The sequence below is a fragment of the Neopsephotus bourkii genome, unplaced genomic scaffold (assembly GCF_033783945.1).
Source record: "Neopsephotus bourkii isolate Nb327-2 ecotype Australia unplaced genomic scaffold, CSIRO-AGI_Nbou_v1 NB_1767, whole genome shotgun sequence".
In the NCBI taxonomy this organism is placed as follows: Eukaryota; Metazoa; Chordata; class Aves; order Psittaciformes; family Psittacidae; genus Neopsephotus; species Neopsephotus bourkii.
This window is the reverse complement of record NW_026902241.1, coordinates 10223571-10511928: the sequence shown is the minus strand read 5'-3', so window position 1 is coordinate 10511928 and position 288358 is coordinate 10223571. Positions and strand designations below refer to the sequence as shown.

Here is a 288358-nt window from a genome sequence, read left to right as displayed (position 1 = left end):
TCTACCTTGTTTAAAAGAAATTTAAAAATGATAACAACTTGTAAACTTCCAATTTAATGTGCAAAGGTCCCTAGGGAATTGAGTGTGGCTGCCAAGGGGTCAGAAAAGATTGTAATGCAGAACTGAGAAAGAACAATAAACCCAGCTTTATTACAGACCACAGGACAAAGCCTCTGTCCTCAAGGACTGTAAATAAGACAGAAGAAGCGTGGTTCTGGGAGACAGGGGAAGGGGCTTGGGCAGACACAAGGGCAAGTGGCATACGACAGGGGGCAGGCTGGTGTCCATTGTGATCTGTGGCCCAAGATGGACACTTCCATCCTGGTGCCTGGCCTGATATCTCCCTGCTTCTTCTTTCTGCTTTCAGTTCAAGAGCTAGTAGTGGCACAGAAGCAGGTGGGCAGGACTGTGCTTCACTCCTGCTCAGGAAACAGAAAGATCTTAAGCTTTTCAAAGTCACTCTGTAAACCCATGGCCAAAAGAGCAAGTCACACCAGGCAAATGTGTGCAGACAGCCTTGTCTCTTAGAAAGGAATTAATAGCAAACTCAACACATCTCAAGTTATAATGTGTATCTGCTTCCCAGCACAAAAAGACCTTCTTTGTTTGCTAGCACCTTCTCTCTCCCACAGTCACACAGAAAAGGGCACATGCCCAACAGCACCAACATGTTCAGCACACCCCACACTGTGAACATGCTAAAGGCTTTGCTCCCAAATGGGACACTGAGGGAAATCACCTCTTTTGAAAGGACATATTAGCCAAGAAAGCAGGGAGAAGGGAAGGAGTCTGTATGGCAACAAATCTCTGGCTTGGGCTGTATGCCCGCAGAGGTGGGATTTTCACTCAGCAGAGGCAGGGATTGGCATGCAACATTCTGGCCAGCTGTGGGGCACCTCTGTGCATGCATGGATACACAGCAGTGAACCCATGCAGCTGCGCAAGTGATCAGGGATACTCCAGCATCCTTTCCCTAGAAATTGCCTGCAGAGCCTGTTGACACAGAAAGACCCCATCTGTCTACATTCAAGTTTGGATTGTATCTACAGGTCTTAAGTAGAAATTTCCATACTTGATTTCATAAACATATGCATGCTCATATTCCTTTATTTTACTTGGGAGTGAAATATTTAATGCGCTTCTAGAAAATGGTCCTCTTTCTTATCTTGTTCCTCCTCACAGGCAGATAATTTTCACTGGCATTTCCCTTTGCCTGAGGAAATGAGGTTGCTTTATATTTTACCATCTGTATTGAGCTTCATACACTTCTCCGATGAATCCTGAGGCCATATGAAGTGCCTCTGCTTTCACTGGTGGCACCATGCTGATGCTACCCACTTAGTATCCAGTCCCAGAAGCCTTCTGGATCTGTTGTCACTTTAGAGGTATTCTACCATTTGTAATGGCTCAAAGTGAGTCTGCTTCTGTAAGCATTGCATAAACCAACAAGCAATATTTGGAACTACTTTTCTTCTAACATGGAACAAGGACCTTATAAAAATAGGATAATCATACAGCTTTCCCTATTTTATCTCTGAATTCTTAGGTTGAAATTTTCTGAAATGCATTTGCCTAGCTCCATGCTATAGATCTGGAAAAAAAAGGGTAAGAATTTTGGAAGGCATGGAAATAAAATAGAACAGTGGAAAGCTTAGGTACAAATCCAGAAAGAATGATCATTATATTTTTACCGTATCAGGCAGTCTTCCCAAGTGATGCTCTATTAAAATTTAGGGGGTTAAACCTAGACTGGTCATGGAAACAAAATTGCTTTTATTTTTCTAACATCCAAGATATCATGGTGGTGGCAAGAAATCTCCTAAAATCTTAACTGTTACATTAAAGCCTTTGGTTTCACATGTAACCATAAGGATCCAGGAGTATAGTTTATTACAGGTATTTATATACCCAAAACATGTGAAAATAAAAGAGATATAATAAAGAAAATGACATTTGAGCAGGACTGCTAGAGAGTCAGTTTGAATCTCAGTGAGGGCAAGTTTACTTTCACTATTTAGAAGGGCAGAAACAAACAAGAACATCCTTCTGCAGCAAACTGAATGAGGATGGGTAGAACTTTCTCTTCTTGCTGCCTTCAGGAACTAGTGAGGACACTTGCGTATGTAGAGTCAAGCGTGTGGATTTCCTCACTGATAACACGGGCATCCTGCTGCGTAAGTGCTGCTGGATCAGGGCTCTGGGCGGCTCCTCCTGTGGGCAGCTCTCATGATTAATGAGTTATTTCCAGAGAGGCATCTACTGTCAGCAGCTCATACTTACTGCAGTAACAACAACAGTCTCAGTAGTAATAATAATATAACCCTATCCCATGGCTTCTACCTGAAGTCAGTGACTACATGCTTTGTAACAGGGTTGTCGCAAGTCACTGAGCGCTGATGTCAGCTCTGTGAACTGTGGTGCAGACCATACCTTCCCTGCACCTTCAGGGTGCAGACTGTACCCTTCAAATGTGCTGACAGGCTGAGGACATTCTGCTTGCCCAGGGCTGCTGCAGAGAAGGAGGAAAAGCATTGCTGAGGCAGCTTGCAGAGCTGGAGGTGTAACCAGGTCACTTCCCTTCTGGAAGCTTATAAAAGTGCCAGAGGAAGTGTGCAGTGTACACTGATGTGAGGTAGAGAGAGGAACAGGGGTGGGAGAGGACAACTGAAATGTGCACACACACACACACAAAGGAAAAGAAGGAAGAACACTAATAATGAAATGCATAAGACCTCTTCATATTAAAGAGTGATGAAGTAATTCCAGATTTAGGTGAGAAAGCAAGCACCTGTCAGCAGTGCTGAATCGTGTACTATTTTCTGCAGCGGCTACATCCTCTTGCCTGACCTTGCATCTTGAAGTCTCTGAATACTGAAGATCACAAACCTGTGGGATATAATGGCACACTGATGACTGTAGGAAGCAGGGTAGAGCGCCCAGGTTGGGAAGAAACTGTCTAAAGATGGGACTTTTCAGGGGCTGGGAAAGGTGATGTGTGTTGGTAAGTGTGGCATGAGTGCAAGTGAAAGGGGTAAACCTGACTAGAGGTGACATCTGGCTGCATCTCCTGATTTAACTCAGAGGAGGGTGTGTAACTGCTGCCGTCCTGGAACACATCCATGTCCACTGCAGTCAGCATCCTGCCGCTGACCGGAGCTGGTGCCGGATGCTTCAGAGGAAGGTGACGCCCTCCCCTCTCACCTCAGATGATGAACACAGATGACGATTGCACAATCCTCCACAGGGCTCAGGGAGGCCAGACGGTGACTTCAGCACATGATGAGCTTCCAGCCTGGAACATGGAGATTAATGGTTATTACAGCATCTGTCCTGGTCAGCATAACTGCAAAATGCCTTCTCTCTGTATCCAACTTTTTCCTGAATCTCATTACATTTTTTTAACTCAAGAGGACAAACAGAAGCCAGGCTTCCTTTGCCCTCTGCCTCCACCAATTCAGGAACTCAGTGAGACTGTAGGATGTCAGAGTGACCACAGTGCATCATAACACAGCACATTTGATGGACCAGCGCATCAAGTCCAGACACGCACGGACTCTTCCCAGTGCAGTGTGGTGTGGGAGCCCAGTAGCACCCAGCGTGCTTAGCTGCTCTGTAGGCAGGAGAGATAGGTGGTGGGTTTGGGAGCCTGGCACTTTGGGTTGGCCAGCCCCAGCTGCAGACAGCTCTAGGCTCTGTCCTCAGATTTTTAACACTTCACACTGGGGGCTGGGGGGCAAGCAGGGAGAAGGATGAGAAGGGAAAAGACTGGTATGATTTAAGGAATGAGAGGCGGTGCCTTACAGGCTCTGTCCTACAACAGCATGTAGCTTTATCTCACCTTGTACTGTTGTCTTAAAAACATATAGAAAATCTTGAACTGGCCAATATAGCTTCCAGTGCAATGACTATCTTCTTGCCTTTTCAGGAGAGCAAGAAACCAGTATGCAGCATCTTTTCTGTTTACTTGTTTTCAAATGGCAATTATTTGCTTTTCCCCTGAACAGTAACAACATGAAATATAAGTATTTGGCAATCAGGGCTGCACCCAGAACAGATTATCATTTACTTGCAGCAGGTTACACATTATAAAATGATGGAACCAAGCCCTGGGTTAATGTTTAACTAGATATTAACTCCACCCTGGCAACCCTTGGATACCACCCCTTGAAAAGAGCTGCAGGTGCCTCGCATTTCTGAGCAGCTCTGGTACTTCCACTGTAGAGCACAGATATCCAGACGGAGAAAGAGATACATTTCCCTAAGCAATTTATGGGATTAAGTGCTTGAAAAAATATAATAATAACAACACTTCCAAAGAGAACTTTCAACTCTAAATATTAATGGTAATAATACAGTAGACAGGAAGAATCCTACTAATTCTCAAAGAAGTTTCATATTAATATATTATGAAATACAAACTTATCTTCTAGAAATCACCAACAGCACCAACCCAGCTGATCAACACAAACCAAAACTGCCAAGGACTTCTGTTTTGGTCCAGTTTACTTTTAGTTCAGGCATAAAGTGGCTGCTACCCTTTTGGGTTACAGCCAGAAGTGGAAAGCAAAAAGCCTTTGTGAGGGGCTGTTTTTCAGGTACTTTTTAAGGCCCAGCCCAAAACAGGATGTGCTGAAGATCTTGTAAAAGATCCTGGGCTCATGTGATTTCTGGTATAATATCACAGATTTAGGAGATGTTTGAATAACTCAGTGAAGTCTTCTCAGGCACATACTTAGGTGCTCATCCTCTGAGAATATGAATCTCTATTCACTCACTGCTAGCTACATGGAAATACTTTCTCTTAACGTATCAACTGCAACAAGGGCGGTATCCACTGAAGGAAATTCTGGTCTTTCATGGGGACTCTTCCAGGCTGCATCCCACCCTGATTGCATTCACTCAATGAGTAAGCATTTGCCAGGTCAGTTTCCTATTGCCTTTTACATTTTGGTATGCTGAAAATGTATTCTTTAATCTTGTTGCTTTCTTATCTCACTTTCTATTTAGATATCCATGATTCCCCTAACCCTGAATACCCCTTATTAGTAAACAAGAAAACAGACAAAAGTTATGCCTCTGTACTTTTTTTGCTAGTATCAGAGGGATACCAGATGTGAGGGTGGCTTTTGGCTAAAATTAATATGCTTTTCATTTGGGGAGAAGTAGGATTTTCTTTACGTATAACTAAGGTAAATGGGGGATGGGAAAGTTATTATGATAACTACAGTGCTGGTTCAAGGCTATAGTGGACCAGACAGCATCCATTTTTCCATCTGTGAAACGCATGTAATACACTGCTGCTGCTTCTCAGGAATTTCGTGGAGAAAAAAAATACATTAAGGATTAATGTGCATAGAGTTGAAAGAAAATACTATTTTTAGACTGCAGCAGCACAAAAAGCCACAAGATCTATATTTGATATGGAGAACAAAATCCACAAAGGTGTCATTTTGAAAGCTTTGTCTCAGTTTGAGATGAACATTTTTAGAGTGTGAAAGTCCTCAACCCTTTTCCCTCAATCTGGATTTGAAGGAAAAGCCCACAACGCTTTGTCTTGGCTAAACTGTGCACAGAAAGCTACACTTGGATCTTCTTAGGCACAGTGTAAAGATACAAGCAGAGGCAGCTTGTTTTGTGAACCATGAAGAGTGCAGAGGGAAGCCCTCTCAGGGACCAACATAGCACGGTGAACACCTTGGTTTTCCCATTCCTCAGGCTTTCCAAAGAGCAGAGACTGCTGAGCATAGGAAGCAGAAGCCATCCAACCAGGTGTCACTTGTCACAAGAGGATAGGTGAGGGGATGAGCAGCATTCCTACTTCCATGCGACTGTGAGATGTATGTATAGATAGACATTTCCTACCATCTGGACTACCTGGCTCATGCTGACTTGAATGCAGGTCCAGGGAGGGCTGGGAATGGACCTGGTAGAGGGGCAATCATGTGGGAGAGGAAGCAGCAGTGGTGCTGTAGCTTGCTGAGGGTAGATTTTAACAGGTGCTGTAGAAACCAGTTGTGCTTTTAACAGCTGCCCTGCTTGCTGTACCAAACGCAGCCCTAAAATTAGCCAAGTTTTATTGCTGAGGCATGCAAAAAACCTCTGCCGCTTCACTTCAATGGGATGCGGTGAGTGGGTTTATACTGGATACATCCAGGATGTAAATGATCCACAGAGACGCAGTTCTCCACCCTCACCCCTACACTGGGGGCTGGGGGCAGACGGGAGCCCAGCAGAGCGACAGCTCTCTCTCTCAGTGTGATACCTCTTTATTGATGCCAGCTGAGTCCTGCGATCTCTGCTTTGCAGAGATGAAACACAGACTCCTATATTGAGATGGGACAGCTCTAGGGCACAGCCACACTTGGTTCTGTTTATTTCATTATCTTTCATTTATTCTTTGGTGCTCACCCTACCAGAAATATAATAATGAGCAGACAGATAGATTAAACAAACCAGAATCTCTGCCTAAAGGTTCAATAACAATTGAGCTTAAACGTCTAGTAAGATCAAACAAACAAAACAACTCTTAATTAATTTTACTTTCCATCTTCCCTTATATTTAATTATAAATATTCTAGATGTAGAGCTATCAAAAACCTCTGGAAAAAACATCCGTTTCCAGCTCAGCTAGAAAGAATTCTGTACACTCTTGTGTGAAGACTCATGATTTTGTGGCTTGTAACCTGCTTTTCCAGTTACAAAGTGATGTCAGTACATCTGTACATCTAAGTACAATATTTGCCTATATCAGCAGATTTTCTCCCAAAGTTTGTCTATTACTGTGGGTTTGTTTTTGTTTAAAAATTATAGTAGAAACCTCCAAAACCCAACAAAATGAAACAATGAAAATGGAAGTGATCAAACAACTCCTCCAAGAGCATGCCAGCAGCATCCTGGGCCCTGGTATGTCCTGACATGCCAAGCTGCTCTTGAACTTTGCACCCATTCCTATCAAATGAGTTCATTTGATAAGTAGCCATCCCTGCAGGTGCGTATCTTAAAGCCAATTAATTTTGATCACAGTCACTGCAAAAGCAGACCAACTTGCCAACAAATAGCAGCATTGTTCAGTAAAATTCACTCACTCCTGTGGCTTCCACAACACAAAGTCTGAAATGCGTGGTCACAGGAGACCTAGAGCAATGGCATGTTTTCTCAGCATCATATACTTATGCCATCCATGTCATCTGAGCCACCTGGACATCCCAGCCTTTCCTTTCTGGCAGCAGCAAAGTCTTTCAGGAAGTTGGCAGTAGAGGGATGGTGTGACAAAACAGGATCGGGGCAATCCAAGACCTTCTTTTCCCCATCCTCCACTGCTTAAATCTTATTATAGTTGTTATAATTAATTCAAATAAAGACCTTAACTGCTCAAAGCTGTTTTCACATTTTCCATCACTGAAGCTCTACAGGCCAGTGAAAGGCATTTCTAGGAAAGTGATACCCCAGGATATCTCTAGGCAGTAAATTATCCTTTCTCCACTCACCCTCCGCAGTCATTTCATTTAAGAGTGAAGGGTGCTGAGTTTTATTAGGCCCCCTCTTGTCATCACAGCCTGTGATTTGCAGTCCCAGGGCCAGACTTCTCTTCCCTTTTTTCTCCCAAGCGCCACAAGATCGCCTTACATTAGATGTCGAGGTCTGACAGGTCACAGCCCTGGTCGCTGGCACCCACTTCCCATTTCCTGCAAAACCCATACATGGGAACATTTTCCCTTCATCTTTGTGAAAGGAAAAAGTACTTAAAAAAGAATGACCTGAGGGTTTGTCTGTGCAAAGGCTGGTGAACAAGGATACTTGCTGCATTTGTTTGTGTGTGTTGACGTATGCAGCTTACCTATGAGGAAAGAAAACCTCAAAGAGAAAGAAGGGAAAGGGGTTAAATCTAGGTATCTGGAAAACACATTTCCCACTCTTGTACCACTTGTCATCGCCTCTCAAACAAGCCATCACCCTGACAGCACTGTACTGCTGTTCAGCAGCATCCCCCTTGCTGCCTGGGTGCATGGCGAATTGGCCCAGCTGCTACTCCAGGATTTGTCAGTTATTAAGCTCAAAACAAAGTAAACCAAACACTGGCACGAGCATCAGCGGCAGCAAGGGGGCAGAATGCATGCTTTCCAAAAATAGGTATGTTGTGAGACCCTTGGGGACCCAGGAGACTGCTCAGAGTAACATTTATGCCCATGATCTTGCAGGTATAGGCATGAGTTAATATTGTAGTTCTTTATGAAACCCAGACCTTCAACCTGTACACACCAGCACAGCCAGGCAGACAAAGCATCAGGAGCCACCCTGGTCTGCATGCCCAGCCAACGGGGAGCACCATGCTGTGCCAGGAGAGAGACAAACCATGGTCTCCACCACCTTCCATGATAAAAACCTATGGCTGTGGGAACACTGGTCAGTGATAAAAGAGACCTTGGGGCTGGACACGAAAGCCTGAAATCTTTGATGCTTTTGCTCCCAAGGGGCTTACCCAGCACATTATGAAATACAGTTTCTGCAGGGGGATCATGAAGAGTATCACTGCAGTCTCAGTACTGGAAAACAAAGACAGTTCCCTTCAGGGGAGTGGGAGAACCAAATCATTTTCTTTCTTCTGTGTCTCTTGTATTAAACCCTTGCGAGCTGCCTGTCTTCTGTGCTAACATAGCCCACAGCCAGGGCTGAAATAGAGGGCTGACTTTATCAGACTCTGCAGGTTAGCTCATTCTTTTTTATGGAATCAGTAACAGGAAGGAATTTTCTTTCTTATCTAGGAAGTGAACCTAAAACTGCTTTTCCTCAGGCTTCTGGCTTAGCTGAATAGCATTTGCCATTAAGAAACTGCAACTGTTAGCTCTAACAGAGTGGGGCCCCTTTCCCTGCGAGAGCAATGGGGATGGCTATGCTAGCATGTGGAGTGAAACTATAGGAAGCACAGCACTGTTTGTCTTATGAATAATTAGCAGCACAAAGTGGGTACAAAGTGAAGGTTCAACCATGTTCTTACTCAGTGTCTGAGGCAAAACTAAAATGGTATGGACCACCGATATGGGAAAGATGTGGTTTTGAATGTGTGGCTTTTATAATGTAAGTTGCACTATATTCTATGTTTTCTTACAGGTACATGTTCCCTAAAGGTCCCTCTCCTGAAGCAATATTAAAAAATCAGGGATACCAGACTCCTCTTTGAAGGTAAGCTTCCAAGCCTTAAGACCAAAAAGAAACTTGAATACATTAATTCTGAAGGCTCTTTAAGTATATTAGGTGTTGAAGAATGTAATGCGCATCAGGACAGCCATGAGAAACCAGCCCTGAGGTATTCAAATGAGACAAGGAATGAGACAAAGCAAAAGCAAGGAAGTTGGCTGGAGGGGAGCTGTGTGGAGCTTCAAAGAGGGAGGCAAAAGAGACTTGACCTTATCCCTGGGGTGCCAGTGAGAATATGGGAGATTCACATGGGGAGTGATGTGTCTGAGAAGAAGGGAGAGATGGTGCTGTTAGAGGCAGTCTGTGTGAAGTCCTTCCAGAGCAGATAGCAGAAATCAGCAAAGAGCAAAGCAGGAGTTAATAAATGCCTGGGCAAAGGACATTGCAGGAAGCACAGGAAGAAAAACAAATGAAGTGTTGGAAAGGAAGAAAATGCTCATCAGTTTCCAGCAATAAGCAAGGGTGATGAAAAGTCAGGAGAGAGAGAAATAAAATTTGACAGTGGAGATGCAAAAGGAGGTGACAGGGAAGTTAACATCAGTTAGAGAGCCAAATGGAGTATTGTAAAGGAGAGCACTCAATGCCTGTAGTTCTGGCTCTGCATGGCCAGATGGGAGGGTGAAGGAACAGGCAGAAATGTTGAGTACAATACATATGAACAAACGAGGACAGAGAGGCAAGTTTCTCAACACAGGATTGCTTATGCAGTCCAAGGTGTAACTGAAGTCTCCTTATAGAAGGCAGAGGAATACACAGAGGATTAAAAGCCAAGTCGACAATGAACTCAAAAAGCAGAAGCAAAGATGATGTCTGCCAAAAAGCAGCAAGAGGAAGAGGAGATCCCAGATAATGTAAATGCCTCAGGAAGTGAAACTTGTGTCCTAAAATGAAATACTGAATGTCCCAAAAGGGGGTTTATCCCGGCCAAATCTGCTGCACGCACAGTAACAAAGCAATCTTCCCTCTCTACATGCACACTCCAAAATGCAAGGTATTTTTGTTTTAATAACAGAGCACTGGTATCATGCAGTTGCTTGGCAGAAGACTGTACCCTCTCTGATTAAGAGCTACCAGGTACGGCACATTCGTAATCAGGGCAGATGCAGGAGAAGGAGACAATACTGTGTTTCAACCAGCAATCCCCTTACTAGCTCTGCACTGCAAGCAAGAGGGTTTCCAACCTACTTGATCATTTGGGCTTCTTTCACTCTCCCTTCACTGATGACTCAGCTCCTTCCTCTCTTGAACCTGACCCCCATGGGATTGCTGACGAGCAGCAGCAGTGGCTGGCCAAGGGTGCAGAGAGGCTTGGTCAAGGCAAAGCAGTGGTCTCTGAGAACATATTGCAAGTGGGTTACTCTCCATCTGTGACTGCCTTCTTGTTTGTTATGGCCAAAATAGCTATTGTGGTGGGTGAGAGCAAGCGTAAATGTGCAGGGAGGTAAGTGAGCTGCCTCCTGGTGTGGCTGTGCTGCAGTTCTCGGGGGGCATAAGGTTTGCTTGGATGTGTCTCTGAGAGCTACAGCCACCAGGTAGGTGATGGGCAGACACCTCAGGGAGAAGTGGAAGCTGCTGTAGGAGGTGTTGCACCCTGGGACACCACAGCTGTGACACTGACAAAGGTGCTGGCTTTGCCTTGCTTTTTTCCATGCCACTGAGAAGCCACCTTGCAGTGAGACTTAGGGCTCTCAGTGAGTTTTACCTGGCTGAGAGGAGGATTTATTCCAGGAGTTTGTTACCTTTCCTATAGCAGTTTTTCTGCTTCAAGTGTATAAAGCATTTGAAGGGAGTCTGATTTCCCTGGCTGTCCCAAGGGGAATGAGAGGAAGCCTCAAGGAAAGGCAGAAAATTGAAGATTTAATGACTTATAGATGCTTTGCTCAGCCCTCTGCTCTCTGGCAAGATTAAAAGCTTGACCTGCTTCTTATGTATTCCGTGACTGGACTATTGTTTTATTTGAACAGAGCAACGCCAGGCCCAAAAAACCTGCTGCTCCATTTCTTCTGCTGAGAAATGCACCACAGGGAGAAAGGGTTTGTGGGTCAGACCTCTCTACGGGTCAGAGGGCAAACAAAGGGGGAAAAAACCCTTCTTTTAAAAGTAGACTTCAGAGTGGCACATGAAACATTAAAATCTGATTGAAAACTATGTACAGCTGTAAATGTGTCTTTTCCTCTGCATGTGTGAACCCTCACAAGCCTCCAAAAAGTAGGGCATGGGGAAAAAGTTCAGGCTGTTAAATTAGCAGCAGACATATTTCTAAACCAATTGTCCAAGAATCCCTGGCAGGCTGGGGTGTCACGGACACTTTAGAACTCTTATTTACTTTCTTTTAATGAATTTCTTGACTATTAACTGCCCTTTCACTCTTTCCATTGTATGAAAGAACCAAATTAAAATTTCTGGGTGAGCATTTGGTTTCTTAGTCTGGAATTTAAATAAAACAGCAGCACAACTGAGTCCAGTGAAATCTGTGGCCTGAAAACACACAACTGTCTGACAGAGGACTCCCAAACCTACTGCGTGTCCTTCAGATTGGTTGTGGACATCCTTCTGTCTTATGCCAAGGCCCTCTATTGTGGCTTTAACTTTCAAACTTGTTCTACTGCTTTCTCAAATTTCTTTCAAGGTTCTAGTTATAATTACCAGCTCTTCCAAACCTTTCTTTGACCAGCTCTCATACTGCTGTGGAAATATGCAATACTGGAAGGGTTTGCTCTAAATGAGTGGAAGAAGCTGGCAGAGTGCGTATCCTGGCTTTCTCAGATCAAGCATGTACAGATCTAGCCATCAGCATGTCAGTGGCCCCAGGGCCTGTTTGCCTACTGGTGAGGATATGGGCATAAGGAAAGCAAGATGGAAGTGTGGGTAGGTCCAGTGCAGAGCAACGCCTCCAGAAGGTAAGAAGGTACTTAGGCATCATCACTCTGCAATGCCAGGAGTGTAAAGAAGACTATGGGGAACCAAAGCACTTATCTCTATCCACTCTCTTGAATGTTCAGGATCAATTCATAGCCATCTATCTTCAAGTAGCACTTCCAGTCCCACTACATGTTGCAACATTTCTGGTGGGCGAAATATTCTTCTGTACACAAGAGTAACACAGACAAGCTCAGCATAGATTTTGGGGTCTCTTGTAAGTCAGCAGAAATGGAGCAAGTAACCACAGCTGAATATTTGGCCTTCTGTCCTTATTAAACTATAACCAATGAGTTCAACAAAAGTGCCCATATGTTATCTTTCTCTGTTATTAACTTCTGTAACAAGTCAACATTCAAGTCAAAGCAACAGAAAGCTGTATGGCCAAGTATGAAGAAGACATATTTCCTTAGAAGGCACGAAATATGCCTCCTAAGAAGGGGGATGGGGACTAACAGGGAAAGAGAATTTTTGCAGAAAAAGCTCTGGATAGATAGAAGTCTATGCCATGAATAGGTGTTTCAGATCTCAAGACATAGCAGCCAAAGCAAATAAGAAGTGAGACCTTTGCAAAATTATATAGTTACAACTAATACGGTCTGACTTATAATTCTTAATCCAGTTTTAAGGACTTGCCATCACTTGAAATCTTCTGTTTAAATGCACCTGATTTTCGTTGCATTCTCTGAAATTTGAGAAGAAGCCACTTGAAAGACAACCTAAAAACTCTGCGATAAATTAAGGATGTTTTTTTACATTTTTGCCTGTGTAACTGGAGAAGCCAGGACTGATAGACTAAGGCCAGTGCTCACAGAACGCAATGCAGGGCATTCACAGTAAATGAATATGGGTAATTCCAGGAGTTCCTGTTAACATAATAGATTAATCCAAAATATAAAAGCAGATTGAAGAAGCTGAAGCCAGAGCATTTCAGCAAACAAAGGGCAAGTGCATTCTGATCTTACTCATTAATAATTATTAAAAAGGAAGAAAGGATTAGGGAAAGACACTGACAGGAAGGAAGTTAAGAAGCCAAGAGTGAAAATGTAGGACATTGCACCCCAATATTATTTATAGAGGGGAAGACTTAAGAATCACAAAGAAGGACTGCAGTAGGCCATTTACAGACATAATTAAACAAAGGTCATTTATTTCCCAGAGAACCGCTAGTCCAATGCCCATTACTGAAAATGATGAAAACCAAGATGATTAATGAGACAAGAAAGATGGACATTTCCTTTTCCTTTCGTGTACAGCCTTACAAAAATCAAAGAAAGGCTAAGCTGTACCCTCCAAAGCATATCCAGAGTGTTCAAATGTTTTACCTGGATAAAACAGGTACAGAAACAAAAAGGGAAAAGCAATCTTAAACATAACCTCATCACCACTCCTCTTACTCAGTAACCACCTACCAAAACGTTCTGACTACTTTTCTGATCTTCCTTTTCCAATTTTACATGGGATAGAGCAAGATCACTAGAGGGGCAGGGGTCTGAACCTTTGGTTGGTCATTGCCCATGCCTTTCTCAAACTTCCTCTGACCCTGAGGAACCCTCTTTGATTTCAGTTAGTATATATGGAGAGAGAAATAACATTTATTGGCTCCAGACAGGTGCCAGGACTGTAAGAATTTTAATGACATGTGGATGCTTCTGAACAGATATTGTGGCTTTAATGAGATACTACATAAAATACCAGCAATTAGGGCAACCTTGTCCAATACAGGTGCTTATGCTTAGCATTTCAAGAGATTAGTTAAGAAATTTATTTAGACATTGAAGTCAGTCGGCAGTAGAAGTGCTCATCACGTTAGTATGAGACCATTTACTTACATGCTTTGCCAGAGATAAGAACTTAAGTCTCTGTGTTTCAGAATGCTGGCCTTGGTTATGAGCCAAAGTGTGCTCTAACTCATTTTTTAGCACAGGAAAATTCTGTGGTTAACTCTGAGTGCAAGAGCAAGCAATTATCTATGACTGTTACTCTGTAACTTGGTATTCTTACAAAAAAATTAATTTTACAAGAGAGGTGAATAAATAAGCTATTTTTGCTTGGCAAAACAATGGCTGTCAAGGGATGTGACTGCTGAGTGTGAATACATCAAGGAGGAGTAAACCTGAGGGAGGTGAAAAGAGCTATTTAAGCTGATATGTAACCTTGGCACATGAACAAACAAATGCTAACTGTCCATGAATAAAATCATGAAAAGTAGAAGCAGGTTGCCAATAATCCAAACAATGAGAGAAGGAAGAACCTTTCTAACAGAAGAAATGAAAGCACAATACCAAAGTGCTTTTAAGAAGCAGTTTAACTAGTTCCTGAAAGGGTGTAAGAGGATTCAGCCTGTTGCTGTGGCTAGACAGAGAGGCCTGAGACTACTTCCATGTCAGGTTGATATTCAGGTGAATAACCTCTTTCTCCTGCTTCCTTGTATCCTGTTTTACATCAACAAGGAGCATGAGGCCAGCAGAAGAGGGCAAAGCAAGAAGGGTGATGGCACAATGTGCCTCAGTCAGATTTCTTTCCTAGAAATTCAGGGTACTAAGAATTTAGTCAATAGTATAGAGTGAACCTACCTAGGTCCCCTCCTGTGGTACCAGAGAACCGGGGTAGCATGCTCAGAAAGTCACCCTTTATGTTTCTATCAGTTAACACCCCCCTATTTTCTATGTTTAGACAATATTTAAAGAAAAATACCCCACATTTTGCATACATTAAAAGTCAAGACTTCCCCAAGCACACCTTGTTATCACAAAGCCAGACACTGAGAGACAATCACTCCAACAGCTAAATAACTGACCTTTAGTTAATTAAAGTACTGTTGATTATTAAACTGAACACCTGACTGCAATCCTTACAAGGGTCTGCAGGACCATAGGAGAACTCTGATCCTTTGACTGGCACACTGATACAAATTCCCCTCTTTGAAGAGTACTTCATATTATAGATGCCACATCATTGCTGAAGTGCTTGTTCTATTTCCCAACTTGATTTTTAGCCTGTCATTGTAAAAGCTCCTTAATTACATACACTGGTTTGTTATACATAAAAAACACTTCAATGACTTCTACTGTGTCTATTGAAAATGCAGCAGATAAAAATGAAGGATCTTCTAAAAAGCAAAGTTTGACTACTGAATATTTAATGTGACATAACCCTTATCCAGCAATGTCACTCCATTTTTTTCCAAAATGATGGACCTGTTTGCTTGCACTGATAAAACAACTAGAGCTAAACTGTGTTAGTCAAATCGAATTCACAAAGACGTTTTCTAGCTTGTTCAAAACTGCCAGACAGGCTACTAAGCCTCAAATACCTCATACACCACCCTTTACTTTGCCATCAAACTTCTAGCTGTAAAGTTCACTCATTTTCTCACCAAGAGAAAAGGTACCGCAGACCACATTCCACACCACTTGAAGTTTCTACCATAAGAATGTCATCCACAGTTCTGATGCAATGTAGTCACTTTCTTTGCCTTGCTTCTGTCCCTTGGCTGACTGGCAAGCCAGTTTTGTATCAAACAATACAAGGCTCAAGTCCTCATTCCTTAGAGGAGTAATTCTCCCACCAGCTTCTGACAAAGTCTTGTGGAGACAGCCACTCACCATATTGCTTGGGTGTTGACGCTCAACTGCTTGCCTCAGAAGACAAACAGCAAAGAGCCCTAGTCTCATCATCAGGAGGAGGATCTTTTCACTGTCCTTATGAACAAGTGTTGATTAAGCTCATTTCCTGGGTGCAGAGTGCACAGACAGCCTTTAAGTCCTGGGAAGTGATCCATGCACAACTCCCTCACTTCTCAGGACCATTATCATCAACTCTTCCTCTTTGCTGATCCTTTGGAAGAGGGATAATTTTTTCCCAGGCTGTTCATTACTGTGAACAAGAGAAGGAGGGGCAGGAACAGCAGCCACAGTTTGACAAATGACCCTTAGTAACAGATTAAACAAATGGTAAAAATTAGCTGTGCTACAAACTCCCTTAACTCCCTCTCCCTTCACTACTGCACAAGCACCTTCCTTCCCACCTGCATCCATATAATAGACTGAAAGAGATCTTCTCAGGGTCCTTAATTAGCAGGAACACATTAATGGAGAGGAAGGATGACCAAAGCACACACAATTAGTCACTGAATATAATTGTCATTCAGGACAGATTCAGTGACTAATTGATTCTCAAGTCCAGCATTACCCAGACACCAATAAGAATGCCTGTCATGAGAGCGCTCTGCATCCAGTAATCACTTTCACACCAAAACCCCTGTCACAATGGCTTATATCAACAAAAGCAGCCAGCGTGTTTGCAGCTGAGTCAATTGTTAACTTACCCCACTCAATGGACCCTCACACTCCCTGGAAAAGGAAAGGTACAGAGTTGGTGCAGATATTCTAGCTCCCTTTTGGAGCTGAGCAGACAGCTACGGTTTCAGCATGATCAGTCAGGTGAGGAACACAGGACAGGCCAAATTCCTCCTAACTCTATCAGATATTTTTTTAAAGACCCCTCTTGTAGGAATATATTCACACCTGAGAGCTTGAACTCAAAAATAGTGGATTTGCATCTGGAAATCTTAAAGGTGTAGATTAGTAGAGGCTGAGAAAATAGACATCTGGCCTTCTCTGATAGTCATTCTTTCTGAAACTGGGGGCTGTGCAAACATCCTTGACTGCCTTCTCAGCCTGCCATATCATGTCTCCTCATACAACCAGTCAGCTGGTAGTAAAAACTAGCACTGAGACATACCTTGTATCCTTTGCATAATCATGCTTCTCATCTTTTCCTAAGCTTCATCTGAAAAACATCATTTTATCTCCTTCTGTTCCTTTATATTTATCTTCTAGTGCACGTAATGAGAGTATTTACATGGAAGTAGTCAATCAGGTCAACCTGTCTTCTATTGCCTTTTCATTTTAATTAAGGTGGCCAAGTTCTGCCTTGTTGCAGGTGTATCTTTTAACCTCACTAGGGAATAATCTGTTTCAGCAAGTACCTTGTTTGAGGGGTAATCACTTGAATGAAAACTGTCCTCCCAGTTCTGCAAGGAAGGTCTGATGTGTCATTTTTCCAGCATGCAGGCACCTTTTCTTGGGGCAATCAGGTATCATTCCATTACATGATCCAAAATGCAGCCCAGTGAGGAGTGCTTGACCTACGGGTGTCCTTAGGCTATACCCACATCTCATTTCTGAATGATCGTGACAGAGACCACCTAATCATGCTTTAACCTGCCTCCCATTAATGCTGTAAATCCCAATCACTTCTACCACATCACTAAGCATATGAAACATAGAAAAGCTAGGCTACAGAGTTGCTCTCCTTACTATATCTCTGTGCCTGTTATTTTTTGCCCACAAAAGGATTCTGCATCAGCAGATTAAAACAGCTAACTTTCTAAATTAAATAACTCTGGGTTTAGTTCCTAATTTTCCATCACAGTAAATAAAATTAGTCCAAATCACCCTCAATTCTTCACAGGAACACTTTCATTTTAAATCAGCTGCATGAAGTAGAGATTTGAAGCATAAAGGCGGAAGCATTTATCTTGCTGTCAGCCAAACACACAGAAGCGAATTCAAAGTTGAAGACAACAACAGAGACTTTCAGTAGTGTCTATTTTTTTTGTGTGTGGTATTTGCTGAACTGTTAAATTTTCTGTGAAATGTTTGGAAATCCTTTTGGACCAATGCTGTGCCACTGCATCTCAGTGTAATCTCCTTTTGCCACATCATTACTACTACCAATCTTTCAGTATGTAATAAGCACTAACACCTAGTCAGTGTGTGTGATATATCTGGAGTTTCCATTCCTAAGACTTCCATTTGCATCAGGTTACACATTTCAGTCTCCATCTATAAAAGTACATCTGAAATGCCTGGGTGCCAAACATTGAATCTTTGCCTGGAAAGTCCTTGTTTTCCAGTTTTACTTTTATCTGCAAGTAACCTATCAAAAAAATAAGCATTCTTACTTGTACTGGGGCAGGAATCTTCAGAGAGGCGTATTGCCTCGTGACCAGATGATATCAACAGTTTCAGCATGTAAATATCTTCAACCGTGGCCTATGAAGAAGCAAAACATTTGTGCAGGTGAATATACACACAAGCACGCACACGGTAAAGAACAGGGAGTACTTGTGGAATTTTAAATAAATCTTCTGCATTTTGCCTTAAAAATCTCTAAGTGTGGATATACCCAAGAGAAGTTTTATCCTGTGTACCAGTAATGGTGCTTTTCCCAGCATGGAGTCCTGGTGGTAGCCAGAGAGGTGTAAGGAGTCTGAGGTGCAAAGGAGCAGGACAATGTCTGACCTCACATCTCAGGCCTCCCCTCACACCAGCATCCTTCTAGAAATGAGACCAGCCTGAGGCACACCATCCCGGGGGCCACTGACCTTTGCTGCCAAGTCAAAGGAGCAGGAAATTCTACAGGATATCTCAGTAAGATTTCCTTTCATCTCATGGAAATAGAGCTGTAGAGAGTGCACACAAAGACCTTGTAAATAGCTTCTCTACCTACTGCAAGTAACAACTTATTGGGGAGTGTGTTGAAATGACTGTGTCTTGTAGGAGTGATGCAGGCTTGACTCCTGTGCTTGACAAAAGCACAAGGAGAACATTCTGGGGTAGAGAAAATCTACAATTCACTTCAAGCGAAACCCCTGAAAGATGGACTTGTTGGACTAAGGGTCTACGTAGCCCAGCTTACTTGTTTGTTATTTACCCAAAGACTTAAAGTAGGATTTCAATACACCACCTAGCCTCTTATACTCCTGAATAAAGGCTTGTTTTCTCAGTTCATTTCAATGAGAACCTGTTCAAGGAACACTGCTACTTACACAGGGCTCTACTTTTGTACAGACACAAAATTTTGTTTGCCATTAGCAATGCATATAACAGTGTGTGGCTGAGTCACTCGTACCCCAACACTGCTTTAGGAAAACTGTAGTCAAGCCTGTTGTGAGTGCTTAACTCCATAAGATGTTACCATATACCCCTATTGCTGCAGGACATTCATCTCTACCAGAGGCTTTGGCCTCCTCACAGCGACTGTGGTCAGAGCATCTCATTCTTCACAGCCTGCAGCAGTCCAGAGGAGACTCAGGTATGGCATTTAGCCCACTTACGTGAAGACTATAACATTAATTTGGCACAATGTGCCAAATGTTCAGCTGTGAAAATCACATTAGCTCCCTTTGAGTCATTGGCTGTACCAATTAACTCCAGGGATGAGACATCTACCACCTCACTATGCAACCTGTTCACTACCTTCATTATAAAAAATTCTTGCTTACATCTCCCTTTTTTAGTTTAAACCCATTACCCCTTGCCCTGTTGGAACAGGCCCTGCTAAATGTTTGTGCCCATCTTCTGTATAGGGATATTCAACAGAAGTGGCTGAAGTCTCTCATTGAGAGGGTCCTGTGATACCCTAGGCTGGAGAGAAATCATATCCACACTTGTTGAATGAAATGGTGTGCAAGGCAAGTACTTTTAGTGAGAAGCCTGGGGCTGTCCAGATAGCAGAGTAAGTTTTCTATAGTTGTGGTCTGAGATTTCTGCTGTTCTGAGGTCAGGTCCACCCTTAGTAAAGGGCTCCAGAGAAATGAATTGCCTTGAAAAGGGCCAAGTTTATAAAGAAGAAAGAAGCCCAGAACTGAGTCATTGCCCGTTGGAAAGCCAAGTAACATCACTCCAAAGTTTTATCAGGGGAAACACATAGAATTGTTTAGTTTGGAAAAGACACTTAAGATCATTAAGTCCAACACATGCTACCTTCTTCTTTTTATCTTGCAAACATTAAGCTGACATAAACACATTTACTTCACTGAATTAACATAAATTACAATCTGCTTGAATTGTGCAAGCCAAGACTCTCACAAGAATGTTTTGTAAGATTTCCAAAACGTTGCTCTGAGGTTTGAAATTCTATGAGAATAACCCTGATGCTCTGTCATCAAGTCAAAAGCAGAAACGTAGAGGGCTCAAAATGAGAGAGTAGTCCAGTAAAATAGTGTCAAATGGGAACTTTCTAAAAGGCTCAGTTTTGTATGAGTTTGGTGATGAAATGGGCAGAACTAGCTTGTTCTTCACAGAACCCTGTCCTAACTGGGTCTGTGTTCATGCTGGTCCATATCCCATTAGTGAGGAAAGTGTACAGGGTTCAGTACTGCCTGTTTGCAGAGCTCCTTCTGCACAGTGAGAGCAGCTATTAACAGCTCTGTTGAGATATGAGCTTCACAGAGTTAACACAGCTCACCTCTGAATTCGACCCTGTGAACTAACAGCTTCCTTCAAGCCCTTCTAGTATCTCTGATGAAAATGTTTTCAAACAAGTTACCAGAACAAACGTATGGTAAAAATTAAGAGCGGTTTACAGAGAGTTTTGTCTACCCCTGCAAAGCAAGAAACTCTAAGCAAATATTTATAGTCTGCTCATTAGGAGTTTAGATACAAACTTACTAGACCTATTTACAGTCTGCTTGTTAGGAGTTTAGATACACGCTAATATCAGCACTCAAAAATTAGTCACTCTTCCCATTATGCAATGGATTCAAGAGTATAGTTTTCTTCTCTGATATTTGTTGTGGGGAAGGTATATTTAACCATAGGGGGTACCTTGGTCAGAGATGCAGAGATCCCACCTCACTAGCACCCCAGGCAGTGTTACGTGAACGGTCTGAATCCTTCCAAGCAGGTGTCTGCTGTGGCAGGACATCCGCAGACTCCAGCAAGATGCCTTGGTTCCCTTTTTATGGAGTTACTTCTTGAAGGTGGTTGAATTGGGAGTGTTTTAACAGCAGAAGTAACCAGTCAGAGGCCTTCCACATGGACACCATATCTGTCCAAAGCTCTGCTTTCCATATCACTTGCACGTGCACCAAATGCACTCAGTGGCCCACTCTCCAGGCTGCTCAATGTCTGCAGAGAAACTGAGCAAACAAACCAGAAGCCACAGGAAGTCTCTGTCTGCCTTTGCCCCAGGAATCAGTACAAGTGAAGCTTGTACTTTGCTCCTGCATATGTGTTCATCACTTCACATTAACCACTGCAGATTTTGCATGTGTTTGCCACACACACATTGGGAAAAAGCCTTTGGGAAACACAGCTCTATAATAGAAAAGGTTCTGAAATACAGCTAAGAAAAGACTTTCCTTTTTTTTGTTTTCCTTGCAGCATTATTTATATTCATCTTTAGCAAGGCAAAAAGCTTCTACAGGAATCACTCCATTACAGGAAAAAGACTAAGATGCGTGAGCTTGAAATGCAGCCCAGGCAGGTGCATGTTGCCCTCTCAAATGCTGTTTCCTTCTACCCCAGCTCACTTTCCCTTCAACACAGCTGGCAGGCCGTTTTCCTAGCATAGCCGGAAAGTGGGGACATTGTGGTCTGAAGCAGGATAATTTTGGGCAGCCATGAGTTAAGGATTACTTACTATTAGTTAAAGTAAACAACGTTATTAGTTCTACCTTTCCAAAATGTGATAATAAAACAATAATGTAAGTCACCAATTCCTGGCCTTTCTCCAGTATTCTGAAGTTTTGTTATGATTTACCGGACACAACAATGTCAGGCAAATCTATTATTTTTCAGATGGCTGTTTATCTCAAGCTTGCTCTCCAGAACTGGCTCTTTTTTCAAGGCACGCAGCTTTATCTTGAATTCACAGAGATTGACCTGTCTGACTTCTGCTAGAATATGCTATGGTTACTTTCCAAACTATACACAAATATATACATAAAAAGCAAAAAAGAAGCATATAGTGATGCCAGAATTTTAGGTACTTTCTGTGTTGGGGCAAGTTTTGATTTTGTTCTATTTTCAATGTCTCTTGTGGAATGAAACTAGTGGTATACAATAGCATGCCTACATCAAAACATTGGCAGATATATTGAGTGATAACATTTTAATCTCTGATTCTGCTGACATAAACTTCTTCGCCTCTTGTTATTCATTATAAGTTCCACTTTTGCTTTTTGTTTTGTTGTTTGGGTTTGTTTTGTTTACTTTTTTTTTTAATCTGGGATTTAAACTTATTGCATTCACTGAAATGAGACATCAGTAAGATTAGCTTCAGGCCCCAGTGTATTAAAGGTGGAGTAATTGCAGTGTGTAATTACTTTACACAAGGTGGGTTATTATGCTGTGTGAATCCAGGCCTGGTTTAGAACTGTGTTCAGATGTCTAACTGAAGAGGACTCATAGCTAGGTCTGAAAGTGTTTATTGGAGGCTATCAGGCTCTCAGTCTTTCTATCAGATCTGACTATTCAGCTATCAGACTTTTTCCTTCTTGCTGCAGTGGCCCAAAAAACCTTTTCTGTGCATCACATATTGTTATCACATCAGTTTATCACAGGGTTGGCTGTTCAGTAAAGAAAACATCACCCCACAAGCTATTGCATGGGAGCACACCATTTCGGAACTGTTGTGTGTAGAGAAAGCGTGTTTTGCATTCTGTGCTTATATCTAAGCAAATATATTTCTAAGCATTTACATAGTTAAACAGAAATATGATATTAAATAAGACAGTGCTTAAAATACTGGATTCATGTTATTCTTGATCGCACAGCATATGGAGAGGATTTTTCATTACTTGTTAAATACTGATTTGCTCTACCAAGGGGCTGCCACTGCTTCCTGGAGCTCAGAGAAACCTTTTCTGCTTTCAGAACCAGAACCACAACATCAAATGGGCAACAGAGGGTAATAACCCATCTGATTTCTTCCTACTTCTTTGGAGCACCTCAGGAAACTTCTCACCTCAATCTAAAGCAGTGACCCTACCTTTCCCTTTCCTTTAATGAAGGATGTAGCACACATGTAAAAAAATGTGCTATTGCAAAATTGCAATTATATTTTTATTTCATGACAACACACTGGGAACTGAGGACACATCAACTAATTGTCTCATTCTTGACAGTGTAAATGGAAAGCAATATGCTGAAAGAACACCTACTTGGTTTATATTTGCAACACTACATCTGAGAGAAGAATTGTGCTGGGGAAGGCCTTCACTGCACTGAAGTGCAGAAGAACTGTGCTGAGTATGAACCTTGAATGTGTATGATGATTTTTTTTTCATTAGACTCAAAGCTGACTTCTCAGAGAGCTAAGTAAACACAATGTTGATGAGTTTTTAACATGCTCCTCTGAAAGTGATGTCAAAAAATGTCCCGCAGTTTGGAGGGAGCAGAGGGTTCCCACAGCAGTGGGAGGCACAGCCCAGGAGCTGACTGTAGGTATATTTGCTGCTGGTGTTGCTCTTCTCAAGCACTTTGCCCATCCCCACCTCCTTCAGAGGTGTCTCCCCCAAATTCTGACCAGTGACTGAGGAAATAGTCAGCCTGCATCCACATTACACTGTCATTTGTCCCACCTTCTGTATTAAGCAGGAAATGTGATGGAAAATGGCAATGCCACTGCCTATGCTGCTCACCAGGCTCCTTTGGCTTGAAAAGTACAAGTCATAAGATGTACTAGATTGAGGCTGAAGGCAGGATGTGAAACTGCTACGTATCCTTAACTACTTTGTCTGAGAGTTAAAATCATTGTTTCTTTGATAGAGTGAGCAAGCCATGTCTCAGCTATATGTACTCATGTATGTATTTATTCCCGATCAGTGAAGAGTTTAACCACAGAGCTTGTGGATAGTGTCCTGGGTACTGTGAGAGATCAGGCACTTGATCTAGAATCTCCTGGGGTTTTTATGTAACACCTATGTTTTATATCGGAAAAAGTGTATGTACCACATAAACTATTCTATTTCTTCTTTTAACCCATGATCCTTGTAATAGTAGCAGCTGCAGAGGTTTTATTTATGATCTGAGTGAAATCCCAAGAGCCCCACCCTTTCAGTCTGTTTCTAAAACTCAGGGAACAGGATCTTTACAGAGGGCAATTGTATTTTCATAATCAGTATTTTATTCTTGGTGAAAACTAGCAATTATTCTTGGTGAAAACCACCCTTCCTGTGTGTATAAACTGCTGTAATGAACTGTGGCTGCTCATCTCCAGCAGCAGACACCATAGGAAAGGCTGGTGACCAAGCCTGTCTCAGAGGACCATCTTTGCCAAGTGTAGGCATTTTCCAACTGTATGTATCAAAGCATGTAAAGGTAAAAGGTTTGGGATGCTCAGGAAGCAGCTTATACCAAAGCTGCCAAGGGAAAAGAGCCCTGCTTTATGGCTCTTATACAGGGTTAGTGGTTTGATCCTCGTTCTGGAGCTACTGAAAGACCTGAACAGGGCTTTGGCAGGGAACCTGTTCCTTTAAGGTGTTGGAGGAAGCTTGAATATATTCCACTAACACCAGCAGTAGATTCAGAGCTAAGCATTATAGTCATGGTGAGAAGAAATCATAAAGAGGCTGTGTTAACATTTCCATTGAAGTGGTCATCCTTCAGCTCCTGAGCCCTGTTGCTAAGGCTAATGGTCAGCGTTGGGTGGTTTCTGGAGAACAACACCAAGTATTGCCTCTAGAAATGGAAAGGAGCCAGAAATGGTGCTTTTACACAGCTTCCTCTGAAATACTACTAGTGGATTCTAAATGTAAAGCAGGAATATGCAAATGCTTGCCAGGCAATTAGGCTGGAGTTAAAAGTTCCCCTCTGTTGTCATTATAAAGATAATTTTCCTTAGTTTTCGATGCAATCTCTGCTACCAATGTAGCACTTTCCTGGCTTGCCTGTTAGATGCAAATGGCTGCCATTAAACTCCTGTCTGACTACCCAGGGTTTGATATCATGCTGCCATGTGCCTTTGCGAGACATTTGCCCCAGATTTGTAATCATGTCTAGCTTTGAATGGTGTGCTCCTGATCACAAGGTTCAAGGGGCATTCGTATTCCTGCTCCTTGAAGGACATTAAAATCTGACCAGTTTACCCACAAAAAAATACCTCTGTCTGATCTGCATTTGTTGTTTCTTATCCTATCTTTTTTTTTTAAACTATGATTCTCTAAACCAGTCAACATCATCTGGGAATGGCTGCAAACACCAACATTTTTTAATTATATGCACACATAATAGTGAACAAAGATTTGTCAGTGATCCTCCCGTTGGCACATCTCTGCTCAAAAGAAACGTCTGTCTTTTAACCATACCCCTCTAAGCCTTTCTTTTATGAGGCATCCTGTTATGCAAGACCTTGGCTGCAGTCCAAACCATATTGGGCCCCTTTTAAGCACCCCTTTTACAACCTATCCTTTACAGTAACACACCAGCCCCTTGTTTCCCAACAACAACTTTCTGTACAGAAAGCTTTCAGTCCCAAAGAAGCCTTTAGACCCAGCAGTTGTGTGATTTTCACCATAAATAACAGCTCTTATTAACCAGCAGCATTAATCTATAAAGGCATTATTCCAAAAACTAGCAGCTTTTCAGAATTTGCTGAGAATGTTACAAGAACAGTAGCACCTAGAAAATCCCTTGGATTTAATTAATGTTGCATTTCTTTTGGGTTGTGATGTTCAGTGCTGTTAATATAACTCTTCCTCAGTCATCACTTTGGTTGACTTAGAGGACACAGAGTATATATTAGCCGTATACTGATCTCCAGAGAAATATTCCTGAACTAATCGCTGAGCCCGTTATGGGCTTATTTCTCAAAGACTTAAGAAATGAGAACGTGGAGATCTGGATATCCTGTTACACAGCCTCCTTGCACTGCAATCTGGTTAACAAGCCACTACCCAAGAAAGTAGTTCGTTTACCTGTAAATCTCCATGAAGAAGGCAAAGAGAAGGAATTTCTGAATGAAATTCAAAATCAGATCATTACATAGGATATAGAAGAAATCAGAAAGAACACACCATTCAAGACTCAAATCTTTTGCTGCAAATGGAAATGCAGAATTTTGCAACTGAGTTAAGAATCATTTCTGTCTTGTAGACAGAATACTACCTGTTCATTACAAAGTGTGCCACCTCTAAAGAGTGTAAATGAGGTTCAAGCTGTTAATATTTTGATTTTTCACGTCTTTAATTTAATTTTGCAAGCATAATGCAGTAACAGGTACATATGGATACTTTCTTACGGAAATTACAGTTGTCTTGCAAATTATGACTCAAACTGAGGCCTGGAGGAGAGCGTATTTTGGAAGGAGAGTAAAATATCACTGGTTATTTTCACTATCGTTAAGTATAAAGGTCAAATGAGCAGATTTTATGCCTGGGCTGGTAAATTTTCAGGCCAATTTGAAAACTGTATTACAGTACCTAGTACAGGAATTGCTTATTAAACTGTTCAAGCCACAGTCCCTAGTGGGAATTCAGATGAGTCTGTGTTTGAAAGACTGAGAAATAAACCATAAGGGGTTATTAGCAGCAAATGTGCTACCATGACAAGTAGAATGACAATCTTCTACTGTGTTCTTGATCTTAAGACACAAAAATAAACCCTTTGGTCCAACTTTCATTGGTTATGATAATGTAGTACAGAGATGATGGGTTGGATGAGAAAGGAGAATCAGAATCCAAACCTGACATTCTTGCCACAAATATGGACACCTACAGAGGTAAGTTATGAACCACATTCATGCACGTACACCTTTGTTGTATCTTCAGATTTGTCCAGGGTAGAATGTCTAAGGTTTGCTTTTCCTCACTGACCTTAGATCCTGTCTCTCCACACCATGGGACAAGGGCAGCTTGTAAAGAGGAACCTCTGCTATCTTCAAAACACACATATCACTGCTAAGTACAGTTGGGATCATTGACTTTGTTTTTGATATAGCCTCAGGAGAGTGAGACCCACAGCAAGAAAAATTAGGCACTGCTTGTATGTGAATTGAGCAACTTCTGGATCTCTTGTGGTCCTTCCCAGACTCTTTCCAGCCTCGTCAACAATGTGAAGTTTCATTAATTTGTGAGGCTAGCCTGGTCTGGCTAATATATTTGGGAACACTTTTTAAGTTAGATTATTACATATATTTTTGGAAGGGAGTGGGAATAGAAACAGGAGAAGGGCATTTTTCCTATTAGTTCTTCACCTAAAGCTATCACTGTACAAACAGGATTGGAAAAAAACCCATAAGAATAAATGAATACATGACTTCAGCAGGGCTTTAATTCCTTTGCTGTCAGGTATTAATTTAAGCCGCAACTAAAACAATGGGCTGTTGGGCGCCATTGGTGCAGCCGAAAGCCTGGTGCACATGACTTTTCCACTGGAATGCTTTCAAGGTCTTTTTCCTCTTCCTATCCTAACTGTGAAACCTTTATGCAAACGGTCTTAGTCACAATTAGATTACATCAAAGAATGTTTGTCTTGGTTTCAAGCCTGCTTGGGCTAAAACCAAGATAAATTGCAAATTGGCTAAAACCACCAACAAACACCCACTTTTTCTGGTCATTACAGATGAGGAATGTACAGTGCCTTTAGGTCTTATATTTCCACCGCCCTATCCTGTCCTTAGTCAGCAATTTGTTAGGTAATTGGAAAACAAAGTTCAATAGACTGTCTCAGAGTGGGTGGGGATTTTTTCTTTCCCCTTTAGGCTTTTGTGCGTCACACGGCACTTACAAAGAAATCAGCTCACAACGGAACCTGGGTAAAAGCAGCCACATGTGAAGCACAAAGAGAGAAGGCATCCCTCAGTTCGTAATCCTCAAAGACAAGTAAAACTTATCATGACAAATGGCAAGGGAAGGCAAAACTTTTCTGCTTCCTTCTCATCCTCCACAGTCACAACTGAGGAAACTAGATAGGTACCAAGTGAGCTCTGTACTCCTCCCTTGCCAGTGTAAAGCTGCCACCCTCAAAATTGTCTATAGGGTAGAAAATGTAGAGAGGGATCATTTCAGAAACCACTAAAACAGAGATTCCTCTGGAGGGCCACACCACAACACGGCACAGCAAATCTCCAGGGGGAACCCCTGAAGGCTGGGGAGAGTGGAGTTAAACACCCTGCAACCCATCAGAAGAATAGCTTTATGTTAATGCAACAGTTTTTCACAGGCCTTGCCATGAGATAGGTAGTGAAGTCAGGAGCCAGGACTAACTTTGCACCTTATGTGCTGGAAATGAAAAGTAAATGAAGTTTTTGTTTCTGGAGGCTACAGGGGGGCATACAATTTCAACATCTTAGGGCTGCGCTGTCTGTCTCCCTCAGCACTATGGAAATTTTGCTACTTTTGTTCTAAGTCTGTGTATATCTCAATAGGCACTTACGGAGTTATTCTGGACTTACACCACTACTTTTTATTAGAGCTAGCCAGAAAAAAATTAATACTATTCACACACACAAAAAAAGTTGAAAGTACAAAAATGCTCTTGGCTAGGTATTCACCATGAGAAATATTTATTTCCTGATGTTTGCATTGGCCAGTCAGCCCAAAATAGACAGTTTTCCCATAAAACAATTCTGTGAAAATACATATTTGGAGACTTTTTTTCCAGACTCTTTCCCTCAAGCATTCCTGCCAGGGCTCAAGGTAGATGCCATGGCTGATAAGGCCTTGCTGAAATCTGTTATTTAATCACAGGATAGCATAAAGGCTGCACAGAAAATTCTAACAGCTGGAAATTTGGAATGTCAGACAGTAGTTTTGGCTGTGCGCTGCCTCATGCAGGTCATTGATACCCTCCTCTGGAATGCAGAACAACTATAATCATCCCTTAGTCCAAACTGAATGATAAAAGTGTGGTTCATGGTCAGTGTCCCAGGTCTGCATCCTTACCTTCTCTTTCCAAGTATTCTTCATCTCAGTTCCACATTCATCATGTCAGAAGTTTCCCTGGGATTTGATTTTTCACCCACCACCATTTTTTTAATAGCAGCTAGATTATGCTAAAGAATAATGCATTTCACTGAAAACTGGTCCCTCACCTAGGATGGGAATTACAGTTTTAAATGTGAAATAAAGAGATTTGTCCTTTAGCAAACAAATAAATATGTTATTACATTTTCATCTTGCATGAATGGTAACTAGAAGGCACTTTGGACACTACATGGTGTTTTTTTCAAAGAAGTTCTAGTTTACACGATGAAGTGAAGCTGAGTTCAGCATCATAGAAAATAACTCACACTGCTCCCAGGAGTAACTCTTCCAATAACTATTGGTATACAGCATGGCCTGCTCCAGAACAATAACAAGAACTGCAGACTGAGGTTTTCATCTTCATAGTCACTGAAGCTGTCACCAGAGACCAGCCAAGAACTGCAAACTGAGGTTTTCATCTTTACAGTCAATGAAGCTGTCACCAGAGACCAACCAAAAATGCAATATTTAAAAAAAATCCCCCAAAACACTTTCTGAACAAATCCATGCAATAGTGGTCCATTAGATTGACTAGACATATGAGTAGTTTACAGTAAGTGTTGAATTAATCTGTATTTTCCCATCAGACCCACTGTTCAACACGCAGCAAACACAATGTGCCCTGGAGTCTTGCCCACCTCCAGCTCTGCAGAGGGCATGATGGCAAAAGTAACCTGACAGAGGAGGATAGCTAGTCCCCAAATCTCAATCACAAAAGAGTCATTAGGTAAGTTAGGTGCTACATAAGGTGGTTTTGGTGCACCTGGATTGAGGGACTGTCTCCAAGGTGTGAAAACACAGATGTAGTCTAAGGCATACTGGATACCTCTACTTGATGTGATATAAAAGTTAGGTACAAGCTGATAAGTAACCAATCCTTCTGTATTATTTGATGATGGAAGAAAAGTTTTTCAATTTAATTCAGTGCCTTCTATATACTTTGAAGTCTCTTGTGGTTTACTAACCACACAGACATTTTCTCCAAAAGCTTGTAGTACTAGAAAAAAACAAAACACCACTCTGAAAAGTACAGCTGACAGCAAAGAAAACAATTGTTTCTATTATGAAGTGTTCTGTTCATAAGGGAGCTGGCAAATGCTTCTTCCTTGATGTTCTGATAATGAAGCAGAAATTAAGATTTTCAGAAAACATGGGTGGTGGGGGGTGAGTGGTGTCTGTTTATCAAATTGGTGTTTGATTTCAGGCCTGATTTTCGGAACTGCCTCTCTGAAAAACAAGCCATCTAATGCTGTTGAAAAACTCAGTCAGAGTTCAGATCCAGATAGTTGCAAATTTCAGGAGTTATTATGTCAGTAGTTTGTTTTTTATCCTTTACAGTTATCATGATGACTTATGAGACTGGGACCTGGTTCCAGATTTCCCGAAAGCGTGTGACTGGCATGCCCTAAGGCCACGTGCCCATTTAAATTACTTACTTGACTGAAAAGCATGGATTAAAATAATATACTGGTCTTAAAAGAAACAGGCATCGACAAGCTACTGTAGCCTATGTACATATACAATTGCCACCAACAAAATGTTTTCAGATTCACAGACAAGGAAAACTGAAGGGTTCACTGCAATTATTTAACAAGAAATTCGACAGAGCTCTCCAGAGCTAAAAGTTTTCATACTAATTTCTGCCTCAGACCCACAGCTTCTTTTGCACGAATGTTTTGCGATGGCAACATGGACAAGAGTTTCATGGCTCTCCGTTTTGCTCTGCCTATACTTACCTTCTACACATCATATAAGACAGATCATATCAGAGACAAAAGCATAACCCAGAAAATAGTTCTGTTCAAAAAGCTGAACCAAAAGATTTCCAAAATACCATACTTCCAGCGCACCTGATTTCTCCCTCCCAGTGACCCAACCAAACCTTCAAAGGAAGAAACGTGTCGTGGATCAAGTGTTCAGGAACATTTCTTTGCTAGAGTGAAAAGTTAAGTTTGAATATGTTCAAATTTAAACATGGAGCAGTGAGTGAGCTGCCAGCATGGTCCAAAACAAGGAGCAGTGATTCAGCGCTGTGTTTGAGGACCTTGTGGAAGAACTGCCACATTTGTTTTCATACAGAAACGTGAGTGTTTCTTACATACAGACACTAGCATTCCTTGTTGGAAGTGAACTGTACGTGGGGGTGTCTGCAGCACTCCCAGCACCTTTATATCCTGCAAGTGTGATCTGCATGTTTTTAAGCCCAAGTGCAACCCAGGAAGGGGAAAAACATGACCCAAGCACTTTCTCTCCTCCCACCTCTGCATTACATCCAGTAGGGCTGTAGCAGCAGCAAAAAAGACAACTACTGTTAATACTACACTGAACAGTCCGATCATAAAGGGAGAGGTGATGGGAAAATGCCATTCAGTGATGGCTGTAGGAAGGCATCCAAGGTTGAATTCCTGGCAGACTGGCGGTGTTTTTATAATTTTCTTTCAAGTTGCCAGGGGTTTTGTTTTTTTCTTCTTTTTTTTCTTCCTTCAGGCAGCACACACATTCCTCAGAGTGATTTCTTGTTCCTGTGCCTCACCTCCCTGCACACTCATGCACTGCTGCACAGTTTTTCTGCCTTGCCTGGTGGTGTGATGGTGAGGGAATGTGCCATGCTGCTTGTGACCCAACAGAGTGGCAGCTGTTGAGGCTGGTGGGGAGCAGAGGGAAGGTTCTCAACGGAGCCATTGCTGAAGTTGGTTTTAATCAATTTAATTGTTAACGTTCGGGGGAGAGAAGGAGGAAGCAGACCACAGACTAACACGGTGGGGTTAATGGAAAGAGAAGTGATAAAATATAACCTTACAGCCTGCTGTGAAGCAAGTCTCTGAGAGATTAGAAAGTTATCAAGCGAGAGAACAATTAAACTGATTAGTAATTAACTCTGCAGAGAGTAAAACCAGCAAGAGCTAATGGAAGGCAAAATACTGCTTGTCAGGTTTGTCCCTAAAAACTCTTTCAGTCCTTAACTCTTTTCCTCTGTGCCCCTTAGCAATCTCAAAGAGCTGGCAAGGGGGTCTGGTGCAAGCTTGCCCTGGGTGGGTGCACTGGTGCTGCTGGGCTTGCTGCCAGCCCGTGGCCATGCTAGCCTCATCCAGCACTGAACAGGAACAGTGGGGAGAGGGAGGCAATTTTCCCTGATGCTTTAGGCAGCTGCACAAATACTCGTCATAGGCCATGGCTGCAGCCTGTGGGCAAGGTCAGGGAGGAGGCTGTGGGCAGAGCCGGCAGGGTATCCTTGCTCTGAGCAGCTGCCGTGCAGAGCAGAGGTGGGCTGACAAACAGCAGAGCATGGTTAATGACCAGGCAGGGGCTGCATGAACAGGGATGGTGCAACGCGGATGGATGGCCAGCAGCTGCCGAGGATGGCTGTCCTTGCTCCAGCCCCAGAAAGGCTCCATGCTGCTCCTATGTCTTCATGGTCACATTCCCCAGGCCTCACAATCGTGGATGAGTTTGTCGGAGCAGCAATGTCCAACAAACAAAAGTGCAAACATTAGTTTCTCTGGCTTAATGTGGATTTGAGAATAACCCATGCATTCTCTTGGAGGAGAAATGTGTTTCAGGACGAACCCTGGCTTACTTTAACCTAGCTTCCACCTGCATCAAAAATTCCCTAACTCAAGGCTACCAGTGCGTTTAACCAAGCCAGTCATCCTGTCTTTGGTTTTAAACTAAAACATCACTTGCAGCCTGTTTACTTTGTAGTGTGGATATAACCTAAACCCCCTAAATGCTACCAGTGTGTTCCTGCCTTGCCATAATTAGCAGGGTGAAGTCACTGCAACCACACGGCAGCTCTGCGGCGTGACTGCTCCCCAGGGCATGCACCATGTGTGTGGTGCTAACCACCACGACCGTCTGTGGGGAAGATGTGCCGTTAATTTCAAACTTCCCACTTCTCCCTGTGCTTATGGCTCACACAGCTATTTGTGCCACACCGCTGGAGGAAAGTCCCCAGGAGAGGGGACAGGCAGGAGAGATGGGCTTACCTCCAACGATTCAGATGGATGAGAGAGAAACCCACCTAACTGAGAGTTTTGATTAGCAGCCCTCTATGTCTGTAGGGTGTATGCCTATGCTTTGTTGCCTTTTGGGTCACGGTGTATTGTTTAGTTGCAGTTTGTTACTCTAAAGCTGAGACTAGCCTAAGAAAATACAGGGTGAAGATTTTTTTCCTTTTGAAATAATAGTGTAACATGGAACAAAACAAGGGAAGAAACAAAGGAGAAGAGAGGGAAGTAAGGATACAGTGAAAATAAATACAGGGAGGAAGGAGAAAGTTAATGAACTCTCTCCATTCAATAAACAGTTTCCTTCTCTCGCCCCTGTGAACACTGCTGTTTCAACAGTCCATGCCAGCGACCTTTTCCTGGTGCTTCCTGCCCAGGCTGCTTGGAAGCAAGGTCCGTCCACCATGTACCATTTGAGCGATGGGGTCAGGGCTTTCTCCCTGCCTTGGCAAAGCCGGAGGCAGAGGGGCTACCTTGAGGAGGGAGCAGAGAAGCTAGTCTCTGTGGCCCAGACAAACCACAGTCTCTTTCCTCAGTGTGCCAACAGGGACAGCAATTAATGCCAAGGGGGGTGTTGGCTTTAATGATGTGGACACCTGTTCCCCAAGAAATGGCCTCAGCTCTATTTGGCACGAGTCACTGCCGAGGCTCCTCAGCCACAAATTGCTTTTCCATAAAGGCAAAGCAGCTTTGTTTATAAACTGCTGTAGATAGGCTGGAGTTTTCATGATGAGAGCACAGAAGCAACAGTCATTACAGCCATATAAATGAGTTTATTTATTCAGGGAGAGCACATCTGCCAGGCTGTCGTGAGGTAATCTGCTGCCGCTACAGCCCACAATTAATGGCTGCTAGGGGACAAACGAGATGAGAGCAGCTCGCCTGCAGGGAAGGGAGATCCCCACTGGTTCACAGGGGACCCCATGCTGCCTGCTCCAGCAATGGTCCCCTCGAGGTGGTGAAGGTCTCCCCAAAGATTGCCCAAAGAGCCAGGGTGGCAGACCTGACCTCAGCCTTAATTCGGGTGTGTAGGGCAGGAGCTTCCTTGAAAGAGGAAGGGGCTGGGAATGCAGGCATAGTAACTCCACCCCAAAATGAGCAGCCTGGAGTGTAGGGCTGCCCCCGCTTATTTTCTGGATGCTAAAGCAAGAAGTAGGAATAAATCTGGTCTGGAAACAGAGGGTGGATTCAAGACTCAGATTTCAGATCCAGGCTATAGGAATGGTAAGCTTTAGAGAACTGTTTGGATCCAGAGTATTTACTTGATTCACCAAAAACACTGGAACCATTTCTTGACTCTGTATCAGTCTCTTGGCTCTGATTTTGAGTTGGGGGTGAGTGCAAAAGAGGTGTTAATCCAAGGGTTAGGTTTGGACTCTTGCTTAGCTGGAAATTAATACCCTGCCTGCGGCACAGCTCCTGCGGGCACGTTGCAGGAGATTAGACGGCTGTCATAGATTTGACCCAATGAGGCCTGAAGAATTTGCTTGCAATGCCACTAAACTGATCTAATGCTGAAACATGAAGGACAGATGAAAATAACTGTAAAATGCTGTAACCTGGCATGTCATCAACACTTCACAGCTCTCATACCAACTGCCAGCACTAGTAGAAAATGGCATTAACAGGAAAAGTGAAAACCTAGAAGACCTCAGTTACAGGAGGCAAAGCTGAGAGAAGCTGTGATTGTTCCACAAAGACAGGTCTGTAACCTTTTGAATGGCTGGAGAAGCACTGCAAAATAAGGCAGAGAACAGACTAAATGCCCCCATCCTCTCCCTTCCACCTCCAGGGTGAGGTAGATGTGACTGGCAGGCCCAGCTGATAGTGCTGCTGCTTGTCTGGTCCCATCCAATGGTCCTGACAGATGTTTTAATCTACTGTTTGAAGAATGACTTCTGCACAGCTCTGCTGTTCAAACATCTGTTTCTGTTTAGATAGACAGAGGCATTTCAAACTGCACTGGCCATGCCACACACTGGGAATTGTTTAAACGGCAACCCAAGTTGCTTACATTACTCAGTTACAGCATGAGGAGGATTTACTGCAGCAAACCTTGACATATTTTTAAGCCCTGTAAAATAGATCATTCACAAAAAGGGAACAGTTTTGCTTTCTAAATACATCTTAAAAAAGGGGGGATTTTTGTAGTTATAAACCCGTAGAGGCATCTCTGAAAAGTCATAGCTTTTCTACTTGCACCCCTGTTCCCCAGTCAAGGGAAGAAATGCTCATTTAATCATGATTTGATCGTCTTTTGCTTTCTTAGTTTTTGTAGTCAAGTGTGTGTGTGTTTTTGTTGTACCATTTCTTGCCCTGCTGTTGTCAACACCCTCTGATTACTCCTACTCCAAACAGACATGACACATTGAATGTCAGAAGATTTCTATGCTGAGCTTCCCAATTTCTCAGTGGAGAGGAACAAGAAGCAGCTACATTTCAGAAGATGATGAGAGCTCAGTATCACTAAGCCAGTAAAATTTAAAGGACTTTCTGCATTCTCAAGTTTTGTGTACTTACTGTCCTGCCCTTGAAATTAAGAACATGCTATAACCTCCCTTCTACTCCTCTGACTTGCCTAGTTGTTCAAGCCTTGAACTACAAAGCACATGGGAAGATCAGATTTTCAGCTGGTCAGTAATCTCTGTATATCACATGTAAGGAATACCCTGATTGCTGGCCATCAAGTGGGAGCTGCCATCATCCAGCCCTTTGCTTGCATTCTTGTAACAGGTGGAGCACTTTGTTAATGCATTTGGCTGATTTTCAACAGGGAAATATTCCCCTGGGGTTCTGGTTTTAAAAATAGAAGAAATTGGAGCTTTGTCTACGAAGTGATAGAAGGAGCACGCTGTGAGCTTTTGCCACTTTTGTCCTACTGGGAATTACTGGGATAACCACATGCTACAGGATCATGCTGCTTGTTTTCTTTAGCATCCTTCCCCCTTCTCTGTGACTTTTTAGCTTTGTGAGCTGAGGAACTGAGGTAGAAGTCTCTCTGGTTAGATTTTCTTTACTAGTTGCAGGCTCCATTAACAAGCACCTCTCAAAATCAAACATACAATACTTCTGTCCTTGTACACTGTTTCTATTCTTTATGAGCAAAAGAATAGGTTAAAAGGAAGTCCTTATATAAACATGAACACGCTGGTTCGTGGTTGGCTGTGTTATGTGTACGAACAGTATTTCTGTGCTATGTAATACTCAAGGGATTAATTTTCCTTTATGAGTTTGGATATACGGCTCAGCTTCATCGAAGTCCTTAACTACTTGTGCAACTGTAAGCCTGTAAATAATACCAAGTTGGATGAACAGCTCGTCTTCTTTAAATTAGATGTGATCTAGTATGCTCCTCACTGGGTCCTGCAGTAATTAGCCTGGAAACAGCGAATAGCCAGTTGCATTGAGCTGAAATTTTCTTTCAAAGAAGTGCCAAAAACAATTGAAAGAGACTAATGATATTTCCTGAGATCCACCTGTTGCTCAGTTTCCCTTCAATTAAGCAACAAAGGGGAGGTGCGGGAACTGCTTCTTGTTATAAACACAAATTAGTATTTGGCCAAATGAAGCTGGGAAGAGAAAGGTGAAGGCAAGATGAAATGATGAGAGAAAAGACACCTCTGCTTTATCACAGGCTGGCCATGCACAGGGGTGCACAGGAAGAGGCACATTCCATTGCGGCACGAACACTGGAAGAACAATGCAGTCCTTCCTCAATAAGGCATTTGAACAGGCTAAATGATCCCTCTGGAGATTATATGGAAGTGAAATACATCAAAATAAGAAAGGAGGAAGAAACACATTTCTGCCTTGATGAGGCACAGCCCACATTTTGCTGGGACATGACAGTAAAGCAGCAAATGAAGGCTTTTGGGGGGGTAATTTCCAGCCTGTGTTCTGCTGCTGTGTGAATATGCCTTGGGGGTACCAAACTTTTGAGCAGCTGTCTCTGCTAGTGCTGCACCCTCAGATGCCTTCACATCCTTTTCCTCCATCCTGCAGCTCCTTGACAGCGCTTTCTCCTTATTTTATTCTAGATTCTAGGTGTCTTTGACTTCTATGATCAAAGCACAGATTTAAGGAGCTACAGCTCCACTGCAGCACTATCACTTTAATGCCTGTAGGCACAAAGCAGAGAGGAGATGGCTTATTCGTTTGTCTTCAAGACTTACCCAGCACCTGGGAGCACCTGCACAGTTTCCTGGCTTTAAAGTCGCCCCTTCTGTGGAAACACTGCTCCGTGAAGCAGTGGCCATGCCTCTTCTCAGCACACATTCATTCCCATGGCAGGAGTGCCTATCAGGCAATTGTGCCCACCTTCTAGGGCAGCTGAGGAATTGTGTATTTATTTATGGCTGCCACTGGGGGTTAAAGCCTGTATCAGCAAAGACATGTCCCAGGACTGCCCTATCAACTCCAACTGTCCTGCCTGCGACCAAGGATGATGGTTATGGAGGTGCTTCTCAGCTGTTCCCTTTGGTGAGCTAGAGGATGAGTCTCCTCTGGTTCAGTGGCCCTTGATTTGCCTTGGTTAAGGTGTCCAGCTTTGGTCTTAAGCCCTGCAGAGAAAGGGACCTCTTGTTGTCCTCCCTGTTGTTCCACGGGATGTCCCAAAGCCCACCTGAGCATGTGCTGGGAGTCATGTGGGATTTTGCAGGTATCCAGGATGTTGGTGGTGAAGAAGAAATCCTTAAACAGGGAATCCTGTACCTCCTTCACTGCTGAACAGCACCCGGGCTTTACAGAAGGTTTGGTGCTGTAGTATTGATGCTTCCACATTGCTGCCAGCAGCCTTTTTGAGGAGCATCATGAACCTCAGGAGCCCCATATCTGCAGAGTGGTGCAGGTTCCTCTGCAGTCCCCCACACCATACCACATGCCCCATTCTCTCATCCCTTCCCCTGTTGAATCTATTCTGGAAGAAAACCCAGGTGTATGCTCCCTCCTGCCTAATGATGAAGGGACCACTCCAGTGCTGTGCTCCATAAAGTACAATTAGCCCCATGTTGTCAGCACGCCTGCATAAGCCATCCTGACACTTGTCTAAAGGTGTTACTTAGGGCATATTTCATAGTCCATAGTCATAAAACTTCCAGATCCAGGTGACATACAGGTGCTGTTACAGAATAATCAGGGAAGCCTGATAGAAAGACCTTTGTCTGGGAACCTAAGTCAGTACTTGTTAGAGGTCTCCTTGAGAAGCTCACCTATTCCTGAGGGTTTTGTAACTTCACATAATCCATGCACTGTTCAAACTATCTCTTCCTTTAGAGATCTCATTGTCCCACCACTGGAAGACACCACAGCCAGGTACTTTCCCAACTGAGCATGTAAGAGCAAGTAAACAACTCTTCAGGAGGAGGCTATTCTGCTTTCAATTAAGTTAATTTGTGATGAGATTACTCTGGCGCCTATACCTGTGGAACATTCAGCATTATTTAGCCTTTCCTGGTGATGTCCATTTAGGCAACTTTATCCACGCTTTGACATGAAACAGGTTGCTGCTGTCTAGGTTAACATTCAGTCAGAAGGACAAGAAACAAACCGACTCTGACTTAAAAGCACTGAAGAGTGTGCAGGCCAGTGTAACTTCGGTATATCAATATGGGGCTTAGCTGGGGTGAGTATGGAGGTGTCAGGGACCTGGTGGAGAGGGGCCACTGCATTTACTGTGAGCTGGGCTAAAGTCATGTGGGACAAAACCTGCTAACGTCCACAGCTCTGTCTTCACACTGCCCAGGGAGTAAGTTTTCCTTATGTGTAATGTTTGTGTATTTACATCCATTTGCATCTTCTGTTTGTACCGCTCTCAGAGCCTGCTGGCATCATGTTTTCACAAGTCTGCACAGAATGGGCCAATTCTACTCTGACCTTGAGCAATTTGTGAAGCTCTTTCTTCAGAAGCAAAGCTTCATTTAAAAACCGTGGTTTCTTGACAAAATGCTCTTCAGGGCAATTCCCTATTTTACATGAATGTGGAAGACCACAGAACTGTTGCTACAGAAAACAAAACAGAAGCTTCATACTGGATCATATTCTCCATCGTATGAAAAAAATGCCTACTTCATTATAGAGAATACAAATACCTTTGACAAATGTTATCATTTCAACTCTCCTATTTGGGGGGAGGTTGTGTAGACATCATAGAATCATAGAACAGTTAGGGTTGGAAAGGACCTTAAGATCACCAAGTTCCAACCCCCCTGCGATGGGCAGGGACACCTCACACTAAACCATGTCACCCAAGGCTCTGTCCAACCTGGCCTTGAACACTGCCAGGGATGAGCTTTCACAACTTCCCTGGGCAACCCATTCCAGTGTCTCACCACCCTAACAGTAAAGAACTTCCTCCTTATATCCAATCTAAACTTCCCCTGTTTAAGTTTTAACCCATTACCTCTTGTTCAATCACTACAGTCCCTAATGAAGAGTCCCTCCCCAGCATCCTTATAAGACCCCCTTCAGATACTGGAAGGCTGCTATGAGGTCTCCACGCAGCCTTCTCTTCTCCAGGCTGAACAGCCCCAACTTTCTCAGCCTATCTTCATACAGGAGGTGCTCCAGTCCGCTGATCATCCTCGTGGCCCTCCTCTGGACTTGTTCCAACAGATCCATGTCCTTTTTATGTTGAGGACACCAGAACTGCACACAATACTCCAGGTGAGGTCTCACGAGAGCAGAGTAGAGGGGCAGGATCACCTCCTTCGACCTGCTGGTCATGTTCCTTTTGATGCAGCCCAGGATACGGTTGGCTTTCTGGGCTGCAAGCACACACTGAAGCCAGCTCATGTTCATTTTCTCATCGACCAGCACCACCAAGTCCTTCTCCGCAGGGCTGCTCTGAATCTTTTCTCTGCCCAACCTGTAGCTGTGCCTGGGATTGCTCCGACCCAGGTGTAGGACCTTGCACTTGGCATGGTTAAACTTCATGAGGTTGGCATCAGCCCACCTCACAAGCATGTCAAGGTCCCTCTGGATGGCATTCCTTCCCTCCAGCATGTCAACCGAACCACACAGCTTGGTGTCATCGGTAAACTTGCTGAGGGTGCTCTCAATCCCACTGTCCATGTCAGCGCCAAAGATTTTGAACAAGACCGGTCCCAACACCAATCCCTGAGGGACACCACTTGTTACTGGTCTCCAGCTGGACATTGAGCCGCTGACCACAACTATTTGCATTTGACCATCCAACCAGTTCTTTATCCACCGAGTGGTCCACCTATCAAATTGATGTCTCTCCAATCTAGGGACAAGGATGTCATGCAGGATAGTGTTGAGTGCAAACATACTAATAGTATTTTGTTCAGGGAGAAAAATAAGCCAAAATAGATAGCTCATTCTGCTAGTCATACCTTAAATTATATATATATATATATATATATATTTAGCATGTGATTAGGAACTAACTGTCCTTAAAGTCATAAAAGTCACAGTGTAACACCTTCACTTTTTGTTTTACTGTTGTACAGTATGTGGTAGTGAATTGTGAACCCTGGGTTGGGTTTCCCTGAGGCCTGGTACCTGTTGTCTAGAAGAAAGATCTTAATGTAGAGGTAACCTGTGTTTTCAGCAAGATACCTTGCTGACCTTTGCTTGGGAAGCAATGTGCATCGTTTGCCTAGATACGTACATACTTGTTTATTCAGTGGTGTTATGGAAGATGTTTATTCCAGCAACTGATTGATGGAGGCAGAGGAGAGAAGCTACCTGCTAGGGAAGACCACACTAGGTCTGTGAGATGCACAGTCCTTTGTGGGGCTGGAGCAGGAATTGCTTAGCTGTGCCTCACACAGTCTTAAACTCCACATGTACTTGCAAAAGCCAAAAAGGTGTGTATGTCTGGGACTGGGGAAATGGGAACCTTCCAACCTTCCTGTCTTACCTTGGCTCAGTTTGACATTATTTCTACCCAAGTAAAAGCAACAGCTGAATATATATAATAAAGATAAATGCTACATTGCAGTACTGTGTTTATTAAATCACTGCATTTGTAGGGGAGTTCCTTGGCATTGTTTGTCCATGACATAAATATTTTAAGTCTGTCGGTAAGTGAGGCTGGTGTGTGTATATTACATAGTGTACTCTCTTATCCGGTTAAGAAAAGCAACAGATGCAAATTGTCCAAACAAACATTTTGTTTCTCCCTACAGCTGGTCTGATTGTCATCATTCCTTCCAGCCTCAGGCTCCTTCTCTGCTCCGGGTCGAACATGTTACTTTTACAGGTGTGGACTGCCCTAGCTAGGAGCAATCCAAGCCGTGCATATTCCCCTTTCCCCACTGCTCAGACTGTCTCCTGCAAATTCAGCCCAACACTCCATCAGAAAGCCAAGGCTGAATACGTCTGCAGTCCTACACTACATCCCTTTTTTTTTCCTGACCACAGTCAATATAGAGAAGAATTTAATTCCTTCCTCTTTGCAGCAGCCACTTACATAACTGCATTCATGTTATTGCATTTCCTCTTAATCCTCTTTACTCTAAACAACCCCAGTGTTTTCAGCCTTCTCTCATAGGTTACGTTTTTGAGCTCTCTCATCATTATTCCCTGGACTGTTTCAATTTGGTCCACTTCAGTCTTGAAGCGTGGTGCCCCAGCCTGGACACAGCACACCAGCTGAGACCCTCAAGCACACAGGAGGTACTTTGCTTGCTCTATTATGTTCAACGCTACCATGGTACTTCTTATTTCACATTGCAAGAACAGCAAATTTATCCACTACCAAAGGGAAAGCAGGCTTTCTCTGTGTCGGAAATAACTGTTTCCTTAGAGAAAGCCAAAAGAAGATCATATAAGTTGCATCTGAAATAAATTGTAGTGCTCTACTGTAGCTTCAGGGTCCTGAGCAATTCACAACTCTTAACAAACCATTTTCTGATGAAACCAGGATGTGATATTGGCAGTTGGGTCTTATTCTGCCCTACAGCAGTGTTTCTGAGTCCCTCCTCAGTTTAGACAGGAGCAGCAGTGGTAAATCTAAGAAAAATCAAGGCTGCCAAAATGACTGGAAAACCCATCAGGAAATGGGGACATGGCTGTGGGCAGGGAATGATGGGGTTATAGCAGGTACCAACAAAGGACGTCAATTCCTGAAATAGACCAGAAAGAAATGGACTTGAGGAAACGTGAATTTCACTCAGCATCAAAGCAATTGCCTAAAAAAGGGTTATTTCTGGCCAGGGCCACTATTGCACAGAAATGAGTGCAGGAAATAAACATGGTAGAGTTAGAGACCCCCCCAACCAGAGACTGATGTAGAGTCCAGGAACACTGACAGATCCCTGTGCTTCCACATCCTAGTTGTGTCCAGTTCTATAGAACAGATTTCACAATATCAACAGATGAAAAAATTACTGGGTCTGGGTGAATTTAAGAATCTGAAAGGAATGCATCCAGGAACAACCAAAAAAAAAAATGTAACGGAATCACATTTTTAATGGATTAGTAAAGATGAGCCTATCATCTAAATTTAGCCCATCATCTAATGGTAGATGATTGACATGATACTGAAAAAAGCATTAGAGTGAGCACACTCTGTGTGAAAGACAAGGCTGACACAGGGGCTGTAAGACCAGGAGTGTTCCCGGTAGATTGCAGCTGGGTGCTCAGGGTCTGGGGTGCAGGTGACCACAGTCAGGTCAGTTCTTCATTTCAGAATCACCTCCTGCAGCACCCGCAGCGCTGCTGCATCCCCAGTGCATATGGTGTTGATTCATTTAGTTTGTTTAACAAACTAAAAGGCTCACAAAGAACTTTGGTGCAAAGATGAGAAAGTGAGCATCATTTAAACTGCAAAAGGTAGCTGCTTCTCTAGTTGCTGAAAACGTATTTTCTCCTTCCTGATCCTAGCAATTAAGAATGCCCCTTATCAAAATTCAGAACTTTAATTGCATCATTTTCATTAACTTATGTTATTAGAAAACAAATTATTTTGGTAAAAAGCCAGATGTCTTTCTTATGTGAAATTATAAACCAGAAATATTTTCTGTTGCAAGAATTATTAAGAAAGATATTCAGTAGCAGATACTACTTAGAAGCCCAGACAGATTCAAGAATTGTCAAAGGAGTGGCCCAGGATCACTTCACTTCATTTATTCTGATTTTTGTAAATAAATCTTGATGCACAGGATTAAGACACAATCTGATGCATTGGGAAAGATTTTCATGCAACTTTCATATTAAAAATCTAAATTGAATAACCCAGTGTAAGATAGTGGAACGGGTTATCTAAAACAGATAGAAGCAAGAGCTAAAACTTTATTACTGTCATTAACACAACCAACATGGGCTGGTAGGAGACAGGTTTTACCTAACTAGTCAACTTTTAGACAATGAAATTTAGGTAGCCAACTAGGTATCTTTAAAGCAAACATTCAGATTTAACCAACAAGGATAAAAGTGCTGATGAAATCAGTAATTAATTTCCCTCATTTTATGATGTCATTTTGACTGAAGAAATCACTACGGCACATGCTGAGGGGTTTAAGTCTGTTTCCTTTTTCATGTTACGAACTCATCACATTCTTAGGGGAAGGTTTACATCCAGCAGGAGACCCTGCTTTGTTTCTTTGGCCAGTTATAGTCTGCAGAACTTTTCTTCCTACCTCATGAGAACATTATAGCTGTATTTGGAATGTCCCTCTAAAGCTTTCTATTAGTTTCCAAAGCGCACGTACTAACTGGCATCTCCAGCCAGTCTCAAAGCCTTGAAGGCAGCAGTGTGGTGGTGAGTACCCTGTGTGTACAACAGTGCCTGCTGAACTCCTGGGGCCAGTATCCTAGAAACAAGGAATTAAATAAAACCCAACAAACCAAACCATTAAAGTCTAGCAAAATCAGAATGCTGCCCTGGTCACCCGCTCCCAGAGTGTTTTCCAGCAGGTGCACTGTTCAGTAGATTAAAGAAAGTAAGACTAAAAATCAACTTGAAAAGAAAGATTTCCTTGGGAGGCATAAATAAGCTAATCCATCACTTTATGCTTCCTTTTCAGAGTGACAAAGCCACCAGTGATTAATATCCCAGCACAAGATCACATGACAGCATCTCTACAGTGGGACTTACCATATGTATAATAACATGTTGTCATTTGTCAGCCCCTGAGGTAACCTGATGGCTTTTGTTACTCAGGCTTTTGGCAGTGACTGTGCTTCCTCTGAATTTTTGCCATTATAAAAGAGATACAAAAGTCAGACCATGACATTATAAATACAGAGTGTGCTAGAAATTGATATTATGATGTTTTAATCATGCTCATCATCTCAACTATTAAAGGCACTTTGGATACAGCAGCTGCATTCAGCATTTGCTCAACGGTGTCTTGCTGTGCAAAGCTTTTTAAAACCTTCCTGCAGGAGGCAACGTGACTTTATTGGTGAGAACTGGGTGACTGCATTGGTGAGAAACGAATGACTGCTTTGGGGAAAACCTCTATGAAAAGTGTACCTGCATGCTGTCCTTTCTCTTTTTGCAGATTTTGCTGGACCTGAACAATGCACATTGCTAATGCACAAGACTGATATACCATGAGCTACAAACTGCTGCACTATATTAGCCATCAACAGTGGTAGAGCCCATTCCTTGATCCTGAGGCTAGCTAATGCAGTGTAGTTAAGTCCATGCAGCTAAACTCTCTAACTGCCAAATGTGCTTGTTGCATATGAACTGCCTGTTAGGAATGGTCTGTATCCCCCAACCAAGACCCGGCCAGTGCCTGGGATTTGTCTGTCGCCCCTGGCTGGACACTGGCAAGGTGCTGGCCATGAGACACACTAAATATTTATCAGTGTATGTGGTTGTGTTCCATTGGACCTGCACCCTGAGTTATTTAATTTAGTGCTGTAGAGGCAACCAAGAATCCCAAACTCTAATTTCATAACTGTTGTGACTCAGCAGCATTGCGCATACATGGGGATGCACAGCCTGAGCGAGAACAGAGAACTGGTCCTCAGAAATGGGCTGGCACAAGGCATTGTCCAGTCAGCCCTTCCCTGTGGGAACAGCGGTGGGAGCAGATGCTGTTAGATGGAATGTTAGTAAGGAAGGAATTAAAACAGAGGAGACTAGAAAGAATGCAGGGAAGGGGTGAGCAGTGTGGGCAGCTTGGGGGAATGAGGCTGAAAGGGGAGAGCAGAGAGGGTATACAATCATCATGTAATTCTGAAGAGTGGTAGGAAAGTGGAACAGCAAAACTGAAGAGGGCAAGTAACACATACACAGCAAAAGGCCAGGAGACTTCAGGCTGTTAGTACCTGCTCCATTATTTTCAATGGCCTGCAAAGGTTCTACTAACTTTGAGGTTTAGTGTGATCCATTCAGAAGTGTGTTACTAGAACCATTTTTAACAGGGTGCAGTTACTTTTTCATACCGTTTTCTGGTAAGGCTGCCATTGTATCAAGTCCCATGGAGAGATACGAGCCGAGGCTGAAGGAGGGCAGGGTTGTAAGGCTGTGCCGGGAAGTCAGCCCCGTGTGTGGGAATATATCTGCAGTCCTCTTGTTTAGTAAATAATTCTCCTACAAAAAAGTCAGTTTAGTCTTAGGATGTTTGAGTTGTCTTGTCTTGTTTCTCAGTCCCTGACACATTTCCTACTGATATTGCTGGTAAAACTGTTCTTTACTTGGTAGAAAATACAACATTTAACAAACACTCTGCATTTTGTATATTCATTCCTGTTCTTCAGCTGATTGTATCCCCAATCTATGTCAAGTTAAAAGACATAGCTGAGTCTAGGTCCACAGTTCACATTAGCACATCCAGAGTGAATTCCCATACGCAGAGAGTGGTGGAAGAGGGATCCCAGCCCATGCCCATGGCACAGAGGTAGAAGGTTTGCTCTTAGCCTCACCTCAAGCAGGATTTGGCATGGTGCAATGCTGTGGGCACCCGACATGCAGCTTGGCAGGGGTGTGAGAGCAGTTCGTCTCAGCTCTCAGCCCTCTGATGTTTGGCTTCAGCTAAAAAGATGAAGGGCAGAACGATGTTGGACAGGAAAGCTCCACTTCTGAACAGGAACTCTTGCAGACAATATAATTCATCTCTTCTTTCTTTGATTTACACTGTATATATTTTTTGTATACTATACAGTATTTCCTGGCACAGCCTTAAACGTGTTCAAGTGTGGAAGATGGATAGTTTTGCACTTTGTCAGCTCTGTAGAGCCAGATACGGTTTCTGCATCCATTTGAACACCTCATTTACCTGTGTCACATGGAATTCTTCAAGCTCTTAGCTGAAGAAGAAATAGCAAAGGTATGATATGAAATTGGAAATGTAAATAATCTGCTTCTAGTCTCCTCTGAGCAGTACTGGTATTCTCAATCAGGTTGTGTATGATGGAAATGTCTTAAAGATAGTTTTATTCTGATTCGGGTCGCACTGAGCTGCCTTCCTCAGGGAAATTAAATACCATGCAGAACTGAAAGGTGACTGCTCTAACTGCAGTGTGTGCTATGAACAACTACTGCTTTCCTTGTTCTCAGGAAAGTTTAGCATTACAGGTATCCACTGCAGCAAGTAATACTGGGCATTTTCCAGGGATGAATGTTGTTCTCAGAGGTTGGCTTATTAACAAGCAGAAAGTAGCCTGACAAATTTGCGTTCACATAGACATAGGATTGTAACAGATGGTGTCTGTTTAGGTTTGGCCTTTTTTAACAGCATGAGGAAGGGTTCTCAACTAAACTGCATTAGATGATCCATCAGCAAGAGGTTTCAGTCGAAAGGACTAAAAGGGGGGGAAAGAAATCCCATTCATTTACAGCTACAGCCATCCAAGCTAAAGCCTCTCTCGCCTGACAGCAGCAAGTGGCAAACTTAGGGAAGCAATGGGTCATGGGAAAGGTCCCATTAGATCAGTGGGAGCACACACTAAACAAATACAGCCACATGGATGCACACATTTAAATACTGCCCAAGGGAATATGTGGACATATGTTCAGTGTGGCTGAGAGAGGCAGGCTCTAGGCCTCAAGAAAGCTATGTTAAAAGAAAAGGATTCCATCAATCAGTTCCTGGGCCCTGTGAAGTATGAAGATGAAAACTGCAAAGGAAACATGTGCTCAGCTCTCTCCACCAGCTGCCCCGTTAAGCAGCACTGCTCCGCAATACTGCCCTGGAGACCCTGCAACTTCAATTCCAGCCTCCCTTTAAGCCCAGATGAGAGAGGGAGAGGGAGGGAGGGAGGGAGGGAAAAAAAGAAAGAATTAAGAAGATAGACTGGCATCATTCAGCTTTTTGTGTGACCCAGGGTTTTTTGCCAGTGATAATGACATTTTCTTTCTATGTTGGTCTCTGTCCTTTTGGCGATGCTGACTGAGGCTTACATGGTAATAGAAATGCTGTTAGCACAGCAAAGCAGGGGAAAAAAAGATAGATGCAAACTCAAACATGATAATCTGACTGTGCCAACTCTGCTGGTGCCAGCCGGGGCTTTGTGATGCCATCTGCAGTGATGCTGTCACTGGGGCATTTCCCTGCTTAGGAAAAGAAGACCAAATGAAAGTAAAAGAAACAGGTCTCCATCCCACAGCACTATGCCACTTGCAGATATTAATTCAACAGTCGAGGGTGCTTCCTTGCTTCACATTGCCCCAGTGTGTGCATAAAGCCTCCTCCAGGGTCTGCCCATGGGGCTGGCAGGGTGGGGTGGCCAAACCCAGGAGGAGGATGAGGCATGGGGTGGCTGTGCTCAGGTCAGAAGGATAGGGTGGCAATGTCCATAGGTAAGTGCTGGCCTCGTCTGTGAGGTGCAGGCCTTGCTCATTCCTATGGCGAGGTGTCAGGGTGTCTGTTGGGAATAACCCTAAATGACTAGACCATCCAGTTCTTTATCCTCCTGGTGCCTTTAGAAAAGCCATAGAAAGAACCAGGAACATATCAGCATCAGCTTTCAGCAGTAGTTTCAAGGAAGCTGCCTTATAGTCAGAAGACCTTGTTCTTACCTAGCTTTGGTACCCAAACAGCCCCCGCCACTGCTACATCTCCAGGTACCCATCTGCTCACTTCAGGAGGATCTAAACCCCCAGACTAAGATTTTCCACTCCTTGACAGCTTCCCTCTGAAAGACAAGACCTTATATATAGAGAAGAAATACTCAAGCATCCACTAGACTGTAAGCTGCAGTCGGCAGCTCAACTCCACCACGGCCTTCACCAACATTTTAAAAGAAAGAAAGAAAGAAATTAAACTATATCTGTCTGTCTCAATAAACGCTTAGAAAACTGCTCACAGGTAATTATCACTCGCATTACACACACAAGAGCACTCCTCCCCTCCCTCTCTCCCCATGCCACAGAGCCCTTCACACACAACAGAGGGAGGCAGAAGCCTGTATTTTATGTCCCTTTTGACCTACAACATGGATCTGTTCCAATCTAGCAGGTAATTAAGTGATGAGGCATCTTTTTAATCCACATTTTATGTTCACAATCAGGTCTTTGGGGTATTGATATAATTAAATCATGTGATCCCCTATAATGAAATCCTTAATTAGGGAAAATATAATTAAACTGGGTTTCTTAAAAACTGAATGTCAGGATGCCTAAGTGTGTTTTTTCTTTTAAACATGCACAGCATTTTCTTTTAAACATGCACAGCAATCAGACCAAGTCTCCTGCTGCTGCTTTGCCCAATTTTCTGTTTAAAATGGCACTATCTGTAAGTTTAAATAGAACAGAAGGATTCTAAACTAACATGTAAGTATAGCTTTTAAAATTAGTTCTCAGTGCAAGATTACCAGATTCCAGATATTTTACTTTGCAGAACACGAAAAAACCTACCCAAACTGAGACCTGTGTTTGGCAAATATCACAGTCATAATGTTTAAGCTTTCAATCATGAAATACAGAAAATGAGACATAGTTCCAGCTTCTTTGTTTGCCGTTTAGTATTAAACCTTATCTTTATGAAAGTTGCCATGCAGAGAGCTGCTGGAGACCCCGAGGAGCTGTTCCTTTCCCAGTCCCTGACCTCATACTGTAACATTATTCAGCAAGCCTTTTAGGTAGAGGCAGAGAGGGCACTCAGCTCACCTTTGGCTCTTGACTCTCTGCCCTTGTAAGCTGCTACTTGTTAAGAGTTTCAGTTTTTTTCTGGGAGAGGGATGGTCTTTTTGTTCACTGTTGGTACAGCCTACAGCACAACACGGACCCACTTTCTACTTAGGCTTTGTGGGACTTACGTTCAGGCTGTAGGACCAGTGACAATACTGAGGGGCATCAGTCCCTGCTTCAGGCCAGGTATTTTGGTGGGTGCATCCCTCATGCACACTAGGTGTGTATTAGCAGGTGGGCACTGAGGGTGAGGGAAAGCTTGTGAGTACCCCAACACAAGAGTACAGGGATATCCCTTCATGCTACCTGGCACATTCATCTACAATGATTTCCTGAGGAGACAGTGGGAAGAGATCCTGTTTATCCATTTACGCTAATGCATGACAAACTGGTGACAAAAAGCTTTGCATGTTCAAGATTCACTAAAAGAATGAAGACCCTCAGCTGACAAGTGTCAGCATCTCCTAGCTGCCCAGGGCTGCAGGATCTACTCAGGCTACTGATGCCCAGGAGGGGTTTGATGCCACCTAAGTAATAGGCAAACAAAAAGCCTGGTTGTACATTTTGCATCTTACCCTGGAGAACATCAGGCCTTTGCTGCCAGTTCCTCATATGGGGGCTTGGGCTGGTGGTGACACTGTGGCTTCTGCTGAGTCAACAAACGCTATGTGTTATGTTGGTTTAGGCAGGAAGTAAGAATGAATGGGGAAGGCAGCGTGTCTGAACCTGGCGGAAAACAGTGTCTGAAATGAGAAATATAATTTTATGTATGGTTGAGCAGAAAGCAAAGTTTTCTCTGTTTCTATGGCAGCACAATCAGCAGTATCACCTTTGATAGTGAACGATATAAAAAAGTCTGCTCTGTTCTAGCTCGATAGTCAGTGAAATGCACTTTCTTTTAAAATGGCTTGTTCATAACTGCAAATGCTCTGCCACTTTAAGGCAGCATTTACATGGTTGTTTGAGTGCAAGTCAGTCTGTTGAGAGGATAAACACCGCACCTTAGGCTTGCCACTGACATTTCCCAGGAACTGAGTTTGTTAGAAGCTTCTTGCACCCAAACAGGCAAACACATTAATCCTGAAGACAAGCATATAAAATGTTTGCATTATTTTTGGAAGTAACTCCTTAAGGGAGCACAAGCTTCTGATCTGAAGGAAGCAGATGAATCCCAAACTGACAGTTGATGTTGACACTCCAAGCAACAATTGCATTTTAGGATTCATTTTGCAGGAAAACATTAATAGTTCTGGTAAATAAAAGTATTCACAAGACACATGATTTAACCTGTAATCACTTTCTGACTGAAACTGACAGTGAGGTTGGCATTTCATTTATGGTTCATCCATGTCATGTTTTTCCCACAGATGGGATACTTGTTTTTCCACTGGCCTTGTCCAAAACTCCAGTACTCCCCATTACCTGCTGTGTGGCTGGCCACTGTCAGTGTTTCTTAAAGTGCATTTACTATTGGGTGGTGTTGGAGCACATTCCTAATAACGGCTGCAAGGTAGCTGTAATGGGTCAGATTTCCCAGCTGTCTCTCTGAGCTTCAGCTTCTCCTTGACAAGGCAAATGTGTAACAGTACCAATCTAAGATGCTTTCATATTTGTGTTTCAGTTCAGATCTGGAGTGCAATTCTGAAGTGAATTTTGTGGTAGTCCCTGCTTACCACACTTCAGTTTGCACCGGAGAGCAGTCCCAGAGGTGCCAAACATGCATGGCAGAGGTTGGGTCCTCAGCACTAGCTCACCTCGTCTGTTGGTGCACTTGAGGGGGTGCCTCCGGGATACCTGAGCAGGCTGAAACCACAGCCAGTGCTCCTTCCCAGCCTTGAAACACCATGCTATTGCTCCAACAGAACTGCCTGGGTGGGACAGAGCTGCCACTGAAATCACTGCAGAAATCACAGGTGTGGCACAATGATGCCCAGGAATTTGTAGCAAGACACACTCATGTAAGTGTGGCAATATGTACCTAAAAGGCTTGAGTGAGGTGGCAGAAGCGCAAGCGCAGCATCGCAACATCATCTCCTGTCTGGCAACTGCAGTACTTGCAGCAAAAGCACTTGTAGCTGTGGTTTAGTCTATGGACCACAAGAAAAAAGTCTGTTGTGGTTATATCTGCTTTTTACCACAGTGCATCATGTCTATGGTGCAGTATGAGAGAAAAAAGTGGCTTCTCTGCACTTGGAGATGCAGCTACCATTGTGGGAACAGGCTGGCCATGCCTTAGCACTGGCTTTGAACAGAGGCAAACAGCACACAGCAACACAATGAGGAGAAAGCCAGGTATTACAGGAACAGCCCAGCTGAACACCTGCTGTGCACAGAGTCTTCAGGCTACAGGACATGGGCTCAAGTCAGGGAGGAGCAGGGGTCATCCCTGGCATCCCTCTTCAGTGCTGTGGGGCAGCTGAGGCTTTCCACATCGTACAGCTTCTGCAGCACTGAGCATCAGCAAGAGCTAGAAACCATGGCCACAGGCCAGGCACACAGCCTGTCCTGTGTGGCAGCCCTGACTTCCCAGTAACACCAGAGCCCTGGTAAGCTATTGCTACTGGTGTCATTGTAAATCAGGGCACAAAACATGGAGAGTAAGAGGGGGTGAGAGTCAGCCAGCTTCAGTTCATATGATAAAAAAGTAGGTCTTTCCCATAATGGTCTTGTCATATTGTCTGTTGGAAATAGAAAAGAAAAAACTTAAAGTGCACAGACTAGGTGAACAGTAGCATCGCTGAAAACACATTGTAGTTACAGTGCACCTCGAACTGAGGTCACTTTTCAGGGTTTTTTCTCAGAAAGTGAACAAAACACATCTTCAACTGGTCAACACACTTGCCCTATGATAGCCATTGAAAATACGTATTTCAGATGCTTCTGAAGTCTCAGCTAGCATATTGAGCCTAGCTTTGGGCTCTGAAGGCAGATAATGGAAGACAGACCAACAAACTGAGGCTGAAAAAGAATGAAAGGCCGCAAGAAGAGGCTGCTTTTCATGGCAGAAAACAGGTCTGCCTTGGCAGGGAGGAAGGAGAGTGAAACAGGCTATAAGGAGAACATATCCCACTATATAAAAGGATGTTGTTTTAATTAGTACGATCACCTATTCCTCATCTCCTCTGGCAGCGTGACAAGATTAACTGCAGTATGAAGTAACAAAGGAGATATAAGTAATGCAAAGGGAAAAGGACAAGAGGTAACAGCCTCAAGCTGTGCCAGGGGAGGTTTAGGCTGGTTATTAGGAAATGTTTCTTCACCTAAAGGGTGATAAGGCATTGGAACAGGCTGCCCAGGGAAGCGGTGGAATCACCGTCTCTGGAAGTCTTCTAAAAAACGTGCAGATGAGGCCCTTAGTGTTGGGCTTGGCAGTCCTGGGTAAAGGCTGGACTTGATCTGAAAGGTCTTTTCCAACCTTGCTAATTCTGATTCTGTGGAACCATAATAATTAAAAAGGTGTAATAGGTACTTTGGTTTGGTAACATCATTGGTTATACCATTGGAGCAGGGTAGCTTGAGAGACAAAATCCTCCTTAATAGTATTTAAGCACAGGGTCAGGCAAGCCCATGGTCTCAATGGAGTAGAAGCCAACCCCTGCCAGGAGCCAGGGGTCCCAGAGGTTCTTACCAGCCACCCATTCCTGTGGGTGTCTCTGAAAGAGACCTGCAAAGAAATAGGAAATCTGTTTGGGTTTTCAACATAAGATTCTTATTTCCCTGCCGATTAAGAAAGCAGCAGTCAGGAATAGTGGCAGTTACTAACAATTGATGAAAACAACAGCCAGAGTTCACATATTTGGCTTATTGTTGTTTTTCATCAGTACTGCATTTTAGTAAACAACAAAATCTACAATTTTTTGTTGTAATGGAAAATGGTGTTGAGACAGCCATCTTTGATAGATAGTCAGCATTGTCTGTCTCTAGCATCATGAGATGAAAAGTGTGTGAAAAGACAACAAGCTCAAATGAACATGACTCCTCACATTAGCTTTTATGACATGATGCACACAGTTTTCGCAGAGCACAGATTGCTCTTTAGCAGCTTCCACTGAATCAACACTTCCGATGGTTTGAGCACGGATTCTATGCTTCCCGTTGCACCCTTGAGCTTCTTTAGCAACTAGAGAATAATGGAAACTTCACAAACTGTCAGCTGTTTGTCTGATAGCTGTCATATGCTTCAGGAAGATGTACTGTCAATAGCTGTCACCTCGGGAGAAACACTTAACAAGGACATGTGTTTGTTTAGTAAAACTAACGAAGGTTTGAAAACTGAGCCCTCTCGTAATACACAGCACGCACAGAGTCCCCCAGGACCTCATCCACCAAATTTTCTCCTCCATACGTATGTCCCAAGCACGATGCTCTCAAGTTTTATGAAGTTTTTTCTCAGGCCTTAATTTACAGCTAGCAGATATTTTTTTAACTATCCAGAAATTGCTTACTTCACCATTTTCTTCACTCTTACAATGTTTGTGGCTTGAAATCACAACATCCACACTGTTCCTTTTCTTCAAACATTTGCTTTTTGCTCTTTACACTCTGTGTGATGCTCTTTAGTGGCTTTTCCACACGTTCTATTCTCACAAATCAGCTTCACATTTAATTAAATGTGCATCTTTTTTCATCTAAACATCAGACTTTTATTGACAAGTTTGCTTTGGCAGGGAGGGAGCATGGTGGAGGAAAACTAATTACACATTGCTTCTATAGCCAAAAAAAAAAAACCAACCAAAAAAGCCATCACAGCCCACCAGTGATCCTTCTAGCAAGGAAGTATGGATGTGAATGGGATTGCTCCAATATAAAGCACAGAAAAGCTTTGTACTTGACAGTGATTGCACTCATCTCTCTCTCTCCTGGAGCACCCACTGTAACAGACAGTGTCACAGTCCACTCACTCATCTTTTCTTGCCAATAGCCTTCACCTCTACGAAGTAAGGAACTTCAAGAGGTACACAGTTAAGGAGAGAATATTATAGGGGTTCTTCTTCTCTAGCTGTGAAAGAGCACATTATTTGAAAGCTTCGGGGAGTATGTCCCTTTCTTCTCCCATTTTCTAAGCACACCCTCTTTTCTACCATGTTTCTCTTATCTTAAGCACTTTTCCATTACAGGAAAGAAACACCAGTTAATTTGGCATTACAGATATCTCTGTCTAGAATGTTCTCATTACAGATATCTCTGTGTAGAATGTTGTCACTGCACATCCCCAGAACATCTTCCAACAGCCAAACAGCTCTACCTTTAAGCCTTACACTATTTTCAAGCTCCCTACAAATAACTCACTTCTGTTCCTTGGCAAGCCTGGAACTCTCTGGCACCCCTATTCTCTGCCTTGCCACCTTACCACCCCAGACCTTCACTACCCAGTACACTCCTCCGGCATCCAGGCCTCTTTCCTTATTACTACCACCAACAACCTTGTGTTCTGCTGGCTATGTGAGGATAATGCCACAAACAAAAACAAATAAAACTTCTTCAGCTGAAGCACCACCCTCCCCAAGACTGGGACCCCACCTGTCCCCTATTTATCTGCACCTGCCCAATTAGCACCTCATTAAGCAACACACCTGCAGTGGCTTTGCTGCACTGTAAACATTAACTCTCTATGGTACATTACATGAATAACATCCTCTGCTTCTAAGCCACTGGGACTTTTTCTTGCGTTTTTTCTTTATTTGTAGCAGTTGAGAATCAACATGGTCTGAGGCTCCCACTGTAATTAATAAATTGCAACTCGAATTCACACCTGAGTAACACTGGAAATTCGTGCTGGTGTTGGTGAGGTGCCAGTCTGCTGCTATGGGCTGGTCTGTGAGTTGTATGTAAGCAGAACACAACCTAGTACCATGTTGCTGGAAAGGGGAGAGTTACACCATGTGGAGGACAAAGGCACAGGCACTTCTAGGTAGAACAACACGAAAATTCTTTTCCTTTGAATAATTTTCTATGAGACAGTACTATTTTTAATTCACAGGCAATTGGAAAGGACAACAGTCCTGTATGATTACTCTCAGAGGCAAAAATAATGAAGATATTCCCTCTGTACCATTAAGGACATGTAAGTAGAGTTGTCTCTGATCTGTATTTTGTTTTATGTTTTTGCTGGTATAGCCTCTGAGAGGCAACAGCCAAGGGAATTCGTAACAGTGAAGTCTGTGCCAGAGCACATCAGAGCTGACATCGTACCTCTGACAGCGGCCTCCTGCTAGATGCTCCAGGCAAAGACAACAACAGAAAGCTCCAACCCAAACCTTGCTCCCAGTGGGCAGTCCCTCATCCTTTGGTCACAAAAAATACCAGGATGACAAAGGAATCAAGGGCACCACTACATAAAACTGTATGAGGACTCAGCTGATTGAAATTCTTAATAAAACTACTGGTGTCTTTCATGAAGCACGCTTAGGTTAAGCTCCCAGCACACCAAAGTAGGCTTCTCCTGCCTCTCAAGGCATTAATGGAACACATATCACGCTTTCTAAGCTACCTGCAGAAGAAATTTGTTCTTAAACCTTCTAGCAGTCAAACTGTGCCCTAAAGCAAGTTTGGCTTATTGTGCAGATGAACACAGTATCTCCTGGTCTTCTTTTATTAGGAACTGTTCTCAAAAAATAACTATTAGATTATTTTGCCCCCAGTGTATAGAGATTTTTAGGTTGATTATCACTGAACAAACAAGCCTCTTCTTATTCTGGACATAAATTCTCTCCATAATCATTTAACATGATGCTACAATTGCCCCAGAAATACCTTTGAACTAGCCCTCCCTCCATATTCTTTAACAATCCCACAAATATTTTTTTGATAAATGAGACTGAAATAAGTGAGAGATATTCATGGCTTTGGCTTCTGTTTAAACTGTAATCAAACGTATTCATAAATTATAAAGCGAGCACCACTGGGGTCATCCTGCCTGATTTTCCATGTAATACAGCATGTAAAAGTCTTCTGATTCAAGTAAAGCATCTCTTTTTTGGGGGAGTGGGTGATCATATGGGGAAATTCAGATGTGATTTAAAAGTGTCCAGTAATAGGGAATCCGTCATTCAGTAAGTAATTCCAGCGGTTCATTATCCTCTGTTACAAACCTACCCTGTAGCTTGCATCTGCCTAATTTCAGCTTCTTGCTCTAGATTTTGTTAGACTCTGGCAGACTGAGGGCTGATGCATTGCCAGGTTTCCTTTCCCCAGGGAGGCTTTTGGGCAGGGTGGGAAACCCTTTCTGCTACATAGACACGTTTCCCCATTTTGTACTCAGGCTTGTAGCTCTGCCCAGTTCCCTTCCCTGAAGCCTGCTGCTCCTTACTTTCCTCCCTTACCAGCTTTGCTCTCTGCCAATCTTTGTAGACAACATGGCTTTTACTTTTCTTCCAGATCACTGATAAAAGCGTTAAAGAACTTGGTTCAAGAGCACATCCTTTGAGAGCCAATACAAACGTGGTTTTTGCTTTCTATTAACTTTGGAGATGCATTATCTGGTTCCTGTCCAAAACTTTTAGTGCATTTTATATCCTTCTAGCCTCTCCATTAAAAAACCTTAAAAAAAACAAGGCTTTCTTACACGGCCCAAGTGCCTTAAGTCATCCAAATACACAAATTCCCTAAAAAAAGAAAAGTAAAGAAATCACATTGCTTGTACAAAATCTGTTTTACTTCCTAATTTACTGGCACAAATGATACAACTTCCTTCTAATTCCCCATTAAGTAAATATCACATTAGCTATTGACTCAATAATATTTGTTTGTTGTCACAAGAAAAACAATCTGAAAACATTTAAAGGTCAAATGTAGGTAGCAGGCTGTGTAGAAGCAGAACATCTGTTCTAATTAAGAGCATCAGTATATTGCACGCACAGCATTTATTGCCTGTACCAGGACAATACAGCAGCGCTTCAGAGTGTAACCACCCAACAGTCACAGGTTTTAACAGCAGCACAGACCTTTTAAGCAGCTGTGAGCAAAATGAAAGTGCTCATGCTTCTCTTTTGCTGTGTAACATTTCCCAGCGATGCACCTAACATGGAAAGCAAGGGTTGCTTCTGTGGGAAATGAGAGGGAAAACGAGCCCTAACCAAGAAAAACCACTCAGAACAGCGTTTTTCTCTTTTCTTTTCTGTGCATGTGTTTTCTTTTAAGGGGAGGAGGAGCTGGGAGGAAGCTCAGGCAGAAACAAAAGACAAGATTTGTCTTCAAATAGCAGCACTTAAATGCTAAGCCCCGACCACGGCAGGTGTTTCAATCCCTGATGAGCAGGTGCAGCAAACTGGCTATTGGGCCTTGCAATGCCCTCCAGCCAGATTAGACCATTCATTCAGGGAAAGAAAAGGAATGTGCAAAGCCATCGGGGATCTGGCCAAACGCTGGGTGACTCTCACAGCGGCCACCGCTCCTAAAGTGCCCAAGGCCAAAATAATGGGAGCCTCCACTCTTGGTGCCTGCCTTGCATCTGTCGCCTGGTCTTCCCAAAAGAGGGACAAGAGAGAGGGACGTGATGAGCCCACCTGCCCTGTGCCTGCACCAAGCATGGTCTCATCCTGCACCCTATCCCTTGCCAGCACCCTGGGGAGGCAAGAAAGGACAGGAAGGCAGTGAAGGGAACGCATCAGTAAGATGCCCCTTTTCCCCACTTTGGGGATGAGGGGTGGGAGCTGCGTGGCCCAGGGCCCCTGCATCCCCTGCCTGTGTGAATGGGGCACGTGGGCAGGGGAAGCAGCTGCACTGCTGGTACAGGAGAATGGGTGAGCGCAGTACTGCACCCACAGCACAGGCTCAGCCACCACAACTGCTCATCTGGATTCACCCAAAATTTTGCCAAGAGTTTCTGTCGGCTTGCTTAAAGCCTCCAGTTTGCATTGGAAAGCATCCTCCCAACAAGAGGGGCCCTGAGAGCATCCCTCTGATGCAGCCTGGATGAGCATGGGAAACTGGCTTCCCAGCATCACCTCCTCATCATGTAGCTAGGACCAATGCCTCACGTGGCTGTGTCTGTGTGGGACACTGGTGGTAGAGGAGATATGTGTTTCTCCAAAACAATCTGCAGATTGCAAGCCCCAGTGAGTGCTGCCTGTGTGGGGTCTGTGTAGGGTCTGTGTGGGGCAGCCATGCTGCCAACAGCCAGTGGTACCCCCCACAACCCCATGGCTCAGTGATGGGCAGCGTGACACACGGATTCCCCCCACACAGGCTGGGGGGCTGCTGGGTAAGCATCACTCTATGAGGGGCAGGTCATTCTTTGACATGTCCATGGGTGGCACCTTATGCCCCTTCACCTCCTCCTTGGACACTGGCCCCTACACAGCCTCCCATTTCCTTCTACCCTGCTAAAATGAGGTGCCAGCAGACGTGCTTGAAGCAGACCCCATGATCCTGCTGCTTGTCATTTGTGGACAGGATATGCAGTTCCCAAAAACCAGCGAAGAAATCAAAGCCGTTGGCAAAAGGCAGTATCCTTTTTATTAGCTGCATGGCTGCCATTAAAACAGGGACTTCATTAACAGCTTGTAATGAACATCAATAAGGTATGTGCTTGTAAGTAATAAATACATGTGGTTATTTGATATGGCAGTTACAAGCATAGTTGATGTCGTGGGATGACTCAGTTCTGGAATATTATTGTTGAGCAGGACTGTACTAGGTACTCACAGCTTGGTAACAATGAGCCAGCAGTTTCACCAGGGCTTCCTTGCCCATGGAGGGTGCTGCATGCTTTCCTTCTGTCCTCACAGGCAACACGAGCTGGGCTCAGTGGGTGTGATTAAGCAGCACATTCATTGCTGCATATTTGCATAGAAAGTTTCTCACTCCTTGTAGTCCCAACCATGCCAATGTACCTATAAGTCATTTCTGCAAAGAGTCAAGCTCTTTGGAGTCAAGAGTCAAGGCCAGGATCTGGGAAAGCTCTTAGCAGAATGCTGAACTTTAGGCATTGGTTGCCTCATTGGAACAGGTATAGAAGTAGGTATAGTGTGTTTGAAGGAGGAAGCGTGAGTCTAAAAACGCTTTGCAAAGTGTTGCTTGAGGTCCTGAGCCCGTAAGTATGTAAGAACAGTGCTACTCATTCAGAAAAACAAACCTAGCCTGACTAGGAAGTCAGAAACCAAAAGGCATCATTGCAGAGTATCTCAGCAGGGTTGAGTGTGGCAATGGGTGATGGGCAGGGCGTGGGCAGCTACATAGGCAGGTAAAGCTGTCTATTCCCTGCTCATCATTTGTCCTGTTGGTGTAAACATGCTCCTGGAGGATTTTCATATTCACCCCGAACTCCTAAGTGGAAGGTGCAAAGGGGTGTTTAGGGTTGTTCTGACTCTGAGTACACAGGGAACTGAAACCCAAGAGCCAGCTCTGTTATTCTGGTAGAGACACTTCATGAGCCATTCATAAAGCAGTCACCAGCCAAGTGACTGGCTGCCCTCATGTCACACGTTTCAGGTCTGTTAGCTTTACTGGGGACCAGAGCATCCTGCCAGGCCTGTGCAACTGTAGAGGTGCTGCACACTCCAGGCAGGGCATGCTTACAGGCAGCTCTGAACAGGTGCTTTTCCACAGGTTTTGGGTAATGCCAGAGAAAGCCTGGGAAGATTATTACAAACCCACATCTGGCCCTACCAGGCCTTCCTATGGGCACCTCCATGAAGGAGCCTCTTGCTCAAACCCCACTGCCTCTGAGCATTCAGCACCAAAGGCTGCCCATGGATGAGGTTTTGCTTGGCATGAAAGAGACACCCCACACTCAGCCTTCAATTTGTGGAGCTTTTGCCACCACTTATTAAATTACACCCGTTCTGTCACACATGAGATTACTGGCCTAGAAAAGAGAGCTGAATTTGTCCCATCTGGCCAAAATACTATGAAACAGGCTATTTCTATAATCTGCCCAATATGTCAGTGCTAGAAAGTCCTTAAAGGAGTCTGAATGACTGCACTTTTGTGAAGCTGGCTCATCAAACAGCAAGACTTAAAAAACGAATCGTAGGCAAAGTAACCTACCTTATTTCCTCCCATGCAGGGGCAGGAGGAAAAGAAAACTGGTTATTCTTGCAGCTGCCCTACCAAACTGACCCCTGAGGCTGGATGGACACCCCTGGGAGGGCACTGGACAGGGACAGCAGTGATTTTGTTTCGCAGTCATAATAAGCATTTGGGGAAGAGGGAAAAAGGGAAGATCAACAAGCTTTCATAGGGCAAACATACATCCCACTTTGACAGCAATGCATCACAGCTATCCTCTCAAGCTCTTTGGGTGGGCATGTTTACAGCACAGAGCACAGAGCGCTAACAGGGGCATGAGGAAAACATCACAGCTGCAGCAAAGTTTGGTTAGACCTCCTGAGTTCATCAGAGCATTCCTGATTTTGGAAGTCAGTTGACACCTCCTATCTACAGCAGGCAACCCCTCAGACACACAGGGTTTGGCAGAGTGTGGTCCTCTTCGAGTCCTGCACACACCAACATCACCAAGCATGCAGCCCCAATCTGCTGGCTCTTTACCTTGCTGTATGTTCTAACACACATCCAAAAATACTTTTCAAATGAACAGCCTTGGGTACCCTGAAATTCTGATGCAGTAATGAACGAAAGGTGTGAAGTGGCAAAGTTTCCCTCTGATTTCTCATGTTCTGTAGTTATCTCATATTTACATTTTGGATGCATCTTTTATATGTTTCTCACCCCTTTCATCCACACAGCCTTTCATCTCTGAAAAATCATTGCTCAAAACTTTAAGAGTTTAGGTATTTCTCCTAACGCAGCCAAGCTGTGCTGGGAGCAGAATGGGGCTGGGGAGGGAAGGGAAGAGGGCAAACTCCGGTTGCATCAAAACCCAGTCAGGACAGTGGGGTGGATGTGCAGCAACTTAAGTGTCTACAGCATGCTGACAGGCTGCAGGTCCAAGCACACAATGCTACAGGTTGTTTTGCACAATCAGAAGGTGACTGCTGAGAGTGAGCTCAGATTCCTGCTGCTTGCACACTTCCAGGCTACTTCCTTGTAAGTGTTTTTTTTTACTTCCAAAACAGTGTCTAGAAAGTGGTACCAAAGAAACCCAGGGCTTGAAAAATCCTGACACACAAGCATTTTCACTGCCAGTGCTGCAAACGCCTCCTTTGATTCATACCAGGCGGATGCATTATTCGTGCTGTAATTTGGCATGGATTTTCCTCCCCTATTTGTGTAGTGTGCCAGGTGCCTTGCTGTTCATGAACCCAACCCCACTGCTACTAAGGAGCCAGGAAAGCAAACAAGCAGTGGTGACATGCCAGTGGTACAAAACACTCTCATCTCCGAGGGCCAGCAGTGAGGGCAGGGGCGTACGGCATGAGCTAATACCCGAACGGCAGCCAAGAGGTTGAATGTGCCTTTCTCATTTCCTCTGCTTCTGGAGGTTAAAGGTGGGCCTTTCATGTTCCTTAAGTGTAGCTTTGGTTTTGATGACTCAAACTAATCATACATGGTTGGACACCTATATTTATAGCGGACTATGCCTCCTGGTAGCTCTCTCACCACCGCGGAGCAGTTTATCCTTTTTAAGGAGGAGCCGGGAGTTATCAGCTAGTTGATACTCATTTTGAACTGTGTACTTGTTTCAAAAGCTTTATCCTATTTTTTCCTTCTATGGCTGCTTGCTGCCCAGAGCCTGTGACCGCTTGTTCCCTTATCTTGCATGCCCCCTTCACTTTGTCCACAGCATTTTTTGGCAGCGAGCTCTGCAGACGCAGGGCTTGTCCAAGTCCTCCTCCCAGCTCTCCCAGTAACCTTTGCAGGAAGAAGTGTCCCATTAAATGTGAGGTGTTAACTGTTCTCCTGCCTACATATTCCAAGATGTTTCCTGCTCATATTTCAGGAGCGGTCTGCAGTGTTGCAACCCCCACTGGGGCCGTTCTGTCAGTCCAAGCATTTAATTAGCTAATTACAACCTGCTGACATGAATACACAGAATATGGTGTTCGAAGAGCAATTTTTTTTTTCAATTCATTTATTATTAACCCCCAGTAAACATCTGATATGCTCTTCCCCGAGGGGACAGAGTGGTAATTGGTCCCTTGAACACTGAGTTCCCTTTCTAATCTGCCTGAGCTGGAGCCGAGTGTCACCATCTGTCAGTGTTTGCATATACAGCCCACCGTGCGTTTCACGTGGTGAAAGGGGAGAAAGAGAAAAAGGAAGCAGGGAAATCTCAGGGAAGGGGTTTGAATGCAGTCAGGTCCCAGCTCCTCTGCCTGTCACTCACCGCTCGCACATCTGCACGGTCCCAGTGGGCGGTACGCAGGACCCATCTCAAACACCCTGCCCAGGGTGCTGCTCTAATTGGGCTGGCTCCTCTTCACCTCACTTTCTTCCCTGCTTCAGCAGGCATCTGTATAATGTCTGAGGTAGTGGTGGAAATGACTCTCCCCTCCAGTGCTCTGACCAAAGCGCTACAAAGCTGCAGTTGCTGGGTTATGCTTCTGGAAGGATGCCTTACAAGTATAAGATGTTATGAGCATGGTGAAGCATCCTATCTGGAGACTCTGGTAAGGACAAGATCTACCAGATAAAGCTAGGCTGGTTCAGTTGGTGCTCCTGGAAGGAAAGAAACTGATGTTTACCTTTAAACAGCTCCTGCAGGCCCTTCAGTGCTGTTATGTATGGAGCCATGGTGGTGCATCTCACTGCCCCAAAGAGCTGGGAAGGGCTCCTTCAGCAGGCAGGCAGGCAGGGGGAATAGGGAGCAGTGGGGGGAGGGTCCTGGCACAGCAGGGTGCCTGCTGCAGTGCACCCAGCATGCACAGCCCAGCTTTCCCCTCTGGCTCAGCTGTCTTGCTCCCATCACACAAAGCTGCCTCCACAGCAGTGGTAGAAAGGCTTGAACCAATCTCCTAAGTATTGACTCAAAGAACCTCAGAAAAACTGCCAAAACACTTGTTCATGGTATTTTAAAGCATCTGGACTTCAACTGTACCCACATTGCTCCAGTACCTGCTTTCTACAGATGCATCACTGATTGCCAAAACACAGTAAAACGCTGGGAAATATCTAGAAAATGCAACATTTTAAACTTTGATTGTGCCAGTAGAGACATTTCTGCTTAATGTGATGGGTACTTGCCTGCAGCATTTCCACACTTGTACATGTTACAGTCCCACAGACAGACAGCAAAGGCAAGGTGGAGGCTTGGAAAGAGCCAGGTGAATCTGGAAACCATGGGAGTAAGGGATCTTGAGTTATAATTAATAAAATCTAATTTATAGTCTCTTCAAATGTTCTCAAGATTTCAACAAAACAAAACACATCTGTTTTGGGCTTATAAAAATGTGATTTGTCCATGAAGAAAAAACAGCAAACCCAGAGGAAACAGGAAAATGAATACGAAATTAATACATGAGAAAAATAAAGATTTGTGTCAAAGGGAATACAGGAAGACCAAGTACCTTGAGCTAACTGGTCAAAAGGCAGATGTCTGACTGCAGACAGCTTGTCTCGGTGCCATCCTGCACAGATGGGGGAAGCTGGTGGTTACCCAGAACTTGTTCTCTCCACAGTGAATCAAGCATGGGCAGGTGCAGGTATCATCACCGAGACTGACTAGAACGTGTGTTCAGTGTGGGAGCATAAAAAGAATCACAGTGCAGTGGCGGAGTGCTTTAAACAGACACTAACTTGTGGCTAGACTTAATTGTCTCCCAATGTCAATTATATCAGTGCCCTGACTGACTCCAGCATGGCTCTTTTTGTGGAGCAAGTAGCACAGAACATACCACAAAGCCAATTAGCAGCACTTTCTGCTGCAATGTAGTTAAGTTCTAGTTATTTCTAGTGTAAAGCATATGATAAAGTTTCTGCTTTAGGAGACCTTGCTTTTTAGAAAGCTTAGTTCAGGTGCTAACTAGTGACATTTTGGCATCCTGAAAGATCATTCAAAGCTGCTGAGAGCAAAACCTGTGTTACACACAGTGTTCATGAGGAAAATCTAAGACCTAAATCAGAAGGCCAGAAATGTTGCTTTCACGCTGTTTAAAGTGCAGAGTCCACTTCAGCCTTTATATCTAGGAACCAACTTCAGAGCCATTTGGGGGTTGGATCTGGTACATCTCCTCCTGCAAAAGGGTCCATTCTGATATGATTTTTTTTGCCTGTGGTCTAGCACAGCACAGTGCATGCACGTCAACCTTTGGGAAATGCTTTTTCTCCAGGACCCTGTGGAAGCATGGCATGAGCCTCAGCAAGCAGCCTGGCAGCAGGACCTGCTGAATGGATCCGTGTAAAACATCTCCACCGCAAGTGCCCTGTTTTGTCCTCCAGTGGAGCTGGAGGGACAACATCCATTGGGAAAGGGACAAGCCTCGTGTTTCTGCCCTGGGGGAGGTGGCACAGCCGCAGCAGTAGGCAGGGACAGAGGGCTGCCATTGATGGTGATGGCACGTGGGAAAGCAGCTGCTCCTGGCAATTCAATAACGCCGCCCTGGGTGTTGAGGCATCCTTGACACAGCCCCGCAGCCCCACTGCTGCTCTTTTCTATGCACAGCTACCCTGGGGCTAAAGCAAAGGGATCTCAGCTGCCCCTTGAAGCAACGCTCAGGCAGGCACCAAGGCACTCCCAGACCACATTTTTAAGCCTTCCTTCCATGCATGACCCTGGTCTTTCTGGGTGAGCAGAGGACAGGGTCCTTGTCGTGGGCAATGGCGCATTTGTGTTAAGCAGGTTTTGGGCAACTGCCATGCACAGATGGATACAAAGCATTTCAGCTGTTCCTGTGTTGTTTGCTGCAACAAAGGGATGTAATAATTTCACTGAATCCTGCCGATAGTGTAGAAAATGTTCCTCTTTTTTAGCTGCTCTGGCCTTTTGTTTGCTTGTTTGTTTATATATATTTTAATGCAGCATTATTCAAACAGGCTGGCCACTGACAACTGAGATCATGATGGCAAAGGTAGTTTAAAAAATATCATGAATTAATTATTTTCTCCCATGCTGGCTGTATCACTTATCAGCCTTCAATGGGAGCACTGGCCCAGCTCTCTTACCATGTGCACGTTAATGGCTTGCTCCTCTATTATCCCTTTTGATCAGACACAGGTGGACAACAAGGCCTCCTCCTTCTCTGTTGAAAAAGGTGCACACTGTTGTCAGGGTGATTATATCTAATTACATCCTGGTTAATTATCAGACATGAATAATTATAGCAGGGCTACTCTCCTCCAGAGATAGGTGCATCTTCCAGATGTCACACCGCGGTCTCCACAGGGCAATTTCCCAAGACCTTTTGTCGGGGTGCACCGGATGCAGGAAGGGGCTGCGGGGGAACCGCTGACACCCATTGGGGAGCAAACAGTCCAGTAGTCTTCATTTGCCCTCCCTGACCTTACAGCTAACAGGGCTGGTTCAGTTTCTGCTACTTACACTGGTAGTAAAGTCACACACCCCTACAGCCAAGCTCAGTGCCTGTTCATGCACTGGGACGTGCATAAGGGGAAATGCCCCCCTCGCTGCCACACAAACACTGGCTCACTGTTGGGCTCACTACCACCTGGAAGCTTGGGCACAGCCATGTCCCATTTCTGTCTCTTGTCGCCACAACACTGCCCGGTGCAGGAGGTCCCAGGCCCTCTTCAGAAAGTGGAAACCTTTCATTTCCTGGTGGAGTCCTTTAACAGGTCTAAAACCTCTGAAACTGAAGTATTGTGCTGGCTTGGCTGTTATTGCTGAGACACTTCTTGTCTTTCCTTGGTCTCATTTACTGGTTGATAGCTGATAGTTGTTAGATAGTTCAGAGTATTATTTAGGCAAAACCTAAATAGGGAATGAAAAGATACCATTAACAATAGCAATGCCTGCCTCCAGTTAAGTAAGTCTAAGGCTGGAAGAGTTGTCACTGCACATACTTTTGAGGTTAAGTGAAATGCAACCATAAACCTATCTTCAAATGTGTTAGAGACACCTACCATGCATACACCCGTTGTGCTGTGGGTATTCGATACATGGCATTGCTCCCAATAGGATGCTTTTTAAAACAGTTAATCTATTGGATTTGGTGTAACATATGACTGCTCCGATTTCAAAGGCTACCCCAGAGTCTGCACTCTGGACGAGAAGAGTAAAGAAATAGCAGCACCAGAAACACCCTAGAAAGTTAGATAAATAAATGCATGTTAAGCATGCACAAGCTTATCAAATCGTTTATATTAACCCCTCCTGAATATTTCATTTCATGTCATAATTGAGTGGCTATGAAGAGACATCAAGGCCTCTGTCTTCGTTGGTCCTTACCCCAAAATGTTACAACTTCACTTACTGGAAAAAAACCTCAAAACCTAAAGATGAAGTAAAACAAAGTAAAAAGAAACAGGTATCAGCTTCCAAGTTTCTTTAATATAATTCTAGCATTCTTTTCTCAGTATAATTGTCAAGCCTCACATTGTGTCTCAGTATGTTCTTGGGCTCTAAAGATACATCTACATCTCTTCTGAATTATTTCTCCTATGGTATCTATGTGCCAGACCTTGGTTCACAGTGTGGAGTGTTCACTTCTATCAGCGAATGCATTTACTGGATGAAAATAACCCACAGTACGCACCTAAGGAGTGCCACTGACAAGTTGCTGCTGACGGGCTATGGCATCAGTGCAGTGCAAAGCCCTGAGGGCACAATAGCATGGGTGGCAGGTCCCCAACACTAGCCGTTCACTCCACAAGCCCAATCCTACCATGACAAACCACTTGCTGCTACAGGCTTAGCAACTGACGTCCAATAGCATCAAAGCCAATGATATGTGTGCACAACTTTTTCTGTTCTTAACCAGCTCTGAAATTGCTACTTTTTCAATTCACTCACTCTACTCTTGCTCCTGAATTGGAACACAGGCCAAATAGGCTTTCTATCTGCAATCTGCATATGACAACCTACCTTTACAATATTTATACCATATCCCCTCTTTTTCACCTTTTTTTTCAAAGGCAACATGCAATCTTTTCAGTCTCTTCTCATGTGGGAAATTTTACATGTCTTTTTCCATTCCTGTCACCTTTCTCTGAACTCTTTGAACTTGTTTTGGTGAAGACTGGTTGTGGAACTTGGGAGTACTGGGTGACCAGTCCTGCATATGTTATTCCAAATGTGAACACATCGTTGACTTACATTATTAATTGCTTGCATTTTGCACATTATTACCCATCCTATTCCTTTCGCAGTCTAATATCTTGCCTGACCAATAAATTAGAGCTGTGCTTTGCATCCAAATGATCACTGAGCCATCCACAGTGACACTCAGCTGCCTTTCCCAAGCCACTGCAGGTAATTGAGAGCCCTGTAAGGCATATGTGCACATCCATTTTTTTTGTCCCCTTCAGTGTGTAACACTTTGTCTGAACAGAGCTGAACCTTGCCTGACACTGTGTTATTCATTCATTTCGTTGGATTAGGCCTCTCTGATGTTTCTCACAGACTGTTCAGAATTTGACTAATTCTGTATTCTTTATAGATTTGGTGGATTCACTGCCACCTTTTTCCAGATCTTTCCTGAATATCCTCAGCAACCCAGAAGGAAGCATGGAACCTCAAATAACCTGAAACACAAATTTTTGCATTTTGAAACATAGATATTTAACCCCACTTCTTGTTTTCTACCTCAGAGTTAATTAAAACTCTTCTATGAGCAAATGTTAAAAGGGACTTTTGTTTTCCTTTCTGTTTTTCCCCCACCCATATAGGTGCAAGCAGAGGAAACAAGGTCCATTAAGGTTAGCAAGAGGAGGAACTTTGCCCCAAGACCATTCCAAAACACTAAGGATGGCTGTGGTTCCCAGTGGTATCCACTAAAAACTCTATGCCTCCTAGGGGCAATTTCCCTTTATTCTGTTGTAATTAAAACACCATCATTTTCCTTTATTCCTCTGTCAGCCCACATTTGCCTGAGGATTCAGGAGCACTGTCTGTCTGTCCCTATTTTTACTTCTGTTTTATTCTGAGGGAAGAACAGTGCATGGTATGGTGTTGCCCAAGAGCGGCAGACTCAAGCATGGCAAAGAAGAGAAGGACAGGAAAGGTGCCAAGCCTGAATTAAGCCTGCACGCTGCCAGCACAATGCCACATCGTACAGATGTGTCCTGGAACACGCACACCCCAGTGATAATTTCACAGAATTAATTTTTCCAAAATGAAAAAAAAAAAAAGAAATAAAAAGGCAGCAGCACAGAAAGGACAAGGCAAATTACCAGCACTAATCAGGCTCCCTCTCTCTCTTCCCTTTCCCCTTGTATGATAATTATGATAATTAACAAGCTAACAAGCTTCTAGTAAAAACAGTTCCAGAATTTCAATGTATAATTAATATTTACATCCATAACAAGATGTCATTTATTTTCCCTTTTTTTTTTTCAAGAGAAAATGTGCTTTGGACTCAGAAAACAAAAACCCTTCAAGAACATGCACTAAAAAGGCATCCCAAATTCAGAAACCTTGCTCTTATTTGCTATTCATTTATGCAGGGATATGCAAGTGGATTAACATCTGGGTTTCTTACAAATTCTGAGTACACACATGTAAACAGATGCAATTTTCTTCTTTTTATTCACATATAGAAGGCAACAAATGCACCACCATGCCCAAAATGAGAAAACAGATGCATCTACAATGCACTTGTGTTTCAGGTGGGTCCTCACACATTATCTTGTATCTTTATTTAGTGACCTGTAAAGCCAAGTTCAGGCGACCAGTCATTTGAAAAAATTATGGCCCCTTAGTATGCAAAACTGCTGCTTGGTGTTGCATGTCTTCTCCAAGAGAGCTGGATCTGTAGTTTTCCACCTACTGGGGAATACAGAGCAGGAAGCAAATGCTTCACTAAAATAGGCTCAAGTTTCTCAGTGTTCATGCTCAGATATCAGTGATGATGGACAAGAGCTACACAGAGAAATAACAGCCCACAGCCACTTCTCTTTGAGTATAAAAGCATCACCTGTGGGCAGCAGAATAAACTGGCTGAACAAACATCTTAAAATTGCTACTTCTGCTTTACAGCTGAAAGAGTTTATAACCTCAGAAACAAGGATGATACTATCCAAATGGCAGGTACCAACTGAGTTCCTCTTAACCCATTCGTATGTGATGACTGTCATCTCACTCTGTGGCAAATGGTTGTCCTCAGGCCCTCACAGCTTGATGGCATTTCAGAGGAATAACTGAAGGAGACAGGACAATGATTTAAATTGCTTAAAAAAATAGGTTAAATGATGAAGCAAAGCTCTATGAAGATACAAAGAGAAGCAATGGGAGATACAGCCAAGAAAAATTCTGGAGGACTTACTGTCCTTATTTGTTAACAATTGATCCAACAGTGTATATTCTTGGGCCAGCTGGTCTTTGTCTTCAGGCTTTGTCTTCCCCACAAGTGTAATGACCAGGTTCTCAAAGGAAGCATGGGCAGTTGGATGAAGGGCTTGTTGCAGCAGCCCTGTCCCACGGGAGGGCTGCTGTTGGGTGGGAGCCAGCTTATCCCTGGCTCCCTCTGGTGGAAACCAGAGCCCATGCTTTTGGGATATCTGCTTGGCAGAAGGGTTGGGAATGGGGAACAGGGGGAAGGAAAAGGGAGGGAATACACACCTGGAAAAATGAGGGTAATATGGGGTCTCTCTAAGACACAGGTATCATAAAAAAGGAAAGGCACTCTAGATATCCACAGCCTACAGAGAAACTCTCAGAAGGGAGTCAACAACTTGGTGTTTAATTTGGAACTGAAGGTAGATTGCTATGAAAATGAAGTTGGACCTGAACTCTGGCATCACTTCTTTGCTAGATGACATGAAACATGGTCTAGATATACAGTCATGTCCACAGAACCTGAACTAATTAAAACAATTCATTGAATCAGCTGCTCATACCCCAGCTGTGGAGGTGTGCATAAGCATCCATCTATACTAAGTCAGCATGCTGTACAATATTTCATGGGGGAAAAAAGGAGTCATGAACTAGTGCTTCTTCCAAGCTACAGATCCCTGCCAAATGTTGCTAGTGGAGTCATCTTGAGGCTGTTTCCCAAGTGAGAGGCAGATTTGAATGAATTCCCTACAGATGGATTACACCCACCTTGGCTGGACACTTGCGCAAGATTGATTAAACATGCACAAAAAGTCAGAACAGAAATAGGCATTGTGTACAAACCCAGAAGATTCAGTCTAAGCTCTGACTCCTGTAGTTATTTCAAGCCTGAAGGAGAGTATTTTGCCATGATGAAATATAGAAGTATTGTACAGAGGATGCTTAACAACAGGTCCAACAGAGGATGTTGGACCACACATTTGATTAATAAGGGCAAAATAGCAACACAGGAGATTTAGATTTCTTCCACGAAACACTTCACCTGGTACCATATGACATTTTAATTAAGAAACTAGGACACTACAAGGTAAAAGGTCTTAGATCAAATTTGTTAAAAATTAACTGATAGTTCTCAAAGTGCAGTTTGAAATGGGAAGTCTTTATCATGGTCATCAATCTCCAGTAAGTGGGTGTGATTCTTATACATATAACATACATTTATATCTATTTTTATCGGGGGAAAATGAGTTTTAACATTGCAGGTGGCATAAGATAACACTTCTCTATCTATGTGCAATTTAAGAATTATGGTAGGAATTAGGCAGTTCAGATGGCATTGTCAGGCTGTAAAATACTGTGATGTACTGGAATCCCTCTTTTACTGTGGAAACCGAACCATTTCTCCACTGGAGAGTCAGCTACTTACTGATTCTCTTACTTGCTCTGACCATACACTAAGTATGCACTGATCCAACAGTGTGAATACTTAGAGATTGCTTAGGCAAGGAAATAGTTCAACAGGGTACAGCTATACAGGGATAAATTAATAGCAGTAAAGGAAAGAAACCTGCTGTCAGTATGGAGAAGGATGCAAAACTGCTTTAACTAAATAATAAGATTCATATGAAAAAGAGGAAATATAAGCACACTTTCTTGCAGGAATTTAATTTGAATCATGTAACTCTCTAAGTACAGAGAGAACAAGTCGACATTGGCATGATACAGAAGAAAAACTACCAACTCAAAAAAGAAGTTGAATGATTTAGACAGCTTCAGCCTCTTATCAAGCCTCAGAAGGATGAGAAATAAAAATAGGATGAAGATATACAGATTTCCTTATTATTTCTTCTGACATTCATCTCTTGTGTTCTGCTAAGCAGTTCGTAACACTATATTAGAACTTGGTGCAAAGCTGCTCTGTGCCTCTATAGGGTTGTACTGGGTCTGCCTGCAGCCCCAGAGTACCCCTAAGGATGCAGCTCTGGAAGGGGCTGGGTGGGCAGTCTGTAGCTTGCAGTGGAAACACAAGACCCCTTCCTGAGATCCTGAAGCCACTGGGCTGTAAAATCCCGTTATGAGAAAATTCTGGTTAGAGGCTGTTTTGGCTCACTTTGGACTGGCATTAAATCTCAAACACACAAAAAAAATCTCACAGGTGGGAAACTGTGCTTCTTACTCAGTGGTGAAGTATAAATTTGGTATGGTCTCCATCATATCCTTGGAAGATGCCCAAAAAAGCTTCACTTACTGCAGATATAAGCTTTATTCTTACAACAGGCAACTTAATTTTACCAGGAGAAAGAAGGCCACTGGCTGCTTTCTTCATCCTGTAGAGTTAAGGTCTTTTTGACAGCCTGAGCTCAGGATATAGGGACTTGGGAAAGAATGATTTGGATCCTGAAATTAAAAGCCATCACTGAGCTGCATACCCAGATTTTCAAAGGGCCCCTGTTTGACTGAATGTGTTTTAAATTAGACTAGAGAAGGAAACAAATCTGTTCACACAATACATAAATCCTCCACTTTGTGTGCACAATGCAAGACTCGCAGAATCAGTATGTTCTCATGTAAGGACATGGTTGTAATAGGGAAATAGCTCAGAGTCATAGGGAAATAACGCACCTTGAACATGTTCATTTTCTACTGAGTGGTGCCTACATTCAGGCAGTTCTGGAGATGTGTTAAGTGGAGTGACCCAAAGGCATTCTTTGTCTGTGTAAAGGTATCCATTTAAGGAGCTGATTCAGAGCATTGTTTTAAATTCATCCTCTCACGTGCACTCACTTATTTTGCAATAGCCTCCCCATGAGGACAGGTGCTGGGCCTACAGAAATGAAGAAGAGAGAATGGGTTTTATCTGCAGTTAATCTTAGGTGCTTCCGGATCAATTGGACACACTCTTGTGCTCATTCAGGGATGGCAAGACCTCTGATGGGCATGGGACAGGAATGCATCATGACACAACTCCCTCCAGACATGACAGTACAGTCTCCTCTTGGACAATTCCCAGTACAATTCCCAGCACCTATACAGAACCAGGAAGAGGCAGTAGCTCTTGATGATCTTGCTCTAGGTGGAATTTCTATGACAGTGGCCCCCTGGAACCTCCCTTTTGTTCCCAGGAGAAGATGCCATCTTCCCTGCCCTTGACTCAGCCCAAGACTAAAAGCCATCCTTTATTCTCTGCCGGTGGTACCACAAACAGAGCTTTTAAGTTAGGAGCCCCTCATTGCTAACACATGTAAATCTGAACATACTCCTTAAGAATCACCATAAGTTTGTCATGTAAATATGGAGTTTGTATGCACTAAAAGTGGGAGAGAGGAGAAGAGAAGAAAGGAAGGAAATCAAGAAAGTCCATATCCAGAATGAGGGACCTTGACTGCACCCTTTGCGAAACATAAGGACAGGTATAATTCTCCTTACTTTACTCATGAGAAAATGCAGCTCTCTCTCACACACATGCTCTTTCTTTCTGTTTGCTCCTCTCTCAGAGACTCCTTTCTCCAGTTGGTCATTCTTGCTGTAAGTTTCTTTAAATCGTACTTGAATAATATTACAGATTCTGGGGTGCCCTTTGTCAGGGGCATTCCTGAGCATCCAGCCCCTGTTTGGTGGTGCTGAGAGTTGCCAAATTAACAAAGGATCATCTAAAGATAGATTCTTTGTTTGTAGTAGAAATCCTGTTTTAGCATCAACTACTTTTAAGGATCCCTACAAAAAGCCCATGTATGTTTATACATTCATGTTACTGTTTTTTTAGTTTATGTCATATAAGATTCTGAATTTATGAATGCCATGACCTGTGCATGTGCCTCAGTGAGAATTTGGACTGCAAGCAGCAAAATTGCTACCCTCAACCTTAGTGATCCCAAATGTGTAGGCACCATTTGAACTAATTTCTCCAAATCCATTCAATTTTTGCACTCTCAGTGTACAAGCAGCTCTTAGTCACATGCAGAAAGCTGCACACATAACAAGCGAGCTTCCACTAGAATGGGAGCACAGGAAGGTGACACAGACACAGATGCAGCTCCTAGCCCTTTGGCCACATTTCCTGAGTGTGGGCATGGGCCCATTGCCCACCTTTCCATCTGCAGCAGGTTGTGCCTTCTGGCCTTTTCTCTGTACTTGTGTGGCAGGAAAAAGCCCATTGCCTTGCCTTCCTACAGGCCATTCACATAAGGGAAATTCAGGAGCTTTGCATTAGTAGGGACTTGCCAGCATTTGAGTCAATGGCAAACCTGATTTATTTTTAATCCCAGTAGGTAAGAATTGCTTCTGTGCAGAGCAACATAATATATCCTCCACCACCCCCTCCTCACTGCCTATTTGTTTTCTCCCAGTTAAGTCTGTGAGGAAATCCTCTTGGTAAAGCCAGTTAATAAGATTAGATAAATGTCTTTGAAACCAAAATGCTGATATAAAAATCCCAACAACAGAGCACCAGCTGGCTTTTCTTTTGCTCATTCAAATGCAGCTGGAATGTCACAGCCAGTAACATGCAAACTGGGAGTGATAATCAATAAGCAGTGAAACAAGAGCAAGATGCCTCTGGAGGAATTTTCTCTTGGTGAGAAAGATGGATTAACTCTAATTCTCAAGGCAACAGAACAAAAAACATTTGCCTAAATTCGGACATAATTTAAATACTGCTCCAGAGAAATGCGACAGCCTGAAATAGCAGCAAAACAAGATCCTCCAGTCACAGCCAATGATGTTATTTAATGTTGGTACTAGCCTTTTATTTTTAATGTTGTTACTAGCCTTTTTTTAAGGGTAGTACCTACAAGCTACAAGGTAGCTGCTGGGTACAATAAGGAACACATATTAATGATGTATAATGATTAAAGGCTGTTTAGTTAAGGACACCAGGTGAGAGAATGATGTTGCTGACTATTATAGCTCTGTGCATACAGAGGCACACAGTTCTGGGCAGCTTATCCAGCAGGGTGTTGTGTACACAGCAAGCTGAAGACAGAAACATTAACTAAATCACAAGATTTCGGACCATTTATCTTATCATCACACAGGGGAAGAGTTTAACTTTCAAGCCGGCACACCTGCTCTCCCTGTAAAACTTCAGTCACACCATTACAGAGCATGTTCTTGTTTCTTGTTCAAACATGCCGCTGCAGGAGCAGCACGGAGCCAAAGGCGGGCGTCCACCCCTCTTTGAGCTATCACCCAGCCTTGCATCTGCAAATCCTCACTCACATGGGAACACCTGCCTTGGCTTGGGGCACCAGCTCATGGCAGCAGAACCTCCATTACCTATTCACATTGAGAAGGGTGCTGGGCTAAAATTGAAGATTCTTTAGAGCTTTTAAAGAAGCAACACAAAGTTGTTTGTACTTCTGTCCAATGGGATAAAGTGATACGAATTAGATTTGGGAATTTAATCAAATTTGAGAATGTAGTGGGATGTGTTTGTGTAGTAAACTGAGCTTAAAATCTCATTGACCTGAATTTCCAAAGAAACCTGAACTATTTTCAAGACAAAACTTATACAAAATGTCAAACCTCCGACCAAAGGGGTAACTCTTTATGTACAGCATCAAAGCCATGTGGATGAATGATCACCTTGAGAAGAGTACCAAATTGAGCAAAAAACACATAAATGCTGGAAATCTGGATTAGGCTCTGAAGAAGTCACACGAGAGATGAAAGTGTGCCATCAAAGTTGAAATTATTCCAGTTTATCTCACGTCAACCTTACCCAACAAAGCAAAGGAAAAAAAATGATAAATCAGGCAATAAATATAATGAAAACCACAGAAAATGAGGCTCTTCAGAAGTTAGAGACATCACAGATATTCTAGCATGACCTGAAATCTGCATTAAGGCTTCACCATCAGGCATTGTGGGGAAGGGCAATGTAAAAAGTGGAAGCAAAGGTAGGATGGATAATGGGAAGGAAGCCACTTCATCCTGAAAACCTGTAAACTAAGAAAGGGACTGAGTAGGAACCTAAAAAAAAAAAAGCATCATGGGAAGCTGTAAGGTCAATGGAAACTTTTTTAACAAGCATTTCAAATGAGGAAGGAGCAAGGAAGATCTAAATAAGTGCATGGCATTTTTCCAGAACAAAAAACCAAGCCCTGCATGCTTACTTAAGGAAAACAAAGAGGAAAAAGACCTTTATTTGTTAGATTATCATAGAACAACCAGAACACATCAACAGGAGATGCTGCAAAGGCAGATACGGTCCTAGTGACCTAGGACCATGTCCTAGGACCAGATATGGTCCTAGCACATGAAGTAAAGCCATTGCAGGCAGGCAGGTGGGTATTTCTGCTGTTATGTTAGATGGCAGTGCAACCACCTCTGCAAGACTGGTCCCATGGATGAGGAACTGAAACCAGAACAGGTGCAGGGAAAGGCTACTGGGTATATCCAGGAAATAACAAATCTATTTTATCAGTGGACACTAAAAAATCTGGACTTGTTTAGCCTAAAAGTAACTGAGAAATTGAGAAACTATATGGTTCCTTATTGCAAATACATCAAAGTGATGTGTAAACAACAGATAGAAAGAAGAGCTACCCAAATAGGGGACAATGCTGACACAAGAACAAATGAATATAAATAGGCCGTGAAAAAACCTGGATACTAGAAGAGGGTTTCTAAGCAACCTGAACAAGGTTCTGATGTAGCACTACAGTAAACAGGAGAGTAGGAGACAAATTATTTCTGTTATTTGATATAGCTCAAAAGATAGTGTGCAATCTGGTTGGCTGTAACAAGAGCATAAAGCACCTAGGAGGCCCCTTCTAGTCCCATCCTTGACATTTCTAAATGCTTTTCACTAATTGGAGGGGAAACTACATATACAAAGGTCAAATTCAGGATCTTTGGAAAATTTGTATAAAAACACCTGAATAAATAGAACTTCTATTAGGCCAGTTTGTAAAAGTCAAAAGGAAATGATAGCTTCCTTTTGATTGCTAACAGCTGCAATCCCTGCCATCCAGCAAGGGTGTTGGCAAGTGAATCCCCATCATCACAGACCCACCAACCTACATGGCCAATGCACTCATGCTCACACCCTGTCTGCTATGAGTCTGCAGAAACCACAGCTATAGATCATCGTGCTGCAGATGCAGGGCTGCAGGGCTCCCTCCATCCTGTCTTTCCCACAGACAGGACTGCACCTTGCTTGAATGTTAAAAAATATGTTAATCAAAATATCCATGGCACAGATTTGACACAGTCCATGATAAATTAATCTCCATGAATCAAGTAGATGCATTTGCAGAGATGGTTGTTCACTCCTGATCTGTACACAGCATCACACACTGATGAAATCACACATCACACAAACTGACAGATCTAGTTCAGGTGATTTATAATCTCACTTAGGACATCTAATCACAGCCACAGTGCAAATAATAAACAAAATGCCGTTGTAATGCGCAGGAAAGGTCCCTTTCCTGAGAACAGTAATGTCTCTCTTCCTCCAGTACATTATCCTGGTTTAAAGTGAGGGATGCTAAAAATTTCTATTGGGCGTTATCTCATATTACCTAGTACAAATACATCAACCAAAAAAAACCCAACCCGGCAATAAGTCCCCCTGGATTTATACATATGCAAATCACATGGGAGACTTCATCCAAAAAAAAAAAAAAAAAGGGCAAAAAAGGGTAAAAAAAAAAATAAAATAAGAAGGCCTATTACAGATCAGGTTAAATTGTCCAGTATTTCTAGCATGAATAATAGGCTGAAAATAAATAACCAACAATGGTGCATGGTAAAGCTTTAAAGCTCACAATGTGATTCCTCATGTCAAGCAACTGCTGATTAATATGAATAGAAATTAACAGCAAACTGGAAGATAATTGTGGAGCAGCTCTGTCTATCCTGGATCCAGAGCGCAGGTGCTGGGCCACATCTGCCCCTGAGGGTAGCACAGAGACCATTATTCTTACCCAGAAAACACCCTGTCCCACTTTTACAGCAGAAGACCCAGGAGGACATAGAAACACTATCAATTTGATGGCCATCAGTTCAGTAATCATGCCATAGCCATCTCCCCAGAGATGCATTTAGAATCAGATGCATTTTTCAACCAAATAAATATTCCAGACTTCAGTGTTAATACACCATTAAAATGACACCGTTGTGCTACATGGAATACGATAAATTAGACCTCGAATATAACAGGCAAGACAGAAATAGCTATTATCTTCTCCACTGCCCTACTTTCTCCATCCCCACCTACCCTCCCAAAGAAAAATATTTGTAAATGAATCACAAAAAAAAAAAATGCCTCCTTGTAATAAATCCTGTGTTTTCGAGGTAGACACTCTTTCTCTGCTGATGCAGGTCATTAAATATCAAGAAATGAGTGCTGAGAGGATATTTTCAGTTCAGAGTGTGGTGTTGAAGAGGTGAGTTGGGTTTGCTTTAACTTCCTCCTGCCTCTTTTTCCCCTCCGTCTGCCCACCTCATTTTTCCCTACCCCTTCCCTTTGGTGCTATATAAACCAGAGGGCAGGGCATCCAGCTGCTTCCACAGCAGAACAATGTTTGGGCAGAGTCCATGTTGACACAAGTGCATTATATCCTGAAGGGTCAACTGCAGCTTTCTACTTATTTATTTATTTGTTGGGTTACTTTTTCTTGACCAGTTGTGTAGAATTAACATTCCACTCTTACAGTGGTGCCATTGGTCCAAACTTCATGAGCTCATTATTGTCACAATGATTGCTCCTATCATTGTACTGTCCTGCTGGTTAAAGGGTGTTTTTATTTTTTCCCATTAAAAGAATTAAAAAAATTCCCCTTTCCTAACAGTTAATAGAAGTTATACCTAGAAGGTGCACGTCAGACTCATTAGACAGCCAAGACCCCCCTTCTCCCATCTTGGGCTTTTCTGAGCAAGGATTATCTAAGCTAAAGGCCAAACACAAAACCACAGTATACCAGCCTGTGGTGCAAATGCTGGTTAGCTCAATACCACAGTACCTACACCCTTCTGAGGTGAGAGCTGTCCAAGGGCTTGGTATGCCTTTCATGACCCCTCTCCACAGCACATCATGCTGCTCAGTCCTGTGGTCCTTAGGAATGGTAAACTTCACATGGGAAAGCCTATAGAGTACAGCCTGTTTGAGAAGTACCTTGGTAAACGCACCTAAGAGCTGTGAAAGTGTTTCAGTCACCTAGAGTTAACAGCCCATCCAAGCCATTTTGCTTGAGTGCCATTTCTGGGAAGCCAGTCCTTTATTATATCCTAATTTGCCTTTATCAGAAAACGTCCCACGCCAGAAAAGGCACTTAAGGTGGAGTTTAGCTAGTGGAATTGCTTGCAGAGAGATGTATCAGACACAATTCTACCTATTAGACAAGGAAGCAACATTACTGGTAAAGCTCTTCCCAAATTAGAGACTGATGTTCTCAGGGTAAGAGGCCCATGATTCTTCTAGTTATTCTAGGCACATTTTCCCCACACCTTACATTTTTCTACTCATGACAATACACTCCACAGTCTATTAAAAAATGGACTATGTGATGGTGTTTGAATTTTCCTGCTCTAATGAGTTCTCTACTAAAATCAGCAAAAGGAACTTCAGAAACACACCCCCAACCACCCCACTTTTAAATATTGACTGTATGTCAACAGTTCAGTGTGCAGACATTTCAGAGACAAAAAAAAAATAAATAAAAATCAAACCAACTAAAGGAAAGATTTTCAACTTTAAAAGAAACTTCCAGCATTCAGTTTTCCAGGCAGTGTCTTTGTGTGTTCACTCTTCCAAAACACAATGCTGCGGTATCTCAGAGTTTCTGAAGTGGCAGTGTAGGCACTGTACTCTTATGTCTCATTGAGTGCTCGTTCAAAACAGCTGTATGTTCTATATAAAACATGTTTACATAGTAAATGTACTTCCTGTAGACACAAAGAAATGTTAATGAATAACCGTTCCTGCATTTCAAATTTTGCAGGGCTGTGGGAAGGATCAGTGCATGACAAAATAGTTAATGTTCACCCACTTTCTGGCACATGAAATCTGTTACTACAACTAATCCCTTACACAGAAAGGAAAACATGGAAAACAAACTGGCACTGGCTGGTTCTACTATGCTTTTCTTTTTTCTTTTTTTTTTAGGGAAACTGTGAGATGCATATACATGGGAGAGGAACAGAGGAGGTATTCAGTGGAGAATGCCAGAAGGCATGGACTCCTTTTGGTAGGCTTTAATTGTATATATTGTCTTGGATTCTCACCTTCAGAAAATAATGCCAGTTTGATCTCACACAGTATTCACTACCCATATTTACATCCTATTGCCTGGGGCCCAGGGAAGGCAAAGAACAGGCATTTTCATTTCAGTCAATTTCTATCTGAAAACCTATATGACTTAAAAGGCTTCTTAAAAACCAGATCTTTATTTATCCTTGAAGATTTTTAAAAAGCAAAAATCAGGTGACTTAACCTACACTATTGCCCCTGAAAAAGCCTCAGAAAGCAAGCTGATTTCTACTCTAGGTGAAGTTCTTTCTGAAACACAGAAATATTTAAGCATCAAGTATTTGGTATAGAGCTGTTAAGTGCCACACATGATCCTCAGTTCCCTGGGAAGTAAGCCACTAAATTAATTAGGCTTTGCTATACAGAAATTTTATCTGAAATACATAGCTCTTCCTTCCAATTCCCTGAAAATAGGCAAGCCTGAAAAAGCAGCAGAGATAGGAACCAACAGACTTCAAGGGAAACCCAAACAGCATGGGGCAGATCCTCAGTGGAGTAAAGGATCTGCACTGATGAGGATGGGAAAGGAATAGTTTATGCCAGCCAGCAATCTGCTCTGCATCTGCAGACCAATTTATGAAAAAAAGGTGAGATACCATACATGGACCAGATGCATTATTGCAGTATGAGGCAAAAACAAGCTCTGCTGGGGATGTTCCAACATTCCTACACAAGATTTCACAGTGTACAAAATTTACTTAATGTGAAAGAAAATCCTTTTTAACTGCAACCCCTCTGCATGGTTTGAAAGTGCTACTGTGGACAAGGTTTTCAAAGGCCACCCAACAAGCAATGCTCAACTAATATCTTCTTCATAGGGTGGCATATGAGTAGCACATTTCAGTTTTAACAGACTGAAAAATCATTAACACAGCAATAAGGCTGAGACCTCAGAGCAATTTTCTCAATAAACACATTCCTTGACAATTATTATTTTTATTCAAAGATGTATTTTGCTTTTGAGATATTTCATAACACAGCAATTAGCAAAGGACAATCTCGAGTTATCAATACCTTCATATGTTTTGTAATAAACAGTAACATGTAAAAATAAGCTTATTTATGAAATCCACTCTCTTCTCTATGAGGGACAGTTGATGAATTTCTGGAAAAGATGAAAACTCTTCAGCAAATAATGCAGTGAATGTGATGAACCTCTATCTAATTATAAAAATGCTGTTTGCAACATTTTTTCAGAGGTGTTCGATTTCAAGGGATCTGAAACAAATGAGGAGAGAAAGCACCAGAAGCAGTGGCCACAATTAAAGACACATATAACAAAGATGATGAAATCAGATGAAAACTGGATTTCTTAATACACATTCTAATAGGCAAGAAAGATGTCAGGATGCAATACTACTTTTGAATTACCAAACACTGCCACCATGTGTTCATTTCAAAGACTATCAGGCTGCTTGAAAAGAGCTAGATTATAGAGTTATTAGAAGATATTAAACGATATAGCAGGTCAAATTTGTTGCTCTACTACATGTTTCTGTATAATGCAATAGTGATGACAACCTGAAAACAAGGTTGCAAGTACTTCTAGCTACTTGTGTTACAGCTGTATAAGAACACATGCTTCTGTTTGTACACCCCTCCTATCATCATCATGGAGAGCATCAAGTAGAGAATGACAGTGAGAGAATCATGGACAAGCCAGATGCCTACCATAGTTGATGTTTCATCGTATTTGTGCAATGCCCATCTCAGTAAACTTCTAGTTCACCTTTATGATTCGTAGAAGGTACCAAAACTCACAAATGTTCCCACAACTGCAACATAATTATTTCAGAGATTGGCTTTTATTCAAATGCTTATGCATATAAACAAACCCATTCATATAATGATGGAGACAAAGGACTCAGCGGACTTCTTATAACATTAATTTTCACTCATTCTTATGCAGAGCAGCAAAGGATCTCTACTCTTACTAGAAAACTATATCAATTCCAACCTGAATCAAGAGCATTCTGTTTATTATTATTTCATACAATCTCTCACCTGAAAACTCCCCTTGAGGTGTAAGGCAGGCAGGGGAACTGCACCTCCCTATTGAAAAGCTAGCATGATTACAGGTGCTCCTCTTCTCATCTAACCGGGATGTTCAAGAAGACACAAAGAAATTCCAATGATTTAGTAAAAAAAGATGGATACCTGATTTTTCTTTACCACGTTTTCAAAACTTTTGTCACAAATTCTTTGACTTAGGATGTCTAACATTAGCTCATAAGATCATGAAGTATGAGGAACAAATATCAGCTATTTTTTATTAATGCATATGCACACACATATAAATTAATTGAATTCAGAAGAAACAACTGAAGAATCTTTACTCCTTCATCAGCATTATCCAGGTAAACAAAATATTTCAACAACCTTCCTTGGAGGATGCTGCAGATTCCACATCTATGTGGAAGGCGAATGACTAAAACAACTGCAAGTAACACTTAGATGAAAGAAAACATTCTTTGGTACAATTCTAGGTATTTGAAATTAGAATCACAGAATCACAGAACCATAAAATGATTTGGGTTGGAAAGGACCTTAAGATTATCACTCTGCCACCGGCAGTGAAAACTGCAGGAAAGACTGAATTTTGAAAAAAGGCTGAACAGCTACTTGACTAGCTAATGGATGACTACACAGTTTTGAACAGCTCAGCTCCAGAATTTATTCTGATTAGGACAAAAAGAAGTCAGAATACTTGCATTTAAACATGATGTGTTTTGCCAGCATTACTCATGCGTGTACCCACTGGATGCCCTTGCTTATTCCAAGCTTCTTTTGCTCTTAGGAATACGGAGTGTTCACAGTCAAGATTCTTTCTAGTATCTTAAAACTCAAATTGACTCCAAACAGATGGCAAAGATTACCTGTGTCATGGTTTAAACTGAAGAAGTCAGTTTAAGTAACTGATAAAGGACAAACCCTATGACCTTTACCATGTCTTGCAATTTGTTCTTTAATGTGCTTTGTAGAATATACGCTTATCCTGCAGCTCTATTCTGCAAGTCTTTTAACACCAGGGAGAAACTACAAGCCCTGCATGTAGCTCTACTGGTAAACAACAGCATTAAGTCAGGATAAATTGGATTGCCCCAGCCTGCTCCAGATTTGTTCAATAGATGGTAGAAGCATTCCCATCAGAGAGCTTCAGAGGTAGGAAAACAAACTGGAAAAGCATCATTGACAAAATTGCCAGAAGTCCATCATGTTTCTTACTGCAGATTTAAAGCAGCAAATCCCATCCATGGCACTAATTAATAAAAGAGAAACTATCAATGTGCTCCATCTTAAGTAAAAGCATATGAAAAGAACAACATGCAAGATCATGTTAGCAAAGCTTACATATAGGACAACTTATATTGCTGAAAATATACATCTATGGTCTATAAGGTACTTTTCAGTACATGAACATACTTCCAAAAGGAGAGAGCAGGTCAGCTGTTAATGTACTTTTAAACCATGACTCTGTGTTTGGATTTCTTGATCTCTTCCCCACAATAAATATGTAAAACTTAAACAAATTTTTGCCTTACAACATTTACCACCATCAAAGCAAGTGTAATCATAAATGTCCCTACCAACCTACACTTAGCAGATGTTAATATGTCTGAGCAGTCAATGGGTACAAAATAAGCTTTCAAAAATATAATTAGGATTTGCCAACTCAGACTTTAAAAAGAGCCGAAATTTCAGACTGTGGCTCATACGCTGCATTTAATTCATTATTCTCTATTCCTAGTTTTTATCTTTCTTAGCTAGTTCACACTTCTTCACATCATATATTTCCACAGTAACAAGAAAAACCCATGGAAAGTGACATAGCTGTATTTCAAACACACACAATATGCTGCAAAAGTAACATAAAGGAAGCAATATGATATTCTCCATACCCCACACCAAATAAACCAAACTAGTAATTCTCTCACTGTAATTTCCAGTCAAGAAACACTGCAAAGAATCTTATTAAAAAGTAACTTGGATCTGTGATCCTTTGTATAGCCAAACACCCTCCAGACATTACCCTCTGGTTTTACTCTCCTCAGGAGAAAGCAAATGGATAGAGATTGGTGGTCTTCTGTGAATCTGTTCAACTGCTGCATTCCTTTGAAATTCTACTCTTTGGAGATGAGAAAGGGGAAGAATTTGTTTGAAAAAACAAGTTATTCAAATTGATGTTATGTGCAACAAGACGGTAACTTTTTGAACCATAATACATTTGTGACTGTGATTACATGCAAGTGCTTGTTTATTCTGAAGGAGATTATTTACTAACTAACTAGATATTTATTGGGAATGAGCAGATGAAATTAAAGAAGCACATATTGTGCAAAAGTTATTCCACCCTGTCTCCTTTAAATCCTAGTACATCAACAGCTGGTACTACATTATCAGCAATATCCCAGTGCAAGATCTGATTCTGTTTTGAACTAACAACAAGCACAGCTGCCAATGAGCACTACTTTCTGCTAAACATTCATCATTTCTTAACCCGTTGATCAGTGTCTTAACATAATTTCCAGTATATTTTAAAGCAAAAAATTACTTTTTGCATTTAAAATTTTCCAGAGCTTTTATTCACACCCTCTTCTTCAATATTTTCAGTAGAAAAATACAATAATAACAATAGAAAATTACAAAAAACCAACCAAACAACAAAAAATCCAAGCTACAAAACACATAAAGTAGAACTTGCATCATCCTGATTTAGCTCAGTAAATCTTTTTCACTGGATTTAGCAGTCTGCTCTTCAGAAGCTTGATCATAACAAGTCCAGTCTCAACAGTCACTTTGAATAAAAAGAGTAAATTTTGCATCCAAACTTTGACAGTGACTCATGATGTCTGACTTTGAATTAAGACTCATCAAACTTGAGGACTCCATAATTTTTAAGATATAACAACGTCCAAATAACCCTAAAGTCATTATGTAGTTAGCTGCATTAACATTAGCTTTCTGTCACTGATTCTTTTGATTTTTATCAAAGTCTTGTTTGTAAGCTCCAGGGTTTCATCCCACTTGTTTTTGTCGGGGCTGGTGTACGTCACCAAGTTCTCAGTATACTGCAAGACTGACTTCAAAAACCTACAAGAAATAAAACAAAAGAATAAAAACCTCAAGAAAGGATTTAAAAGGAAAAATAAAATAAAGACAAATATCTCAATGCCTAATGGAAAGTGGCTAATGTCTCCAAATTTCCAAATCTCCCTCAGGATGGTCACTACGTTAAATACTTCTTCTACTTCTAGAAGAGAACCACTCCCTCATTCCCACAGTACCAAGTCATAATTTTCAGAACTGCAATTAAACACTGCCATAGAAAGAATGCAGTGATAAAATATGTAATAGAATTTTCCCCAAATGGCTTCCTTTCCTTTCTCGGCAAATGTTTCACAACGCCTACGGTATCCAACCAGCTGTGAATTGACACACAAGGACTAAACAATTTTAAATATGGCTTTTATATATTAAATTTTTTTTGAGTGATTGTTCTCTATCTATACTAAAGAAGAGTTTAGTAAAAATTAAAAATGTGAATAACTGGACCATATATTTTCAGTTAAGTAATTTTAGTTCTTGAGTGAACGCTGTCTGAGATATGATGATGACTATAATGATAAGAAGGATGACAATGTACTATAAAAGTCATGCTGTTCCTTTTATTTTCTTTCTCTACATAATTTGTATTACAGACCAAAAAAGAATGTGTAAAATTTCCTGTTTTCATAAAGTAAACTTATATACTCACTTTAGATACTGCTGATAATCTGAAGGATTCTTCTTACAAACCAAATGAATGTTGACTAGTTCCACAGTCATCAACACCAAGATGAGCCGCAACACTGGAGACAAAAATTTAATGCTAGAAATAAGAAAAAATATTTTAAAATAAACAAAGTAACCCCAAACTAAATACAAATCATTACTATAATAAATTCTTCTGCTTCCATCCTAAATAGCTGGATAATGTGGGAGACAAGGGGGGAGACGATTATGAAAAGTCCTTCAGTAAGGAGCAGAGCAAATATCAATACTATAATTAAAGACTATAAATAATGAAGCCTCAAAAAGACGAAAAAAAAAGAGTAACACATATAGTTAAGATTCCAAAGGAAACCTCACCAGCACCTATTAATCCATAGATAACACAGTGGAATTCAACTGATGTGCAAATATGCACCACGAGTTGCCAGTTTAAGCTATGCTTCTTAAATAAGATGGTTAACATTTTTAGGAATATAACCTGACCAAGAACACAGTATTAACGATTTTCCCAGTTTTTAAAGTAGATTCATAAATCCCTGAAAAATTCTTCTGAATAGGAACAATATTAATGGAATACTAAAAAATCTCTCTTGTATCTATAAAAATGCTGACCCAGGTATAATGATAAAAAAACAGAAATAAAGTAGGCATGGTCTTAACAGCAGTTTAATCTATTACATTCAGATAAAATTTGAATGGCATTTATATGCTTAAATAGGAAAAACTAGCAACTGAAGAATTACACTGTAGCATTTATACTTTCATTTGAAAACTTATAATTTACAGTAAAATAATCCAGCAGTGCTAAAAATACCCACGAATTATTCTCCAATTTGAGATTTTGTTGTCATCTCAGTACTAATACAAAGCAGACATCTGGGTTGACACTTTACTGTGAAATGGTTAACGAGCACATAAGCACTGTTGACATTAAACTTCTAAGCCAAAGCACTGAAAGCTAGCAACAGCAGCACGCAGCCACTTTCTCATAAACCTAACCACGAAGTAAAGAAAAACCATCAGCCAACCTGCTCAACATTCGTAGATAGTTATGCCTCTGACGAGAACGTAGAGTCTTGCTCATCCACTGTTTGTATCTCAACTCTGTGCTGGCAATAACTTGTTCAGACACTTGATGGCACTGTGTGCTTATTTTACGGAGTACCACCAGTATTTCCAGAACAGGTCTCGGAGAATAAAGCGTGCAAATACGTGTATCACAGAGTTCAGTCAACAGCCTCCAAAACAGGAAAGAATTGTTAATTTCAATCTTTTGTTAGCTGGATTTAACATGAGATACATTTCAGATTCAGAGTGGTTTGATTAATCATGTTTTAACTCTGAAAACCTGGAATCAGGTTACTGCTACCTCACGACTGAAAAAACGAAAAAAACTGTATCTATTTAGTAGGGGTAGTGATTGTGCTCTCTACCGCTTTACTTAATATAAATACACAACTGCTGGTGATAAATATGTTTCCCATTTGAGATCAAAGAAATACGACCACAGTAAACAAAACTGCCTGGCTGAAATGATATACTGAACACATCAAATCACAGCAGGGTTGTGGTTGAAGCCTCCCACCATAGTTCAATTCACAATGAATTAACATCCACCATAATAAAACTCATTCAAACAAATGGCATTAATTAGTCCTCCCATTAGTGTGTGGTCTTTCTTCTGTGAAGACCAAGAAGCAGATTTCACATTTTGCAAAATGCAGGTGGTGGAGCTATTGTTTTAATCGACACCACACCAGAATATGCTTTGTTGAAGCACTCAATTATCTTTCTGCTGTCATATTCTGATTTGCTAACCTAATGTGTCACACATCACTTTAAATACTCTGTTCTTGAAGAAATGTCTCTTAATCTCCCTCACAATCAAATTGTCTCTGAGACAGCAAAACGTTAATGACTAAAAGTGATAAAGGCAGAAAACTCTACAAATGGTTTAATACTTTAATAATCGGGCTTCTTTTTCGTAAATAAGTGCAGAATGGTAAATAGAAAACAGAAGGCACACTTGCTATGTTAAGTAAAGCAACAGATAAAGTCTCCCTTGCACTATCCTATCCAGGCCTAACAGGTTTGATTAGGAGGAGTTTTGTTCCAATCTATTTATTCAGTCACAGAACTCTTAAGACTTCTGTAAGAGTGATAACTAAAAGTGTTTTGATCATTATTCCAAATCAGATATAATTGGAAGTAACAAACCCCCAAGTCTGAGAAGAGTGTAACAAGATATCTTCTATTTCAGAATCTTGATACTAAAGCATGTAAGAATTATGTAGCTACATATTATTTTAAATGCCACACACAGCTGTGACACCAAGCACATTAAAATCAATTTCAGATTCAGTTTTAGCACACAAAAAAAGAGTAAAGCCAACTAAATATAGTCAGTATATAAATATTTAAGGCATATTGCTTCCCCACTCTGCAAGAACAACAGTCATTTTTCTCATGCAGATTTCCAAGTAAAATCTCTACGGCAATGATGCCCCAGATCTACAATTTTCATTTTGAAGATGATGCTCAGCTGCATTCTTAAAACGTTTAGATTAAATCAACAGCAACATCAGAAAAGTGCAAGCAGTATTTCAAGCATTGTTCTAAATGAAGGTCAATGAGTAACTCAGGATTGAGAGTACTTGCGTTGGGATGTGTGGAGAAACTGACAGTGGGAATCAGTAGGATGTGAAACTCACCTCTCTGTTAGGACATAATTGATTGGATCATCTGAACTACAGCAATTCTGGGGCATGTATTGTTGCAACTGAGATAGAATTTCAGATATCATAAAAATTAAACTACTAGCTTCTGTATTTCCTTCCAATCTTAAAAACAAAAGAAAAAAATAATTTGAGATTATAAAACTGTGTAGTACTCATTATTTCTCAGAAGACATAGATCAAAATATAGATTCTGGGGAAAGAGTTATATTCAGTGTCCACTCTCTGGTATTATGATTCTTTTCCCTCTACTTTATGAGCATGATTTTGTTTCTCCAAATACATCCAACTTTTTTTCAGTCTCAGCATTCTTTTGAAGCCCTCGGCCCTCTTAACACTCCATCAAAATCCTGCAGCATATTACATGGTAGATACGCTGAATTTTCTTCTCTCAGCTATAAACAAGTATAATTTCCTCCAGTGATATTACTCGACTTCCTCCTTTAAAATAACAAGAGAATATTACATTCTTTTTATGAGTAATACCTCATGCAAAGTCTTCCATTGATTAGGTTACCAAGCCCTTTTCAGAATCAGCAATTGTCTTCTGTTTTACATCTGGCACAACATCTCTTTTAAATTGTGAAACTCCTAAGCTTTAGTTTAACTTTTTAAGAGACTCTTCAGCATCTTTTCAGAAACAGAATATGGAGCCACTAACGCCTTTGTATGTTTCAGATGTCTTCTCATTCCCTTCAAGTTAGCATACTGTTGATTGTATAGTATCTGTACTGATGCGTATAGCATGGCTTAAGCTAAAAAGAGCAAAGGGGTTTTCTCAGAACCCCTGTGGTATCTATTACCTTCCTAGTAAGTATTTGAAGAGATATTTCACCATCTCAAATCTCATTCTTCATCACTACCTTGAGAATTTTTTTTTTTTAATATATTTTTTTTTGCATATACATACCTTTCAATTGTTTGAACACACTCCTCAGACACTATTGGCAATTCAGGCCATAAGTGAATACTCTTCATACATCCCAGTACCTTAAAAATGTATCACGAAAAATGTTATGTAAAGTATAGCCTTTGACAGCCAGGACAATATATTTTATTTTCTTTAGTGGCATTTTTAGAAAAAACCACAACAGGCAGTGAGATATTTGCTCAGTAGTCGTAACTATGTAAGCTGACATCACTCACTAAAGATCATGTTAGGTCAAAATGTTTTGATGTACACTTTTATGCTAAAACATCATCTGAATAAACTGATTTACTACTGCTTCTTCCCTTTTTTTAATATAAAACCATGGATTTTGTAATGTTCAGTTTGAATGCTGTCAAAAATTAAAAGCACAAAGTATGCTTACTGCAATCTCAATGTACTAGAGGAATATATTCAAGCAGTTCAATAATTCATAGAGTGATCGGCAGAGAACTGTCACAGCACTTGAAAGCAGATTTTGCTCCAGTGACAGAATCTTAATCAGCTGGCTTTCATACACTAAAAACATTAGTCATAGCATAATCCAAGATGACCAGCAACATTACCAGAGTGCTCTTGACGTAAGAAAGGACAAGGAGATTAAGAAAACTACAGAATAGCAAATATTTAGGCAACAATAAAACTGTTCAGTGATCTATACACAAACACAGCATCAACTGCATCAACAGTAGTCTGCTTAATTACGTTTCATTTTAGCAACTGTAAATTCTGAAAGATAAAAATAAAAAGATGACAAAAATATGTAAGATTTTAACTTTTTGATAGAATCAAACCATGAAGACAACAACTGGACCATTCTTAAGGATTATTAATTTTAAGGACTGAAATGCTTTCACAGTTGGAAGTACATACCTGTTTCTTGAGTCGGGAAATAGGATGAAATCGAGAACAGTAGCAACTTGCACAGCTCATCAGTGGTTTTATGACCACGTGTTCCTGATTTACAAAATCACACACAATACACAACGGTTTCTTTAAATTGCCCTAATCATACACAGAGCTAGGTCTATACTTAATTTTATGCAAACCACCTATAGTACTGAAGTCAATAAAGACTTCCAAATGTCTGAGGGCTGAAAGCAGTAATCAGCACAGTGAGTGTTTAAAGCTTCATTTCTTTGACACGTTTTAACTATGAAACCTGACAGCAGCTGACAAAAAAGCAACAAAGTACTCCTCTAATGCAGCAGCATGCAATATATCTTGTTACACTAACAAGAGCTGCAACTAATAAATGGAAGATTTATCTCAGAGGTTGGTATGTGATATTGAAAGAAGTAATCCCCAATATTAAGAGGAAACTGGGGTGAACATATATAATAATTGCTAATGTTCAGAAACATGCACTATTAGACAAAAGGTGTTCACAAATTCAGAGCATGTAGATAAGATACAAATCCCACCTCCATTAGTGAGCTGCCATTATATAGAGTCTCTGAGACAAAAAAATCTCAAATATTACATACATCCATGGCTGAGCTACAGCTGTTCTACAAAACTTTCAGATAATTCAGCATATGAACAGTCTAGGTATTGATACAATTTGACAAATAAAATTAAGTGGAATCACTAAAACTTTTGATCAACCATATGAATCAGGAGTGTCTATGTAAACAAATTAGGGTACAGTGAGAAAAGGTAACCTTTAGGAAAACTGCCTGTACTTATTTCACTATAAAACTAGGAGAAAAACATACTTTCATAATCCTTATGCAGAGGAATACCTCATTTCCATGAAAAACTGCTGTCAGGAAAGATTCAGTCATAAGATATTCTGAAAGCAACTTGGCATCCAAAGCAAATGAAAAAAAAAAATCTTCTGAGAACATATTGATCCTACCTTAAAAGAAAACATATTCTCATCTGAGAATCTGCAGAGAAGAGTAATTGCAAATGCAACTATCTGGTTAGCTACTTCTCTGGGAAATGCTTCTAGATTGATCTCTCCATGGCTTAAACGATCTCGTACACGTGGACCCTCCTGGTGGTTTAAGAAATCCCAAAGAAATTCCTGTAGAAACACCAAGTGTATAGAACTCTATTCCATGTATATTCACACTGAATAGAATACATTCAGTATATAAAATACCTCTGAAAGGTAAGTATTCAATCATGTCTATAGGAAAGGAGCATTTAGATAGTCAGAAAAAATGCAGACTATACTTGTATTTAAAAAAAAGGGGGGGGGGGGCACAAAAGAAAAAACCCAACAAAACCAAACAAAAAACCTCCAAACAAAACAAAAAACAAACAAACAAAACGAAACCCAACCAAACAACAAAAAAGCAAAGCATAAACTTTTAAAACACTTGCCATGGCCGGCTCCTCAAGAACTGCTGGGAGCTGGTTGACTTCTTCATTATCCAAATGCTTTGCTAGCATCTAGAAAAAGAATAATTTGAATAGAAGCCTATTACTGAAAGCCAAACACTCAAAGAGAAAACACCAAGTTAACTGGTTTACCTAATTTTAAGGAATTGTTTCCACCACACAAGAACCAAGTTACCTAATTATTAGTGATAGATTATTTGAGATAAATCAAGATAATTGTAAAATTGAAGATTTCTGCTTGCAGTGCTTATTTACATTTATTTTGAGTAACTGAATTTAGGAAAAATGACAGAATGTTTCTGCGAGATGAAGAAATTAAAGATAAAAATATTTAGAAGAAATTAAACTCTGTTCATTAAAATTTCTATTATTTTTGACATGAGCTGGAAATTTCAGATTTTACATGTTTTCTGTCCATCATCTTCTGTTTGGAAACAAAATTAGAAATAATGTCTTATGCAACACAATAAAGTGCTTTCTGCTCTCCAGTGATGGGAAACATGCATGTGCTTAAATTCTGACACTGATCTATATTAAGAAAAAAAATTAAAAAAACCCCATACATACCTCATCGAAAGTGGTGTAGAGAGCAGAAGACTAGAATAAAAGACAGTATTATTTGATTTTCAAATGAAAACAATTAACTAGACATGTATACCAAGCTTATATTTATTCATTTGCATGAGATACCAGAAGTGCATGAATTGCAAATAAATTAAAGTACAGAAGGGACTTCCGGATTTTGTGCCAAGTTTCTTAAAATATAATGATCTTAAAATATATATAATATAATATAATAAATATAATTTCTTAAAATAACACGATCTACTTTCCATCCTAAATTACTGTTTCTGAACACTAGCTTTCAAGTGCTTTTTCAGACCTCTTTTACTGGCAGATATTTTTACAAAAACCATAAGAGGCGTTCATGAACTCCACTGGAAATTTGTAAATAATGTTCCACAATTGACTGAAAAAATTTGGGGGAGAATCTGTAAATGTTTAGACATTATACTTCTAGAATAACTATTTTGCAAATATTTTTAAGCACTAAACCAAAATTGATTTTAGACAGAAATTTTACCTCAGCTGTTAGCAATCGATTTGGACATTTATTGGTTGTAGTGAAAAGCAATCTAAGTCCAACTTCCAGCTGAGGAAGTAAGAGAATCACACAGTCGGCATACCTGTAAAAATAACAGAGATAGCCAAAGAAGTTTTCCTCCCTTATAAATATAATCCAAATGGAAATTAAAGCCATCTCAGGCTTATACTCTCAGGCCAAACAACCCAGACCAGTACTTTATAAACAAACAATAAGTGACAAGCTGTGCCTAAGAGAATCTGACCACCAAATTCAAGCCAGCTCAGAGATGAGAATAACTTACAAAAAAGTGGAGCGTGAGTGAGGAAAACAAAATGTTAACAATTGAAGATTTGTTTCCACTTGTTTTGGAAAACTCCAGGTTTTTGCTACATCTGCTGTAGTTCTTTTTAGGTTTCAAATATAGTTGATAATCCTAATTGGCATAAAATAAAGTCTACAAACTTTCTGAGACCACCACAACAATGCATAATTAGATATTGTTAAGCAACAGATTTAGCAAAAAGCTTTGCTATCTAAAAATGTTGCTATTATTCTTTAAATATAGAATATATTAATTTTACATTCTATTTAAAAAAAACCCAAACAACCAAACCTGTTACCTGCTTTGCTTGAAAGCTGTTAGAGCAGCCATCCAAAAAGGTATCATCGTTTTTAATACAAAACTGGACAGGTTTACTAGCTCTTCAGCTATGGAAACTGCTTCATGATTAAGATCTGCAAGTTAGCAAACCAACATTGAAAAATTACATACAATCTATGGTTTACTAATTAATTCTTAGTATTTCACTGAAAATGATAAAAGATAATTTCAGCATTTGTAAAGGGAGACTTGAAAGCTATCCCGTTTAACTATGCAAGTCCAATGGTAGTTACATTTCAGATGAGGAACTGAGTTTATAAGATTGTATTTTTAGCGATAATGTAAAATTACAGAGTAAAACCAGTTAAAAAGTCATGGCTGCTTTTTACTGAGATTAAAAGACTACACAGCAACTGGACACAGCTTGTGTTAAAATACTTGCTCTCTACCTGCTTCAAATACTTTTAAAAAGTGCAATATGTATTAATCATTTTAAATCAGTAAGAATCAGTACAGTAGTAGGAACATTTGAACGAGAACATTGTTCCTACTTTATCAGTTTTCTGTGCTGGCATAACAAATTCACACTTCACACTTCAATATAATGTAATATAATGAAACTCACACTTATGAATGCAGATTTTAAATATCCACAAGAAAGCTTAAAATGGCAATTGCAACTTTATTATAGTAGGTGCTGTTTCAAAGCATATCAACAGCTATAGGACTTACACTACATGATGACTGGAATGTTATCAGATAGATTTGGTTCCCCAAAGCCCTATCTCAGTTGCATGAGCAGAGAGGCCACTGGTAAATCAGTGACATAGCACAAACTACATCATGACAATCACTGACACCAAGATTCCTTATATGCTGTTACTGGTTTAAAAATAGTAGGAATAAACCAAAAAAGGTTTGTAGTCAGAGAGATGACAAGACCTTAATCTGACACTTCAATTCCTTCCCTGAAAAAAACATCAGTATACGGAAGATGTGTCACCATTCTTTACTCTGTTTCACCACTACCTTCCCAGTAAGATGCAGGGCACTCCTGCTGGGACCCTTGCAGCTAGAACCCACTGATTTTGGAAAGAATTACATTTTCTAAATCTAGATGACTGTTACATGAAAAAGACTCTAATCATCAAAAACCTGGAATATACAGTTGAAGTCTTTTAAAAGCAGTAACGCTACACATTTCAAATTGTTACAATTATTTTAGAATGTAGTATTTTTTGATTCAATAGTCAGTGGAACTGCCTACGTATTAAAAAAGTTTCACAGAATCATAGAATAGTTGGGGCTGGAAAGGACCTTAAGATCATCTAGTTTCAACCACTGCCATGGGCAAGGACACCTCACACTAAACCAAGTCACTCAAGGCTCCGTTCAACCTGGCCTTGGAACACCGCCAGGGATGGAGTATCCACAACTTCTTGGACAACCTGTTCCAGTGCCTCACCACCCTAACAGGAAAGAATTTCCTCCTTACATCCAATCTAAACTTACCCTGTTTAAGTTTTAACCCATTACCCCTTGTCCTATCACTACAGTCCCTAATGAAGAGTCCCTCCCCAGCATCCTTGTATGCCCCTTCAGATACTGGAAGGCTGCTATGAGGTCTCCACTCAGCCTGCTCTTCTCCAGGCTGAACAGCCCCAACTTTCTCAGCCTATCTCAGCCTATCTTCATGCTCCAGTCCCCTGATCATCCTCGTGGCCCTCCTCTGGACTTGCTCCGACAGCTCCGTGTCCTTTTTATGCTGAGGACGCCAGAACTGTGCACAATACTATAAGTGAGGTCTCAAGAGAGCAGAGTGCTACTTGTATGACTACTCATCTTATGCCAGTGTATATAGGTACAGGTATCTTTAAGATTCAATCTTAGAACTGTGAAAAAAGCATTATTTTCAACTGTACTTCTGGACAATGAAAGAATAGCAAATATAGTATGACAAAAACTTGCTAATGGTTCAATACTTGCCTGGAAATATATCAAGCTCCTCTAAGCTAACGAAGATCATGTAAGGTCGATGTACTAATATGCATTTATTTTGTAGAAGATACGTCTGTAACAACTGACCCAATCCTGCAGTTAAAAAAAGCAGCATAGCACAATATCTAGAGAGAATACCATAATATATTAGAAAAGCCTATAAAACTGAATCTTTTATAAAGAATCAACATTTCTGGGTTGAAGACAAAGTTTGGGGATTTCTTTTATCTTTCAAAGTCCATCCAAAACCTGGGTTCCCCATCTCTTTTGAGTAGGGGCCGTTAATACAACTGCATTCACAAGCATGAAAAAACTATGCAGAATTAGGAATAAAGCATCACTGTATTCTATACTGGCTAACTGTTGCTCCTCCTCTCCCATTCCTCTGCCTTTCATTCTGAGTTATGCCTGACTGCTCTGACAGACAATGAACTAGGTTTCAAAAAAAAAGACTTTCAGCTTTCTTGTTTTTCCTGTTAATAAAAAATACACTGGACCTAAAACTGACCAACTTTATAACAGCTGAAGTATTCTATGGAAATCTCTCCCCAAATGAAGCAGCAGCAGCAAGGGAAAAGTGTCAGGATACTGCCAGAGGCCTTAGGACTTTTTTTCAGTACAAGCAGTATGCTTTACTAATAGCTTTTTAAGCACTCTCAAGTCTGACTGGTAAGAAAATAAGGCTCTTTTTGGTGACTTACTTTGCAGGAATTTCTTCTGGGGATGCAAACCCATGCCACAAAACATTACGAAGATTCAGACCATATGGAGATCCAATGAATACCCTCAGTACGTTCATCTGATTAAAAAAGCAAAGTGGTTACTGCATGAAGAAATCTATTATTTATCACCTGTCTCTTTCCCTGACAGAAAATTTCAGAAGTTACTGAGAAACTACAATGTCTACTGTCAAGATAACTGGCCACAGCTTGGCATAGTAACAGCAACTCTTTGCAATTCCCAGTGATCTCTGAAAGATAATCTTTCAGCTTAATTGTACATGCTATGGAATATAACACAGGAAGAACAAAACTAATTATTAGACATTCCAAACAGTTACTGCACAAAAACAAATAAGATCAAGGCTAGGTCTTACTTCTTGTAGTGTAAATCCACTACAATTTAACACAAATTAACAAAAATGCAGAATTTGTATTCAAAGCTGCATCCTCAGATCACTATCAATCAAAAAGGGAAATTTTATTTTATTTTCTAACTGTAAGAATTGAGCTATTCCACATTCTATCAAAATTTAATAAATAATCCTTATAACAGAGTGGCTAACAATACAAGCTTCTACAGTTCATATTCAACATTTTGTCCTAACAAAGAATTTACGTTTGCAAAACGGTATGTGAAAGACCACCTACTCTGCTTACACAGATTGTAAATTTAATATTTTATTCTTATTCTTATGCTTTTGCACATGAGGATGAACAAACTAATTTCCTCTATTTCAAAAAATTTGTGTCATAAACCTTACAAAGCATCTTACTACAGTGATGGTGAAGGGGAACACAGCTTGTCAGAAACAGCACAAGGTGTGTATTTTCAAGCTATGCAGCTCAGAAAGAGACAGACAACTCTGCAGCCTGCTCACCTCCTTGACAGATACGTGACATTTTACACACAGGGTTTTTTCATGTAGAAGAGCAAGAAAGAACTTATAATCTTGCCTTTAATGTATTTCAAATTACAATAGTCACTAATTTTCCATATATCCCCAGACTGTAACATGTATAAAATGAAAGTTTTTCCAATATATTACAGAATTTGTAAACTCATCTTCAGTGAAAGCAAAGGCTGTGCTTGAAAATCTGCCATTTGACAAGAAGAAAACCAGTTCAACACTTATTACTCATTTCAAAACTATGCACTTACTACAGCTTGTCCAAAGACAACTGCAAGCTGCTCAGAAGCAAGCAAGTCTCTTAGAAGGAAAGGGCAATCTTTACCAATCAGTAAATACACCTATTAAAAAAACAAAAGCAAACCAGATAACACATAAGTAATTCAGCATACTTCTCTGTATTTCAAACATACAACTTGACTATTTCACCCATGCTGCATGCTGCTGCCTTGCCTCACAGAAGTTACTACACTATCAGATCTTCTGTGAAAGGTATGCTGCTCCCTGTTTCACTTAAGTAAGTCGGAGCATTAACGACCTACCATACGTACACTGACTGAGCAAACTTTGCTCTTTTTAAATCAAACTCACACAAGCAACTCTAACAGCACAGGTGAAGGAGTCCCAGATGTTTCCATAAGCAAAACTGGATCCAGAAAATAATGTGTCCAACTTAAAATGCAGCTGGGTTACTAGTGTACTACCATAGTACAGTGTCACCTCACTTTCTCAACATGCAATTAAATGTAAGAGCTTATTCTCTTCTCGTAAACCCAAACCTGCGACAGACTTCTTGTGCTGGCACTTACATCACCCAAGGCTCGCTCCAGGCATGATGTCAGCTTCATTAATCCAAGAGCAACTTCTGTAGCTCGTGTATATTGTAGAACATCAAATATTTCAAGAAATAACTGTATGATGGGGGAGAGCAAGAATGCTGTGTTAAACAGTCACAAGGAACAATCAAATAGTCAAAAGCATAGAGAAAATTAAATATTCATCTGTTATAGTTGCTATATAAATGTAGAAAGAAAACCATGCCAAGAACATGAAAATGTAAATGCCTGGAAAGAAACTGCCCCAGAGAACCTCTTGTATTTTTGGTCACAACGTACCTAGTGCCTTACATCTATGAAAATTATCAATGATAACTTTAGATGCTAAAACTTGGTACTAAGCACAGATTATTAGAAAAACAAAATCCTACCATCTTAGGTTAGAATAGGCCGAGCACCTCACGTTCTCAGATTTAAAACCTAATTAGAAAGTCAGGAAAATTAGCAGCAACTATGTGTGAAGAATGACAATCAGTTACAAATTCTAAGTATTTTCGTACATTGATTATCTCTTCCATGTTCTGAAATTAAACTTCCATAAAGGGATCATATACCAAAATACAAATTGTAAACAGAAATATCCATACCTCTGTGCAGTTTGTCCAGTGGAACCACAAAGCATACTGAATTACAAACTGCTCCTTGGTCAGAGATTTGAAGTGCAAATAAACAGATTCACATACAGGTCCTAATGATCGTATACTTTTGATATAATCCACGCTTTGATCTTAAATTGAAAAACAGAAGGTGATTAGAGTACCAAACCTGCCAAAGATCCAATATTTTAAAGCTCACAGGGAGTAAAACCTTGTGTGCGCATTTCTGACAAAGAATTTTACCCGAACTGTTTTAGCACAATTAATACAGTACAATTTACTACCCAAAAGAGATAAGATACAGAAAAGTAAAAGTGCAGTGTGCAACCAGGTAACATCAAGTACCTTCACCAAAAAAAAAAACCACCACCACCAAACCAAAACCAAACCAACCAAAACCCAAAACACCACCAAAACCAACAACCAAAAACCAAACAAAAACACCCCACCACAGCAAAACAAAAAAACCCAAAACTTAATGGAAGAGGGTTATTATGTTCTGATTTTGTTGAAATGGGAAGAACCTACTAGTGCACACAAATTCCACATCAAGACGGAACCTAGTGCAGGCTCAGAGGGATCAGTCAACTTGCACCACCTATACCCTTTAAAGAATGCAGATGGATATGATACCTTACAGAGTGGTATCAACTGCTCCTCTTTGGTGGGACATTTTCATAGGAAAAGAAATTCTGATTTACTGAAAGATACTGCTTGAGGCAGAAGCATGTATCATTTCCAGAAATTAGTAACAGAGGTTGTATGATGCAATTTGGCAAATTAATTTGGCAAATTCAGTTAGCTCATCAGGGCATAAATACTTTGTTTTGATTAAAACAATTAACAAAATAATTATAAACTGTTCTACAAACAGGAGAACCAAACAGTAGTTCTGTACAAACTAAAGCTGGGGAAACAAAAAAGAGCCTAAGCAATAGCAGGAATACTGAGATTTACTGAAAAAAAAAAAAAGGAAAAAAGATATAAAGAACACAGAAGAAAGCAATGATGAGGTAGGAGAGAAGCAGAACTGAACCCTTCATGAACTGAACCCTTTATGTACAGGCACAAGAAGTTGAGAACCAAGATGAATGAGAAAGCAAAGGAGCAGCTACTTATGTAGCACAGATTACATGAATCTTCGAAGCCAGCAATAACCAAATACCAAATGTGGATGAAAAATTTAAAGCTGCTTGTAGATATGAACTGTATGTATTCTAATCTGCAGCAAATCTAATGCTGTACTGTGATAAAATGTTATAACCAAGCTAGGATTGCTATGAACTGTACTGAGATTCTGCATTCATGTATCACCAACCTGATTCAAGGTAACACACATGCTCTGTAACAGCTTGCCAACATACTTCGCCGTTTTCAGATAAAATATTATTAATATCATAGGTGTCTTTCTTCTCAAATCCAACTTTGCAAATCAGATAATGCACAGGCTGAGAAAGACATGTAGTGACTGAGTCTGACAACGCCATCTACAACACACACACACACAGAGAAAAATAAAGTCTTTGCATTAAGAAAGTATATGAAACAAAATTATCATTAAAGCATACCCATAAGCACAGACATACATATAGCAATACAGCATCTGTATGCAAGTTGTTAAGGTTAACAATGCAACTTCCAACTATGCATATAATGAAAGGAACTCTGAGCAGAACCACCTTGTGGAAAATTGAGGGGAAGAACTGCTCTACTTGCATAACGCCAGGATGGTACGCTTCTGAATGTCTGATCTACTGAACTGATACCAAGATAGACTGAAGCAAAAGCTTCTAGTTTATATATACCTGTTCTGTATAGTTTCTGAGTTTGCAGAGAAAATTATGCTACTTCAAATAAAACCAAGACCTTCAGTCCTTATGAACAGCAAAATCAGTGGGGGGAAAAGAGGGAGGGGGGAGAGGAAAATTACATGTGAATTCTGGTAGAACTGGTTGAACAATCTAAACATAAATATTATTTGCACATTAGTCTAAACAGAAAGATGGACGGATACAAAAGCACACATTTAAATTAATGAATTTGCAAAGATAGAAATACTTATGCTAAAAAGGAAGAAAACCCTTCTGATTTGGTAAAAAAAAACCCAAAACAACAAAAACTAATTAAACTCATTAATTAAACAGAAAAAATAGAAACGGTTTTAAAATGAAGTATCACAACGAATATAAAAAGACTCCCTTAAACTTTTTTTTTTCCTCTCTAATTAGGTGGTGGAATTGACCCTCACAGTACACGATTTCTGACTTCACGGCGTTAAGGAGACACTATATATACATATACGTGGGTAACAGCACACAGTAGGTATGACAGTCCGTACCAGGAACTGAAATTGGCTGCCATCAGGAGTATCCTATCTACTACTAAAAAAAATATACCTGTAATGTTCACAGAACATATAATTCAGCTCTCCGCCTTACTTTGCGCCCCGCTCCCCATTTCACTGTCAAAGACAGGAGGCAAAACATGATCACCGCCGCCCCTTACTGCCTAGAACAGACCCGATACGGAGCAGGCAGCTGCCGTTTGCAGGGAGCGTGACCAAGCCCCGGGTTCCACCTGTGGCTGACACCCCCCTCCCGCAGCACCAGCACGTTCCCCAGGCCGGCAGCAATCCCGGGCCCAAAGCCCCCGATCCGCCCTCTCTCTCCCACAGACCCCACGCCGCCATAGCGCTGTACTGCTATTACCTCCGCTACTGCTTGACGCAGCCGCTATACGTCACGACGCAGGGCTAGCGCGCGGCGTCACGCCTGGCTCGCGCGGGAAGAGCGCCGCCTTGGCAGAGGGCTGGCGCACGCCGCGGCGAGCGGAGGTGGATTTGCTTCGCGGCCCGTGGGCTGGAGCAGGAGGAGAGAAGAGAAGAAAGGCGAGGCGGCTTAGGTCTTCACTTCGCCTCCCCTCGGGGGAAGCGACGCTGTTTGCCGCAAGCCCCAGAGATGGGCTCCAAGGCTCAGAAGCTCGACGTTCTGGTGCGGCAGGGCTTGGTGGATAAAGGCAGCATGAGCGGCCGCCTGGCTGCCCCGGCGGGTTAAGCCGCGGGCGGCTGTGGTATACCAGCTGTGTGGGAAGGGAACGGGTGTGAGGCTGTGGTATACCAGCTGTGTGGGAAGGGAACGGGTGTGAGGCTGCGGTATACCAGCTGTGTGGGAAGGGAACGGGTGTGAGGCTGCGGTATACCAGCTGTGTGGGAAGGCAACGGCTGTGAGGCTGCGGTATACCAGCTGTGTGGGAAGGGAACGGGTGTGACGGCAGCGGTAACGGCCGCACTGCGTGCCCGTCGCATGGCCAGAGTGCGGGCTGGGTGAGCTGCGGTAGCCCATGGCCTCCCGCTCCGTTGTGGTTGCCTGAGGCAGGGGCGCTGGCTCGGCCTGTAGCGCTTCAGCTGCCGGTTGAAGGAGGGAGTGATGGGGCTTGGGCCCTTAGGAGGGACGATGCAATGGAAGAAGGCCCTGAAGCTTTGTTATCTCGGTATGTTTATTTCTGTGTGTCCAAGGTTAAGTCTGTATAGTAGCGTACAGTTATATAAGAACAGGATTTTGTACAGTCATAGAATCATAGAATAGTTAGGATTGGAAAGGACCTTAAGATCATCTAGTTTCAACCCCCCTGCCATGGGCAGGGACACCCCACACTAAAGGTGTCACCCAAGGCTCTGTCCAACCTGGCCTTGAACACCGCCAGGGATGGAGCATTCACAACTTCCTTTGGCAGCCCATTCCAGTGCCTCACCACCCTTACAGTAAAGAACTTCTTCCTTACATCCAATCTAAACTTACCCTGTTTAATTTTTAACCTGTTACCCCCTGTTCTAACACTACAATCCCTAATGAAGAGTCTCTCTCCAGCATCCTTGTAGGCCCCCTTCAGATACTGGAAGGCTGCTATGAGGCCTCCACACAGCCTTCTCTTCTCCACACTGAACAGCCCCAGCTTTCTCAGCCCGTCTTCATGTGGGAAGTGTTCCAGTCCCTTGATCATCCTCGTGGCCCTCCTCTGGACTTGTTCCAACAGCTCCATGTCCTTTCTATGCTGAGGACACCAGAACTGTGCACAATACTATAAGTGAGGTCTCAAGAGAGCAGAGTGCTACTTGTATGACTATTCATTTTATGCCAGTGTATATAGGTACTGTTGTTCCAACAGTTCCATGTCCTTTTTATGTTGAGGACACCAGAACTGCACACAATACTCCAAGTGAGGTCTCACGAGAGCAGAGTAGAGGGGCAGGATCACCTCCTTCAACCTGCTGGTCACGCTCCTTTTGGTGCAGCCCAGGATACGGTTGGCTTTCTGGGCTGCGAGTGCACACTGAAGCCAGCTCATGTTCATTTTCTCATCAACCAACGCCCCCCTAGTCTTTCTCCAGAGAAATCTGAATCTCTTCTCTGCCCAGCCTGTAGCTGTGCCTGGGATTGCTTCGACCCAGGTGTAGGACCTTGCACTTCGCATGGTTAAACTTCATGAGGCTGGCATCAGCCCACCTCACAAGCGTGTCAAGGTCCCTCTGGATGGCATTCCTTCCCTCCAGCGTATCAACCGAACCACACAGCTTGATGTCATCGGCAAACTTGCTGAGGGCGCACTCAATCCCACTGTCCATGTCAGCGACAAAGATGTTGAACAAGACCGGTCCCAACACGGATCCCTGAGGATCCCCCCCCTGAGGGACACCACTCGTTACTGGTCTCCAGCTGGACATTGAGCCATTGACCACAACTCTTTGCATGTGGCCATCCAACCAGTTCTTTATCCACTGAGTGGTCCACCTATCAAATTGATGTCTCTGCAATTTAGAGACGGATGTTGTGCAGGAAAGTGTCGAATGCTTTGCACAAGTCCAGGTAGATGACATCAACTGCTCTAGCCCTGTCCATTGGTTCCGTAGCCTCAGCATAGAAGGCCACCAAATTGGTCAGGCAGGATTTCCCCTTAGTGAAGCCATGCTGGCTGTCACCAAGCACCTTGTTGTTTTTCATGTGCCTTAGCATGCCTTCCAGGAGAATCTGCTCCAAGATTTTGCCTGGCACAGAGGTGAGATTGTCTGGTCTGTAGTTCACTGGGTCATCCATTTTCCCCTTCTTGAAAATAGGGGTTTTATTTCCCTTTCTCGAGTCATCAGGAACTTCACCTGACTGCCATGGTTTTTCAAATATGATGGGCAGTGTCAAATGTAAATCCTTTCACAAGGGATGCAAATATATAGAAAGGTAATTGTTGCGTTGTGCTGAAACTTAGAATCACCATATTTATATTGTGAAATAAAGAGGTAGGTTTATTTACAAGCCATTTGTGTAGAGGTATCAGTAATGTTTTTGGTTGTCTCTAATAAATTGCTTCTTGAACATGAGCAAATGATTATGAAGACTCCTGTCACTAAGCAGTTAAACTTGTAAGTAACAGCATTGTTAGAAGTAGTGCACTATAAGCATGAATTTCCTGCTGTCTGTACTGGTACAGCCTGAAGGTGCTGTGACTTATGCTGAACCATGTTAGCAAAGAATTGCCGTTTGCACTGAGACCTTTTTCACAGGTTCATTTCCACTGACATGGATTGGGATGCTCATTTGAGCAGCTAAGCTGGCAAACTTGAAGTGTTTTTTATTCTGTTAGGAGACCTGTGATGAGCAAGTAGGGGTTGTAGTCTTTGTAGATCTGAGTTTCAGTTAGAGGATAACAAGTATGCACAACCTAAGTGCAAATGTGTTTGCTCCTTGCATTTTTAGTGTAGTGTAAGTACTATTGGGAGTTTGAATTGTTGGCATGATATCAACACACACCTGCAGCCAGTTTGGCAGCCCCAGTGCAACTTCACTAGTTTTCAACAGCTATCTAATGGTAAGGAACTAAAGGAAAGATGTAGGTAATGTCCACAGTGTTGACAGGGTACATGACAGAATGTGTGTGATCTCATAGAGAAGAAAATGCATTGCTTCCCTTATTCTCAGACTCCTCTGACTGAAGGGCTTGTGAGCCCCTAAGCAATGCATCTTTTCACCAGACTCTTATATTATCCATAAGTGTATGATTGTTTTATTACACGTCTTAGTGTAAGCATTACACTGTGATGTTTTATCACCTTTGTGCTCTTTTCTGCTCTTCTGAAAAGGAACTGATGATTTTCTCTCACCTAAGTTCCAGCTGTAGTCAGGTAATGGAGCAAGAGACGAGTTAGCAGAACTTGAAAGCAGTTAGTTAGGAGGCAGATGGTATGGAAGACCACAGTCTGTAGCATTCGTTGTGATCTCATAGGTTGCATGTACTTTCCTCTCTTGTTTTGTTATCCTTTTACAGTTCTGTTTTAAGCCAGCCATGGAGGACAGCAGGTGACACCTTCTATGTGCATCATCAGACTTGCAGCTTGCATTCACAGAGGGCCAAATTTTATTATGTTTGTTGAAGAGAATGATCCAAGCTGGATGGGAAGAAAACGTGGATCTTCAGAGTTCTGATGACAAATAAAAAGAACTGCTCTGTTTTTAAGTTCCAAGCAAATTACAAAACTCACAAATTGGAGCGTAATTCCCTCCCCCTTTATTTTTATTAATGAGAAATTGAATCATTAGTACAGGATGCATTTGTTTGGTAGCTTCATAAGGAATGAGGACAAGAATGAAATTACATAGTAAATTAATTGAGCATATATTTTGTGTAGGCTGTTTGAATGAAAATGTAGAAGTTGTGGTTTACAGTTTTGGACACATGTTAATGTCTATGTGGTTTTACTTGGGAAGTGGAGTGTATTCAGAGTGCTAGTATGATGTGTCTGATTGAGTTTACATGCAAACTTCATTTGGGTTTTGGTTAAAACGAAGTCAAATTTAGGCAGAAATTAACTACTGTTCTCTTTTTTTCAGTCAATACAGTAGTGTCAAAACAGCCAGAAGATGATACACCCATTTTCTAGCTTTTCTGCTTTTTTTGTCACATGTTCCTAGACAAATTGTGGTGCTTTTTTGCTCTTAACTGTAAATCATAAAGTATTATTTAAACTGTTAAATGCTAAAATATTGACATGTGAAGTAGAGTTTTTTTATTATTTTTCACAGGTGAAAAGAAAAAAGACACAGTCTTATTATGAAGTTTCAGGTCTGGCTCCAGTGGAAGAAGAGCAAGCTAGTGATCCAGCAAAATCTAATCTAGCATCCAAAGATAATAAGGCAAAGATTAGATATGCTAATACTCACAGGCTGGAGCCGTACAGTAGAGTTCAGGACTACTTAATAAGAAACAAAGCTCAAGCAGTACTAACGGTATAGTATTTATTTTAATTGTCTGATTTTATTGCAAAAGTAGTGTGTTTTGCAAATATTAATGGAACAGTGTAAGTTGCATAAACTTAGAGGTATGATAAATCTGCAGACTTTGGGTTTTTGCACACAAATGTAGAATGAATGCACTCTGTTTTGCTAAGTGCAGGTGGCCCTCTGCAAGGTCACCATGGTGTGATCACATGCTATTAAGATGGAGCTGAAGCTTCTTAAACTCTTAGCCATTTCTAAATCAAATTGAGCTATAGCAAACTTAAGAGTACACTAATCTGCATCCAGTCATTAAAAGATCCTCACCTTGAATTTGTGGGATTGCACTCCTTCAATTAGTTATACTACTATCACATGACCACAAAATATACTTGGTGTCCTTGACAGTCTGACTGGCATGTACAAAAATTAAGCAACAATAAGGGAGAACAATCTGTTATAGCATCATAGAATGGTTTGGGTTGGAAGGGACCTTAAAGATCATCCAGTCCCAACTCCCCTGCTATGGGCAGGGACACTTTCCACTAGACCAGGCTGCCACATCCAGCCTGCCCTTGAACACTTCTAGTGATGGGGCATACACATCTTCTCCAGAAAACCTCTTTCCATGTCTCGCCACCCTCATTGTAAAAAATTTCTTCCTTATATCCAATCTCAATCTACCCTCTTTCAGGTTAAAACCATCTTTCCTTATCCAGTCACTGCAGGTGCAGGTGCAAAAAGTCTACTTTATCCTCCTTATAAGGCCCATTTATATATTGAAAGGATACATTAAGAGCGGCCTGAGCGAGGACTGTGAACAATTTTGTTTTGAGCAGGAGGCTGGCCTAGGTACCTCCAGGAAACCCTTCCACCCTAAGTCCTTCTAGAAGTCTACAAAAATTGCTGTGAAATTCTGTTTAGCTTCAGCCTTCTGCCTTCTCATGAGTAAAAGAGAAAAACAGAAATGTGGCCAACACAAGGATGTTCCTCCCTGCTGAAGCTCCAGGTTGTCCTTAGTTGTTCACCACACTGGTGGCAGAGGACAGCATAATATCTTGAGATATGTAGCTGTTAGTGATAACTTGAATAGATAAACCTAACTCTTGTAATTCTGCTGTCTGGACGCCTTGGTTATTTGGAATAGGTATTTGTAGTGCTGTTTTCCAGTGAACCAAGTTCAGATGATGGAGAATACACTCCAGTTTGATAAATAGAAATAGGCCGGCTGTGTTTGTCACTTTCAAAAAACAGATAAAACATTTAAGAGCAAAAACAGTGCAGCCTTTGCTGTTTGAGAGCACTGTGTATATTGATGGTTGTACTCATTAGTTCTTCTAATGCTCTTGTAACAGAAATGACTCCAAACGTTCTTCAGCAAAAGACTACCAGGATGAAAAACTTAAGATTTTTCCAAATTGTTTTTGATAGAGTAAACTTCAACAAGACGAATATGATGGAGCTTCTAGTCTCTCCTTGTGTGCTTTGATCTCAGAAGAAATATTAAAGGCTGTGAAGGAATTGAACTTTGATCGCTATAAATATGTGGTATCAGTACTAATTGTGGAAAAGGCAAATCAGGCAATGGAAGTGAGCAAACATATTACTCATAATATCTCTTGCAAACTGAAAATAATTTTTAGAATTGTTGTTAACTCCTAGGCATTCATGCACATTCAGCAGCTCTATTAGTTCGAGGTGGTCTTGGAGCCTTTGTGTTCTTTATGTGGAACAGTAGGCCAAGGGACAGTTGAAAGTGCTGCTGCAATTCTGCCTAACCCTTGTGGAAGTTGTAGTCTGAGACTGGCAATAGTGGTAAGCAGCCTATGCTGCTCTTCCCCATCAGGCAGTTATTTCCACTGTGTGCTGTGCCAGCGCAATTGCACAACTGCAGTGATACTCTTTTTCCAATGTGTTTTGATCTCCACTTGGGTTGTTACATTCAGCATAAAATGCTGTGTGGCTGCAGCTTGGGGAAGGGGTAACAAAGAAAGGGATGGGAACTGTTTTAACTGTAGCTGCCACCAGCCATGCTTCTGGAACTACAAATTAACATTAGTAATCTGAATTTGGCACACCCAAAAGAAAAGTATACTAGATATTCCTATGTTTGTATATAAATGTACATGTATTGCAAGCTCCTGCTGACATTCGGAACACCTTTAGCTATCTTGCCAGTTTCAGAGCACTTCTGTTTAGGAGTGTTTTGACATCAGCTCTTGAACCTGATGAAACCTGATGAGACTATACATGGTTTTAGTGGGTTACATGAAACAGTTTCCGAAGGGTTGTCATCTTGAGTACCAAAGCCGGGGGGGGGGCTGCTTTTTCAACAAGCCAACAGCATTAGGACAAGAGGACGTACCCGCTTTTCTGGTACTGTCTCAAGGCATGCTGCCCTGAAGTTGTCTTTTGACTGAGGAGCTGTAGGATAGAGCAGGTAACTGAAACGGTCCAAGTTGTTTTGTTTGTTTTTTCTCCTGACGAATGTGTTTATTCCATAAGCCAACTCACATCTTTTAGCTTTGAAAACAGTTTTGTCAAAAAAGCTGAGAACCCAGTGAATGGTCTGAGATGGACTGGAGTAAGCTGCAGGTGGAGGAGTGGGAGAAGTGACTTCTTTGTTACATGTTCCGCAAACTGATGTCTACCTGGCTTTTGAAGGGGTGCTGTTATGGTACGCTGAAGTGCCAACAAGAGAACATGAGAGAATTGAAGTTTTGATGTAGAGATTTTTGGATCTTTTGGGGTGTGAGCGAGAATGTGTATTTTAACATTGAATAGGCCCTGTTTATTCTCACTGTGATTTTGCAGATGTTACTATTTGTAAGTCTTGTAATGCAGTTGTATCAGCATTTATATAATGCTGTGTGTTCTACAGAGACATACAAAATCTGTGCTGTATAGAGATTCACAAATAACTTTTTCTTTTCTTTCCTTTAGGTTGCCAGCAGATGGGTCTGGGATGTTCAGAGAGACACTTGGGTTTCAGCTGAATATGAAACTAACACATTTTTTGCACTGGCTTTGGTAGTGGCTTGTTATTACGAGTAATACTCTAAAAGCCACACCTGGTTTTGGTATATTAAAAATTTCCAGAATGTCATTATTTTAGCACTAATTTTTGCCCTAATGCTCTTAGTTTGTTGAAATTGACATACAGTTGAGATAATTTTGCTCATTTTTCTGTGTTAAAAAAACCCACAACCCAACAAATGAAAGAAAAAGTTTTGAAATGCATATGATTCCGTACATATGAGCTTCAGCTGCTGGAATGCTCTGCTATGGAAGTTGAAGCAGCTTGATAGGAGACCAAACTTTGCCAGATTTTTAATGTTGCTTGTCTGTTGCATGCCTAGGGTTGATAATGAAAGTTTACAATAAATGGCAGGTATCACTATTCTTAAAAAACATTCTCTTTGTAAAAAAAAAATGCCAGTGTTCAGTCTTTTCCTAGTTGTACCTATGGTAAAATGCCAGTCTGTGTAGAAACCTGGCTGGGAGGGCATCTATGCTTCACACACCTAAAGATTTGTGGACATTTCCAGTCGTTTGCCTTGCATGAAGTGCGAGTTCAGCCATCAGCTTCCCTGATGTTTGAACTTCCCTGATGTTCCCTTCATGTCGAGTGTCAGCTTCGCTGGGGCTGATGGCTGAATGCTTAGTCAGGTGGGTTTGATCGTTTTGGTCTAGTGGCTTCTGATGGCGATGGCAGAATGGTGGTGTCAGTGTCAAGGATATTGATAAAAGGGCCTTAATGGGCAACAATAGCGGTGACCATGTTTTGAAAAATAAGTCTTTGGTAGATACGTTCGGTGTGCAGACATCTGCTTTGGAACAGCCGTGCGTGGAAGCAGAGCGCCAATGCCTTTTCCACATCCCTTGTATTGTGGAGAGCTGCAAGTGAGCGTGTGCAAGCACCAGTGGGCTGTGGTGCTTCTGAGTGCCCCTTGGCCTGCTCGGGTTTGGCCGCATATGGGTAGAAAGCGATGGGAGGGGGACCGGCCCGAGGTGCGGGCGGCGTTTCGCTGGGGGGGCGAAGTGAGCCCGTGGGGGCTGCGGCTGGGGAGCGGCTTCGCGCTTTGTTCGCCGGAGCGGGGACCCGTGCGCGGCCACGGGGCCCGGCGCGTGCGCGCGCTATAGGCGGCGGCGACAGGACGGGGGTCTTTGCTGTCGGAGGGGGTGGTGGGGGGTGGTGGTGTCCGTGCTCCGCCTTCGCCCCGCCACTGCGGCGGGAGCGGGACGAGGCACCGCCCGGCGCGCAGCTGGTTCGGCGCTTCCGCGCAGCGGCGGGGCCGGCTGCGAGAGCCCTCCTCGCAGGGGCGAGCGCGCCCCCCGCCCCCCGTGCCCCCCTCCTGCGGGGGCTGATGGTTCACAAACGTAGCTCGTCCCCGGCTGACGCTCCCGGAGACGGGAGCCTGGCGGCGGAGCAGCCCAGCTCTGCCGCGTGCCAGCTCCCGTGCCGGTCAACGGCGGCGCCTGGCGCTCACCACCGCGGGGGGATGCTGCCCCTCCGCCCCGCGCTGCTGCCCAAGCGATACCGGGGCGGCTCGGCTCCGCGCTCGCGGCCGGGCCGCGCGGCCGCCCGAGCGGCGGCGGCGGCGGCAGGAGGAGGAGGGCGCGGCGGCGGCGGCAGCAGCAGCACCACCATCACCATCACAGGCGGCGGCGCCCCGGCGCTGGGCCCACGCGGCGGCATTGGCCCGGGCCGGCTGCCGGTCCGGCGGCGCGGGCCGGGGTCGCCGCGGGCTGCCCGGAGGGGGGCGGAGCAGGAGCTGCGCGAGCCGCCGCGCTCGTGCGCGAGCTGGCCGGTAGGGGCCGTTGCCACCCCCCGCAGGGGAAGGGGGGGCGGAGCCGGGCGCGGCGCGAGGCCGGGTCGCGGGGCGGCGGTGCCGCTTGTCCTCGCTCAGCCGCCGGCGGGCCCCGCGGCGGTCATGGCGGCCGTCCTGTCACCGCGGCTTTGCGACAGCGACCCGGCTACGCCAGGCGCACAGTCCCTCAAGGTGAGAGCATGTGGCGGCCGCGGGTCTGCGGGCTCGGCGCGGAGGCCTGGGGCTGCGGTGCAACAGCCGCTTCGGCGGGAGGCCTGGGCTGCTCCTCATTACCCTCGCGCGAACTCCGTGACCCCCTCTTTGGGTTCACCTCACGCCTTCCAGGGGATCTAGGAGGCGGGTTGGCGGCTCCCCTCCGAACTCGCGCTGTGGGTCCAGGCTGGTGGGGGAAAGGCCCCACTCGGTGCCCGGAGCCGCGCTGAAAGTCCGGAGGCGCCTTCCCAGGTGCGGCGCCCAGCAAAGTTTGTGTCTAGTGGCTGGCTCCCGTGTGCAGGCCCGTGGAATCGCACCCGCGCTTCCCAGGCAGAGCTAGGGCTTGCGGCGCCGAGCACTTGCTGCTCGGGTGCGGGTGGGCAGTTACTTTTTGAAAGACATCTTGGTCATTCAGGCTCTCTCATTGCATAATAAGGCATCGTTACGTAGATCTTGTAGTTGATAGGCGTACCAGGAATGCGTAATGTAACCTTGTTTTGTAAGGACTAACAGAAACATGCGCTTTCAGGGGAAGAAGGGGCCTTTTTTAGCAATGTTTGACTTTCGATGTGGAGAAAGTCATAGACGGTCCCTAATTACTAATCTTGTTTACAGTAGCAGTGGTTGAAGTACAGTGTATCTTTCTTAGACCACAGTGCAGATGTTTTCACTTCTTTCTGAAAAGTCCTCTGCAAGAAGCTGCCTCATTTCCCGGGGCGTTTTGTGAGCCTGTGTGATAGAGTTTGCTGACGTTTTCAGCAAATGAGAAACCGAAAGTGGAAATGGAGGACATTGCTCTTCCGTGTGGTGTGGATGTGCACATTTTAACAGTACTGGATTTAATAAAATCACAAAACAAAAGCAGAAACTGATGTGAGGCACGTCCTCTTAATTGTCAAATTGAGATCTATCTTTTAAAGATGTTTTGAAGTTTCTTGGTAGCTTTGGTGTAGCAAAGCTTGGCTTTGGCCCTGCTCAAGTTTTTCTCTATTAAGCTGAAAACGTTAGGCATACATTCATGTTCTGGGGGGGAAGTAGGGGTGAACTACTGACGAGGCATAGCTGTGTCACAGGTTACCCTGGCGCTATACTGTTTTGATTGGAGATGGCTGCTTAGTTTGTCTAGTTGGATTTATACAAAGTATTCTCAACAATAGTAGGAAATAGTACTAGTAGTCATACTGGTGGAGATGCCGCTTACCTGATTATTTAAGTATAGCTTAATTAAGTTCTGTTTCAGTTTTTGCTGTTGTGTGAAAGATACTTATGAAATGTATTATTGCTAGTCCACAAGAAAGAAAGAAAAAAAATGTGAAAAACATTAAATAAACTAAAAATAGGGGAAACAAAAGCCTGGGGTCTGTCTTGGCTATAGTACTTTGAAATGTTCTTTATCAAAAGTAATCTCATGTGCTGTAGTCTTTTAAAATTATATTTTAAGTAGTATATAAAACATACTAGAATGAAGACATTAAGGTAAGGTAGACCTAATAATTGTTATATAAGTGTGTATAGTTTGGCTTCGTCCATTTATTTTTGGTATGTTAATTCTTTCTTAAACTTTTCTCAGAAGGTACAAAATGTGACTCTTCTGTAGTGCTCCACTTCAGAGTTTCGATTACCTAGAGAGCTATCTTGTTCTTGGCTCTACTACTGGTTACAACCGGTGAATCACTTGAACACTTCTGCCTTCCTTTTCTCAGTTATAGTCACTAAATGCTTTGAGAGTTGATGATGTAGGTAGGAGTTGTATAGCGTTACTGGATAACAAAGCAGTAAAAAACACAGAAGCATCAACTGAATCCTGGTCAGCTTGATTTTACAGAACTCCTTGTTTTGTTTTGTTGTCATTTTATTCTCTTTCTTTATATAGATCTCACGAAATCTGAATAGTGACATCTGTAAGTTAAATTCTAAATGTTTGCCTGTAATAGCTTTGTTCTCTTCTATATCTGTTGCAATACAATTTTTTTCTTTTTTGTTATTTATAGTTTTCCCACAAAAGACAAGTCTTTGCTGCTTACTGTAATCATATATTTTTGTGAACTGTGTACTAGTCCTTTAATTTTAACTGTGTGTCCATAATATTTTCCTTGATTTTGTGAGTATCAGCTCTCAGCAAAGCCTTGGTGGTTTTGCTGTGCCCTTGCTTTTGCGAGCTAGTCTGATAGGTGACTTAGTCTTGTCTCTAACAATAATCAGTGAGGGAAGTATGCTGTGTCTACAGCTGTCTGGCAGTGCTAATGCCAAGGTAGTTTACATCAAGAACAGTGAACTGAACTTGGTGGTCAGAGCTATAGCTGTCTATTCGGTGCTCCACCTACATCACAGGTGAGAAACTACCTAATCCTTCTGTGCCACTGCGTGTCATACAGCTAGTTCATAGCTAAGAATAATTTGCTACATAAACTGTCCTATGAGTTGTTAGTGAAGAGCGTTATTCAGTAGCTTGGTAGTTCAGGTATATTTAAAATCTAGATTACCTCGCAATTTTTTCTGATGTTTTACATTATCTGCTAATTACTCTGAATTCCTTTAATATTCATCTTTATTTTCATTTTAGGATGACACAGAAGAAAATTCCAATGATGGCAGCCAGCCATCCAAAAGACGACGCATGGGCTCAGGGGACAGTTCTCGGAGCTGTGAAACTTCTAGCCAAGACCTTGGGTAATATTTTTTTTTTATTTTTTTAAGAGTTCCTACTTTTTTATTGCTGGTCTTACTGTATTGTTTGATATGTGTAAGAATTAGTTCTTCCTCCTTTGCTTGTCCTTGTTCTTCATACATCTTTCTGAATTGAGGCAGTGTCCTGTGAGTAGCCAGCTGTATTTTTCTCCCAGCATATTTTAAGAAATTTTATTGTAAAACAGCACAGAATGTGATGCATCTAATTTACAATCAGAAGCACAGCTGACATGTTTTAAAATGTTACATAATTTTTAAACTTAACTTTGACACTTGAGTAGCTGCTTTTCCTGGTGTTCTGTCTGCTGTCAGGGGTATCCCTTTGCATTCTGTCTCTCAGCATATTGATGAATGAGGGTTTGGAGAAATATATGCAAAGTGGGGTGTAACAAAGTGACTTTGAAGTGGATGAACAGGATGCAGTGTCCTAAAGTGCTTGTCCAACTTCATATAAATAGAAATTACTGAATTTCTAGAAATATAAGTGGCCCTCTTAAGGATTCTTTGATTTGTTCTTACATTGTTCTTAGATACAGCTATTTTCCTGCTGAAAACTTGATAGAGTACAAGTGGCCACCAGATGAAACAGGAGAATACTATATGCTTCAGGAGCAAGTCAGTGAATATTTGGGTGTGACTTCCTTTAAAAGAAAATACCCAGGTATTTATTTTTGAAGCTTTTCTTCTAAAAAATCTTTGTGTATTTTGGATGTAATCTGTGTCTCTTTGACTATATAGCATGAGCCAACTGATTAAAAAGAGCCTGAATTATTTATATTTGTATTTTTATTTTATAATTTGTTACTGGCATATTAAAAACGTATCCCATGGTTTTCCAAATAATTTAAGACTTCTTGGTATTGCAATTGAAAATCTGTAAACAAGTCTGTTTTGGGGGTTAAATCAGCAAGAGTCTTTTGAAAACTGACCTCAGTTTCATTTTTGAGTATTCTGTTGGTGATTTCTTACTGTATAGCTATATCTCTATATTCTGTTTTCTGGTTTGTGCAACAATTAGATGGGGATATTCTAGGATTTGAGCCTTTATTATTCAGAATTGTCAAATCTGGTTCTTCTGTCATGGAGCTTATTTCTAAGAGGCATATTAAAAGAAAAAAATATATCGTCAGTACTTGATAATGTTTTTTGTGTCTGAGCTCATGTGTGAGGTTTCTTTGGTATTTCTTGAAATCATAACAGGCAGGGTACTCAGAAAAATTGACCATGTCCCTACAGTACCTGCTTAATTTAAGATTAATTTACAAGATTAACATGTTTGTAGAAATAGTAGTATAATACAGACTTTCATGGCCTGGAAATAAAATTGTCAAAATACTTTGACCCTGCTTATGGGTGAGTTTGAGTAACTGCATACATTTTTACTGTTCTCTTTTGTTTGGAGATTTAGAAAGACGAGATCTATCTCACAAGGAGAAACTCTACCTCAGAGAACTAAATGTTATCACAGAGACTCAGTGCACACTAGGTAAGAAAACAAATTGTTAGATTCCTTCTTAGCGTATTAAAAATATGACACACTGAAAACGTGATTCAGTTTGGTAAAGAATTGCATCACTCTTAACTGAAAACAAATTTTGAAATGAAAAGTGAATTATTATTAGTTTGCATGAATTGGCCACAAAGTATCAGGGTTCCAAATTTATTATAAGAAATAAGTTTTGGATCTATTTTAATTACTAAGAAAAATCCCTTCTGTGTTGGAAATTAACTTTTAGAACCTTTTTCTAGAAAAGAGAACACAATTTTTCAAATTCGAAAGTGCATCAGTCTTGTTTTCTTGAGTTAGTTGGAACCCAGCAAATATTAGTGTATCTTACATGGTTCAGTTTACATGTTTGAAGTTAGAAGGGTGTGTATTAAAGCACTTTAATGTACTTGAAATTGAATGATCCCATTGATATGGCTTATATTGAAAGAGCTTGAAGTATTTTTTTTCTTCCTCTGCTAGTACACATGCCTTGGAGCATGTTAGAGATTGAATGATGCCTGTCGCATCTTTTTCTGTAATTCATGGGTCTGTGTAAATGCACTGTCATTTTATATACTGACAGTCTTTGGAATACCACCTTTATGTCTCCTCTGCCAGCCCTCTGGATTAATTTTTTTTCTTTAACTTAAACATGTGGGAAAGAATAGTGCCTGATCTTTATCAATAGAAGTAAAATGCTATATCCTGCCTCATATATTCAGCAGAGATATGTGCTGAGTTAACTATCCCTATTTTTTAAGGTTATATTTATAATTGGTGGTAGTAACATAAGTCGTCCTCTAGTCCGTAGTTAATGATTAGAGAATAGTTGTATTTGAACCTTTAAAGGAGTTCTGCACTGTGGATGCAAACTGAGGCATTTTGCCTTCTGAAATTTAGATGATTTACTTTGGAGTCAGAAGTCTGTGTGTGGTTTGCTGCTCTGAATTGCCCTCATACTTATTCTTCCTTGATTTGTATGTAGAGATTATCTAAACCTCCTAATTTCAGTTAAGGTTCTGCAAGTTAGTGAAACTTAACACTTCACCAGTGTTGGAAATGAAAGCTATGTACCATTTTACCAGGTCCCGCTTAGAACTAAGGTTCTGCTCACACTGGAATTCAGTAGCTGGCTGAGTCAGTGTTCAGGGGTCTGTAGCTGTAAGGAAGAAATGAGTCTTGACTCATTGGGTAGAAGCAAACCCCTAATCAGCCTTGAGAGCTAAATGGCACAAGTTCAGTCCTACTTTAGAGAGAGAGCAGCACTGTGCACAGCAGGTTGTTGCTTCTAGCTGCTCAAAAAGTTAAGCTGATCATTGTGAGATATAAATAACCTACAGATAGTTTTGCCAGATAGCATCATTATTGCTTTTATCTATTTTAGGTCTGACAGCTTTGCGTAGTGATGAAGTAATTGATCTTATGATTAAAGAATATCCTGCCAAACATGCTGAGTATTCTGTTATACTGCAAGAGAAAGAGCGTCAGCGAATAACAGATCATTATAAAGAGTACTCTGTAAGTAGCTAGCATATAAGTGAACTAGATCTGTAACATGTGCAGTATAAGAAAAGGCTGTTCTCAGGCTGATAGTGAAATATATGTGAATTGATAAAATTGTTTTTATTCCAGCAAATGCAGCAGCAGAACACACAGAAAGTAGAAGCCAGCAAAGTTCCAGAATACATTAAAAAAGCTGCCAAGAAAGCTGCGGAATTCAACAGCAATTTAAACCGGGAGCGGATGGAAGAACGTAGAGCCTATTTTGATTTACAGACACATGTAGGCAGATTTAAATTTCTTATCAATCTTAATAGGTATTTAAGGTTAAGTTGGTTTTCGTACCATTTTTAACTATTATTGTCAAGGGTTTTGCTTAGTCTTATTTCAGTCATGTAGGGACTTAAACAGCTTTGCTGTTAAACGGGTAATACTGCTAAAAAACATGTGAAGTTTTTATCTTTTTCTTTTAACCTGAAAACATTTGTCTTGGGAAGCTGTAAAAGTTTCAGTGTAACTTTGTTGTCATCTGGTGGTAGTACAAAACTGAAGAGGGAGGCTTAGGTAACTAAGAAACTTCTGTTACTATTTTACCTATTCGTATGAATGGCTAATTCTGTTTTGGAATATCTTCAAAGTTATGTCTAAACAATACCTAGGAAAAAAAGTAAACTGTTTATGCCCTAAGAGTCTGCAATGTTATGCCTTTGTTTTTGTTAGGTGCTATGTAATTTTTGTATTAGATAGACTTAATGTTTCAATGCCTGATTAAAAAAAAAAAAATAAGCTGCCATTTCGAAGCAGGACTGTCCTGCTCATGTGAAGACAGTAAAAATCTTCTCAGTGCAAATTATTAGATGGCAGTCTATTATGTTTTTTTTTGGTACTGACCCATGTTAGAGACAAGATAGTGGATAATTTTATTTCTTTCTAAGGGAAAGAAGACGTCTGTGTAGGCTTCTCCTTTCCATATATTTTTATTATTAATGGTATTTTTTTAATGCTGCGATCTGATTTCAGAATTAGATGGATGTGTTCTTGCTGCCTGCTGCCAGTATGGACCAGCAATGTTAATTCATGCTAAAGATGCCAGTCACAAAAGTAATGTTTACAGTTTCAATTGTATTAAAATTCAATTGTATTGTTTCCATTTCAATTCAAATTTTAATTTTCAAATTATTTTACGTAGTATATTATTAGAAGTAGTCTTAACTAATAATTGTTCAGTTCACTAAATACTCAGTGATTGTATTTAATCTGTAATACTATTTTGTGAGTGGGATCTCTTACCATATTAATGAATTAATTTCCCATGGGAGAGCTCGGGTAGCTGTTGCAATTCAATAAAACTGACTAGTTAAAAAATATTTGTTAGGAAGGTGGTGAAGAAGGCTTAAAAGTTTGTGTGTGAAACAAAAATGTCTTTGTTTTGTCTTAAACAATACAGATTATCCAGGTGCCTCAAGGAAAATATAAAATCTTACCTACAGAGAGAACAAAGGTTAGTCCTTACCCAGTGGCTCTCATACCCGGCCAGTTCCAGGAGTACTACAAAAGGTATTTTAAAAGCATCCTAACTGCTGATTCTGTTGCACTGATCTGTTTTCTCTGCATCTAGCAAATAGAAAACATTTGAATGTATTTCCTGTAAGGTTTTAAATTTTTATGTTTAAGACACTTGCTAGTCTAAGAGATGCATAGTGTGACAAGAACTGTCAACAAAACAGTGCTAGTTGCAAGGGGGATGTCCCTGCTGATGTGTTGCAGTGCCTGAGATGTGGCCTACTCAGATTTTACTGTGGTAAAAGGAGGCACTGATTTCATTCTTGCCATTCTCATGTGTTTACTGATCATCTGCATGAGTGCTAAGGTTAATGTTGCTATATCAGAATTTTGTGATGCTGGCTTGTGATCGTCTTTTCTGTGTGACAGTCTCACTGTCCTTCTTTAGAAAGTCGTTAATTGAAAAAAAAACAACCCTGATTGTTCTTGTGGGCCAAGTTTAATGCTGGATTTGTAAGTGAGTGAGAAAGGTATCCCTAGTTGGATCTTTGTATTTTGTGAAAAATGTGGACCTGTCTACACAAATTTAAGACTTTTCCAGTGGTATGATCCCATTTGAGAAATACACACTGATTTGAAAATTGTTGCCTAAGTCTTACCGTCCATACAACAGAGACAGTACTCATCCTGTACCTGCACGGTTTTCTTGAGAGAAACTGTTTATACAGACCACCCCAAATTTGCATATTACAGGACATTCTAAAGGATTACATTTTATTAAATTAATTGAATTAAAGAGTTTGAATTTAATTTTGAATTAAAGATTAAATATCTTATTTCACACTTACAAGCTGCAGGTGGAACTGCTTATCCTTGTTAATGAAGGACACAACTTTTCAAAATATGCATTAAAATAAATAATATCCTATTCGTTACAATGTCTATCCTTAATAGTAAGAGGACTTTCAATATTTTCTTAGTATCTCAGGTTAAAAAAAGAAGTATGTTATACGTGTTAAGCTGTATCTGGTTGTAAGCAATGTGATTAGGTCTTCAGTCTTATGAAATTGTATTTTTATATGCACTTTTTATTCTCTTTCAGTGATCAAGGAACTTGGACATATAGCTGTATTCTTTACGTACTTTGCTTTGGACCCAAGCTGTTCATGTGCCCTGTGCTAGAACTGTTGTGCATATGCTATATGGACACTGTACATTTATAAATAAAGTGTATTGTTGGGCATAGAAATATGGATTGGTTAAAAATATTTAGGTCTTCTGTGGTCTTTTATGATTATGGAGGTTTGGAATATTGCAGAGATACTCTTCCTACATTCCAAAAATATCTGCTATACAAAGAAGACAAGTACTATATGGTACCACATTTGGAAGGAGAAATTAACGTTTCCTTTGTTTTCAGAATTGCATGTTTTTACGTGCTTCCCTGCAAAAAAGGGAGCTTTTCATGCTCTTTTTCATTGAAGTCCTTGTACACTGTGTGATATAACATTGATGTGTAAAGTACATGAATTAAATTTATCTATTAACTTTAGATATTCTCCAGATGAACTTCGTTACTTGCCATTAAACACAGCTCTTTACGAACCTCCTTTGGATCCAGAGCTGCCTGCGTTAGACAGTGATGGAGATTCAGATGATGCAGAAGAAGGACGAGGGGATGAGAAACGGAAAACCAAAGGCAATTCGGTGAGACAAATTGAAAGTATTCCTCAACAGAAAAATCCTTTCCCTTCACTTTTGTCAGGTTCAGTAGAATCTTTAACATTTGCAAAATGAAGGAGAATCATAAACTAAAAGTGTACTCCCCGTTTTTAGTGCTTCTTTTTATTTTCATAACGTTGCTCTCCAGCTTTCTCTTTTGATCCATTTTAAAGTAAATTGAACAGATACTTGAAATTTCAGGCCCTTTCTCCTTTTTTAAAAAATCTTGAAAAGCCTTCTGAACTCCAGCTCTGCTGTGCCTTTTTCCTCAATGGGAAGTTGCTGGCGTTTCTGAGGGGAATGAGCCTTGTAGTTCAGGCCACAGTATATTTTGCTATTCAAGTCCCATAGAATCTGTCACTAAAGCCTGATAAATTTTTATTCTTGTGAAGTAGAAGCAGGAAGTATTCAATACAGAAACAGATACTTTATTCCATTTCAAAAACAAGGTGAAAAGCACTAGTTTTTTTTTTGCTTTACAACACATCTTTAAAAAGATGCTTTTATTCTCTCTGTATGCAAGTGCTGAATTAACTGTTGCTGGAAGTTAATGGAAACTTTCACTTGCATACCTTGGCAGTGTTTTAAATGCTTGAGAGCCCCTGAGCTTCAGATGAGCTGTCTTGAGTACAACTGAGCCATTGGTCTGTCGGTAGTTAGTATGTTGGTGAAAACCATTTTCCAGAAAGTTAACCCTAGTTTTAAGAGAAATAGAACATAAAGTCATGGGTGCATTGAACAGTTTCTGGTTCAGTTCACAAACATTTTAGATGGTGGGTGTATTTAGTGCTAAATTTTGCCATATAAGCATTTATTTTGTTTGAATATTCATAAGATTCTCGTAACTGAAAAAGGAAAGAAACAGTCAGCTTGTAGGCTAACAAAGGAGAGATCAGTGTTAATACGCCCTTTCTGCTTGCATTTTGTGGAGAAAGGATCATATAAACTTAGCAAGCTAAATGTCAATTCAAAATTTTTATTTCATTACATTCCAGCTTTTTTACAGTTGGTCTTTAACCATTTCTTCCTAGTTCCCTTTAACTTCCATTCCCCTTAGTGGTAAAGAAAAGTAACTGGACCACACAGGCTATGTTTTCATTTTTCAAAGAAGCTCACGGTTTTTGGTGACAATGCAGAAGGGAAAATGTGCTTGTGTTGGAAAAGCATAGGGAAAATTTGAAATGAGATTCCTGTGGAGCGTGGTTTGACTATGGGAGCAGGGGTTCTTTGCTAGTCATTGAGGCATACTGTTTGGGAAAAATATTTGTTGAACACAGAAGTGGGCAGCTAGCAGGCCTCAATTTTGGGCTACCTACCATTCGTCAGATCTCTCTGGTGAGTCCTACAATATGCTTTATGCTTTTTCCTCTTTTACCTCCCCATTGTTGGAGTCAGGTGTCAGTTTGCCTGTTCTATAGTGTTTTAACGGGCCTGTCATAAATAACCCCCTAAAATAATGATGAAACATACCATTTCTTCCTGCCACAGAGTTTGCTTGCTTTTGTATTATACTCCTCCCTTTGCCCTGTGTCTTTTTTGTCTGATTTTAAGGTCTGGGACATAGGCTGACTACTGTTACGTTTGTACAGAGTGCCTTTTAATGTAGGGCACCATCGTTATTTGGCCTCTTGGTTTTTATTGTAATCAATGTTATTAATTATATTGCTTTCTTCTGGAGCTTCTTGGAGGCCTTTGTTAACACTTTTCTGAGAAAAATCTTGTGCTGCTGCTATTAATTATGCTTACATTGATCTTTTACCTTCTTTGAACCTCTTTCAAGCCCCTCTTTCTTGCCTCCTCATTCCTCAAAACAACAACAGCAAAAAAGCTTTAACTGCAGCATATATTCATAAATTCTACTGTTTGGTTCTGAGTTAAGTATTGAATTGTATTTTGCTTTGATGGCACTCTTCTGCTGCAATCCAAATTAAATATTTAGATTGATTGCTCCTGGTGAAAATAGTAGATGAGGGTGGCAGAAAAAACCTTCACATGTTTAATTCAAAGCAGTGCTATTTTGTAGTCCACTTAAATGCATGGCAAGGGCACTTTTAACTTTTTTGCTGGCCCTTTACATTGAAAACAGTATCTCACATATAGTTGTTTTCTTGCTGACTTTTAAAGGAAAACGGTTCAAAGAACTATACTAATGTGCTCCCACTCTGGTTTCAAGACCAACTGGAAAACATGACTGGTACTGCTGATGCCAGTCTCTCAGCATAAGAAAAAATAGATAATGAAGGTTATAAGCAAAGGTGTTCTAGATTGTAATGTACCCTGTGCTTTTGCAGAAGGAAAGATGTATCCTTCTCTTACCTTAGCTGGGGGCATAGGAAAGACTTGTCTGTCTATCCAAAAAATAAAAAAAATAGCTATGGTATTTTTATTATAGGACAATTCGTCTGGCAATGTATCTGAAGGTGATTGCGCCACAGAGAACCAGGAGGATTCTTTTCAGGGAAGACAAAAAACAAGAGACAAAAGTGCTACTCCAAGAAAAGATGGTTCCAAACGTTCTGTATTATCCAAATCAGTTCCTGGGTACAAGGTAGAAGAAAAAAGCCCTTGATGGAACTTCTTTACTGACCAGCTTCTCCCTGAAATACACGTTTTTAAAATAATATGGAACTTCTGCTTGCTGTACTTCATTAGCTGCTCTCTTGTGTGCTCCACCTGTTTGCTTCCTTACTTCCTTCTTGCTTTTATTTCATGTGGGCCTTTCCTTTACCCTGGCTATACAGTGACTTCTGTTTCTGTGTACTTCTTGGATTCCCAGGCAGTAACATCAGAAAAGTCCATTGCGGTTTTATCACTGGAACTCTGCATCTTTCTGTCTGCCTTAACATAACAGTCAAAATTACTTGCCAGTTCGAAACTAGCATTCAGTATCCGTTATATTTTTTTCTGCTATTTAATATGGCAGCATACCAAGAGATCAGTGCTGTAAAGTGCAGCTATGTGGCTGAACATATTGTTACGATGTTCCTTTTAAATACAGCCTTTCATCCAGAGATGTTGCTATGTATAGCATGGAAGGCAAGAAGCTTACTACAGTTGTATAGGCAACACTACATAACCACTTTAACAGTATATGGAAAATAGCTTTTTATGTAGTTCACACTATGTAGAAACATTTGTAGGCAATATGCTTATATCCAAGCTAAAGACTTGGTGAGGATGTTAAGACATTTCAGCTGTCAAGAGGTGGTTGCCAAACCTAGGGCCCAAATCTTCAGTATTACTGTATAATAATTTCAAAAATTAAGGTAAAATAATGATTTTCAGAGGAAATAGGAATTGACATGCATTATTTATGTGTTGTTTTTCTGCATATTAAGGGAGGACCTGAATATATGTAATGTATGAATATAATGTAACACTTTCAAAGTACATTAGTGCCTAGTTTGGTTCCACTGAAAGGAATGAGAATTTTCTGTTGATTTACATGGGAGCAGGAATAAACTCACAAAGAGGTAAAACACTACATGAAGATAGGGTTTAGTAATTAGCAATCAGGAGTGCTTGTTAAGAGAGGTTATGGGACAACAAACACCTTTGTCAGGGACAGGATCATGCACTGTCTTAGCAAAAGCAAGCTGTTGATGGCTTGCATTTGATGTTCATAAATATTTACTATCTGTATTTACCAAGTCGATGGTAAGTAAACTATCATGTTAAGAAGCTGATTTCCAGCAAGAATTGGACAGCTCTGATAAATTTTCTCCACACAGGATATCTGTACAAGAGAAAGCACCAGCTGTGTTTTCTCTTTCCCGGAAATTACTCAGAAATTTGCGAAAATGGAGATTTAGACTGTGGTACCATATGTATATTTTTTATGTGTGACTTTCCAAATTGTTGTAGACACAGTACATGCCAATATTCCCATGAACATGAAATCCAAAGATGGAGCTTGAAATTATTTTTTAGCTTTGTTTAACTTAACATTAGAGACTGTGTGCCACTGGTTTATTACAGAAGTTTCACTTAGCCATGAGATGTCAGAGTGCTTGATTAGTCCAGTGTGTTTGACATTAGGAAAGCATAGAGAGAGGACTGGTGGAGCAGAACTTCCTGTAAGCTTCTGAACTTCTAATTGTAGAAGAGCAATGGTAGCATACAGCATTGCATTTTGAAAATGGGATCTGGTAGCAGTTGCTTATTGGTTTAAAATCAGTGGCTGTGTTAGCGTTACAGTAACAAGGTGTTACTATAAATGTACAGTGCCACATCTTACACTGTGGCATGCCCAGCCTGCAGCAGCCATCAGGCTGTTGGTAAGTCAGAGGTGGTGATGTTGTGTTGGGAGGGTGAGAGGATTGGCTTTCTTGTTTGTGGGAGCATTTGAATGCTTTCAGTAGTCCCAATCACATGAGCTGTTTTAACTGGTAAAACAGAAAGATTCTTGTTTGTTAGTCATAAAAGCACCAGATACTGATACACCAAACGTGCCGAAATGTTAAGGCACTTTGAGCTGAAGGCTTAACTCATTTAAAGTGGCGTCCCTATGAACTCTAAATCTTTGTAATACTTCCATATTGTTCTCTAATATTTTACTATTTTTGTAGGACAGTAATTTTTCATTACATGTAGTTAAAATTGAAGGATAATTGCTATGGCATCAACATGCAAATGTATAGTTATAGCCACATTAGAAGTATTATAGAATTCACACATTTCCACTGAGTTATTTTTTAGTAAAAGAATAATGTATTTTATACGGAGGCATTTTTATTGTCAGTTCTTTAAGAAAGAACGGCTAGCATGTTTTACATTTTATCATGTTACAGGTAGCGAGTCTTTGTTGCTGCAGTACTCGCTACTACAATTGCACACACAGGGTACTGTTGAAAGTACAGGAGACTTTTTGCACATAAAACTGAAATGTATTTAGAAACTATATTTTACAACAATTCTGTTTCAGGTCACTGTATATGAAAATGGAACGCTTTGCATTCTGAATAGGACCTTCTAAAAGTGGTGTAGTTGGAATGCTTACTTTGAGAGCTGCAGCACAGCATCATGGAAGCAAGAACTTATAGAGCAGGCAGTGGTCACTTTGACTCTGCATTCATTCCCTCTCCATTCCTCATCCCAATGAGATGAGGATGTCGAAAGCAAAGTTTAATCAGATGGGATATTGTAACTTCCCATCTGGATTTTATAGACTTTGTTCATAGTGTTTCTAAAAGCCATTTATGGTGGTAGAACTTGAACTGATTTGAAATGTGAATGAATAGTCTAGCAGTCTTTTAAATTTTTTCATTTTTGTAAAAATACTTCCATTCTGTTGGAACTTTATTATCAATAGGCTGTGATTCTCACCCCCCCGAAAATGCACAATTTCTAATAAACACAGTTTAGTCAAGTAAGACTAGATGGAAGCACTGTTGGTAAATGCATCTATATTAGTGTCTAACTTGGGAGTTCTGTGTATCAGTGTTAACTCCACATATGCTAACGCAGGTTAACAGTGACCAGAAAGCAACTCACTTTAGCTTTCCTGGATTACCAGGGAGTACGCTGCTGTGTATTAAAGGCAGTCAGATATAAATCCATAACGAACTAGAAGTTTGATTAGAAAAGTGCACTTGATATTCTAGAAAGGCTTGGTTTACTTAGAAATAGATAAAAACACAATAAAATTAGAATTTAGCCTAATCAATGGAAGGGTAAATGCTGCAACACTGACAAGGTTTAAGCATGTGCCACTTCTGTTGGGAGGAGCAGGGTATAAAGGTATACATGTAGGACACAGTAAACCGTAAAGGAGTTTGTGTGGTATTGCTTCCATTATATTTATTATTTTGTAGAGACGTTTGTGAATGTTAGACTTTTCTTATTGTTTTATTATGATTATATTTATGTATAAAACAGGTTGACTCTGCTTTTTTAAAATAAATAAGCAAAAAAAGTCTGCATGAATGCCTCTGTCATCTTTTGAGGGAAGTCACCTATAAACATCTGTTGTGGTGTGCTGGTTTTGTAAATAAACTGCTTCAGACAATTCGAAGCAGACTGTAGCCATGTTTTAACTTCAAAAGCAGAATGAAAACTTCAGAGAACTCAAAAGCAATGTATCCTGACTGCTCTAAACATGAGTCAAGATGCTAACTATCTTGCTAGGTGCTAGAAAAACTGCCTGGGGATATAGGCACACTCAGATAGGTTGTAGTGCAGAAGATCTCACTGATTTTATATATGTATCTAGATATATGAATATATATATGCACATATATATTTGGTTTTGCTCCAAAAATGTATTTTAAAATTAAACCTCATTCATCTCCCCACACATGGTTAGTAGTTGACCAGAACTCTTCTTGGTTACTGACAAGCCCTTTAGCTCCTTTGAGACCAGGTTGTGCCTTGAACTCCTCTGTTGGCTATATCTTTGCAGCAACATTGGGTTTTAGAACTCTGGCACCTACTTTGTTTAACAACAGGGAGTACAGTTTTAATTTTAAACAACATTTCTCACTGATTTCATTATGCAGTGGGCAGAGCTGAACAACAGAACTACTGAAACGTTTCAGAAACGTGCAATGCCTTATTCCTCCCTTGTCCTTATTGGGGTTTTAAACTCCCATTGGTGTATCTCTTGGGTTGGCACACAGAGTATGTACACAGCTGTTAACTCACTGTAGCAGCCTGCTATTTCTCTCTTACCTTCTAAATGGATCTCAGGAATCCAAATACACTGCAGGTGATAATTCAGGTGATGAATGTAAAACTGTAGTTAAATACAAGGCTGTGTTTCTTACCAGTGATGGCTGGATACAAGATAGAATGGTAAAACAGGCAGCTGTGTGCAGCAGAGCTAACCAGATATTTTGAAATTAAAGACAGAAAAATAAAGTTTACTGATTTTGTAATTATTTTTGTATATTCACGGACAGATGTATTGCAAATGGAAAGTTTTATTTCCTCCATAAATGGGAAATCTGCAGGAGTATCCTATATTGGAAAAAAATGACTGACAATTTCATCCTCTGTCACAGTTAATTTACACTGAGGAGAATGTTAACTGGTGAATTCATAGGAAGAAGCAGGTACATGCTTTTGCTCCAATCTGACCTACATATAACTTGCCACATGTGCCAAATGCAAAGTCTTACGTAGTTAACCTAGTTTTTTTCAGTGCCACTGCTTGTGACTGATTGTCCCATTTTAAGGTTCATATATCCTAACAATTAATTTTAAGAGTTAAGGAGTTCTGTGACATTTCCTGTTAAATCTGTCAATTCTTGTGGAACGAATTTATAGCCCTCTTCTACCCTTCCAGCCGAAGGTCATTCCAAATGCTATATGTGGAATTTGTCTGAAGGGTAAGGAGTCCAACAAGAAAGGAAAAGCTGAAGCTCTTATACATTGCTCCCAGTGTGACAACAGTGGTAAGTATCTGCATACACTAAGCGGATTCCTAAGGGAGTCTGTTTGTCAGATCTGTTTGTGGAAATACTTAGTGTACCAGGCTTGTGTGCCAACGGTTCAGCTGCCTTTTCTGTCCTTCGTTAAGACTCCATCTCTAGTTAACATTATGTGCACCAGCACACTGGGTGTGCTATGGGATCTCATCAGGAGATGAGCCAAGATTCAGCTTCTGTAAAAGCAAACATTCTAACTAATTTTAAATTTCATTTCAGACATAGAAGTAATAATACTGGTTTTAATCTAGGCCACCCTTCTTGCCTTGATATGACCCCGGAGCTTGTTGCTATGATTAAGACTTACCCTTGGCAATGTATGGAGTGTAAAACATGCATTATATGCGGGCAGCCTCACCATGAAGAAGAAATGATGTTCTGTGATGTATGTGACCGTGGTTACCACACTTTCTGTGTGGGACTTCATGCCATCCCTTCAGGTAATAAGAGTTAATTGTTCCCACCTTCTTGGAGTTCTGGGCTTTCTCTGTCAGAGTTAATTTACACTTTGCTTTTGAAAGAATAGTTTAAAACAAGCGTGAAGGGTAGGAGTGAGAAGTGCTGTAGGAAAGCACACCATAGGACACATTTTTTTTAATCTTTATTTTGGTACATTTGGTTGTGCACAGTTTAACCTGGCCATTCCTGTATAGGAAATAGAATTGGTTTTTACAACAGAATCCTATCAGACTCACTCAGAACTAGTATTTTTTTTCCCCCAAATCCACAGAATACTGAGAATAATTACCTCTCTTCATAAATGAAACCTGTAAAAAGGCTGTATTGCTGCATATTGCTGGAGTATAGCTTTCACATTAACAAAGTGTTTGTGCTATCACATCAGTTTCTAAATTAAAAAGTACACTCAATTTAGTATTTGTAAACACTTTTTTAAACCCATTCCTTCCTTTTTTTTCTTAAACATCGAAGCTGGAATGCAGTACCTAGATGTCAGGCAGTCTGTACCTTAAAATTACTTGGTCATTTGTTATCAGCTGGCCAGCTCAAGGCAGTGTAAAGAAATAACTGGTGGTACTGTTGCTTGTTGTGTAATACTAAATCCATAGTAAGTAAATTCATGAATAAGTGCACAGTGGCTGCGAGTTGTGCTGCAACAGAATCCCCTGGAAGTACAGTGCTCCAAATATGTGGTACATTCCCATTCTGGGAAGCACTGGCACTAGCTGTCACCTTAGTACAGGTTCTGTGGCCCGTTTCAGGCTGACCTAAGGACAGAATCTAAACAAAACAGATTATATGCCTGCTAGACAATGAAATTACCAAAGCAGCCCTTATGATTCCAGCTGCTGTAATACAGTTAAATGCTTCTGTCTTTGCTCAACCCTTTTTTGAGGGTCAGTAATTTTCAGTACAAGGTCTAGTGATGAAGCCCTGCCAGCAGTTGTCTGTGCTGCCTGACTGCACTCAAATAACAGGCACTGGTTTGTGGAACAGGACTCCATACCTGCAGCAGAGCAATGTTCCCCAGCTACTGTTGCTTCACCTTGGGCCATGGTCATTCACATCAAAACAGAATCTGCAAACTCAAGCATCGTTCCTCAGGTTCTTTCCTAATGATACACCTCCTTAGCAGTGCTGGAGCCTCCTGAGGTCCACAGATCGGTGCAGCCAGTTGTTACACATCAGGAATCCACAAGGGAGGGCACACTGCACACACTGCTTTGGGCACCTTCTCCAAAGGTGTTTGCATTTCAAAGCAAAGCACTGGCTGTTTACATTGAAGGAAGTACTGCAAACAGATGAGCACTTATAGAGTGGTGAAAGGTTCATAACTAGGCAGGTGAGTAACAAAGTTTCCAGTAATTGATAACTTTCTTTTCTTAGGTCGCTGGATTTGTGACTGTTGTCAGAAAGACTCTCCCGTACCAAGAAGAGGAGGAAGAAGGGGGAAAACCAGCAAGGAGGGCTAAACCCCTCAAAAACCTGCTGCCCAAAACTGCACAAACTGAAGTGATACTTTGGTGCTATTTAACCAACCACTCTAAGAGGAACAATACCACTTTGTTTTGGTGTGGTGTTTTTTTCCTTTTTACCAAATAAACTCTTAATTTTGTCTATATAATGACTTTTTTTGTGATACAAGTCAATAATCCTATCCTGTCGAATGTCTGGATAGAGACAGACAAACCAAATTCCCACTCAAAAAGAGAAGGCTTTTGGTAATGAAATTCAAATTGTACATGCACCGTTTGCATATAGTAATGTACTTGTTTATCTCAGTGCACTCATCAGTAAGCTCTGTGAAAAGGAAATTGCAGAGCAACTGCAGTACCCACTATTTGCATAGCAACTGGTTATTCTGAAAGACTCAACCAAGGCAAAAACTATTCCTGGCAAAACCGATTTTCGACAAAGAGTAGGCACAGCCTGACCTTCTTACACCCGACTGCATACTCAGCAGAAGTTTTCTTTGCAAGCTCATGACTTATTCATAAAGAACAAAAAAAAGAAAACCAAACAATCACAACAAGCTATCAGGGGAGGTGTAAGAAAACAGCTCCCAAGTTCAAGATACCTTATAGTGCATTTCTTTTAACAAGGAACAAAACCACCCTACTGACAACAACAGCTGACAGTTCACAGTGACAGCAGAGAAGTGACACGCACTCAGTTTGGGTGGTGGCTTTGCTGAGGTGATGAGTGACTGCACAGATCTCTGCTTGGCATGATGTAGAGCACAAGCAGGCAAAATATAGATCATCTATCCCCCCTAGACAACTGAGAGGTTTTTCCTTCCTTTGCCCTCAGCTTCAATGCGCTCAAGCTTCACTGCTAATTATACTGGAGATCCTTGCTCAGGAAAGAAGTAGATTTTATTTTTAACCATGCACTAGATTGAGAGTGGCCCTGAAGTGCAGCACTTAATTTTACTTTTCTTTATAAAAAAAAATAGAAAATACTGAATCAGAGTTTATTTTCCTAAGCACCTGTTTAAAGTTAATTTAACAAGACCCCAACTGTACATTCATTTTTAAGCCCTGATCTCTGAAGAACACTGCAAATACTGTGCTCACTGCTCATTTTATGTATGGGGAGGGAGGATTTACAATATAAAATTAAATATGGCTTTTTCCCCCACTTCCTTTATGGTTTAGGAAAAGTAACCTGAATACCTCTTCAGGAACTATAACAAAGTGTATTAAATATCACAGCAAGTAATTCGTGTTCAATTTCACAGGCTGAAATGTGACTTAGCCCAGTGTGCGTCAATTTAAAAAAGAATTTCAAGTATTAATTTCAGGATTCCAATCAGTATAGTCCAGAAAACAGACTCCTCGTCCTGAGACTCATCTTCTGTAGACTGTGAGTATTTCTGGTTCATCTCCATCTCCTCAGGGTTGTAAGAAGCCTCACCAAATGGGTACTGTACAACTGTCCGATCATAGTACACTTTCATTTCAAACTCGCTCTCCAAGTGAGAGGGGTGGCCATAAATCCCTATTCCCACTGGGCGGCGGAAGTGCGCCGGTACGTGGACAACATCCTGGCCACAGGTTACAGACTGTAACTCGTACTCGTCAAAGCTGGGGTGAAGTGTCATGTCAGATACGTACAAGTCTGCATCACCTTTTAAACTCCGCATCTGAAGTACGATCTTCCCCTCGTGATTTAGTCTCAAATAGCTGTAGTTGCCTGCTCCAATCTGACCTTGAACAACATGGAGAAGGACCCATTCTTCAGGTACATCCTCTTCCTCCAAGGCATTTACCACAACGAGTACTTGAGCTGCTACAAAAATGATCAGGATTCTTTTCCAGCATGCTGCCATGGTCTGGGGCTATATTCAGACTCTTCCTTTCTCCTGATCTTGTCTCCTCCTTCTGAATACAAAACATAATTCAGATTTCAGTATATACCCTTCTTGGAAGGAATCAAATTTAACTTGGTAATTTTCCTAAGTTCTCTCTAGTCCACACACAGTTAAGCAACTTTAATTAAGTATATTCATTAACTTTTCTGGTTTGAATAGTAATAAAACCTCATTGCTAATATTCAGAGCTCTGTCAAATTAAAATGGCCTGAATTTCTTAAGTTAAGCAGGAATTAATCAAGCAGGTAGGTGTTTTATCATCCAGGACTGACACAGGGCCATTAGTTTTATTCTACCTGCACAGATGCTAAATTTGACTGAGATGAAACCCAATAATGATTTTAGACTGTTTTAAAGAAACCCAAGCAGTTAAAAAGAATGCTGTTGTATGCTTGAAGAAGTTCAGCCTTGCATCAGCTGTTTAGAGGATCCTATTTGTTCCCCCATCCACTCAACTTCCAAAGGCAGTAAAGGTGTAAACTTGGGCACACACAAGAAGCAGTACGCACTCTTGACTTGCACTGGGAATAGAATTAGAAATAAAATCGAGTTATCTAGTGAATTAACACATTCGGATATGATTCTACTGTGATTGTTTCTAGGACTAAACTTGGCATATTACCCGTGAAAAGAGGAGTTTCCTAGAGATCCTGTTGCTATAAAAGCACTCAGCTCTTTGCAGCACAAACTTAATGCAACTGTTCAGACGCAACTTGTGAACACTTCTGACAGCTTCCAAAGTACACAGCTGCGTACTTGACTGTGATACTCGGTCACACTCAAGTACAACAGCCACACGTAGACATGCACAGTTCCAGGTTTAAGAGGAAGCTTCTCATCTTTTCATTCTTTCCATTAGGACACTACAGTCACCTCAAACATGAAAGCTACTAGCTGTTTTGTACCCTGCTGGCATCGAAACAAACTGCACTGCTTCCACTGCGATGTCAGTTAAACCTTAAGAGGTTTTACAGCTAAACACAACACGGGAAAAACCGTAAGGGTATTTCTCCAGCTCCACATTTGCTGCCCCGGAGGCCTCTATACAAGGCCACAATTGAGCACTGGCAGCATAAAAGAAGCAATTCTCACAGCATTCGCAGAACGTGGCCGGCCGACACAACACCCTCAACAGCGACATTAAAAACCACTCTTCTGCCTCCCTATATCGGGGGACCGACCCTCGGCCACTTTTAAACCGAAGCGACGGTGACATACCCAAGCGGGTAGCCGCACGGCTCCGCTCCTGAGCAGCGAACGATGAAGTTACCGAGGGACACCCGACGCCGTTCCGGAGTGCAACAGCACCTGCGAGGGGCCGCGGTTTGGAGAACTGCCGGCCCCGCTGACCCCCGCCACCCTCCGCCGACGGACAGCTGGGGCACGGCTCACCTCTGACCGGCCGAGGGGCTCCGGCACGGCGAGGCCGCGGCGAAGCACAGCAGCGGGCTCCGCGGACGTGCGGCAGCGCAGCGCGCTCGTAGCGCCGCGGAAGAGCCCCTCCCCGGGGCGGGCTGGCACGGAGGCGGCCCCTGCACACCCCGGAGCCGAGCCCGGCCCAACACGGGCGGCTACCAGCGGAGGAGGCTGGCTGCAGACGGATGGGGGGGGCCTCCGCACCGCCCCCCCTCACAGGCCAGCGCGGCGCCACTCACAGCCGATAACGCTGAGCACTCCAGCCGCAGCCCGCCCTCCTCCCCGACGGGGGGGAGGAGCGTCCCCACCTCTCCCAGATATCGCGAGAGCGGATGGCGGCGGGAGGGGGGCGGGGGAGACGGGGCGTCGCCACGGCAACGCGGAGTACCAGGCACAGGCACAGGCACAGGCACAGGCACAGGCACAGGCACAGGCACAGGCACAGGCACAGGCACAGAGCCCGCGGGGTCGCGGGCCGTAGGGCAATGGGTTGTGCGGCCCCTCGGCGCGGAGCTGTGGCGGAGTGCGGCGGTAGGAAGGCTCTGCAGAGGGGTCTGGGCAGCTGAGTCGGTGGGCTGTGGCAGGGCTAGGGTAATGACCACCCCCCTGTACTTGACACTTGTGAGGCTGCACCTCAGGTACTGTGCTCACCCTCACCACAAGACAGACATTGAGTTGATGGAGCATCGAAGCTGGTGAAGGGCCTGGTGCACAAGTCTTATGAGGAACGGCTGAGGCTCCTGGGGAGAGCTTAAGAAGAAAAAGCTCAGAGGGGACCTTATTGTTCTCTAGAACTACCTGAAAGGAGGGCAGAGTGAGGAGATGGCTGGTCTCTTTACCTAAGTAACCAGTGATAGAACAACTTTAAATAATGAGATTTATCAGGTTTAATATTTCAGTGTGTACTAAGCAGCTGATAAGCCTGTTTGAAAGATTTAAATTGATTTAATAAAACTCACGTTTAACAGAATCCACATTTGGCAGGTTTATGCAGCCTGTTAGTTTGAGGTATGATTTGACAGAATGCATTACCTGGTGTTTATGAAGTTAGAGAGCTTTGAAGAATACTGAGACCAATAGAAATATACTGTTTGACACAAAAGCATGCTATGATAATGAACTGCTGTTTGGCTAAAATGACCCTTTTTTTCACATGTCTGTCAGTTCAATCTGAAGTGGATGGATAGCTGAGCTGAGGGAACATGCTGGAGCCATGATCTCTGAGCATCATGTTGCACAGAAAAGGGATGTGTCAGGAAGTGAGCTTTATGGGCGTGTGACATAAATTGTTCACTGCACGCTCACACTGTCACTAGTATTTGCATGCAGCTGTCACCTTGTGCCAACGGGGCAGAAATCTGCTTCTTGTCACTCTTGGATGAGTGGTGTCTTAGCCACTGAGAAGCAACAGCATCTGTTGGAAAGGCAAAAATCAGTGATGGGTCGCGCCTGTCTGAACCAACCCCTGGCTGAGGGTCCAGCTGCAGGAAAGTAGCTGGTGTTCTAACTCCCGTTTGATCAGTCAAGAAATCATACCAAGGTCACAAATACTTTTTTGGATCTTACTAGTTCCCTAGTTGTTATGGACAGGGGGTTGTTGAAAGTATTGTAACTACAATACTTTTAACATGAAAGTAAACTATAGTGAAAAGAACTGGGGAGAAACATGCTAAACTGCCTAGAAACAGTTATGGACAAAGACACACCATGTTTCAGAACAAGTTCTTTACACCTAGGGGTCGTTTGCCTGTCTGAACAACACCTTTTTTTTTCCTCTACTAGCATTTATCATTCTATACTGATGCCTAAACTGTCATGATGCATTCATGACTGTATCAGTCATGGAAACTGTCATCAGCAAATTACAGTAATTTTTTTCAGTAGTATTCTTATCCATGAGTCACAGTTCAGAAAAGAAATACTGTCCTATGCAGTGCACTGAGTTACTGCTGTGTGGCTGGTGCTCAGTACAGTGGTTTTATCCAAATTCACAAGTCAGCTGACTGGAGCTAGCCCAGCTAGAGCCGCAGCCGGCACGCTACAGCGATATCGAGGTTCTACCGAGATTAGGAAAATCAGAGGGGATAGCGGGGAGGCATCGCGATTCCCGACATTTCCCGACACTTCCTGATTCCTGAAGTCCCAGCAGCCCTTGCGAGAGAGCGGCTGACGTGGCGGGGGGGGGCGTTCCCACGGTGACGGCGACCACCCTCCTGCCCCTTGACTTGAAAAAGCCTTTGAAAGGGCAGCGACACATCCAGGGAAGAACAGGTAGGTCGTTTTGCTGACCAATATGGTCGTCTCCAGAAAGAGAGCTAACAGTAAGAGGACTGTAGCAACTCAGACAGAGACCCCGACCCTAACCGTAGCTGTTCAGGTCTCTGGATGCAGGGAGTGCCAGAGCCTGCTACTGCCGGGGGAGGGAGGACAGCATTCCACCTGTGTGAGGTGTGAGCAGGTAGAAGATCCGCTTAGCTTGGTGGCTAAACTTAAGGAGGAGGTTGAGACGCTGAGGAGCATCAGGGAGTGTGAAAGGGAGATCGACTGGTGGAGTAACTCCCTGGCGGGCCAGATGGAACGGCTCCAGGGAGATACCCCCCAAAAGGGGATGGACCCCTGCCCTCTCAGACAGAGGGGGATGGCCTGAGACAGCCCCTGTCCTGTAGCTGTCGCCCAGAGGTAGGGAACCAAAAAGATGATGAGGGTTGGAAGCGAGTTCCAGTTCGGCGTCGTGGGCAACCCTCCTCCCTTCCTGCCCCGCTTCCCCAGGTGTCCCTCCATAATAGGTTTGAGGCCCTGGATCTTCAAGGAGAGGTAGGTGAGGATGTGGTGCAAGGCCCGCCTACAAGGCCACATAGGAAAAAGCGGTCGACTTCATACCTCAAGACTGCGTCTGATAAGAAAGAAAGAAGGGTCATTGTAGTAGGTGATTCCATTCTGAAAGGAACAGAGGGCCCGATATGCAGAGTTGACCCTCATCATAGGGAAGTGTGTAGTCTGCCTGGAGCCTGGATCAGGGATATCACCAGGGCGCTCCCCAACCTGGTGCACCCGACAGACTACTACCCGCTGCTGGTCTTCCAGACAGGTGAGGGGGAAGCTGCTTCCCGCAGTCTGAGGGGGATGAAGAAAGACTACAGGGCCTTGGGGCGGATGGTGAAAGACTCTGGGGCTCAAGTGATCTTCTCTTCACTCCTTCCATCTTCTATTGATGATGTGGGACTGAATGGGAAAATTCAGTCCATAAACGATTGGCTTCGAGGCTGGTGCTGCAGGCAGGGCTTTGGATTCTTTGATAACGGCTGGTTTTATAGGGCACCAGTCTGGACAATGGCATGTGGGAAAGGTTTATCACACAGAGGCAAAAGGATGCTGGGGCAAGAATTAGCAGGGCTCATTTGGAGAGCTTTAAACTAGATTCGAAGGGGGATGGGGTTGTAGCTGGGCTTGCCTCAGTGGGACAGCGCTCCGGAATTGATGAAGACTGGGAGGCCTCCTGTAATCCTAGGGTGAAATCGGTGTGCTCGGCTCGCTCCCTGAAATGTCTGTACGCCAATGCGCGCAGCATGGGAAATAAGCAGGAGGAGCTAGAAACCTGTGTTAAGTCAGGAGATTATGACCTGGTGGCAATTACAGAGACGTGGTGGGACAGCTCACATGACTGGAATATAGTCATGGAGGGCTATGTCCTTTTCAGGAAAGACAGGCCAGCCAGGCGGGGTGGTGGGGTTGCTCTTTATGTGCGAGAGCAGCTACAATGCGTTCAGTTCTGTCCAGGAACAGATGATGAGCGAGTTGAGAGTCTGTGGGTAAGAATTAAGGGGCAGGCTGGCAGAGGCGATACTGTTGTGGGGGTCTGTTACAGGCCACCGGATCAGGGTGAGGAAGTTGACGAGGCCTTCTACAGGCAGCTGAGAACGGCCTCACAGCCACAGGCCGTGGTCGTCGTGGGGGATTTTAACTTCCCTGATGTTTGCTGGAAGGACTACTCGGCAACCCAGCCGCAGTCCAGGAGGTTCCTCCAGTGTATGGATGATAACTTCCTCATGCAAATGCTGGACAAGCCAACCAGGAGAGGTGCGCTGCTGGATCTCATCCTCACTAACAAGGAGGGTCTGGTTGAAGGAGTGAAGGTTGAGGGCTGCCTTGGTTGCAGCGACCACGAGATGGTAGAATTCAGGATTTTGTGTGGTAGGGCCAGTAGAATAGCAAGTAGAATCGCAACCCTGGACTTTAGCAGGGCAAACTTTGGCCTCTTCAAGCAATTGCTAGGGAAAATCCCATGGGCTAGGCTGCTTGAAGGTAAAGGGGCCCAAGATAGTTAGTTGACGTTCAAGGACTGCTTTTTCCGAGCTCAAGATCAGAGCATCCCGACACGTAGGAAGTCAAGGAAGAGGGTCAGGAGACCTGCGTGGCTAAATAGGGAATTGCTGGGTATGCTGAAGTGGAAGAGAAGAGTTTACAGGTCATGGAAGGAAGGGCTGGCCACTTGGGAAGAATATAAGGCTGCTGCTAGAGGATGTAGGAAAGCTGCTAGGATGACTAAGGCCTCCTTGGAATTAAAGCTGGTGAGAGGGGTCAAGGACAGCAGAAAGAGCTTTTTCAAATACATGGCAGATAAAACTAACACCAGAGGCAATGTAGGCCCGCTGATGAACGGGATGGGTGCCCTGGTGACAGAAGATACAGAGATGGCAGAGTTACTGAATGCCTTCTTTGTCTCTGTCTACTCTGCCGGAGGCAGTCCTGAAGAGCCCTGTACCGCTGAGACCTCAGATGAAGACAGGTCAACGGAGCGGTCTGCCTTAGTCGATGAGGAATGGGTTAGAGACCAGTTGAGCAATCTGGATATCCATAAATCCATGGGTCCAGATGGGATGCACCCGCGGGTGCTGAGGGAACTGGCGGAGGTCATTGCTAGACCGCTCTCCATCATCTTTACCAAGTCTTGGGAAATGGGAGAGGTGCCTGAGGACTGGAGGAAAGCAAATGTCACTCCTGTCTTCAAAAAGGGCAAGAAGGAGGACCCGGGTAACTATAGACCGGTCAGCCTCACCTCCATTCCTGGGAAAGTGATGGAACACCTTGTCCTTGGTGCCATCTTAAGGCATATCAAGGATAAGAGGGTTATGAGGAGCAGTCAACATGGCTTCACCAAGGGGAAGTCATGCTTGACCAATCTCGTAGCCGTTTATGAGGAAATAACACGGTGGATGGATGATGGCAGAGCGGTGGATGTGGTCTACCTTGACTTCAGCAAAGCGTTTGACACAGTCTCCCACAGCATCCTGCAGCTAAATTGAGGAAGTGTGGTCTGGATGATCGGGTAGTGAGGTGGACTGTGAACTGGCTGAAGGAGAGAAGCCAGAGAGTTGTAGTCTATGGGGCGGAGTCTAGTTGGAGGCCTGTATCTAGTGGAGTGCCTCAAGGGTCGGTATTGGGACCAGTATTATTTAATATATTCATCAATGATTTAGATGAGGGAACTGAGTGTACTATCAGCAAGTTTGCTGATGACACTAAGCTGGGAGGAGTGGCCGACACGCCAGAAGGCTGTGCTGCCATCCAGAGAGACCTGGACAGGCTGGAGAGTTGGGCGGGGAATAACTTGATGAAATATAACAAGGGAAAGTGTAGAGTCCTGCATCTGGGCAGGAACAACCCCAGGTTCCAGTATAGATTGGGGAACGACCTGTTAGAGAGCAGTGTAGGGGAGAGGGACCTGGGGGTCCTGGTGGACGACAGGGTGACCATGAGCCGACACTGTGCCCTTGTGGCCAAGAAGGCCAATGGCATCCTGGGGTGTATTAGAAGGGGGGTGGTTAGTAGGTCGAGAGAGGTCCTCCTTCCCCTCTACTCTGCCCTGGTGAGACCTCATCTGGAATATTGTGTCCAGTTCTGGGCCCCTCAGTTTAAGAAGGACAGGGACCTGCTGGAGAGAGTCCAGCGCAGGGCAACTAAGATGATTAAGGGAGTGGAGCATCTCCCTTATGAGGAAAGACTGAGGGAGCTGGGTCTCTATAGTTTGGAGAAGAGGAGATTGAGGGGTGACCTTATTAGTGTATATAAATATATAAAGGGGGAGTGTCACGAGGATGGAGCCAGGCTCTTCTCAGTGGCAAACAATGATAGGACAAGGGGTAATGGGTACAAACTGGAACACAAGAGGTTCCACTTAAACTTGAGAAGAAACTTCTTCTCAGTGAGGGTGACGGAACACTGGAACAGGCTGCCCAGGGAGGTTGTGGAGTCTCCTTCTCTGGAGACATTCAAAACCCGCCTGGACACGTTCCTGTGTAACCTTATCTAGGTGTTCCTGCTCCGGCAGGGGGATTGGACTAGATGATCTTTTGAGGTCCCTTCCAATCTCTAACATACTGTGATACTGTGATACTTGAAAGAGAATTTGGACAGGTACTTTCTCCAGGCAAAACTAATAAAAGGAGATTGTGTTGTCAATGATAATATATATTAGGTGGTCATACAGTACAAAAATGCTTGTACTGTTAATGACAGACAGTTACAAGAAAGACATTCCTATAGAAAGTATCTGTTTGAAATGCAGTTGATGTGGATGCTGAGTCTGCAGATTGACCTACACCAAAATGGTTCAAGTTGGTGGATCAAAATCTTGATCATAGAATCATAACTTGGGCTGAAAGGGACCTTCAGACTTCTCCAACTTCCTATTCAGAACAGGTTTAATTAAATCAGGTTGCTCAAGGCCGTCCATGTGACTCTTGAACAACTCCAGGGATAGAGATCCACAACCTCTCTTTAGAAATTTGTTTGAATATTCAACCACCCTCACGGTATTTAAAATAAGTAAATAAAAATTCTGACATCTAATTGTATTTTCCCAGGTTCCAGCTTGTCTTACCACTGAGTGCCTCTGAAAAGAGTCTAGCTCCAAATTCCCTGCATCCTCCCATTAGGTAGGGATCAGTAAGGTCTCTTCTCCAGGCTGAAGGATGCAGCTGGCTGCCTCTGCTGCAAGGGTGCAGAGGTGGCTCATATTCAGCTTGTCCATCAGGATCTTTGGATCTGCAGAGCTGCTTCCCAGACAGACATCCTCCAGCCTGCCCTCTTGCATGGTCTACCCCGTGCCAGCTGCAGGACTCTGCACTTACTCTTGTTGGACTCCATGAGATTCTTGTTAGCAATTTCTCCTGCTGGATGAATCCCTCTGACTGGCATCCCTGCCCACCACCTTGGTGACTGCTTCCCATCACTCACAAACTTGGTGAGAGCAAGAGGTTTGTTTTTCTTCTCAGTGATGCTGCTCCGCACACTGTCATGAGCTGGTCCATGCTGTGCCCACTGTATCAACCACAGAATGGTTTGGGTTGGAAGGGACTTTAAAGCTAATCCAGTTCCAACTCCCCTGCTGCGGGCAGGGACACCTTCCACTAGACCAGGTTGCTCAAAGCCCCATCCAACCTGGCCTTGAACACTGCCAGGGATAGGGCAGCCACAGGTTCTCTGGGCAACCTGTGCCAATGCCTCATCACCCTCACAATGAAGATTTTTTTCCTAATATCTAATATAAATCTACCTTCTGTAATTTTAAAGCCATTCCCCCTTGTCCTATCCCTACATGTCCTTGCAAAAAGGACAGTTGGCCCAGGCAAGGGGACTTTGCCCGGTGCCGCGGATGGGCTAGAGGTCCCCGAGGGAGGCGGCCGCCTGGGCCCATCGCGGTCTGCGGGCGAGGGAGGTTTTGTCCTGCTCGGCGACCCGTCGGCGGCGCCGCTGCCTTGGTTACGGGCCGGGTGTTGAGCGGCGGGGCCGGTGAGGCGGAGCCTCCCCGTGTAAGGGTGCCGCTACCAGGGGATCAGGACGCAGCCTGTGAGGCGAATCCGGCCCCGTGTGGTGCCCCGCCGTAGGATGGAAAGCGGCTGTGACGGATGTGCTTCTGGAGGAACCTGCGAACCTGACGTTGTCTGCGAAAAACAGTTGTTTAGGTCCGAGCTGTCAGAGTCCCTCGTTCAGCTGGCGTGTAGTCACCATCACTGTGCTTTCCCTTTGAATCAAAATGAGTTATGCGTCTGGAATACAGCGACTGCTCAGGTAAACCCAGAGCACATCCCTCCACAGGATGCTATTTCAGAAGGCGGCTGTTTATACCTCTTAAAGAAGGTATAAAAATATCTGAGGGCAGTGTAGGAGTAAGGGTTTGACTCTAGTGCTGTAAAGAGACCAGCTTTTGTTATAAAGGTTTGTTCCTGTGATGAGAATAATGTAAACTGTGGTGGCTGGCAGCTAAACCACCAGCCAGTCTCAGGCTCACTCCTTCCCAGCAGGCTTGGAGGGAGAATCAGATAGACAAAAGTGAGAATTCATGGGCCCCCATAATAAACTAAAGGAGATAGTTTAAGGAGTGAAGGAAAGAGGAAAACAGTGATACAAAGGCAGTCACTCAGCAATTCCTACAAGCAGACCAATCCCCATAGAAGTTTCAAGCAATGGCTACATTAGAAGACACCCCCCCCTTTTATCCCCAACACCTTCTTTGTCCAATACCCCAGTTTTATTGCTGAGCACAACACCATATCATAGGGATTGTCCCTTTGCCAGTTTGGGTCAGCTGTTAAAGCTGTGTTCCCTCCCTCGTGTTTTCTGGGGCAGTTTGGTGCTGGGACAGAGTGGGAAAAGAGAAAGCCTTCATAAAATCTTCACGCTGTGCAACAGCCAAAACACTATTTCAGGTTGTCACTAGGTTTCATCACAAAATCCAAAGCACTGCACCATGCAAGCTGCTATGAAGAAAGTGAACCCCATCACATCCAAACCCTGTACGCTGCAGCTGATTAAGTAGTTTTGAAACAATAAAGAAAAATAGTTGTTGTCTTGTTAACTGCATGTACATGATCCATTTGTAATTTTGTGTTGGTCGTAACCTTACTTTAAGGTGACTCATTTAGCTCTTCTTTATCTACATTTGTCAGCCATTACTTTTGTCAGGACATCATTACTCAATTTCTGCATTGTCATTTGGAAGTAAGAGCAACCCCCTTCTTGTCTGCTCTGCATCTCATGAACGTGTGATAGTGTGGAATCTTGATGAATGCACACAGAAGGTGCAAGAAGGTAGAGTACTGTTTATATAATTTATACATGTTGTATATATAAAAAAGAAGTGCAATACATGTTGTATACATAAAGAAGAAGTGCAAAAGCAATAACTCACCACCTCCTACAAACAGACCAAGGCTCAGCCAGTCTCTGAGCAATGGCCACGTTAAGATGGCCCCCCAATACCACCCTTTCTTCCAGTACTACTTGTATAAAGAGGTGATTATTTCTGAGGAGCGCATGTTAGCCACTCAGATTCAGCAGCCCCAGCACCAATAAAGAGTGCTTACTTCTCTGTTGCTCCTCTCCGGCAGTGCCAAGCGCCATCAGGGCAGCGGCCCAGCTAGCCTGCTCACCGTACCTGGGCGGTGCAGCCCTGCGGTGGACGCCGTGCATGGCCGGAGGGGCCCCGGGAGCTGGCCGAGGTGCTGGGCAGGAGTAGACGGTCTCTGGAGACAGGCGGGGAAACGGGAGGGGGAGTTCTGCCACTGTGGAAAAACACGGACGGGAAAAAAATTAATCACAGTAGCACTGCGTAACTGAACATAAAATGCCAGAATAACCGAATGCTGCCTTTTCTGGAATATCTGTAGAACTAGTGTTTTACATCCTGCTTTGCCTCTCCTTCTGCCTCTGTCTGGAGCACTGGTGTGTGTGTGTGAGCAATGCAAGGATCTGGGAGCCGAATGCATGTGTGAAAGAGTTGTGATGGCATTAAACAAAGAAAGCAGAAGTTCTAGTTTCCTGACTACTGTCTTGGTTTGGAGCCTCAGTTCTAACCCCTCTTCAGGCTTAAATTGTTTGAAAAGTAGGGGAATGCTGAAAAACAAAGAAAAGGAGTCATGTAGTTTTAGCACAAAGACTTTTGAAAGCCAGATTCTCTGCTTCTGGCTTGCTTCTTTTTCTTTTTTTCTGTCTACAGGCTTTTCAGCAAAAGCTGTACAACCTTTCTTTCCCAGACTGTGTTCTACGCAATCTTGGCATGTTTTCTCTGACCATTTTCTTAACAACTGTATCGAGGTGTTTGATCCATCTTTCCATCCTGCTAGATCTTGACTTATTAATCAGCTGTAGAAGCACTCCATAGGATCTAGAATGAAACCTATAAAAGCACACTTATAGTTGTTGTGCCTGTATCCTAGTTAATTTGTTGCCTGTGAAATCCTGAAATTTAATGAGATGTCCAAAACTTTCTCACATTCTTAAAGGTAGCATCGTAAAACTGGGAACTGCAGAAACCAGGCTGCTTGAAGCAGTGAGATGATCAGAATGAAACTGTGAAGAGAGGGATGAAACATGAGCCTATTCTAAAAGCTAGTCTTACCATCTGAGTCTGTAATGATATTTAGTGGTGTACTTCCTCTTTCAGTGCACAGAAGAATTAAAACCAGGAAAAGGAAAGTCCCCCTTGCTTGATGGCTGAATGTCTGGGATATTGTACTGGAAGAAGTATTTTTCAAACACCTCTTTTCCTGGGCTTCAGTCATTTTATATGACAGTCAGGATTTCTTGCCTTTAAAATGAACATGGTACTATCAGGTTCCTTGGGCATATAACCCTACTCCAAAAGTCCTGTCCCTGGCAGTCTTCCATGGAAATATGATTTATTAGTGTTTCAAAGAGTACCACATTGTGTCCAGGCAACAAGGCAAATGGAGGAATCTTACTGGTACATAGTACTGTGCTTTGCTTTCCAATAGACTGATACAATAAAACTGTGGTTTGTTCGGTACAGCTTCCTGACAGACACCGGGATAGCACTGTGGTTAGGCAAAAGTTTCTAAGAATCTCACTGCACCAGAGTTTTATATTTCAGTGAGTCTCCCTAACAATGAAATTGCTGCAGGGTTAACACCTCGAGGACTTGTTATTGGAACTCTCCTGGGAGCGGTACTTCATGTAAGATTTAGTCTGGATGATCAACAAGTGGCAGTATGTGCTGGAAATCAGATCTACATGTTAAGTGCAAAGGTGAGACTCCATTCTTTGTAGATATGGTGCTAGTATTTTTTTAACTTGCTTTCAAATAAAATAATGATACAGAAATGTTAGCATAATTAAGGAAAAGCATTCATTTTTCTCATATAGATGACAATAAGTATGAACTAATGCTTCATAACGCATCATACACCAGGTAGAAAACTAGATTAAAAAATTGAATTGGTGTTACAGTAACTTACAAGAAGAAAACGTCCTGAGGAGATCTGAAAAGTTACTCCTATATCATTCATTCTGAAGACAGAAATGTAAATGTGTGGTTTTCCCAGCAGGATAATATACAGGGCTACAGTGTCAATAAGAAAAATCTTATTGATATATTTTGTATCAAATCTCACATTTTTTAGCAACTGTTATCCAGTATCTGAAGGGGGCCTGTAGGGATGGTGGGGATGGACTCTTCATTAGGGACTGTAGTGGTAGGACAAGGGGTAATGGGTTAAAACTTAAACAGGGGAAGTTTAGATTGGATATAAGGAGGAAATTCTTTCCTGTTAGGGTGGTGAGGCACTGGAATAGGTTGTCCAGGGAGGTTGTGAATGCTTCATCCCTGGCTGTGTTCAAGGCCAGGTTGGATGAGGCCTTGGGTAATATGGTTTGGAGCGAGGTGTCCCTGCCCATGGCAGGGGGGTTGGAACTTGGTGATCTTAAGGTCCTTTCCAACCCTAACTATTCTATGTTTCTATGATTCTATGATTATTAAAACATTTAACTAATTCTATTTTTTAGTTTGAAATATAATCTGTTTTTATTTTGACTTATCACAGAAGGAAGCTATACTAGCTGCACTGGATGGCCACCTGGCTCCAGTGACTGCTGCTGAGTTTTGTACATGGGAGAAAAATACGCTTATATCAGTGTCAGAAGACAGAACCTTTAAGGTGAGGAAATTGTATAGCTGCACTTTGAAAGAGCAGGGACAGTCTGGCTGTGACTTTTTCAATCCCAGCTGTGATAACTATAATAATGTAGTGAAAATATTTGTGGAGGAAGGCTCATAGAAGTAACAATACAAGAGGAAAAATTTGGTTTTATTTAGCTTTCTTAATTTACTTTTAAGCACAGAATTCATCACTTTGTCTTGTTAATAATGAAAGCTGACTTATATGTGTGTCTATAGATCATAATAACTACTGTTATTATGGTCTCTTATTCCTGAGCTCAGTATGAAAACTATGAAATTACACAAGGGCCCTGTGTGAAATTTAGAACCAGTTCAAGTATGTATTTTCATTAATTTAGCTTAAGTCACTAAGAGCAACCTAAGCAAAGATGATAAGTATTCTAAGTACTTTGTGTATCCATACCGGGGGAGTTTCACCTTTTTCACTATAGATACTTATCAATTAAGCAAATCTCTTTGTAGTTATTAAAAAATGCTGAAAGAAGCCCTTACCATGTTGCATCACTTTTAGTGGCTGCATTTTTCTGTTTTCACCATGTGATGGCCTTTGAATTTTGTTTTCCTTAGGGATCTAAGTAGTTGACTATATATTTTTTTTTTTTCCTAAAGGTGTGGGACTATGCTACTGGTCAGTTAATACATCAGTCAGGAGTATTAACAGGTAAGTTTTACTTTTATATATGCTTTTTCATAGCAAAATATTGTTTTCCCTAAACAATAACACAATTATTCTAGAAGTATTTAGCTGATTTAGTGAAAATAATTCTAGTAGACTAGGTAGTAGTAAACATATCCTTTAAAGCCAGTAGTAAATACATTTTCCTTTAATGTGTACTGGGTAGATCTAGTATACTTTTATAAACAGCTCTTTTTGTACAGAGTGTGCATGTAGCTGTTGCCATTTTACTGAGATAAGCAAATAAAGCTGTCTATTTGTAGGTACAGTTCCACTCTCTGAGTACTATGTGCTTGTTTTCTTTCAGCTTTATATATGACACAAAAAGAAATACTATGCCATACGTAGATCTATTAGCAGTGTCTGCAGCTGAAGGCATATGTTGACTTTAAAGGTGAAAGCTACTTTTATGGCAAGATAAGAGGAGGAGGAGGACAAGCATTGTTTCCAGTGCAGCAGGGCTTCTTCCTCCAATAGTACTTTCCACATAAAAAACATGTAGTTTTCAGTGGGACTTGCTCCAACTTGCCTTTGTGCCTGATTGTGATGCTGCTAGTGGTTATTGGAGCACACTCCGGGGCATGCGCTGTGAGGAGACTGGTTGTTAAGCTTTGTGCATGTGTATTATTGAATTGTCTCGTGTAAATTAAAAGCTAACACCACATGGTAAGAAAGGAGAGGAAGAAGGGGTGATTCTACCCTGGTTGGCTGTGGCAGTTGCTTCCCTTGAAAACCTGCCCCAGCTACAATCAGGGTTTGCAGACGGAGGCCATGAGAGGAGCAGCAGGGGAATGAAAACTGCCACATGGGGCTCTGAAAACCATACCACAGCAGCGTGGGTGAAAGGCTCCAGAAAATCACTACCATGGCAGCGTGGGTGGAAAGCAGACTGTAGACTTGTGAATGGAAAGCCCTTAGCCAGACAAAGTACTGTGCAACCATAGGAATTGCAGTAAGAGTTTTTTTTCCACTCATTTTTATAAACAGGAGGATTCAATTTGAGTTGCATATCTGATTTGTGTCTACTCTGGAAATAATTCTATCTTTTTTTGAACCAGCATTTCCTTTGCTAAGTCTGCTGGTTGATGAAGAAAATAAACAGATTATTACTGGATGTTCTGAGGGACAGGTGAGAATTACCCAGAAAAGTCTGTGTCAAAACAGTCATCTAGTGTTAATGTATCTGTCTATTAAAAAGCTTTATAATCTGCATATTTGTTTTGAATTGTTGCAATAGTTACTTTTATAGGTATAATTCAATGCTTTGAGCACACACCATATATGGTATATATGACCTCTATTACAAAATGGAAACTTTCTTCTGAAAACCAGGGAAATGTTTAAGAGCACAATCAATGTTTATATAAGAAGAGTACACTGACAGGCTATAAATATATTTCAAAATCAAAAAGGTGAAAAATAGGATTCTATTCTAGCTAAGGAGTGAAACACATGACAGTAAATGAAAGAGACTATGATTTCAGCATGTTGAAGTTCTAATAAAAATATGATAAATATGAATATGCATTTTACCTGCTCTTTAATTTAATGTCAAGAATATATTTACATAAGATTTTCCAGTTGCTTTCCTTCAGTGTTCAGTGAATTGTGAAGAAAGTTAAAGATTTAACTATAGTGCTGCCTAAAATCAGAGAGGTATAAATGAAGTAATATGTACATTATTCAGGGAGCAATTGTATGCAGGTTACTTGTTATTTTTAATATGGAAAATAGCCTATGAGGCTTTTTTTCCCCAAAGACATAAATATGGGAATTAGATGTGTAGCTCAATTTTATAATGACTGCTTCTGCTAATATTGAATATATTCTTTAATAACCTTAAAAATGCATATAATTGAATTTTTGGTCCAAGGTGAGATTACAGATACAAAAATTCAACAGTTACATGAATAGTTTTATATAAGACCTTTAGTTTGTATTCATGTAAGCTTTATGTTTACTGTCAAAAGGTTATTGCAATTGCTTTTTCTTTTTCTTGCAGCTTTGGATCTTCAGTTTAATCAGTGATCATAATTACCGTTGTGTAACACGTATCAACTTAAAGAAAAAGCAAGAGAAACTCTATACTGAAGTGTTGAAATCTGGAAAAGAAATAGGTAGCACTCTGCTTTTAGAATGCTGTTTATGGCATAGTCTAGTTGTTATTGGCTACTGGCTGTATGCTTTTTATACAACGAGGATTTTTTATAAGTGATAGTTATGAGTCTCAGACTGTGGCATGGAATTCTTACTGAAGCTGATGTGAAGTGGGGTATTGACATATCTGGAAAGAATTATGTGACATATCTGGAAAGAATTAAGCTTGTATGTGTGTAATAAAATCTTGGGTAATGCATCTGCTTATGAAACATTGTAGGATGTGAACTATTAAGTATTTGGTTTTTACTGAATTCATTGCCCAAGACTTTAGTGAGATCAGAATGGGTGCCTAAAAATTAATCTGTTGTCTAAGTGGGATACCATTTCTCAGCTACATTTGATACTTCTAGGAATCTTTCTTTTTTTCTTTCTTCTTTTTTTTGTTTAAATCCATACTTATGCCTCCATGATATGATATTTCTCTGGCTGTGGTATTTCCAGTGGTATAATGCAGAGTACTTATAAAAGACTGCACTTGGTCACCTCAGCAAGGTGATTTCATGTTCCCAAATGAGGCATTTAGACTACCTGCACCCCACATGGAGTGAGATCAGGTCCTCCCAAAGGCAAGCAAGAGGAAGCTTTCTTTAGGGAAAGGGAGATCTGGTTTCCCTTGCTTGCTCTTTTTCTGGCTTCAATGACTGTTGTGTTCTTAGATGCCTACTGGTCCAGCTTCAACAATTCTAAGGTCCTAATCTAATGAGAAAGACTGCTATATTTCTTGTAATTATTTAAAATATATGGATGGATATAATTGGATGTTTGAAAGAGAGTGATATAGTGACTGTGTCTAATGATGAATTCAGTGCTAGTCATTCCTAGGTTTTAACTGCGTATGCATAATGGGTGGAGACTTCTTGGGAGGATGAAACTAGCGGTGACTTTCTATCTTGGTTTTGGATTGTTATAACTTTAGGGTCAAGGGAATTTTCAGACTAAGTGGAAGGTTGCGCAGCATATTTAAGGGTTGTTAGAATATGGCTTTCAGAGTCACTTTTTGAGATGGACACATCTGAATTCTGCCAACTGCTTTTTAGTACATAAGTAGGCTCTTTAGATTTTTATCTCTAGGTATTTGAAAGAAGACTGTACTAAAAAAAGCATAATAATGAGGAAATATATTTCAAGAGGGCTGCCTTAGGCTATATCAATCTGTTGAAACAGAAACTTCTGGAGTGTGGAGTTAGTTCATGCTACCTTATTACTTCACAACTTTATAGTAATTCATTTTTCTATTTATAGTGCTATATTTATTTATAGTACTTTATTCCTTCAAATTCTCTATTAAATTCTAACTCTTTCCCTTAGTCCATTGTTCTTTGATAGCTAGTGTTGATTGTATTTCTTAGGTGAAAGGCAAAATACTTCCAAGCTTTGCAGAACAAAACCCATGAGACCAGAAGGATCAGTGGAAACATTGTTACCTATCCTCTTAATTGAACACTGTGACTTTTTAGTGTGTTTCCATGAAGAAGAAAACATGTAAGTCCCTTAAAATGCCACCAAATACTTGGATGGAATCTATTTCTAAGAGTTCCCATTCATTTTTGGATTATTTTCATTGCAGCTTACTCTTTTAAACATGCAATAGGAAGAATAAAAGAATATTTTTAGTGATCTGCAAGTTTTGGTGGTCTACTTTGGGCAGATAATATACACAAAGTGATACACAGTTAAAACTGGTTTCTTGTTTGCAAAGTAATTTTATAAAAATGGCATTGGGAATATCTGTTTTAGCATCTAGTGATGCTAGTTGATCAGGGAAATATTAATTAAAAAAAATGAAGAAGCCCATTAGAATTAAAAAAAATTATTTTAGTTTGCATTCCTATGGCAATATGTCTGATGCAGTCACTGTGTGCCTGTGTCTACTTTCTAAATTTAAGTAACTTCTTAATTACATAACCTGTTCTTGGCAAACTTTTGGCAGACTCAGGCTCATTTCTTTTTCAATGCTTTTTCTGAACATGGTTGCTTGAAATTGACCCCTGGTAATAGCTTAATTGAAATAATTTTCTGAGTTCAATAACATCAATTTTCAATACCTACCTGATGCTGCCTGGCATTGTACATCTAAGGACTATTTACCCTTTCAGTTATTGCATCACAGTTGGAGCTTTTGTTCTGCTTATAAACAACCATGACCATAAAATTCTTATTGTTAATCAAGTTCCATTGTCTTCTGGTTTTATGGGATTTTTTAAATAATATTTTTCTGTTCACTTTTAAAATTACCACGTATTGATTTTAGAAGGTGGCTCAAATTCTTCTGAACAACTGAACAATCCCTGATTTACCACTTTTCCTGCCTGAAATGAAATGCAACCATGAAATATTTTTGCAACACTGATGTCCAAAAAATTCTGTGTCTTCTATAAACTTTTTGACATTGAGTAATTTCATTGCAGCCTTTCATTATTGTAAAGTGGGTGTGAGATCAACTTTCTGTATCTATCACTTGATATTGTTGTTTATAATAACTTTATAGTGCCACTTTGAAATAATTCAAAGGATTCACAAATTAAATCAGTCTGTTACTACTGTGCATGAAAGTAGCACAAACCACAAATAAAACTATACAAAGCACATAAAAGTATCACAGACCAGAACTGAAACTCTTTCCCAGTCTGCTTCATAAAGTATCCAACTGTTTCTCTTCCCTTTTTTTATATAAGGGAAAAAAAAAAAAAAAAAGAAAAAGAAAAAAGAAAAAAGCCACTGTGGTGAGTCTTTTCATGCCAAGTTTCAGCTTTATATTTTTCCATACCCTTGCTTCTGCTCTTGTGGTCTGACTTTAGAAATCAAACCAATAAGTTTACTCACTCTTATTTGGAAAATCTATTAAAACATTGATGTCAATTTTTATTTACTGTGGTATCAAAACATTTTTGAGTTTTGAGAAGGACAACTGTTATTTTGTAATAATCATCTTCTGCTTGATAACATTTTTTTTTTCTGTGAGGGTATTGACTGAATTTGTAACCAGTTGGTCTACTCTGGTGTTTGTGAAGGCTGGGTTTCATTACTTAACAGCAGTACTACTGCCACTAAGCACAGACTGAGACAGATGTTCCAGGCTTGCCTGGTTTATGTTTTTCCATCTTAGTCTGTGCTGTTTTTTCTCTAGTACTTTAACTATGTACAAAGACACTTTAAATTTCACCATTTTTTACGTGTTCATATTACAAGTGGTGAAAGTAAGAATATATATGGGCTTGCCTCTTTGTTTGAATTTACTCTCTGTATATAGAGTGCTTTTACAGCACCTCCCAGCTGTTACAAACCACAGTAGTTTTTGAAATTATTTCCTATGCTGGTTTAGACTTGCCACGAGCACTTTCATAAAATGAACGATTGTGTCCTGTTTTTAGTTTTCAAAGCCTCATCAGTTTTGATTGAAAGATTTTACTTTGAGCTACAGATTTCATAAAAATACTGTAAATTTAAAATCCTTTTTTGGTGTTTATTGTTGTTTTATTGGGACTAGGTAGCAAGTATTAAAAAAGAAATTGCTGTGTCTTATACGGTAATAAGTAAAGCTTCATCATCATACTTAGATTTATTTTTTTTTCCTCCTTTCTTAATAGGTGTTCAGCCCTGAATACTAGGTACTTGTGGATAGGAAGCTCCACTGGCTTGTTAATACTTAATTTGGCAAACTTTGAATTAGAAGCTTTTTTATCTTACAAAGGTACAGTTATAAGGTATCTGACCATACCATAATGTGACCGCTTTGCTTTGTTACCTGATAAAAATAGTATAACAATTTGGCTTGCAAAATAGCAAATACAGTAGAAACTGTGTGGGTTTTTTGTGTTTGGTTTGTTTTTGTTTTTGGTTTTTTTTTTCCCTTAAATGTTCATTCTAATTAATTTCTGTGTTTTTCTGGCACTGCTGACTTGTCTCAGAAGGTGTGTTGGCACTAGATTTTGGTACTGGCTAGCAATGAATTTTTATTTCGATTTTGCAGTTCATGAGTGTTAAACACAAGGAATGTTATTCTACTACTTTATGATGTATAAGCAAGCTAGCAGGATGTACACTGAAGATAGTGGATTATAATGGTGTAAAATTAGTATAAGTAATTTTTTTTTCCACTCTTAGAGATGATAGCTTTTTCTTTTGAAATGCAAATACAGTGTTATAACATGTTCTTTTTGGTAAAGATTTCAGTGACCTCAGCATTCGGTTTGTCAGATCATGTGCATTAACAAGGAAGTCAGTTAATGGAAAGGTGAGTATACAATAAACATCTATTTAACAAATGTTTACATTTCCATTTATTTTCAATAATTACCAGTTATGCATTTTGTTTGCAGACTGATGTACACATTTCTTTTTCTTGATGTGAATTACACAGTAGCTTCTCTGGAGAGGGTTGATTCTTCTTTATGGGATCTGCTATTTTCAAGAGCTGCGTAGATTTAAAGCTGTCCTAATTTGTGTGCTGTCCAAAGTGATTAATAAGCAAAAGGTGTATTGTTTTTTGTAGTGTTTGGTGTGTACCTTGAATTTCAAGAATGCCTCTGCTTCCCCAGTGGTCAGTCTTTTAGGGGGAGAAAAAAGATATAAACAATGTTGCACCTTGTTCAAACAAATATTAGGATGAACTGCTTCTGAATCCTTCCAAAAAAATCTGTGAAAACTATTTGAGTTGTGAAAAATGTTTGTGAAAAGTCACTAAAAGTGCTTTTAAGGAATTGAAAGGCATTCTTGTCCAATTAGTCCATTTTTGATGTTACAGTTTTCCTATAGAACTGAGCTCAATGTAGGCCTTTCTATATATTTAGCATACCAGTGTTTTGTTTCAAAGAAGGATTTTGTTTGAAATTCGGCTCTTACCATGTTCTCGGCATGTCTCTGAATGCAATCTTTCTTCCACATTTGCTGCTTTTCTCACAACTCTTACTGCAGAAATATCTCTATTGTGGAACATTTTGGAATTTCTGTGACTTCCAGATATAAGGAACATAGTTAAGCAACATAAGCATATTTTGGAGGACTTCCCACTCTTTAATGCTCTGCAAGATTAAACTCATGGGTTTTTTTTCTAATTTTCATAAGTGACAGTGATTTAATTTTTCATTATAAATACTCTATATAATTCATACACATCCATACAGTGTTGAAGCTTCAATTATGAATTAAATAGATTTGATGGTATAATTGGTGCAGGTTTTATGCTTGGTCACATCGATGTTTGAAGATATGATTGCTGTGTTGGAAGTTAACCTTACTGCATTGGTGAGAACTCAGCAGAGGGATTTTCTCCCATGTGGAAATGAGAAGAGTCTATCAGTTATTGCCAGGTACAGGATTCTAAATGCTTTTTCCTTTTTTTTTTACTTTTTTTTTTTTTAATGCTTTTTTAGTGTCAGGGTGATTGAGCACTTGCACAGACAAGATGACCTCCAGATATGCCTTGCAATTTCAACCATTCTGTGACTTCTCCCACTCAATACAACTAAGGCATGACAGAAAAAGAAGTAAAATAAAACCTTGCCAACACATAGCACTGTACAAAACCATCTGATGCACTTCATTGTCAGGAAAACAAATGCTGGGGAGGGACTCTTCGTGAGGTACTGTAGTGTTAGGACAAGGAGTAACGGGTTAAAACTTAAACAGGGGAAGTTTAGATTGGATATAAGGAAGAAATTCTTTACTGTTAGGGTGGTGATGCACTGGAATGGACTGCCCAAGGAATTTGGGAATGCTCCATCCCTGGCGGTATTCAAGGCCAGGTTGGACAGAGACTTGGGTGACATGGCCTAGTGTGAGTTGTGCCTGCCCATGGTAGGGGGGTTGGAGCTAGCTGATCTTAAGGTCCTTTCCAACCCTAGCTATTCTAAGATTGAAGTGTGGATTTCGGTGCTTATAGTAAAATCATCAGGTAATAGTCACAGAAATGGCATTTAACATGTAAATGCAATGGTCTATGAATCTACTCGGGGCCAAGGCTTGCCTGTGTTGCTGGGTATCTGAGCTGATAACTAATACACTGTCTAGGATATCTCACTGGTATCACACGTATACATACACACAAGCACACAAATAACTAAAAATAATTTTTGACACCTTTTCCTAATATGATACTTTTGTCCATTACATTGATTGATTTTTGTGCTTGGTTTTATAACTTAGGTGTTCTTTACTGAAAAGTTCTCCATTGTGTAAAGGTTTAAAGAAAAACATGAAAGAACCTTCTAGTAAAAAGATTGGTAAGTATAAACGAATCTTAAAATTAATTAATACAGTTATATTTTTTTATTAAAAGTAACTGAGTCACAGCTGGCTGGTGCCTAATACAACTAGTATATTAATTTCTGTTTTAAATGTATCTTGTGTTATATTTTTATTTTAGTTGGAATAATTGTATACTTCTAGCAGTGTTTCATAGCATACATATATAATTGTAGTGAAAATGATGGTAGTAAGGTATTTTTCTTATTTAAAAAACAATACTTTAAGAACTTTATGTGGATTTTAAATGAGTTAGGGTGTAGAATGTTTAGGTTTTTCATAAGTCATTCTTTTTCCATGGCATGCACTATATTCCATATAATTTATTGTTTCTTTCCCGACTTTGACTACCTGTTATGGTTAATTTTATTGTCTTGAATAGTCTTTTGTCAGTACCTGCAAGTTTAGGAAGTTAATTTTGGCCTCATTGTCCTCCTGTTTAAAAAAAATAAAAATCTGACTTGCAGTTGCTGTTGAAACACCTGTAGCTTTTTTGCTTAGCAATAGTTAAGCAAAGTCCAAAAAGTACTTACAAAATAACTGTCTTCATCACTGTTTCTTTAGGATAGGTGTAAAAATACTGGGAGCTGTAGACATGTAGAAATAATTGATTTTTACTACACTGATCGTACTTGTTGGACCTATTAAAATGTCAAAGGTTTTATCTTTAATGTTGTATGATATTCCAAGAATGCATCTACAGAGTTTGTATGCTTTGGACACCCAGCACTGATGCCTGTACTATCCATGTTGAGACCTCATGCTCAGATACATTAGGTGTTCTAAGGAAGTCCTATGGTCTCTTATGACAAATGGTACTGTGAGCTTCCCAGGAATGGCACTTCTCTGTCTCATTGATACTCAAAGAGAAAAGATAGCTTGTGGGAGTTGAAGGAGCTTCTATCCTCAGCATACGGAACCGTGTCCATGAGATCACTCCCAATGCACCTGAAATTTTTCCCCAGGAATATGAGCAAGATTTCCCCTTTTGCAACATTTATTTTATTAGTTACCTTCTGCTGGTATGAAATACTCATAATTAGTTTTGGGCTAGAGGCTGCCCTTCAGGCTTCTTGTACAGTAGCGTGAATGCAGACATTATTAATGACTTAAGTCATGTAAAATCCCAGGCATCTATGTGTACCCACTGACAGTATTTTAATGATCTTTAGATGCATCCCATATTCCAAGTATAAGGTGTGAATACAGTATGGGTAGCGTGTATAGAGTCAAAGCATAAAGTAGGCCTTGAGAAAACACATTTGTGAAGGAACAATGAAAAAAGTTCCACAGAATTATATTCTTGTTAATTCAAAGTTTAAAGAAGCTCTTTCTCATTGATACTATTGGAGGAGAGCTATTATGCAGTGTAACAGTTCATATTTCTTTCCTCAGTAATCTTTATTTTAGACTGATAATAAATATGTTTTGTAATGTAAGGAGACATCAGATATTTCTAATGTACTAACCTGTCTACATAACTGTAAAAATATGATGTTAAACACCCCTCATTTTAATGTAAATTAAATTATTTTACTGTAGGAGCAAAAAGCACAGTGAAAGATCAGCCATTAGTTTTCCATGATAAAATTAAGTCATCAGGTTATACAGCAGCACCACGGTGAGTAGATGCATTACTATGTTTTATTGGTGTGTGATGTTTTGTCACGTTAAAGACACATAGTCTAGTGACTGTAAAATTAATCACTCATGAAAAGCAGATATGTTATCAAACAATTTAAAAAGTATGTTGTAAAAAAAAAAATCACAGCTTCTGGCCAGTGTTCAACCTCCTTTCAATAGCTGTATTAGGCGTTCTGTCTCTTTCATATAATTAAACTCTTGTTCCTTCAGTTTGCAGAAAGAAGTATCTGAGAACTTTATGTCAATGGATTTTGACCTTCAGAATGAATTATTCAACAAATAACATGCAGAAAACAAAACTTAGGTGCAAGTGTGAGCGTTAGATCATTAGAAAGTTATGTTGTCATCAATGAGTACATTATCTTAATTACTGACATTACATGTAGACATGAATAGTAAGAAGGAAGCAGGATTGGCTTTTGTTTGAAATAAACTGTTTCTCTCATGCAGTGTTTCATATTTCATGTAGGAAAATCTCTGTTCATTTTTTTCTAGAATGACCATGTTTTCTCCAGTTAATAATCTGAAGAAAAATAGTCTATCAAAGTGGAAGACCAGTTGTAAGCGGTAGGTTATTTAACAATTCCATTAGAGGAAAAAATTAAAATGAGAATAAATACAGGTCTGTTGGAAGGTCTCATTGAAACTTTTTATTTCTCTTTAGCATTGTATAAAGACTTTGATCTATGTACTACAAATACACATGTAAAGAATAATTAGTGCCATCATTATGCTCTTAAAAAAAGAAACAGTAACCTGTTAGTGTGTTAAAAACCGCTCAATATCTTAAAACTAAGTTTTTGTAATCCTTGCACATATTAGATGAGCACTTCAGATAATTTCAAGGTTGGTTTGTGCTATTTTATGATAGGTTATGCTACGTAGTATTTTTTGTGTGGTGTTCTTTCAGTATCTTAATTAAATGATCAATGTAATTCTTATTTTTACATATGAAGATATTTTCATATTGCTTTTTGTCACAACAACGTAGAGTTTGCATTCTTTAAATACTTTTATTAGGTATGAAAATTAAGAAGTTTTATTTTTATGTACCAATCTATGTTAATTCTTATTCTCATGAATTCATAACAGGAGTAATTTAAATATGATGATTTAAAATTAATCCTGCCTCTTACGTTGGACTTAACATATTTTTCCCTGGAAATATTTGTATAAAGATGCTTAGAATAACACCCAAAGCACATTTATTTCTTAAGTGAAATGAAAATGTACTGGGTTTGGATATCTTAATATTTTTATCCTCTTTCTCTTTTTTCCTTCTTTGAAGTAAAAATAAAGAATATCCGTTGGAAAGTTGTCCTCCAGTAAAATATGAGAAAGAGATCTCTGTAACCTGTAAACCAACCCCAGTTTGTTGCATTCAGTATTCTGGTATGTACAGGCTTTATAAAATGTACAATTCTGTCAGTGTGCAGAAAGAAAAAAAGTAATTGTTTGACATGGTTCATTAGGACCATGGCACTTAAATTTTTTAGCCTTTTTTTGGTGAAAAGTGAAATTTTCCTGTGTGGTGAATAACTATTTTCAGGATATGCCAGGACAATAAACTGTGTACAAATTCCTACCAAATTCTATAACATGAGTTTGTGATGTCCATACAAAATAAGTGTTAAATGTATGAAATAAGTATCTGTTCTGTGTTTTGTTGAAGTGATGTGTGATTTTTATTAGGTCTTCTGCTTTCAAATATAAATCATCACTCTTCTTTATAGGGGATGGAGAGATGCTGGCTTGTGGCCTGGCTGACAAAAGTGTGCTGATCTTCAGTTCCAATCTCACTGATACATATAATGTTTTTTCAGGTAGAGTTATGAGCTATATTATTTAATAAATTATTTAATATGATTAAGCTTAACCTAAAATAGCATAGTAACCAAAAGTTTTCATTTATATCACCCTGAGAAGAACAAGGGAGAGAGGATACTACTGATTCAAGATGTAGAATTAATTTCTGTGATTGGTTAATTTTGTTCTAGAATTAAACTGCCTACTAGGTTTTCCCATTTCTTATTTTTTGGGAGGTAAATAATAATCTATCACAATGTACATTGCAATCTGCTTTGCATATGTATACGACTATAATTAAATAGAAATAATAAAGGCAGTTGTAATGGTAATGCTTGTGTATATTGCATTAGTTAGCATTGCAAATGAGCCTTAAAAATTAATTCTAAATTTCTGCAAGAACTGTTAAATTTTTAAGAATAGTAAATCTTACAGTTTTATCTCAGTCCAATTAAATGAAATTCCTGTTTAACGTCATAATGGAAGATGCCTATAATTTACTAGCAGACCTTAACAAGTATAGAATTAGACTATTTGAAGTTATTTTTTCTTATGTATCACAGACTAATTTGAGCAAATTCATGGTGCAATTTTATATAAACAACACACAGGAATAGTGTTGTGAGGTTTTATTGGAACAAAAGCAGTAATTATAATCCGAAGGGACCCCATATATCTTGAATATATTTAACATTATTTTAGAAGATCAGGATTTAAAAAAAAATGCAATAAACCAAAAGGGATCAAAAATTCTGTACTTCCTTTCCTTACTTGTTACAAGCATCTGTAAAAATAATAATACAGCAGCGGCACACAACAGATTAACAGTCGTGCTCAAAGAATATTTTTGTTTCTTCAGATTATTAATACATCTTTTTAAGTAACTGAAGAAACTAATATGTAAATGATTTTCAAGAACGTTGTCCTTTTGTTTGTAGCAGTGCTACTCTGAACATGAAGTAGAACATAAATTTGGTGTAAACCAAATTCTACTTTGTGATCTTTAGGTAGCATAAGAGTGCAACCTGTGCATATAGTTTTTTCAAAAGCCACATAAATGTGACACTGTTAGGTAGTGTTCTGTAGGGCAGTAGGAACTGCAAACCATCAGTTACATGCATATGACATTCATGTCGTTCTTCTGTATAGTTCAAATTATCATGAAGTCACCTATTTTCTACTTTAGATGCTTTTGGTTTTGAAGTATCAAATGTATTTTCTGTTCATTAAAAATGAGAATTCATTACTCTTATTCAGAGCTGCAATCACTGGTAATGTAAAACTTTCCTTTTTCAATAAATGGCTAATATGTATTCTGTAAAAAAAAGAAATCTGTTTCGAGGCAGCATTGACATCTGAATATAGCTGCTTATTGAAAATGATTTCTATAGTGCACCTTAGAGCAGTGGTATAACAACAGCAGTTTTGCTATAAGCCTAATCTATCCAGTTTTGTTCTGTGAAGTGCTAAGTTAAAGTAGTCTTGCATTCCTGTTCATTGTTGGCTCTTCAAGTGTCTGTGCCTTATAGGGAAGTGCAGGTAATGTTGACCAGCTTTAAAAGAGTTGCAGCCAGCACGGCCTTTTTGAAGAAGTCTTTCTACAAAGGCAGCCGCTGTCCTTCTCAGTGTGCTTCAGGACCGGGGGACCCTGAGTAATGCCTGTCTGGAAGCTTACAGGCCTCTTTTTTTTGTTGTTTTTTTGTTTTTTTGTTTGGTTTGGTTTGGTTTGGTTTGGTTTGGTTTGGTTTGGTTTTTTTTGCATGGCTCTTCCATTTTCCAAATCTCAGATTTTCCTGAAGTTTCTCATGTTCCTTAGCCCTTTTTGTATATTGTTTTGTGTATTTTAGTAAGGGGTTTTTGTTGATGTTCCCGGTTGTTTTCTTTTTTTTTTTAAAGCAGATAATTCAAGGCTTCCAAATGGTTTTACAAAACCAAAGCTTCCAAATAAATGTTTGTGTTGAGAATAAAAGAAGTATAGTACTTACATATGTACTTACCAAGCACCTGTGTAGTTTCCTGGTGAAAATTCTACAGCACTTCGGTAACTGGGAATTAAAAAAAACTTGTTTATAAGCCTTTTTATAGATATATGTTACCATAGAAGATCTTAATTGCTGAGATAAATTGATTAGCCTTCCTGCAATTTAAAGCAATATAAAACTTAAGTTGACTAAAGAGAAAATGGGCACAAGAGGGCAGCATAAGAACTCTGAATGTTTTAAGGCTAGGTGAAATCCGTCAGACTTCATCTGGACAAATTTGAATAACATGGGCCAAAGTTTGTTAAACTTGTTTAACGTATGTTGTTCTTCTTTACCTTTTTTATCAGCATCAATATAATTTTATATCACATTAATAATTTTAGCTTCTCGATGATGTTTCTGGCTTTTGAAATTCTTTTGAAAGTTTCTAATCTTGTTTTTAACTGTGTGATACCGAAGGGGAAAAGTCTGTTGCAGAAGCTTTTTGCTATAAAGTGGAGATTATAATATTTTAAAATACAATTTTAAAAAGGCAGTTATATTTCTGTTTTTTTTTAATCTAATGCAGCAGTCCTGCAGAAGTTGTTGTGGCACGTTCATTTTGTGCTTTTTTTTTTAAAACAGATAACTCAGTAATAAAAGCCTGATGAATAAAATAAAGTATTGCAAGTATTTGCAAGGTCTTGTTTCCAGATCATGTTTAATATAAAATTTCATCATAATATAATACCCAGTTTCTCTTTTCAAGTAATATTGTATCTTTGCTTAAATCATACATCACGCGTGTTTCTTGGAAATGCTCTTCAAATAACTTTGGAAAATGTCAGAATTAGCATTGTCTGATTATTCATGAGAGAGATTTTTCCATGATTTTTGGTGGAAGAAAAAAAAAATCAATACCTGGTTTACTGTTACCAGTTTTAATCCAACCATTTGAAGACTATTTATTTAAAGACCATTTGAAGACTATTATTTAAAATGTGTTTTAATATTGTGTATAATAATATTAAAACAATGTAATTAAATCTGGAGAAACATATAAACAGAAGAAACAACCTCTATGACATTTCCATTATTATTTTTATTAGGTCATGATGGTGCCGTATACTCTGTTGGCTGGAGTCATGACAAGAAGTGGTTAGTTTCTGCATCAGAAGACAGAACTTTAAGAGTCTGGTCAGTCTGCAGTAATGAACCTGCCTTAATTCTGGTAATGAGAAACTTTGTATGGTTTGGTTCATAGGGTACTTTTTTAAAAGGGCACTGTTTTGCACTTTCATCTACTTCCATTTAACAGCTCTGTAGAAGAAACACGCAGCCTCATTTTCAGAGCTACTGGATGGTGGTGATTCCAACTGATACCACAATCCAGGTGGTCTTTATGGCTTCAAATTAAACTTTTATCATGCTAATTTATGAAAACGAGAAGCCACCCTTGGTGGACAAAACTAGGGGACATGTCTGGAAGTTCTGGATTTATTTTCTGCTCTGTTTATTCTACATTCATTGGCTCATCTCTACTTGACTGTGTAGTCTACTCCCCAGTTCAAATGGAAGTTGAGTGTGAAGCTAGATTGTGTTAGATTCAATAAACTACAGGTACTATTGACTTTACTGCCAACTAATTTAAGTAGAATGAAAACTTTGAGATTAACATCTCAGAAATAGGAAGTGCCACTACACAGTAGGTTAACCTCCTGGCATATGATCAGGATAAACAGGGAAACTATGCCTTAACAGTAGGAATCTCAGGAAAAATATTATCTTAAAATCCATTCTTAATAATTGTCTTCACATTTCAGGGTAAAGAAAAGTTCCATAAGACTGTACGCTTTGCACAGTTTTATTTTATAGATGCGTTTATATTGCTGTGTTGTGGAGCTGAATTTCATGTATTAAGTTTCCATCCAGATACAACCAAGGATGACCTCAAAAGGCGAGTACAATTTTTCATCAACAAACTAGTGAAAGTACTTGTACTGTTTGATCTGGGATTTTGTGCGTGGTGAGATTGGCTAGGGGGCAAGAATATTAAAGAAGGAAAAAAACCTCAACCAAATAGTAAAAGCTAATTGTAAAAATATATTTGTTCTGGCATAATAGAAAAAAACATAAAGTTGTGGTTTTTTTTTTTTTTTATAGTGCATAACTTAACTGCTGCAAATACTGTTTTACCATTAGTCTTACCATTTGGGAACTTCTGAGCTTTACCTTCTGCCTGTTTACATCCCAGTGTGAATTAATGTCTGAAGTTATGTTTGAGTAGCTGTTGCAAAACTTCCTCTTGTGGGAATATTGTATATACTTTTTCCTTCAGAGACACCAACAATCTCTGACACTTTTCTTCCTCCTCTGTAAAATGGAAGTAATCACTTTTTTATAATTTTCACTGACTTTCCAACTGTTACATCAAATTACTTGTTATCCTATTTTGTCCCTGTATTTCTTGTGAGTCGCCATTCATACACTTTTTCCTATTATTGTCATGTTCCTTCTTTCCCACTTGAAATCAGTTCTTTTATTGAATGTCTGATATATCTTCTATGATCTTTCAGTTTATAACTGGAGCTAAAGTTCTCCTTGTATCCTTTTACTAAGTTTCTCTTCATTTGCTCTTGCTGATTTTCAGCAGTATTTGTGTATATGAGACTTTATTACGTTCAAATATATATACACATGTGTACGTTTAAATACAGTAACACTTAAAAACACCTCAAAGAGATATTTGATATTTCAGATCAGAATACTTTTCAGGTTTAAGATTTAGTTAATTTATTTTTTCCTTGTATTTGTGTTGGCTTAGGATGCAGTAAGTAGCTGATATTGAAGTATATAATGTGCAGGCTCTAGGTATCTTATTTATTTATTTATTAACAAATACCTATGCCTCCCAGGAGAAAGTATCCAGCAACCTGAGGAAAATCCATGCTGCAATTACTGTTGTGGGAGACTTGTCTAAACCACCTTTAAGCTAGTTAGCTGAGAAACTTGATGTAATTGTAGAATCCACCCAAGCAGTTTTCCAAGGACTTGGGCAGTGAACTTGGACTGCATTCTGTGTTGCTCCAGTTTCTTTGTTAGGACTGTATAGAATCTTGGTCTAAAGCTGTCAAAGTATGTATGGAGGGTTGTGCTTATGGCAGAATTTTGTTGTCATACTGTCAGTATTTCTTGATGTTATTAAGACTACCTCAAAAAAGTGCATTTATACTCTGAGATGTTAGTGTAGTGCCAAAACACCAAACACACACTTGTAGGCATTACAGCAAATCCACAAAATAGTTTGAGGCCTTATGTATATCTATCTATAAAAAAGGTATTAAAGATTAATTTGCTTTGACATTTTCTTGTGAATTCAGTTAATTTCCCAGCATTTGTTTTATGGAACACTGCAGCATTCCTTCTTTTTTCCCTCACAACTCTTTCATTTTTCCTTCTGAGTCAAGTTTGGAAGAATGCTTGAATGGAACTGATTCAAGAAGATGCTACTTCTAACCCCAAAGCATGCTTTATACCCTTAATTAGAAGGGCATGGCAGTGTAGTCTGGCTAACCAATAGATTGCTACTGTATTTCGGAGGTGAAGATAGTACAATGATAAATCACTGTTTCTCTGTGCAGAGTTTTCAAAGAACTCATAAGCTGTAATTAACTAAAACATCACAACGACTTAATAAAATGGTTAAATATTGGTTCAGTTTTAAAGGTAAACTGAGAAGTGGAAAAAAGAAAAAAATAATGTTATATTCCTTATTGCCTTATTTAAATATACCCTTATTTACAAGTGCCATAGAGGAGATTTATTGCAGTCCTGTGAATAGGATACAGATACCCTGATTTCTGTTTCTACGATTAATCTGAAAACTATCCACAACCAAATTATTTTCTTTACATTATCCAAAATTACTATTGAATTTCCATACTCATCAGCAGTTGTGCATACTGTTATGAAGTATAATGCGCTGTTTATCTTTTTTTTGTTTCTTATTTATTTTTAATTCATGTATGAATATGTGCAGAACAAAGCGTATTTGGGTTGTTATCTCATTTTTAGTTTTATATGTTCTTTTAAAGATCAGCATGAGCAAATTGAAAGGAGTTTTAAAAGGGGAAAATGTGTTCCATTCACAGAAATAATGCCTTTAAAAGTCATTTATATTTAGCAGCTGGTTGTAGTGATTATACATACAGCAAGGGAAGTAATGAGAAAATGCCTACACTGATTAAATGGGAAGCTATAATAGAACATATTATAGATGGATAGAGCAAAGGCCATGCTAAGTGGCCTTAAAATGTAGCATAGTAATCATACATAGGGGAGTGATTATTTCAGGTACTTCTGGAAAGTTAATGTTTAAGAAAATAATTATTTTCATGCAAACCACTTTAGGCCAGTTTAAACTTTTTACATAATTGGGCTATACAAACCCGATTTGGCAGTATAATAACAAAAATATTCTGAGCTTGGTTCCTTTGAGCTTTAGCATTTAGATCAAAGAACTTAAACGCTCTTTGCTTTTTATCAGAAACTAGATAAGAAGTACCTAAGTCAGAAGACAAATTCTAACAAGATTCTAACAGCAACCATCTTTAACTGCTTTAGATATTCTGGCGCTTATCTTTTACTATATATAAGATTCATTTTATAGGGTCATTGAATGACATCCACTCTTCTCCTTGGTATAAGAGAGAGAATAGTTTTTCAGTTATGATAAATTCTAAACATTCCAGAAGATGAAGTGATTCTTTTCCTTTTTATGTAACTGAAACTGGCGGATTTCAGATTCAATATACATACATGATTATTTCCGTGTTTCATGTTGATGGAAGATCTATCTAATTTATATGAATATCGTGTTTCTTTTCATCCAAATGAGTTTTGTTCCCAAGTTTTTAATAGAATTCAGCAACAAGTCAAAAGGTTTGTGGCTTTTATTTTTAATAATGAAAGAGAGCATCTTGATTTGCTTTGTGATTCCAATAGGAGTTTACTGATGGCCACAAATCATGACTTATTTCATTAACACTAGCAGTCACTGGATATTTTTTGCAGATATAAACAGAGAAGCATTTGCAAATTGGTACAGACATTTCCCATGGCTTCAACAATGGAGATTACCAGCCTTTCAGCAGTAAATGAATTCTACTCTTGTATCCTTTATATTTCTTATTTTCTTTATAGTTCTTTGGACTTAATTACATGGAAATAACTTCAGTTAAAGTAATTGACATTTGATTCTTTACTGCTGTTTTTCTATCAGAGTAAAAATGCTGTATTTTTTGGTTTTGTGGCATTGAAATTCAGACCTGGACATATTTTCGGACTGCAAAATTTTTGATGCTGTTCATAAAGCAGTAAATACAATGGAGTCTTGATACCTATGTATCTATCTTGTTGTCTATCTGTGCTTTTGTACCTTTAGATCAGATTAACTTTAACACAGAGAACTGTACAGATATTGTACTTACAGCTGGTAGCAACCGAGCACTGGAAGTTTTTGACCTCAATGCAGGCTGCAGTGCAGCAGTGATACCAGAAGTTCATAACAGATCAGTTCATCAGATCTGCCAAAATAAGGTATATACTTTATTGAATTTTATTTGTAGTACCACTACAACTCCATCAATGAAGAAATTGGGGGTTACAAATATTGTTGATAGTAAGAGTATTTGTATGTTCAAAGTATGGGCAAGGTCGTAAGTCTGTGTGATGAAGGCACCCAGATCTCATTTGATATATAACGGAAAGCAGGGAGCAGTGAAAATAAATGAACAAGCTTGCTATCAGGGGATTGTATATTGCCCTTGGCTTTACTTGACTGTAATACTGTAGTTCAGTGGGAACTTTTCCTAATGTAATTGTTCTCTGAATTTGAATCTGAAGTCATCTGGTTTACTCTGAAACCTCAGAAACAGCAACAAAAAAAAAAATATTGCTTAGTACTGCACCAAAACAGATGACTTAAAATCCCTCATCCTTGCTCTTTTTTTTTTTTTTTTCTCTTGCTTGAAGATTTATTTGAATGTTTGGGGGTCTCATGGTACCATACATGCTGGAATGCCTACTGTGTTAGGTTTGGTTGAATATGGCTCCTCATCCCCATTTAGAAAGTCCTTGCTTCTGTGGGTTTAAAACAATTCCTTATTACTACTTTTGTAGAACTTTTGTGGGTTTTCCTGAGAATTGTGATCTGGTAAAACACTTAAAATTGTGCTAACTATTTCAGTACTGTTTGTAACACATAGGCTTCAGGTTCTGGCTTTTCTTTTTGCTTGGTCAGCTTAGTGGCTTCAGGTTATTTAATCAAGAAAAACTTTAAAGCTGTGGGTAAGTATTCACTTGGGAAAAAGCCTAGAGGTATGTAGTATAGCAAATAAAACTGTCAATTTTTGTGAATATTATAGATCAAGGTTCTCTATGTTTTTCAGTTGTATGAAATTAATACTTTAGATAAGTCAATAGGAAAATTACACACCAACTGTTTTCTTACACCTCTATAGTTTATATCTGTTAGCATAAATATAAGCGAATGCATTAAGAAAATAACCTAAAAATTGTATAGACTTTGAAAAATATGCAGAATGGTGTGTGTAAATTACTTTCTGTTTGAAGTGTGGAACATATTGGAGTCTAAGGTTAGGTAGTGATGAGGGGCAGTGAAATAGAAGCAAATCTGTGGAGTGAAACAGTTGATGCTGAAGATCCAGTGCCTACACAACAAAATTTATGAAGGCTTTCCTTTCTAATATCCCTGGTTTTGTCTTGTGTACTGAATGCTCATTGATTATTGCAGTATATATATATTCTTGAAGTGCATTTTCTGGTTTAGATTCATTAACATTAGTTCCCATGTTACAAGACTGCTTTTTGATGCTACCTGGGCAGTAGTAAGTGGGGATGATCAGATATATTCTTTAAATAAATCATCATGGCTTGACTTTACGAACAAAGATTTAGGAAGGGCTTTACCCACACTTACTACAAGCGCGCTGATGACTAAGAAGGCCAATGTGGGATAGGCAAATCCGGCTACAAAAAGCACAGCAGAAGGTCTCCTTGGGTGGTATAGGTGCGGCGCGATTCTTCCTGCGTTGTCTTTTCTTCTCGAGACTAGTTCTTCGTGAACTCTCAAAGGAGTCAACAGCATTATGTATGGTGTGCCTCCAAGTCTCCCGATTGGAGGCCAAGGTGGACCACTGATGGTAGTCAGTTTGGCCAAGGCTAAGATTGTTTCAGGGAGTCCTTATATCTCTTCTTTGGGGCACCTCTCTTGCAGCTACCGGTGGCAAGTTCACTGTAAAACACGATCTTGGGGAGGCGGTGAAGGAAAACCTATTTAAAAGGTCTTGTAAAACACTAAGGAAGATATGTTCTGATTAAGTGTGGGAAAAACTTGTTAGCAAATTATTAAATACATAGAGTATTCTGGAAAAAGGTGAAGAGCAGGACATTCTTGTTAATTCCGGTTTTGGACAGCAGCAGCTGTAAGCAAATCTATGCAACTTGCAGTGTGATGACTTCAATTTTAAATTGTCTTTTTGGTCTATTTTAGGGATTGTTTGCAAGAACTGTCAATATATACTTGATAAGATTATTATATAATTTTGAATGAGCTCTCTTCACAGCATTGTCTGATATATAATAGAGCAGTATTCTGAATCTTCTTCCAGAATAGTTTAGCAGGAATATTGCAAATACATATATATATATGCATATGTATACATATATATACACATATTAAAGATTTGGCTGAACTATTAAAGTATATCTCTTAGAAGATGATGGGGTGGGACACCTGTTTTAATGGCTGTGTGTAATTCCTGTTTTGCTTTGTCAAAATCTGCAGTATAGTTGCCCTTCTTTAAATCTGTGCAAATTATACTGCCTAAAATAATCGAGTTCACCCACACTGTGCCATGACCATAGGTCGTCCAAAGCATCACTTTACATTTAGTAGCACATCCCTTGTTGCAGTGGCAGTTATAAGTGTGATGAAGCCTTTATCCTGTAATGGTATGCTGAAGACGAGAAACCACCCTGCTGAATCACTTACCACGGCTTAGTTTATCGCAACAGGAATGGTTTAAATCTTCCTGACTGTAAAAAGGTTGTAAAATCAGACTGAATCCTTGCCTGAGATATTAAATCTGCAGCCTATGTACAGATATGAGTAGAGTTGATGAATACTTGTCCCTTACTTGAAGCTTGAATTATGCAAGGTAATCTTCTCTTCTTGTTAACACTTTGTGATATATTGCCGATGAACATAGAGTATGTAGCTATACAGTGTACATTTGTAAGATAGGTACATTGAGTGTTTGCTGTTGTAGGCTAGCAAATTGCTGCAATGGTTCTTCTTTTCAGCTGTGTCAGTCTAGTACTGGTTCTGCCCATACTTACTGACTCTTCTCCACTGGAGACAAGAATGGTGGCAGCAACCAGATGGGGCTTCTAGCTTGTCTTCTATCTTGTCACTCTTCTCCCTTTCTCACTGGCAACTTCTGGGATGACTGTACTACCTCAAGCTTCTTTACAATTTGCTGGAGCTTCAGAACAACCAACATATAGCTGAAGCCTCCACCTCTGATCCTGTGTCGCTTGGCTGGTTTGCATCTCCAAACCTGTTTCACCAGTTGAAGCTAGGCTGTATATCTCTATATCATTACAGGTGCTTCGCTTCTGCAACCTCTTAAAATCTCTTTCCTTTCTCCTACTTCTCATACTTAATTCCCTCACTCTAGTAAAATCTTTTCCCCACTACCCTTGCCCCATACTGTTCCAGTCACAACCACACATTACTTACTGTTGTTCCAGAGCTCCTGATTACATCTTCCCTTCTCACCTCCTTGAACCTCAGTGTCTTGGAAAGGTCCAAAGGACACATATGCAGGGACTGGAAGAAACTAGGTTTAAAGAGGTAACGGCCATAAGGAGAAGGATGCAGGGAGGACAAGAGAGCAGCATCAGTAAAGCTCCCTCCCAGAAGGTTGAGATTTGTGCTTTAGTATAAAGAATAATTCTAAGCATCTTTAAATTAAAGGCAGTAGCACAGTTAGAAAGTCTCATTTTACACCCAGCTTTGAATGCAAAGGCTTACTTCAGAAACAAAAAATTCAACAGTATAATGCTGAAAACAAATTATAAAAATTGCTTGGAAGCTGGGGGAAAATAGTTGTTACTGTGACTCAGAGCAGACAGAAATGTAAGAAAAAAATCTTGGCTGGTAAATCTGAAAAATCAGTAGTTTCCGTATTTGCACAAGAAGCTGTGCTGTGTTGTTACGTGTTTATAGTGAGATGAAGAATAATGAATACAATGAAAACATATCTGCACACTAACATCACATCATGATGGAAAGTATACATTGCTGTACTTTATCTTTCCTTCTTTATCTCTGTTAACTGTAGGAATAGCCAAATGTCTTAATACTAGCCTGTTTAGTTTGAAGACCTTAAATTATAGCAGTGGTTGAAATGTACGTCTCTATATATACACTGTATATATATATGTCTGCCAAAGATATATAAACATTTTTGCACTATACCTTTCCATCAATAGTTTTCAGTGACTTGATTATGTTTTCTTCAGGTCTTTGCTTATATTCTACAGAACAGTATTTTGCATTGTGAATTTTTGTTATTTTGTCAACATGAGGGAAGGGAAATCAGAGCAAGAATGCAGCAAGCATCTCTCTGATGAGAAATAGATATTCTGAAACTTATAAAAAGGCCATTTTAGATCTACATTTATGGTGCTGTGACAAATCTAAAGTACTGTACAAAATAAATCAGTAAAAGGAAAAGAGAAAGCTAGGCAAAATTGTAACAACAAAACCTCATCTAGGGAAGAAGTTGTTCTGGGTAGTGTGCTTACCACCAGATTTTTGTCTATATATTTGTATTACATGTGGCACATTACTTTCTATTTGACATCTACTTTAGATTAGTACAGTTATTTAGGATTTGATATATAAAGAACCCTTAATCCTGGAATTACACTAATGCAATTTAGTTTATCAAAGTCCATCAGAGAAAACCACAAAAAACATGCCTAGCTCTTGAACCTCCATGTATGATTAGAGTTTACTCAGTTGCAGAACTTCAGGCTTTATACTGCTTGCTTAAAACATCTATAATCTTAATCTAATTATGCCTATTAATGTTCATTATTCTAAACCTCAGTGTATTTATTTTCCTTAAAAAGCTTTTTGGCACCAATTTCCCCTGAAATATAGGGCATACCATATGATGATGATACAAAGCTTGTCTGTCTTTATATGCAGGTTCTTGCAACAGTAACAAAACTGAGAATTCTTTCTAAAGCCTGTGTTCTCAAATATCGCCTTCCAAATCCACCACAGAAACTTGACTGTTGTGTTCATTATAACCTTCAGCTCCCACCACATGCACTTTCAGTTTTGTTCCCTGTGTTCCCTAAAGACTCCTCCCCTACCACAGCCTTATCTTCTTGTGCTATCCTTATTACTAGCTGACTGAGAGGCATGCCATACTCCATGCCTGTTCTAAATTATTCTTATGTTGGATGGTTAATGACTTGTCAAAGAAAATCACTTTTCTTATTGGCTGTGCTGGTTTTAACTTGTCTGCTAATTATATGTGTATTGTGCAAACATCATAAGACCATTATCCCTCTGTCAGATTGTTTTTAGATAGCGAAGCAGGTTAAAAAAAATCTGGATGGGAATCAGCAGACAGTGCACTTGCATAAGCATAATTTCATTGGGGAAGTGGGCTAAATACATGGTCCTGTGGAGATGCAGTGGTGATACTGCTGCAGGTTCATGTAATAGCTTACTTCTCAGGGTGCTTAGCAGCTGGGGGAAAGAGGTTTGTTTTTCCTCTCTAGCCTGAGGCCACTGGTGGAAATCTCCCACTTTTCAGTGATAGGCTGGTGTTGACACTGCTTTAAGCTGTTTTATTGATAGAATCATGGAATCAAATTCAACCAGTGATTTCCAACTAGCTCATGCAGTGAATGTGTGTGTAGAACTTTTTGTATTGGACTCTGAGGTCATTGCTGACTGAAGAAAGGGATGGTGAGTAAAAGTTACAAAAGCAAAAAAGGATGCTCTGTAGCTTTTAATGGATACTATCCTTTGGACAACTGCTGTCTCTCTTTTACAATTACTCTTTTTCCCTTTTTTTTTTTTTTTTTTTTTTGTTTTGTTTTGTTTCGGTTTTTTTTGGTTTTTCTTTTCCACAGATACACACACCTAATGTGAAATTATGTAGACTTTGTTGGGAAATATGTTGCACGGTACATTTTAGTTCATCTGTTAGAGCAGGCTGTGGTAATCCCCACTTTAGAAAGGAAACCCACTTAAAGCAAAATAAATGAAAACTCCTATAGTCTTTTTAATGCTGAGTATGCCGCTTTGTTTTGCCATTTGGGGAATTCTATTGACTAAATACTAACGCATTTTCCAGTTATATGCCAGTTTTCATAACAAGTAGAAGATTCCTGGCAATGAAGGACTGATTGCGGGAAATGGCCTTGAGGTTTCTGTGATGTATTCAGCCAGAACAAGAATGTGAACAGTGGGGAAAGGAAAGAAGGAGTTTTAACTGTTTATATTTAGTTCCCTTCAGAAACAAGGTTTTAACCAGTGAAAAGGCCAGGATTTGCCGATGTGGATGTTAAAAGATCAGAGTTTTAAAGAGAGTCTGAATTATTTAAAGGTACTAAACCAAAATCAGTCATGTTATGAATGAATGCAATTGCTACTGAAGTCAATGAAAATACGCCCACTTATGCCAAGGTTAAACATGGCTTATAATTAACTATTAGACTACTGTTTGATCCCTCCTTCTTTTCCTGCCCTTATTTCCTGCCTTAAATAAATATTGTCTTGTGCAATCACAAAATTATCTTCCCCTGCATCCTATAAAGGATCCCGTATCCCAGTAGGTAGTAATCCCCATCAGTTTTTGAGATGAGCCTCTGCTGTGAACTCATCATGGTGGGTGTCACTCCTGGACCAAAGGGTTCACATGGCTGTCCTGGGACAACACTGCAAAGACTTGAGGCAGTGTTCCATTTCTCTGACTGCATTATGGAGGTTTCTCCACATGATAGCTTGCCTCTGCACTCCTTTATGTGTGGGCAGACAAGCTTTATAACACATGATCTAACAAAAGCTTTTTGTTTATTTTTGAAATTGACTAAATTCTTCACTGAGACAGTGCTTGGTTACTGGAACAAACTCTCCAGGGAAGTGGTCACAGCACTGAGCCTGTCAGAGTTCAAGGGGTGTCTGGATGATGCTTGTAGTCAAATGGTTTAGGTTTAGGTAGTCTTGTGAGGAGCATGGAGTTGGACTCGATCCCTGTGGATCCCTTCCAACTTGAGGTATTCTACAATTCTTGAATTCTATAAATATTTAGTGCCACAAGAATAGTTATCTGAAGCTGATTTCATATTTTGCAGGGGTCATCCTTCAGTACTCAACAACCTGAAGCTTATAATCTTTTCATGACCACAGCTGCAGGTGATGGCATCAAACTATGGGATTTAAGAACTTTGAGGTAAGGCTGAATTAGATACCTTGGAATAAAACTCCATGCTTTATTCAGAATTGTCATACTTGCTGTGATATACCAGTAGGAATTCGGATGTGGAATAAAATCTACAGTCAGGTCTTTATAAAAGAAAATTAAAGGCTAATTGGAATTTACTAATTTTAACAGATCAGATAAAATGCTGCTTCCTCAGGAGTAGTACCACTAAATGTTCAAGATTTATCACCCATGTTTACCTATCTTTGTACATCTAGCTGTATATATAAAATACTGTCTTGAACTGAATGCTGATGGCATGTCATTACTGCTAAAGGTGGTAAAATTTATGATCCAGCTTTTAAAATACAAAAGTAGTTGTATGAAATGACAAATTATGCATGTAGTGCTATGAATTTGCATAATACATTATCATAAACTCAGAATAAAATGCTACACTTGCCAAAAACCTTTCAGTGTTGTACTTGGGAAAGTTGTGAGACAAAGAGAGATAGTGGTGGGAAGGGAGACATTGGTCAGGAAAGGAAATACTTGGGGCAATCCTTGATGAAGAGGCTGAAAGAATAATGTTTAAAAGCAAAGGGGTTTGGATAGGAGAATGTTTATATTTTAAAGATTAATTTTATATTTGATTCGTGTATATGTAAGCATAAGTTTATTGAAAGATGTAATTTTTTAAATTATTTTTTCTTTTAGTACTGAATTTTCTATTTAGGAAATGCTTAATGAGTATTTAATTTATTTCCATCTTTCTGTGGAAAGAATACATTAAATCTATAGGGGGCATATATGTTCTTGCCAAAAACATTGCTGTATTACCTGCACTGAATGTCAAAAAGTATTGAAACTAGAGACTGCTGGGGTTGGAATCTGTTACCATTTTATGTTTTTCTAATAAGCCACTCAAACTGTGTTGCTGAAGAGTAATGAAAAAGTAGAAAGCCTTTCACAGATCACTTATCTGTCTAAATGCTAATATAAGTAGAGCAGGTGAATGGTAAAATAGTTAAAGTGTAAAATCTGGGCAATCAATTATATGAATATGTCCTGGGAAGAGAGGAATAATTTATGTATGTTATTGCTCTATATTTAATTTGGCAAAGTTGGTGTATTCCAATGTCCACTGAGTTCTATTAGCCAAACTTCAAAAAAGTAATTCAAGTCCTTAACGACATATATTTCAAGGGTGTTAGGTATTATGTATATGTGTGTGTTTGTTACACATTACACAGTGGTAGTAACTGTTGCGGAGAAGAAATGATGAAAACAAACAATTACTTTTTGCTTTCACTTCACCTTTCAGGAAAAAAAAAAATTAAAACCAAATTTTTCTCTCATTGTTCAGAACAGAGATCGAGTCTTCTGCCTTTTAAAATCTATTCTTGAGTTCTCAGAAGGAAGAAAACTGTTCACTTTTTCCTAATGTGTTCACCAGGTGTTTTGCACAGAAATAAAATTGAAATGGCTGAGTTTGGAAAGACCTATCTGAACTTGGAATGAGTCTCCACTGAAGTGTTAGATCTACTGTACAGTTACACAGACTGCTGAAAACTTTTCCTTTTTTCTTTTTTTTTTTTCTTTTCTTTCTTTGTTCATAGTCTTGTCCAATCAAATCCAGTCCATCCCTTGCACTGCTGGGTGCTTAAAGGGGAGATTAGTTCCTATACAATCTTATGGTGGGCCAGTACCTTTAATCTCTTAAAGCTGTTGATTTATAAAGTTGGTGCATCAGCCATTGCTGTGTTTTGAATGGTCCCTCTGGAATGACCTCTTTTTGTTTCTGCTTTGGGTTTGCCAGAATAGGGTTTCTTTAGTGAAATGTTTGTCCAGTGTTCTTGAAATATAGCAAAGGTAAGTCCACCTTCTCATTTATACTGTTTGCAGTGCTGTGGCTAATAACACTAACTGCAAGATCTCAACTTTATTGTTTGTTGATTTTTGTTCTAAATATTTGCCCCAAACATCCATAGTGAAAATTGCTTTGCTTTTTGTTTAATTTGCTTGTTACCCTTCATGATTTCAATTCATTGTTACTGTGTTTAATAATACTGTAAAGTACAAAATTCTGATTAAGTAGGGGAAAAACATCTCCAGCATGGTGCGCTTGAAAGCTGCAGTTGAAAGCATGGGAAATAATTTTCAGAGTAATACTGCTTAGTTTTCTGGGACTCTTTAGTTGTTTCTTTATTTAATTTCATTGATGTTGGTTGCTTTTTTTTATTCTTCTGACATGTGTTCCTGTTCTCTTAATTGTCTCAGGAATCACAGCAGGACTCTCAGGTTCTTTTTTGATCTTTGCTTAGGGTAAACCTTCAGACTTGTTATCCTGGCCTGTGTCTTTACAGGTTTTTAATATATTGATTGTTTTTATTTTTTTTTCTCTGAGTTCTGCAAGATTTTTTCCGCTCAGTCTGTGCTATCAAACTACTTTTTTTTTTTCCAGTGGAAATAATTTAACTTTTTTTTTTTTCTTTATGTATATATATAAGTTGGTGAGAGTATTTTGCAACTTCCATTTTCATCATCCTTACAGGATAAAGCTGTGGATCTGTCTCTCTCTTTCACTATTCATGATCTGGAGGCATTCCAAGATTTCTTCAGAGAATGCCAGAAAATCTTATGGGCTCCTCTGGAGGTGGTACAAGAAAAGGCATTTTAGCTTTCTGATCTTGTCAGCCAATCTTGTGCAGCCAGGTCATCTTGCCAATAAATGAGGGACTCTTGGACACTGCTAGTGGCTTTCGGATTTACTCAGACTCCTGCTTCATTTGCTTTGAAATGCATGAATTTGTAAAAGTTCATCTCAATATTTCAAATATTTCTATACTTCTCTTGCAGTCTCCTCATTTTTAACTGTAGCTAAGAAAAGATCCAGACAATCTACAACGCACACTTATGAATAAAGAACCAAGGAGAATAGATCTTTTTGGAAGAAGAACTATGACTACTTTTCTTCCAGGTTAGGATAATAAACTGTGAGGCTTTATGAATAAATACATTGGGGTAAGATAATGACCTTTGATCAGATTCCAAGAAATTGTGAAGAAGAATTTAAGTAGATTGTCTTAAAGAATAGCTACTTGGAGAACAAAGGAAAATACTTTCTCTTGGGTCCAAGGTGGAAGCAGAACACAGGAGTTAGACTGAGGTGCGATGGGAAACTGAATGAGAAGATCATTACAGTTACCATCTTCAGGATTGCCAAGAAAGAGCCAGACAAACATTTAGTTACCTGGAGGTACAAAAGCTTGATGCATGCTTACATGTTTTGAAGGAGTTTGTGTTCTGTTTGATTAATCATACAGAAGATGTAGTAGACTTTTAATTGTCAATAATGTTCAAGAAACTTTACCGTTCTACCTCTGTCTGCTGTCTGTCTATTGAATGTCTTTTAGAAACATCACAACTTCTGAAGTCAGGAATCTAACAATGATCCCTAGGGATCTGTACTGGTTGTCTCCACCAATAAACTTTAATCTTTTGGGAAAGTCTGGATTGGAATGGCACAAGTTGGTGAGTCCTACAGATCACCCAGACTAGACATATCAGTACACTAAGCCTCCTCATCTGCCAGTACTACCTGTTTATATTGACCATGTTCATGAACATGTAGGACAATGAGAGACAGATATTTCAGCATCCTACTGATATAAAACCAAGGCATAGAAAGAGTGTAGAAATTTGGGAATTAGGAAAAGTCCATTCCCTTACACAGTAAACCCATAAGAACATAAAATGGCAGACTAGACTAAATACCAGCTGATGTAATACGTTCATATGTCAATCAAATTTCACATGACAGGTTTTAATTCTGTCTGGATCCTTCTAATTTCTCATTTCCTCCCACTTGTTGATATGGTAATTCAGAGTGTTAAAACATCTAGAAGAAAGGAAGTTTCCTTCATTAATTATGTTAAAAGGAAACTATAAATTCAATGTGTTGTCCTCTTCACATTGATAAAGGCATTTAGAATACTGACTAAACACCTACTTATAGCACCAGCTCACCTTTGCTGGCAAAGTTGCATAAATAGCCTCCTCTTCATGACTGACGGATATTGAGAAAAATCAGCTGCCCAGATTTCTGCAGTAGCTTGCTGTTTCCCTTGCATGATTCATTCCAAAGAGCCACTTTCCTAAGAGATGTTCTTGTGTGTGAAGTAATGGAAGTTTTTCTTCCCCAAGGCAAATTTCAGATTTTCTGTAAAACTTTTAAGCATTGATGTGGACCTTCCTTGCTCATCAGTAAAATACAGCTAAAATCATGGTGCAGTCAAGCTTCATCCTTAATTTGACACTAATTGTATGGCCTCATGATGGGACAGAGAGTAATAAGTTTTATGGTGACACAAAACTGGGAGGAGTGTCTGATATGCTGGAGGATTGTGCTGTGATCTAGGACCTCAACACTCTGGAGAAATGGGCTGAGAGGTGTCTTGTGTGTTCAGCAAGGGGAAGTGCAAAGTCCCCTTGGCAAAAAGTGAAATCCCCCGGCACCAGTACATGGGGGGGGGGGGGAGTGAATAGCTGGAAAGCAGCTTTGCAGAAAAAGACACCAAGATGAACATGGGTCAGAAATGTGCCTTTGAGGCAAAGAAGGCTAAGGATGCCCTGGGCTGCATCGAATGAATGGTGACAGCAGACTGAAGGTGATGGTCCCCTTCTCCTTAGCATTGGTGAAGCAACACTGGCTCGATGTGAGCAGGGAAATTAGATCAGGATGACCTCCAGAGCTGCCTAGCAACCTCAACCTTAACATCACATTGTGAGTCTATGCAATTGGCATTTGGTCTTCTCTACTTGCCACAGAAATACAAAAATAGGAAACTTACTGGGAGAAGAGGTATAATCTGAAGTAAGAAAGCAGTGTTCTCAGGGGAGACCTTAGACCAGCCTTCCAGTACCTAAAGGAGGTGTATAAGAAAGCTGGAGAGTGACTTTTTACAAGGACACATAGTGTTAGGGCAGGGGCAATGGTTTTAAACTGAAAGAGGGAAGATTTAGAATAGATACTAACAAGAAATCATTTTCTGTGAGAGCTGTGAGGCACTGGAACTGGTTGCCCAGAGAAGCTATGGCTGCCCCATGCCTGGAAGTGTTCAAGGCCAGGTTGAATGGAACTTTGAGCATCTCTAGTGGAGGTTGGTCTAGTGGAGTGGTCTAGTGTTAGGTGTCTTTGTCCATGGCAGGGGGGTTGGAACTGGGTGCTGTTTCAGGTCCCTTCCATCCCAAACCATTCTATGATTCTATGAAATTTGGAGTAAATTTAGGAAGAAGATATGAGACATGCTGTCAGATGTGTTTGTCATCTACTGAGAGGTGGGGAGAGCAGAGCAAAGTTCTTACTGCCCAATTTAGAGGTCTGAGCTGCTACTACAGTAGGTGTGGGAAGGTAGATGTGAAAATTGCTAGACTGCTGGTATAAGTAATGGGATTGGCATGGGCATAGTGTTGGGAGGAGCTCCCAACCACCACCATACTATTACCTTTGGTGGCAGAAGCAGCCTTCCTCTGATGCATGCTCTGAACAGTTGAGGAATAGAAGTTCAGCTGCTCTAATGCTGATTACTACTGAAATAATCATTCCTCATCTCTTTCTGCAGAAAAGACAGTGGATGCTTACTGGGCCACAGGAAAGGTACCTAAACAATAGTGGGCTACTTGGGCATAGTGAATTTCTTCTGCAGAAACTCAGATGCATGATAGTGCTTTGATGCATGATCCCAGGGAAAATCAATTTCACCCTCTGTCAGACTCTGAGAAGATTTGCCAATCATATATAGATAGTTTCAGACATTAAGGTAAAATCTCCAACTAGCATTATCATAAGCTTCCCTGGCAACATATTTTAGTAGAATTCCTGCATCCACATGGAGCTTATCTCATATATTTTCTAAGAATTACCTTTTGAGAGCCATAGGGTCAGACATGCAGTTTGAGTGAACAGTCCTTAAATTTTCAGATACTTTTCAGTTTGTATCTCCACTGTGAACTAACTGCTTGACATCATCCTTAGATATGCATACATACATACTCAGAATTTGATCACTTCTTGGTCTCTTCTGAACATGAGGATCCCATGATTTGTTATCTCTTTTTTTCCCTGGAACTTCCAATCTTGTTAGCTGGATTCTGAGGGGAAAAAGGGATAAAGCAGTGGATGGAGTTCCTCCAATTTTGGGACTGGGGATACATGAAACTATATAGGATGGGGAACATGCAGTACCTGATGCGTGCCATTGGCAAAAACATGCTGAGCTCCTACGTGAAAGGTTGCTGTGTGTTTAAAATTAAACATGTATGTTTCACAAAGCTTCTACAGCTGTAAAGTTATACTTGGATTTCATAGAGCCTCAGTGGATCTTTTAGTACTGAAAGGTCAATGAAGAATTACCAGAACACTAAGACAAAGCAGTAGAATACAAGGAAAACTGGTTGAAAAAAAAGAGAGAACTTTGGTTTGCTGTCAAGTTATGTATTTTAATGCAGCAAGTAGAATGAAATAGACTTATTTGTGAGATATTTTATTAAGTCTACACCATTCCAGTATCCTTGTCTTAAAAAGACAGAAAACATTTTTTTTTTCTAATATTCTACAACTTGTTTGCAACTTAAAAAGATATATATTTTGAAATGTGGAATAGAGCTGTACAATGGAGAACACAGGGAAAACTTGGCTGTTTGCTGTCCCATGCAATTACCAGATGTTTGTCATGGTAACCCCTGAAAAGCTTTGACCAGAGAAGCATTCTTAGGAGGCTGGACATCATGCCAGTTGGCTATGTAAAGCTTGCAAAATCCAAAATAAGTTCAATCACCACCTGTTGCTACTTATAACAGGAAAAAAAAAGAAGCTTGAAATAAGAGAACCCCTAGAATAAGCTAAAATTATATGCAGAATATCTATCTATTTATTCTGAGATATTTTATCCACTTTTTTCCATTGTCTGGAGATATCTGGAGTTAATTGCATAATAAAGTTTCTGCTTGATTCTGTGGAAAATTTAATTGGAATCAATTTTTTAAATGTCTTTTTAAAGCAGGGTTTTGAGGAGGTGGGGCTGTAGTTATACTTGTAATACATACATCCTGGTTGTAATGGAAAAGTTGAACAGGAAAACAATTAAGAAAATAGAATCCAGGATGTTAGTTATTACTATGACCATACTAGCACAAGGAAAAGTGACACTGTCCTGTTACCCAGACATTGTTTGTTATTGCTGTAGTATAGCAGAGAAATGATCAGTGAAAGCACTGGAATCCTATTAGTTCTTATGCGTCTATTTCTAGGTGGAGTAATTGAGTTATTGGTCAGAAATGCGGAGGAGTCAGATTCCTGTGAGAGGAAGTTGTTTGCAGTGATTTATTAGGCGACTATTCTGTGAAGAAGAAACACCTCATTGAGGAAGTTAGCTTTTACAGGCCTTGAGAACAAGGTCTTAAACACTGAGAATTAGTCCTGTTTCGCCAGAGCTCTACTTAATGGTCATCCTGAAGGCATATTCAGGAAAGACAGAGGATATATGAATTTTATTTATTTTTCTTATGAGGAAATTTCTTTCATGGGATGCCATTGAATGGCACAAGTATGAGATTAAAAGAAACTTTTCCTTCAAACATTTCTATGAAAGTTTTCCACATGTGACAGTGAGCAACAGCACTGACAAGAACTTTATCTTGGGGAGGTACTCTGGTTCACAGACAGTGCAACTGAGACTTTGGCAGAGACAATAAAAAACCATGATTGAGGCTAAGTTGTGGGAGAGATCTACTGTATGCAATGAATATTTGGTGGAAGCCTGAGGGCAAAATCTTGCAATGTCAAATCAGACCACAAAGGGGAACAGCTGACAGGTGCAACACGTCATGCTTTGTTTGTATTTCTGCCTAAATTATTTGAAAGGATTGCCCAAAGTTACAATAATACCTTTGCTTCTTCGTCACAGACTTATCTAATTATGATAGTTGAAAGGTACCTTTGGAGGTATTGTCTAACTTTCCTGCTCAAGCAAGGCTCCCTATAGGTGGTTGTCTGCCGCTGTATCCAGATGGCTCTTGTGATATGGAGAAAACTCCAGGAACAAACTTGCCAACAAAGTTTTCAAGCTGACAAGCAGGTATTCTTTATTGCGGCACTGGGATACACGGGGGATAGCTCCTCCTAATGTGTGTCCCCCAGTTCCCACACAAGCAGTCCTTTTATAGGCCCTGGGCATACATACATATTCATGAGGTTACATATGGATTACATCATTTTCCAGAAAGTTTCCTGCATGCGTACAGAATTGTGGTGGTGGTCTCTGAGGGTTGTTTACGTCTTCCAACAAACTTCATCACTTCTGGCAGCCTTTCAAGCACGTGCAGTAGATGCTCATACCAGTTTAGTCATTAGCACCAGAGACATAATAATCCTCCTATCCTCCTACTTATCAGTTAGTTTAACTGTAGCCCATCCTGGACACCTGCGGTTCCCAGATACTCCTTATCCCTGTGTCTTGTTCTTCTAGACTGTTTTTCTTAAAACTATGTCAACTATAATGATTTATCTTGTGAGAATTCTCAGTATGTTCTCTAGCTGTACTTTATTTTTTTTCTCTATGTATCATGCACTTCAGTAATTTTCCATTGCTACTGTTACAAAGCCATCAAACTTAACATTACTTAAAACTAATTCTAAAGGTTTCTATATTCCATTTTGTGATTTTGTGCCCCTTGGTCTCACTTGAATATCTCTAAGGATAGAGATTCTACAATCTCTCTTGGGTAACCTGTGCCAGTGCTCATTCACCCTCACAGTAAGTTTCCTGATAAAGTTAAGACTGGATCTCCTATATTTCAATTTTTTTCCATTGTCTCTTGTCCTGTCACTGGGTATTGCTGAAAAGAGCTGTCTGTTTTCTTTAAAGCCTACCTTCAGCTCATTGATGGCTGCTGTCATTGTGAGGCCACTCTCAATTGTCTTTGAAAGGTCACAGTAGTCAGGAGAGGTATCTGAAGACTGAAAGAAAGTAGATGTTAATCCTATCTCCAGAAGGGCCAAGAGGAAGATCCTGTGGAACTACGGACTGGTCAGTTTCGTCTTGATCCCTGGGAAGGTGGTGGAACAACTGATTCTGAAAGCCATTTCCAGTGCCTGAGCACTGGCACAGGCTGCCCAGGGAGGTGGTTGAGTTTTGTGCCTTGGCAATATTAAAACTCATACAGACATGGTCCTCAGTAACAGTCTAGGTGGGGAGGGAGGCTGGATAAGGTGACATCCAGAGGTGCCTTCCAACCTCAATCATTATATGATTCTGTGAAATCTGTGGTGCAAGAAGCATGTGTTACCCTTTATGTTTTCTTTTAAATTACCTTAAAAAAAAAAAAAAAGTTTTGAAAGTATAAATCAAATACGTGGCTTGTCATACACTGCCTAAAATTTTGGGTTGTATATGTTAGAAGGCTGCATTTGAGAAGAGACTGAGGTAGCTAATATCCTCATTTAGTGTCAACAGGAATCTTGAATCAAAGTAGGTTATTCAATGACCCAAATGTGGGCATCAATTATTCAAAGTCCCTGAATATTCTTGCAGAGCTATGTGCAAACTGAAGTTAAAGAATATTTTTACATCTTAGTCACAGTAATTGACAGTCTTTAGAAGTTACTTAATCATAGAATTATAGAATAGTTAGGGTTGGAAAGGACCTTAAGATCATCAAGTTCCAACCCCCCTGCCATGGGCAGGGACACCTTACTCTAAACCGTATCATCCAAGGCCTCGTCCAACCTGGCCTTGAACACTGCCAGGGATGGAGCATTCACAACCTCCCTGGGCAACCCATTCCAGTGCCTCAGTACCCTAACAGGAAAGAATTTCTTTTTATATCCAACCTAAACTTCCCCTGTTTAAGTTTTAACCCATTACCCCTTGTCCTATCACTATAGTCTCTTATGAGGAGTCCCTCCCCAGCATCCGTATAGCCCGCCTTCAGATACTGGAAGGCTGCTGTGAGGTCTCCACGCAGCCTTCTCTTCTCCAGGCTGAACAGCCCCAACTTTCTCAGCCGATCTTCATACGGGAGGTGCTCCAGTCTGCTGACCATTCTCATGGCCCTCCTCTGGACTTGTTCCAACAGTTCCACGTCCTTTTTATGTTGAGGATGCCACAACTGCACACAATACTCCAAGTGAGGTCTCACGACAGCAGAATAAAGGGGCAGGATCACCTCCTTCGACCTGCTGGTCATGCTCCTTTTGATGCAGCCCAAGATACGGTTGGTTTTCTGGGCTACGAGCTCGCACTGAAGCCGTCTCATGTTCATTTTCTCATCGACCAACACCTCCAAGTCCTTCTCCGTAGCGCTGCTCTGAATCTCTTCTCTGCCCAGCCTGTAGCTGTGCCTGGGATTGCTCTGACCCGAGTGTAGGACCTTGCACTTGGCATGGTTAAACTTCATGAGGTTGGCATCAGCCCACCTCACAAGTGTGTCAAGGTCCCTATGGATGGCATTCCTTCCCTCCAGCGTATCAACCGAATCACACAGCTTGGTGTCATCGGCAAACTTGCTGAGGGTGCACTCAATCCCACTGTCCATATCAGGGACGAAGATGTTAAACAAGACCAGTCCCAACTCGAATCCCTGAGGGACACCACTCATTACTGGTCTTCAGCTGGACATTGAGCCATTGACCACAACTCTTTGTGTGTGGCCATCCAGCCAGTTCTTTATCCTCCGAGTGGTCCATCCATCAAATTGATGTCTTTGCAATTGAGAGATAAGAATATTGTGTGGGACAGTGTCGAACACTTTACACAACTCCAGGTAGATGACATCAACTGCTCTACCCCTGTCCATTGGTTCCTTACTCCCATCATAGAAGGCCACCAAATTGGTCAGGCAGGATTTCCCCTTAGTGAAGCCATGCTGGCTGTCACCAAGCACCTTGTTGATTTTCATGTGCCTTAGCATGCCTTCCAGGAGAATCTGCTCCAAGATTTTGCCAGGCACAGAGGTGAGACTGACTGCTCTGTAATTCCCTGGGTCATCCATTTTCCTCTTCTTGAAAATGGGGTTATATTTCCCTTTTTCCAGTTGTCCACTTCTTTGAACTGTAGTGTTTTCTTCAACAGTTTTAGTGTAGAACTAGTCTGAGATGAAAGGTCCAGTTGCTGTATACTGAAATTGTCCATTAGTATCAGCAGTTTTGTTATACAGAAATGAATGTGTACTATCTGTGAAGATTCAGAGTTAGGCTCTGTAAAATGATGTGTCGTTTTTTATGTTTTACTGCATGATAGCCACTGGATCAGTCATTAAGTAATGTTTTTGTTGAAGTATGCCTGCTTCACCTGGGTGGACAAAATCAACTCGGTATTCAGTGCATTCTTACATATACATGCGTGTCTAAAAGAGAATGATGTAGTATAAAGATTTAGAGATTCCTGCATATGGATTCAGTCAGCCACATTAACACAGAGTCTGTGATTTCACGGGCCAGGAAAAATTGTGTATCACAGGTGCTGGCAGGAGATGTTACTCTTCCAGATTTGTTCCTGGACCTAGCATGCATAAAAAAAAAAAAAAAAAAAGAATGTGGGACATCTGCATTATGGTGAAGTTGATAACTCATAATAAAGGCAAAAGAAGAAAACAGATTAGTATGCCTGTTTTGAAATAATACCTCATGGCTACAGAAATAAAGGTCTAAAAGGAGTTATTCACATGTAAATAATAGTTCTGAATGGGGTTGAAACTTGTATTAGAATGTCTTTTAACACAGAAGTAACTCTTAAACACTACTTTTTTCTTTAGTTTTGCAGTGGCTACCAAGCTATCTTTACAACTGTGGATTTTTTTTTAGATATTAATCTTCATTTCGTTAAAAACTTTTTTTTTTTTAAATGTTCCAAGTGTTCCAATTCACTCCACAATACTGCCTTGCAATGTTAACATGAAAAGCAGGAAATTAATTCCTTGTATTAAATTTAAATGCATTCCTTCCTTTAGACTATATTAACGCAGATAGATAAGAAGTTATCTACAGCTGTAGGGTAAATAGCTAGACTTATCAGTTTGATTGTTATTTGGATATTGTCTTTCTTGAATTTACAAGATAAATTAGTACATGGAGTAGGAATGTAAATAGAGTAGCACAGATTAAATATACAGATTTGGGTATAAGAAAAGCAAACAGTAATTATTTATGTTATGATTCCACATACTGGATTTTCATTTGATATTATAAATTACTAAAGGGAGATTTCTGAAGTGTCACAGAGCAGACTGGCTTTCACAGCACCCTACCCTTAATGCAGGGGAGTTTGGCTTTCCCTGCTGTGATGGCCAACTAACAGTAGCTTAATGGTAGACATCGCAGCTTCTCATTTCTAAATAGGAATGATTTTTCGATCTTTGTCAACTAAACAATGCCCAAGTATGTTTTTGGGCATTTTCCTGTGGCAGTTTTGTGTGTTATTTTCTTTTTAGTTGTTAATATCCTTTAATGACTTTCAGTTTTGACAAAATCCTACTGCAGAGATATTTAAAACTTAAGTGGTGGATTTGGCCCAGTAATTTTGTAGACTAAGAGAAATGGATGACACTTCAGCAGCTTTTCATGAAAATGGCAGTAAAGGAGCTAGTTTTCCACTGGTGTTAATGAGACTGAAATTTCTCTGAAGGTGTGAACGTCGTTTTGAAGGGCACAGTAGCCTCTGCTATCCATGTGGAATTGCAGTGTCTCCTTGTGGGCGGTTTATAGCCAGTGGATCAGATGACAAATATGTAAGTAATGTTTTTCCTTATTTTCCTCCTAAATCATAGGAGCTACTCCAACTGTATGCAAAGTAGTCTTTTTATGATGTTTCTGGGATTCAGCTTGATGCAAAACAGCTCTATTATACTTTCATATCTTTCATTTTTATGTAGCAGTTATGTATGGTTCTTGATCTGTATGTTCGTTATTTTGCCTGAAAAAATCCCTGAACAACCAAATCTTACTGCTCAAAGTAATTGTTAAAAGTTTGCTTCTGAATGTTTTCATAATTTTTGACTCTAAATTGTCACGTGCCATCAAAGATGGGAACGATACCCCTGTAGCACAGCTTTATGTAGTGTGTACATATCTGACCACTAGGAACTATGTATCAACTGCACATTATTTTACTTAAGCTCCCAAATACAGCACGATGAATTTTTCATTACTTGTTACAGTATTCATCAGCTGAATACAAAATAAAAAGTCATTCAACTGTAATTAGAACTTTTGATAATTCATGGTGTAATTTTGTGTGTGTGTTTCCTCTTCAGACGGGCTCTCTTCTCATTCAGTGTCAACTGTATTTAAATTATTACACTTAGTGAAGAGTCCAGAGTAAAAGTGTATTACTACCTTTTTGACTATGCACTTATTTTTAATTCAGTAAGTCCTGCATTGTTGCCTCAATTTCTTGGTGTTTTCTAAGAGGTAGATGACTGCTAGCTTGTAATATATGCCTTTGAAACTAGGTTAGGGTTGGGTTCACTGTAAACACATCCTTCCAAAACAGCTAGGTAGTAAAGCTGTTTAACTTCTAGGTATTTCTAGGTGACTCACCAGGACCATGACACAGTGCTTTTTCATCAACTTCAAATTCAGAACAAGAGGAATTTATTGTTGTGGCTAGTTTTGAAATACTGACTCAAATCATGTGAAGATTAGAGATTTTATTGGCGTATTGCTAGAGGTTTGGCAATACCTAGTGTGTTCTTGACATTTCCATGATAAAATATTTTTTCAGTTTTTGGTAACTTTCATTTCAAAATGTAGCTTGCAATACAAAAGAAAGGCTTTTTGCTTTGTGAAACAAAATGCATCTAATATTGATCTCACCTAATGAAGTATGATATAAATATATTTATTTGAGATTGCTAATTAAAGTTGATTTTGATTAGTATAAGAAGGTGCAGTCAGAGGACCTTCTGTCTCTTCTTTTGCATTAAGATTATTTGGAATTACTGCTGATACAAGAAAAGAAAGGCATAAAATTCGATTTTGCCATTACTCCAAAATACTTGGCACTTGGTTGCTTGTCATAGGAAGCTGAATAGCTGGACTGCATCCTGCTCCAGTTGGCATGTGGTCCCTGGTGGGCACTGTGCCAGTCAATACTTTTTAGTATGGCTCTTTGGTTGGAATTTTGCATAATTTTCATCGTATGTCTGTACAGACCTTTCATTGTTCTTGTTGTTGTCCCCTCAGGAAAATGGAGTCAATTTTCAGACTCTTGCTACAACTGTACTGTTAGGACAAAATACAGTTTGAGGGCATTTTTCAGAGGCTTCTCTTTGAAATGTTGAGACTGGATGTACTTTTGTGTTTCCTATTGAAAAAGAAAATTGAACATGGCACTGAATAGTTCATTCACATTGCTAAACTAATAATATCCTTACAGATGGACTGATGTGCAACTGGAACTGTTTTAAGAGCATCAAGAAGCCACGTATTTTTTCAGATTGTATTTTATGAGTGAATGTCCATTGAAATTCAAAAAGCTGCACAAAACTTCAATAGTGCAGATACAAAGTGTTGCCTCGAAATATTGCATTCTGGAAATACATTATATAGCTTTCCACTGACCAGCAACTGCATCTTAAATCATCTCGGAGATTAATTTATCAAGTGCAAAGCTTGCACCCTGTGGTTAACAAGTGTGATTGAATTTACAGCCAAGGAGGCAGAATTGGAATATAATTGAGAGACATTAATTTTAAACTGCCTTTTTTATTTCAAAATATTTAAAGTGTTTGACGGAGAGGAATATGTTTGGCTGCACTGATTAATATAAAAGTCAAAACCGTATTTCCACAGGGCATAGAATTAGAAAACTCAAATATGCTATTGTAAACAAAGAGATGCAAATTCTGTCTGCCTTTTTCTCTACTTACAAAGTAGATGACCTATTTTAGATGAGAACAGCTTGGTACAGCTTCTCTGTGGCTGAAGCAGCCGCTTGTTTTTATTTGAACTGCTTTTGTGTGTGTTAATATGAGATTTGTACATATTGTAATTCACATGTTGAAAGTGTTCCCCTAACTGATTACTGCAACTTCTCTGAGATAACCTTTGTCATGATACATGTAGGTCCTGACAGTGTGATCAAAGCAGGTACCTGCAGTGTCCTGGCTTTGAACTGTGATTATTCTTTCCATAATTCGTTGTGATTAGAAAACACAGAAAGTCAACACTTCTAATATCTTCTCTTCATCTTAAGTAGCCTAAGGTTGCAAGTGATGTGGGTGACATTTTCTTAAATGAATACACATAATATTTTAATTTCTAACCATTGTGCAAAAAAGCAGTGTGAGGTTTCTGTTTATCAGACAATAGTATTAAGGATGCTGGACAAATACTCTGATTTGATTTAGATCTCTATTTTCCTGGGCTCTGTACAATTATATTTACCTAAACATTTGTTGACCAAAGCAATCTTAGTCTAAAAGGGCAAAAATATCTAGAGGATGTTAAAAGCTACTTTTAAAAATAGAAATTGCTAAACTTCTCCTGTGCTCCATGTAGTACTAGTTAGCTGGTTTGCTTCACATCTAATTAGGTTCTTCATTTCTGTCTCTGAAGACCTTAGGGTTCTCTGAATAAATTCCAAGTTTCCAGAAAATAAAGCAGGGAATTCAGAAATCAAGATTTGGCTCTTTAGTTGTTTACAGATTCATTCTTGCTAGCTCTCTTTGAACTGTAGTCTTTAAGGGGCATGTTTGATCCTAGTGGTGAAATGGTATTTGCTAACATAAAAAAATGTCCATGTCAAATCTCAAACCTGGTCTTACAGTTCACACTGCCTGACCCATATTTCAAACCCAGAAGTTTTTCACCATAACAGGTAATGTATGCAATTGTCTTCCATTTTATTTATGCCTTACATCAAAGTAAAGGATTTTGCCTAAAACAGTGTCTTTGAAACACATTCTAAATGCAGGATTAAATTTATGCTTTCTAACTGTGAAGGCAACAAATCTAGAGAGAGTAAGATGACTGTTTCATCTTCTCCAGAGGGCATCAGCAATGAAAAAAGTAACAGGAGACAGGATAAGGCAATTTGATGCTTATACATAAAACTACAGTTAACCACATGTTAATCCCATAATGTTAACATCTGGACAAAATTGGTTTTAGAGTAAATTTCTATTATACAAGTGATGCTGAAAACATACTGATCAGAGGACAGATCCAAAGAATTCTGCAAACCTGCAAGTTCTGACTAGATGCAAACCTGGGCCTGATAGTGCTTGCAGACACAGTTGTTTTCAGATATAAGATTATGCATCTTCGATAATACAAACTGTTAGAACTGTTAGTTACAGAGGCTGATATTCCAAATAGAATATCAGTCCTACTGAGCAATATATTTTAATATTTTGCTATGATGTATTTTAGTTGTCTCATTATTCACTGTCTCAAATAGCATAATAACTTTATTATTTTCCCTCTTGGATTAGAAAAATAACTTATAAGGACAAGAAAAATATGTATAATAGAACTCTTAGTTTTATTTTTATTTATTCTTACCTATTCAGGATAGGTATCTTTAAATATATTATTTCTTATTTTGTCAATCACAAATGCATTCAAAATGCAGCTCTGCTATCTGTCAAACTCTTCATCTGCTTTACTGAGCCACATATATTTTGGCTTTGAGAAGCCATAATGAAAGGAGCTCTATAACTTGAAGTAGTTTAATAGTAGTTCGTTATTCTTGAGAGTATTTTGAGATATTTAAATTAGGTATCTTTGATACAGTAGAGTATGCTGTTGTGTTGTCTTTAATACAGGGTTTGAAAACTATGAGGATAGTTTCTTTACTGGGAAATGTCTGGTAGTGGTGCTGTGTAGTATATATTGTCTGGTCTATCCTTCATACCAGAGGGCTTGCAGAACAGAATGTATTGTATGAAGCAGTGTCAGGGACTATTTGAGGTCTTTTGGTTTCCAGTGTCATTGGTATCCCAATCAAGTTTTATTTCATATGTCCATATTGTTTAACTAGGATACTCTTTAAGGGAAAACATCTGGAGAAAATAACACTAGTAATGTTTACTGTGGAAAGACCAGGACTGACATTGCTTGGCAAAAGGAAAACCATGGCAGAGAATGAATGACAGATACTGCAACTACCTCTCTGCCAGCTGGAGAAAATCTATCCCTTTCCAAACAAGAACACAAATTTGTGTTACTCTTGAACCCCACTTTGTTGGATTCTTTGGTAGTGTGATTGTCTGTTAGACCTATTATCCTAAGAGGAAAGAGATAGACATTGATTTCTTATTACTACAGTCATGACTTTACAGAGTGTTGTTACTTGGTTGTCTCTTGGATATATCTTTAAAGGTGATTGCAGATCTTAGCGTTGGTAGGTTATTTTATGAACCATGATATTATGTAAGCCTGAGCACATCAGTTGTTCTTGTTTGCTTCTTGATTGGTTCAGACTATTGCATTATCTAAGCCTCTACACCTCTGAAGTGACCACCAAGAAAACATACTGGCAGTTGAGATTATGGGAGGATTTTCTGCTGGCTATAGATGTGTGTGTATTTAACCACTACAGAACACTTTTTTTTCTAGTGGCCTGTTAAACTGAATTTTACGAGGCTGCAGTGTGTTACTGTGTTAACCTTTAATTTTGGTAATTAGAGAGCTGAGTGAAAGTATGAGAAATTAGCCTTTTTGCTAAAGAAACATAATTTTATTGAAAAATACCCCATATTCAAATGGAAGCATAACAGGAACCCAAAGTAGATATGAATACCCAAATTTCATTTGGAATGTATGTAGCAGTGAAGTGCCAAAAGTGGATATGTATAGAGTTATACCCAGAGGGCTTGTGTTTTATATATATATACCTCCTGTTCCACAACTTTGACAGCAGCTGAATTTTGTGTCATTTGTACATATGCCTATAAGCCTACAAGTTGATTGCATTGTGCTTGCAAATTTATTAAGATGGGGTAATCCTTTGTAAAGCTAGTGAGATTTCCTATTGTACCTGAAGTTCTGAATGAAGATCCTTTGCATCATGTGAATCTTGCAGTGTTTCTGCCAGTCAACACCGGAATGCGAGCAGGGAATGTAATTATCGGTTCAGTTAATAGAGAAAAGTCTCAGCAGCAGTCAGAAAGAAGCATGGCCAGAGCGGGTGTGTTCCAACCATGCTGCTTCGTAATGAGAAGTGAAAATTTCTATATTCTTAGAACAAAATATTCAGGTAATCTGCACTCTGCCAAGCCTAAGTATGTTGTAAAAGCAAAAGAAACCTAAATACAACAGTGTTTGGTGCTACACAAATTCCACAGGCAGATAAGTAGAATTGGTCATATACATGAGGCTTTGAAATTGACTAATTAAATAGAAAGTAAAATCAGGAAAAATATAAATTGGAAGCTTCTAAAAAGAATGGCTTACAGAGATATGGTTTAGATTGGTTTATGTAATCTTTTTTTTAGTGAGAATAATTCAAACTCCTTTAATTATAACTGCCAGCACACTGATACTATTGAAAAGTAACCCCTGCAAATTGAAAGATGACCAATCTTGAGAATATTAACTTTTTCAATAATAAAGAGCATTATTAATTTTCACTTACTCCTTTTATAGGTATGTCAAAAGAACTCAGATGGAAACTTGGATCTTAGTATAGTGGGCAGCTTCCTGTGACTACCAGAAAGACAGCCTCAACAAGAGGCATTTAGAAGGGGAAGGGCCTTTCAGAGGGCATACTGTACTGGTGACAGGGTTGAATATTCTTTCCATGCTACCATGTGGCAAGTGTATACGATATCTTGGGACTAAAGAACGTTAATCAGCGCTTAGGATACTTGTGAAATCTGTTTTATTATGTGTGGGTTTGGCACTGATGCCTATAGTTACTGTAGTCTAACACTTTCCACTATAATTCTGTTTTCAGTTGCTTATAATTGAGAACATTTTGGGCTGAAACTTTCCATGCTAGGTGTCTCCTTCAGGCTGATTGTTATTTTTTTGTTTTAGTGTAGTAGTTCAGGTGCTTTTTCAGCATGAGATTTGAGGAAAAATACATGGTTCAATGGGAGATGTGCCCCAGCGTAAACAGGGGGTGGTGGTGGAGTGCAAGCCAAACAATTATATCATGCAGTGTGGGAGTGTGCATCAGGTTTGCTGGCATTAATGGAGGTAATGGAGACTAATACCGGGTTAGTGAATCCAGATATCTTTCATAAAAGTGTAAGTAAGATTATTTGTTTATTTTTCTATCAAGAGGTTTTAAAGCTTCCATCTTCTGTAGCTCATTTGAAATATTGGTAAAAATAATCATAGGAAAGTGATGGCTGGCCAATCCATGCAAAACTACTGAACTAAAAAAAAGTTTTATTTTTGTAAAGTCAAATTAAGTATCCTGGATACCAGTGTCTCTTTTTTTCTTTTTATTTCCCCCCCCCCCCTTTTTTTCCTGTGATTTGTTTGTAAAATATGTGCTCCAGTTTAAAGCCACAGCAATTACAAATGTCTTTTCTTGAAACTGCTGTTGCTTTTCTGGTCCCTGTGCAAGAGCTGATAAAAAGGAGAATTTTTCTGTTATGCTTTCAGTATTTCTCTTTAATTGATTTAAGACAAGGGAGTAATGGGTTTAAACTTAAACAGGGGAAGTTCAGGTTAGATATAAGGAAGAAGTTCTTTACTTTCAGTGTAGTGAGGCACTGGAACAGGTTGCCCAAAGAAGTGATAAATGCTCCGTCCCTGGCAGTGTTGATTGCTGGGCTGGACAGAGCCTTTGGCAAGATGGTCTAGGGTGAGGTGTCCCTGCCCTTGGCAAGGGAGTTGGAAATAGATGATCTTATCCTTTTCAACCCAAACCATACTATGATTCTATGATTTTATGATTTCCTTCCCTTTCCCTTCCCAGGAGGATGTAGGAGTACAAGTAGTTTGACTCAAATGCATATGGCAATGGATTGGACTAGGGGGCTGTGGGAAGAGATAGGGACAAGTTTTGTTTGAAGACAGAGTATAAGAAACAGTGGAAAAAATTTCTAGCGAAACTCTGCAGATAGAGTCAATTTATATAGCACAGTCTCTCTACCAATGCAGTAGAATTAAGTAGTTTTCCATGTTGATATAAATCCTTCCTCTTAAGGAGGGATCTTCACCCTTCTTCCTTGTCTCTTGCTACAAACTTAAAGAAGAAAGTACAAGTTTGTATGTATAAGGTGGTAAATATGCTCTTACACTGTGGGTTAATGAAAACTGTTATTCAAACTTCAAGTGAAAAGAAACACAAATATGTATGTGGTTATAGGTGCAGGAAACTTGTTTGGAAGCTATTGGTACAGGTAAACGATTTTTACTTTTGGCTGACCCTTGGACAGAAATGGAAAGGAAATGCCAATATCTACTGAAGCAGTATTTTTATTATAAGAAATTGGTCTTAATATAAAAAAAAAGGGATTGACTTTGGCAAAAGTCTATAACAGATTATGTGCACATGTGTTTTGGGTATTGCTGAGTACTTCCTAGACTGTTTTGCTTTCTTTTTTATTACATTTGGTTTGCTGAAAATCTGTTCTTCCTCTGTCATTGAATTTATACTTTCAACTTTAATTTTTTTTTCTTCTGTGGCTAGTGTTATGGTATCATTTATAATCCACTTACTGTTCTTTATGTTTTTATTCTGTGGAGAAGAATATGCTAAAAAGAAAAAAATCTCGTAAGTATAGAATAGAAAACCAATTTGAATTACTTCAAAACGTAGTAAAACTAGAATGATGGCAGGCTACAGTAGGAGAATATTTATACTGGAGTTATTCCACCTTTTATGAATACCTGAGTGTAATTTCTGTTAAAATACAATTTCCTTTTTTTTTTATTGAAGTTAAAAATAAATTTACTGAAAAGTTTATTTTCAATCTTGCACCAAGTTGACTTTTATTCTCAGAATTTAAGACTATCATTGGATAGCTTAAATATCTGTGACCAGAGTTACTTAAATAGAAACTGTTTTTATATACTTTTTAATGGTGATATTTTTCTTTTAATCACATTTTATTGTGTTACATGTCAAGATTTCTCCGATTTCAAATACTTGCTATACTTTCCTTAAAGCTACCGTAAGTGGAAGAGAACATGATAGCTGCCACTACATAATAAATTATTCTGGGATTTAGTTAGGGAATCTGCCACTTTTTTTATTTTTTTTGTTAAGCTGAACTGCCCACCCTAAATATTTCATGTTTATAGGGCTAGAAATTCAGTATCAGAAAGAAGCTTAACACTTGTTCTGTTACGACAGAATTGTATGAATAAAGTACAACGGGAAGGTTGTGTTCGCAGCCATGTTCTGTTTTGTCCAGCTGATGAATGCTTCAGTGGTTAACTACAGGTGGACATCTCTCAGTACTTGCTTGTCATTATTTTTTTCTGAGTGAATCTTGTTACACAGTGTGATGACTCACAGGAGTGCTGCATCCCAGCCTAACCTCTAGCTCAGGGCTTAAAATAACTTCTGTAAGGCTTTCAATGCTTTTTAGGTTAAGAGGTGTGATTAGATGTCATCTCTTTTTAGACAACTGAATACACGCTTGCTAGATTCTACTGAAGCTGCACAACTGCTGCATAGCAATTTTTGAAAGAAAGGTGTGAGCCAAATGGTTGATTTAGAAACTGTGTGGAAGAGCATAAATTACTAGAATACCTGGGTCTCACAAGCATTGGATTTGTCTTGAAACCCCCCCCCCCCAACGCTGAAATATTATCACATCTACTTTACAGAGAGGAATGGGGACATAGAGATTAAGCCAAAAGTGAATGTACTTCTCCCAAAATTAAACTGAGAACCTGGAATGGAAAATTAATTTTTATTGGATAAGTTTGGCAAAGGTCTATAAGCCACTACATTAGGATGGAAAAATTTCAGCTTCACTAACGATGTCTCTCTGTGGTATGTTCCCTGGGTTAAAACATGAAGCTCAGAAATTGTTGGAAGGCATTGTAGAGCTGTAATTCCGAGCATTTGGTGCTTTGCCTCTTGCTGTCCTTGACTTTCCCTCTTCTTTGTGCCTAATTTCATAAAAGGGAGGGAGGAAAGTGGGCTTGAAAAATAAACGTAGGGCAATTTGGGGCCAGAAAGGGAAAAGATGGTGTGCGATAGACAGCATAGTGCTGTCTGGTGCCTATACCTCTTTGCCAAAGACTGGTCTTAGTATATGCAGAAGAACCAATTCAGGCATTCAGACAACTTGCAATTGCGGAGTAATTAGCTTGTGAACGGAAATAATTGTTTGCAATGGGAGTTTCATAAATCTGTAAATTCTAGAGTTGGTTCAGTTATCTCCAGTGTTTTCCTCATTCAGTTCTGTTCTTTTTAATTCTGTACTTTCCATCAGAAAAAATAATTTCATGTCATAGAGACACAGCAGAATGGTTTTCTTTGTGGCATCATATCTATCACTTTTATCTTTTTGGGGTTCCCCTTTCCTTTCTGTTCCCTTGTGAACTGATCATGTCCCAGATGGTATAAGTCATGGCACTGTGGTGTGGCCATATACTTTAAAACAAACATAAAAAACCCCCTGCTTTTATATTGCTAGCAATTAAATACTCATTATTATGACCAGTTTCCTGAAATGTCTGAAAAGTAGGGAGGAGGGTCTTACTTTTTAAGGGAGAATTTCCAATTACCAAGCATTTGCTGTATCCTTTTAGGAAGGACGCAATGATTTTAAGACATTACTGGGAATTGTGCTACTTTCCCGGCTGGTATGGCAATATCTTTGTGGAATGCTACATAAGATCCAGAGGTTAAAAATGGATACCTATGTTTCACTGTTTTTAAGTACTTCATTTATGCCAGTAGGTGGCTTTAATTCTATACTCTGGACTGAATCCAGCATATGTGAGGTATATAAACTGAATGCAATTTAGATTTACAGTTGACCTGTTGGTTTACCTCTCAGTGAATATGGTCACGAATGGAATATTTGACACTGAGGACTATCTGGTGCTTTTTCAGTGATGGCTTGGACTAAATAGTCTTTGGAGTTGACTGATAAGATTTGTTTTCTGAGTGAGGCATTAAGTGTTTTTCAGGACCTACGCTGGTCCATGAATCTTTTAATAAATTGGGAAGACTGTCTATTGAGTCCACCAGTTTTTGGGAGATGCATCTTGTAGCAGTTTGCCATCTGCTACGGGAAGCTCAGCTGCCTTGGCTCTGAATGATAACTAATTTTATGGTGGTATCAATGAAAACAGTGTCACAGAGTAATATATTGTTGTAATAGCGTCTATGCAGTTTGGGTTAATTTATGTTAGGCTGTGCTCTGAATTCCATTTCATAGTCTTAACTGCAGAGATTTAGTAAAGACAATGGAACATTTTATATATTTTTTTTTATTGCGACTGAAAAGTTTGGATTGTTGTATTTGACTATTTTTTGCATGCTTTACAATATATTATTTTGAGAGGCACATTTTGTTTAGAATGTGCAAAGTAAGTCTGCGTCTACATTTGTGTCTTTTTTGATATCCTTGTGTACACATACTGTCTGACTGTATCCTGCAAATAATTGTTATTTTTATTAGATAAGGCATAGTCTAAAACAATCCTATGTGTCTGTATGTGACCCTCTCAAGTGTTTCTTATGTGGAGGACTTATACTACAGGATTTATTTTGAATAGTTTTCTGTTTTATTTATGTATGATAATGCTAATTTAATACCACAATCCAACCATTTTCATAGTATCAGTATGTCTATGACTTCCACTGAATTCTGGATTCGTTTCTTAATGCAGTTTTGCATTAGTCCTTTTTCGTTAAAGAATATAATTATTTTGCTATTGAAATTAATTTACTCCTTGGAAAGTACTTTTCCCTATCCTTTTGAGGAGAAAAGCAGGGAGTATGCTTGTTCTCATTTTTGATACCCACATCACTTGTAATATTGACTTGTTATTAAATTCAATACTGGTTAATTAAAGACTGCAAAGACCTGTGTAGAGACTGAAAAAAATTTTTTAATGTAGCAAGAAATTTAAGAGTTTTTTAATTTAGAAATTGAGGTTTCTAAACCTTGTGTTTAGATTCTACATATTTCTACTTAAAATAAATGGTTTAAATTCTGAAGTATTTAAAGTACATTTTTAAAGGGTCATTTTATCTGCCTACGTGAAATGTAACTAGTTTTGTTATTTAAGGGGAAAAGATTGTGTTACTCTCTCTAAATATTTTTTTTTAATTAACTTAAGCATTTGCTAAATTATCCTGGATTATAAAAATCAATTTTAAGATGTTGGTGCCTTTTCTATCTGTTTAGCTATTACAGCTATTTAGCTATAACTTCTCTGTGGGCTGAATCTTTAGTCTTCATATACTATAACTTCTTTCTTCCAAAATGTTTTGGGTTTTTTTTTTAAATGAGAATACAATTTTACTGTTTTTTAGGCTTACATATATGAAATGCATTCAAGCACTTTTTCACATAAACTGGGCGGACACACAGAATCTGTTACCAATGTGACTTTTAGTCCCTCGTCTCCACAGGTAAGTCATTGTTTTTTTCTCCCTATTTGTAATTAACATATGTAAAATCTTCACTATAAGCTTGCTTTTTACTACTCTTTTATTTACCTGCCAAAGTGCTGTGCAGCTGTAAGGGCTGTTCATCTACTTCCACTGTGGTTATTGTGTCAATTATAAATTCATACAAAATGCTGCATGCTACAGAGACAAATGCTTTGACCAAATGCCTACAAAGAAGGATTCTGGCATGGGAACTATTGCAAAACTGTACTTGTTGAATTTTGGGAAAATGTACATCTGCCTCAAATTACCTGACTGGACTATTAATTCAGAAAATGTAAGAGGGAAGTAAGTAGGGGCGGGGAAACGGCAAAGGGCTTAGGAGTGCTGTAGTTACTCAAAGGCCTGAAAGATTTAAAAAGCAATGTTATTTTAAATGATGCCATGTCAGAATAAATAGTGTAATAACTTTATCACAATGTTTTGAACAACTATCACTGTTGTGTTTTGAGCCTTTCAGATATCTATAAGTAAAAAGTACTCCAAAGAAGTTAGGTATTAGGCAATGACAGTTCCTATTTTTTACTGATCATTAATACGAAACTGTGCTAACAGCATTGTATTTCAGTGTAATGGTTTAATTATAGTGCAGCAGTAGAAAACAGACTTCTGTGTATATATGTTTTTTCTTGGAACAATAGCTTCCCTACAGCTTATCAGTCACATGAATTTTTTGTATATTGTTTTGAATCCTATAGACTTACCTTCTTTGTTTTCATTCGTTGAAACATTGAAGGATTGACGCTTTCTATACTTATGTTAAAAAGACAACAGTGGTCATTACATACAAAAGAGTGGATAGTAGCTCTTTACATCCTCAGCACTGGCTGTCATCCTCAACACTGGCTGCACTGGGTACTATCAAAAAATGTTTATGGAGTAAGCATAATTTCTTTACATGTGGGAATATTGTCACATTTACATATCTCCTTTCATTTGTAAATAAAGATGCTAGTATTCCTGTGATTTTAGAATTTCTGGAAGCTTTATTCCTTGTGCATGATGTGTTGTTTGAACTGAGAAACTTGTTAATTGCTATCTTGTGGTGAGCATTATGAATTTCTATTCTTTGGATTCAGCAATGCTATGTTCAAACAAATGGTATAGTTTATTAAATTTTGCACCCAGATAAAAACTAGTTTGAGGTTTAACACTGGACAGAGTTCTGCAAAAAATATGTTATATTACATACCAAGTAGTAGAGCTGTCTGTAGTCTTGCAGCATCCTGATCTGTGGTCCAGCTGTTGGAATGTGTTTTAGTGGAAAATATCTTATTAAAGTTTAACTGTTACAAGCCTAGAGGCTCAATTGCAGTAATACTGTGAATCAAGACTTTGAAATAACTATGTTCAGGCAAATAAGTTGTTGATCAGGTGGGTAGAATCCATAAATGGTATAAAATAAACAGTGGGTATGGTTACAAGCCAGACTGGTCTAAATGGAAAGTGTTCCTTGGGGCTCAAAGCCCATAATACTGAACTGTATGAAGCAGAGTCAGTTTGGTTTAAGAGCCAAATCTGAAGTCCAAGGACCAGAAAACCTTTTCTTGAAGAGCTTTCCTGGGAAGCAAGAGCTGTGGATTTGAACCAGCTGACAAATTTCCCTATAGATATTATCTGGGGATGATTTTGAAGCTGATGCTAGTAGGAAGACTTTACAAAAAAGCAAGGAATGTGCAGAAACTGCTCCTTTGAAGGATTACAGTTGCATTGTAAATTTCATTAATCAAGTCAATCTGTATAATAAGTACTCCAAAATGTTTTCTAAATAAGTATTTTTTGGGGAGTTGCAGAACCACCAAAAAAAAAAAAAAAAAAAAAAAGAAGAAAAATCACCTGGGCTTTGCAACATACGATGTAGCATGAAGTTAGGAATAGAAGCTAAGAAATGGTAAGCTTGTGGAGTGGAAAGGAAGAAAACTTCTATTAAATCAGTAAAGAATTATGCCATTCCTTGAAAGAAAGACTTCATTAGGCAGCCAGAGTTTCCAACACTTGAAGAATTTTATACCTACCACTAGTGAGTGGTTTAAAGTTGACACTGTTCCTGTTTCATCCAAAGTTTGAATGAATACGACCCAGAATTATATTGGATTCTGAATAACCTCTGCACAAAGACCCATTGCATTCAATGGGAAACACTGGCAGGGAAGAAGTAAGGGGTGAAAAAAGGGAAGTGGCTGATGAGTGAAATTCAAACATTACGGCTAAGCTTTCTGCTGTGGAAAGATCCAGCCAAGAGTGAGGTGTACTGGCAGAACTCCAGTTCAGTGGTTGCTTGCCCAGCACCTGTCCATGAGGTAGTTTGTTCCAGCCATTATTATAACTCTCACTTGCATAAGTGCTCTTCCAGAAAAGGGAAAAAACCTAGATGGGTATAACAGTGATTTTTAACTGATGGGGGGCATTGTTGCTTTCATCATATAATACTCTGGAATGATTTATCAAATGGTTGCTATGAAAGCTGGACAATAGAAATAAGATAGAAGCCTTGGAATTATCTTAGATTTATTTTCAAGGTGATTAATCAGTTTTATTATTCTCATTGTCACTTCCTCATTTTCACTCATTGTTCAAAACTTGCATAGCACAAAGCGTTTATCTTATAAAAAATATTAGTTGAATTTCAATCTATTTTAGGGAAAATACATTAAGGGATATTATAGAGTTTAATTGTGATAACTATAACACATTTGAGTAAGACTAAGTTAAAATAGGGTGGGAGTCTTATCTTCCAAATATGGGAAAAATAAATCATCTTTCTTTGAAAAGTTTTTGAAGCAAGATAAAAACAAATGGGGACACTACTGTCACCATCTGGGTTTTGGTGGCTTGTAGTTGAGTATTGGTTTCATCTTTGTACAAGCTGAGTGAACACTGTGTGGCAAAACCATCCAAGTACACTCTTGCATATTATTATCCTTATCAGTAGCTGCTTAAGAAAAATAATTAAAAAAAATGCAGAGAAGAGAAAAAAAGTTCCAATCTCTGAGCCAGTATAATGTGCTGGAATGTAATGTTTCATGACAGAATCATGACTTTGGATTCAGTATGCAATTGCTACCACTGTATTGATACACCCAGACGAAGCTTTGAGAGAGGGAAAGAAAACCCACCAGAAGCTACACTTAAATAGAACAAGCCCTGAGCAACCTGATCTGAGTTCAAGCATTGACCTTATTTTGAGTGGAAGGTTGGATGAGACCATTTCCTCAAGTCCTCAGAAGGTTTCCTGTTTGAAGTATGCTTGATAAATTGGTGTAGGGCATTTGATGAAAAATAATTAAAAATATAATTTGCATTATATGAAATATGGAGAATCAGTTCTATTCTCTTTGTCTATAGATTTAAAGGAAGTAAATATATGACAATATGTTGTAACCACCCAACTTATATCCAGAGAGATAACTTCAAGATTAAAAACCCCCACAGATCAAAACTAGACTAAAATGTACAAAGTCCGCAGCAACCTGGTCTGAGTTCAGTGTTCACCTTACTTTGAGCAGACTGGATGATATGATTTCATGTTACTCCTGCAAATTGACTTATTCTCTGTGCTATATATACAAGCTCCATAACTCTCTTGTTACTGGAGACATGACAATTTAAAATTGCCATGTAGTAAACATCAACATCTTGCGATTACCATGTAAGCTCAGCTAGTGGCTTGTTTATCAGTAAAATATCTAATTTACATGTGTGGGAAATGTTAATGAAAATTTTCACTCAATAGAATATACATATATTTTGTATTAATTTATGAGTCTGATTTTATGTTTAGAAGTACAGCTATTTCAAATAACAGTAGTTTTAGGTGTTATTATATTGTGGCACATTTAGATTAGATACTGATTCACCACATGTGCATTACTTGGCAGCTGGAGAAAGTTAAATGAATAGTAGAGATCTGGAGAACTCACACTAACTAGATTTGCATGGGAGCCACTGAAAATTTCGTACTGATTTTCTGCTGACCTGCTTGAAGAGGGACATATTTCATGTTCCCAGTCAGGATGTTTGCTTGTGGGTCTCAGGTAGATAGTAATACGATTTCACACTAAAACCACAGCTTAGTCAGAGTTGGCTACAGGTGGTTTTGGATGTGTCTGGAAATATGAGTTATCATCTTTTACTAGCTCCTAACAAAATATATTTTTCCTGGGGGTCACATCTGGAGATTTCACTTTAAATCAACTTGTATGAAAACTCAATTCTGTTGCAATTTTGGTTCACCATTGATGGTTCACTTAATCATAAAATTTTCCAGAATGGAGGTAGCATTTGTGCTGATGTGGAAAACTTTTTTTCAGACTTTAATTTGCTAAGTTTTGGCTTTAGTATTATATTAGTCTTACCTGATTCCTGTGTCGAGCACACTTTTTCCATCATGATATTCTCCCTTAGGTTTCAGGGCTATCTTGTCACAGACTAGATCATGTGGATTTAAAACTTGTGACTGGTTTGACCTATGATATGATATCACAGAAGTTAGGAAAGCTCTTTCACATGGTTCTTTTGACCCTACTGTTTGTCCCAGTTGATCCCAATTACTCCGTCTCATAATCCATAAGTACATCAAAGCTAGTTGTAAATGTAATTTCATAATTTTTGGTTTTATCCCTCCTGTAATTTTATCTCTGAGAGGAATAAGCAGCCAGCTATCAGCTTTTCTGATCTTCTATTACAGAAGATCAAATTCAAAGGCTAGAAAATGCTATCAGATTCTAAAAATTAAATTTTTTTCTTTTGCTTTTCTGAAATGTATTTTTTTTAAAATGAATTCTGCTTGAAGATGAGAATAACTTTCAAGAATCTGGTTTTAAAAAGTTTTTTATAGACATTTGTTGAAAACTTACTTGGTAAAATACCTTTGTCTTATTTACTGCCCTTGGATTGAGCAACCTAGATATTCATGAAACGAGTAGAAGCAGAAGATGGAAAGTAAAGCTAGCTTGGACATCTGAGGGGAAGCTGTTGTCATGTCAGAAAAACTTCAGAGTGTGTGAGAGCTCTCATAAGGAACAAGAAAGCAGCAATGAAAAGGCTTGAGATGAAGTCTGAGAAAAGCAATCAGGATCAGAGTGGATGGCTCACTTAAAAATCTGGCAACCCTGTAGCAGCCAATGGGCAGAGATCCTCTTGTACTGTCTGAGAAAATAAAAACATCCACATATGTAAAGGCTAGAATGGGTTTTCTGAAGACTCAGAAAGTTAGGAACTGAGGCTAGGGATGTAAGCGTATCTGTGGAAAAGGACAGCTGGTAAAACCGTGAAGGCAAATTACTTTCTTTAGGATTTTAATTAGCTTCAGAAGTAATAGGCTTTTGCAAATAGGTTACTATTCATCTCAGAAAGCATACTTTCCTGGAATTTGAGGAAATTCACAGATTTCCTGAACTGGAACTCAATATACCTCTACTATGCATGTTAAACAGCTATAGTTAATTTACATAATACATAATATACAGTTAATAAAACATAATTCTGTAAATGCAGTTATATCCTGCTCAGGAATTATTGATAAAGAAGAAGAAAAGATGTGGGGTTTTTTCATCAGAAATGGACTGCTGAATTGTTAATTATTCTTCAATACAAGAATTCCCAAACCTACTCGTACCATACAGGTCTTTTTTTTTTTACTGTAGGACTTTCTACTGTAGAGATCTTCAAGTATCTGCTGTGCTGCTATCTTAGGAGTTTATACTCCTATGACAATGTAGGTTACATGTTAAATAAAGCATGCTTGCAACTATAGCAGTTTAAGCTAGCATGTTTTACTTAATCCTTTTGATTGCTTGGTGCTGTATATGCAGTCACTCAGCTGGCTTGGCTGAGAATCTTCAAATGCAGAGTGTGATTAAAATTAAATGACAAAACAGAGGAGACTGTGAAAGAGAGACTAGTGTTTTTCTAGCACATCCTTATGCTTCTTAACATCGAGTTTTCAACTCTTCACTTATTTCACAAACCTGTTCTCTTTCTACGTACTACTTTTAGGTGCTGAGGAAGAAATTTCATCAGTTGTCTTTATGAGCAGTAGTGTGCAGTAATGCAGGCTTTGTATGCAGACTGTCTTTGCCAAAGGCTGTGCTGCAGCTTGTGTCTACTGAGAAATTATTTCCTTTACCTATGTCCAGCCAAAGAAGACAGCTGCATGAAAAAGAAAAAAAGCCTACTGCTGACCTCATATGCATGCTTTCTGAGATTTCTGAATGTATTTTATATCCTTGTCTTTTAGCCAGGTTTGTGTACTCTCATTTGTGTAACCTCAGGGAATTAAACAAGGATTTGGAGTACACATATCTTAAATTTAATGAACATATAAGTTTAATTTTTCTATCCAGTTTACTGAAATTGCAGACCGCCTAAATTTTATTAACATTGTTTTCATTCACCATCATGTTCAATATACTTCTTCATTTATCCTCAAATGTACAGATTTATTATCTTAGTATTAATTGTAAAACAAAAAAACCCACCTCAGATGGCACTTAATACAATTTATCTTAATTTTCATAGGCTAAAGGCTGTTCCAGTTTGAGCAACTTGTAAATGGTACTAAGATACTAACATAAATGCAGTCTAAGGCAGATTCACATGCCCTTTCTTATTCTTATAATTCTCATAAATAAGACTTATCAGAGGGAGAAGTTGGATTCCCTGGACCAAACACTGCAGTAAAAAGATCTCTGCAAAAGGTAACAGCACCCTGAGTGCTGCTGAGCAAATAAATCATTATGACAGTGAGCGAGACCTTTGGGTTTTTTTACGTAAGACAGTGCTTTTAGAAAAATCATTAGCAGTCACTGACTGATGCAGCTGTGTAGTTTACAAGGCTGTAACTTGTTAATAGCCTGTGAGATAGTCTTCCAATTCAGAGAATTGCATAACCATTCAACTTTCAACAGTTAAATGAACTTAGAAATTCAGGCAAAGCACAGAGGTATAGCTTGTCTTTGATCCTAAATTTAGTCCTACTCTATGTGGCTTCCGGGAACAGAGGGGCTTCAGCTTTACCCACCTTTGGGAGATTCTCAAAGTGGACTTGGTTTCTCACAGTGCCTCATTTGGCTGCTGTGTTTGAGTCACTGGTTACATTTGGGAATCTTGGCCCTTGCCAAGCTTTCTTAAAAGCTGCTTTGATGGAAAACAATGTAGGGCTTTGGGTTGTACCATACTCTTCCTATGAGGGTGGTCAAGCCTGTGGAGAACCTTTTGGTGTGACACAACAGATAGTCCTACTGACTTTATTCCAGTCCCTGAGAATTCAGAATTAGAGTTCCTCACTGCACATGCATGTCTCTACTTATAGCAGGAAGATCATTTCTTCTGGAGTTTCTAAGAAAACCCTGTGGTGCTGTGTGCCAATTAATATGGGAATCGATGTTGTTTAGCGGAAAAAATTGTGCCAAAGAAATTCTTATAAATATGTATGACGACTCTGAAGAAGGATGGCAGATTTTTAAAAAAGAAAGAAAAAAACTCCTGTAAAGTAAAAGGGATGTTATAATTCAGCTTGATCATGGGATACTCCGGCCATTCTAAGTCTGTTGCCAGCAAATAACAGCTGTACACCACATGATTTTAGATGAATGTGGCACGTTTCTCAATTCATAGCAGGTTTGTTATAAAATCTTTACTGCATTTCTTACAAGGGTATATTTTATTGAATGGCACTACTAGGTTGAAAGGGGTGGTACTAAACAGTTGATTACTCAGCTGTTTAATGTAAATTCTGTTTACCAAGTATCTAGACATGAAGGGCGGGGGTTCCCTGTGGATTCAAAAGAGAGTATTGGCTGGGAGTAGGAAGGAAAGGCACTAACTGTAGTCATAGGGATAATTTGGAGAACAGACAGCTTCTTGGAAATCATCAGATAGAAAATGAGAGTGAAGAGGGAATGGTGGAGACTAACTTTGTAAGAACTGGACGGAAAGAGCATATGTGTGGAGAGAAGTGATGATAATGGAGAGATTAAGAGAGTGACTAGAGGGAGGGATTGAAAGCTCTGCAGAGAGAAGATAGCTGCAAGGTTAAGAACTGTATTTTCTGCACTTTTAGTTAAGCCTTTTTTTCTGAAAAAGATTGCAAAAGTGAGATGCCCATGGCCTGGTTTTCAGACTTACTGAGAACTAGAAGAGGTTGCTCTTGACTTAACAGTTCTGCAAATCAGTGTATTCAGTGCCTCAGATAAAAAAAATGCTTTTTCAAAGGACATGAAGAGAGCTGCTAGACAAAATAAACCTCTCTTACTCCCTTCACACACTACACAACTGTCTTCCCGGAGCCAATAATACACTATTGAAAGGGATAAGTGAGCATGCTCCATGAAGGGGCATGTAGAAATATATTTTGTGAAGTGTACTTTGAGTTTTGAATACAGTCTTCTCTTCTGTCCTGAGAAGCTAAAGTGAGGAAGGTCTGTCAAATGGGAAGAGCTAAAGGACTAATCATTAGGAGATTGTTCAGTTATGCCTTTTATGTAGAAGTATAAATTAGAATTAAATTATCTCACATAGCCCTCTAAGAAGCTGTCCTTACAGTATCTCATTTCTTTTTCTTACCATCCTGAAAAGTGTCTATCATGCATTTCTCTTGCTCAACATTCATAGAATGCACTTGGACATTTGCTGATACTAAAAGCCATTCTGGAGTAAGTTTCACTTTCCCACTTAGATAAAATTCAAGCACTCGCATTCCAAGAAGATTCTCTCTTCTTATGTGGTCTTTAAGAAACTTAGGGCCAAAATGCTTGGCAATTATGATGTAAATGTATAGAGGATGTATAAAAAAAAGAATTTAGCCATTAAATATACAATTAGTTAAAATGTAAGGAAAAGGAAATATGGGATAAACGGCATTCTGAATGAGCTTTTGGAAAGGGAAAAGCCTTAGCTAACAGATTAAATATGAAAAGAAAAACAGACACAACTTCTTCTGTCTCAAATTAAAATAGCAACATAGAATGATTCCAGCTGTCAGAAGGAGTATGATAGCCACACCAAGCATTTTGGCCCAGCTCCTAGCTGTATGTGAACTGTGTACAGCATAGTGCGGGGAAGGCGGGAAGAAAAAATTCTTTAAAGCTACCTTTTGTGCCTCTTTTTTCCAGTTCACTGCATGAAGTACAGCAGGTTCATAAGTGCTTGGCTCTGCACTCCCTACCAAGTTTACCCTGTGAGCTGATCTGGCAGCTGTGGGGACTTCTCCTTTGCCTTCTTCCTTTCAGGCTTGCAGTGTGAACTGCAGAAGGCTGGGAAGGGGATCCTGTGACCCTTTTTCTTACCCCATAGAAAAATTCAGCAGCTGGAATCACCATTGTTCATAGCCACTGTGTTTCTGAAGAGTGGTATTTGAGATGCTTAATGATTACAGTAATTCATGCATTAAAATACTGGCATTATAATCTGAGGGGATTGGTTCATCTATGCTTTTTCATAATTCAGACGCAATATATCTACTTCATCTAGAATATCATAGTAGATGAGACACCCTGTGACAAGTTTTTTTACAGAACTGTAGCTGTATTCAATCCAGCTAATTGCTTAGTCATTCAAGAGCTTTACCTGAAAGAAATAGATCATTTTCCAACTGACATAGTGTACTGTACCTTACCATGCGGTACATCCACATATGGGACTTCAACATTCATGACTTTCATTTCAGCTCCTCTCGTATGAGGAGTGGCTGATGCCTTTAGGTTTGTCTAGTGTAAAGAGGCTGAGGGATGACCTCATTGCTCTCTACAACATCCTGAGATGGGGACGTGGACATAGTTCTGACCTATTCTCCCTTGTATCCAGTGACAGGACACGTGTGAATGGCTCAAAACTTCATCCGTCAGGGGAGGTTTGGACTTGACATGAGGGGACATTTCATTAAAGAGACAGTAGTCAAACATTGGAACAGGCTTCCTGGAGAACTGATCAATGTCCCAACCTGTCAGTGTTTAAGAGGCATTTGGACAATGCCATCAATAACATGCTTTAACTTTGGGAAAACTAGATCTTTCATCATGTAGTTGTGGTTTTGTCAGCTTTGAGTTTTCTGTTGGTTTGTGTTTTGGCTTTTGTGTCCTTTTAAGCATTTGAGAAAAATTAAAAGGGACTTTCAGAACACTGGAATTTTCTGGATTTATTTTAACATTTGTAATCCTCACAGGTAAGGTAAAAATTAATACTTCTACTATTGATATGAAAACAGTCTTTGCTAGTAAAAACGTTAAAAGTAAAATGATTCATATGCTGACAGCATATTATCCAGGACAAGTGGTGGACCTCACAGAGAGAATTGCTACCATGCATCTACTGCAGTTCAAAAGTTTTGAAAGGCAGCGATTCCACACCAGTTTCTTCTTTTAGTTCTGTAAGGTCTGGCATACTGCAGGCAATGAAAAATTTTATGTAGTATGGACACTTTTATTATAGGCCAGGGATTCTGGTACAGATACTGATCATATGGAGGCAGCTTGAGTCCATTAGACTTTACTAGCTCTGTCTCAGCAGTAGCCCTGCAAAGTCACCAGTTGTTCTTCACTCGTTTAGTTTACACTGAAATGTAGTATGTGCTAGTGCAGAATGAGATTACTGTGAGGGTGGTGAAGCACTGGAATGGGTTGCCCAGGGCGGTTGTGAATGTTTCATCCCTGGCAGTGCTCAAGACCAGGTTGGACGAAGCCTTGGGTGATATGATTTAGTGTGAGGTGTCCCTGCCCATGGCAGGGGGGTTGGAACTTGATGATCTTAAGGTCCTTTCCAACCCTAACTATTCTATGATTCTATGAAAAGCCTGCAGTTGTGAAAAGCAACAACTGATTCCAGTTATCAGATTTTAGCTAGCTTTGCTATAGTAGAGATTAAAAAAAAAAAAAAAAAAATAGATCCAAATATAATTAATAATACAATAAGGAAAAGGAAACTAATCTTAGAGATGTCATTCTAAGAAAAGGCATGAACTAAGATTACAGTTCCTACAAATTTATGAAGAATATGACATAAAGGTTACTTTTTCAAGTGTTAATATTTGTTTCAGAGTTTCTTAAAAGTAGTAGATATAGAGCCAGCAGATGAATCTTGAGAACTTCCAAGCAATTGTACTGTAAACCAAATAGCACACTACATCTGGCAGCATTCTGTTGCATCTGGAGCACGTAACATTTTCTCCTGTGATTCTAACTAAAAATTGCATTCCTTCAATTTTATTTTCAGGACCCTTTTGCTATGAAGTCTGATACAAAATTAAGAAAAATCTTTTTGGTTTCTCTTACAAAGCAGTCTGAAAATCTAGAAGAACACATTAATAATAACAATAGATGCCTATAAACGCCTATCATATGTAATTTACCTACTGACAAGTAATAATAATTGCCAAAAAAGGTGCTATTTGGGAAAAATAACCTTTCCATTTGGCTATTTTAGTTAAATATCTATTAGAACTCATCCTAAGGTTAAAAAAATACCTAATAAAGGACACCCCAACTGTGATTACTTTGAAAATTCATAAGGATTTCCAAAATTCCTTCTCTGTGTGGCAGAATACTGTATTTTTAGTGTGGAGTATGAACACACACTACCACTTTGTTTTCCTTGTAATCTATATTTGATCTGAAAGTTTTGAACAAATTCCAGCTAGCTAGCTGGCACCTGCTCAGAAATTCAAATTTTGAGGTTCTTCCATCAATAATGTGTGTAAGCAGTTATGATACTTATGAAGTGTTTTTCACTTCTCAGTGCGTTCTCTTTCCAAATGTCAGATTTACTCTATATTTGAAAGTTGGAACAAATTCTGTCTATGAATGACTCAACTTCAAAATGTTTTGTTTGCACTGCAGAATATGATATACTCTCCATTGGGAAGCTGCTAATCTGGCAGGTTTAGCTGGTTTTCCCACTGTTTTACCAAGTGTTATGCAAGCATTGCTATCTCATGACTTGAACAGCTCCTGTTACTTTTACTTTAGATACAGAAACAGAGGTTTTAGAACATCTTGTAAATAATAAGGTCCATCTTGAAAATTAAGTGCATTATTTCAAGATTTCTGTAAGTGATAAAAAGGTCTATATGGAATAAATATGACTCCACTTTCTGTAAGTGTGAGTTACATGCCTTTATTATTTTACAACAGAATATCCCTTTTTCTTGAAAATGTTTAAATATGCAGTATGTCAGTTAAGACCATGGTTTGGCTTTTGAATTTGCTATGGTCTGCAAATATTTTCCTGAGGAAAAGGTGGATTACCCAACAATTAAATTAACTTTCTGTCAGTAGATAGATATGGGGAGGAATAATTCAGAAATAAAATATATTTTGGGTCCCAGGCTATATCATCCAGGCACATAGATACATTATAAAACTGTCAGCCACAGAGAATGAGTGAGTACCACCCAGAGTAAACCAAAACCTCTAAAAAAAAAGAAACAGTACTTTTTTAATAAAACCAGTTGTTATCTAAGTCATTCAGATGGAATGATGAGGTTGCGTATTAAGAACTTCAGGGTGTGTTAGAATGGCAGGAATACTTATTTCAGATAGGTTATTTTAAAAGGCAAATCACTATTAATATTCCATGAAAATATGATTATTATATAACCTATACAAACTGATCCGTGTGAGGGAATTTTATACAGTGAAATGAGCCGTATGATCTCCTGTGTGCATGCAGAGGAGCCCTGGACTAGAGCTAGCATTTCTGGCCTTTTAAAAAAAGAGATGCAAAGAAAACAGACCATGATGGAGTCTGGAGGAAGAGACTTTTTTTTTTTTATTCTCCAGGACCAAGATAAGGAAAACAAATGTTAATATATTTGTTTAATTGCCTAATTCAGGCTTGTATTGGAATCATAGAATCTTAGAATAGCTAGGGTTGGAAAGGACCTTAAGATCATCAAGTTCCAACCCCCCTGCCATGGGCAGGAAGACCTTGCTCTAAAGCATATCACTCAAGGCCTCGTCCAACCTGGCCTTGAACACTGCCAGGGATGGGGCATTCGCAACCTCCCTGGGCAACCCATTCCAGTGCTTCACCACCCTAAAAGGAAAGAATTTCTTCCTTATATCCAGTCTAAACTTCCCCTCTTTAAGTTTTAACCCATTACCCCTTGTCCTATCACTACAGTCTCTTATGAAGAGTCCCTCCCCAGCATCCGTATAGCCCCCCTTCAGATACTGGAAGGCTGCTATGAGGTCTCCACGCAGCCTTCTCTTCTCCAGGCTGAACAGCCCCAACTTTCTCAGCCGATCTTCATATGGGAGGTGCTCCAGTCCCCTGATCATTCTCGTGGCCCTCTGGACTTGTTCCAACAGTTCCATGTCCTTTTTATGCTGAGGACACCCGAACTGCACACAATACTCCAAGTGAGGTCTCACGAGAGCAGAGTAAAGGGGCAGGATCACCTCCTTCGACCTGCTGGTCACGCTCCTTTTGATGCAGCCCAGGATACGGTTGGCTTTCGGGGCTGCAAGCGCACACTGCTGGCTCATGTTTATTTTCTCATCGACCAACACCCCCAAGTCCTTCTCCGCAGGGCTGCTCTGAATCTCTTCTCTGCCCAGCCTAATATTAATAAAGACTAATATTAGTAAAGACTAATTCAGACTTGTATTAGAAAAGAGAGATGGTTTTCTTTAATCTATTGCACTATATGGGAAATTGTAAAGAAACAAGAGATTTTCATTTATTTCATTAAATAGGTTTGTAACTATCTATATGTTATCAGGTCTGGAATCCATTTGACTGACATCACTACAGCTGGCCCACCTGTTACAGTGCTTACAGCAGAAGTTAAAAACAGTCATAGTTTTTAAGCTCCCACTTCTGTAAACGCTTCGTGTTTCATTCTTTTAGGAGTTTTGATGGGCAGTGATTTCAAAGAAGTGATGACAGTGAGCAGAGTATAAAAAGCATATATGAAATGCACTTACTTTAATTTAGTAGAATAGTGTACACTAGATGGCAAAGTGCCTTTCAACTTAGACATGTATACCATTTATCTGACATTATTTGATTTATTGTTTGCTTTTTTGTGCCTGATGGGTACACAGTATGGCCTCACAGTTCAAGAGAAGAACAAATGAGAGGGTCTATCAGAATTATATTCAAGACCTAGAATGAAGGGCTACCTAAGAGCTAAACTTAAGTTATAGGTCATTAATGGTCAATATTCAAACCATATCCACTGTGCATTCTCTTGTTCTATTTACATTTCCACTATGCTTCTAACTTACAAATTCCTAGACTAAAAATTGGAATGATTTAAAAGTAAAAATAAATACTGCTACAGTTAAAACTAACAGAACACCAAAAGTGACTGTGATTTATTCAGTGCATGGTAGGGACAGTATTCTGTAGGGAGTGGAATTTTGGTTTATAGCTAGAATAGGTCATATGCCAATATTCATGACATTCTCATGAGACAACTATTCATATTGATAGAGACACCTTATCAGTAATAATATTGCAGTCTGGAAATATAAGTAGGTAGCAAGAACATACAACCCATATCAATGTATCAGAGGCTTTTGTACTGTTCCAGGATTTCATACGTAAGAGTGCAAGACATCTACTACACATGCTGGCTGATACACTAAATAGCATGACATAAAGACGCTCAAGTGATTCAGGCTTCTGAGAGCTTTTTGAAGATACTTTTTGAAGATGGGATTGTCATATTTTAGCTATCATGTATTAATTTGTTAGATCTTTTATTCGGGGTTTGAGCTTTTAGTCCTTTAGCTTAACTCATGGAGGCTCTTCCTGGTTTTGTTGAACGGCCTGAATTGCATTCCTCAAGCAAACCCACAATGGGTGGTCATAATACATTGGCAGTCTGGGAGAGTCCGTCAATAACAAATAGCTCTCAAATAGCATGTATCATGGGTGGTCCAATGGTTTCCTGGGAGGGCCAGTTTCAGGAAGATGCTGTGGCTTAGAATGGGAGTAACACTCTCTGTTCATAGATGTGTTCTCCATTTATTATGCTAAGCGTGGCTGACCTTGTGACAGCCACTCCACTAGGAAGGAGAGAAACGTTATGGAAAAAGTAGAAAAGGAGATTTTGCATACATAATAACTCCATATGAAATGGTCTCATAGGTCACAGTCTCATTTTAAGGCATTCTGTGTTTAACTGTATTTTTATTTTTCAGTGAAGAAAATCAGAGTTTGCAATCTAAATTTATAACTAGAGAGGCAGGCGTAATTACTGGATTGTGGTAAGATAGTGAAAGATCAGAACATCTGATTACACACTTTGTAATATCTGTAAAATAGATAAGCTCTTTGCATTAATTATCATAGTGACACTCTTCTGAAAGAATACAGTTTTGCTTCTTAATACTGTATACAGTTGCACCCTTGTGCTTCTTTCTTGTCAAGCTACAGAACTTTTCCAGACCTTGAAGCTGAAGGGAATTTGTGTGCCAGACTTCTGTAGGGAAATGTTGATTTGAATTCTGTTTGCTTAGCATGGGAGTGAATCACTTTGATTACCTTGTTGTTAGAGCGGAGTTTCTTTTTGCTGTTTCTTAAGAATGATACTACCTCCAGTAGTACAGTTCCTTTTGTTTAAAATATCAGTGGTGCTATTGCTAATGGTTTCAATTCTTCTATCTATTGCTCATATATCAGTGCATTTATCCATTCTCAGTGGTTTATATCAACATATTTATGTCAGATATAGTAAACTGTAAAATCCAGCAATTAGAAATCAGCAAAGTAGCTTTTTTCTTTTTTTTTTTTTTTTTATTCCAGTAGTCTGGGTAATGCATGTTTATTCCGCATTAACTGTAGTAGTCTCATGTCTTTTTGTAAAATGTCAATCCTCCAATAATAAAAAACAAGTATGCTAAGTGAAACGAAATAAAAACAGAAAAAGCATGTTGCTATAAACAGCTATTAAGGTTGAATCATACTAGAGTTTTGTGAATGTTTTCATTTTAGCACATCAGTTGTTTATTAATTTCTGACATTTTTTTTGCTTTTTGGGCAAATTAATAACACATGTTTTTCTTCCCAGCTCTCAAGAAAGAAGTTTCAGTATTTTTAAAGTGAGCAAAAAGACTTCTTATTTGCACGTTTTCTGTGCTTGTTCTTGTCTGTCTTGAAAACTATGAATACTTCAGCAGCATGAAATAGACACTAAAATCATAACAAGGATCTAGTATTTTCATGAAGTGTCTTTCATTGGCTTAGGAGAAGAGACAGTTGCACTTGTCTGATGCATCATGTTTCACATGTACAACAAACCTGATATGAGCCTTTAAGCTGCTTTGTTTTGTGGAGAGAAAAAAGGATCACAAAGAAAGAAACAATAAACTACACTGCATTAGTATTAGTTAATTCTGTCACAGAAAGCGGTATAAAGGACAGCTCAGAATGAGCTGTTGGTAATTTTAAGGTTAGTTATGCAAGCATATGAATCAGACTAGTTATTGAAATCTGCACTATGTCTCTGTTCTTATCCCTCTACTTCTCCAACAATACGAAAATAGAAACAGACTACTGAAGTCTTGCTTTTAGCTGTAATTAGGGTTCTTTTCTTTGTCATCTGCTGTTTAGAAATCCATACTTAATTGGGCTAGAAACATGAAGGTTATTCCAAGATAAACACTGATAATTGATTTTGCAAGTGCAACTCTGACAACATTTTGAATTCACTTCAAGTTTGTCTGGTGATTTCAGAAAAATTGGCTCTTGGTGTCTTTTGTTTTCAAAATTCTTCATGTGAATCTGAAACCAACTGAATTAACAACAGGTTAATTTCGTAGCTAATTTCTTGAATGGTATGGTCACTTCTCTGCATATGAGTGTTTATGAAAGAATAAAGTATCCCTTTTTGAGTTTTGAATTCACACTGCTGTTGTTTGGAACATGAGTAAATAAGACTGAAATGTTTGAATGGAAGGTTATAGGCTCTTTAGGAAGGACAGGCCAGGCAGATGGGGAGGGGGAGTAGCTATTTATGTCAGTGATTGGCTGGAGAGTATGGAACTCTGTCTGGGCACAGGTGATAAGTCACTGATCAGTCACTGAGCTTCTGGGTCAGGGTCAAAGGGGGAAATACGACAGGGGACATTACTGTGGGGATCTGTTACAGACCACCCAATCAGGAGGACTCTGTGGATAACGCACTCTATAGACAGGAGCAGCCTCAGGCTCACAGTCCCTTGTCCTCATGGGGGACTTCAACCACCCTGATATCTGTTGGAGGGATGTTATGGCCTGGCACAAGCAATCCAGGAGGTTCCTCGATTGTGTAGAAGCCAACTGTATCCTGGCGTGACCAGCAGGTGAAGAAAGTGATTGTGCCCCTCTGCTCTGCTCTCATGAGACCCCACTTGGAGCACTGTGTACAGTTCTGGTGTCCTCAACATAAGAAGGACATGGAGCTGTTGGAACAAGTCCAGAGGAGGGCGACGAGGATGATCAGGGGACTGGAGTACCTCCTGTATGAAGATAGGCTGAGAAAGTTGGGGCTGTTCAGCATGGAGAAGAGAAGGCTGCGTGGAGACCTCATAGCAGCCTTCCAGTACCTGAAGGGGGCCTGTAAGGATAACAGAGAAGGACTCTTCATTAGGGACTGTAGTGTTAGGACAAGGGGTTATGGGTTAAAACTTAAACAGAGGAAGTTTAGATTAGATATAAGGAAGAACTTCTTTATTGTGAGGGTGGTGAAGCACTGGAACAGGTTGCCCAAAGATGTGGTAAATGCTTCATCCCTGGCGGTGGTCAAGGCCAGGTTGGACAAGGCCTTGGGTGACATGGTTTAGTGTGAGGTGTCCCTGCCCATGGCAGGGGGGTTGGAACTTGATGATCTTAAGGTCTTTTCCAACCCTAACTGTTCTATGATTCTATTTGTGGTTGCCATTACAGCCTGCTTATAACTATGGTGTTATAAATATTGTCAGTTGTCACGGAAGACATTTATTCCTTCACGCTATTTAAGAAATGCAGGTATTTTTAAAAAGTAAATTAATTATTTGGGCAAAATGAAAAGCTTTTTTTTTTCCTGATCCATAATGACAGAGAAATCTTTCTGGATTGCAGAAAATGAAAGCAAATTAATGACCTGTTTGTGCTTTTACATGTTCTTGAACGTTTCTAAATGGAAAGTTAATTTAGGCAGCAATCTTTTCCTGTCATTACAGCTGAAAAAATATTTTTACACAGCTAGATCCCATATAAGATCTGATACCACGCTGAGGTGGACAGGCCTGGGATAATTAAATCTTGCAGAACTGTTGGCAGCTCTTTTTGATTTCTCTGTGTCCTTAACTGAGCTGCTCTATCACCATTTCAAATAGTGATTATCTGGTGGCTCTGCTGGACAGCCCTGCACACTACTCTGCTTTGATTCAATTCACTAGTGGATTTTTAAAGGATATCATACTAACAAATTTTTCGGAAAGTGAAGCACCTGCAGAATGGCTCATATATCTCTCTCATTTTAATGGACTGTGGATGCTTAGAACGAGTAATGGATGATAGTTTTTATCAACAGTCTACTTTTGTTCTTTGTCCTATATCAAGTGACAGAATAAGATCAATCATTAAAGTATTTGCAACAAAACCAACCTGTTACCTCCATCGCTACTGGTTTCTATTTAATAACTTTCTTTGTAAAAATTGTAATAATGGAAAACTGTTAAGTTGTCCATGTCTCATGTCAAGAGTTGCATGCATGAAAAGCTTTGACAGGGCAAAAGCCTGGCAGAGATTGCCAGAAATAAAGTACCCATCTAGGCTTCTGCACAGCATTTGATCTGCAAGGAAATTGCCCTTTGGAAACTGCATGGATGCTGAGTCAGGAGTGGAGCTGGAGAGAAGAGAGAAGGAAATAGGCTGATGAGAGTGAATTGCATGTAGGTAAAGAGGGAGTTACAGGGGAGAGAAAACAAAGGGAGCCACAAGGAATAAAAATAAAAAACGGCAAAATTACCTATTTTGAGTGAATTCTAGACATTTATTAAGGATGTATTTCTTTGGGATCAGCCCACTAGGGAATCTTTTAAACTTCCAACAAATGAGACAGAGAGTTTGCAACAAGGTAAGAATGTATTTTTAAAGAAATGACTTCATGAGCATCCATTGTGTGTCTGCTTGAGTAAGAAAGTTTCCCATCACAGCATATAGTTAAAGAAAATCCAGAGATTGCTTACCCTAAAAATCCATAGATTGCTTACCCTGCCTTGTTATAGTTTGTCCTTGTGCTATAAAGGGATTCTATGGTCAATGTGTGGGCAACTGTAAGTATTGGAATTTCACATTAGACACACATTCAGCATTCCCGAAGCTCAATATTCCAAGTTCCAAAGAAACTTAATCTCTGTTTGACATTAGCAATTTGTGTTGAATGCTCATTTTAGGCTATTTTTTTGAGACATGAAACGCATATTATTATAGCTGATGTAATACTGTCTTTTTAAATCAAAAGGCTATATAAAGAATAATAATATAGTTATAGATGACATGTTATGAAACTAGTAAATATTTTCAATTTAAATTTGTTATTGTGTTATTAAAGAATGATAGTGGTATGTTTCTTTGTGGTTTTACATCACAGTCATTTTTTATCTCTTCTGTGTGAGTCCTCATTATGCTGCTCAGAGTAAATATAAAATAATTTCTTCAGACCTGTCTGTCTGTAAGTCCTTGGTCATTCTGTGAAAGAACTTTATTCAACATTCACATTTTCTATTAATAACCTAAAAGAATTAATACTCTGATAGAATAGTAGTATACCTTACTTGCATGCTTTCTCTTACTTTATACCACCATAACAGTAAACTTCAAAGATAATTATGTTTATATTAATAATCTTTTCAGGAGTAATTTTCTTTGGTATACAAATGTCATCTTTTTTATTTTCTCATTTTGGCTATTAACTTAGTTTTGAACCAATGAGATTAATTTCTACCTTTGGATGTCAAAATAGATCAGTGTATCACTAATAAACACTTTGGAGTGTTTCACAATAACTGTTTTGGTTTCTCTAAATAGAAGGGCAGGCTAATGAATCATTCATTGCAAAATTGCCCAATACGGATGAGTTGTGCCCCTGTGCAAGCAAGATGCTCAAAGCTTGATGCAGGAACAAACTTTGCAAATTTGGTAGTGAAAATGACTAGCTTAGGTCTGATGCAGTGAAAAAAAGAAGGGAAGGTGGTGGCATGGTCAAAGTAATGGACTTGTGATTTTTGCTTTGAATCAAGGGGTGCCAATAGTGAAGGAAAGGAAGGACAAAAGCAACTAGCAAGGCAAGGAAAAAGGACATTGTTACAATGAGACCTAGACTTAGAGAAATGTTTTAGCTGTTTAAATGAATGTGGTAGACTGTGTCCTTGATGTCATAAGCAGAAAGAATATGTAGGACTAACACATAACCTAGAAGTGATGATGTAGAAGTTGAAGTTGTAGATAATCTCAAACTTACCTGTACCAATGACAAGTTGCTGTCTGAAGTGATGGAGAAGTTCTGAGCAAAAATTTCAGTAGAATTAAAATGAAGATCTTTGTTCTAATCCTGTTGGATTTGAAATAATGATGAATAATTAGATGTGGAGATAGGTCAGGAACAGAGGATTAACTGTGAGCCACGCTTAGAGAACTAGTGGTTTGATATCTGAAGTTAAGATGTAAAGAGGGAGGCAGAAAAAGAAAAGAGTTCTGTGAGAGGTTGTAGGGAATTGACTGGAAAATGAGAATACTCTTCTGAAGGACTGATATATGGAGCAGAAAGATGATCAGGACAGAGAAGAACTAAAGAAGCCAAGAAAGATGTAGATTCCAAGAAAACCATTTTCAGCTATACTGAAGACAGCTTGATAGGTGGAAGCAAATAAGGATGACATTTATTTTCAGTTATGGCTAGGAACAGAGGGATTGTGAGGAGTCATTTCAGTGCAGTTCAGTGCACAACCTATGTTAGAGAAAAGGACTGGAAAAAACCCCACCAAACCTGACTGCAAACAGCACTTTCTTTGTTAAGTAAATGAGAGACGGTCTGTAACTGGAGAAAGAAGTGTGGACAACAGCAGGCCTTTTAAGGACACAGAAACTAAGGAATGTTTATATTGGAAGGAGGAAGAGCCAGATGACATTGATAGGTTAATAAGTAAGGGAGAGCATAAAGGAAATAAGTTAATGTGTGAGCCCGCGGCTTTGAGGCAGGGAAAGGAGAACAGAAGAGAAAGTTCTCAAATGACAAGGAAGCAGGCATTGCAGTAGGGAAAAAGGAAGCTGAAAGCTGGAAAATACTGTGGAGAAATAAAGACTGTTAGAAAAGAAGCAATAGGGGTTACAGACATGAAATTTCATGCTAGAAAAGTAGTATTATTTAGCCAAGGTTATAACCACACCAGAAGCAGAGAAAAATAGTTCTTAGAATCTTAATTGAAACACTTCTTGACAGTTCCTACAGTTAAATCTGTTCTTCTGCTTGACTGATGCAGCAGAGTTTGCCAGGCCAGGTTTAAATTGTTGCTCCTGGACCCATATACATACAAAGCAGATTTTATCTGTCATTAGGGAAGGGATTTGTTGTTTTTTTTTTCTATTGCATTTCCTGGTATTTCATATTTTATCTTCAGTGGAATTTATGTTTGAGATCTGTACTTTGAGCACACAGATAGAAGAGACAGCCCTTCATGGAGTATGCAGAGATTTTTACAATTGTTCTTTGTTTAATTTGTTCTTTTTGATATTATGTATCATTATAAGTGCTGTGAAACTTATGCTTTTGGGGAGGAGGATGGAGTAATCTTCTTTAAAAGTGTTTAGAATTTTTTCTTCTCAATTTTGACATCGATCTATTTGAGCCTCTTAAAATCTTTCTTTATTAGCTATATAGGCCAGTATAATATTCCTTATGGATTACGCTTTATAGGAATGATGGCAACTCTTGAACATGCTGTTCCAAAGTGATCCATCAGTCTTACAACTTCTTTAAAGTTCTGACTTTTTCAAATGAAATAAGAACCAAGGGAAAAGATTTGCTTTATGAGTAGTTTTTACTAGTGTTAGCTTATGCCATTAATAAATGTTTGGATAATTACATGACAAAATAGTTATACTTTATATTCTCCGTGTGAAATTCTAGATTGCCAAAAGACTAATTGCACCATCCCACTCTACATTTATACAAGGAACATATTATTAATCTGGTTGCTTGTGTTTATTCTAAAGGTACCTTTAAAAAAGGAGGTCTTAGCACTGTGTACACCATTCAGACCTTGACAGTTTAACATTCTTGACTTTATACTGTCACCTAAGAAAAAATAAATAAAAAAAAAAAAAAGGAAGAAAGGATTATTTGTTTCCATTTGCAAAGCCTTTTGTTCTGGAAAGAAACACACCTCCTAAGTAAGTATGTAATAAGATTTCTCCCTGTTTCTGCTCTTTCTGTGACCAAAAGGAAAATTCCTAGGAAAAAATAACAGAAAAAAATCCATTGAATCATAGAATCATAGAACAGTTAGGGTTGGAAAGGACCTCAAGATCATCAAGATACTTACCTGGCAGGGGAGACACCATGATCAAGCAGGTGGTTTTCCCAGGGCGAGGCTCATCCCTTGCTCTCCGGGTGTGCTGACCCCTGCGATTTCCCCAGATGCGGGAAACTCAACTGCATAATTTGTGGCAGTGGGGGACTGCGTTTTTTTTTAATTTTTTTTTTCCCGGAGGCAGTCCTGAAGAGCCCTGTACCGCTGAGACCTCAGATGGAGACAGGTCAACGGAGTGGTTTGCCTTAGTCGATGAGGAATGGGTGAAAGACCAGTTGAGCAATCTGGACATCCATAAATCCATGGGTCCAGATGGGATGCACCCGTGGGTGCTGAGGGAACTGGCGGAGGTCATTGCTAGACCGCTCTCCATCATCTTTACCAAGTCTTGGGAAACGGGAGAGGTGCCTGAGGACTGGAGGAAAGCAAATGTCACTCCTGTCTTCAAAAAGGGCAAGAAGGAGGACCCGGGTAACTATAGACTGGTTAGCCTCACCTCCATTCCTGGGAAAGTGATGGAACACCTTATCCTTGGTGCCATCTTAAGGCATATCAAGGATAAGAGGGTTATGAGGGGCAGTCAACATGGCTTCACCAAGGGGAAGTCATGCTTGACCAATCTCGTAGCCTTTTATGAGGAAATAACACGGTGGATGGATGATGGCAGAGCGGTGGATGTGGTCTACCTTGACTTCAGCAAAGCGTTTGACACAGTCTCCCACAGCATCCTTGCGGCTAAATTGAGGAAGTGTGGTCTGGATGATCGGGTAGTGAGGTGGACTGTGAACTGGCTGAAGGAGAGAAGCCAGAGAGTTGTAGTCTATGGGGCGGAGGCTAGTTGGAGGCCTGTATCTAGTGGAGTGCCTCAAGGGTCGGTACTGGGACCAGTATTATTTAATATATTCATCAATGATTTAGATGAGGGAATTGAGTGTACTATCAGCAAGTTTGTTGATGACACTAAGCTGGGAGGGGTGGCCGACACACCAGAAGGCTGTGCTGCCATCCAGTGAGACCTGGACAGGCTGGAGAGCTGGGCGGGGAATAACTTGATGAAATATAACAAGGGAAAGTGTAGAGTCCTGCATCTGGGCAGGAACAACCCCAGGTTCCAGTATAGGCTGGGGAACGACCTGTTAGAGAGCAGTGTAGGGGAGAGGGACCTGGGGGTCCTGGTGGACGACAGGGTGACCATGAGCCGACACTGTGCCCTTGTGGCCAAGAAGGCCAATGGCATCCTGGGGTGTATTAGAAGGGCGGTGGTTAGTAGGTCGAGAGAGGTTCTCCTTCCCCTCTACTCAGCCCTGGTGAGACCTCATCTGGAATATTGTGTCCAGTTCTGGGCCCCTCAGTTTAAGAAGGACAGGGACCTGCTGGAGAGAGTCCAGCGCAGGGCAACTAAGATGATTAAGGGAGTGGAGCATCTCCCTTATGAGGAACGACTGAGGGAGCTGGGTCTCTATAGTTTGGAGAAGAGGAGATTGAGGGGTGACCTTATTAGTGTATATAAATAGATAAAGGGGGAGTGTCACGAGGATGGAGCCAGGCTCTTCTCAGTGGCAAACAATGAAAGGACAAGGGGAAATGGGTACAAATTGGAACACAAGAGGTTCCACTTAAACATGAGAAGAAACTTCTTCTCAGTGAGGGTGACGGAACACTGGAACAGGCAGCCCAGGGAGGTTGTGGAGTCTCCTTCTCTGGAGACATTCAAAACCTGCCTGGACACGTTCCTGTGTAACCTTATCTAGGTGTTCCTGCTCCGGCAGGGGGATTGGACTAGATGATCTTTTGAGGTCCCTTCCAATCTCTAACATACTGTGATACTGTGATACTGTGAGATCCAACCCCCCTGCCATCGGCAGGGACACCTCACACTAAACCATTTCACCCAAGGCCTTGTCGAACCTGGCCTTGAACACTGCCAGGGATGGAGCGTTCACAACCTCCCTGGGCAACCCATTCCAGTGTCTCACCACCCTAACAGGAAAGAATTTCCTCCTTATATCCAATCTAATTGAGATCACAGGTTTGTTCTTTTGAATGTACTGGAATATATTTGACAGTGATTTGACTTAAAATTATTATTCAGAAGAAGTATTAGCAATTTAGCACATCACAGTATTAAAACATTATGTATGATAGTTGCGTACAATTACATTCATGGAATGTAACAACAAAAAAAGAAGAAGCCAAAGTAAACAACCTGAAAGAAAAGAAAGAAAGAAACAAAGGAAAGTTGTGTATTCGGACACAATTTTAGTGTAAAGCTTTAAAGTGCAGGAAAGGGTAGAACATTTATTTTTAGAAACTGAAAAGTTCTTCAAACAAAGAGTAACGGAAAATATATACTAAAAAACCCAGTAAGTGTGAGGTGAATAAAAAAAGAGATGTGATTTGTATTTGCAAGACAATGACATTAGAAATTACATTTCACCAAAAATAGTAATAATTCAATAGAAATTGAATTTTGCTCTGATAGCCATATGGGAGAAAGTTTGTATTATGGAACAGTGGATTCTAATGTTATCGTGAAACACAAAGGATTATCTGGACCACTGTGCATAAGGACGTACTAATAGTAGTAGTAGTGTCAAACATACTTTTGCAAGTAGGTCCAATTTTCCAGACTTATAAATTAAAAAAATATATAGTTTCAAATTCCAGAGTTCTGGGAAGGAAATTGTTTTAGTAAGTATTCTAATTTAAAAAGAAACAGTATATTACTAATTTACACCAGTGACATCTTTTTATATGTGTTAAAATTTAGAGAAAAACTGGAAAAAAGCTTAATTAACTTCAGAAGGAATTTCGGTTCTTTAGAATACAGAATATACTCACAGGATTGAAAACTCTAGGTTTGACAAATTTTCATCAAATGTTTATAACAGATCCACACTGCTATTTTATTTGGCTGTGGATTCTGCATTTCAGGCCAAGAGCTTGGGGTTTGATTGGCCTGAATAGGACATTATACAATATGTATGGTGAAAAATCCTGATATTTGGAGACAGGATCTTTTTCTAAATACAGATCTTTTTTTAAAGGTTAATCACTGTAATTAGACTTAATTTTACAGTGATTTCAAAATATAAGCAAGGGTGCTTTCATGGTTTGCATGCTGAAAGTACAGGATCAAAACTGTAGACCTTGCTCTGATTGACATTAGTGGAAACAGCTGTCTGTTTCATTTGGAGCAATATTGTGTCCAGAGGCTGTCATGAAATTATAATAAACAGTAGCAAAGCCTACCAGAGTGGTACCTAGAGCCACAGTTATATAACATAATAAATAGGGAACCTAAATACACAAAATAACCCAGTTCTTTGTGAAAGGTGTGTAAACAATCAGATTTTTTTTCAGAACTTATCCAAGAAAATGTTAAAAGCTTGAAAGTACAAAGAAAGATTCTTGATATTATTTCCTGTGTAAGTATTCCACACAGGTGCAATGGGACTGATTTCCATAAGTTTTCAAGCACATCTAGGTATCTGCTAATTAATTTGACAGGATAAGATGTGAAAGGATAAAATTAAAACCTGACCTGCAAACTTTGGCAGTAAATAAGACCTCAGACATTTATATACTCTGCAGTAGGCATGTTCCTAATCTTCCATTGTTTACTATGTGAAACTCTTAGAAAATATACCACCTCTCTTTTTAACCGTCCAGGGGAGGAAAAGCTCTTCTGCTGTAGTGTTTCAGTTGTATTCAGTTGCTAATCTTCTGCTTTACTTACTGGTTTTTGGTTTATGTTTCTCATGATGACATTTCCGTGTTTGTTTCATAATTTTCTGTCATTGTTGGTCTCTCTATTGTCTCCTAGATGAACTGATTGAGATTCAGCTGTGCCACTGTTTTGGGGTCCGTTTCCACTCTTTATAAGAACAACACATACATCTAAGTGTTTGGATATCCAAACCCTGAATTAGGCAGAATTATCAGGAAAAACTCTGACATTCTCACTACTGTTTGTTTCATCAGGAACTCATGGATGTTCAGGTTTTGGACTCTGATTTAGTTGCAGAGAAAATTTTGGTGTTTTCAGGAGATAATTTGGTGCTAGATTTCAAGGATTTTTGTTGGTCCAGGATTTGTAAAGAAAGTCATGCTCACCTTCTGTGTGACTGGTGCAGTACGTGAGGAAGCCTATAGCAACTGGTGCTTCTGTATGTTACATGAGAATAATTCAGGGGCATATAAAAGAAAGGAAAAGTACAGTGCCCTGCTTCCCCTGAAACAGCCACTGTCTGTAGTGCCCTCAGGCTGTGCACTGGCTTGAACCCAGGAGCTTCTGCTGCCAGCCAGGAACTTGCCCCGTAATGGACCTTTTCCCAGTTTTCCTCTACTGCTAGCTCTTCCACCAATAGGAAGATGCCAGTTTTTCTGCTGCAGAACTAGCCTATGGATCCCTGTTGGATCTATCTGTTGTCTTTACCTGAGGCTCTGATATGTGCCTTTTTGTTTCTGTTTTATCAAGCTGTTTTCCTCTAGTACTATAAATACAGAAGAAAGCAAGGCAGCATGTTTCCAAGAAAATTACTTCACATCCATGGTAGTGACAAGTCTTGATTTTGGGATGTACTGTACTTACTAGTGCAGTCTTTAACTTTGGTGGCAGACTTGTCTAATGGCTTGGAATGAAGCATCCACAGACTTTATAAATCTGGTCCAGACTACTGGAATGTTTCATGACTCTGAGGACTAAAGCAAATTTACTTGGCACTTTAATAACAGGAAGGAACCTGAAGACAGGCAGTGGACTGGCATTCTAATGTAGAAATAATCAGATTTCTTTCAATCCCCGCAGAACATTAAGGCTCCCTTTAACATGAGGAATTGTGTGAACTGTGTGAAGATGCGCATAGCATCACTCTGCTCAGTACTTTTGTGGAAGTGTTTAATTTTTTTCACATGCTGACACCCTTAAGCTCTTCAAACAAATGAAATTTTCTCCTTCTAGAGACCATATTCCAGAAAGGGATGTCAGATTGCTGTGAACCTTTATGTCTGTACCTAGCATCTTTATCTTTCAATGCAAATGACCTTTTGGTAACCACAGAATCATAGAATCTTAGAATAGCTAGGGTTGGAAAGGACCTTAAGGTCATCAAGTTCCAACCCCGCTGCCAGGGGCAGGGACACCTCACACTAAACCATGTCACCCAAGGCCTTGTCCAACCTGGCCTTGAACACTGCCAGGGATGGAGCATTCACAACCTCCCTGGGCAACCCATTCCAGTGCTTCACCACCCTTCCATTAAAGATCCTCTTCCTTATATCCAATCTAAACTTCCCCTGTTTAAGTTTTAACCCATTACCCCTTCTCCTATCACTACAGTCCCTAATGAAGAGTCCCTCCCAAGCATCCCTATACGCCCCCTTCAGATACTGGAAGGCTGCTATGAGGCCTCCATGCAGCCTTCTCTCCTCCAGGCTGAACAGCCCCAACTTTCTCAGCTGATCTTCATATGGGAGGTGCTCCAATGCATCCACGAGGATGATCTCCATGAGATCATCCTCGAGGCCCTCCTATGGACTTGTTCCAACAGTTCCATGTCCTTTTTATGTTGAGGACACCGGAACTGCACACAATACTCCAAGTGAGGTCTCACGAGAACAGAGTAGAGGGGCAGGATCACCTCCTTTGACCTGCTGGTCATGCTCCTTTTGATGCAGCCCAAGATACAGTTGGCTTTCTGGACTGCACGTGCACACTGAAGCCGGCTCATGTTCATTTTCTCATCGACCAGCACCCCCAAGTCCTTCTCCCATGGGCTTGTCTTCCCTGGAAAAAAATAGATAGATCCAAGCGTTTTAAAAAGAACTGCTGCATATTATTTCTTTTTCCTGATGTGATTATTTAAGGCTTTCACTAAGTTCTCCTCCACAATAGTGTGAGCTTTGTGCTTACCTGCTGTGAAGGTCCTGGAGAGAGCTATCATCAGCAAACTGTCAGCTTAAGCCAAAGGGACTCCCAAGAAAATTCTAGAAATGTTTCTAAGGTAGTGGTGTGTAACTTGCTGCCTGAAGATTAACCGATGCTTTTGTTACAAATTGTGCTACTGCTAAAGTGAACATGTCCTAGTATCTCTGAGTTTGTCTAATCAGTTAGGCTAGGCATGATACTGCTTGGAGTCACCCGGGGCATGAGTGTGCAGGGATAATCACCTGAAGGAAAAAAATGTTTCCTAAAAAATTTTGGGTGGCGGGATTCTTAGAAAAGTGTTGTCCATATTCACAGTTGCATTCCTTCCGCTTGATCTGAAGTGCTTTTGAAAGGGAAAGGTGAGGTTTGTAACCAAAGATGGGTCACTCTATGTGGCTTTTATCTCATGTTCGGACAGCAGGACAGCAAACAGTGGAGTGCAAACCTTATGGCTATCCCTCGTCTAAGATATTTGACTGTACACATGCAGACTGTGAGTGTCTGTGTAGACCACTCCACTTTAGAGTTACTAATAAATGGCTTCCCTTTATCAGTGAAGGCTGAAGTCCCTATAGCAGTAAGAACACGTTTATTTAGGTGTGCTTGAAGAATCTGCCCTTGCTTTGTTTAGACTTAAACTCACCACTGCAGTACTGGCAACCAGTCTGTGGCCTAGGATAACAGTTTTATTCCAGCACTGTAGATGAGCTAATAACTCTTGTCACATAAGAGATGCTCATGCAACTAAGACTGCATAGTACTGTACTTAACCATATGGACATATCGTCTTGGTCCTCTGGTGACTCAAGGATAACAGCACCATGGTCCATTTCACAGTATAGACATGCCCTAATTTTCATACCTTGAAATTCTTTGTTTTTGTTTCTATTACAATATAAATAGCAGACTTTTCCTTACAAGACTAACAGTTGTTTTAAAACTTGGGTTTAAATTTAATGTGTACATTCTAGCCACCCCCCTAAGTTACTTAATGCAAATGTTTTTATATGTATATTTGAAGTACAGCACACTGAATGAGCTTGTTACTTGACATGCTACATTTAAACTTCTCATTTGGCTGTACAAATCGTGCACTTAGGAAAAACACGTTTTAAGAAAGCTATTAATCTAATTTCTCTTCTGTTTTTCTTTTGTGAACTAAGAAATTCCAGGAGAAACTGACTCTGGTTAGTCTTCTGTTGGTATTCTGAGTATTTTGTGAGTGCATATTATTTTAGCAATTTTTTTGTTCAAAATTGCAATGTGCCATTCCATTTTTTCCTGTGGAATATTTCTCCCTATTTACAATTTCAGAAAGTTAGCAGAAATTAACAAATATTCAGTGCTCTGAAAATAAAAATATTCCTAGTATTATGCATTCGCCATGTCACTAGCTATAGAGAATGTTTACCCTGGTGTATATTCAGGGGATTTCATATTTTATAGGATTGATGTCAAAAGCATATGTAGAAATCTGCATGAAATGATAGGTAAAATAAATTGAAATATGATGTAAAAAAATTTATTTTGCATTTTGCATGAAGATATTTTACATGATGTTCACATAAATAATATTGTATTTCCTTCAATATTATAAACAATTAATTGCTACTAGAAATTACATTAAAGTAGAAAAGAAAAATATAATTCAAGGAGTCTGAAACATTTTAGTTTGAAAGGAACAGAAAACTGTACAAAATCACAAAGAATTAGTAATGCATATTGAGAACCAAACTGATCGTTTATACAGCTTTTTACTTCAGAGGGATTATGTATGGTATTAAATAATGGATTTTCCCAACTATGGTATACCAGCAAAATTTTCTTTTAGAAATGAAATATGCCTTACAAAACATTATTTTATTTTCTCTTGTAAAGTAACAAATCTGGTATATGAGTCCTTGTCTTAGTAAGACTTCTGTAAATGCTTGTATTTGAAGTCCCTGGGCTTTGGCCATGGAAATCAGTTCACATAATTCTTTATGACTGTTGATCTAGTATCTGTCTAGTGAAAGCTATTTGTTACTAATAGTCTGGCAAGTCACTCAGTTCTTCATGTGCTGAGTACTGGTATCTCCAGAAGTGAGCGCACTGAAGTCACATCTGAGGAATGTGCCAATTTAGTAGCAGTCTTCTTTTCTGAGAACTTTATTTCTGTGCAGTTTATAAACTTTGGTATGTTTTATGCCTTCTCATCAAGACCCTTTTACCTCTTCCCCATACGTATAATCCCTTTTCAAAGTGCAGTTTTTCAGTGTGATGTATTTATGTTGTATAAGCTGTCCAAAATATATCAGGTTAATGAGGAAATTACAAGGAGTAAAGCATGTAATTTGTGGGAACTTAAAATATAGCCCTTATTTCCCAAATGGCAGCAAACAATATTAAATGAATTGTTTATAAATAATCTTCATATGATGAAAGAAGTAATTCTACATGTAGAGCGTACTGTTTCATAGTCAAATTACGATGATGATGAATCTGGAAATTACATACTTGATGGGTTTATTTCAGCTACCAGAAACATTAAAGTTCCTAATTTTGCTAAGTTAAAATGTAAAGTGAAAAGGAAAATCAGTTCATGCTCTCCTACTCCTGCTTGCTTTTGTGGGAGAAATGAAGAGTATTCCAGATGTGATGACCTACTCTTAGTAACAGTGCAAGGTAACAAAGAAAAAATATGTACACACTAATCTCATATTTTGCACAGGAATGGGAGCCTACTGAAAAGACATTTATATTTAAATATCACTAGGGCTTACAGTATGGATTTAAAGACTTAAAGGTGAATCTGCAGAAGATCACAATAATCTTAAAAACTAAATTTCATCAAAATATAGGACTAAAGATTTTTTTTTCCTATTCTATTATGTAACTAGGATATAGATTTAGGGCTCATCTGTGCTTTTTAGCGTGTTAGACTCCAAATAACAATAGCCCATGACTCTGAGAATATAGTCTGTGGAGACTATAAATGCACATTCACACTGCTATTAATGAGTTACCTGGACTCTTTCATGTACAAGATGTTGCGGTGTGTCACTAAGTAGTGGGAAGATAATATTTTCATGTGGTGAAGCCTTATTATGTTTTATGTTTTTTGGCTGCCAACAACTGTACTTCATTATACATGGAAAACACATTTTGCGCCTCCTTTTTCTCCAAGGTTCGTCTTAAGAATTACATTCAGTAGTTGCTTCCAGAAGTATTTTTGACATAGTAAAGTCTCCCTGGGCCGTCTGCTTCTTTCTTTGGCAAAATGATATTATAATACTTCTGCAATTTTTATTATTTTTTTTTTTTAGTGAAATTGCATTTCCATTACTTCTATTAGCAAGGTAAAATTCTGCAATTCATGGAGAATTGCATGAAGTTACATTTTAATCTCAGGTTAAGCTTTGCTGAGTACATACATTCGTAGAAAATGCAAATATACATTTCCTTCTTTTCTACTGTTTTAAGCCAAAGGAATAGATATCTGGATTTTTTTTATTTATTTAAAGACTGTACTTTAATAAATTTTGCAATACATATCTGTTACTTAGTCTGTCTAAAACTCATGACTAAATGCTAAGACTTTTGTCAGTTTAACTTATGTAAAAGTATCATTTTCTATTTTGTAGGTGCAGGGCAGAATTGAGGCTGTTTAGCATTTCAATTGATTTAGCCTTATTAAAAAGTTACGTTGGTATTGTTTTTAGTATAAATTATGTATTTAAATAAATTTACTATATGTCAGCAAATTTTTTGGTATGAACATGTAAGAAGATTGCTACTAATCACTGTTTACTTTCTTTATTTAAATTGCTGACCCAGAAGTAAATTTACATACTGCAAATTTAAGATGCCTCCTGTCAAGGTAGTAACTGCTAAATGTTTTAGTGCTGTGTCTGCTTTTCTACCCCTTCCTTTTAGACAACTAATCTGAGGCAGTGTTGATTTTCTATGAATAAGAGGTCCTTGTATTTTTGAAAGTCTTTTAACCTATGGTGACAATTTGAACTACATACGTAGATGTCCTGCAGAAATGCATCCACTTGCAGTTACTTTCAACTGGGTCTAGATCTGCCAAGCATAGATGAATTCATGATGCTGCTCAGTAGTTAACACCTACTTTTTAAAATAATTTTGCTCTTTCTCTCAGCTTCTGTAACACAGGAACATTATAACAGTTGGAGAAATTTTGTAAATAACATATGGGGATAGAAACAGCACTATCAAAGATGAATCATACTGAAAATTTCCATTTACTCTTGTATATCATTTTGAAAATGTTGACTGCAAGAAATCATAGACATTTCTTCATACAGAAGGCTATTTTTCGATAGCTGTCATTATCTTACGAAGCATCATTCACGATGAAGTGACTGCTTTAAATGTGCAAGCTGTATGAGCATGTCAAGGGTTTGAGCAAAAAAAGTCCAACAATATACTCTAAGTAAAAATGTTCAGTCAATTGAATGTGGAATAACCAAAGAAGAAATGTGAGCTTTTCAAGTTCTGATACATGCTTTGGTTTTAGGAATAAAAATTCATTCCTCTGGTGTATCAAGGATAATTAGGGGTATAAAACAACTAATTTGAAGGGGACTGCTTGACTACGCTTGTGTGGCTCGGTTTGCATGAAAGGATTTTGGGTTTTCAGTGTATTTTTTCTGTGAGTTAATGTCCAGATTTTGAAGTGGAATTTGAAATTATACACCTGAGTAGGATGCTAGTAAAAACTTTTCATGTTTCCCTCAGCTTTTTTAGTTACTGAGTGAAGAGACAGGATTGTAATGACAATGATGTCATGCAAACATTAGCAGCCTCAGAGATTAAGGCAGGCTTTTGAAGAATGTCTGAGATTACATTTAAGTTGTTTCAAACCCATCATTAAACAAAATGATCTGGAAACCACTCCTGATTATTTGTCCAGCCATGTGAGTTCTAAGTGTATTTTGCAGACTTTAAAAATCACTCTTGTAAGAATATAGTAAAAGTGTTTTCTACATTAAAAATGGTTTAATAGTCATTTTCATACTGCTTATTATGTATTTTCGTTCTTCTGAATTTAGTTAAGTTTGCTTTTATGTACTCAAGAATTTAGCTAACCTTGGCATCCTTCTTTCTCATATGTTAATGACTGAGTACAATAATGTCCTCCATTACACTCTTTGCTGTTGTACATTATGCAGTATCTTCATATATCTCTTGCCTCTAAATATCTCCAAGAACAGCTGAACAATCTCTGTGAGCAGCCTGACAGCAATCTGACTGCTTTAGGATTGCTTTCAGTATACTGTAATTATGACAAATTCTTTATTACTGTGCTTCACATTTGAAATAGAAGAAGTAAGAGATATGTGTGGATATGTGGCTGAAAAAGTAGACAGCTGGATTAGCAGCTGTCCTCTGATTTGTGAAAATTTATGTCTGCTTCACAGAACTTGTGTTTGGGAACTTCAAGGAAAGAATTGTATGGAATTCTGACATATAGTGAAGCGTGAGTATGTGACATTCTTAGTAGAAGTCTTGGTCCTGCCATGAAACTTTCAAAAAGGATTCCTTAGAAACAACAATCTTGGAAAAAGTTAAAAACTCCTTCCTAGCTTCCGGCCCAGTAATCAAATAAGTGGGAACCTGGAACAGACTTCTAATTGGAGGTGTAGGGACAGAAAACCTTTCAGTAACAAATAGATCTTGACAATATATGAAACATATCAACATTCTTTGATCTAGAATATTCCTTTTATTTCATGTCCTATATTTCCCTTGTGGGGAAGTGTCTATGAAGATTATTATTTGGTTCATCTGTAAATGACTGACACTGAAACAACTCTGAGCACAGAATTGCAGCCACATGCCTAACATACACTGGTGGTTGTTTTCCTAGCATCAGTTTCTTTTATGCAGTATCAGTTGTTTGATAGTACCCCAAAACATGGTAGTCCTTATCTAGAGAGCTTGCTGTTTGAATTATATGTACAATATATATATATAAAGTTAATATATATATTATATATTTATATGAGGTTAAGTATGACGTTATTACTAAATAAAACATTCAGAAAATTAAAAAGAAAAAAAACTAAATCCCTAGCGGATCACAGGTGTCATCCGACAGTTACAGCAATGCAGCCCATAAATATTTTCAGGGAAATGTTCTAGACCACGAATCCAGAGTGAAGTGAGCTTTTGACTACCTAGTCCACAGTAAGGCACTGAACCCTGGGAAAGGACAGAATTTAAGGCATATCCCTGATTTCATCATTGCTCCTATGGTCTGTTGGCAAACAATTTCCTACTCGGCATGTTGTTCTTAAAGATTCTGTTCTGAGGTTCATACTTTTCCTTAAACCATTTTATGGAGATCTGAGGTGACCATCTTGAGAATTAACTGCATGGTCAAATTTTGTGATAGAATCATAATTTGCAACTTAAATATTGACTATAATATCATCAAAACAATGAAAATTTGGAATTATAATATGGAAACCAGTAGAATTATCCAGTTTAAATCTGGCCAGAAATGAGAATCTGTTCCAAAGACTCTCATTGTTCTTAGAACTGAAAATATTTTCATGGCATTCCTATTCCACATTTCAATCTTGTCAAGATCTTTAAGCAAAGGTAATGATCATTGAGTCTATTTTTGTGTCCACAGAACAGATGTAGCAGTCAGTATGAATACCTGAAACAGAAGTAGTAATCTTTGTTGGTGGTATAAACCACAAATGCCTACAGATTAATTCCAGCTTTTTCCAGTTGCTGGTGACTTTCCTCTCAATTCCAGTGGGAGCAGGGCTTTGTCCAGGAGCATAGTCATTCTTCAGTTTTTTCATCAGAAAGAAACAAAGCACTGACTCTGAGTATGAACTCTCAAAGGACATAACAGATACGAATGCTCACAGGATGTTTAGATACTGCAAATTCTGAACAAACAGTATAGGTTTAAGTTGTGTTATTCTAACAATGGAAAGATGTTTTTATGTACAGGAACCAGTGAAGTAAGACATTTTTAATGCCTGCAATATAGTATCCTGAGGCAAAGCAGCTGTATTTTACATTGTGTTGTGGTTTTTTATACGTTAATTGATGTGTATTTATAAAGACATGGTAATGGAAACATAGCACTCCTGTTTAAATGCATCTTTCTGAACCTTTGTGTGTTCAGTAATAAAGGGTCTGGGGTGTTCTTTATCTGAAATACAACCAGCACATAACCAATTTCTAAAGTTTGAAGTAAGTAAAAATAAACTTTGTATATGTGCATGGATATGAACTCATGCATCTATGCCCATATAAACATGCATTGTTTGTGTATGGCATAATATTACCAGTGGGGTGGTAATACAGCGTTATGGTTAGAAGAGGAAACGTTCACAGTATGTTGCCTTTTTTTTTTCCTGCTGAAGCACATACATACATTCAGAGCACAGGTGGGTGTTCATTAGCACTTGAAGGCAGATGCTTTGTAACTTAGGTTATTTCAAGAAGGGTACGTATATTCCGTTCCTTCTTGGGACAGGGCATGATTTATATGTCTGCTGTACAGTGTTTTTTCCACTTGGAGCTTTTGTCAGCTCATGTGTGCCTTCAGAGAAACAAATGTTTTCTTAGTTTACTCCATTTTGGTTTTCTTTTCTTCCTGTGCATTTTGACTACTAATTTTTCCCTTGTTTCCTAGTGTACAATGGCTATGAACTATAGCTTCTAGTACCATTCTTTCCTGCACTTCTTGCTTTTCTCTTTTTTCTCTTAGCATTTTTGTTCATAAACTGTGTGCACAGTGGTTACTCTGTTGAGAGATTGTTTTCCCCTTTTTTTTTCTTCTTGAAGTCAGTTCTCTTGGGAGCATAATAGCATACCAGCTTACACAGGGAAAATAAATTCCACCCCAGCCAAAACCAGCACGTCCATCAATCCCTATTCACTCTAGATAGCCTTCTTATTACTTTCTTCTGGATCTAAATAACTTGAAGATTTAGCACAAAATTATCTTTTTCTTTCTTGTAGATAAACTGAGTGATACACCAACGTATGATTTCAGTTAAAAGTGAAAAATCCAAGAAGTGCATTTGAAAGGACTGGAAAATTCTGATGGAAAGCTACTATAAGATTTTATGTATAGTGTACCTACCTACTTCCGCTGCTGTTACCTTGTAATTACACTTATGAAAAATAACGTTTACTGTAACTGAAAATTGATACCTCTGATAGTCCTGCAAGGGACTAAGCTACATGTCTAAAACACTTAAATGTAGAACTCTGTTATGGGAGGTGTGGCGTGGTGATTTCTTGTTACAAGAGATGTGGCCTGTAGAGAACTTTCCCCTTTAATCACGAAACATACAGAGTAATGAATTGCACTTTATTGTTGTGCTTCAATACCTTGACCTTGTCCTGGGTGTATAATATCTTGAAAAGTATAGTTCATTCTCTAATTTCACACCTATTTCTTCAGTATTGCCATTTGTGATTTTTCATGACATAGCACAAATGCATTCCCATTAGCAGAGTGAGCCTCCCCCCTCACCCATTTACAAGTGAGTGGTATGCTGCATTTGATAAACACTAACCTGAAATGGAATTAGCTGATTCGAAGCGCCAGGCTCTATGTAATCTTGGAGCAGTCCCCCAGGGTGTCAGAGCACCAGGATGGAACATCTGCTGAGACAGAGCTTTATGCTGGAACCAAATTTAATAAATAAAATATTGTGTGAAAAAAACAATTGTACTTAATGAGACCTTTCCTAAGTTCACTTCTTATTATTAGAATGGTTTTGGGTTTTAAATTAACCATTCTTTTAAATTTCAGCTTTCTGCTTGCTGTGAAATCAATAACAAAAACAATTATTTTTTTTTGATAGAAAAAGAGGTCTGATGTCATAAAGCTCAAACCAATATAATTATTTCAGTAAAAATAATAAGTTTGTAGAAAGAGGGCATCTGTAGTGAGCAAAGGTTACATTAAAGAAAGGAAAAAATAATTTCTTTAGGTTCATGATACAAATTTTGTATGAGACACTCTCCCAGTAGTTCTCCAACAGCTTCAGGGGCAAAGTTCAAGCAACGCTTCATATATGAGAGTACTTAAATCATGACTGTTATGTTTATGGAACCATTTTCCAGTGTTGCCACTGCTCACCACAACCTTTTGTTCAGTCTGACATATTTTTATTTTCAGTTATTTTTTTAAGTTGTCTGCTTTCGCTTGTATTCTAGCTGCTGGGATTTGTTGTACTGATATGTATTTAGTTATGTAAGGAACATTTACCACTACTTTGTCCTAGTGCTCTGCACACATGAGGTCTACTGCCAAAATGGCATGCTTTTGGGAATGGAAATATTTAATATGGCCTATTAAAATCAAAACAGCATTTGGGGGCCTATCTAAGTTATAATTAATAGCCTAGTAGTAAGCAGTGAAACTAGATTTTTTTGATCACTGTGAGTTGTAAAGAGTAAATCTAGTGTGTTGTTCCAGTAATTGGCTTTTTTACATTAAGAACTGATTCAGTGCCCCTTGAAGTTAGAGGAAACTCACTTGCTGGGATTAACAAGCATTGGCTTATATCCTAAAGCTGGAAAATGTGCAGAGTTTTCCATAAGATCCTATTCTGCATCACATCTATAGACCGTTTGCAGTGATGTTGTGTTGACCTATCTTCCAGTAGTGTTGTAAGCATTATAACTATCTTCTGTCAGGTATTTGTTTCTTCACTAGCTCTAGAGGCAGGAAATTATGAAGTGGGTTACATTCTTTTAGATGAGGATATTTAATATGTTTTTAATTATCTTGCTTACACAGATTCTTATCGTTGTTTGAAAAGGCAAAGACAAACAAATTATATCCTTTTCAGGAGTTTGTAGTTATTTCAGATATCTTATTCAGGTTCCTTTCAATTATTAGATTTAAATGAAAAAGATTTCTGAATGTTAGTTTAGAAACAATAAGATAGGTTTAAGATTGCTTCACATATTATATTTTGGTCGAGTAAATTTCACACATCCAAAGATTTGTTTTGATGTGTGGAAATTACTGTTTTTACTTGCCTATTAAAATGTCATTTTAATATAGGTGAGACTTCTGTTTGGTTTTTTTTTGAGCACATGAGTAATACTAAAAGCTGACAGCAAAGAGATGCAGGTGCTGAAACAGGTAATACATTTAGAAATATGATACCTGGAGGAAACTGCCCAGGAGGTTCCAGGAACATCTGTCCAGACGAGATGAGCTTAATCTGAATCATAAGGGAACCAAGGTTTTAAAACTCAAGGTTGGGTTTGGGATGACGTTTCTGTGAAAAATCAAAGTGCAGGAATTCTGTATTGTCACAGATATGTAAAACCAGGTAGAAAATAGAAGTTAGGCTGCCAGGCACAGAGCTTTTGATACATTTGCACAAATACTAAGAAATAAAGTGGGAAAATGGAATAGTCAGGGCTGGGTGAAGGCAGCCTTGGGTGATCTGTTAGGCTTATCACAAATTTGGTGGAAGAAGGGTAACCAGTGAAACACGTCATGGTTATATAGTTAAAAGCTGCTAACCTGTTTTCTGTATTTTCTCAGTTCTCATTTCTGCAGTAGGACATCTATCTTAACAATAAGAACTTGTATTCTGTCTTTGGTCTGTAAAAAAAAAGCCAACATGTGGCTTTGATATAACTGATTGAATGCTTGGTGTGTAGCTGTCAAATTAAGTAATCATCTTTCAACAAAACAAATCTTTCAAAGTGCTACTTACATGTCTTCTGTTGTTGAGTTACACCACAAAAGCAGAGCTGGTAAACCCTTCATGTACTATAGATCTTCAGGAGTAAAGGTGGATAATTCTACATTGCTTTAGACACCACTTTCTGAACAGGAAAAATACAATAAAAGTTAGCTTCATAATGGCTCCTTCTCTTATTGCTCTTGATTGTTGCTGGCTGTCAAACCAATGCAAGATTCAAGAGCAACAGTAAGAACTACACTATGGATGGTTTTGATTTGATTGATAAACTCTAGTGTTTGGTGATATCCTATCAATTTAATTTCAGCCACATAATTTGCTTTCTGAGAGTTTTATATTTCAGCTGTAACTGTGACAGTAATAAATTCAGAGTTTACATCTATTCTATTCTATGATTCTATGATTCAAAGGTGGTAAAATCAAAAATCTGTTCTAATATACATTGACTATATCCATTGAAGAGAGACCTGTCTCTGCTGCTTTGATTAATAATATTTGTCCATCCTAAGTTCCTACATGAGGAAGCCTCTGCCACTTCCTCCTGCAGGGGCTGCTGCCAGGGCCAGCAGTACCACTTGCCAATGCACCTTTGGTGCCCAGGATTGCCACCACAGTATAGCAGGACCAGCTGTGCCAGTCTGTGGGGTGAGTGGGACACTGTGCTCCAGAATGGGATCCCACTGTCCAGCCCCTGTTTCTGTGAGGGTCAACTGAAAAGTTACAATTAGTTAATTTAGTTAGTGGGTTTTTTTTACTTTTTCTTTTAGAAGGACAGAAATGCTAAGTTTGTAATCAGAGCAATTCAGTAGGTGACAGGCCCTGGCATAGCATTTCTTGGTTCTATGAAAAATCAGTGATTCTGGTTTTGAATATCTTCAATTTGTGATTTTGGTATGCAAGTTATTTATACAAAATCACTTAAGGTACACAAATAAAAATTATTTTTATTTTTTAATTTGACCATTATTTGCTGTTTATTACTGCATAGTTCTCTATATAATAACTGTGGTAGTTGGGAAGCAGCTCCATATGACCAGTTTCGAAACATGCTAATTTAATAGACCTATTAATAGGCTATGGGACATTCCTTTAAACCTCAGACTTTCTGTTTATGCTGTTTGATGGCTGCGTAACAAATTAGTATTTCCTTTGAAAAGCATTTATTTCTTTTCAAGTTATGTTTTGGTGCATTGAAGCACAGGCAATGACAAGCCTCTGCAACAAGTGGAAGAGGAGCTCAGACAATGTTAAACAGATGCCCTTGAGGTAAAGTCTATAATGTGAAAATGCTACTAGGGCACTCAAAAGCAGATGTAAAAAAGCGTAAGTTGAATTAGAAAATGTGTGTATTTGTCTGACTTGGTATATTTATTTTACCTGTCAAGTACATGGTGGAATGCAGAAAGGCTCTAAACTTTCATAATGAACAGTCAGCAGTAGCAGGCTCTTGTGCAGAAGTTGGAGTTACAGTTGGTACTTAACAGCATTTAGGTTATTTATATATAAATATTTCTCCAGTCTCTTATTGGGGTATTAACTAAGTAATAACTCATTATGTTAACTTTCATTTCTGTTTTGATTGCTTTTCTTCTATCACATGCATATAAGCCATATAAGAAAATGAGGGGAACAATAAGATTAACTAACTAGCCAAACCATAAATAAATGCTTCCCTAAATTTGATTTCTACTTTGAAAATAGAATTTGTGGCAGTTACTCCTATTAATTGTATGTAACAGCTTGACCTGAAAAAGTCTTTGTTTTTTGAAGCTTGAGGGATGGCTTTGCAGAGACATAGTGATCCACATTGTCTGCTTCTGGTAGTTTTGGTTCTATGTATGCCCTCCCTCCCATTTTCAAATAACAGTTTGAATAATGAAAGCTAACCCCCTAAAAACTATATTCCCATCTGGTCTTCTGAGATACTGGATTTTTGACAAGATTATAATTTTTGCTGTGCAGTTGTGGATCTTTTTAAGATTTTTTCTCTGCATATTATACATATTTATGTATTTACACTAACTAAAATGAAGCAAAAAAAATCATATTATGTGCCTGTAATGTGAAACTAGCTGGAATTGTGTTGATTCTTATTATTTCCTAAAGTACGGTATGTCCTAAAACTTACATTGTGTACACATAAGCATGTCATATGAAAAACTGAAACAAAATATTTTTTATATGTATTGCTATGCCTAACCAACTGTTTGTGGCTTAAAAAACTCTGGTTCTGTAATTTAAATCACATTTTTTAGGTGGTATCACTACAGGAGCATATCTTCTGCCCTCCAAAGATAATTCCAAACCAAAATATATACTGTGTTATTATAAAAAGAAATTTATTACACTTTCTGCAGCCCATCACATAAAGGAGGACTGTGGTCAAGAAGTTGCTCTCCCCTCATTCTGGCACCAGGTGTTGCAGGTGCTTTGTAAACCTTGAAGTTCCTCTAAAAAGCTCTAAAATGTACAAACCCTAAACCTTCTCTGCCCTGCTTTATGGCCTTCACTACTCATAAATTCATTGACATGAAAAATAGTCCATGCTCTCATACGCCTTCTAATATTCCATAATACTGTAGTGTTTGTCCCATAGGAAAACTTAGCATAGGTTTCAAATTATTCACAGAACTGATGCCAAATTTTGAATACATAATAGTGAGGTGTTTTTTTTTTAATTTTAATTAGTATATTGACTTTACGATAGATGTTTCAAATATAATTTAGAACACAGTTTTAGAGTAGTGTTCTTGAATAAAAGGTTTGTAGATCATCACTTTCTGAGCTACAGCAGGTTTTCAACTCCTTGTTCGTAGAAGTAATTGCAAAAAATAGTATTTGCTCTTTTTTATAATTAAGATTTTTTGAGACTGCTAAAAGAAAGCTAATGCAGTTGAAGGCTCTTTATGCGTGTCTTTGAGACTTCCCACTTCATAAAGGATTGTGGCCTTTTTCAAAGTACTCTTTTACAAAGGAAATTCTTACACTGCATTCAACACCAACACAAATCAGAAAACTGCATTTGTTGGTATGCCTGATTGAATTCATAGTATTTTCCATCTTCATTTATTCCAGCTCTTTCTTATTTCTTCCAAGCTCCCTTCTTGAGTCATACAGAGTGACTGCTGTTTGACTTTATGTGGTTTAAACATATGCTTTGGTTTTACAGACTGTTGATGTGTTAACGGATGTTGACACAAATTTGAAAATAGTTGGAAAATAAAAATCTAAGTGAAATGGAATTTTCAGATTAACTTGGTTGAGAAGAGTCTATAGATTAACTTGTTTCTGGTTTTGAAGTGAATCCTGGACCTTTTAACATAGAAGTAATTTAAATGTCCTCTCAATGTTCTTCATTCATTTCATTGCTCTAAAGCAAACTTCACTCACTTGAAAGATCTTTATTAAAGCCATATGTTCTTTTCTTTTGAACTGCAGCTCACCACAGCCACCTTGAATGGCAAACTCCGATTGTTTCTACCCTGATATTTGCCAGCTTGTGGATCTTTATTCCTGGTGGTCTGAGAATAACGACTTGCCGAGAGGAAGGAGACTGGTAACTGGCCATAGGCAACAGTATAATATTTCCCTTTAAACTACAGTTTTCTTCTTACTTTGTTTTCTTCAGGTTCCTCAGGCTGTTTTCAAAGTTTTTCTGTTGTACAGTCTGTTACCTTTATTGCAAAAATAAGAGGAAAAGATCAAGAAAAGAAAGACACTACTAATTCTGACTTCATTCTAGCACATCATCACAGAAATGGCTTTCAGAGGACAGCTTGGGTGCTTAGGTGTATTCTGTATTGCTTTGCTAGACTGGAACCCCTTCAGTCTAGATTGAAAATGCAGTTAAAATAACAACTGTTCCACTTTTAAACTTAGATCTGCCTGTGACCAAATATTTAAAAGAGGGAAGAATTGTATGTCTTTCTGAAATACCTTATGAGTCTTTCTGTTACATTTCTTTGGGGTTACTGGAATCAGCATGAATTTTGTTTGAAGGCAGAATTGTACTGGTTTACCCTTTATATTACATTCTATAGATTCCTTAGGGAATATGTGAGAAAGATCTTATTTTAAAAATATTACGTTGTTGCTGCAGTCTGATATTATTAAAACAGCTTTAGTTGTAAAGAAACTATTTCTGTCTTTTCATTACTGTTTAAATATTAAAAAATAAAATATTTAAATAAAATGAAAATAAAGTTATGGAAAAAAAAATCTTGTATTCTTCCTAGCTTACTTGACTTGATCTTAGAAGATAATTTCTTAAACAACTCTGGTTTTTGTTTCTTTTTTAATAGGCATTCAAAGTGGTCATCGGCTCTAGGTAAGAGTAGAGAGAGTGTATATGACTTGTGGAAGGAGACAGATTACTTCTTTTCCTTGCAAAATTGTGCTGCAATTTCCATTAAATTTGCTAGAACAGAATCATTAAACTTCATTAATCAGATTACTAAATTGTTTAATTTCCATAACAAATGTTCTTTTGAAAAGGCTTTAGCTGGTTTATGCTAAGGAAAATAATTTACTGTCACTATGTATCATATTCAGACTTTTTCTAAAACACAACAGTCTCTTCAATAACTATTGGAGTGTAGTTCACCTAGATCATACTCAGCAGGAGTCTGAACATTAGAATCAGACCTGGTGTGATTGAAAGAAATCTGATATAAGTCACCTAAATGCTTTTTCAGTTCAAAATCAGATTAACCAAGAGAACACCTTCTATGCTGTGGCTGCACACTTTTACACAGATTATCAGCAAGGCTGGAATTTTTAGCTCCCCCAAAGAGATCCTCATGATGGTCTTCAACGAGCATTTAGCTAAATTTGTCATCTGTGTGCTCTGGACAGCACACCTGAAATACAGAAAACCAGCATGGTTCATAGCTGTAATTGCAAGGAAAGCATTCCTGAACCCCGCGTTGCAACTTGCTTAGTAATGACCAGCTCCTTGGAGAGTTTGAAACATTTGCTGAGGAGATGCAAACTGTAATTATTACTATTATTTTTCCTCTAAAAGTGCCAAATTTTTAAACAGGATAGCGTTCTCAAGGCTCAAGGCAGAGGACACACAGAAAAACTGAATCCGTGCTGCAAGCATGGACATGGTCGTAATCCTCATGGAAATGAAGTAAAGGGAAAGGCTTCCATTTTCTACATCTCCTATCTTCTAGGACTAATTATTGTCAGTCCTCAGTCAGCCAGTGTGAATCACAAAACTCCCTCTTAAACCTGGGCTAGTTTATCTCTGCATCTCCTTAAAGTAAGACTCAGCTGTCTGATGCTTTCTGGTTACTTTCATTAAGGACTTTTGCTATACAGAAAAGCTTTTTGGGGCATTTTGGCCATAACCACAGCATCATCAATCCATGATGAATAGAGGCTTTCATCTGTTCAGGACTTGCAGATGTGCAGCTCTTTAGTAGACCAAGAATTTGTTAACCCCTTTTTCCCTCAGGGGTTGAGAGAGAATCTGATTTACCACACAGGCACAAGAACTTTTCAAATGGAAATTCACAACAAATTTTTCATATGTTTAAAGAAAAAAAGAAAAAAAAAGAAAACAAAAAGTTCCCCCCCCCCCCCCGCGTTTCCTCAGAAATGCCTGAATGCTTGTGGTTTTGAGAATGGAAAACTTTAGCTGACATGCTTCAAGTGCTTTAAAGCAGGTTTTCTAATGGCACACAGGAGGAAAAAAGAATTGTGGATGATGTTACTATCTTATAGTATTTAAAACTTTCATGATTACTAGCTTTTCCTTCTGAGATCTGATTGATAGAAGGACACAGGACACTACTTAATTACTAAAGAGTCATAAAAGATTACTCTTCAACATAATGCTGTATCCACAGAAGCACTATACCTTTGGTTTTAAACAGTTTGTATTTTCAGTTTCTGACAAAGAGACAGGATTATTTGAAATGAGACAGTCCTGAAGGCAGGCAGAAAAAGTTCTTGGTTAGCTAAGGTGGATAGCATATCTCAGCTATAAAAACTTGACACAGACAGCTGGAAGTGTACGTATTTAATAGGTCATTGTGAGGAATTTTGGAATAAAGTGACTATAGGATACCTTCCAAATATATTAACGAAAGTTAGAATTGTGGCTTTGAAGGAATATGTGGCAATGTGTGAGGAAAACAGTTGGCAGAATAGTCTAGTTTCATTAAATATTTGCCATGTCATGCCGCATCTGACCTTGATTATCCTATATGTTGAGGAGTGGTGTTTTTCTGACTCTGTGTGTGCTGTTACGTGGGGGACTTTCCCAGCTGAACATCTTCTACCAAATGTTGTGGAATTCTTAAAATGGATTTACACAGCACTTTGGTCTGGTTTTCTAAAGGTCAGACGGCACAGAGGAGCAGCCAGCACTGCTCTGAAGTGGATCCTGTTGGAAACTGTTTGGGATTGAGTGGTTTGCAAAATATCAGGTATTACTCATTTTTATGTGTAGAATGAAAGAAAAGATGGACAAGTTTGGGTTGCACTGTCAGGAAGAGGGGAAGAGCAAGACCATGAAAACACTTCACTTTCACTTGGCCTTTTCTATTTTTTTAATTCACCATGAAATAAGTGCTCTTTGGATGTATTCTTCAAGACCATATTGCTTTCCATTACACATGATGATTGCATTTAAATGCAGAGTTAAATATTCCTGGAATATCTGGAGGTAGTCAGTGGCACTTATTCTTATTTTGCTTCAATTATTCTTTCATTTAATCATACCAAATTATCTTATCAAAACTGCATTACGAATAATATTTTCCCTTTTAACTAATGAACAGACCTGCTTCTTTTATTGTATTTTATTACAAGAGAAAAAACATCAATAAAATAGCTTAAAACAATTTAAAAAAAAATGTTAGGGTGTGCCTCACAAATAGAAATTAAGTGACGTGATATGAAATTGCTATCAATATAATTTAGGATGCCTTGCTTCAGTGCATGAGGAACTGTTCTAGAATGCATACCAACAGAAAGGATTTCAAGGAAGACTATATCAATGCCTTTGTTGAAATCCTTGCAGGTTTAAAAGAGTAATCTTATTTAAGGACAGTCAGATGTTGCTCGGGGAGATATTACTTTTATCTTATTGTCTACATTTGACTTCTGTTCACCAGTATTCCCATCATCAAGCCAAATTCTGCTCTTCAGAATTCTGTACTACAGTAAAGTAGGAGTAATTCTGATTGGTTTCATGAGCATGGTGCTACTGGGAGTGGACTATCTCAGGCATTTTAATAACTTTCAAGGGAGAACATTATACTTCTATTAATAACACATTTTTGGTGATGGAACAGTGTAGGCTATGAAAGCTAGGTACACCTGAGGAGGACTAGAGCAGTTACTGATGACAAGCAAGTTCTATGTTTTATGTTAAATCTTTACATGTTTTATGTCAATACGGTATCTTTACCTGAAAAATATCTTTATCCTAAAGGTATTATTTAGCTGAAGGCCTTTCTTGTATACATTTTCATGAAAGCCAAATGCTGCTAAAAGGAAGGCATTGGACCAAACAGAGTAAATGATGTAGCATGAATGAGAAGAATTATAGCTATGATGAATTTGATATAACATTAAGTGATTTACATTCCATTCCCTGATGAACAGCTTCCGGATTAATTTTATGTTGTGGCTATAGTTAAATGAACCATAATGAAACACTTGCACTGCTATACTTTTGTAAATAAATGAACTCATGCCTTCACTTCCATTCAAAAAAGAGAGTTTGTGATTTGTTGGGTTTTGCTTTGTTAGTTACTGGGCAAAACCCTGTTCTGAGCAGAAAAATGTTGTAAGATAATACAGCAATTATCTTGATCCTGTCATCCAGTCACAGAAGAAAGACAAACCCTTGAGAAGTCATCTTCAAAGACCAGTCCACTAGCCCAAAGCATTTACTTTTAAAACATTCTTGACAGAGTTTGTCTTGACTATTCCTCAAAACCTCTGGTGACAGAGATTCCACGACCTCCTAGGTGGGAAATCCCCTTGGTGCAATTTAAACCCATTACTCACTGTCTTAATCCATTAGGCACAGGGGATAATTCCTTACCTTCTCCTTGTAGCAACCTTCTACATACTTGGCAGTTATTATCATGTCTCGCCTCAGTCTGCTCTCTTCTAAAAAAACCCAGCTCTTTCAATCTGTCATAGGTCATGTTTTCTACACCACTGCTATTTTTTTGTTTGGTTGGTTTCTGTACTTTCTCCAGTCACATGTTCCTCTTTCTAACAGTGCAGTCCTCTCATAAGGTTACACCACTACATGGTATGCCAGTGCTGTGTAGGTTGAAGGCGTCACTTGGTGTATCTTAAATATGGCACTCAGTCATAATTTGACATTGCACTGTGGTGTTGAGTTTGTCTGTAGCTGTGGATCATTACTGACTCATGTTCATGCCCTGGGTTTGCTGGATCCTGCATAATTTCAGTTCTTTCCAACTCACCAACATCACAAACCCAAGTGCCTCCAGCCCCTGCTAATTCATTATTTTCTATATATTGGATACATAATGATTCTGAATGGTGGAGAAAGTTAATTGCTTGCTGTCTTGGCTCCTAGGTTATATATTCACTGCCAAGAAAGGTGTTTTTTTTTATTTCACTTACTCTAGATGGTAGCAGGGAGAGAAGACATCCAGTGAGATAATCAACTGAAATTACTGCCTTATTCTAACAATCCAGTGAAGGAAGGGCACTTCACCTTTTACTGATGTTGTTGAGGTCAATAACATGTGAGTGTCATCATTACTATGTGACAGGGCAAATTTATTGTTCCTTCACTTACCAGGGCTTTGTATAGATGCATCAGTCCTCTGCTGTAAAAACCAAACATTTTGAACAGTTACATGCACACGTTTTGATTTTATCAGAAGACATGGGCTTTGAAATGATGTGTTGGCCTGACTCTCCTATTAGGTTCAAGGGTGTTCCTACCATGAGAAGGGCAATTGGGCCTTGGACCAGGCATGTTAGCCACAACAACTTCATATTTGTTTTGCACCTAATCTCTGCATTCATTCTCAAAGAGCTGTTCCTCATTTGCACCGATAGAATTAAGAGGAGTTAAATCTCTTGACTTTTCTTCCGTTCAAATACCTTGTATTAAAGTAGCACCAAATGCTGCAGTTTGGCTGTGTTGATTCAGACTTGGGGAACTCGCATAATTTGGAAAGGGACAGGAAAAAGAAAAAAAAGGATTACTGCTGTATTCTTCAAGAAAACATTTTCTGATTTTTGTGCAGTTTTCATGGAAAGGCTGCAGTGCAGTCCTAATGCAATACCAGCCATTAGAGGAGATGTACTGGAGGCTCTGACTGCTGTTTCTCTCATCTGTGTCAAGTACAGGGAGCTTGGATACTACTGCGTAATATTTTTGTGAGCAGTTGAATTAACAGAAGAAAGGAATTATACAATTTTCTTAAGGCCAGAGGAAAAATGCAGACTATCTTAAGTACGCATTTTCCCCATTGTTTCTGTCTCTTCATGTGGCAATTAATAGCAATAAAAGCAAAGGATAAAAGTTAACCTGACTTTCCTGCACCTTGTTTTAATTTTAAAACAAGACAGGATTTCAAAGTTCTGAACATTATTAGTCTTAAAGCCCTGTCAATTCAAAATTTCTTAGTTTGTACATGAAAGGAGGCTTCTAATCATCTACAAGCATCACCCAGCTTCTTTCTGCTTAGGCACTTCAATGTGGACAGTTGGGCTGAACTCTCCTCCTAGAGGGAGTCGGCTTATGCACTGCCAAAGATTCACAGCACATTCCGTTATTTTAAGCCACAGTGAGACAGTAAATAAGAAAAGACAGCTATAGCTTAAATACAGGCCCAAATTCAGGGTTCATTGGAATACTGGTTGAGTACTTCCCATTTGTTGTGGAGTTTGTAATGTCAAAGAGCTGACTTGCAACGTGAGCTGTGAAAAGTAACAGCACATAGTAATGTAGCTGTGGTTCTGCTTCCATACTACTATTCAGAGACCTACCAAAATCACTGGATTAAGCACTTTTTGTTTTCCCAGTGCAGCACCTGCCCCTAAACTTGCCTTTTAAGCTTTCATTTTGGAACTGAGAGATGTCTGTATATAGTTTACTCTCCCACAATACCCAGAGGTATCTCAATTTACCAATTTTTAGACAGGACTCACAGGCAGCTACTAATCCCTGGGCAGAAAGTATTGCCTCATGTCTGTGCATGCTGACTAGCCAACCTGAAAGCCATGCCTCAGGGGAGGATGCTGGTTTCAGGTGGTAGCGATCCCACAAAGGAGGAGACCAGAGGCTGAAAATGTTCCTGGCCCAACACCACACACTTGGCTTGGGTTACACCAGAGGCAAGCCTGGCCTAATGAATAAAAAACAGTCTCCACAATTGCAGATAAAAAGACATCTTGAGGAAAGGAAATAGAGACTGAAAAAAAATGAATGAAACGACTTCCACCATGTGTGATCCTGGGCTATGAAAAATACATTTGGAAGGAGCTTTTTTCCCACCTCCAGTTGAAAGCACTGTGATCAGTGGTCTGACATGGTGGTATGTATTCTTTCACCCGTTCATCGTCTTTGCTCCCACCCATGAAGTCATAACAGAGAATATATTCAAGTGAAGCATGATGTAGTGCCAGGATACAGTAAATGCAAATTACCTTCCAAAATTACCTACCAAATTACCTTCTTCTACTACTTCTAACAGAGTAGTGTGGGGTCTTTTTTGTTCATTCATCTAAAGGCTTTTTTATCCACAGCAGTTTTTTGATGTCATGATAGTTGCTTAAATGAAAATGCTTAATAAAACCAGGTTGTGTAATAAGATAGTTGTGAAATATAATTTCAGGTTTCATCTGAGAGACATACCAGCATGCTTTTATTATTACTCTTTAGAAATATTTTATGCTGTTGCACTTTCCAGATTGCTAGTCAGTACCTTAATACAAATAATCTTTTTCATTATCTCACTTTCAAGCACCTTATAAAATGATCTGCATGCTGAGAACAGTTGGAATAATTTAATATACAGTGATTAAAATAAAGACTATAAGGATGATGTAAAAACAAACACAGTTTGGGTGGAGGAGACTGGAGATTTAAGGCATTTTTCTTCAAAGTGTGGACATTCACTAAGGGTGATAGAGTTGCACACCCTTTATATATGTCATAGTATACACAGACCATCATCATTCTACATAGTCCTTTGGCAGACAGACTGGAAAAACATTTTAAAGTAAGTAAATGACAACAGGAACTAACACCCAGCAACATCCCTATGCATTTCATGTTTATTGTATGCAGTTAATACCTTACTTAAGAAGACACCTATAAAAATATGTAATTAGGAAGGGAAATAGCTTTGTCCCCAAGGGAAACCTGTAAGAAGGGTGAGGTTTCCTCTCATAGTGTTTTTTCCAAATTCCTTTCCAGGAGGCTGCCAAATTATATGAAAGATACAAGAGTTTCAAGTCCCAGTCTTCTCTGAAATTCACTGAGAACATATACTTTCTGTATTTTCTCCAAATGAAGCATAGGAAATGATATCCAGGAAATGAGCCTGGTTAAGTAACTAATTTCAGACATTTCTTTTGGTCTGATTGGTGTTTCCAAGGCCCTATATGATAGCAAAAGCTATAACCAAAGCAGAAAGGTTTTCTTTTGCTAAAGATACTGACTCCAGGCTTATGGGTCCCTAACAGCAGGTAACCCACTGAAGAACCTCCCCCCCAAAACTGGCCTTCTCTGTGACAGAAAATAGTTGTTTTTATGTTCCGCTTCTTTGTGTGTTCTATACAAAGGGTAATTAAAATGAGTTGAGACAGCCACTTCCTCTCAAATCCTATTCATTAATATTCAGTTGGGAAAACTTCCTAACATAAAAGTCTGGATTAAAAAGTAATATAATAAAAAAACATTCTGATCTTTTCATGGTGTTTTAGCCCTTCCTCTAGATGCTTGTCCTCCTCTGCTTTTGCAATTTGCCATTTACTGCAAAAGGACTATTCTGGCCTTTATTTTTGAGAAAAAAAAAAAAAGTCTCAGATGAAATGCCTGAGACTCCAGGACTCATCCTTGGAATTTTTTCCTTAAGGGATAGCGCTCTGCGGAAATTCAAAGTTGCAGTCACATTTAGCTCTGCTTTCCTCACCCTTCTTTTGTGTGCACATTTCAGAGAGAGAGGGAATGTGTATCTGGCTCCCATTTGAAACAGAATTAACCAATCGCCCCATCCATGGTGCTGGCAGAAAGAGAATATCTTCCTGGGAAATGTTGCTGTATTGTAAAAAGGGCTTTGTTTTGAACAAGGACAAAATGTCAAAGGTCAGACTTTGGGGTTTATTTCCCAACATGGGAGATTTCCAGGAAATTCTCCTTCATGAGACAAAAAATGAAATGTTCTGCTCTCCCTGCTGGTCCTGCCTGGTTTGTAGGCAGACAGGCTTCCCTCCTCGATGTTGCCTTGTTTTTCAAGATAGAAGGAACATGGCAAGTCAGATACCTGGAAAGGAGGCCCCCAAAGTCCCACCTGAGCTCTAGGAGCCAGTGAGCAGCTACTCTTGCTCCCAAGCAATGCGGGGAACAGCAAAGCCTGGGAGTCTGAGAATCCAAATTGCTGGATGAGCAGGGAGCTTGCTATGGAGTGTACTGCTTGACTGCTGGGCTGGCACATATGGTAAGGCAAAAAAAGACTGGGGAACTAGTAGGCTGCTTACTCAGCTTGGAGTAGGCTCTGACATCTGGAAAAACAAAGGCCTCTGTCCAGGTCCCTGGCATCCTTTTGGAGACAATGTAGAGAGGTGAAGACGTCAAAGCTAACCCACCAGGATGTGTACAGAGAAACCAGGGCTCCATAGCATAGGTGGGCTGAACTTACAAATAAGCAGTGAGTTCTCTGCCAGAAATGTGCCAAATTTCTTTTTGAAGTTGCCACAGGATCAGCCTTTTCCCATAGAAAATTGTGATCGTGGAAAAAGTTTCACCGGAACTAGTTACTTGCCCTGTATCAGCAACCTCCAGAAATGTATAGTATTTCAGGATTTCAAGGGGCTAGGGAGTAGAGTACACATTTACTCTGACAGGATGTGTCTGCAAATCCAGCCTAGAAAAAGTCCTTCTATTCTGCCGTTTCAGAACAAAATCCCTCATGATCCATATGGTATTTAACAAGTTAATGGCTTTCCTTTCTACTTCTGTTCTCTTAGATAGCCTGAAATTCTAAATTTTCAGACCGGGAATAGCCTATGCTCATCAGCTCATTCCCACTTCCATGTTGTATTTTGCAGGAGAACAAAAGATTGCATTTTTCACATTTTTGCCCCGTAAGAAATTTTCTATTAAACCATTTTTCATTTTAATGAGGGCTTCAATCAGAAGATGAGGTTACGACTAGACTAACTGGCAAAATCCCAGTGAAAGTGAAATTCAGATCGCATCCTAATGCACAACAACCACACGGGATCACTAGGCACAGTCAGACTATGAGAAGTACATTTGTTCAGTGCAACCCCTTGGATAGGTGCCAGACCTGGTAGATCACTTTGTGTTTGAGTGGCCTAAATTTAATAGCAGGACCACAGCTTCAAATTGTATTGACTTCGTTTTGCTGAACAAAGCAGAAAGTGGGAGAGGCTTTCCATTAGTCCAACTGCAGTTTTAAAGTCAAGTGCTTGCCATCAAGACCTCTCACTTATGTTATTCCAAGATCTGCTTATAAAGGGCTCTGTGTTTCTACCAGGAGATCACAGACCACAGGGCATTTACAAAGCTTGCTCAGCCCGTTGCCACACTTCACGCACCAGAAAACCACTGTGTTGGGAAACATCAGCCACAGCACTGACATTTTGCTCTGATGGTCTGTGCAAGTATGGTATCTCTGCTTGCAATGTTCATTGGAATAAGGCCTTAACACATCTGTGGGATATCTGCTACATGTCCCAGATCTTCCAGTTTTTCCCAGAAGTGGTTTCCAGGCAATACAGTAGGAGACCTAGCCCTCTGGACATCCTCACAGATCCAGCTCAGCAATATCTCCTATGCAAATCCAAAGGCTCTTCCTCTGGGCTGGAAAATAATATTCAAGCATTAGGGTTTGAAATTTGTCCTGGTTTACAAATAAGAGTGTGGTTGGAATCCATGGAACTCTGCCTTGGGATGGGTCAGGTCAGGAGCCAGTCAAGAGCTTATGGCTCATGATTCTGGACAACCTGCTTTAGGAGATCCTGACTGAGTAGGTTGGACTAAAGCTCCAGAGGTCCCTTCCAACCTCAAGCATGCTGTGATTCTGTGATGAGCTAGGTAGTCATGAAATGCTACTGCATTGCTGCAACTGAGTAGTCACATGGAGGCTGGAAAATATTTTTAATGCTAGTATAAGGGAACTAAACAGCCTTTTGGAAGGATGAAAACGTTTCAGACTCCAACTTGACTTAGTTTCTCTGGCCTACATGCTACCCAAGGTTTTTTTTCAGCTATGCTGAAGGGCTACATTCAAAATTACTAGTATTAGTTAGGTTTGACAACTTTTGCCACCTAAGAAGTAGAATTGTGGCAGTACTGATGCTCATGAAGTAAAGAGAAAGGCAGCTCATGTTTTATGCAAGTGCAATAAATTCCAATGCCATTTCTTCTTCAGGGTAACTCAGTGGGTAGCCAAGAGGAATTTGTATCCCAAAAATGAGAATAAATTTAGGTTTGAACATTATTTGTTTGGGTTTGATTGCTTTTGTGGCACATGCATGCTTCTCAGATAAAAAGTTAATTTTGTTAGTAACAAACAATCAAATTCAGGCATGATTTATTCATAGCCTTGGCCATGACTTTAAATAGGAAGGCAAAAACATATTTCAAGTCCTTCAAGCCTACAGCCTTGTAACACTTTCATTTGGACTTCTACTATCATTAGAGGACCTTTGAAAATCCAAACGAAGTTGTAAAACAATCAATATAGCTTAGGAAAATAAAAGCAGTAGGTCTCTAATGACATGACTTTCAAATGCAATCTTAAATAAAGAATAGTGTTTTTCTTGATAACATTTTAGGTTTCCTACCACATACATTTTCTATTACCAGTCTTATCTATAGGAAGAGTACATATAAGTCTGAGGTTTGGGGTTCTCAATCATGTTCAAGCAAGGCACATTTGTAGCACAGAGATACTCACATGATGTAAATTTTTCTGCTGGTACAGATGCAGAGATAGGGTTTAAATTCTTGGGTCTATTGAACCCACTGACCTCCTGGCAACCAGAGTGTTAACCAGAGACTAGCATTTACTGCTACTGTATGAGTCATAGAATCATAGAATAGTTAGGGTTGGAAAGGACCTTATGATCACCAAGTTCCAACCCCCATGCCATGGGCAGGGACACCTCACACTAAACCATGCCACCCAAGGCTCTGTCCAGCCTGGCCTTGAACACTGCTAGGGATGGAGCATTCACAACCTCCCTGGGCAACCTGTTCCAGTGCCTCATCACCCTTACAGTAAGGAACTTCTTCCTTGTATCTAACCTAAACTTCCCCTCTGTAAGTTTTAACCCATAACCCCCTGTCCTATCACTACAGTCCCTAATGAAGAGTCCCTCCCCAGCATCCCTATAGGCCTTCTTCAGATACTGGAAGGCTGCTATGAGGTCTCCATGCAGCCTTCTCTTCTCCAGGCTGAACAGCCTCAACTTTCTCAGCCTATCTTCATACAGGAGCTGCTCCAGTCCCCTGATCATCCTCGTGGCCCTCCTCTGTACTTGTTCCAACAGTTCTATGTCCTTTTTATGTTGAGGATGCCACAACTGCACACAATACTCCAAGTGAGGTCTCACGAGAGCAGAGAAGAGGGGCAGGATCACCTCCTTCGACCTGCTGGTCACGCTCCTTTTGATGCAGCCCAGGATACGGTTGGCTTTCTGGGCTGCGAGTGCACACTGAAGCCAGCTCATGTTCATTTTCTCATCGACCAACACCCCCCGAATCTTTCTCCACAGAAATCTGAATCTCTTCTCTGCCCAACCTGTAGCTGTACCTGGGATTGCTCTGACCCAGGTGTAGGACCTTGCACTTGGCATGGTTAAACTTCATGAGGTTGGCATCAGCCCACCTCACAAGCGTGTCAAGGTCCCTCTGGATGGCATTCCTTCCCTCCAGCGTATCAACCGAACCACACAGCTTGGTGTCATCGAACTTGCTGAGGGCGCACTCAATCCCACATGTCCATGTCACTGACAAAGATGTTGAACAAGACCGGTCCCAACACAGATCCCTGAGGGACACCACTCATTACTGGTCTCCAACTGGACGTTGAGCCACTGACCGCAACTCTTTGTGTGCAGCCATCCAGCCAGTTCTTTGTCCACTGAGTGGTCCATCTATCAAATTGATGTCCTTCCAATTTACAGACAAAGATGTCATGTGGTTCAGTGTCAAATGCTTTGCACAAGTCCAGGTAGATGGGGTCAACTGCTCTACCCCTGTCTATCAGTTTTGTAGCCTCATCATAGAAGGCCACCAAATTGGTCATATGTGTTTAATTCAGCATGCTGTGGCATTGATTACTCTCATGTTTTATGTCAAATTGTATGAAATTTCTCTCATAGAAAGTTCTAATTGTTTTAAGTTCTTTTTGCCCAGACTGAACAGATTTTAGTGGAGTGGACTTGCAGACATGTTTCTGTGTGCCAGGAAGTTTCGAGATTGCCCAGCTACCTCCCTTCATTTCACTGAGGCTGCCTTAAGTTAGAAGCCACCGAGACCCACGTCTGTGTCTCACAAAGGAGAAATGTATAGAAGTGAATGACCCAGAAGTGTATGTGTCTTACTGAGGGATCAAACAATATTAATAGGCACCAGCTTCTCCTCAAAGACCAGTCAGCTCTTCTGCATTCACTTTGCCTGTTCTGTACAAAGAACCAGGCTTTTAGGTGTTACTTCCAGGCACTTTGAATGCTTTTGGACAGTCTCAGTGAAAAAAATAATCATGTTCATAATTGCCCTACATGGAATTCATCATAGGTACACTCAGTGCTAGATTCAGGACTGCTGTTGTATAAACCACTGAAAAAGACCAGAAGGGAACAAAGTATATGCATGGATTAGGATAACACTGGGACATCCTGGCTCTCATTCTTTCTTCCACCATATGCATTCCCATCCCTCTCAGCCTTCCTGTGTCTGAGTTCTAGACAGTAAAATGATTCAAAGTTTTGTTTGAATGTTGGTACTGAAAATCAGTCCAACACTGAGCAGTCAGGTGGACTGGGTACACAGTATCAGAACTCAAAGGCACAGTCAGAGCTGATACATCACCTTAAGATTTGCCCCAAACTGCAGACAAAAGAAAGGATCAATCTTGCTGTCTGGATATTCTTGTTTTGGTCCTTACTGGAACGGTGGGGCTCTGCTTTCTCTGCTTGGGAGAATATCTTGTTTCCTGTTTCTTGAGACTCTCCTCAAAGGCTGATGAGACAAAACCCTCCTAAATTTTTTTGCTATGATGTTCTTTCTGAAGATTTAAGTACAAAATGCCAAAAAAGCAATGTGTGTGAAAAAAGAACGTCACCTTCAGTTCCAAACAAAAAGGGTGATAATGAAGTTCACATAACATATGGGAAACGGTACTGCTTTGTTTAGCCACTTGGCTTGAAATGTAGACTCTATGGTGCTTGCTATGCAAACAATGCTCAGTTGATCCATCAAAATAAAATCATAGCCGTATATAATAGTAACTATTAAATGCTTATTCTCCATGATCACATAACATATGGCTTTGTGCTAGAATTTACACAACCCCAAAGGACATTATGTGAATATAAAAGATTGTGGACTCATGATTCCTCGGTTACGTTCTCTGGCAATGTCTCTTCAAGAACAAGGAGACATATACACGAATAAGAGGATCCTAATGGGATTTTTTTTCCCCCTTCAGCCTAATACAATACTGACAGCAGTGTTTAGGAACTTTATTAGGAAAAATGCACATAAATACGTTGGCTACATAGAACTCCAGGCTGCATGAATGATCCAAGAAAGCTGAATTGAAGCAACAACTTTGAAAATATTTTTTTTCTTTTGTTTTGCATCATGTTTTTCTTCTCATTTGTTATTCCTGTATGAGATAGTAAACAAAGGATGTGGTTAGAATAGCTTGCTTTGCTTTGTAAACATCCTCAGAAATACTGCTGTGGAAGTCTAGTCACAGACTTTTCAAAATTCTATCTTCTTACCGTTTTGGCTGCTTCTTGAGGATTTTCTTTATTCCCCTTTGCCTGAACCCCACTCTTTTCTTTCCAGCTTCCTTTCATCTTGTGCCTCTTTTCCTTATAATTTCTGTTAGCTCTCCTTGGCAGCCCGCAAACCTTTTGTTTGCTCAGCTAGGAATGGATGGTGGCAAAGGTCCCCAGCAGTTTCCTTTGCCTGCTTTCTCTGCCTAGGCAGCTCCTTACAGGTCTGGATCAGGAGGAGCCCAGGCTCTGCTGCTTTTCACCAGAGTGGAGATGCTCAGAGGGAGAAGTGACATGGTTGGTACAGGTGTCCTGGCAGGTCTTCTGAGTGTCTGGGAACAGGCAGAGGGCTGGGAAGGAGAGGATTTCTCTCCTGGGTGGAAGGGATGGCAGCCATGGTATGACAAACTGCTATTAGTAAGTGCACAAAGCTACTGAAACCTCCCACCAGGAAGGAGCAGTTTCTCAAACTTCCTTCTCTGAGGTGGAAATAGTGGCCTGGATGGCTACACTAGAGTCATGGCTGCAGAGCACTGCTCTGCATCTGTCTCTGCCCACAACCAAAACTCACCTTTCTCCTCTCTACAGCAGACTGCCATCTCCCTGGGCATATTTAACACCTGAAGCACATGTGGAAGCATTGTTGCATATCTTCAAATGAAAGTTGAGTTAGCAGGATTTACACCATAATTTGTATGCAAACTCTTCCCCTTGCTTTTTAGATCATTCATTTTGAAGTGTCTCTATCTAAATATAGGCATTGTAAATCCTTTCTTTTACTTTTCATTACTTGCGAATGTACATAAACAATGTTTGAGGACCTGGCTGGCACACATGATTGATAAACAGTCCTTATATTGGATGAAAAACTAAATTTCCATTAATTTTATATCTTCCAGTACAAGTAGTGCATACTTGTTTGTAATTAGGGGTCTTCTTGCCTGATTCACGTATAGGTTTTAACAGGAATAAATATGTACTAGTTGAAAACCTGCTTCTGTGGTAGCCTGTTGGTGACTGACCAGGAAGGAGCATGGGTGCTACAAAATAAAAATGTTCAAGTTTGCAAAAATATTTTATAACGTTCAACAGTTTCTGATTATGTTTTTATCATTCACAAATGATGCTCTTATTCTCTATTTATGTTTCCTTTAATCTGCCTGCTCTGGTGTTTTCAGGTACTTGTCTTCAAAATGTTCCAGAGAATCAATGATCTCCTTTATTTGCCCTCACTGTGCCAGTTTGTTTGCTCCATAGAGGTGTAAATGGACGCACAAAGCTATTTACACAGCAAATCTGCAGCAGAGGTTGGGGGACAATCTCAGATTCATTACTCTCCCTCCAGCTGATTCACAAGCTGCCTTACTTCAGTGGTATCTTGGCTACAGTGCTGTGAATTGGCCAGATCACTGGGAAAACAACTGCGATAGTTTGTCCAAGAATTAAAAATCCCATGCTCCGCAGCTGTTGATATTTTGCCTCCTTAGCCAGATTTAGGCAACATATCAGTAGTTTATAACGAAAATCTTTTATCTTTCCTGCCTCCATTTAGCCAGAGCTGTAAACAGGACACGTGTAAGTTTTCTGAGCTGAGCCAGGCTGAGCATAGCTGCAGCTGTTAATCAAACTGAGTAACTGTAAACATTTGATTGTCTAAAAAGTACCCAAAGGTCTGCTTCGCTCTCGGTTGCAATCAACAACGCTGACCTATAGGAGTGTTGCAGTATGTGTTCTGGGGTCTGATGTGAATTAAGAGCTATCAGAAGGACAGAAACCCAGCTCTGGGCTTTGGCTCTGGAGGTAATATCGAGGCTGCAGGTGAGGCAGCAGATAATTTGCCCAGAACTTTCCAGTTCACTGGGTAAAATCTGGAGTTCCCCATTTCAGTGTAAAATGTTCAACTGTTAAGACATAAAGCTGTGTATGAAGTGCAGACATCTAATTGGCAGGCTGCAGTAATGTGCTGGCCAGGTCAGAGATTTATACTAGCTTGAACCATAATTAGGTCACTGGCAACCTGTGGAAACAAAGCAGGTTGTACTACAAAGTAAAGAAGTTGTTTTCCAGGTCCTGGGGAGAGGGCTGAAGTTTGCCAAAACATTCAGAAAGCTCAGAAACAGCCAAGTGGAGACTGACATAGGTTCTTTATCTGAGATGTTTTACCTTCTCTGCCAAGTCTTTAGCTCCTGAAACAAAGAAACTCTGTCTTTGTTCATGCAGAGCATGGCATCTACAGCCAAAAGCTAAAGGTGACTTTATCCTGTCAAGCTGCTCAGGTCTGTGTGGCTGCCAGGTCCTTCACAGACCATGCTCCTGGTGTAGGCTCAGGGCCAGGGAATGGGCCACAGGCATGCAGCAGTACCTGAAGTGATGGAGGGGGCAAAGCACTGGCCTCCAAGTGCTGATTTCTTAGAGAAAAGGCCAATTCTGCTTGAGGGATGCAAGAACATGAGTGAGATTTGGAAGCATCAGAAAATAAAGGATGTCTGTACTAAAACCATGGTGGAGTGGCAATCTCACTGCACCAATTAAAAAAATATAATCCTTTAATATTGACAGAAGTCAATATATTTGTATTACATTCCTTACCATCAGACACAGATAACTTCAGTCCAGAAATTCTAAAGCTGAGAATATCTTTGGCCTCCTGATACTGTTTTTAAATAAATCTTTGAAAAAACTGAGGACATTTCATAAAATTTAAGTGTGCTAATGTTCTGCCAGTATGTAAGAAAACTGCTATACTATGTTCAGGTGAAAAATACTGGATCTGAACTAGGTCCTGGATAAAATAACAGACAATTGATACAGATATCAGATGACAGTTAAAAACAGAGGCTATAAGCGATGACAGCATAATGCATGAAAAGTTATTGTTAAACAAATGCTATATAAATCTTTGAAGAGGTTTCTAATAACTAATGCAAAAGAGTTGCAAGATGGAGTGGTTTAGACTAGGTAAAGCAATTTGGTTACTACAGCATGGTATCTGAATTAACACTGCAGAATAACAATGCATTTTAAATGGATTAAGGATTGAGTGTGAGCTGAATCTCACAAAATACAGTGAAAAAGTAATTGTCATTGGAGAACCATTATCAAAAGAATTATTTCAAAGTGTGCTCTCCAATGGGCCATTGTTGAGCTGGCAATCTTCAATGTATCTGTAATGTGGAGAAGGAAAAATAAAACAGATAAAATTTGCCAGTGGAGCAAAACTGGAAGTCATATACAAAAATGAGAACACAGCAGTAGGAGAAGGGGCTACAGGGGACTTATAGCTGGTGATTAACTTACAACATGAAACTGGGACACAGCTTAGGAGATCTAGGAGAGCAGCAGAGTGATTTTGCTTTGAACATGCCAGACATTAAAGATTCAATGCTGCTGTCAACCAATCATCAAGAAAAAATAGAAAATTCGAGAGAGAACTTAAAAAAGAATACCAGAAACAGCTGAAGAGATAGAGAAATTATTCATATTGTGGTATTTAAACTGCTTCAACTGTTCAGTTTATCAAAAAGGAAGTGGGCTTGGTTGCTCCATTTGAATACCTTCATGTCTGGGGTAAAGGAAGTACTAAATTTAGATCCATGCAAGAAAAGATAGAAAGAATCTGTGGCTGTATGGTTTTAACAGTGCATGAGGAAAACTATCAAGGGAAGAGGTGGATTCTTCATCTCACGAGGTCACCAAGATGGGGTGTCTTTGTCAGAACTGGGAGTGCATCAAATTACGGGAGTGGGGAAAAGGACTTCCTCCACAGCAGAGCCATGAGATTTGAATTCACGAAAATCTGACCTGTGGGGAAGCTGCTTGGCTGTATTTCTTCACCAGATTCTTTCTAGGAGGCATTTAGTGAACTCTAGAAAAAACTTAAGCAATGATCTCCGGTTTGTGCTTAGTTCTTCTGTAAATATAGTAAAAGTGTTAGATAAGGAACAAAGTTTCAAGCAAGAAGCCTTACATCTGCTCTCATGTCCTTGGCTCCCCAGCTGTTGGTTTCCGTTCACAGCATGCAATTATATTTGACAAGAAAAGGATCTGGATGCTGGTTATTTCTGTCACCAACACCAAACTTCATGTCTGGGGTAGCATCCAGTAGGGTGGATGAGATAGACAATGGAGTTGTGAGCCACCTGCATCCACTTTAGTGTGATATTCAAGAGGAGTTCCAAGGCCACTGGCATCTTCTGCAACTCTGCAGAAAACCCCAGGGGTCATTCCCTGCTCCCATCTACCATTCCTGCCTAGTTTGGTGGGTCTGGAAATGCTGATTTATAGAGGGGATCCTTTCTTAAAATGATGGTTGTAGGAGTCAGTTAGAAAGTCAGAGACCCCAAGAAGTTTGCTTGAATCAAGTAGGCGCCTGGATAGCGTGTCAAACCCAGGAGGTGCTTTTGGGATGAGTATTTTGTTGTTGGCAATCAGTTGCCTCATAAGCCATGACTAGACTCAATTTATTATTAAAGATAAATCAAGCAGTAGAGGATTTATTGAGTGTTGGGTAATTGCTGAATCAATGCTATACAGTTTCTTTTACATGGAGTCAGATGCCAAAGTTGTGCCTCAAAGCTAATTTAGGCTCAGGGGAAAATGGTAGGTCTGGAGTTTTCACCTGGAGAAACAATGTTAATTGGATTGTGGAGGTGATAATAAAAGAAAATGAGGGAGGACTGTGGTGTCAGGAGGGAGCAAAGTCCATACAGAAGAGGAAGAGTTAATTTGTGCCTAGAGCAAAGGTCCTGAAATGAAAGTTCTCACCTCTGAGGATGTGGTTATGTGGAATGGTGAAGTCAGAATAAAGGGATGCAGAACCTCAGGAGACATTGGGAAAGATATCTATTGGAGATGTCCAGTGTTTCCAACCATACAGAGAAGGTGGTGCACAGATTTGAAAGTGAGTGCGCTGAGAGCCTGGGAGGCTGCAGACTTGCTGTGAAACCTTGGGCCTGGGTAAGTTTTGTCCTAGTGCAAAGCACCCTTGAATATTCAAGTGTTTGCTTTGGAGTTACTGAGAAACATTCCTCTTGTGTTCAGGAGATTCAGCTTCCAAACTGCACTGCAATCCATGATGTCATGTACTGATATCATAAGTACTTTAAGGTCCTCTTAAGAGGACCTTCATAGGAGGATGGGAAGTTTTAAATAGCCCTCATACTGAGATTTCATTGGGTTACTGTGGGATACCAGACCTGCACTCATGGTGTCTGCTCTTTTTTTCTCTCACAGGTGAGACGCTAATGCAATCTGCTTTGTTCTTTTATGTTGGGTATCGGAAATGTAAATTTCATCTTTGCAGCTTTCTTGTCAACAGGAAAAGATCAGAGTTTTTGAAGCCGCTTGCAATAAATTTTCATGAAGTGCTGCTCTTTTAAAGGTTTAGCTTAGTGTTAGCTGGCACTTCTCCAGTTGTAACCATTTTACAGGCACTTTATGGGTTTTGGTCTCTGTGCAGTATGCCTGCAGGAACATTTTTGATCAGAATTGGGAATAAACACTGAGAACCAGACTGTATTTGTCACCTCCTAATGACAGGCTTATTTTGAGGAACTGTTAAATAGTAGGTACATGCTCTGGTTTCAGTTGTTTCTGTGAAAAATGAAACTTATCCTTGAGGAATTTTTCTGTTACTTAAAAAAGTAACAGAAGTGAAGACATGATTTACTCTTTTTTTTGGCCTAGAATCTAGTCATTCTCCACAAAATGATCTCTGTCTGAGAACTGGATCAATAACTTCAGATCTCAATAGTGCTTTACTTCTATCCTGTGGATGACATACACCAGAGACCATGCGGGTGGTCTGCCAGAGCCCATGCACCAGTGTCAGGAAATGTGGCACATCATGTAGTTTTCCATGCAAAAATAAATAGGCTTATTTTGAATCACGGATCATTTTACTACCAGTAGGCATGCATGCACCATTGTAATGCAGCATTCTGTCCCTGTAATTTAGAGGGTCACTCCTGAAGAAAGGTACAGTTCAGGATTAGCCCTCTATTCCTCACTGTCTGCCTAAAACCAGTAATACACAACTACCACACTCTGCAATACATTTTGGGAGCAATACTGAACTCTGTTCTCCCTATTCACTTGAATTTCTGCTCTCCTTTCAACGTGGTGAGAAAGTTGACCAGGAGCACTGTTTAAGTAATGTTGGGTTTAGATAGGACAAAAAATGAGGAACGAGCAAAGCCCATACAGAAAAGGAAGAGTTAATTTCTGCCCAGAGCAAAGATACTGAAATTAAACTTTGCAATTTACTTACTATAATTTCATAACAAAAAATTTAAGCCAGAGTCGATGCCATTTTGCCAATGATTCTCACTGAACTATGGCTCATTAGTTATTTTATGTTGCTTAACACAGTCTGTTTATATCTACAGAAATTCAGCTAATTCAATGAGTCCCTTCTCTCTGCACAGACTTCCCAGTATCCTTGCTCATCTGCCCATGCCCTGTGGGTTTGCCATCCATGTGCTGTATAGAGAGCTGAGAACATATGCTTATTTTGATGAGGAGAAACAAAACTGTTGAGATCCATTTCAGCTACACTGGCACTCATCTGGGCTATTTCAGACAAGGGCAAAAATTATTTCACCATGATTTTCCCCAGATTTTCTATGTTTTTATAAGCCTGGAGATCCAAATCATGTAACTCAGGTCCAGGGCTCTTAGAAATGCTACGTTTGAAGAATATGTTTGAAATCTCTTTTCTTCCAGGCTGTGGTTCTTTCAAGCACTCTATTTTGGCACAGATAAAAATAACCTTTCCAAAAGTTCCTAGGTGTATCATTCACAAGGTACTTTGCTGCCACTGATACCAAGCACACATTGAGCCCTTGTATAGGACAACAGCCATTGGAACACAGCAGGAGAGCACTTCATTGATGTGGAGTCTTGGGAACAACATGCTGGATGCTTCAAAGAGTCAGGAGAAGACCATGGTCTACTTGACAAGCAGACTTGAGTTGTTCACGAGCAGATTGGTATACTTTCAATCTGATGTAAACCAAGGGTTCTCTGGGATTAAGATTATACCCACCTGTTTGCTTTTCTATGTAATGATCTGGTGAGGTCCCGGTGACCCTTTCTCAGCTGATTCACAAGTAAATTACCAGCACAGACAAACATGTATATTACATGTTTGATTGCTTTTTTTCCTGCCTTTAGGTCTTAATGCTGGTGATAGAAACTAGCCTTGGTATTTCATAACCATCATCATCATCATCATCATGGCTTGACTTCGCGAACGAAGACTTGGGAAGGGCATTTACCCACGCTTACTACAAGCGCGCTGATGACTAAGAAGGCCAATGTGGGATAGGCAAATCCGGCTACAAAAAGCACAGCAGAAGGTCTCCTTGGGTGGAACACGTGGGGCGCGATTCTTCCTGCGTTGTCTTTTCTCCTCGAGACTAGTTCTTCATGAACTCTCAAAGGAGTCAGCGGCATTATGTATGGTGTGCCTCCAAGTCTCCCGATTGGAGGCCAAGGTGGACCACTGATGGTAGTCAATATGGCCAAGGCTAAGGTATTGTTTCAGGGAGTCCTTGTATCTCTTCTTTGGGGCACCTCTCTTGCGGCTACCAGTGGCAAGTTCACCGTAAAACACGATCTTGGGGAGGCGGTGATCCTTCATTCTAGAGACGTGCCCTGCCCAGCGCAGCTGCAGTTTCAGCAATGTGGCCTCGATGCCGGTGACCCCTGCCTGTTCGAGGACAGTGACATTAGACACATTGTATGTAACTGCAGCTACATGGCACATTATAATAATATATAGCAAATAAAAAGAAACATCAAAATTGGTGTTTTCCTAGTAGTTTATGGCTTTTTTTTTTTTTTTTTATGTACTCCCCAAACTGGTTTCCAGTGTGGTTGCTTTCAGACACAAGAGCTTTCTCTTTAAGAGCAGAATGAACCATTGAGACAACAGCAATCCCAGGATTTGGTCTTACACACACCATTGGTTGATATTATTTCCAATATAGAGTTCAAAGTACACAAATAGCCAGCTTCAAACCAAAGCCGAAAACTCCATTCGAGGCACACTAAATAATATGTTCACTTTACTCAACATATTTCTTCAGCAGCACAGGAATATAGTCTTGACTTGGTCTCCCATTTCCATGAAAGTCTTTGTTTAAATCCTTTAACAGTGAATTTTGTAGGCAAGGAGCCAAGTAAGTAAGTGAATGAATTGTTGGCAAATTTTTGAGTTCACTGAATGGTAAATGACTTTATGATCCCAACTTTATACCCATTTTCAGATCTTTACATGTTTTATGTAAACTGGAAGGATACTGAAGAATGCCTCTGCTTTCCCCATCCTCTGCACGCACACGTGCGCGCACACACACACACACACATGCACACACACACATTTCCAGGAACTCACGTCAATATTTCAGCCAATGAAAGTTCAGGGAGGCCCAGTCATCACCTTAGAAAAAACACCATGACGTGCCACTGGTCTAACATTCAATACGTGCAAATTCTTATCACAAACCCACTGTTCTTTTTCACCTGGAACATTGAGGATCCCCATACATGGCTTTCTCAGATTTGACAGATGCTGAAACCACAGCTGTTATTAAGACAAACTAAACTTTCCTCAGCAAAAGGGCTTCCTTTCTTGGCACCAGAACACCCATCTCTCTCTCACCTTGCAGGTATTTGAATCACTGCAGATGTGCCTTCTCACCTAAACTAAAATAACAAATTGGAAACCAAGCTGGAACAATACATTTTTTTCTCCTTCTCCCCCGTCGAGTTCTTTCTCATACTGGAATGAACCAAAGAGACAAAGCACAAATAAGGAATTGGGAATTGAATTAATTGACAGCCTGAGGTAAATAACAAAGCTTTAAAAATAAATCAAACCACCCCATTGAACAGGAATGAATAACATGATTCAACTCAACTAACACCCCAACAATAACAGCAGCATCTTTCATAGATTCTAGGCAAGCAAAGTTCAAGCCAGAAAAATATTTTCCAGTTTATAAAAGTTTTAAAAACTGCCAGGGGATATGTCCTGGCCTTCCCAGTAATGGAGCAAGAGTGAGCTCCAGCAAATCACATGGAAAAAGCATAAGGGGAGCAGATTTTCCAGGCACTAATTCAATGAAAAAGGGGGTCTCCCTTCCAATATTATAGAGCACTGATGTGTTAGTGGTCTCCTTTCTCACATCACTGAACCTTGTTGGATGGATTGCAGGGGGTCTCTTTCCAAATGCCAGTACGTCCAAAGAAAAGGAAAGTTCTCTCTTCTCTAGTATCAGTCTGTTGAATATTGAGAAATGAATATATAGAATGTCATAGATTTTGCTGGAGATTTTCTGCTGCAGGAGAACATGGGAATATTTGCTATAAGCACTTCTGCACGTAGAACTTATGGAAAAAATATAATAGATTTTAATACAGTGATAGTCTTCCTACAGAATTTAAAAATCACTTTAGAGAACTGTATAGGAGGGATACAAATGTTGGATAAAGTAATTTCTATTGGGCCATTTGGACTTCACTCTTACTATAATCCAAAGGATTTTTCCATTAGTGAATAAAACTGAATATAGTGTACTGGATGCTTCTACAGTTTACCTTGTGTAATGTAGTTTTAATATATGCGTGCTGGTATGGTTTTCTTGTAGTACGTTTTCATTATCTTTTCATTCATTTGAAAAAGCCAAACAAATCACTAAATCTATTTTGCCTCCCTTTACATTTGGAGATCTCTGCAGCGTAACCTCCAATGTTATGAGAGCTATTCCTTCTCTAGTACACAGCAAAATGAGTTGGAAATCATCAGTGAAATGATTTATTTTTCAGACCTCTGCTTATTGACAACAGCGTAGTAATTTTCTCAGTTTGAAAACTAGGAAACAGAATGATTTCACCCATTTATGATATTGTGAGATACAAGCAAAATCCACTGTGCAGTTTCTGGAAAAGTCCTCAGTCTTTCGTCTTGGCCCTTTGGTGCCTTTGACCATAACCTCATTAGCTCCTTACAGAATCATAGAATCATAGAATAGTTTGGGTTGGAAAGGACCTTAAGATCATCTAGTTCCACCTCACACTAAACCATCTCACCCAAGGCTTCATCCAACCAGTCCTTGAACACTGCCAGGGATGGAGCATTCACAACTTCCCTGGGCAACCTATCCCAGTGCCTCACCACCCTTACAGGAAAGAATTTCCTCCTTATATGCAGTCTAAACTTCCCCTCTTTAAGTTTTAACCCATAACCCCTTGTCCTATCACTACAGTCCCTACTGAAGAGTCCCTCCCCAGCATCCCTATATGCCCCCTTCAGATACTGGAAGGCTGCTATGAGGTCTCCATGCAGCTTTCTCTTCTCCAGGCTTATATCTGTATTATTTCCTCACTGACTGATTGGAGCATATTTATAGATCAGAACATATGTTGACTTACTTGATTGTCTGTGCTTACATTTCCCAAAAAATATTTTATAGATTTTACATAAAAATAACTGCCTTAATGTGAGAAGGAATCCCTTATCCCTTTATGTCTGCAGTGTTGTTGTTAAGGCAGGTCTTTGAAGTTACTCTACCTTTACCACCTTCCTCTTCTAGTCTGGTATCACTTAAATATATATGGTATTGGAAGAGAGGTGTGGCTAGTGCTTTTAGCTCTCTTTTGGGAACAACATGGGTAATCAGTTTGTGTCCAAGAAATGTTATTTGGGCTTACAGAAAAACAACTGTAAATGCTCATGTACAGCCCTCATGGTCTATCACTTGTTTTCTTAGACTTCATGCTCCTTAGCAGCAAGCCTTCTGCTATTTCCCTCCATCCTGCTTAGAAAGAATGTGCTGGTAGCTCACGCATGGCCTACAGAATATTTAATGTTCCCATGCCCTCAAATAGATGCTGAGCACCTGATTATATTGGTGGCTCTCAGAATCATCTTGTGAGTATTTTGGACAGAGACAGATGGCTAAGACCAGTGGAATTAACTATTCAGGGAAGATTTCTATCACTCTCTATTGTCTGTGGTCAACTTAGATTGGATGTCTACACTTTTGTGATGAATCCAACCCTTAGTGGACATGGATGCACTGGACTTTGCCACCAGTTCTGGAGAGTTCCTCAGGAGGAGCTCTCTATAGAAAAGTGTTCCTTTTTCTCAGCATCTAACAGAAAATTTTTCTCATAAACATTGTGCTGCTAAATCATTCACTTTGGATGTGCTCTATAGCAAGGAATAGTCCAAATGTTTAGTTCAAACTATCCTATCTGACTTAATGAGTAAATAACTGATCTAAAATTTTTATTCTCTCCCATTGTTCCTGTATTTTCTTCTTGACCTTTTAGCTACTCAGACGTTTATGGCAAACCCTTTTGTTTACCACTGTGTTCTAGATAACACTTTTTAAACTGTAGGCTTCCAGCTGTCCAGCTCTAATACAACAACCAGCTGCTGAGCCCTACTGTTGTCAAATGCATTTATTTTCCAGGCCATGAACAAGCTAGAATATATTTCACAGTTCAGAATCTGTGAATAGTTAACATCTCAAACCTTGCTGGGTCACGGAGTCCTCGCTACATCTGTTTTCTTTGATTTTGTAACAGCTGGAATAAAAAAAGCTGAATTTGAACTTCAGTTCTGGTAGGGTTAGGGGACGATCCTCCTTGCCCCCAACCTCCAATTTCCTATTTGCAGACCAGAATGAAATTTGTCAATACAATGTCAAAAGAGAGAATCTTCTTCCTGTCTGCGACCTGTGGTTAAGGAGAAGTCATGGAGGACCTATCCTTCTGTTTGCATTCAAAATACAATTTATTATTTTCTTAAAACATTTGTGAAATACCCAAATTTTGGCATATTTCTCTAGATACCTCTGTCTCCTTGACAAATCATATGCACCAGGAATGTCCAGCTGCAACTTTTACAAGGAGAATCCTAGAGGGGCATGTTCGTGCTGTTCCTTGAAGAGTGAGGCAATATCGCTACTATTGCTGTTAGCTGATCCTTCAGAGCATATGTCGTGGTTTAACCCACAGCCAGACAGCTTGTTACCCACTCCCCCCCTTCTTGCCCTCCCCCTACTCCTGGAGGGACGGAGAGGAGAATCAAAAAGAAATGCAACTCCCACAGGTTGAGATAAGAACAGTTTAGTAACTAAGGTATAACACAAATCACTACTGCTACCACCAATAATAGTAAAGATAAAAGAAATAACAAGGGAAGAGAATACAACACCCCATCACCAGGTGACCGATAACTTGCCCCCCCAGCCCGACCAAGCACCGACCGATACCTCCTCCAACCCTGCGGTCCACTCTCCCTCTTCCGGGTCCCTCTCAGTTACATCCTGTGCATGACGTGCTGTGGTATTGGAATACCTCTTTGGTCAGTTTGGGTAAGGTGTCCTATCTCTGCTTCCTCCCGGCTCCCCTCCTCCCTGGCAGAGCATGAGGCCCACAAAGTCCTTGGCCAAACCAAAACATCAGTGTTTTTCAGCTCTGTTCCCAGCTGAAAGTCAAAACACAGCACTGCACCAGCTACCAAGAAGGAGAAAAAATGACTGCTGCTGCTAAACCCAGGACAGCATACAACCACAGGTTCTGGGATGAAAGGCATCCTGGACATCTTCCACACACTCAAAGTCAAAAGGACTTCAGAAGATGAGCAAGATACAAAGCAGATGCTGCTAAAAAAATTCAGGCAGAAGTCATGGATTGTTTTCAGCTCAATGAGAGATGTAATTTCTTTTGCTTGTTAATCTTTGGTAAAAGTGCAAATAGAACTTTCTGTTTTCCAGGAAAATAGCAAATCTGGAAGTTTCTGCCTCCTGAAACTCTTCTACCTTGGGCCATGAGAGAGTACCTGGTGTAGACAGATACTAGGGAACATGCCAAAGACTGAGATATGTATGAAGTTCTTTCTGTGCTACATATTACTTAACAGCTTGGGGCAGTCTGAAGAGAGCTGTGTTGCTCATATTTGCCTTCTTAGTGAATTTGAGATTAATATTTTTAATCCATAGTATGAGATTTTATCCATAGTATGAGACTGCAACTAAAGAAACTATTTGAAGACCTAAAATCTGCATGGCAGTTTACTGTCTTCTGTCAGCTGTGGTGACATAGTGTTTCCTTTTTGCTAATCATTCAAATGCTCTACATTAAAAAATGTTACATTTTAAATTTTATCATTTTGCATTTCCAAAGTAGGCATAGTACAGATTTTTACTGCCTGATTCCATCCTAATAGCATACTTGAAACGAGAGTTTAATGGAAAATGAATTAAAAATATTTTCTTCTATGGAAATAGGATAAATATTTTCTGAAATAAAAAGTTGAAAAGTATGTAAACCAATTGTAAGTCTTTTGAAAGAAATTGTGCAAAATGGTCAATTTTTATTTTTATATTGCTTGGAATGAAAAATTTCCCACTGAAACCTGGCTTTTACAGCTATATCTGCAAATACCGGCATACATGCAAATACCTTCAATACCTGCAAATGCCTCCATTGTAGTGTGTGTAATTTGATGTGATCATAGAATGGTCGATGCTAGATGATAGTGTGGTGGGGGAGCTCTCCACAGTTATGAAGGTACAAAGTTGAATACTCAGCTGACCTTTATTTGAGCCACCCAAACTATTGTAGTTTGCACAAAGGAGTCAGAAATCTTGTGAGAAGACCATTGCAAGATATATGTATAATGTTTATTTTTCCAGGCAGTATGGGGAGAAAACCCATAAAAGGTTAGTCAAAACTCCAGGTGGGTAGGTCTTGATCAACCCCAAATAATGAACCATGTGGTACACCATTTCTCCTTTACAGCAACTAGAAATCCCAGATTTGTATCTGGTTTTATTTCATGAAGGAAAGAAATATAGCTTGCCAAGTAGAATAGACCCTGGGGAACTGCTTCTGCAGTTTTGAAACCACATCAAGTGCCCGTGCTGACCTCTGCTCTCATTGCAGACCTGTGTGTGATGAAGTTTTCTAGCTTTCTTTTTGCTGCTGAGACAGCAAGAAAAATGGAAACCAATCAATCAGCTCCCATCCTGAGACTCTTGTTAGAAAGAAAGAGTTATTTCTAGTCCGGATTTTCCTGCTTAGGGTCTGTTGTTGTAAGAACGATGACTATGTGCTATCCCTATTCTCTCCTCAGAAGAGAAATCTGTGCCTGACAGATCAGTGGCTCTGCATAAGCTGTAATAAAAGTAAATTCAATGGGTCTGGGGTAATAACTTTCCTCCACCAGGAAATGCTCTGTGGAAGTGGAAACACAGCTGAACTCAGGGGAAAAAAAAACCCATCCCTGCAGTCAGGGAGTTATAGGAATTATATGGGGCATAAGGGTGTGTGTGTCCTTGCTGTGTGACTTCTGCCCCTGCAGTAAGAGGTGCGAGAACGTGTTCTAAGTGCAGCAGACACTGCTGCTGCAGGTCAAAGAGAGTTGATACAGATAAATAAAGAAATCTTTAAGACATTGGACAGTGCTGTTACCTGTTGACAGCCTGCATTACCTGCTGTAAGAGTGAACAACCTCCACTCTCAAAATTGGTTTAAGGAATTATTCCAATGAATCAAGAGTCACAGAGACCTCAACCATGCAATGTCTGCAAAGCCTAAGTCCAAGATGACAGATTTCCATTACCCACCCTTGCCTGATACCCTCTTGGGACCCTAATTGGTCTGTTAAAAGATGAGGATAGGAGGCATTTGCAATCTCATGCTATCTTGAAGAGAACTTTTTTTTCTAATAATCTGCAGAAACAATAAAATATCCCTTATTTATTTTGTGTTTATTTCTGTGACTGAGGCCTTTCATTTCAATTTACCAAACACCTGGATCAATGCAACCAGTAAGTTAGTTAAGGGGAAAAAAGGTCATATAAATAGAAACAAAACAGAGCAGAAGAGCCATGCTGAGATAATGAACTTGACTGGAGGGAGACAGAAATGATGATTATGGGACACTGGTTTGCTCCCTGTGAAACAGATCCAATTCCAATTATTTTGTACCACTCAAGATCACGTACGGGAATTGTTTATGACCAGTGGAATGAAGCAAAAGGGAAGACAGAGAGTGATCTCCTTTGGCTGGCCTTTCCCAGGGAGCCTGATACACTTATGACTCAGAGAAACAAACACATTGAAATCGTCAGCCCTGACCTTGTTTTGAAGGTTGTGTAACCAATGCACTGCTCTGGTCAATTGGACATGTTTATTTGCTTATATTTCAGTTAATATCTGAATGATTCTGTGCTGTATTTTGGCATTTGTTTCTAATTCTTTGTTTTTCTTTCTCACATATATATTTTTAATTTTAGAAGCTCTGAAAATGGGTTGAGCTGAAGAAATTCCCATAAGGCATTGCAGAAGGCTTGAAGGAGGGATCAAGGTGCCAAGTCTATAAAGGACAATATGGAAAGTAAATGAGAAAGAAGGCACTGAGGACAGCTTTTGTTGTATAGGCTTGGGGTCATAATTTTTATTTCAGGACATGCAGGAAGAAATGGATGTTTGGGATGGGGAAAACAGACCTGCCATAAGAATGCTGTCAGAGTTCAGCATCCGATAGCTCTCTTCCTGAATGTGTCCACGTGGCCTTTGGGGTGAATGAGACAAATCCTGCCTCAGAAGAATGGTAAACAGAGTCTCAGGCAATCCACTCTGCTGCTAAAGGGTAGGAATGAGTTTTCTTTGGTTCTCCTGATGTCTGTAACACTTTGCAGCTTGCTTGAGAGATCCCACTCCTTCAAATGAAGTGTGGCCAGAAATGAAGGACACATTACTTGTTGATGTCCAACAGTTTTATTTTCATTTTTTCTTTGTGCTCACTGCAGGGACAGATCTGGAATTGAGTCTAGCAAGTAAATCAGGGAGAGGTCCTCAGGGGAGGATGATGAAGCTTATAGGTGGAGTAGGAGGACCCATCCTTTTTACCTTCTTTTAATTCTGAGAGGTACAAGCCTGAGTGGAAGAAGCTCCTCCTCCTCTCCTGGAGCTGTCTACCCTTTTGAAGCAGCCTGTGGGAGCTGGGACTACTGCTCATACCCTGCTGCCCTGTCTGAGCCCCATGGGAGCTATACCTCTCAGGGTTTGTGTATCTCCCCCTTAGACGCTCCATGTCTAGTTGGGCTAGAAAGGCTCCCAAGGGCACAGGCTATCTCTCAGCATGAAGCTCAGCAGATATTCCAGTGAGGTAATATGGTGAGACAAACAGTAAAATGACTCATAATAAATAGCCATAACTTCAATTTGTAAAATGAGTTTACCATTCCCCACCTTCCTCGCCTTCTCTGCTAACATAACGAATGCACTCACTGTCACTGAGTTATAGGGTTTTCAGTGTGTTATGGCAGCTAGGCACTCAGTCATAAGCAGAAACAGATTAATACTAATAGCAAATGTCTAAGATTAACCTATGGACATTACCCATCTCTAACAGATAGACTTTCAAGACGTGCACAAGAAGGAATTCAAAATTGCCACTGATACTCTGGGTTTAGCCTGACTCCTAACCTCTTCCAGGAGCACAATAAAACTAAAATGATCCCATTATAAGCTTGATCTATAGCTAGTTTCAAATACTTCTGCACTTTGGGAAAAAGGAAAGGAAAACAACTCTGAATCTCACAGTGAAATTTCTTTGGATTAAAGCTTATTTTTTACTTAAGTGATGAACCATCACTGTACATTTGAATAGCAAATATTAATAATGCTCCATGTACTCTAATGATCCAGTCAGATGCTGCATGGCATTGCAAAAGTTTTGTTTAAAACTCTTGTGTATTCAGACAGTAAGCACATTTTTAAAAGATATTTAAATGTAACATAAAATGTAGTGAAACTGAGAGGGCAGAAAAAGGCCAGTGAATGACATTTATGAAAGCATTTTCTGTAGGGTTAAAATCCTGCCAGAGCCAGTGGTATGGCAAGACAAACTTTGCCAGAAATGGCTTTTATGGAAAATACACACAAAAAGAACATTTCTGAAAACAGTGGATGGATCCTGTGCTCGCAGTATGGTAGAGAAGACCAGAGCTTCCCATCTCAGTTGTTGTTACATGTTAAATTTTCCTCTGGTATGAAGATAACAAAGCACCCCATCACAGGAGGTTCATTCTTGCTCTTGTGCCACAGTTTGCCAGGCCTTCAGGTGTGCTGCTTGAGCTGCATGTAGGATGACTTTCTGTCTGTGAGCACTGACATCCCCCTAACCAAAGATAAACTGCTTTGTGAGGAGATGGGAAGGGAGAAGGCTTGAGGTTTGGAAGCTGCAGCCTGGGGACAGGTGTGAGTGATGGATGAGGGAGTGAGGAATGAGAACTAAGCCATCTTTGCTATTGCAGAAAACTTTCCTCATCTGTCAGTCTTGGCCAGTACTCAGTGTTGCAGAAGCAGCAAAGACATACCGAACAAACTGTGGCAATGGCATGCTGTGACACCACAGCCACATGTCACCCTGGAAAACATTTCTGCCCCAAGTATCACCACTTTGCACTCTGAGCCAACACAGCTGGTTGTCCTTTCAGATGGTCTAAGCCCTCCCCGTCCTCCCTGAGTGATTACTCAGTGTCCAGGAACTGAGATTTGTTACTCCCACACTATTCTTTCCCTCTTGCCTTGCCTTCCTTGTCCCCATGTCCTTCTAAGCTGTCAAGTGGCAGGGGAGCCCTAAATGCCTGAAAGGAGCCAGCCTGCTAAGCCGTCAGCCCTCTCCCCTCTTCATTCTCCCCCCCTCAAGTTCATGGCCAGAGGAGACTGAGCTCTGACTGTGGACTGCTAATGTGTTACACAGAGCAAGTGAACAGTCCCAAATGTGGGATCCTCCTTCCTCAGTCAGAAGCTTTGGCTGCTCAGCTGATTAAATTTTGTAGCTGAAAATATTATTAGTGGTAATAAATTTGTCCGCCCTTTTGGCAATCCAGCCAGTGAACCTTCACTCTCTTTTGTCATGAGGTACAAAAGGATGGGGAATTGCTACAGTCTTAAAAAACATACTGCACCAAGGAGCTGCAGGATTTACAATGCACTGGTCATGAGAAGAATGTTTGCAGTCATCCCTTGTGTGTGTAGCTAGAAACGCCTGTTGAAGGGGTTCAAACAGAAATAAACACACACAAACCACAAAGGCTGTATCAGGTCAGAGTTTGATCTCCTGAAAATTAATACCAGGCAACCTGAAGTAGGTCCTTTATGCACCATATCTCTGCAAACGTGAGCTCAAACTTGGACCTTACCAGGGAAATTCAGAGGATCCCTCAGGCAGACTAGCACAGCAGGCTGTCTTGTGATGTTCCGGATGCTCACAACTAGGACAGTCCTGAAAATGTAAACTCACATGGAAGAAACACATAAATATTGCTTCCCCAAGAAGGCATGTTCTGAAAAATTATACAAAAGCAAGTCTGGCTGTGTGATACACTGCAGATCTGTGATTACTTCTGCAACACCAAGACTGTTAATCCATCTTATGCAGCCTTGTTCTAGCTGTCCAGCTTGAGACAACCAGTATCTTTAAAGAGTAAAAAATTCCCTTCTCTCTTAATATTTCTTTTCTTCTTATGGATGTGAAAAGTCCTCCACAAATTACACTGAAGGCAAAATTAAGCTAAAAGCAAACCTGCTGTGCTTCAAAGAGCTGCTCTAGGCAATACAATTGCTGGTGCACCTCTGAAAAAAGGTCACAAGGATCTGTGTGATGGAGGCTGTTCAGTCTAGGATTCATTCCCCATGCGCTGAAATGGGCCTTCACTAGGCTCTGCTGTAGGGATAAAACAACATACATGAAACCTGTCAAATTATTTTGGACAAGTGACACTAGTATTCCAGGCTGACGTTGCTCTATTATCACAGTATCACAGTATCACAGTAGGTTAGAGATTGGAAGGGACCTCAAAAGATCATCTAGTCCAATCCCCCTGCCGGAGCAGGAACACCTAGATAAGGTTACACAGGAACGTGTCCAGGCGGGTCTTGAATGTCTCCAAAGAAGGAGACTCCACAACCTCCCTGGGCAGCCTGTTCCAGTGTTCCGTTACCCTCACTGAGAAGAAGTTTCTTCTCAGGTTTAAGTGGAACCTCTTGTGCTCCAATTTGTATCCATTACCCCTTGTCCTTTCATTGTTTGCCACTGAAAGAGCCTGGCTCCATCCTCGTGACACTCCCCCTTTATATATTTATATACACTAATAAGGTCACCCCTCAATCTCCTCTTCTCCAAACTATAGAGACCCAGCTCCCTCAGTCTTTCCTCATAAGGGAGATGCTCCACTCCCTTAATCATCTTAGTTGCCCTGCGCTGGACTCTCTCCAGCAGGTCCCTGTCCTTTTTAAACTGAGGGCCCCAGAACTGGACACAATATTCCAGATGAGGTCTCACCAGGGCAGAGTGAGGGGAAGGAGGACCTCTCTCGACCTACTAACCACCCCCCTTCTAATACACCCCAGGATGCCATTGGCCTTCTTGGCCACAAGGGCACAGTGTCGGCTCATGGTCACCCTGTCGTCCACCAGGACCCCCAGGTCCCTCTCCCCTACACTGCTCTCTAACAGGTCGTTCCCCAGCCTATACTGGAACCTGGGGTTGTTCCTGCCCAGATTATTTGGATACCTAACATGGCTTGAAGTCACTTGTAACTTCTGGCTATTCCCCTAACAAAAAAGATACTAATAACTGCAAAAAACCCCAACAAAACCCAATGTGAGGCTTCAACAGGTTGAAAGTTAGCTTTAAAACAAGCTTATTGCATTGAGGATTCATTCACATCATGACGTGACCATACTGTTGTGCTGACCAAACTTTGAGATCTGTCTAAAAACCAATTCTATTAAGTTATTCTTCTCCAAGAAGAGATACGAAGATAACAACAGCTGTTTTTTAGAAAGGAAAGGGCACCATGTGGTAAATAAGATTGTTTCCCTTCAATTCTAGTCTCACTAAAGCACCAGGAACTGGAGACTTCATATGGCTTTAGGCTAATAATGCTGTGAATAAGAGCACACTGCACTAGTCATGACTTTTCTTACATTCTGTGTGCCGTGTTACTGGGAAGACTACCAGGCCTAATAAAGCAAATGATGGGTCTTTCTTATGTAAGGAGACAAGACAGCTATTGTCATATCTAAAGCTGGGATAATAACAATTACTTGTTGCAGTAGGAATGTCAAAGATCTTGCCTGGTTATGTCCACTTGGCATAAAACACCTTTGTTTATGCCAGGCTCAGAGGAATTACTGAACTCATATTTTTTGATTGAACATTTTGCTCACCAGAGCTTTCCTAGGACAACATAAATCATCCAGAGATAGTAACGTGATGCTAAGAGACAACTCATAATTCAATAAAACTACTGTCTTTCTGGAATTGTTTTCTTTTCAATTCTAGCACTTTTCAAGTCTAGCAATTCTAGATAGTGTTTTTGTCTGCTGACCTTCTTCTCCTCAGACTTGGAGGCACTGGAGTCCCTGTGTGACAGATATCTTACCAAAATCTTTTTGCTGACATGAGAGTCACTTGCTAAACTCACACTCTGTGATCAGCTACTTTGTTTTATCCAAAAATCTACATTCCAAAATATGAGATGCATGTTGAGGTTTTGCAGCACCCTTCTCTCTCCTATTTCTGCTGATACAACACACTTTCTGTCACAAAACAAGCCCTTATAGGTGTTCTGCCTTTGGAAAAATGCTACTTTTCTTCCTAGTGCCAGACAGTGTTTTCAGGAATCTTTGAATCCATGGGGATTCTTGCCCTCAAAGTAATACTGAAGCCTCATCAGGAACAGGTCTCTGATGTGTTCCAAGGATGTTTTCACTAGTGGCACATCAGGTCCAGTCTGCTCTTTAACAATTTTACTCACAGCTTGCTTCAGAGTGGATATTTGCATCAACATGCTTGCAAAGTTGGGGAATATGCTTGGCCCATAAGAGCTAGACCTGTGCCTCTGCTGGAGTTAACTGTTAGCCTAGCACTATTACCCACTTGGAAAAAACTTTTAAAAAATCTCCCTGGTGTTAAATGACTGATTTTGGGGTGCTCCAAATGGAAGTACATCACCAATTAAGGATTATTTGGTATCTATGGACCCATACTGTGCAGTTTAAGCTCTGTGACTGATTACAGCTCCCCCTCTTTTCAACAGCTTCACGCTTTCTTAAGAATCTTCAAATCACTGTTTCTGTTTGTGGTTAGTCAGCCACAAGGACCATAGCCTGTTCCTGGTAGTAGACAATTAGGTTACTCTTCAGCTGTCAGGTTTTGACACTTGATGGTTTCTAATTTTGTTTGTGGGCAGTTTGTGGTGGATAAAGGTTTGGACTGCTGCCCTCTTGCAGTCCTGCTGGCGTCTGAACATACCTTTGATGCTTTTGGAAGCTAAAGTGGACAGCTCACATTTCTTCCTGGTAAATGAGCAAAGCCCTTGAGAAAGACATTACCTGGGCTTACTACTAGGTGATCCTGCCTCAGAGATATTTTGGAGTGCTGGTATCGTGAACATGAAACCTTCAAATTTGTTCCTGACCAGGGTAAACACTCTTACACTCGTTACACACTTTGCCAGTCTATCTGTAGTAGCTGTCCACTCATGTCACAGTCAGGGATACAGGAAATCTCTTTGCAAAGATGAAACCGGTAAAAGCAGGCTCTGGAGGAGGAGGAATGGGGGTAAGATTTAGACAAAATACAAGGAAAGAATCTTTTCCCCTGCTGTCATTTTCTTTTAAGTAGAAACAGATGTGTTGGTAAAGACTGTCTATTTTAAATTTTGCAAACATGAATTTTACTGTGAACTTCCCAGGAAAAAAGCAGAGAGACACTGATGTGTTTTATACCAAGGGAAAGATACTTTTGGTTTCAGAGCCTCAAAGCTATAACATGTTAATGTCTAAGAAGCATTGTTATTCCAGAGCCTCACAGGGAAAGGAGACCTGCCACTTTGTCAGAAAAAGAAAGAGACTGATACCCCCTCAAACTTTCTTCTAGCATTATTCCTCCAAACTAAGCAGCCACTCCTTACAGTTCCCCTGTGTTGCCCATTGCCTGCCCCTGCTTTCTATCTGTCTTCTCCCACTGTAATGATGCTTTTGTTTCTCATTACTTGCTCTAACCAGTTTACCTTTCTCTTAGGTTTCTGATTACATAAAAAAGGGACTTTCTCATAAGAAGTTTGTATATGAAACATGTTGACATAGATTCCTTAGATGTGCTGAGGGTGGTTTAGGGGCAACACCCTTTGCAGACAGGCTGGGTCCTTAGGCAGGAGATGCAGCTACAGCACTCCATCACTCTCTGTGGTGTCATGAAGAGTCAGTCTGAACCAAATATAGTATAAAGGGAAGTTCTTGCAAGCTGCACTCCACTCCATCTCTGAAAATAGATATTAGGCAGTTGTTTTTTAAAGAATTGTTATTACACTTTTATTTGTAAAGGGGCTCAGTCTGGCAGCTGCAAAGAATTAGCAGCTTTATAACCCAGTCTAACCTGCCCGTTGACCTTCTGGTAAAAGTAGCACATGTAATGTCTTTGGTTTTGGCTAGTTGTAACAGATTACCGGTAGATGGTGAACAGATGCCTTCAACATGTTTCTGAGAAAAGATGAAGACATTTCATGGGCAAATATGGTAAATGAATGCATCTTTTCTTAGTTTTAAATTGTGGGAAGAAATTTTTTACAAGACAAATCAGTGGGGTATTTGGGAATTTCTAAAGAGACCAACTCGAACTGCCATTATGGGCAGTAGGGAGAAAGAACATGCAGGAAACAGAGAATTTCTGTTGTGTGAACCTAGCTGTCATGCTTGACCTCATATGTTGGTGGTGAATTGTGATTTGGAGATGAGGAGTTAAATGTTATATTGCAATAACAAAGTCTATGGTCCACGTGTTTCACACTGCACTTCAGGTCACTGGATGCCACGTCAGCTGTAAAGACTTTGAAAGCCTTAGGGATCTCACTGACAAGTCTTTATTGTTCCACATGAAGGGTTTCTTAGGAAAATCAGAGGAAAGCCTCATGAGTTCATGCGTTACAAATGACCAGTGGTCTTAGCCTTGCATGGTGTAGGCAGGAAGGGACAGCATGGCTTTTTCAGTGATAACCACAGGCTACCCAAGCAGGCCTCTTGGCCATTTGAGACTGATGATGTCATTTCTCCTTTCTGAGTTTTGCTCATTTCCTCAGTCTTCAACTCTTTATAGCCATATCTCTGGAGTATTTTACACTATGCTAGAATATTTTTCAAATGTCTCTATTCCCCCAAACCAAAATTGTCCAATTATCCTAGGAAGAAAGCCTTTGTAAACGTGCCCATCAAGCTGAACCTATCATACAGAAGAATGCATCTCAATATGATGGATACACATACCCTTGGGTTGAGTAAACTTCTATATTATTAGCTTGTGTTTCAAATGATGGGGTTAGCATTCATGCCTAGCCACTAAATAATTTGGTTTCCGGAAGCTTTTTTGGAATAAGACACAGTAATTCTAGTAGCTGCATATTATGTAATGTAAATACTGAAAAGCCAGCCCCACAGAATGGAAAATACCCCATAAGTTTATTGTGGCTTTTCTCCCTTTCATATTTTTTTCTCTTTTGCTATTTAGAAGTATGCTAAGTCCCTACCCTTACCAAACTGAAAACAGGGTGTGACTGTAGTAAGCTTTCAGGTGCTTGGAGGTACAGTTAATGGTTGTAAGAGGCTGCTTTCTTCTCCCTTGTTGCAGCCACCACTTCACATTTCTGTCCAAGCAAAATGGAAAATGCAACACAGACTATTCTGAAATCTGAAAAAGAGTCATCCCCCTCAGTAACTTCAGCTTTATTAAAAGATCAGCTTACATGCTGTTACATTTATTAGTACTTTGACTCCTAGCTCCATAAAACTGCATGAAACATCATGGCAGATCAGATCACAGGGACATCTACCTTCTGAAAAAGTAGAGTTGTGCTTGGGCATGTGGAAACTGGTTGGCAACATATCAGAAATTCAGAAACTGCCATTGTGCAAGCTGATGGTTTTCTTGGCATATACATGCCCTCCAGCCAGGCTGGTTTTATGGTATAGTCTTTAGCAGTGATTCAGTGTGGGAATTCTTCATGACGTTATTTATAACTTTATGTCTCTGCCTGTCTGCAAACCACATTCATAGATCTCCAGTCTGTACCACTAAAGCAAGGAGCACACATTGAGCACCACTTGAGAAAAGTCTGGCTTAAAAAAATAGGCCTGTCCCCTGGGCATTCTGGGGGAAGAGATAGAGTCTGTCTCTGTGGCATTGTTAGCTGCCTTAGCCATGAGCTCACCCTCTCCAGCAGTCTTGCACAGTTCCCTACAGACAAGTCTCTTATCTTTTGCCTTGTCTCTAGGTAGAACATCTATTCATTCAGAGGCATGTGGTGGCATTAGGAAGTATAGGCAGCCCTATCCAACAATTGCTAGTTTTGGAGAGCTCAAAGCTGGAGCTTCAATTCTGCAGTGTAAGATAGGATTTACATTAGATATTAATTCAGGTCATATATTAATAATTTAAGGTTTGTACATGCACACACTTCACATGCATGCACAAGTCTTTAAATAATCAAACTGAAAACCAGAATATTGACACATGTGTGTAGTCATCATTCAACACTTACCTTTGACACTTGTCACAGGCCCTATCCTCAGCAAATCTCCATGAACATGCATCCCAGTCTGATCTTAGCTTGCTCACAGCTTCTCAGTGCTGCTGCTCAGGACTGGCCATTCCCATTTTTCTGTCATAGTGAATTTATGTGCCTCCACAGCTTTTGTCTCCCATTGCTTCACTGTATTGTTTATCTGTACTGTTTCCAGTCTTACTCTTCTTCATTTGGCTCTTTTGCTAATTTCAGTCCTTCTTCTCCTTCCTGCCTTCCCTGAGCAGGCACACCTAACATGGTCCTCACAGCTTGCTTTGCTGTGTCTCCATGCCATCTTCTGCCACACCTCCATGTCTCTTGCTCCTCAGCTCCATTCTCTGCAACCTCAGGTTTCTCTTCCTCAACTGATCTCTTGTCCTCTTCCTACCTCCCTGCCCAGATTATTACCTTACTCCCTTACCTACATAGTCATTCTCCTCATCTACCCGATATCTGTCTCCTTCTCACAGCATGGAAGATTGCATTCACACGTATCCTATCTCTACACATTTGCAGGTTTTCTTGACGGGCAGGAGATACCATTTACACCCATCTAACCTGTACAGACTGTGAAGCTGGCATAGTCTTGATATGCTGGTAAACCACTCTTGAATCAAGACTTTGGCTTCATATTAGGAGGAAAGAGCTGGTCTGGATGAACTCTGAACACCAAAAGATGCAGGAGCGGGTTTATATGAGAAAGGAAGACAAGTCTTCATGAAAAAGTAAACAGCATAATGGGAATGATGGACGTGCCCAGGCTGCGAGAAGCCCTGTGAAAATGTGTCTGTCTCACTAGATGGCACTGCAGAACAGTTTGGCAGACGTATGAGGGTGCTTTGACAAGGAGAAAAAAACCTTCATGTGTGATAGGGCAGCATCCTGTTTAATCCACAAAAGGGTCTGGGTGAAGTGTAAGCAACTTGAACATTTTCTCTGTAGAGATGGAGATGTGTCTGGGAGCAGGGAGTGGGTTTCTATCATCCCTCACTGAAATTTGAGAGTGATTTCCAAAAGGTTTTCCAACTTTGGGATCTAACAATTCTGAGAGAAGAGGAAGCATGAGAGGGTATTTGGGGCCAAGAAAGAAAGGTGCTGCGAATCCTGGTAATAATCTGCATTTTGACTGCTGGAAATGCTGTAGTATGGGCTCTTACAAGCTCTTAAGAGATGCCTTGTAATTCCCAATTTTCTCATTCTGATGAATGGCCAGGGTACCAAGGAATTCTCACAGAGTTTCATTGTGGAGGTGAGGATGAATTCTCCTTGGAAGGGTGAGAGCTAGAGAGACCATGTATGTGTAGACAGAAATGGAGCCATCATAGAATCAATAGAATAGTTAGGGTTGGAAAGGACCTTAAGATCATTAAGTTCCAACCACCCTGACATGGGCAGGGACACCTCGCTCTAAACCATATCATCCAAGGCCTTGTCCAACATGGCCTTGAACACTGCCAGGGATGGAGCATTCATAATCAAATAGGAAAGAACTGTTCCCTGGGATTAAAAGGAAGCACAAAGTACTTACCCCTCAAAGCACGCAACCAAGGAGGCTGGGTTTGCAGCATCGTTTTGGGTCGTGACCAGATGAGAAAACCTGTGGGGCTCCACAGGACCCAGACTGGGGAACAAGAGAGACAGTGAAGAGAGCTCAATTACTGCTTTTTCCTAATTGATCCTTGTTGCAGACAAAGGAATGAGCATCAGCTTTTTGGTGGCTTGATCACCTTGTACATTTGTCAGCATACTGCAAAGCTGCCACATCAAACTGCACTTCAGTAATACCTCTGACTTCCATGAACCGCATCATATTTTGCCTCCATTGCTGTGAACTCACTGCTTTCTCGGTTGCAAGCACACACAGCACTGCTTAAAGCAACCTGTATTTAATGGTGACGTGAGGGAGTTGGTATCAACAGCCCAACAACACATGAGGTAACCTACATCAATATAGCCTGTGTGCCTGGCTGGTTTCAGGCAGAGGAAGTGGTTTCATCAGGAATAGGAACTAGGTGAGTGTTGCCCTGGGATAAAGCACTTTCTTCATCCCATTCTTTTCTGCTTATCAGGATTCCCCACATAGCAGCTCTGCTTAGGGACCCTCTCAGAAGTGCTCTCTAAGATTAGACAGTGCCCTGAAGGAAAGAAGACAGTAAATTAACTTTGCCTATTGCTACAGTAAAGCCAAGAGAAGCTTTTTTTTTTTTTGGAAAGGAAAGAACAGCCAATTAACCCTTTGGTAAATATGACTGCTTCCTTTCAATTCTAGTCTCACTAAAGCACCAGGAACTAGAGACTTCATATGGCCTTTAGGCTTAATAATGCTTTGAACGGACACACTGCACTAGTCAAGACTTTCCCCACTTGTGTGCCATGTGACTTACCTGCCCTGGGGAGTGAGTGCTGGTTCCCCAAGCCTTGTTCACATCTCTGTAGGCATTGCAGGGGAAGGTGACACTAGGAAGTGGTTCCTTCTTGCTCCTCTCTCTCTGGTCTAGCAGTTGAAGGCAGTGGGAAGTCCTGCTGTTGGGCTGTTGTTTATTGGCCCCAACAAGAACTGTCTGGGCTGTGTGTGGTCGGTGTGCTGCTGTGGGGGCCCTGGGGCAGAAAGGATCAGTACCTTGTGTGTGCTGCTCTGCTGTAGACTCGCTTTATAAGCTCCGCTCCCAAACATGAAAATGTTCTCCCTTTCCCTGGGTTAAATTGAGCTTCTCAAAAATTATGTGACCGTCCTAAAAACCTTGAGCTTCAAATAAGCCCATCTGTGTTTGCTTCATTGCCCTTTCATCTTTTGGAGTTGAAGTTTTAACTCGTCAAATTCTTCAGCTTTTTTTTCAGCAGCTATAAGGGTGAGAAGCTTTGTGGGAAAAATAAATTCATACCATCCTTGTCTGTAAGGCTTGGAATAAACTCCAGCATTTGTGAAATGCAAGAAAATTTCCTTGACTCAGAATAAAAGGCTAAGAGTTGGTAAATTTGCCTGGTTGTCAATGCAATAACAGCATGTGGCTGCTTTCCCTCAGGAGCAATGAAGTTGCCCTCTGCTTCCTGGTGCCCAACAAGCTCAGAGCAAGCAGGTCCATAGCCAAAGCTCCTGTTTTCTGATGCTAAGACATGTTATGTTGTATGTTATGGCTACATCAGCTGGTTTGTTGTGGCAGCCAAAATATTGTTAATCCAATCTGCTGTGGCCAGAGAGTACGTGCCTGAGGCAAGGAATAATTGGAGAAGAGTCTCAGTGAAGCAGATAGGGCTGCTTTGGAGCCATTTCTTTTTGTTGTTGAAACTGATTAACATAATCCAAACTATAGGCAAATTTATCAGCTTTAAGGTTTTATTTCCTTATGTGTCATACATTTTCTAACATTTTTTGACATAATGTTGTCCCTACAAAATAATAGCACATATGGGAGGGATTGCAGCTTGACTAAGCCAGTCTAGCAGCACTTTTATTTTAACTGATGTAACTAGCATTATTTGCACTGTGTGCTCCTTGTATTCTTAAAGAGAGGCAACCAAACGTAAATAGATAAACTTCCCTAGCTGAGGTGCCTAAACTCTACCACTACTGCCTGATTCCCAAAGCATAGCTCTGTTTCATTGAAAATATTGCTAGTTCAGATATATGCATATGGTCACTGGAGGAATAAATTGCATTGCAAAATTAACAATGCAGTATTTGATGAGCAATGAACTGCATCTGAGTACTGAGAACCTGCATATGCAGCAACATCATAGGTAATGTCATCAAGGTAATCAAGAATAGGAAGTAATCTCTTCTTTAAAATTTAGTTACATGTGACTGGATTTTTGTCTGACTACTCACAGTAACTTTATCTTTGACACATCCTATTGAGATCAAGGAGCAAGAGACTATATCATATAAACACAGGCTCGGAAGTCAGTAATTCAGCATGTTCCCTAACCTAAACTTTAAATCACACTGTTACTATAACTCATACATAGTACTATAAGTTTAAATAGCACTTTGAGGTTGTAAGATACAATTAGGTGGCAAGACTGAACCCTTGATGGTTGCCTGCCTCCAGAACACTGAAGAAAGTCACCATCACTATGATTTAGGGTTGTTTTTAACTCATGCATAGTCATATGGGTAACGAAAGGAGGAAATTGATTGAGGCAAATCTCTCTAGCTTCATTTGCTCAGGTATAAACTAGAGGTGATGACTACCAGGACAAAGACCTGCAGAGGAATTAATTAGTTAATGCTTTTGAAGAAATTAGAAGATCCAAGTTGTGTCTTTAAAAACACAGATTTTGCTTTCTCTCTAGTGAAAACAGTGATAGTTTCAGATGTTTACAAAGCCATTTCCTTTCTCTGGTTTTCGTATTCTAATAAAGCAGAAACAGATACTATGCAGAACCAACTGAGAACCAGTAAAGATACATCAGGCAGTAGATGGAGGAATCTTTTCTCTTTTTTTTTCCTGCAAAATGAGTCAAGGTGGCTGGTACGATGCTCTATCTGAAAGTATACTGCTAAGGTGGTCTATGCTTTCTATAGCAACCTATAAAAATTCCAGGTGTTCACAGCTTCTGAAGGAATGTTCTTGTTTTCCTCTTTCACAGTGCCAAAATTGTGTTGGGCATATACCATACTGCTTCAAGATTAATGAGGTTTATAGCAGATGTGCCTTAGCACAGTAAGCTCCAGTTATTTCTCAGGGGTGAAATGGATACTTTAACTATTGGAATAAAAATGTATTGAAAAGCAAATTCAGTACTAAGCATTTCAGGTGTTCAGGGCAAAATAAAGGTGAGTAACTGCAAGAAGAAAGCCCTGGGTCAGCGGACCATCATCCATTGTCGGGAGTTTTCATGCCAAAAAGCCACACAGGACTTGAGACAAGTGTTAGCATTAAAAGACCTGAACTCCATATAACTGGTAGATCCACACTGGGCTTGTTTACAGAGATTCAAATGTAACTGCTTCTGCTATTGATGGAGAAACTGATTAGGTGATTAGCTAGGGCTTTTATTCATTATAATGTAGTAATGCTACATTGACTCAGGGTCTGTTCCCCTTTTTCACTGGTCAAACTGCTTCTTTCTTGAAAGTGAACAAGGGTGCTACAATCCCTGCTGACACTAGTTTGTTCAGTTAAGTAGCTACAGGGATCAGGAGCATCTCAAGAAGTGCATGTCTACAGGTTGGGAGTGCAGCCCTCTACACAGTGGGTCCTGGTTCTTCAGCACCACATCTGCTCGTATAATTACAGTCTCTGTCTGCCAATGCAATGTAGTGTAAAGCTGTGAACAGCTATGTATTTTCTTAATTACTTTTCAGGTACCCATTGCAAATGGTCTGCAGACATCACTGAAAATCATATCAAAACCTAAGTTTTTCAACTGGTGCAGTGGGATATACTAGTTATCCTGTCTGTACTGGGTATGCTTCTGAGAACTGCCAGTCCTGAACAGCTCCATGTTTAGCAGATACTTACAAAGAAGAAGAATTAAACATGGTGTATCATGCGTTAGAAACAAAAGGAAATAGTTCCTGTAGGGTGATTTTCAAATTACTGTAAGAGGAACCAGCTCTCCTGCGTGCGAGGAAAACGCTCAAGCTGAATTACCTCTTGATTTTCCTCATCAGCTAAGACAGCTAGATCCATCCAGGTCTGGGCTAGGATGCAAGCCAACACACAGCATGTAGTTTGACTTAGTAGGGAGTTCAGGTTTCAGTGTAAGCACAAAAGACCTGATGGTGGGGCAGGGGTTCTATCCCAGGTGTGTTGGCTATCAAGATGCTTCTGTTCATACCGCTTACACTGCACGTGTGCCTTTTACAGTCAGCCTTGGTTATATATACTGACACAGATCTAATGATGGATTTGCTTCTTAGTAAGTAATACAGATTTTTCTCTGTAAAAAGGCAGTCATTTGCTGCCTGATTTTTCTTTTTTCTTTTTTTTTCTCTTTTTCTTCTTCTAATGTACTCAATAATTCCTTTGTGTATAGTTTGTCAGCCTATGGAGGCATACTTGACTCATTCACTGTAATCAGCAAGCATGACTGGGAGGGATAGGTTCACATGTGACAGCTGGCAATAGCCCAAACTGTACTGGAGTTTGCAAGCTGCAGATAGTGGGAAACAGATCTTTTTACTCGAAGACAGCAGGAGAAAGCAGGCAGACAGTCTCAAGACCGTGTGTCAACTATCACATTCAATTCGTTATACTGAGGTCAGGAGGTGATTTGTTTTTGCATATGAGATCATTATGTCAACAGGACTAGAAGGCAATGAAATGCAAAACAAAATTCCCAGTCCTGGGAATCTTATCGCTTAGCTCACACGCCAGACAGCACAGAGTCCCCAGAAGGGGAAGCAGCTATACTGGCAGAAAAGCGCCTGTGTTCTTACATACCATTTTTATTTTCAAACATAAACAGGCTGCAGAAGAATGAAAGCAAATCAGCTCCACTGCTGTGACCTGCTTTTACACGACGAACTCTCACCCATGCTGCCTGCATCCAGCAGCCGTCATTCAGCTGCAGTGCTTTAGAGCAGGACTAGCAGAAATCACCCTTTGTACCCAGGGACCCCAAGCCAAGGCTCCTCCTCCAGAGCTCTCCTCTGTGGGAAGCTGCAAGCTCTGCTCGCTGCAGCTGCAGGGAAGCCTGCTCTGAAATGCAGCTATTCACTTTGGTAACACTTACCTACTGCACAAAAGCGGAGTCCCAGATAGAAATTTTAGTTTTCCTAAGTAGCAAGTGTTCTGGAGCAGCTGTCTTGGAAATGAGTCTCTGCTTTTCATCCAGCCTGTGTCACCTTTGTGGAGTCTGTATTCTCCACTAAACGCCGGTGGTGCTGAGTCCTAATCCCCAGCACTGTTAGTGTGTTAGTGACCCCACTAATCCAAATAGAGATGTGCTGGTGAGTCCAATTCTCTCTTTTTTCCTTTTTTTTTTTCCCCTCCAAAACCAGATATCATAAAATATTTACAGTGTACTTCACCTCAATTTACAACTGTGTCAGTGTGAGCAGCATTGTGTCCAATAGCTGTCAGAGCATCAGGATGAGTTTAACCAAGATAGTGCTTGATTTTGTGCCCTTCTAAGGAGCAGAGAGCTGCAACTAACTACCAGGAGCACTCCTGTTTCCCCATCGTTTCACTCCGCTTTGTCCCTCATCTCTCCTCACAGCCAGCCAGGGGAAAGGATCTGTCAGGAGGCGCAGTGCAGATGGCAGCTGGAGAGACACCGCAGCCCTCGTGCTGATGGGAATACCTCCCAATCACACAGGTTGCACCAACAGGGTGGAGGAGCAGGGTGAGAGGAAATTCCTTGTACTGCTTCCAGCACTCACTAATACACACCTCTGCAGGAATGGGGCAGAGTCTGACCCTGGGTAAATAGGTTCCTTGGGGATGAAAGGTGTTATAAAAGCAAGACAGCAATCACTCAAAGTTTGTTGCTCTCTTTTTCCCCTTCCCTTGATCCTTTGTGGATTTGGCTAGTTAGATCTGTGCTGTTCCTGTGTCAGGATTCAGAGAGCAAGCAGCAATGAATTTCTCACTGCTACTGCTCCAGCTCTAATAGCAAACAGCTGAGTGAAGAATGAGGTCCCGGCTGAAAAACAAACAGAGCTTTCCCTCCCCTTGCCTCCACTTTTGCTGGAGCAGCAGCAGCTCCAGTGTTATTGTAAGCCCCTGGTGTTAGATGCCAGTTCTAGGACTGTAAGTGTGGTTATATTTAGCCTGCCGCCACTCTATTGTTGGGGAATGGCCCAGACTATACTGCCTTTTTCTGGATAGGTAGAGCCTGATTTTCAAGCCAGGAATAGTCAGATTCATTTTAAAGGTTGTTTCCCACATCCCGTTTTACTGAGCAGAAAAATCACGTGGCGCAAAGCAAACAAAGCAGAGTTTGATTGAAAGCGCATTTGCATTATTTTTGACTGTTTTCTTGTAACTGGTAGATTTCTGAAGAGGTGAAGGAAACTTTATTTTATTTTTTTAAAGCAGTCAAACGTTTTAGCATGACTTACCTTATTTGAACAGAGTGAAAGTTGGCAGATTTGCTTCTAACTCTTGGCCTCATCAACTTCTTGGGCTGCTCTACAGTAGTTGAAGTTACGCCAGCCTTTCCATTATAACATTCCCCTCTCTTCTCATTTTCAGGGGTTTCAAACTTGGCTGTAAAAATTTGCTCTGGGATAAAATCTTGGCACCCAAAGTCCCAGCCCAGGTGTGACTTCTTAAAATCACCATGGGCCAAACCCTGAAATTAGTTTCTACTTAATCTTTAGTCACTGGCATACAGTTGTATGTTCACATCAGGAGAGCTTGACATGAGAAATTATAGCGTAAAGATTAAACGGAGATTGTTTTTCCTGAAGGGAAAACAAACTAGAATAAATATATAAATATTTGTGAGATATACATGTGTTGAACTGAGGTTGTACAATCACCCAAGTTTTCTAAAAGGCTCACTGAGATGCTGTTTGCTTACTTCCCACAGACCTCACAGTCACATTCACTTTGTGGCTGAACTCTACACAAAGCAAGTGGCCTGCTTTGTGCTTTCCACAACTCTTGGCAAAATACAGGAGGGAAGACTGGCCAGGGGCTGGTTTCCTGCGGCCCTCCATGCTGTTTTCTCAAGACCAGTCTGGGCTACCACCTGCATTTCACAGCCCATCTGGTGGTGCATGCCCGCACAGAGCCGTGTGTCTCTGGCCTCTATCTCCTGGCACTGATGCAGGGGCCCCTCTTTCAGGTAGGACACAAACCTGGGGTGATCCCACTTGAACTCAACTGCATCCAGGGGGCATAATGCCAGCCCATTTCAAGGCTTTTGCGTATGTCTGTGGGGAGGGACCATAACACAAGTCCCTCAGGGGAATGAGTCAGATCACAGAAGACTTATAACAGCCTGCAATGAACAGCTCCAGTGCCAGCCAGAGTCTTGTATGTTGTTCAGAACAGAGAAATAGTAATTTGCTTTCTTTATCTGCACATGAAAAGAACAGCTCCTTGTATTCAATGCAGAGAGCAGCACTCCTGTGACTGCAATGCCTTGCAAAACATTAAGGAGTCGTACTGAAGGGGACTTGTTTTGATTCACTTGCAATTCTCTGAAATCAGGTGCTCTGAGACTGGGAGTTAGACCTAGGCTGCCTTTACACTTGAGCAAAGACAAGGAACATCAAGAAAACTCATGCTGACACTTCCACAGAAGCTTTCTAAATTTTCTCTGCTTCCATGCTTGTAACATTTGGCTCTAATTAGCATGAAAAGGCTCCATTCTAGTCTGTCCTGCAAGGCTGCCTTGCAAAAGACCAAGGTCTGCCTGCCAAGGCACACAGAGAAGTGGCAAACAGAGAATAACACAGGCAGCCTATCCCTCCAAAGGCAAAGAGAGAGAGAGAGTATCCACCAGCTCTCTATCCCAAACATCCTCCCTTTTTAAGAGACATGTGAAAACTCAAGGACTTAGGACAGCTGTTCCAGTGGCTCATTCCTACATTGGACTACAGAGAACTTTCCAGATCCTCTACGAAAAATGACATAAAAACAAATAAGGATGCATGTACTGCATCCAAGAAAAGGCTCATCAGTATCCTGTATCCTGCATCTGACAGTAGCTGAAAGCAAATTTACAGTGAAGATATATATTACATATATATATGTATATTACAAAAAAAAAAAAAGTATCCATACTTCCTCTAAATATTATTCTAACCCCCAGTAGTTTTTGGCTTACAGAATTCCTCAGTTACAGATGGAGTCTTTGTATTTGATGACCCTTGGTAGCTTTTTCTTTCATTAGTTTGATCAACTTTGATCGCATTTAAACTTTGCAATGACCATCAATTCTACAGTATAATTACATATTGTGTGGAAAAAAAACCCCAACAACCTTTCTTTGTTTTTACTTGATTTGTCACTTAGAGTTTCTTGTAGTGGGAGAAAAAGTGAGCAGTTTCTCTCTTTTCACCACTCCATGCCATGGCTTTACTGACCTCTGTGGCACATGTCCCTGCAGCTGGCTGGGGTGTACCTTAGTGACTGCACAGGTACTTTAAAGTCTCAGCCTGAATCCCTGGGGCTGTGTACTTGAGTATATGGACACAGGAACTGACAAGTATGTTGGAAGGCATGTTGACTGTTTCTGCTTAGATTGGTAAACCATTTATTTCAGAAAGCTTCTGAAGGAACATTATATAGGATTAACTAGCTCAGGGAAAGCTTATGTTGTGGTACAGTGCTTCAAAATGCTTCAAAATAACTAAGTGGCACTTCCAAAAATATTCCTTCTTTGAGAAGAGAAACGAAAAAGCCAGAGGTATAATTACAAGGCAGTGATGGACGGCTGGGCCTTTGCTGCATTTGTTCTCCTATTCCACATGGTGGATTTGGAATATGACATAGACGCAAGTGTTGGTTGTCGTAGCCCCAGAAAATGTTTGCCAAGCATCCTCCTATGGGGATAATAATTTTAAAGAAAATAGATTTTTTTGCTCTGCTAATTGCTGTTGTGGTTATGAAGCCAAAGTACTTTAAAGATGCGACAACTGCAATCATCCAGAGGCAATTTGGATCTATGTTCTCTAACCTGTGTAAATGACAGAAATGCTTTTTATCACCTGCTAACATTTTTCCATAACCTCATACTTTCCATAGTTGCGTCTTTCTTGTGAGGGAAATCTCTTCCTCCACCCACACTACTCGCACATATACCAGCCGACATCAGACAGCAGCTGTTTCTAGTTTCAGTGAAAAATATAATAAAAACCAAAACATCTAATGTGGTATACAAAAAAAAAAGTGTTGTTCCAAATTACTCAGAGGTATGAATATTGTTAGAAGAAAAAGGTCCTTTTCTAATCAGCTTT

The 288358-nt window shown here is 40.1% G+C and overlaps 5 protein-coding genes and 1 pseudogene across 7 annotated transcripts; 4 read left to right on the top strand and 2 right to left on the bottom strand.

The window, feature by feature from the left end:
- Positions 1-83416: 83416 nt before the first annotated feature.
- On the bottom strand, positions 83417-100692 carry ERMARD (ER membrane associated RNA degradation). The gene is made up of 19 exons (XM_061378853.1): positions 100600-100692; positions 100217-100386; positions 99330-99498; positions 98003-98142; positions 97389-97490; positions 96831-96920; positions 95651-95748; positions 94938-95074; positions 92971-93085; positions 92348-92450; positions 91831-91860; positions 91246-91314; positions 90773-90943; positions 89785-89868; positions 88894-88973; positions 87960-88088; positions 86277-86486; positions 85232-85345; positions 83417-84567 (listed from the first exon to the last, which is right to left on the bottom strand). The coding sequence occupies exons 3-19, from the start codon at positions 99496-99498 to the stop codon at positions 84408-84410; spliced, it is 2001 nt and encodes a 666-aa protein (XP_061234837.1). The 5' UTR covers positions 100217-100386; positions 100600-100692; the 3' UTR covers positions 83417-84407.
- A 229-nt stretch (positions 100693-100921) lies between these two features.
- DYNLT2 (dynein light chain Tctex-type 2) lies at positions 100922-108670 on the top strand. The gene is made up of 4 exons (XM_061378852.1): positions 100922-101001; positions 105079-105282; positions 106702-106860; positions 108214-108670. Exons 1-4 carry the CDS (start codon positions 100969-100971, stop codon positions 108322-108324), a joined length of 507 nt encoding a protein of 168 aa, XP_061234836.1. The 5' UTR covers positions 100922-100968; the 3' UTR covers positions 108325-108670.
- A 952-nt stretch (positions 108671-109622) lies between these two features.
- Positions 109623-128555, top strand: PHF10 (PHD finger protein 10). 3 transcript variants are annotated; one of them, XM_061378633.1, is made up of 12 exons: positions 109623-110273; positions 112858-112964; positions 113513-113643; positions 114385-114468; positions 115856-115989; positions 116104-116253; positions 117419-117528; positions 119028-119181; positions 121589-121744; positions 126482-126590; positions 126875-127063; positions 128469-128555. In XM_061378633.1, exons 1-12 carry the CDS (start codon positions 109638-109640, stop codon positions 128552-128554), a joined length of 2046 nt encoding a protein of 681 aa, XP_061234617.1. In that variant the 5' UTR covers positions 109623-109637; the 3' UTR covers position 128555. The 3 variants fall into 3 exon arrangements, with proteins under 3 accessions (XP_061234617.1, XP_061234618.1, XP_061234619.1); XM_061378635.1 differs by having other exon boundaries at positions 110096-110273; positions 114391-114468; XM_061378634.1 differs by lacking the exon at positions 121589-121744.
- Positions 128556-129439: 884 nt separating this feature from the next.
- CUNH6orf120 (chromosome unknown C6orf120 homolog) lies at positions 129440-131988 on the bottom strand. Its single transcript, XM_061378636.1, has 2 exons — positions 131848-131988; positions 129440-130465 (listed from the first exon to the last, which is right to left on the bottom strand). The coding sequence occupies exon 2, from the start codon at positions 130411-130413 to the stop codon at positions 129856-129858; it is 558 nt and encodes a 185-aa protein (XP_061234620.1). The 5' UTR covers positions 130414-130465; positions 131848-131988; the 3' UTR covers positions 129440-129855.
- A 7691-nt stretch (positions 131989-139679) lies between these two features.
- WDR27 (WD repeat domain 27) lies at positions 139680-196228 on the top strand. The gene is made up of 24 exons (XM_061378569.1): positions 139680-139941; positions 140820-140961; positions 142793-142917; positions 143712-143825; positions 144458-144509; positions 145583-145653; positions 146527-146641; positions 148034-148166; positions 150272-150375; positions 150851-150918; positions 151860-151993; positions 152829-152905; positions 154470-154548; positions 155067-155138; positions 155860-155963; positions 156305-156394; positions 159448-159569; positions 160162-160295; positions 163412-163509; positions 163815-163936; positions 170807-170904; positions 183558-183660; positions 195342-195440; positions 195537-196228. Exons 1-24 carry the CDS (start codon positions 139759-139761, stop codon positions 195594-195596), a joined length of 2499 nt encoding a protein of 832 aa, XP_061234553.1. The 5' UTR covers positions 139680-139758; the 3' UTR covers positions 195597-196228.
- A 21754-nt stretch (positions 196229-217982) lies between these two features.
- On the top strand, positions 217983-218156 carry LOC133225901 (U1 spliceosomal RNA; annotated as a pseudogene).
- Positions 218157-288358: the final 70202 nt, after the last annotated feature.

Coding starts and splice junctions, on each gene's coding strand:
- WDR27 (XM_061378569.1), top strand. CDS start 139,759: ATGGAAAGCGGCTGTGACGGATGTGCTTCTGGAGGAACCTGCGAACCT. Junction 142,918..143,711: donor TCTACATGTTAAGTGCAAAG/GTGAGACTCCAT, acceptor GACTTATCACAG/AAGGAAGCTATACTAGCTGC. Junction 145,654..146,526: donor CTGGATGTTCTGAGGGACAG/GTGAGAATTACC, acceptor TTTTTCTTGCAG/CTTTGGATCTTCAGTTTAAT.
- ERMARD (XM_061378853.1), bottom strand. CDS start 99,498: ATGGCGTTGTCAGACTCAGTCACTACATGTCTTTCTCAGCCTGTGCAT. Junction 93,086..94,937: donor GGAGCTTGATATATTTCCAG/GCAAGTATTGAA, acceptor GCTAACTTGCAG/ATCTTAATCATGAAGCAGTT. Junction 90,944..91,245: donor TTCTTGAGGAGCCGGCCATG/GCAAGTGTTTTA, acceptor GTGTTTCTACAG/GAATTTCTTTGGGATTTCTT.
- PHF10 (XM_061378633.1), top strand. CDS start 109,638: ATGGTTCACAAACGTAGCTCGTCCCCGGCTGACGCTCCCGGAGACGGG. Junction 113,644..114,384: donor CTTTAAAAGAAAATACCCAG/GTATTTATTTTT, acceptor TTTTGTTTGGAG/ATTTAGAAAGACGAGATCTA. Junction 121,745..126,481: donor AATCAGTTCCTGGGTACAAG/GTAGAAGAAAAA, acceptor CTACCCTTCCAG/CCGAAGGTCATTCCAAATGC.
- CUNH6orf120 (XM_061378636.1), bottom strand. CDS start 130,413: ATGGCAGCATGCTGGAAAAGAATCCTGATCATTTTTGTAGCAGCTCAA.
- DYNLT2 (XM_061378852.1), top strand. CDS start 100,969: ATGGGCTCCAAGGCTCAGAAGCTCGACGTTCTG. Junction 101,002..105,078: donor CTCAGAAGCTCGACGTTCTG/GTGCGGCAGGGC, acceptor TATTTTTCACAG/GTGAAAAGAAAAAAGACACA. Junction 106,861..108,213: donor AGGCAAATCAGGCAATGGAA/GTGAGCAAACAT, acceptor TCTTTCCTTTAG/GTTGCCAGCAGATGGGTCTG.